This window comes from Mirounga leonina, unplaced genomic scaffold, assembly GCF_011800145.1.
Source record: "Mirounga leonina isolate KUSES-001 unplaced genomic scaffold, KU_Mleo_1.0 Mir_115, whole genome shotgun sequence".
Taxonomy (NCBI): domain Eukaryota; kingdom Metazoa; phylum Chordata; class Mammalia; order Carnivora; family Phocidae; genus Mirounga; species Mirounga leonina.
This window is the reverse complement of record NW_023270268.1, coordinates 61,848,032-62,106,269: the sequence shown is the minus strand read 5'-3', so window position 1 is coordinate 62,106,269 and position 258,238 is coordinate 61,848,032. Positions and strand designations below refer to the sequence as shown.

The window sequence follows — 258,238 nt, the reverse complement described above, 5'->3', positions numbered from 1 at the left end:
CTGAGCCACCCAGGTGCCCCTGGATTATAAACTTTTTTTAAAAAAAGATTTTATTTATTTGAGAGAGAGAATGAGACAGAGAGAGCATGAGAGGGGGGAGGATCAGAGGGAGAAGCCGACTCCCTGCTGAGCAGGGAGTCCGATGCGGGACTCGATTCCGGGACTCCAGGATCATGACCTGAGCCGAAGGCAGTCGCTTAACCAACTGAGCCACCCAGGCGCCCTCATTTAGCTCTTTGAACATAATTATGATAGCTGTTCTGAAGTCTTTGTCCGCTAAGTCCAACATCTGCATCCTCTCAAGGGCAGTTTCTGTGTGCATGGCCTGTTTGTATTTCTCACTATTTTTTTTGTTGCAAGCTGTACATTTCCACTGTAGCAACTCTGGAGACTGAGCCAGACTGGCTCCCAGGTTTGTTGTCACTGTTGTTCGCTTCTTTATTTGTTGAGTGACTTGGCCAGACTAGTTCAGGAAGTTTTTTTCCCCCACAGTGTGCAGGCTCTGATGTCTACCCAGTGCTTTGGCATGCGCGCTGACACCCTGACTCCTTCTCTCTCCCCTGGGGGATGACAGTGGTTTCAGTCAGGTTCTCTGACTCTTTTCCTTATCTCCCTATCCAGCTTTTGGCTGGTTTGCCTCTATTGATATTACTCCTAGCTGTTGGCCTCCACTAATTGGCAAATGATTGCCCCATGCTTCTCACAACGCCCTGGGCCATAAATGGCTCCACGGTCTGATCCAATGGTCAATTTTTATTTATAATTTTCACCAGTTATGGTTGTTTCACTGGGGAGAATATATGGGGAGATCCTCATGTTTCCATTCCAGAAGTGCTCTGACATTAGTTTTTAAAGTCAATGGGGTGCAATTAAAACAGATGTAAGGCACAAAGAGTTATGCATATAGAATGATCAGGTCACAGAAATTATGTTATTTTCAGTACCCAAAAAAAACCCCTGAAAAGTATTGAGCCATCTCTTTAGTTTAAAGAAAAGAGGATTCTGTAAAAGGGCTTAAAAGGAACCTGGCATCACATTAATCATATCTTTTGGAAAATTCCACTTCCTTTCTATAGATTGAGCTGCTCTAACAAAAATAATCAGAAGAGGTTGACCTTTATATTCATTCTTAATGAGCCTCACCAGTGTGTCTTGTAATCAGGATCAAATATGAAAACTTGTTTGCCATGTTCTTTATGTCATCTAATAAATCCTGCTATGGTATTTCTGATGCCTCTTCCTCAATTGAGAATCAAATGGTACAAAACGTAAAGTCAGTGGTAGACACTGTGACCAAGTCTCCCACAGCCCATTTAATTTCTGTTGGTGCTGATTAATGGTGCTTACTAATACCCTCAGCTTTGGATAAGCCTGCTGCCTTAACCTAGCATTCTTAAGTGGTTACACTGAGCATGGGATAATGTCATTAAAAGGAGAAGAAAAGTGTTTAAATTGCAAGTCCAGATCATTTGCGGGGGGCCGGGGGGGGGGGTACTTTCTGACCTGCAGAGATAAACATTGAGCACTGGGCTGAATTAACCTGGCTTTGGCTCACTGCATTAACTTTAATAGGAAAAATTAATTAATGCGCAAATCCACAGGCTTAAGAGATTTAAAGTATTTTGGCTAACATTTTCTTATTTTGTGATCACAAGAATACTTGTCCCAATGTGGAGCAAAAATAACCTATTTGGAAAATGGCGAATGAGATAATAAATAGTAGACATGGGTCCCGTGTGATGGTGTCTTAATAGCACATTTTTGTACTTAACCTTCAAGAGCAGAAGCCATGACCAAAACTCCTGATTGGAGTCCTGACAGCTGAGGTTAGTGAGAGAGTTTAGTTTTTGTGTTAATTAACCTTGCTGATTTAGAATGGAGAATACCCTCATGACTCCTTCCCCCTTCTTCTATGCCCTCACTGCCCCACTGACGTGGCCTACTTTATCTCCAAGTTAACTGGAGTACTCCTTCACTCCAGCCTCACAAACTTATTCCCATTATGTTCTCCAATCTCACTCCCACACTACAGATGACATACAGCAGTTTTAGCCTTAACTTATTTAAAATGTCCTCACTTCAGGGCCCCTGGCTGGCTCAGTCGGTAGAGCCACGTGACACTGATCTTGGGGTTGTGAGTTCAAGCCCCAGGTTGGGTATAGATATTACTTAAAAACAAAATCTTTTTTTTTTAAGATTTTATTTATTTATTTGACAGAGAGAGGGAGAAGCAGGCTCCTACTGAGCAGAGAGCCTGAGATGGGGCTCAATCCCAGGACCCTGGGATCATGACCTGAGCCGAAGGCAGACGCTTAACTGACTGAGCCACCCAGGCACCCCAAAAAACAAAATCTTTAAAAAATAAAATAAAATGTCTTCACTTTGAACTTAAAATAATTTTAAGATTCATGTCATATGTTCCCTGACAATCACAGGAAAGGAAGTTCATTTATTTATGCCAGGGACAACATATCCCTGTCTTTGTATCTATATAACCCTCCGCTTAGTCTGAAATGCCCTCCCAAACTCAGTCCCCACCAGGCCTGGCCGACTGCCACTCTCTTTCTCTATTTCTCATTTACAAACTCACCTCTGCTCCTTTATGCTGTTAGGTATCCATTCTCTTCATTTTTCCTCTTTGTACTCTTGCTCTGCATTCTGTTTTATATATCGAATAAAGCACATTTCTCACAGTATCATAGTTTACTTTCTTACTGGCATGTTTATAAGGCTGGAACTGTAACTGGTTCATCACTGTGTCCCCTGTACCTAGCCCATACCGGGTTCTCAATAATGTTTGTTGATACTGAACAATACCACTTTGCTTCATTTTTCTTACCTGTAAGACAAAGGTCAGACTTTATTTGACAAGGATGTCCCGAGGCTGGACTAATTATTTCTTAAAATATAAAGTAGCACTATGTTAATACAAAAACACATGAAAGAAGAGGTTTGTTTTAATGAGCCATGGAGAGCTTTAATGGAGAGCTCCATTAAGTGGAGTCAGTAATGCAAAAAATTTTAAAACGTTTACTTAATGAAAGTTGCTGAATACTCAAAGAGGTCTAAGAAATCTCAACATAATTAACTCCTATAAGGTTAATTGGTGTCAGGCAGTATTGTCTCCTTTTCAAGAAAGGTATAATCCAGGTAGAATGTCAGGACATACACTAATAAAGAGGGGAAAAAATGCAAAATAGCAAGCTACGTGCCAATAAGCGATAAAGAATCATTGCAACAGCTCATGAATACTACCTTGTCTTCTTTGGGAACCAGAAGAACCCACTTGTGTCTGGCTAGATTGAAAGGCACAAAGTTGACTAGTAAAACAACATGTTGAAGGAGCCTCCATCAACACACAGAAACTTTGTTTAGAAGTATCGTTGTCTAATGATGTTTGCATACCCAGGGTGCTGTCGCTAACAGCAATCAGCTATTAAATACAAGCTCCCCTCCAATTTGAAAAAGCAAACCTGTTCTTGAGGCTGGCACATTCGATTGAAAATGTAAACTTTATCTAATAAATTCTCACTGCTCCAGCTGCTCACTCACCCAGCACTGGCCTCTTCAGTGACCCAGTTCTTTCTCACAGCCTCTGCAGTCAACCCTTCTCCCCAGCAAGGTTGCCAACCCCTCTGCCCTGCCACGGACGACTCACTCATTTTCTCCACAGCCTCCACCCACTTCCTATTGGACTCATATTTCATATTGAATTTCTGCTGATCTTGAATTAAACCATATTCTATTTTGGGCCACAGAGAAATCAGAGGAGAAAGCAGTGTTCATAGTTTATAATGATTTCTGGCTGCTTAATCACACATGCAGTGTCAATGGGAACAGCACTCCAGAGATAAAGCTGCCTGTTAGTTCATCTGCACACTGGGCTTATCATCCTGCAACTTGAGCAGGAGATATTTCACTGAATCGGTATGGCTTCTTCTTCCAGATAATAACAAATTACACATCAGTCTATAATTAAATCAGCAAAGGGCTCCAGATACGGAGACTTTTACAGCGAAGCTACTATCTTCATTAGGTGCCTCGAGAGCAGGAATCTTACCTTGTAAATTCTTTTGGCATTTAGAAAATTCTAGGTATTCAACATATATTAAGTCATTTAATTTGATATTTAAATAATTTTACATTGGTTTATGTCCACTTAAATACTAAAATTTATCTTAGTGAAAGAGGAAGGAAGCTGGCAACACCAAACCAGCAGAGCGAGTCTTTATTTGCTGTTTGCCTTAAAGCTGTTAAAGCTGTGACCTGAAAAGTTAGTTCAACTTGCTGAGCAATCTATTTACTCAAGTCAAACACAGCTTGTAAGGAAGTGACTCTGATTTTACCTAAACTGGAACCTTTCAACTCGAATCATGGGTTGGTAGAGTTTACTATCTACAATTTACTTTATATCATCTAATTCAGTTGTCTGAAGCTTTATTTTTATTTTTTTTAATTCTATTTTCTTTTTTTATTTTTATTTTATTTTATTTTTTTTTTAAAGATTCTATTTATTTATTTGAGAAAGAGAGCATGAGAGGGAGGAGGGTCAGAGGGAGAAGCAGACTCCCTGCCGAGCAGGGAGCCCGATGCGGGACTCGATCCCGGGACTCCAGGATCATGACCTGAGCCGAAGGCAGTCGCTTAACCAACTGAGCCACCCAGGCGCCCCCTATTTTATTTTTTTTAAGATTTTTATTTCTTTGACAGAGAAAGCGCACACAAACAGGGGGAGCAGCCAGGGAGAGGGAGAAGCAGGCTCCCTGCTGAGCAAGGAGCCTGATGTGGGGCTCGATCCCAGGACGCTGGGATCATGACCTGAGCTGAAGGCAGACGCTTCACTGACTGGGCCACCCAGGCGTCCCTGAAACTTTAATATGCATACAAATTAAGTAGAGATTTTATTACAGTACAGATTCTGATTTAAAAGGTATAAAATGGGGCCCCTGGGTGACTCAGATGGTTGAACGTCTGCTTTCGGCTCAGGTCATGATCCCAGGGTCCTGGGATCGAGTCCCGCAGGGAGCCCGCTTCTCCCTCTGCCTCTGCCTCTCTATCTCTCTCTCTCCCTGTCTCTCATGAATAAATAAATAAAAATCTTTAAAAATAAATAAATAAAAGGTATAAAATGGGTCCCAGATTCTGCATTTCAAACCAGCTTTTGTGGGATAATTATGCTGCTGGTCCAGTGATGAGTTTGAGGAGCTAAAAGTCTGGGCTTCATTTTACAAATGAAGTCCAGAGAAGTGAAATGACAATGATTTTTATCATTGCCTCAAAGCTTTTCATTCATTAGCATAATTTTTACATATGAATTTGAAACAGGGAATGAGTGGTTTCTGGCAGATGAAGAAGAAAATTAACTTCCCAAAATTCTTAGTTTCGTTTTTGTTTTTTATTTGTTTGTATTCTATGATCTAACCACATATGAAAATGCTGTCTGGATTTGTTGTAATTAGAGAATCACTTTAACCCACACATAATTTGTTCTCATCACAATCAATTAATAGACTCACTGTATTCCCATAGATGCATGACAGTGTACTGAGTAGCGTCTCCTGACATACTCATTTCTTCTCGTTTAGCAACCTTTTATTTAGTCTTAATTTAAAATTTTAAATCAGGGGAACACCTGGGTGGTTTAGTCGAGCGTCTGTCTTTGGCTCAGGTCATGATCCTGGGGTCCTGGGATGGAGCCCTACATAGGTCTCCCTGCTCAGCGGGGAGTCTCCTTCACTCTCTGCACACACCCCCCCCATGCTCTCTCTCTCTCTCTCTCTCTCAAACAAACCAATAAAATCTTTAAAAAAAACTAAAATTTTAAATTGGGATGCCTGGCTGTTTCAGTCAGTAGAGGATGCAACCCTTGATCTCGGGGTTGTGAGTTTGAGTCCCACATTGGGTGTAGAGGTTACTTAAAAAAACAAAATCTTAAAAAAAATTTTAACTCAAACAGTTCCAAAGATTTTGGTTATGTCCTGCAAGGCACTATTCAATATGAGGCTAGATTATTCTATCTCGTTTCTCCATCTCATAACTAGAAAGCAAGCTTGAGATAAGACAAACAGGATGTCTTTCTGTACTTTCTAGCTCAGTAATTTAAAACTACCACTCAGAGTTCCCTTGAGAGTTAAATTTACTCAGTTCTTGGGGGAATTCTGCCAATCTTTTTTATCCTTTTAATAGAATTTTAAAACATTAATAGTAATATTAAAGAAATATTTAAATATATTTATGCACTAGTTATTGGGTCTCCAGTCTCTCCATTCCTCTAGGAAAGCAAGTGGAAGGGCACTAGAAAATTTCCAAATGAGTAAATGTGCTTTTCCCCTAGGGCCTTTCACCCTGAGCATCTGAGTAAGCTGCCTTATTATCTGTGGAAAAGGGAAAACAGAATGACACTTAGGCCAACTAGCTTCTTATTTTAAACAGGAATTATTTAAATACACAAATAATATCAAGAAACATGTACTGCATGTCCCCTAGATACAAGGCTCTATATTTCATACAAAAACATAAAATCCAATTTTTGCCCCTAAGGCTAGTTGGAGCAGTCTACTTAGGAGAGTCACACATAAACCTGTGATAAGTAACAATTCAAGATTACATAACAATCGAAAGCAATAGGGCAGTACAGAAGAAATTGCTAATCTTGTGGAAGAGCAAGTCTGATCCATAGAAATTCAGAGAAAGGAATAATTATGTGCAGTGAGGGTGGAGGAATTTTGTTTTCAATCTCTGATAGCAGTTATCTCAGAAGATAAGTGTGGTATAAAACAGAAGCAGTTGTCTTTCATCTGGAAGGGACTTTATCAAGGACTAACTGAAAAAATGCTTTATCAAGGACTCCCTGAAAAAATCCTTTGTTAACTTGTGAGAGAATGTAATTTCAAAGAGACCTGAGTCCCTTGGCAAATTTACATGAGATAGGCCACAAGTTGCTATGCAGCCTTTCAAGGTCTGCTTTTTCTTATTAGAAAATGAGGTCCATGATTTCCAAGACCAATTCCGGTCTAGAACTGTAGGATTCTGGGAACTCTTGGACCCTTTTGGGTTTGAAAAAACTCACTGGACTGTGAACTTTCTTTATGTATAAAATTTCCCCAGCACCCAGCAAAGTTTATGGCACTTGGTATTTGTTGGTCGATACTAGGAATCTCCAACCAGCTTTTCATTCATTGAACACGTTTGTTGACGGTTTACTATGTCATAGTCCCATGCTGGACACGGAGGTAGGAATACAAAAAAACTTGCCCCAAGTTCACAGTAGTAGATACATGTCAACATTTATTTAAAAACATGTGGTAAGGAGGATTCCTGGGTGGCTCAGTCAGTTAAACGTCTGCCTTCTGCTCAGGTCATGATCTTGGGATCCTGGGATTGAGGCCCACATCAGGCTCCCTGCTCAGTGGGGAGTCTGTTTCTCCCTCTCCCACTGTCCCTCCCCTCCCACTTGTGCTCTCTCTCTCTCTGTCTTTCAAATAAATAAAATCTTAAAAAAAAAAAAAAATTGTGGTAAGAGCCAAGCCATTTAAGTGGGGGAAATAATTGTAGTTGTTTTTAACAAATGATGCTGGAACAGTTGGATATCCATGTACAAAAAATGAAGTTGGACCCCTACCTAAACCATTTACAAAATTTAACTCAAAATGTATTAAAGATCTAAATGTAAGAGCTAAAATTATAAAACCCTTAGAAGAAAACATAGTAAATCTTTATGACCTAAGATTAGGCAATGGTTTCTTAGGTTGACACCAGAAACACAAATAACAAAAGAAAAAAAATAAATTGAACTTCATCAAAATTAAAAGCACGGATATTTCTTTCCTTTTTTTTTTTTTTTTTGAGAGAGAGAGAGGGCACGCAAGGGGTGGGGTTGGTGGGGGAGGGGCCGAGGGAGAGGAAGAGAGAGAATCTTAAGCAGGCTCCATGCCCAGCGCAGAGCCTGATGTGGGGCTTGATCTCACAACCCTGAGATCATGACCTGTGCCGAAATCAAGAGTCAGATGCTTAACTGACTAAGCCACCCAGGTGCCCCCTAAAATACTGGTATTTCAAAGGACACCATCAAGAAAGTGAAAAATCATCCCACAGAATGTGAGAATATATTTGCAAATCCTATATTTGGTAAGGTACTAGTATTCAGATATGTAAGTAACTCTTAGAACTAAACCACAAGAAGACACATAACTCAATTTCTTTGTGGGCAAAGAACTTGAATAAATATTTCCCTGAAGACAACATAGGATGGCCAATAAAAACATGAAAAAATCATTAGTCATTAGGGAAATGCAGCCCTAAATCACAATGAGATTCTACTTCACACTGTCTAGTTTGACTATAATCAAATGGTGGATAATAACAAGTGTTGGCAAAGATGAGCAGAAGTTGGAACGCTCACACATGGCTGGTGGGAATCTAAAGCGCTGCAGCTGCTTTAGAAACAGTTCCTTAAGATGTAAAACAGAGAGTATGACCCAGGTATTACACTCCTAGTTATATAACTGAGAATTAAAAACATATGTCTGCACAAAAACTAGTGAAGATAGGGCGCCTGGGTGGCTCAGTCAGTTGAGTATCTGCCTTCGGCTCAGGTCATGATCCCAGGGTCTTGGGATCAAGCCCCGCATCGGGCTCCCTGCTCCACGGGAAGCCTGCTTCTCTCTCTGCCAATCTCTCTCTCTCATGAATTAAAAAAAAAGAAGTGTGTGAAGGTAAAAAAATAAAGTGTTATTCATAATACTTAAAAAGTGAAATCAAACGAAATGTCTATTAATTGAAGAATGGATAAACAAAATTGATATATCCATAAAATGGAATCCTATTTATCTGTAAAACGGAATGAGGTACTGACAGATATTACAACGTGAGTGAACCTTGAAAACATTAAGCTAAGTAAAAGAAGCCAGACACAAAAGGCCACATACTGTATGATTCCATTTATTTTATTTTATTTTTTTAAAGATTTATTTATTTGAGAGAGAGAGAGGGAGCGTGTGAGTGGGGGGAGGGACAGAGGGAGAGAATCCTCAAGTAGACTCCACAATGAGCAGGGAGTCATGCGGGGCTTGATCCCAAGACCCTGAGATCATGACCTGAGCCAAAATCAAGAGTCAAGCACTTAACCAAATGAGCCACCCAGGCACCTCTGTAGGATTCCATTTATAGTAAAGGTCCAGAATAGGCAAACCCAAAGAAACAAAAAGATTAGTAACCACTAACCAGAGGTTGTGGAGAAGGTGTAATGAAGAACTATTGCTTAATGATCATGGAGTTTCTTTTAGAGTGATGAAAATGTTCTGAAATTAGATAGTGGTGATGGTTATACAACATTTTGAATATACACTGAGTTATACGCTTTCTTTTAATTATTTTATTTTTTTCAAGTAAACTCTACCCCCAATATGGGGCTCAAACTCATGACCCTGAGATCCAAGAGTCCCATGCTCTACAGACAGAGCCTGCCTGGGGCCCCGTGAGTTGTAACTTTAAGCAGATGGATTTTATATTATGTAAATTATATCTCAATTAAAAATATAAGTACTCATAGAGGAGCAGAAACAGGGTACTAGGCAGCTAACTATATCTGAGAGGCTGTGTAGGCCAAAAGAAGAAAACGTTGAGCAGAGTCTAAAGGATAATGCCGGAAGACAACAGTGGATGGAGAGAGTCAGCCATACTGAAAAGGCCAGAACATGGGTCTTGGAGTTGGACTTTGGCTCCAAAGCTAGTCCTGCCATATGCTGGCTGAGTGACCTTGAACGAGGTTATTTAATCCTGCTGAAATGAATATCCTCATCAGCAAAATGGAGGAACCTACTTCATGGGTTTGCTGTGCAAATTAGATAGGATACTGTATGCAGGGCACTCAGTCAGTGTTCAACAAGCATAGCCTTCTCTTTCTCCCCTCAACCTCTTATTGCTATTTTAGGTGGAATTAACGTTGAGGGCAAAGGCAGAGCAGGGAGAAGGCCTAGCTTGTGTCTGAACGGCAAGAAGTTTAATGAGTTTAAGTATAAAGGGAGTTGGAAGCAGGGAAAGGCGTTTTAGAGTCAGAAAATAGAGACTTTGTAAGCCGAAGGAGGAGCTTTGAACTTGGTCCTATGATTTAGTTCTAAATCTGCAGATGTTTTAGAGAAGAAGAATGTGAAGATGTTGGTTCTTTTTTTTTTTTTAAGATTTTATTTATTTATTCATGAGAGACAGAGAGAGAGAGGCAGAGGGAGAAGCAGGCTCCCAAGGAGCAGGGAGCCCGATGTGGGACTCGATCCCAGGACCCTGGGATCATGACCTGAGCCGAAGGCAGACGCTTAACCATCTGAGCCACCCAGGCGCCCAAGATGTTGGTTCTTTAGATGAGAGCAGAGAGAAGAGTGGCCCAGAGTAGACAAGAATGGTAGCTCTGGGACCTTAGGAGAGGATATAGGTTTTTAACTTCATTAAGTGTAAACCAAATGCCTGAATATTAGAGGCACTTGACGGGGCCTATTTGCTGATGAATTGTTAATAATTATTTGATGTCAGATTTTCTTTTTTAAAAAAAGATTTATTTCGGAGAGAGAGTGCAAGCGTGGGGGGTAGGGGGAGGCAGAGTTAGAGAGAGAGGGAAAACGGATTCCCCACTAAGCGCGGGTCTGATGATGCGGGCTCGATTTCCCCCGACGACGGGGAGATTAAGACCTGACCTGAAAACCAAGAGTCCAGCGGCTTAACGGACTGAGTCACCCAGCTGGCCCTTGATGACAGATTTTCTATATTTTAATTGCTTGTTTCAGTTAAGTATTTTGATGAAACCAAATCTTAGATGACTCCAGCAAAAAAGGTGTTTATGGTAGGAAGTTACAATCTCCAGCCTGAGCACTACATGGTAAACTTGAAAGACTTGGCTCTATTTTTGACTCAAGCCGGTTATGGAATTTGCTGTGAATTTATTTCCCTTTCAGAGAATAGATGATGACAACTTTAGCCTGACTGACTTCAAAATATTATGAAAATAAATAAACATTTCAAAGCTCTTTGAAGTTCATTGATGGAAAGTACCCTTCAAATCTGAAATTTCACTATATAAATAGACAGTGAATTATTCTTTTCCTGAATCAATTTTTAGTGTTTCCTCCTCTAATCTTGCCCTTGAACATTTCTACAATTACAACAACAACAAAAAAAACCTTCTGAAAGAGTCCCTGCATTATATTTTGGTAAGAGTAAATTCTAAACACATGTGCATAGTGCACTGCAGTTACTAAACACTTTTACAAATACAATCACATTTACATTAATTGATTTTTCGCAACAAGCTCATCTGGTAAAGATTACTGTTATCTGTGCTTTACTGTTGATGAGCTTGGTGTGCAGAGGTTAAATGAATTGCCTAAGAGCACACATCTAGAAATGAGCAGGACTATTGCTTAAGACTTAACCAGCTAGGCTCTGCCTAGCTTCCTGCATTGAACTAGACAAAGACTCTTACAGATGGACAGACAGACACACAAATATTTAATTTCCTACAAAATGTTCCATACCTCTTGTGAAGAATAGGCTGCTTCTGGGCTCTTAAATACTATATTGAGACAGAGGTAATTTATTTATAGATTAAATAGTATAGTTTAGGCTAAGAGAAATTTATCCGCTTTTAAATGTTTTAATTTATTTCCATAAAACTATTTCAAATAAATAACCCAAGCATTACTCAAAGTAATATGTCAATATTACACAAATTATTTGGATAAACTATATGTATTAAATCATCATAGCAGAAATTATTCTGAAATCAATGCATATCATACTATGCTTTGCATAAATATATAAGTGTATTTAAAATACCACATAGTAATCATGGTTTATAGTTAATCTGAAGACTTTGATCAGGGAATGAATTTCATAATACCTAAATTGGAAATGTATTAATCATGCGTTTTATTTTGTGTATCTTGGGAGGCTTTGCCATCTTGGTGGCCTTAGTGACAGAGGAGGTCTCCCAGGGCTAGCTAATTCCTAGAGATAGCAGATGACTCCCCTGTGACTGTGTCTTTCATATGCAAACCAACCCCCCCAAAGTCTATATCCCCAACCACCTCCTTTGGCTCACTCATATTCAAGCCCCTGTTTCCCCTGCTCTAAACTACTCCAGGGCCAGGCATTGGACAAGTAGAGATCGCCATTATAGACAAGAGCCTGCCAAAATTATTCCAACTATCCAAGCCCAAATTTGCTCAAACTTTCTTGTACTGCCTTGTCCATTCCTTCCTGCAGAAACCACAATACATGCTCTGGGCCTTGCTTTCTCTTTCACTCTTTCTGCCTCCTAGCTGGCTGGTACTTTCCCATGTGGCCTTGTATAGTGTGGCATGCCCCCTCCGTGTGGAAGCTGTAATAATAAACTCTTCTTTCAAAGGCAGTTGTCCCTGGGTCTGCCACCTTACCATACCTAATTAAAACAAATCTCAGGTACAAATCAAGACAACTATGGTATTGTTTCTTAACTAAGAGTAAATAAAGAACTGGGGAAAAAAAAAAAGAAGGCAATGCTCTATCCATCATGTATAGGAAATGAAAGATCAAATACACTTTTTTTGGTGCATTACTTATATGTTTATTTATTCTTCCAACATTTATTTATTTAGAGCTTACTATGTGCCTGGCACTGAATATCCAGTAAGGAATAAAACAAGTTTAGTCCCTGTCCTTGTGAGAGTCACAGTTTAGAGAGAAAAGATGGCCAAGGAAACAAGTGAACAGACACATGATTACAAACTGTGGTGTGTGCTCAAGAGACAGAGATATTGTGTAGTTATAGAGAATAATGGTGGGGAGAATTCTATTAATTCATCAGGAAAAATCTATCCAAATAAATAGCATTTATACAGGGAATTAAAGGGAAACCAGGAACTAGATTTGAAAAGTGTGGGAAGAATATTCTAGGGTTGTGTGGAAGGCCCTGAGGTAGGCCCAGTTTGGCATGTTTGAGGAACTGGGAAGAAACGAGGCGCACTGACATGGAAACATATTGTTATGTGAAAAAAGTTGCAGAGGGGTATGTATAGTCCAACACCATTTCTGATAAAACAGATATATATATACTTCCACGTGTGTCAGTGCATAGAAAATCAATAAGAATGTACAATAGGCTGTTAATAATGATTATTTGGGGGCATAGAAAGCATGGATTTATAGTGGACTTTTACTTTCTACTTCATATATATTTCTGCATTATTTAAATTTTTACACAATTTTGTATTCCAGATTCACTGAAGATAAATATTAAAATTAAATTTTGCATCCTTGGATGCTTCTGCCACATAACTTTTCCCCAACTTTTCCTCCCTGCTCACAAACTTTGCTTGTTCCCTATTATGTATTTTGTTCTGACTCCTGTTGGCATTTTATGTAATTATGAAAGCCTTATCTATCATAAATAGAACATTACAATTAAGATTTAATAGGAAGTGGCTCAGTCGGTGAAGCGTCTGCTTTTGGCTCAGGTCATGTTCCCAGGGTCCTGGGCTGGAAGCCCTGCATCGGGCTCCCTGCTCAGCAGGGAGTCTGCTTCTCCTTCTCCCTCTGCCTGCCGCTCCCTGTGTTTGTGCTCGCTCTCTCTCTGACAAATAAATAAATAAAATATTTTTAAAAATAAAATTAAAAAAGATTTAATGTGAAACCTATAGACACTGTAATACATTAGGAGCATGCAGGCAAAAATCTATTCTCAGATACCAACACTAAATATTTTAAATACAGCTATGCAAGTTAAAAAAATGTATAATGCTAACTAACTTTCAAAAGTAAGGACTGCCTCGCGTTGGTGGTATAGTGGTGAGCATAGCTGCCTTCCAAAAGTAAGGACTGCCTCATAATTTTTAAAAATGCATAACCTTTGGAAATAGGATAGGAAGATATTTTCCTTTACTTTAAAAATAATAATAGTATGTGACAAAATAACAAAAAATGTGAGCAATCATAACAGCTATGCTTAGTGAGCATTTATTTATCCTCTACCATTTGTATACATTATTTCATTTTTATTTAATTTTTCTTTTTTGAAAGATTTTATTTTCAAGTAGTCTCTACACCCAATGTGGGGCTGAACTCACAACCCTCAGATCAAGAGTTTCATGCTTCACTGACTGAGCCAGCCAGAAGCCGCCCCCATTTTTATTTAATTTCTACAATAACTTTGTGGCAAATATCCCCATTTTTCAGATCAGGAAACCCATAATTAGAGACGGTAAGTAATTTCATTCATTCGATGAATATTTATTGAGCACATAATGTTTTAAGAACTAGGAATGCAGTAGGGAACAAAACAATAAAACATGGAGCTTACAACCTTCAAGTTGATGGGTGTCATAAACAAACAAATATGTACACAACATAATGTCTGATGCATTCAAGTTTTATGAAGAAAAGTAGGATAAAGGAAAGAAAGTGATGGGAAGGCATTCCCAGCTGCAGAAATAGGAAGTGCAAAGGAGGAAAAGCAAAACAAGGAGGCCAGTGTAGCTGGAGCAGAAGAGCGAGAGAAGACTCTGGGCTCTTTTTTTTTCTTTCTCTCTTCCTTCCTTCCTTCCTTCCTTCCTTCCTTCCTTCCTTCCTTCCTTCCTTCCTTTCTTTCTTTCTACCTTTCAAGATTGATTTATTTATTTTAGAGAGAGAGAGAGAGAGTGCAGGGGAGAGGAAAAAAGAAAAGTCTTTTTTTTTTTTTTAAAGATTTTATTTATTTATTTGACAGAGAGAGCAAGAGAGCACAAGCTGGGGGAACAGTAGGAGGGTGAGGGAGAAGCAGGCTCCCCACCAAGCAGGGAGCCTGATGCAGGGCTCGATCCCAGGACCCTGGGATCATGACCTGAGCCGAAGGCAGACGCTTAACCATCTGAGCCACCCAGGTGCCCTGGAAGAGAGTCAGTCTTAAGCAGACTCCCTGCTGAGTATGGAGACTGACCCGGGGCTTGAGCTCAGGATCCAACTGCACCACCCAGGTGACCCTCTGGGCTCTTGTTCTAAATGTGATGGGAAGCCATTGGAGGAATTGAGCAGGACGGTGACATGATCCTCCTTACTGTGTGGAAAATAGACTGTAGAGGAACAAGACTAGAAGCTGGGTGACCTGTCAGGAGCCTATTGCAGCGGTCCAGGAAAGAGATGATGGTGGCTGGGCCTAGGCAGATAACAGTGGAGATGGTGAGAACCGTAGATTCGGTTTGTATCTTGATGATTTCATGCATGTTCATGGTGGTGTGGCCAGGGATGAGGTTATATGTTGAAGGTGGAGCTCACAGGATTGCAAGAGGTCACACAGCTCGTGAGCGGTGGAGCCATTATTCAAATCTAAGTCTGTCTGATTCCACAGCCATGCTTCGAACGACAATTCTAGGTACCACAATGCTGAATGACAAAAGCGTAAAGGCAGAATGGAAAGTACATGGTATCTTTAAGTGTTTATTGAGCACCTATATGCTTGAAGTAAGGCTTTGTGGCACAACACAAGAAAACTCTGGACTGGGAGGATGGGAGATCGTGGTTCAAAGTCTGCTTTTGCCTTGGATTCTTCACCAGCTTGTGTCACATGACATCTGATGTCCCTTCTAGCTTTAATGCTCTGTGTTGCCACTACTCAACACCTGGGGAGATACAGCTGACTGTGTATGGTGCTGCCCACAGGTATACAAGGGAAGATAACACAGATTAGCATATGATTTGCATACTGATTACTGCGAGAGCAGATGAGAGGCTGCAGGACTAGAGACTGTCTTTTCAGTTTCAACACTATTTGGCTTAGTTAAAGTGTTTGGTTTTAGGAGATTACTTTCAAAGAAAAGAGAAAGCAAGTCCGTACATTGTTGTCATTCTAATTTTCAGGATATACTAAAGTTTTATGCCTCATTCATCCAAATATTCAAACATTTATTCCCTCAACAGGCATTTAAAACCTATTGACTATTAGGCATACTCAATAACATTTATTGAGCAAATCTAGGTGAAGGGAGACCATGAGAAAAAGTTACAAAATAAACAAGGGGACTTTTTTAGACTTTACATTTGGCCTTTTAAGACTTCACAGCAATCTTTTTTCTTTTTTTTTAAGATTTTATTTATTTGGGGCGCCTGGATGGCTCAGTTGGTTAAGTGGCTGCCTTTGGCTCAGGTCATGATCCCAGGGTCCTGCGGTTTGAGCCCCACATCGGCCTCCTTGCTCAGTGGGGAGCCTGCTTCTCCCTCTCCCACGCTCCCTCCTTGTGCTTGCTCTCTACCTCTCAATCTCTGTGTGCCAAATAAATAAATAAAATATTTTTTAAAAAAGATTTTATTTATTTATTTGAGAGAGAGAGTACGAGTGGGGTGAGGGGCAGAAGGAGAAGCACACTCCCTACCGAGCAGGGAGCTTGACGTAGGGCTTGATCCTGGGACTCCGAGATCATGACCTGAGCTGAAGGCAGAGGCTTTACCAACTGAGCCACCCAGGCACCCAAGACTTTGCAACAATTTTATAAGGTGTTGCTGCCGCCTTCTTTTCTGTATTATAAAACTCAAACCTGAAACAGTTTAATCACTTGTCCAAGGTGGCTCATTTGGTAAGGTAGTGAACCCCGTCTCCAGATCTGGGTCTGCTGGATTTTTTGTCTCACCACATGGGATCCTATGAGAGTGATCACAGTCTAGTTGGGATATGGGACAGTGTGTGTGCTGTATTAACTACCCTGAAAGAGTCCAGCTCGGGGGAGGGGAGGTGTCAGTGGTCTAGAACAGAGGCCAGCAAACTCTCTCTGTAAAGGGCCACATAGTGAGCGGATCCTTATATTGTCTGTTGCAGCCACTCAGTCCTGCCCCTCGTAGCGAAGAAGCAGCCACAGACGACAAAACATGAATGGATGGGTATAGCTGTGCTCCAATAAGACTCTACTTAATGGAGAATGAAATCTAAATTTCACCTAGTTTTCACTTGTCACTAAATACCATCCTTCTTTTGATCCCCCCTGCCCCCCCCAATTAGAAATGGAAAAACAATTCTCCTCTTGAGAGCTGTACAAAACAAGGGGCAGGCTGGATTTGGCTCCTGGGCTTGAGCTGGTGAGTTTGGGCTGCTATAACAAATACCACAGCCTGGGTGGCTCAAACGACAAACAACCATTTCTCACAGTTCTAGAGGCGGTGAAGTCGAAGATCGAGATGCTGGCAGACTTGGGGTCTGGCAAGAGCCTTATTCCTGGTTTGCAGATGGCCATCTTATTGCTGTATCCTCACTTGGCAGTGAGAGAGATCATCTCCCTCTCCTGTCTCTTCTTACAGGGGCACTAATTCCATTTATGAAGGCTCCATCCTGATGACCTAATTACCTCCCTAAATACCATCACATTGGGGGATTAAGGCTTCAATATATGAAGTTTGTGGGGGGGCGGGGACGCGTTCACTCCATTGCAGTTTATGAGGGGAGCCCTGGCATCCTGAAGAGTTCTGTGCTCACTCTTCTCTGCGGGCCAGACCTTACAGTGGGAATTGCAGCCACTGACTTGGGAAACTAAATGCAGTAGGAGTAATTGGATCCTAAGGGGGCAGGGCCAAGTGGCAGCACTTAACTGCCAAAGGCTAAGTGGGCATGGTTACCATGATGGACAGCAGAGTCAAAGCAACAATCAGAATAGTCTGACTTGTGCAGACCTATGTCATTAGCTAGTTCATCATGGTGTTCCTAGAAGGGAAATAGGAAGCTTACTAAATTCTTACTTGAACTGGCAGTAGAAAAGTTCTTGGTTAAGTAAACAAAAGTTTAAGCTGTATCATAAGAAAAGAGTCATAGCCCCTTAATCAATTCTCAGACTCCAGCCAGTTTATAGGCCCCAGAAACCCCTAAATGAAGGGGAGGCCACATGCCTTAGAGGAAGGACGCTGGGGCACTTCCAAAAATTTATAGTTAATCTTTCTCTAGCCTTTACCAAAGGGACCTACAACCTTCCACTAGGGTAACTGTGCATTGGGGTAAAGGAAATAATCAGACCCTTTGGGGACTACTGGACAATGGCTTTGAACTAACATTGATTCCAAGAGACCCAAATGTCACTGAGGCCCATTAGCCAGAGGAGGGGCTTACAGAGGTCAGGTGATTGGTGGAATTTGGTCTCAGGGCTGTCTCACTGTGCGCCCAGTTGGTCTCCAACTCTATCCTATGGTTCTTTCTTCAGTTCTGGAATACATACTTGGAATAGATATATTGAGCAGCCAGCAGAATCCCCACATTGGTTCCCTGACCTGTGGAATGAGGGCTGTTATGGTGGAAAAGGGCAAGTGGTAGGCCCTGAAACTGCTTCTACCTAGAAAAATAGTAAGCCAAAAATCAATAGCCCTTTCCTGGAGGGATTGCAGAGATTACTGCTACCGCAGACCTATTCAACTCCCCTAGTTGGCCTGGGCAGAAGACAGAAGGAACCTGGAAAATGACAGTGAACTATCATGAGCTTAACCAGGTGGTGACTCCAGTTGCAGCTGTTGTACCAGATGTGGTTTCCTTGCTCGAGCAAATTAACACACACCCTGCTACCTGTTGCATAGCTATTGATCTGGCAAATGCTTTTCTTTCTTGATACCTGTTAGTAAAGACCACCAGAAGCAACTTACTTTCAGCTGGCAAAGCCATCGGTACACCTTCACTGTCCTACCTTGGGGGTATACCAACTCTCCAGCCCTATGCCATAATTTAGCTCCCAGAGATCTTGATCCCTTTTCCCTTCCACAAGGTATCACACTGGTTCATTACATCGATGATATTATGCTGATTGGACTTAGTAAGCAAGGAGTAGTAACTACTCTAGACTTGTTAGGAAGGCATTTGCATGTCACAGGGTGGGAAATAAATCCAAAAAGACTGTGGGGCTTCTACCTCAGTGACATTTCTAGGGGCCCAATGGTATGGGGCATGTCAAGATATCCCTTCTTAAGGGAAGGATGAATTGTTGCATCTGGCCTCCTACAAACAAAAACGAGGCACAATGCCTAGTGGGCCTCTTGGATTTTGGAGGCAACATACTCCTCATTTGGGTGTTTTACTCCAACCCATTTACTGAGTGACCTACAAAGCTGCTAGTTTTGTAGGGTTCCAGAACAAGAGAAGGCTCGGTGACAGGTCCAGGCTGCTGTGCAAGCTGCGTTGCCACTTAGGTCTTATGATCCAGCAGATCCAATGGTGCTTGAAGTGTATATTGCAGATGGGGATGCTGTTTGAGGTTTTTGATAGGCCCCTATAGGTGAATCACCGTGCAGACCCTTAGAAATTTGGGGACTCTAGTCTGTCAGAGGGTGTTACTCGGTGGCCCAGAAATCCAGGGAAGTCGTTGTCGTTTAATTTTTGCAGGCTCTCAAGTGCTTCCCCCCTGGCGGGTGGGAGTGCAGAGAGGAAAGCGCGAGATGAGCACCATGTTCGCAGACACACTGCTCATCGTTTTTATCTCCGTGTGCACGGCTCTTCTTGCTGAGGGTATAACCTGGGTCTTGGTTTACAGGACAGACAAGTACAAGAGACTGAAAGCGGAGGTGGAAAAACAGAGTAAAAAACTGGAAAAGAAGAAGGAAACAATAACAGAGTGAGCTGGTCAACAACAAAAAAAGAAAATAGAGAGGCTAGAAGAGGAACTGAAAAATAACAACAGAGACCTATCCATGGTCCGAATGAAATCCATGTTTGCAATTGGCTTTTGTTTTACTGCCCTAATGGGAATGTTCAATTCCATATTTGATGGTAGAGTGGTGGCAAAGCTCCCTTTCACCCCCTTTCCTATATCCAAGGACTGTCTCATCAAAACCTGCTAGGGGATGACACCACCGACTGTTCCTTCATTTTTCTGTATATTCTCTGTACCATGTCAATTCGACAGAACATCCAGAAGATTCTTGGTCTTGCCCCTTCACGAGCTGCCACCAAGCAGGCAGGTGGATTTCTTGGTCCTCCACCTCCTTCTGGGAAGTTCTCTTGAAATCAAGAAGAACCCTGTAATTCCTGTCATTCTTTTTAAACATTCAAATTAGACTGGCAACTATTTTGTAGCAAGAGCCAAAGACAGCCTTAGCACTTGGGCCACTTTCTAGTTCTGAGTTATTTGTAGACTTTTTGGATATGATTCAAATGAGAATGGCACCCAGCAAACATGATAGTACTTTCAGTCACAGATTAATTTTTAGAAAAATAAGTTTGTTGGTTAGATAAGTTCAGGCAATGTTTATGTAATGAGAAGCAAATAGCATCTTTCTTGTTTGGCTTACATGGATATTTTCTGTGGGCCAGACTCTCAAGTCTGTGCTGTGTGCCATGTACCATGGAAGTTGGCTCTCCATGAGCATTTAGAGATCTGGAAGAAAAATTTAGTTTGTGATATATATATATTTTTTAACGATTTTATTCATTTGACAAATAGAGACACAGCGAGAGAGGGAACACAAGCAGGGGGAGTGGGAGAGGGAGAAGCAGGCTTCCCACCGAGCAGGAAGCCCGATGCAGGGCTTGATCCCAGGACCCCGGGACCATGATATGAGCCGAAGGCAGACACCCAACAACTGAGCCACCCAGGCGCCCCTAGTTTGTGATATCTTAATTGGAACTATTTGTTGTACGTTGTTTCCAAGCCAAATATATGACCCAAGATCAATAAAGAGGCCAGAATTTTAGCTACAAAAAAAAAAAAAAAAAAAAAAAAAAAGAATTTTGGGGAAAAAAAGCCCTACCATCCTCTGCAGATAACTTCTTTTCTCTTCTTTTCTTTTTTAAAGATTTTATTTATTTATTTGACAGAGAGAAAGATAGAGCAGGAACATAAGCAGGAGGAGTGGGAGAGGGAGAAGCAGGCTTCCCACCGAGCAGGGAGCCCCACGTGGGGCTCGATCCCAGGACCCTGGGATCATGACCTGAGCTGAAGGCAGACGCTTAACGACTGAGCCACCCAGGTGCCCCAATAACTACTTTTCTTTTGAGAACCAGCTCTTGGCCTGCTCCTGGGCCTCAGTAGAGACTGAATGGGTCACCCAGTTACCATGAGACCTGAGCTATCATAAACTATTATCTGACTTTCTAAGCCATAAAGTTGGGGGCGCATAGAAGAATTCCATCATCAAATGGAAAGGGCCCAGCAGGCCGTGAAGGCACAAGTGGGTTACATGAAGAAGTAGCCCAAATGTCTATGGTCCCCATGTCTGATACACTGTGAGGATACAGCAAGGAGGGAGCTGTCTGCAAACTAGGAAGAGGGTTCTCGCTAGACACTGAATCTGCTGGCACCTTGGTCTTGGACTTCCCAGCCTCCAAAACTGTAAGAAATAACTGTTTGGTGTTTAAGCCACCCAATCGATGGTATTTGTTACAAGTGGCACCAACTGACTAAGGCAAAAATAGTGGTTTGCTAGTAGAGTCCAAACTGGCACTGTCCAGTAGAATTTTCTGTAATGATGAAAATGTTCTATATCTGCACTGCACAATATAGTTGTCACTATTGAGCACTTGATGTGTGACTCATGCAACTAAGGAACTAAAATTTTAATCTAGCCCTTTCTTCCACTCCTGTAGGCTTTACCATTTCTCTTAGGATTCATACAGTGTCTCAGTTAGTTGCCATGTGTCCATTTTCATTTTCTTCCAATCCATTCTTCACAAAGCTAGAGAGGTTTTTCTAAAATCAAATAGGATCCTAGCACTTCTCCAAGGTAATGGTTCCTGGAAACTTTAGAAAGAAGTTCAACGGGCTAGCACACCATATACATCCTTTCCTTAGGAAATCACAAAGAAGTAAAACACCTTCCTCTGTCTGATCAGGTAAGTGATGATAAATTTCTCAAGAGTAGTCCCTTATCATACTTTTTCAATTCTAACATATCTCACAGTGGCTTGCTGAATGCTGCTGTGAGAAAAAAAAAAACACAACAACTTGGCTTTGGAGATGGGAAGCTTAAATTAGAACCCTGCATCTGGTACATTCGAGCACAGACACCATGGGTACTTAATCACCTCACTATACTTCTGTGCTAAATGGGAAGGATGCTAATTACATCACAGGGTTGTTGCGAAGAGTAAATGAGTTTGTGAAAATCCTCTGCACTTAGTAAAACGCTGTAGAAATGGTTGATGTTATAATAACTATTGAGTTTGGAAATGTTCTAAAAAGCAATACTGGTCTGACTTTACCTAACATCCATCTGGAGTTTTAAAGCCGATCTTCACTGGGTGACAGTATAGACATAGGCCTTAGATGTTCAAGGAAAAGACGGATGAAAGGAACAATTTTGCCCCATTTATTCCAAACACTCCTTTGAATTATGCACTTTCCATCTTTAGGTTTAAGATTGTGCTTTCTTGGGGCCTCTGGGTGGCTCAGTTGGTTAAGCGTCTGCCTTTGGCTCAGGTCATGATCCCGGGGTCCTGGGATCGAGTCCCACATCAGGCCCCTCGCTCAGTGGGGAGCCTGCTTCTCCCCTGACTGCCATTCCCCCTGCTTGTGTGTGTGCACTCGCTCTCTCTGTGTCAAATAAATAAATAAAAATCTTTAAAAAAAAAAGACTGTGCTTTCTTCACTTTTGTTTCTCTAAGCAAAAATTTCAGCAATACCAATGGACAGTTGATTCTTGAGAGTCAAATGACAATGACATCATATGGGCAGGTCAGAAAAGAAAGAAAAAGTGGTAATATCTTATTTTTAAGTATCTACAGGGACTTTTCAAAGGGGACTTTCTCAGGGAGTTCTCCTAGGAGTAGTACGAAAGGCACTGCTCTCAGAGAGGAAAATAAGGTAAAGAAGCCACATTTTCAGGGGTGCCTGACTGGTTTAGTCGGTATAGTGTGCAACTCTTGATCTAGGGGTTGTGAGTTCGAGTCCCATGTTAGGTGTGGCGATTACTTAAAAAATAAAGTCTTTTAAAAAAATAAAACAAGGGGGGTGGTGCCTGGGTGGCTCAGATGGTTAAGCGTCTGCCTTCGGCTCGGGTCATGATCCTGGGGTTCTGGGATCGAGCCCCACATTGGGCTCCTAGCTTGGCGGGGAGTCTGCTTCTCCCTCTCCCTCTGCCCCTCCCCACTGCTGTGCTCTCTCTGTCTCTCTCTCTAATAAATAATTAAAACAAAAAACCCATGTTCCCAGAGTGGGGGAAAAGATGTAAACTGACAATTAAGTTTACATTGGAAGTATTCTTTTCCCTACCCTAGGGAGAGCTGAAACACAAGATTTCTAAGATTAAGTATACTTTTCATTAGACCACATTACACTTTATGGTGGATTTATATCAATACTTCCTTTCTCAGGTCTTGAAATTAGTGCAGTTCCACTATCTTAAGAAATACTAAAAGAAGACATTGCTTGTGATCAGTACACTTTTTTTTTTTCTGTTAAGGGTAGTAAAGATTGATTATTCTGTGAACTTAAGGTTGCCAAAGCACTTAATGGATCTGTTTCAGAACACTTACGTTGCACGGATATTTCTACAAACCTCTCTCCACTCTCCAGATTAAGACTTCCTGGAAGACAGGGACTTTTTATACTCATCTTTGTTTATCTCATTCTGCCTCAGAGTACTTGCCATATATACTGTACCGTAAAACATATTAGCAAACTGGTGGCCTTTCCTGCTCATTCTCTCTGGTATTCAAGTTTGCAATCCCTACCGAGTGCTCAGTAAATTCACGTCCTAGACACGAATGGTATTCATAGGGTAATCAGGGTGATTCCTTAACCTCGCCAGCGTCTGGAACACTATCTTTGAGCCTGAGAGAGGAACCGCTGGTTTGGACCCACAACTCCACTGAGCCCCAGGTAACAAGCCCTGCAGCCACCACAGCATTTCCTTTCCCACCGAAACTTCAAGCTTCCAATCTTGGTTGTATTTTCTTTTCATCTCACTCTCTGCAATTTACATAGGCTTTCGTATATTTGAGATGTCCTTTAAATTTGTAATTTAACAGTCTAAACAGAACTTTTTATATCTTGGTTACAGACCCCACCTCAAGAGTAAGACCTTAGGCAGGAGAGATCGAGGGGCTGGACGGGAGACACTGGCGTCTAAATTGGGGAAACCTGCTCACTTCGCAGACCGAGCAAGGCCTCACGTGGGAGGGGGGATTGGAAACCGAGGACGCCACGTGACCTCGGGGGCCCCAGGGCTGAGTCGACCCCGCCCCTCCGCTCGCTGCCGGGGGGCGCATGCGCAGCCCGTGTTAGTGATGGAGGAGAGAAGATGGCGGAAGCGGAGTGAGTGACTTGCTGGTGACTGATGTCGTAACCGGGGGGCGAGTGGGGCAGCGACATGTCCCCTAAGGGGAAAGCGCAAGGCTCTTTAGCGGGCAGTGCAGGGAAAGGGATACCCAAGAGCTTCCTTAGCGTTGAGGATCCCGCTTGGCCCAAATCGGGGGGCGGAGGCCAACTGTAAGGGTCTAGTTACCTCCAGGCGGGAGCGCCGCTTCCGCCGTCTGATCCCACATCGGCGGGGCTCTGCGTGCAGAGTCACCCCAGGGACCCCGATTGCTGCGGTCTTCGGGAGCTGAGCCCCGGTGGGTGCCGCAGGCGCTGTCATCCCTGCAAGTGGGCCCCGCGGGCAGCCTTGTCACGGATGCCCGCGCTGGGGGCCCGCGGAGACTGGGGAGGGTTGGGCGGGCACTGCCAGGCCTCCTTCGCGCTTCCCTCCTTCCCGCCCCGGCGTCACCCCGCTCCTCCTCGGTGGGAGAACCGGAGACGAGGCTGCTCACCGCCCTCCCCCGGGAGGCGTGGAGGTGTCCCAGCGCGGGCCTTGGAGTGGAGGGGGTGGGGGGGTCGTGTTCCTGCGGGTCTGGCCAGGAAGAAAACACCCCAGATAGAAGGACCTATTTCCCTTGGGTCTCTGGCTGCAGTGTCGATGCCTCCTTAGAGGGCCATATTCTTGTGTGGCGGTGTGTGATGGTATCCGTAGCTAGCTACTCAAACTTAAGTGTTTCCTGGGTAGGCCGCTTGTGTACCAGGACTGCCAGCTCTGTTTTGCAGACTGTACTACGCACAGACGGTGGAGTTAGCAAAATTGTTCTTTTGTGCTAAGTCTCCAAATGCAATACAATGGTTTGGCCAGTGCTACTCATTGATGTTTAGACTTGTGCCTAGAATTTGGATTATCTGTGACCATTTTTGGTTTGTTACTGAACAAATCTACCCAGGGGTTTGAGTTTGAGGACATGGTTGCATAGAATAGCACTCTAAAAGGACCAGAATTTAAACTGGCTTTTTGCATATCACAGCTACTGCTACGTGTTTCAGAAGTGTTAAGACGTTCAGTAATTTGGTAAAAAGTTTACCTTATCTACCACTAAATCTGAATGATGTTGAACAGTTACCATATGATGCTGTGATTTGATGATTGGAAGGCAGTTTGAAAAACTATAAAAAAAAAAAACCCCAGAGAAGCATAAAGATGTGTGAGTCATTTACTAATCAGAAAAGTGAAGTCACCTGTTTTCCTTTCACTTTTCCTTTTATTAAATTGAGTTTTTTTTTTACTTCCTTGAAGAGCATATAAGTACTATTTACATAAATGATGTAAAGAACAAAGAATATTTGTACGTAAAAGGACACCATATGGGAATGGCGTATGTATGCACAATTAGTGCCAAATTCCTTTGTCTTTTCATGAAGTAGGAAGTGTTCTTGTTACATTCTTGTCAATGATGCTGATATGATGTGTGTCAGATTTTGTTTCTCAGAAGAAAAGAGGGGTTAAGAAAGGCAGATAAAACTGGTGTATTCTCAAGTGTGCATTTCACCATTCTGGTGCATTTCTAACCCTACAAAAGCCATTGTAGTTCTTCTTTCTAACAGTACTGAGGCCTTCAGAATTGACTTAAAATACAATGTTGTTTGACTATATTCAAGTAGAGATTCAGTGTAAAGTGGAAGTTTATACCCAATAATGAAGTGAGTTTGCAATATTAGAGGGGAAGGAATCAGAAAGCCTGGTACAAAAATATACTTTATGAACTTTACTGTTCATACATGAGGAAAGTGACATAATTATGTTGTTTTCAGAATTTGGAGCAATTTTTTGTGAAAAGAGGTTTTTGTAAAGAAGTGTAAAGAAATTGTTATCAGCTGCTTCTCTGATTTCCCAGCGTAATCTGCTGATAAGTATAACCAGAGTTATTAGATGTAGTAAGGACAATGTTGTAGACTAGTTAGGGAAAAGCCAGTGTGAGTTAATAAAAAATTACTATTTTTACTTTTTTTTTTTTAATGTAAGTTCTGTGCCCAACGTTGGGCTTAAATTCAGGATGACCCTGAGATCAAGAGTCGGATGCCCTACCCACTGAGCCAGCCAGGTGCCCTTTAGAGCCCCACGTTGGATGTGGAGATTACTTAAAAAATAAAACCTTAAAAGAATTATTTTTTAAATTAACTTATTTAATAAGAGAACATATTTTTATTTTTTATTTTATTTTTTAAAGATTTTATTTATTTATTTGACAGAGAGAGACACAGCGAGAGAGGGAACACAAGCAAGGGGAGTGGGAGAGGGAGAAGCAGGCTTCCCGCCCAGTAGGGAGCCTGATGCGGGGCTTGATCCCAGGACCCTGAGATCATGACCTGAGCCGAAGGCAGATGCTTAACGACTGAGCCACCCAGGCACCCTGAGAACATATTTTTAAAGCAGAGTGCATATGGTAACCAGAAATAAGCCAATTAACAAGTCCTTAGGCATCCTATTTTAATGTGTAGATAAGAATTACTTTAATTTGTAATATGGGCAAAAGAATGTAAAGAAATATTTTAAAGTACTCTGATGCTGCTTAAGTATTTATTTTTTAGGTAGTTTAGTATTCTCTTATAAACCTGTTTTGGTTTCACTTATCTTTCAATAATGGAAAGATAGAGTTTAGGCCAGGATTTATTTAAGTTGCACATCCTGAATCAATTGAATGCAAATTTAGTGGAGATTAATTTTCAAATGTGCTACATATTTGTGAAGTACTTTTCCTTTCTAAGTGTTTATGGTGACTGTGTGTGATCCATGCCATTTTAGGAGGGTCTTCTTAAAAATTTAGATTGTTGCTGATTATTTCTTTGAAATAATTAAATATTCTTTAAAGCCCATGAAATAATGCTTTTGCCAATGCAAATCCTGTGTGTTATCTGACAGATTCAAGGACCACAATACAGCTATGGATAGTGAGCCAAACCCTGGCACATCTTCTGTGTCGACAACAACCAGCAGCACTACCACCACCACCATCACCACCTCCTCCTCTCGAATGCAGCAGCCACAGATCTCTGTCTACAGTGGCTCGGACCGCCATGCTGTGCAGGTATTTCAGTTAGAATGAGGGGTAGGCTGGGACTTAGCATGTCATTACTTTTCTCTGAAGCCGGATGAAGCTATTGTTTCACACCCTCAGATGAGTCACATGATATTCTCTAAATGAGTACAGTTAGGGTTGTTAATGTTTGAAATAATCAAAAAGTTATTTAATTATCATTCTATTGAGAGGGCTTATATTTGTCAGCATGTGGCTTATAAAATGATAGGTCAGGACAATTATAATTGGAAGGTCTTTAGGTGCTGCTGCAATGTGGAGACACTCAACCCACAGCCTTAATGTGCAGAATGGCTCTAGGTTTTTCTGGGTTCTTTTGTATTTGAACCCAAAATAGAGACTTAAGAAGATCTATTCAGGTCTGTAGATGTGTTAAGAGGTACATTTTAAGCTCAAGTGGCCTAAGAACCTAAGTAGGAGGATCCATTTAAAAGCTCCTAGGGGCAGAGGGGGAAGGAATATTTAACTAGGGGGGAGGAATATTTAACTAGGAAAAGTTTTAGGTCTTCACTTGGTTGAGAAAATTAATCTTTATAATAACGGAGGTTGAGACAATATGGTATTGCATAAAAAGGGCATGGGCATTGCAGTCTGATATGCTCTGTGTTCGAATTCCATTTTCTTAATCATTAGTAGCTATGTAGTGTTGGCTGAGGGGCGTGATCTCTGCACATCAGGAAACTATAAAATGAGGGTGAGACCACCTAGTTCCTTAGTTATGAGGATTTTTAAAAAATACTTTATTCATTTTATTTATTTATTTTAGGGAGAGAGCAAGTGCATGAGCTCAAGTGAGGGGAGGGGCAAAGGGGGAGGTAGAGAGAGAGAAAAATATCCCAAGTGGAACTCCCAGCTGCATGCGAACTGGTCGTGGGGGGCTTAATCTCACGACCCTGAGATCATGATCTGAGTCAAAACCAAGAATCAGAGCCTTAATTGACTGAGCCACCCAGGCGCCCCAGTTATGGGGATAAAAGGAAGCATTAGAACTGTGTGGAGCACAATATATATGCCCAGTCAATAATAATAGCTAATATTTATTGAACAGTTGGTATGTGCCAAGCATTTGATGAATGCTTTACGTGGATTATCTCTTTTAATCCTCACCAGACCTCTATGAAATAGATACTATTATTATCTCCATTTTACAAGTGGGAAAACCGGTGTTTTAAATGGGTTAAATAACTTTTCCTAAATTCATATAGCGAGTAGATTGTCTGGTTTTAGAGTTGTGCCTTTAATCACGCTGAGTTTTTATTTTTTTCATTATACCTGCTTACTCTCTCTATGATCTCCATAATTTCATTCTACTCTGAAAATAACTTATTGTTTGCAACATATTCCTCTCTCCACTCCATTGCTATTTAACTGCTCTGTTGTTTAGGATTCTGAAGTTACCATGGGGTGGAATCAGAATTGTTGGGAGACTGAGTCAGTTCAGCAAAAGTTCAAACTGGAATGAGGAATGTGTTTTTAATGTTCTTCAGCTTTCTTTGAGGAAAAGGACATAGGAAAGAGTATCTAGATCTTTGAGCATACAGATAATGTGGTATTTTAATGTGCCATTTTGATCTCTAGTTTTTACCTCAGCTGGATATGTTAATAAATGGAAGTGTGTAGATATACATGTATCTCACAAATAGCACTAACACTAGTTCTAATGAGGTCATATAAATGCTTCCCCTAAAATGTAATCAAATCAGTATTTATTGAATTACCTAAGGAGTTCTTTAATACCTTCCAGCATTCTTTTTCAGCCCTGTGAATTCTGTTTGCCCTCTTCATTTCTTTAGAGGAATAATAAAAGAACAGTGTGTTGTACCTTTAACTTGTATTTAAAGAGTCTCTCCCATGAGTGTATGGTTGAATGGTAATGAAAGACTATGCTGACAATAGAAGAAATAACTACACTCTGCCAAAAATGTGTCAAATAGATTATTCATTTCATTGAACTAAAATGTTTGATTTTAGTTTTGTTATGTAATTTAAAGAGCATATATAGATTTACCTGACCAAAAAGACATACTGTTCTAATTCTAAATCACTTAATGCTGGTCTATAGTCTTCTGCAACTAGGGGTCAAAAGCCTACATTGATTTTGTGACAAGAGTCTGTAGCAGGTTTAGTAATCTGTAGTTGGAGAGATGAGATATGAATACATGAAAGTAAACACAGGGAAATATGTTTTCTTGGAATTTGGAGGAAGAGATTCATTTCTTTGTGGTTCATGGTGTCCTGACTCAGACCTCAAGCTGTAGGATTATGGCTCTATTACTCTCTTAGCTCTGAAAACTGTGGGTTGGTGCTCAGATTAGGGTTCTGTGCTGTTTCATAGTCACTGTGGGCATGATATGACTTTGGGACATGGTTGCAGAGGACTGGTGTAGTCTGACTTACGGGTTTGGACAGATAAAGGATTTTTCTCTGTTTTTAGAATACTTGACTTTTTTACATTTATTTATGAAGTTTCAGGCTCAGATTTTATATTTCATTAACAAATATTGACAGTAATTTACACTTTTTCAGGAATTCTTTTTAGTTAGAATAGTTTTAGTCTATGTTGAAAGGAATCTGACACTTAAAAAACATCTAAAAAAGTCATTTAATAATTTAAAACATGAAACAGCGTTATAATTTTATGTGATTATTAATATAATACTACTCAGATGTTTTTCAGACGTTTAAAGAAAAGTACAAATGAGAAGGTAAAAATCACCTTGAATCTAGTTACCTGTTGGTAGTCTTTTAATGTTTTTCTGAATATTCTTTAAAATATTTTAATATAAAAATGGTATGTTATACACTATTTAGTAATCTGCTTTTTTCACCTAATGATATATTTGGGAATTTTTGTTCTTGTTGATAAATGTAGATACGTCTGTATTCCATACACAGTAACTCCTAGGTATGTGTGGCTCTTTATATTAAAATTTAGTAAAATTAAAAACTGATTTTCTTAGTTGCGTTAGCTACATTTGTAAGTACTCAGGAGACACATGTGGCTAGTGGCTGCTATATTGGGCAGCATTGATCTACATTACTATTTTTTTTTTTTTTTGAGAGAGAGAGAGAGTTGGGGAGGATGGGGGAGAGGGAGAGAGAATCTTAAGCAGGCTCAGTGCCCAGTGCAGAGCCAGACACAGGGCTCAATCTCATGAGCCTGAGATCATGCATGACCTGAGTTGAAATCAAGAGGCAGAATCACAGACCTGTACCCCTGAAACAAATAATACATTATCTGTTTAAAAAAAAAAAAGACCCTCAACTGACTGAGCCACCCAGGCACCTCTGTGTTACTATTTGTAACGACTGCAGGGTTATGTATACTCCTCTCTACACCCAAGCCCGGAATTCAACTAAGTTTTATCTAAAATAGTTATACCAATTTATATTCTTACTAACACTGTATGGGAGTATCTGTTTTCCCATTTAGTGGTAATACTCTTTGAAATCTTTACTCATCTGGGGCACCTGGGTGGCTCAGTCGTTAAGCGTCTGCCTTCGGCTCAGGTCATGATCCCAGAGTCCTGGGATTGAGCCCCGCATCGGGCTCCCTGCTCAGCGGGAAGCCTGCTTCTCCCTCTCCCACTCCCCCTGCTTGTGTTCCTGCTCTCTCTGTTTCTCTCTCTATCAAATAAATCAAATTTTTATTTTTATTTTTATTTTTATTTTTTTAAAGATTTTATTTATTTATTTGAGAGAGAGAGAATGAGAAAGAGAGCACATGAGAGGGGGGAGGGTCCGAGGGAGAAACAGACTCCCCGCCGAGCAGGGAGCCCGACGCGGGACTCGATCCCGGGACTCCAGGATCATGACCCGAGCCGAAGGCAGTCGCTCAACCAACTGAGCCACCCAGGCGCCCCATAAATCAAATTTAAAAAAAAAAAAATCTTCATTCATCTGAAAGTTGGAAAATAGTATCTTGTTTTAATTTGTAAATTTTGACTACTAATGAGATTGAAGATCTTTTCAAGTGCTTGTTTGGCTTTTTTTCTTTTCTGAATTGCCTCTTTGGGTGGTTTTAATTTGTGTAGAATAGTGAATCTCAGTGATATGTAACTAGGAGAGAACTGTGTTAATAAACTTGACATTGACTATTACAGTAGTGAAGTTTTCAACTGCCAGTTTTGTTATACTTTATTTTATGATTAAGATTAATGTTAAGATCATGGTTTGACCTTCGTGCAATTGGCTCGTCACAGGTGATCCAGCAGGCCTTGCATCGCCCCCCCAGCTCAGCTGCTCAGTACCTTCAGCAGATGTACGCGGCTCAGCAGCAGCACTTGATGCTACACACCGCAGCTCTTCAGCAGCAGCACTTAAGCAGCTCCCAGCTTCAGAGCCTTGCTGCTGTTCAGGTGAGACTGAAATAAATTAAGAATTTGTGAGACTAAAGTTGACATTATTTGCAGATAATTACTGAAAATAAATACATTGGGTATTATTTCACAATTCTCAAATGTGCTGTGATTATTTTTTCTTAAAGAAATTAAATTAATAGGTGGCCAAGTAGCAGTTAATTTAAAAAATATGGCTGTTTTATATGGTACTCTGTCACTAGCTTTTACGCCACTGCTTTTTATCGGCATTGCAGAAATACTATGCTAGTGTCACGAATTTGTGTATAAAATTCTAGGTACAACAGTGAATACTTTGGGTTACATGATTTGTATTTACATTTCAATGAAAAAAGGGTTTTTTTTAATGTAAGTAATTTACATTCATTAAAAAAATCAAACTGTATAAAATTGTTTATAAGAGGTAAAGTGGAGGTGTTCCTTTTCCAGACTCACTACTGTTTTTCATTCTTCAGTCATGGCCACTGTTTAATATGTATCAGTCCAGAAATTTTCTATCTAAAATATGTATCCATGCACCTTTCTAATGTCCACACATACTTTTCCTACTGATAACAGGATAATTTTGATTAAATGCTTTTTTAAAAAAAGATTTTCATTATTCTGTTTATTTAAATAAAACCATATGTGAGATTTAATCTTAAATCTTCTTATTAGAGAAGGATCTCAGTTGACTAAACCTGAAAAAGAGTTATTTCTGTTAGAAACACATCCCCAGCTGTTGCTGCTTTTTCGTAGTGTAATTTTAAATAACCTCATGTTCATGATACAAGTTAGGAAACTGAAACCAACTGGTACTCCGTGTAGCTCCAATTTCTTTTTCATAATGTTGGAATGGTGGTTCCACTTCAAAGAAGACAGAGAATTGATGAGTAAAACTGATGATGAGTGCAGCCATTAAAATAAGATTAGCCTTTGGATCCTCTGTTTTTATCATTCAGCTTTTTATTTTCTTCTTAATCTGTTTGGCCAAAGCTTAATCTATGGTGACTGTGAAATGGATTGGTTTATAATGTAGACATTTTGACTTTTATCGTGGTTTTGTGGTATCCTGGTACCAAAAGCTTTTAACTTCAGATTCTTATAGATCTATTATAAAGATCTTATTATTTTAGGCAAGTTTATCCAGTGGAAGACCATCTACATCCCCCACAGGAAGTGTCACACAACAGTCAAGTATGTCTCAGACATCTGTAAGTGCCCTAATTTTTTTCCTGGATTTAAAAATTTTAATTAAGTTTTCCAAAAGTAAACTGTTACTATTTACAAAGTTGCTATTGTGATTTGTTGATTGCTACTTAAGTAATAAGTGCCTAGAAATAGAAATGGTAAGTTTCAAGAATTCAGAACTAATGTTAAGCTTCTGAAAATCTGAGTCTTAAAAAAAACGTTTTCGTATTATTTCTTATACATGTTTTCCTACTGATTTTGTTCAGATCTGATGTGATTCAAAATGATTGCAGTTTTCAGTGTGTATTGAAAGCCTGAAATACACATTGCAAGGGGTATTAGGCCATGCATTTACTATGATATACTAAAGAATGTTAACCCTTGGTAGACGTCTAAATGTTTCTAGCTTTTTCTGGGCACCTCACATTTTAGAAATTATTACTTTTCAGCTTATGTACTTATCTTGACCAAATTTACAAGTATGCATCCACGATAATGTAATTTATTTTGAGAAAGGAGTAAATCTGATTTGACATATATACTGGGAAATTGTGCAAAGTTTTCCAGTTAAAAGAAATTTGCAGGCATGGTAATACTTGCTTAACTTTTTATTTTGATGTAATTTCAAATTGGAGGGCGAGAGAAAGGCAGGGGAGAGGCAGGGGAGAGGGAGACAGAGACTCTTAAGCAGACTCCACGCCCATTGCTGAGCCTGTTTTGGGGCTCGATCTCACAACCCTGAGATCATGACCTGAGCCGAAATCAAGAGTTGGACACTTAACTGAGCCATGACATTTTTTTTTATTTATTCATTTGAGACAGATAGAGAAAGAGCATGAGCAGGGGGATAAGGGCAGAGGGAGAGGGAGAAACAGACTCCCCTCTGAGCGGGGATCCCAATGTGGGGCTCTATCCCAGGACCCCAGGATCATGACCTAAGCCGAAGGCAGACGCTCAAACATCTGAGCCACCCAGGTGCCCCGAGCCATGACATTGTTAATTAAAAAATTCTGTTCTTTTTTAGCATGAAAGTATCCTGGAATATAAATAAAATTAGTTAAGAAATTATTTATGACTTGAAAATGTTAGACTGAAGAAAATGAAAAATTTAAGTAGTATAATCTAGCCCTAAGCATTAATACTATAATTATGGTTATTGATGTCATCTCTGTCTTTAATACGTTGGTAGTTAAGGCAAGCACTGATAAACATTTGTGGTCTGGTTAAAAAAATTATAGGGGTGCCTGGGTGGCTCAGTTGGTTAAGCGACTGCCTTCAGCTCAGGTCATGATCCTGGGGTCCTGGGATCAAGCCCCACATCGGGCTCCCTGCTCCTGGGGGAGCTTGCTTCTGCCTTTCCTTCTGCCTGCTGCTTCCCTTGCTTGTGCTCTCTCTCTCTCTCTCTCTCTCTCTGTCAAATAAATTAAAAAATCTTTAAAAAAAATTATAGACAATTTTTTTATTCTATGAAATACTGGAATAACAGAGTATGTATGTATAAAGAGAGGTGTTTTCGAATTTTTTCAAATTACTAAAAAGGTATCCTTTTAAACTATTTTTTTCTCATTATGATTTTATGTATTTGACTTTCACAGAAATTATAATTCCAGTGATTGTGTTTATTTTTTATGATGATGTTAGTGCTGCTTGTCATAAACCAGGCAGCCTTGTATGATAAAGTATGCCAGAACCTGTGACTGGTTCGTGGGGGAAAAGAAGTAAGCAGGGAAAACAGATGTCCAGGAAAAAAAAAAAGAAATGCATTGCTTCATTTTCTATCCCAGCTGAATAATAATAGCTCAAGTGAGTTGACTAGCTGTCCAAATTATGATACCAAGGTAGCTTAGTGGATATGCGTCAGTCTCCAAAAGAGGAGCAGAACATGGTAGCAGAAATCTCTAGGTAATGATACTAATGACCCATGTTAGGTGGCAGTCTAGTAGTTTTCAGAGTTTTGGTTATTTCGAGGTAGGGTTCCAGATTAACAGTGAAAGCCCATGGGGAAGGGTCCAGCCTCCAGTAGAAAAAGGACTAGAAGGTAGGTTGTCAAGTCATCAGCTAGATAGACTTGGGTTTAGAGTAGGAGTGGGATCCCAGTGGGGAAATGGAATATTATTAAACAGTCAGAAGTCCAATCATTATGACCTGGGGAAACTGGAGAAGGCTGTTGTTAATTGAATATATAGGTAAATAGTGGATGCCAGCATCCTCTTCTTTCCTCTCATTAAAACAGAAAGACTAATTCTAGACACTGATTAGTAGTGAGAGGGGTGGTTTCATGATTGTTTGGCTCTAAAACTAGTTGGGACTGTGTGTTTAGGTGATGTCTCTGTACTTTAACTGAACAGGACTTAGATTTAGTTCAATTTGATTTGTCAAAATGAAATCTAAACCAATTAAAGCATCAACAAAGTTAAAAAACACAAAATGGTTGAAAATATTTTTGTACCTTGTAGGTCAACCAGTTATATTTGTGAAATAACAAGGAATCTTTTATAGTGGTGAGATAAACAGTGAGAATTCACAAAAGACCTGCACTGGTAATTTTCAAAAGAAAGACTATTTCTGGGTTTTAAACATGTGAAAATGTATTTACCATATTAGTAATAAAGAAATGTATGTAAAAATAACAATGATATCTCTCAAATTAGAAAACAAGGAAAAACATTGACCCAATAACCATTTTTGGCAAGGATGTGAAAAAGTAGATACACTCATACGCTATCAGTGGGAATGTATTTGGTGCAACTTTTCTGGAGGATTATTTGACAACGTGTATGAAAATTTAAATTGTGCATTCACATTCACTTATCACTTATTTTTAGTGATGTCATTTACTAAAAATAGATAATTATGACATACTCATGTAAAAATGACATAATTATGCAAATATGTATGGTTTGTAATAGTGAAAAATTATAAGCAATATAAATAGGTGCCCATTAATTGAAGATTATAGTTAATTCATACAGAGGAATACTATAGCTAATAAAAATGCTCTATGTGTGTATACAGAGAGACTTAAATTTTCATTAGGTATTAAGTGAAAAAAGCAAAAATGTATAGTATGATCTCATTAAGTTATTTATTTAGGTTATTCTATATTTCAGTTCTAAAATTTCCATTTGGTTCTTATATCTTCTGTTTGCTGAGGGATTTTGCTTTTTCATTCAAGTGGGCTCATGTTGCTTGTTGAAAGCATTTTTATGATGACTGCTTTAAAATCTATCCAATTATCATATCTCTTTCATCTTGGTGTTGGCATCTACTTACTATCTTTTTTTTTTTTTTTAAAGATTTTATTTATTTATTTGACAGAGAGAGACACAGTGAGAGAGGGAACACAAGCAGGGGCAGAGGGAGAGGGAGAAACAGGCCCCCCCGCCAAGCAGGGAGCCCGATGCGGGGCTCCATCCCAGGACGCTGGGATCATGACCTGAGCCGAAGGCAGACGCTTAACCACTGAGCCACCCAGTCACCCCATTGATTGTCTTTTTTATTCAGCTTTGGTCTTTCTGGTTCTTGGTATAAGTGATTTCTGAAACCTCATCATTTTGAGTATTATATTATGAGACTATGGATCATATTTAAACTTTGTGTTTTGGCTGGCTTCTGAAAGGGAATGTGTGCCAACTCCTTAATAACTGTCTGAGGGTAGAAGTCCAGGTTATCCATTTGGTCTCCATTGACATCTGAGAGGGTGCTTCTCATAATTGTTGAGTGGGTGTGAGTTCTGGCTCCTCACTAGACCTCCATGGATGCGTCCCTGGCTGAACAGGGTGGGGGAGGGAATAAGAGTGCCATGTTATGGCTCCCCACTTGGTCTCCACTGATACACCTTAGGGGTGGGGTGGTTTGGTCGTGGTAGTCTACTCCTGCATGACTGGGACAAAAGTCCTGTCTCTCTTTTCACCTTCTCTGATGCTTATCCACTGGAGGGATTAGGGGAGTTGGGTATAGGTGGAAGTCTTTGCTGGTGTGGGTGGGGCCACAGTGTTTTCTGTGGTATTTGGCTGGAGTAGAGCAACTGTCTAAAAGTTCTCTATGTTGCTAGGAAGTCTCTTTCTTGTTCCTTTGGCTAGAAAGAGCAGGCTTCTTTTGGGGCTTTTGTTTGTTTGTTTGCACCCATTTGTGTTTCTGAGTTACAGACGTTTTCAGCTCTAAGTTTGGCTTATATAAGACAAAAGGAAAACCCAGGGAGCTCACAACCACATGGTTCTGTGTGTTCTGAGGTCCCTAGCCAGTCTGCTTTTCTCCATCTTTCGGGATCTTATGCTTATTATATATGTTACATCTAGGGTTTTTAGTTGTATTTAGAGGAAGGAATAGGGAAAAGTATGTCTGTTCCATCTTTCTGGAAACAGAATTCCTGTCACTTAACTTCATAAAAAATTATATATCTGCCTGATTATTCAAGAAGAAAATCTATAATACACAACAAATTGTTAATCAGTGATTATCTCTGAGGAAGCAAGTTGAAGAGCTTTATTTTGTTAATTTTAAGATTTTATTTGAGAGAGAGTGAGAGAGAGAGGGCGCGTGCGTGTGTAGGCGAGGGGTGGGGGGGTGGGCAGAGAGGGAGAAGCAGGCTCCCTGCTCAGCAGGGAGCCCAACTCGAGGCTCAATCCCAGGACACTGGGATCATGACCTGAGCCGAAGGCAGGCACTCAACTGACTGAGCCACCCAGGTGCCCCTATTTTGTTAATTTTTATATTGCCTAAATAAAACGTGAATATACTCTTGTTGTCTAAGGGAGAGACACTACAAATGTGTGGAGTAAAAGGGACATCCCTTTTCAGTAGTCCCTTTTGCCATGAAAAAGTTTTGTGTGAAACTTTCCTATTTTATTACTGTGTGTTTCTACACATAAATGTAAATAGATAGGCCTATGGTTAATTTTATTTTAATGTAGGTGATGTGCTGTCATTCTCTATATGCTTTTACATCATTGGGCATTTTCAGCTGGAAAGGATTATATAGCTGAAAATTGCAATCATAAGTCTCTAAATGACTCAAGGGCTGTTTGTATCTCATTCCCTTTCTTTTTCTTTGTTGTTTTTTGGTCCTGGAGTCTACATTAATCCCAGATGTTTTGAGTTTAATTCACTGTACTATTTAGTCAAAAAGGGAAAGACCTTGTTTGTGATAGCTTTCTATCACATATAGTTATGGTGCTAGACAAGATGAGCTTTTGAAGTCCAGTTAGTTTTATGATTTTTTTCATTCATACATTCAGTCATTCATACAACATACATTTATTGAGCATTTAATGTGTGCCAAAACCCTTTAGGTACTGGGAACACAGCAACACAACAAACTCTCTGTTCTTACGGAGCTAAGGATAGACAGATGGTAAACTGGTATATGTCAGATGGTAAGTGCTATAAAGAAGAATAAAGCAAGAAAAGGGAATGGGATGAGGGAATTTGCTGTTCTAACTAGGGTGGTCAGGGAAGGCATTGCTAATAAAGATGGTATTTGAAGGAGGGCCAGGGAGGCAAACATGCTGAAGGAACAGAAAGGAGGGTATTGTGGTTGGAGTAGAATGAGAGAGTGGGAGTATGGTTAGAGATGACAGAGAGGTAATTGTAATCCAATCATGAGGAGATTATAAAACTCTTTTACTCGAGTTGGGAAGCTGTTAGAAAGCTATTTCAGTAGGGAAGTCACATGATCTCAGGTTTTAACTTAGTGACAGTGTTAGGTTCTAGGGGGCAAAGATAGAAGCAGGGAGACCAGTTAAATGATTCTTGTAGTAATCCAAGAGAGATTGGTGGCTTGCACCATGATGGTGACAGTAGATGTGGTGAAAAGTTGTTGGCCAGATTCTAGATTTTTTTTTTAACAATATTTTATTATAGAAATTTATATGTTTTAAAAGTAGAGCTAATAGGGTATGCTGATGGATTGAATCAAAGATGTGAGGAAGGGTGACGAGTCAAGGATAACTAGTATTTTGGCCTGAACATCTGGAAGGACCTGACAAAGCAGGTGTTGGAGAAGAAAATCAGGAGTTCAGTTTTGGACATTCTTTGTGGTGGATGTTGAGTAAACATTGGATATATGAGTTTGGAGTTCATGTGGAGGTCTGGTGATTAGTGATGTCTTGTGCATCTCATTGAAAACTCAAGTCCTAAGAAAAATTACATGATTACTACCAATTCTGGGTTATCATGAAAGATTGGTAGAACGGAGGAGATAAGGGACATGGGTTCTAGTCCTCATTCTGTGACTGACTGGTAGCATGACTTAGGGCAAGTCATTTAGCCTCCTTAGTCATTTATACCCCAGTTTTCTTCTGTGTAAAATTCAGTTGTCTAATTACATGGTTTTTATTACTCTTTTCACCCAGATAACCCTGGGTCTAGATCAAGGAGAAGGTTCAATAGAGGGTGTTACACACTGAATTGCATCTCCGCAAAGTTCATGTGTTGAAGCCCTAACCCCCACATGACTGTATTAGAAATTTTGCTATTATAAGTAAACCTGCATTGGATATTCTGTTATATATTTTTGTATACATATATGTAGTTACTTGTTTTTAAAAAATTTCCTAAGAGTACACTTACTGGGTCAGTGAGGTGGTTTTTTAGATCAAGAACCTTAAAAATGTTTGCTTTTCTCTAAAAATGTCTCAATCAGATCCACATATCAAATGAATCCATTATAAGTTTTTTCTGAGAGAAGATTACTTGCTTATAACTAGTCATTCTCAGTGGTCTATTGCTAATGTCCTCATCCTCTTACCTATTTTAGGAGGTACTTTAATCAAGGATTTTTAAAAATGTAATTTTTTTTTTTTAAGATTTTATTTATTTATTCATGAGAGGCAGAGGGAGGAGCAGGCTGTCTGCTGAGCAGGGAGCCCAACGCAGGGCTCGATCCCAGAGCCCTGGGATCATGACCCGAGCCGAAGGCAGACGCTCAACCGACTGAGCCAGTCAGGCGCCCTGCTTTAGTGCATTCTTGTAAAATACTCCAATAATACAGGAAACGTGAAAAAGTGTTAAGTCCCCTTCAGCCTTCTTTCAGTCCTCTTCAGTCCTTCTGACTCCTCAGTTTGCTGGATATCCCTCCGTATCTTTACCTATGTGTTATGGACATATATAGCATAAAGAAATGTGTGTATATGTGTTAACACTTTTTTTTTATACGCTGGAAACACAGTATTCTGCATTTTGTTTTTTTTTTTTTTTTAAAGATTTTATTTATTTATTTGAGAGAGAGAGAATGAAAGACAGAGAGCATGAGAGGGAGGAGGGTCAGAGGGAGAAGCAGACTCCCTGCTGAGCAGGGAGCCCGATGCGGGACTCGATCCCGGGACTCCAGGATCATGACCTGAGCCGAAGGCAGTCGCTTAACCAACTGAGCCACCTAGGCACCCTGCATTTTGTTTTTTACACTCAACAGTTTTGAGATCTTTCTGTGTTAGCACACAAAGCTCAATCTCACTCAAGTTGTTGCATAGTGTTGCATGGTATGGATGCACTTTATTTTATGTAACCGTCCCTGTTGCTGAACACTTTATTTCCAGTATTTTAATTGTTTCAGCATTGCAACTTTTTTAAGATATTGAAATCTGAAAGCAAATGGGAAATTATGAGGCTTCTTGTTTTGCTGTTGTGTGTGTTTTTTTTTTAAGACTTTATTTGTCAGAAAGAGGGGGAGAGGGAGAGCACAGCAGGGGGAACGGCAGGCAGAGGGAGAAGCAGGCTCCCTGCTGAGCAAGGAGCTCGATGTGGGACTTGATCCCAGGACCCTGGGATCATGACCTGAGCTGAAGATAGACGCTTAACTAACTGAGCCACCCAGGCATTGCTGCTGTTATGTTTATAGCTTGTATTGCAAATAGTAGAAATAATGGTTTTCTATAATAAATAGGATTCACATTTTATTTCATATTATTAGTAAAGGAGTATAGTCTCTTAAAGGAAATCTTTCATGGGTAGATATTATTATTTGAAATTTTAATATAGCATTTTATACTTCTGGATGCTTGAATTACTCATATACAAATCCCCACTGAATAATGAGGCAAGAAAATGTATACACTGCTTTAAAGTGGTAAAAACAATGTACTAAAGTAAACATTAAAAAAAAAAAGGAAAATAGCATTTCCTCTCTGATTCTAAAGTTCATACCTACACAGAAAAGACAAAAAAGATAAAAGAAAACACACATTATCCCAAATTTTACCCCTAGTAGACATTATTCACCTTTACATTTTGGTGATTATTCTTCCAGAATGGTGTATGTATGCCTATATGTCTATATCAAATTTAATCATATACAGTTTTATGAGTGTGCATTATTGTGTGTATATACAATGCATTTGTTTTTCTCTCGACGTGTTTTTCATATGTGATATGTATTTTTACATGGACACATTTTTATGTGATTATATAAATGGGATTGTACTGTATATGTTATTCTGTAGTTTTTTTCATTCAGCAGTGGGTTATAAAGATATTTTCACGTCATTGAATAATAAAGGTATGCGTTATCCTTTTAATGTCTGTGTACTATGTTTCTATAGATATACCTGATTGATTTTGATCAGTCAAATGGCAGCAATGGTTCTCAAATGGGCTTTGGTTCTAGGGAGTACTCTGGGCCAGAAACCCTATGTAATCTCGTTTTGGAGGGACACCAAGATGTGGTTGTGAGTTAAATGGCTTTTCTTTGTAGATATGGTTTTCTCTGGTGACTCTTGGAATTAGTGCTTCCAACTGGGGAGAGAGCTTCCAGTAATAAGGGCTCAAGGAGTAAGTTCCTTTATGGAGTGGGGCTTCAGGTATGAAGTGACAGGATTGGCCAAGGGTTTAAAGTGCAAAGGAATTAGGAATGTTGGGATGGAGACAGAGAATATAATGCAAACAATTAAGGCCTCCGGTCCAGGTCAGCAGAACAAAGCAGAAAGTAGAGGAGAGATGTATCAGTTGTGGAAAGGAAGGGAAGTGTTTGTTTTTTTTTTTTTGTTAGGCCAGTTGTGGAGATGGACTTCTTGCAGAGATATAATTGCACTCATTCATGGGTTGGGCATTTGTGAGTAGACACTGCCTGAAATGTTACTTGCTATATGGAACTTAAAAATAAACATGAAATTGGTTTTTTGATCTCACAACTTAGACAAAATGGAATGCAGGTGGAAGTTACTATTTCGTTTTCTTACTTCCTTTTTTTCTTTTCTAAGAAAAAGAAAAGTGTTCTGTTCGTACTTTGTGTTCTGCTTCCTTAAAGAGCACTCTCAGGCATTTTAGCTACCAGCCAGTCATTTTTTAAAAACACTTTTATTGTGTTTCTGTTTAAAGACTGTGTGGTCTATCCTGACTAGAGTTCCTTCCTTCTTTCCCTCCCTTCCATCCTCTCTTCCTTCCACTGTCTGAAAAAAAGTGCCATGGCACTATTATTGCAGTGACCCAGATTTGCAAGCTATCAGGATGTAGGAAACCACTCTGAATGCCAAAATATATGAGCCAGAAAACCTGGGTCCAGTTTTATCCTGCTAAGTGATTTGATCTTTGTAGCAAGGCTTTATCCAAAGTGTCCATTTGTAGAGGTGTAGGAAAATAGTTTTGGGGGGGCTTACTAATAATTTGTTATGTAGCACATCAAAAATAGAATTGAATGAATATCACCACACTGTCTCTGCATTTTTACTCTGCTTTGTTAGGGACTATCCTAAATTGGGTTTTTTTCTCATACACACTCACACTCTTTATGGTGAGCTTATATATTACATTAAAACTATGAAGCATGCCTTAAAATAACGTGGCATTCATTAACTTAATAAACATATTGAATGAAAGTACTTTTGTAGATATTGGGTATATGAAGATGTAAATAGTTCATGATCCCTACCCTTACAGAAATTATTGTTTAGAAGGGTGAGATAGAAGTATATGAATAACAAGCAAAAAGGAAGGGAGATAGTTCTGTGGGATGTAGGGATGCCTGAAAAAGCTTATTAGAGCAGATGATTTTTGAGAGAGGGTGGTTCACTACGTAGGTACAGGTGGGGTGGGGCATGGGGCTAGGGGGATGCTCAGACCTGTCCAGAGCATTTTTACTCGGACCACAGAGACCTTGGACGTTATGATAATTGCAAATAGCTTCATATAACTAATGTGAAAGGTGTGTATGGAGGAGTGGGAGAAGATGATGCTAGAGCGCTAGTCAGGGGAGGTCGAATGTGATCCAGATTTTTAAATGGGTAATTAATTAAGTCAGGGAAAGATTATCTGGCAAGTAGAAGGAAACAAGATTTCAGGCAGGGAGGTCAGTTTGCAGCTGTTAAAGTAATCTAGCTGGAAGTGCCATAGGCCCAGACTCTCAAACTAAGTGATTAAAATGAAAACGAAGAAAATAAAGGTGTATGAACAGTAAGATGTGACTGATTTTGTATGTGTGGTAAAGGAGAAGGAAGGATCAAGATGACTTACAAAACAAAATCTGTTTTGTAGGATTTTAGGAGATGCCAGTGACTGATTATTCGAGGAGAAGCTGGTTTAAGAAGGAATAATAATGAGTTTGGTGTTTGAACATGTTGAATATGAGTTGCTAAGGGATATCCAGAAAGACATGTTCTGTAGGTATGTGGATCTGGAGCTCAGAATGAGTTTATAATTAAGGATTCAGAGTCATCAGGTTTGGTTTTTTGACCCTGGGAGTGTGGATGTGCTAATCTAGGAGTTCAAGAAGGAAAGTGTTGGGGGCGAACATTTTGGGGATGGGCCCGAAAGAAGAGCTGGTAAAAAAGATTGAGAGGGAATGGTCTGAAAAGGTCCATTGAATTTGTCGGATGGAAGGCGTTGGTGATTATTGCTAATGTGACTTTACTGGTGTGCTAGGAGTAAAAACCATATTGCAGAATAAGTCTGTGTATTGTATTCATTGCCTTTATGCACTGAATTATAGATTTAAGTACAATGTATTTTATTAAAATTAAAAATACTTATATAGATAAGTTTAGAGAATTAGTTAACCAACTCTTGTGTACCCCATACAGTTTTTTTCAGTTTTTAAAAAACTTCAATTTTTAAATAATTATAGACTCATAGGAAGTTAATGCAAAACCAGCACAGAGAGGTCCTCCAGTATTGCCTTCACTTAGCTTCCTCCAGGCACTTGTTCAGTTTAACAGATGTCTTACTTGTTCAGTTTAACAAATGTCCTGGATTGGTTTAAATGCTAATGTTTTGGATAGGTTATGAAATTGCAGGTAGGGTACATTTGGATTTTGTACCCCCCACATGGCGCAAGCCTGGCGTTTTGATTCTCATAGGAGGCTTTCTCCTTCCATTGTGGGCAAGGCAGATGGCAAGCTTCCTTGCTGGTTCTTAGGGCCAATGAGTGGAGCTTTTCCTTTTCCCTTCTCACATGTTGAGTACCCCTTTTAAAGATCTTGGCTCAAAATAGGGGTTTTTACCTCCAGCTCTTGCCTGAAATAGGCTCAAAATCAGGTCTTCTATCTCTAGACCAGTGTCCCCTGAGATTGCCTTGGTGGTTCTTGTCAGCTAGAGTTTCTTCCTTTCGGCAACCTGGGAATTTCCCTTTCCCCTCCCCTTTTAGGAGTTCAGTTGTGTTCTAGTATTTCATGTTGATTTGGCATTTCAGTGAGTGTATTTGGGCATGGATGTATTAGTCCTGTCTACCTTGTTGCTTGAATCAAAAGCCTAATAGACTATTTTATAAATTCTTATTTCTTAATTTTATTCTTTGTCCACAAAAGTACTTGAGGTCAGATTATATTACGCATTAAAATATTTATTTTTAAAATGGATAACACATAAAAATGAAAAAAAAAAAACCCTAAATAGAGAAATGAAACACAAACAAAAGAAAAAAAGGATAATATGCATGTGGTGTGAAATTGGAAAGATAAAGGGTATATTTATCTCCCTTTGCCCTCTTCCCTACCTGCCTCAGCTAGTTTGCCTTCACAGATAAGAACCATTTATGAGGTTCTCATGTATCCTAGAGATAGAGACTCTGAACTGGTTTTCTTTTTTCTAACAGCAGTTTTAACTTTAGAGTAGTGCTTATAATTTAATTTTGTAACCAGAATTCAGGATTTTTCCATCTGTTTGACAAGTAGCAATTGTATTTTCTTCTTTGAGAGCTTTTGAGAGAGAACGTTATTCTAATTATATGTTACATGTATGTTTATATATATGTGAATGGATTATCTGTGTTTTAATTTTTGTTCACTTGAGAAACCCCTCAAAATGTGACAGAATCTGACAAAATAGTATAAACTCTTGATTCAGATGTTTTAAGTTAGTATGTGGAATATTTAAATAGTGGAACATTAACCCTAATTTTTGGGAGGTAGTGGAAACGGTATTTTAAGATAGTGGAATCTTACTGAATGAAACACCTTGAGGATAGCCTTAAAAATTATCCTAATTCCTAATCAGTACATACTGTTGTTTGCATATTTGCAAATAATTGCCCAAAGAAGTGAGAGAGGCTCTGTCAAAGATGAAGCCCTCTCTTTTAGGTTCCTTACCATTGATAGCCTAACTGCAGCTTGGTGAAATTCACTGGCATGGAAGCAAGAAATGGAAGCCTATGACCTAATATGTTTTCTTCCTTAGATCAACCTCTCCACTTCTCCTACACCTGCACAGTTAATAAGCCGTTCCCAGGCTTCCAGTTCTACCAGCGGCAGTATTACCCAACAGACTATGTTACTAGGGAGTACCTCCCCTACCCTAACGGCAAGCCAAGCTCAAATGTATCTCCGAGCTCAAATGGTAAGATATGAGCTACCAAATTTTTTCAGTGTTTAAGGACTTGAGAGAGATCGAAATGTTTCTTGATTTGATGCAATAAGAGGCATTTTTAATATTTCAGAAATGTTTAACAAATTTTTTATATGTGTGTGCTTAGCTCTTATACATTTATATCATGAAAAATTTTACTTTTAATTGGTAGGCCTTCTTGGTGTATCAAATAGTAGCAACATTGGGAAGCTAACAGATTCTGTAACATGGAGTGACTATTTTTTGAATATCAAATTTTATGGATTTCAAACCTTTTTCACATCTTAACATCTCTGAAATTGAGATGCATTTATAATTGATAACATCTTACAGTTATAATTAATATTTGCAGTGAGATATATATATGTAAAATCATTGTATATCTTGGGCATCTTAAATTTGATGAAATAGTTAGCAATGTTAAAAAGTTAGTGGTTAACTATAAGTTAGAATTTATACTGTGGGATCTTCTTAAATCTGGATTGGAGTTCCTGGTAATTTACCAGTTGATTTTTAGCTTTGGTTATTCCCATCTCAAAATTATTAGTAAGGTATTTGTGTTCTTATGTTCACTTTGATCTTTTGTTAATACAGGAATGTTAATTTGGCTGGTCTATATTTGAGTACCTACTGATTTCCTAATTTACCTGTTGAGCTGCTTTAAGGAATTGGTTGGCATTTATTTGATGTTTTTACAGATAGCTAGACAAGAGCTTTGGTGTAGTATATATTTACTTGTATTCTTTTTTGTCCAATGTACTGAATATATATCTGGATCCCCAGTTCTCCACTAAAATTACAAAGAAAGTTTTCCATCATATTTCTGGCAGGAAACAGTGACATGACCCACCTTTTATTTATAGATTATTCAGTGGACATTACCATATTTTTGGTTTTTTTCCCTACAAGAGATCTTATGTAATTAATAATATGCTTTAAAATTAGGCTGAATCATTTGAAATGACCACTTTTGACCTCTATAAAACTTGCAGTTACATATGGTTCAAGCTAAATAGAACAAACATCTTTATTTTTAGTGCTTTCAGCTGTTTGTTCTGGCAGTTACCTTCTTGTGAAAGTTATACTTTGTTGTTTAATTCACTTAAATTTAGTATTATAAAGAACTGAAATTTAAAAGATCCTTTAGTCAGTAATTTTAATTTAAACAGGAATGGCTAGAGGAACTAAGGAACTCCTAATGCAGTTTTGAAATAGAGTATTTACACATTGTGTGAAACAACTGTCATAATTTACTAAATTGGATAATCTCTGAGTGGATTGTAGTGCCTTTTTAAACTAATGGCATTCTGTTTCAATATTGAAAAATAACATTTGAAGTAAATAAATCGAGTATGTCTTTTCTTCCTTATTTATTTTATGTGAAGCTTTTTTGCGGGCTGTTTTGTTGTTGCATTTTGACATGTTGTGGCATTTACATTTGGAATGAATATTTCTTTATGAATAGTTTTAAAATCAAGAGCAACCTAGGTTTGTACTATAGATCCCATGTAGCTGAGTGAAATAGTATAGTATGGGGCATAGTTATCTTTTGTGATAAAGAAGACTGAAAAGACTTGTGTTTCTTTTCAGGTTTCTCACTGAAATTTGTATACATGAGTGGTTGTGTATTAAAAATAACTTCCATTTTAGGAATCCTGCCATAGTAGTTTTTGAACTGGGAAAAGTTTGAGTATAATAATAGCTTATTTGGGGCAAAATTTGGTATGAGGATTTCATATTACCAAAATACATTTTCTTTTTTGAGCACTGATTTATTTTTCTACTCATCAGAATCGTGAGCTGTTTCAAAATGTTTATGCTTTTTTTTTTTTTTTGAGTTCTCTATTAGAAACTTTTCTTTGTCACGTAAAACCTTTTGCTTAGGAGATAATCCTAAACTGCATTGTCTTTCTGTCACAAATTTCAGTCTCTCTTGCCTGCTATACATTGTGTGTGGGACACGTTCTTTTGTCTTAGGGTATTTTTTTGGTTTTTCTGTCTGTACAGCTGATTTTCACACCCGCTACCACTGTGGCTGCTGTACAGTCTGACATTCCTGTTGTCTCGTCGTCATCGTCATCTTCCTGTCAGTCTGCAGCTACTCAGGTGAGCTTGTCTGCTTCGTAATGTGGTACTTGAGGTCTGGATCTTCAGGTTAAAGATAAACGTACATTATGTTCAAGTTACCGATGATTTTAGTGCTCTTTGTCCTACATATCGGATTGGAATTTAATGAAATACTATGAGAACTTCAAGAAAGTTTTTTGGTTATATAGAAATTATATTACCATTAAGCACAGATATTTAGGTTATTTGACATTAGTGAAAGTTAATGAGTTTTTGCTATCACATGGTATGTTTAGTTTTATTATAAAGCAGGCTTATTGTTCTTACTATGAGAGTTGTATTCTTTTGTGTAGATTCCTTTGCAAGCAAAGGAAGTCAAGATAGATTTTAAGTTTAAAAATGAATTGGGGAAATCTTTAACTTGAAAAATGGAATAGAGTATTATTTTGTTTGGTACTATGAAAGAAACAAACGTTAATTTTCTCCTCACACCATTCACAAAAATGAGCTAGAAGTAAAATACAGACTTAAAGGTAAAAGCCTAAACTATAAAACCTCTAGAGGAGAACATAAGGATTATCTTTACAACTCTAGGGTAGGCAAAGCTTTCTGACGAGATTGGGCACGTTCAGGGTGGTATGGCCCCTAGACTAGGCAAAGTTCTCTTAGGACACAAAAAGCACTAACCATAAAAGAAAATAACACATCAGAATTTATCAAAATTAAAATCTTCAAAAAACAGTTACAAAAGTGAAGAGGCAAGCCACAGACTGAGGGAAAATATTCATAATACATATATCTGACAAAAGACTTGCATCCAGAATATACAACATAATGCTTACAACTCAGTAAGATCATGAGCAATTCAGTTAAAAATGGGCCAAAGATTTAACATTTCACAAAGGAAGATATACAAAAGGCCAATAAGCTCAGGAAAACATGTTCAACCTCATTAACCCTTACAGAAATTAAAATCAAAGCCACAGTGAGTATCACTGCACGCTCACGAAAATGGCTGAAATGAAGGAGGCTTACGATACCACATGTTGGTGAGAACTTGGAGCGGCCATAATTTCATAATATTGCTGGTGAGAGTGTAAAATGGTGCAACAACTCTGGAAAAGAGTTTGTCAGTTCCTTGTAAAGTTAAACATCATATCTTCTTATAGTTGTTCACTCTGAGTGGTTTGGAAACATATATCCATATAAAGACGTGTAAAAACAAATATTCATAGGAGCTCTATTCAGAATAGCCCCAAACTGGAAACAACCAATGTCTTTTAACTGGTGAATGGATAAACAAATTTAAGAAATAAAAAAGGACACACTCCTGATGCATCTTAGAAACATTATAATAGCAAAAGAAGGCAGACACCAGAGAGTACCTACCCTGTGATTTTTTTTTTTTTTTTATAAAGATTTTATTTATTTGAGAGAGAAAACGAGAAAGCATGAGCAGGGCAGAGGGGCAGAGAGAGAGGGAGAAGCCGACTCCTGGCTGATCAGGGAGCCTGATGCGGGACTCGATCCAGGGACTCCAGGATCATGACCTGAACCGAAGGCAGATGCTTAACCAACTGAGCCACCCAGGTGCCCCTGATTTTTTTTTTTTTTTAAGATTTATTTATTTACTTGAGAGAGAGAGCGCACAAGTAGGAGGGGCAGAGAGAGAGTGAGAGAGAATCCCAAGCAGACTCCACGTTGAGCGTGGAGCCTGAGGCGGGGCTGTATCTTACAACCCTGAGATTACAACCTGAGCTGAAACCAAGAGTCGGGCACTCAACTGACTGTACCACCCACGTGCCACTCCTGTGATTCTTTTTATATGAAATTCCAGAACAGGCATAGCTAATTTATAGTGAAAAAAATTGGATTGGTGGTACCTGGGTCAGAAGGTGGGAGAGATTGGGGATGGGCATGGGTGAACTTTTATAGTGATGGAAATGTTCCATATTTTCATTAAGGTGGTGGTAACATGGTGTTTACATATATCAGAACTCATTGAACTGGTTCATTTTATTGTATGTAAGTTACACCTCAGTAAAGTTGATTAAAATGAATTAAGTTGAATAAGTTTTATTTTTTAAAATTAATTTTATTTTTTTTTAAGATTTTATTTTTTTTCAAGTAATCTCTATACCCAATGTGGGGCTCAGACTCAGAACCCTGAGATCAAGAGTTGCACGCTCTACTGACTGAGCCAGCCAGGCAACCTGAATAAATTTGAAATTAAAGCAAGTAGAAGGGGCGCCTGGGTGGTGCACTCAGTTGAGCATCTGACCCTTGATTTTGGCTCAGGTCATGATCTCAGTGTCATGGAATTGAGCCCCACTTCAGGCTCTGTGTTCAGTACGGAGTCTGCTTGAGATTCTCTCTCCCTCTCCCTCTGCTACTATCCCACACACACTCTCTCTCTCAAATAAATAAATCTTAAAAAAAAAAATCTTAAAAACCCAATTGAGTAGGATATTACTTTGATACTATTTTGGTATTTTTTCCATAGCTAATGTTTTAGACTACATATGGCAGACATAGGTATAACTTAGAGTCATCCTTGGCTTTTTATTTTTAATTTAATCTCGATTTTTTTTAAAAAGGTAAAAAATGAGAGAGTAGTAATATTCTTTGGTACTTTTCATAGAACCTCTTTACTATTTTATTGAATAATAAAGGCCAATTTTCATATATCAGCATATAAAGATGGTGATTAGTTAAACTCAGGTTTCTCTTAATGTGCTCTCTGGCCATCCACAATTCCTTAACTTTTTTGTACTTTAGTTTCCATATTTACAAAATAAGACCTTTCTTACCTTTAAGGTTCTTTGAGCTCTAAACCTTTATGATATCTCTTTGTGGAGTGATTTGTTAATGATCTTCCTGTTTTCTTTTGGTTTTATAAAACCTAATAAAGAGAGACCATTATCAACCTTCAGAACATGTTAAATTTTATTTTTTTTTTATTCTTGACTTTGTTCCAACTAAGATTTTAATTGATTTACAAGATGTATACAATAAGACAAGATAAAAGAAATTGAAAACATGCATAAAAAAAGTAGAAATAAAAATAGAAAAGTAGCATAGAGTTAGGAGTGAGGTTCCTTTTCAAATAACATGCATGAAGTCCTCCATGGATTTGATTTCAGCTTCCACTACTATTATTAGTTGTATGACTTTAGCCAAGTTATCAAACATTTTTATCATATATATATACATATAGTCATATATACTTGTAGGGTAAGTTGAAGAATGAATAATAGATGTATTTAGTGTCTGGAACATTATAGGTACTCAGTACTTTTTTTGCAAAGGGAGGGATTGAAAGACTTGGGTTGAAATTCTGACTTCAACTGCCAGCTTTGTCACTTGCCAGTTGATTGATTTTGGACAAGGTCATAGTGTAGCATACTGTTACAAGTTTGGGCTCTAGAGCCAGACTCTCCTGTTCAAGTACATGCTCTGCCACTTTTTCATTGTATGTCATTGACCTCTCCCCTCAGTTTCAACAACATAAAATAAATATTTATAAAATGCTTCATAGGGTCGTAGTGAGGATTAACTATGTTAATAATTGAAAAATAAGGGGCGCTTGGGTGGCAGTAAAGTTGATTAAAATGAATTAAGTTGAATAAGTTTTATTTTTTAAAATTAATTTTATTTTTTTTAAGATTTTATTTTTTATTTATATTTTTATATTTATTTATATTTTATTTATATTTATTTATTTATATTTAAAATATAAAATATTTTATATTTTAAGCATCTGACTGTTGGTTTCAGCTCAGGTGGTGATTGATCTCAGGGGTTGGGCTCCACGCTCAGCAGGGAGTCTGCTTGAGATTCTCTCTCTCAAATAAATGAATACATCTTTAAAAAATAATTGAAAAATAGAACAGTATCTGATACTTAGCACTCACTACGTGTTAGTTGTTATTATTATCTATGCTGAGCCTCAGTTTTTCTTTTTTTAAAGTAAGCTCTACACCCAGTGTGGGGCTTGAATGCATGACCCTGAGATCAAGAGTCAGCATGCTCTAGCGACTGAGCCAGCCAGGTGCCCTGAGCCTCAGTTTCTTTTTTCTTTTTTCTTTTTTTGGACATTTTAAAGCTTTTATTAAAACATAATATATATCCAGAACATATTTTAAGTGTTCAATAATCTGTACCAGAATACACTTATATCCCAAGCCACCCAGTCAAGAGCGAGAACCTTACTAGGACCCAGAGAAGCCTCCCTGATGGCCCATTTGATCCTGCCATTACTGCCCCTCAAGGATCACACTATCCTGACCTATGTTAGTTTTGCCTGTTTTTAAACTGCATTTAAATGAAATTATGTTGGATATAATTTCTTAAGCCTCAGTTTCTTCACTGTGAACTAGAATAGCTCAGAGCTGTGAAAAGGAGTAAATGAGACCATACTCAAAGTATTTAGCATAGTGCCTGGCACATATCACAAGCCACTAATCACTATTTTTGTTATATATTGTCTAAAGATAAGTCATGAATTCAGTTCTTAGCTTTCAAGTAGCTAATGGTGAAGAGAGAAAGACAGCCATTTAAATGATTCACAGTTTCCAAGGTAAAATAAACCAGTTGTTAGAAAAACAACTAACATGCTCTCTAGAGAGTGCTCTAGAGTCTGTCTTCTGGGTTCTCATGGAGAAAACATCTTAGCGGTCTTTAGCAGTACCTTTAGTGTGAGCATAGTCAAAGTAATTTTATAAAAGTGGCTCTTTGGGGTCCAGTTTGATGTGGTACAGGTATGTGGCTCTGTGATAATCTGACTACAAATTTTTTTCTTTGCTGTGCTTTTTGAAATGGCAGTGAATGAAGCTGGCAGTGGTAGAGGATGCTAATACTTTGCATATTCTAGTGGTAACTTTCCCCAAATTTGGGGCGGTTAGTTTTGAAAAAATTTGTGCTCCACTTTGTTAATTTTTAAACTTACATGAAATTTTTAAAACAATGAATTTGTAATTAAGAGATGCCAATTTTATTTTAATGCTCTTTTACATAAGTCAGTATTATAACAGTTAATTTTTCCTTAGTATTAAAATTCATTTGTAGCATACTGTCCAAAAATAAGAAATTTGGAATATCTTACCCTTATTTACTATTTTAAATGCTCCATTCCTTCTCCCCACCATGACCAAGAAAATAAAAATAAGCAAAAAATCTGACTTTCAGAAAGATACAGGACTAAAAGTAACAAATCTTACTTACCAAGGCTATCTGGGGAATGCTTTTAGCATTGAGAAGAAAATAGCCCTTTAGATTTAAAAACTAGAAACTCAGCTCTACTGGCAATATGACATTAAATCTTAGTTTCCTCATCTGCAAAGAAGGGATGCTACACAGTAATTTACACAGTATTTGTTAGAACCAAATTAGGTAATAGCTGTGAGAGTATTTGAGTAATCCACTATAAAAATGTAATGTGTGAAATTAGCAGAAATGTCATGTGCCACCAAAGTTAGAATGTTTCCATAATTTGATCATAGGAAAAGTTCAGATGAAATGAAACTTGGACATTAGAGAACTATTCTGTATCTAGAAGAGGGTGGGTTCTTCTCAAAAGGCAGGGTCTGTCAAGGACATCTGAATATGTGATCTTTCTATTAACAGCTAAATTAACTCTAATATACTTTAGGAGTATGGTTGACATGTTTTGAAATTTATTTTAAATATGTAAGTCAAGATGACCATAGCTATTATGGCCATATTCCAAAATTTATTCATACAAATAATGTATATAATATATATAATAAGCACACACATGCATTTTCTTTCAGAATTCCGGAGAACAAAATTAGAAGAAAAAATATATTATTCTATAGAAATGGACTGCTTCAGGTTTAGGGTTCATTGTGTGAAATCCTCATTTACTGTGAATATGCTTTTTATTTGAAAGAAGGTTTTCAGGTTTTTCAGATTATAAATTAGCCTTTGGATATCATTATGATTTGGTTCATTTTATAGATCATTTATGGCAGATGTTAAATTTTATGCTGTTTTTTCCTTGCTTTCTGAAAGATTGTAATGTGCCTCCACTAGAAATTTGTTGAGATTTTTTTGGTTGAATATGAACAGATTTTACTGTTTGCCTAAAAAGAACCATAAATAGAACTAAACACTTAGCAAAAAAAATTAATATATATTTTAAAATTAGAAATAGAATATCTCAGACTTGTGGAGTTTCTGTTATGTCTGTAGCACTCAACTGTGGGGAGTACAAAAATGAATGTCAGGGATGAGAGTCTGCCAGCAAGTGTCTCAGCATTTCACAGACACATTAGTAATTCTAAAATAAGCTAGACATTTGTCAGTGCTGTAGGCCAGTATGATCCAAATTCTGTGGGAAAGGCATTGTAGAGGGGAGGAGAAATTATTTCTTTTTTCTTTTTTTTTTTTTTTAAAGATTTTATTTATTTATTTATTTGAGAGAGAGAGGGAGAGAGGGAAACAGCATGAGAGGGGATAGGGTCAGAGGGAGAAGCAGGCTCCCCGCCGAGCTGGGAGCCCGATGTGGGACTCGATCCCAGGACTCCGGGATCATGACCTGAGCCGAAGGCAGTCGCTTAACCAACTGAGCCACCCAGGCGCCCGAGGAGAAATTATTTCTAACCAGGGACTTTGGAGAGGTTTCTCTGGGAGAGAGTGGGATTTTTACTGGGCCTTGAAGAAAGGATTGGGCTTCAGGAGACAGCTATAAGGAAAAATGGCATTTTAGGCAAGAGAAACTTGAGCAAGGGCTCTAAATGGAGGAAGTATAAGTTGTGTTTGGAGAAGGGTGAGCAGAACAGTTTGGCTAGAATGTGAATATTGTGGATTGAAGTAGTGGAAGATGGGGCTTGAGGTGGTTTGGGCCTTGACTGTGGAGGGCTTTGAGTGGCTAGCTGAGAAACCTGGATTTTAGCACATTTTATGTTTGTATTAAATTTCAGTAATACAACAATTATTAGTCCACCTACATTGCTATGAAATATTTGACAAAAATCCGAGAAGATGCTCCATATGGTCTCAGAAAATTCTTTCAGTAGCTTAGAATAGTCTGATCAAGCCTCAACTGATCTGAAGTGAAAATTTGTTTAGCACCTGCTGTTGGCTACCCACTGCATTTGGCACTTTGGAAGAGAAGGTTTAGCCTGTGAGTATCAGTTAATGATAACAGGTGTAGAGGCAGAACACACATGAAAACTGAAGAATGTTTATTAAGCAGCAGTATCTCATTTGCTTTGTCACTTTAGAATCTTTTGCTTCAGTTTCTTTCTCAGGGTTAGTGCTAGCATAAATGTATTTAATACATTCATTTCCAGATAGGTAAAAGGTCAGGCAGCTATTGGAGAGGCATTTTCTGCCTTGCCGTTTGGGAATGTTATAAACCTCAGGTGAAAGTCATTGGGATGATCTTGCCACCACCGGACTGGTGGTATGTTTAGAATAGCCCCAGGTGTAGACAGGAGCCATGACGTAAGCCATTTCAAGGCCATGCACAGTCTTTTCAGTTCATCAGATCTAGTTCTCAAAGCCAAGTGAGTATTCCATAACAACAGGATTTTAAAAAGGAGTTGATAGGAAATGCTTTTCATAATTATCATAATGGGTAGGTGATTTGATGAATGAGTTTTCTAATGTACAAGATGAGTATTCCCTTATAATCTCTGTAGAATGGGTAGCTTTTTTTTTTTTTGCAGTTCTCTTTCTGATCTTTATGAGGATGACAGTATTGTATATGCATACTCCTAACTGTATGTAGTAACTTCTCACAAGAGTATAAAGGACTAGCAACCTTCAATGTTTCACAGTCCTGGCCTGGAGAAGTCAGAGCAGAGTTGAAGGAATTGCTCCTTCCCTAATGCATCCTGGGCTCTTCTGCCTCTGAGGCTTTGCTCAGGTTTTCCTTTTTATCTGGAGTACCCTTTTCTCTCCTTCCCTTTGGCTGTCTCTGAGCTGGTAACTTCAAAATGCAGTATGTTGCAGAGTGATTTCCTCATATTCATAGTTCATTTAATATGTATATATACTGTTTTCATTTTGTTCTTAATGATTCCCTTAATGTCTTTTTAAAAAATTTTTACTTAATATGATTACTTAGAATAATAACTCCCCTTTCTTTTGGAATGAATCAGTCGTTTCAAGTGCTTGGAACTTGATGTGTAAAAAAACAATATAAATGTATTGTCATTGTTGTTATAATGGTAATGATTATCACATCTCAGTTAATACCATCTGTTTCATCCTTATTTTTTGTTGTGTGGTTCTTAGGTTCAGAATTTAACATTACGCAGCCAGAAGTTGGGTGTATTATCTAGCTCACAGAATGGTCCGCCAAAAAGCACTAGTCAAACTCAGTCATTGACAATTTGTCATAACAAAACAACAGTGACCAGTTCTAAAATCAGCCAACGAGATCCTTCTCCAGAAAGTAATAAGAAGGGAGAAAGTCCAAGTCTGGAATCACGAAGCACAGCTGTCACCCGGACATCAAGTATTCACCAGTTAATAGCACCAGGTGGGATAAACTTGTTGAAAATAGTTGCATTCACTTTATTAACAGGCAGAGCAAAACAGAAGATGTCTATTACTTGAACAAGAACAACACTTCTAAAAATTTTTTAATGTGAGTTTCATGAGTTAAAAAAAAATCAGTATTGTAGCTTGAAAAAAGAGAAATCAAAAGAGCCCAACAGCTAAAACAGATAATATAAATTTTTTTGGTTAATTGACATTTGATTAACATCTTCATTATGTGCTGGTCTTCCATTGTATTGGTAAAACCAATAGCTTTTATTTTTTATTTACTTAATTAAAAAAAAGTTTAACTCCTGTATAGTTAACGTACAGTGTTATATTAGTTTCAGGTGTACAGTATAGTGATTCAACACTTCTGTATATTACTCCCTGCTTATCAAGAAAAGTGTACTCTTAATCCCCATCACCTATTTCACCCGTTCCCCCCAATCCAATCCTCTCTGGTAACCATCTGCTTATTCTCTATAGTTGAGAGTCTGTTTTTTAGTTTGTCTCTATTTTTTTTTCTTTGTTCATTTGTTTGTTAAATTCCACACATGAGTGAAGTCGTATGGTATTTATCTTTCTCTGACTTATTTCACTTAGCATTATACTCTCTAGCTCTATCTATATTGTTGCAAATAGCAGGATTTCATTCTTTTGTATGGCTGAATAATATTTCAGTGTGTGTGTGTATCACATCTTCTTTATCCATTCATCTGTTGATGGACATGGCTGCTTCCATAATTTGGCTGTTGTAAATAATGCTGCAGTAAACAGTGATGGATATATCCTTTCAAATTAGTGTTTTCATATCCTTTGGGTAAATACCCAGTAGTGTGATTACTGGATTGTAGGATAGTTCTATTTTTAATTTTTTGAGGAATCTCTATACTGTTTACCTCAGTGGCTGCACCAGTTTGCATTCCCACCAACTGTGCCATAGGGTTCCTTTTTCTCCACATCCTCGTCAACACTTGTTTCTTGTAAAACCTTTTAGTTTAAAAAAAAAAAAAAGTTTGACTGTAGTTTATTTAATATGCTTTAGTGGAACAGAACTAAAAGCTCTTAAGAAAAACATGTATATTTTTGTTGTCATTAGTGAGTGGAGTTTACCACTTTCCAAAAATAAGGATTTTGTATAATTATTTTTCTTACCATGTTGCTTTTTTTCCATCTCTGATTTCATCTCTGAGAGAAAGATGTCAGGCAATCAGCTAAGTCATTTTCATTCACCTCCACCTTTGATTCCCACATGTGCTCCCTCTGCTATACACAAGATCCTCTGCTTCATGGTTTTCATGCTGAAAATGTTGGGGCCATCCAGAGTGAGTTTCCTTACCACCCATTCTGTTCATCTCACAGTTACTCAGTGTTGAGCTTTCTTTACTTCTAATAAGATAAGGAGTTACTCGTTTTCTACTTTAAAGTTTACACTGCTTGTGTCATTGATTGCATCTTTTTTTTTACCAGCTCCTAACCTTCTGTAGTTGTTACAGCATCTTTTGTCTCCCTCATGCTGGATCCTTTCCTTTGCTTCTCAAGCATACTTGGATCTCTTCTATTTGTAATATATCTGCCTACGTTTTTATTCCAGTCCAACTGCTGTTTATTGAAAGTATGTGTGTGTGTCATGCACTGGGCTAGACACCACATATGTTTCATTAAAAAAAAAATCCTCCCTTGATTCAACTTTATCAAGTAAGCACCTTCTTTCTGTCTTTTTATAACTCTGTATTGCTTTTTAAAGATTCATTTTATACTACTGAAGTCTGTTTTTTCTCCACCTAAACCTGTTTCTCTTGCATGTTTCCTCTGTGCTGATATTGCTTGCATTCTCTGTAGTACCCAATCTCATTGTCTTGGAATTGTTTGAGTCCCCTAGTTAGAAATCTCTCATCACTTTGAACTTGTATAGTGTTTTTATACTTTGTGGTTCTTTTTCTTTTGTAGTTATTTATATACTTAGTGATCTTAGCTTTTCTACTGTATAGTAAGTTCTTTGAGAGTAGGATAATAATAATGAACACTTATGTGTCAGGTACTTTACAGTTATTAACTCCTTTAATCCTTTTTCACTTTCACCTTTTCATCCTTTTATCTAGACAGCACTAAGTTGTGCCTTATATGTACTTATTTGCAACAGGAGGCCAGTAAATATTTGGTGGATTAATAGTTGATCTATGTTTCCATTTGAATTTTGGAAATCACAGCACAATTTCTTTCATTCAAACTCATTGGGTATCACTGCTTGAAGTTTTTAAATCTGAATCTTTAGATAAGTTCAGGCTTTGTTGTAATGTATAAATTAATAAATCCATTCATAGTGTAGTGTGATGTGAATTCTTTTTTGTAAACATCTGTGTGCCTAGGTCCTGCTCTCTGTATGGCTTCATAACAGGATTTTTGTACTGTACTGTCCAGAGTATTTTCAGCCTCAAACCAGCCTCTGGCCAGTTTTGATAGGAGTCATTGTGGAGCAGTAATGACCCACTGCACTTGACATGACTGCTTGGGACAATTTTTAGTGATTTTTATAGTTTTGATAGATTATAATGGAGGGTACGTTAATTTCCTTCCAAAGAGAATGCTACCTTCAGATAAAGCTAGGACGTCTTGTAGGGTTAGTTCAAGCAAGGAGATCTACTTTTAGATTTTCAGTTCTCCTGAACTCCCAGTACCTGGTTCTAAGTTGACAATTACTCTTCCCCTTTTCTTTCATTGATAGTGTGATAGGATCTCTATTGTTGCCTTCCTCTGATGGCCAATATTTTATGTAGGTATGGAGGAGACCAGTAAGCTAAAACTATCAGACTCTAAGGATGATTGCAATTCCAGATTTAGATCTCTTAAGTGTATTAACCAAACTCTGGTTTCCCATGTGGTGTTGATCAGAAATAAAACCAGATGAAATACCCTAAGCCACAAAAACCTTTGCAGTTAACCAAACTTATAAATTCACTCAAGCTTTACACTGCAGTTATTCAAAGCAGTTTGTATCTTCTGGCTAGGCAATAGCTGGATTTCTCTACTCTTAGTTTTTCTGCTCTTGTTGAGAGCAGAAAAAGCCTGAAGCTAAATTGTTTTTCTTCTTCTTCTTTCTTTCTTTTTTTTTTTTTTTTTTTTGAGATTCTTGGTAATTTATCCTGTTCTTTAGTTAGAAAAATGCCTATGTATATAGGTCGCTTTCAAATATGAAAAAATTTACTGGTGTTCTGTAGTAGAGACTAATAATTATTATAATGGATATGGTTATTGTTTCCTTAAATTTATTTCTAAGGTGCTAAAATCATTTGGTTTTCTTCATTTCTTCTTGAATGTGTAGCTCTCACTTGATAGTTAATCTATTTTTAATATATAAAATAAAGGTGAGTTTTAACCATATGACTGGAAATTATGAACTGTATCCGAGTTCAAGTTTTTATAGCAGTTTTTAGAGCTTTTATGACATTAGTTGGAAAAAAATATGTACCACTTTCTGTAGACATTAATATGTAGTGAAAAGCCTATGCTAGTCTCCTCAGGCTGCCATAAAGGATATCATAGATAGGTGGCTTAAACAGTAGAACATTATTTTCTCACAGTTCTGGAGGCTGAAAAACCCAAGATCAAGGTCTGGCAGTGTTTGGTTTTTGGTGGGAGCTCTTTTCGAGGCTTGCAGATGGCTGCCTTCTTCCTGTGTCCTCACATGGCCTTTTATCTGAGTACCAGGAGGGAGAGGATAGCGAGCTTTCTGATATGTCTTCTTGTAAGGGCCCCACCCTTCTGACCTCATTTCACCTTAATTACTTCCGTAGAGGCCCCATTACCATATAGTCACGTTAGGGTTAGGGTTTCAACATACACATTTTTGGGGACTCAAACATTCAGTCCATAATAGGAACCCAGACTCATCTAGTACTTTGGGTTCTTTTAGACCCAGGGCTGCCCCTCAAAAGCCAGGTGATTTCAGGCAATGCACTTAACTGCCCAGTTTCTTCTCCAGTGATATATTGGATTAATGTAGTACCCTGTCTACCTCATGGGGTTGTTGTAACTACTTAGTAAAATAATATGTTTAATAATTTATAATATATTTAATTGTAAGTAATTATATAAAGAGTTCTATATATGTGAGAGATGATACCAATCATTAATTCTCCAGATAAAGGCCATCCTGACAATAATAAAGGGTTTATTAAAATCAGAGAAATTAACAAACATGGTATCATTCTCCAGAGCACTAGGGCTTTTCTTATACAGAAGTATTGTTTCAGATATCCTCACAATTATTCTCTAATAGATGTGATTGTCAGTTGGGCTTAGGGACTAATATAAAATATGTAGACTCACTCTGATTTCTCATCAAAGAAAAATTTAATTTAGGTGAAAGTATTAATTGAATACTATTGAATTATCAGCTCTAGCATATAAAAAAAGATTGCTTACTAACTAGAGCTGAGAAAGAATTTTTATTGCCATAAATATGATATACATTATACATCAAGAATATGGTATTTTAATTATAACTTAAAAAACTGAATTAAAGTGGGCTTGAACAAATGAGAGAGAAATGTGAAAGCACCTTGAGCCCTTTGGAGGAAAGGCACTCTAGGATTCTAGGATTTTGTTGAATGCTCTATAATATAGAGAGAGTCTTTATCAACACATTTGCAAAGTGCTGGCATAAAATTTTCAGTCTGAGTTTGAAGTGCTAGTCTAGTTATGTGAAAATTACTTTGTTAGGTGAAATTTTAGACCTATCTCTTTTTTTTTTTTTAAAATACAATTTGTGGGTATTTTTTGAACCTTTTAAATGCCTGTCTTTTGAGATGTTAATCAGATGTTAATTTCCTTAAAGGATCTCCAAAATTTTAAATGATAACCAACCAAATGGAAGAATATTAAAAAAAAAAGTTGTTACAAGTTTTTATAAGGCCTTTGTCACAAATGTGGTTAACTGGTTAAGTATAAAAATAGATGCAAGATGTTATAGCCTTTATCTTAACGTTCTGAGATTAAGAAAAAAGTTTTGCCCTCTCTTTAGACCTATTTTAAATGCATATAGCCTTTGTAGGATATTAAGCAATCTTTTCAGTTTATCTTCTAGTGAAGCCCGTTTTCCATTTTTCATTAGGCAGGATTTCACCAGCATCTCCCTCTGTAAACGTACGCACTAGTATGCAGAAGAGGCATAATAATGGAACAACTATTTACTACTTGATTTTGCTAATTCTTATATATATTATCCCTATTGTGAGTGACTCTTCTGTGGAAAAAACGGATACTGTCATTTAAAGATTACTGTAGGGTTTTTTTGTTGTTTTTGTTGGCTTTTTTGGTGGGGGCAGGGGAAAAGTAAAATAGGATCCTTTATTTAGACAGCATGGACTTCTGATTGCCTCATTCTCTCTGCAAGCAAAACTAGCGCTCTCCTGCATTTGGAATGGCCCCTGAAATTTTATTTCTTAGTTACAGTGCTATAGAATTCACACATGTGTTTTGCTTAGCTGAATTAACTTGTTATACAAAACATTTTCTCTTCCTGGGTCGAGTAATACCAACTTTTCATCTTGGCTCAAATTTGGAAACATATTTGGGAAGCTTTATAAATAATTACATTGACTGTTAGTTGGAAGACTATTTAGACATAGATTAGAAAGTTTTGAGACCTTTATGAATTTTGATATTGCATTTTTATGATTTTGAAGTTATTTTTATAGATCTTGTATTTGTTCAGGGATACTCCTCTTCTCCCCAAAGAAGGAATTCAGATGGATAAACTTCGTTAAAAGTTAATGCAGATATTCTAATGACCTCTAAAATTTAATAAGAATAAATCATGTGTATATTTCAGATTTATGAATACATTGTTTTAGGCAGTTTTTTTTTTGGAGCTTATCACAGTACCGTTTATTTCATGAAATCTTTATAGTTTTCCATGGAAAGGTTGTTTGTCATTACATTTTCAAATCACTCTTGTTGGGAAGACTTGTAATAGATTTCTGGTGATTGTGACCTTCTGATGTGAAAACTTTTCCTCTTTTAGATTTATTTATAAATTTCTAGGATATTTTTGGAAAAAAATACTAATTGTCATTTTTTTCTCTCACAGCTTCATATCCTCCAATTCAGCCTCATCCTCTAATAAAACATCAGCAGATTCCTCTTCATTCTCCACCTCCCAAGGTTTCCCATCATCAGCTGATATTACAGCAGCAGCAACAGCAAATTCAGCCAATCACACTTCAAAATCCAACTCAAGACCCACCCCCATCCCAGCACTGTATGCCACTCCAGAACCATGGCCTTCCTCCAACTCCTAGTAATGCCCAGTCACAGCATTGCTCACCAATTCAGAGCCATCCCCCTCCTTTACCAGTGTCTCCTAGCCAGTCCCAGTCAGCACAGCAGTCTGTAGTGGTGTCTCCCCCACCGCCTCATTCACCAAGTCAGTCTCCTACTATAATTATCCATCCACAGGCACTTATTCAGCCACACCCTCTTGTGTCATCAGCTCTCCAGCCAGGGCCAAACCTGCAGCAATCCACTGCTAATCAGGTGCAGTCTACAGCACAGCTGAATCTTCCATCCCATCTTCCACTTCCAGCTTCCCCTGTTGTACACATTGGCCCAGTTCAGCAGTCCGCTTTGGTGTCCCCAGGTCAGCAGATTGTGTCTCCAACATCACACCAGCAGTATTCAACCCTGCAGTCCTCTCCAATCCCAATTGCAACCCCTCCGCAGATGTCGGCATCTCCTCCAGCTCAGATTCCACCACTGCCCTTGCAGTCTATGCAGTCTTTACAAGTGCAGCCTGAAATTCTATCCCAGGGCCAGGTTTTGGTGCAGAATGCTTTGGTGTCAGAAGAGGAGCTTCCAGCTGCAGAAGCTTTGGTCCAGTTGCCATTTCAGACTCTTCCTCCTCCACAGACTGTTGCGGTAAACCTACAAGTACAACCAGCAGCACCTGTTGATCCACCAGTGGTAAGCCCTTGGAAGCTCTTTGACTTTCTTACTGAACTGAGAGTAAATACTATTTTCTCCCACATTATGTTACATTGCTAGATCTAAATGCCTTTGAATTTAAAAAGCTTGCAATTTCCATCTGCCAGTGTCTGACAAACATGCTGTATGGGAAAAAAAAAATGCCATTTGTTGTAGTATGGTTGCATGCTTGATAATTTGTGATGGTTATTAAAGTCCCTCGTTAATTTTATTACTATTTAAACAAATCCATCTGCTATCTTTACAGAGTTGATTTTTTTTCCCCAAGGGAATGCATTTGAACCAGTGTCATCTGCACAAAGTTTTTTCTCTTAAGGTGATTATCCTTCATAGATCCCTTCTGTTGGCTTGTATGTTCTTAAACGTATGGTTTATCTACCTAACCTTTTTGGTTGTGTGCATTTTTAAGTCCTGGGCCTTTAGGGGCTTTAGTTTCATGGTGGAGGTATGCTTGTATGATGTAATTTTGGGGTAAAATTATATTTTGTAATCAAATTTTGTAAGAAAGACGTTTACTCTAGGAAATAATCCAACTTTGCAAAAAACATTAACTGTAACCCATCTTTTAGAATTATTAAACTTCTGATTTTTAAATTTATGTAGAGAAAATATACACTTTACATATTTCTTATTTAAAAAGCTAAAAAAACTGAGTGGATGAATTGAATACTGAAGATGAAAAAATCCATTGGGAGGAATAAAAGTTTTGAATAATTGAGATTGTGGTGAAATTTATCAGAATAAACCTCTAGCATTGGTACATGTTGCCTAGGAAAGAAAAGTAGCTTGAAGAATGTTTTTCTTTAAAACATTCTCTAAAAGACTTCTTAAATTTGTAAAATAATTTTCAATAAAAATTGAAATAACGTCTCTAAATGTTTAGGCAGAAGGATCAAATTAATAATTTATAACTGAGGAAAACAGTCTTCCCAAAGGAGGTTTCATATCAGATTTCACTGAAGAGATTTTATCACTTAAAAATTAATAACCATTAACTCAGGAGAGGAGTTTCAAAGTCTGTTCCTTAATGGTTTTCAGGATGCAAATTTATAGATTCTTTATTCTTGTCATCCTCATTGATGTTAATAGGCATAAAGAGATTGAGTTCCACTTCTAATTTACTTTTATAAAAAACAACTCGATAGAAACAACAATGGGCATCTAGAAATAAGTTTGTCAGTCAATTCTCATGTCTATTTTCTTTTAGATTTTTGAAGAATTTACAATGGATATTATAAAACACAGGCTTCAAAGTGTATAGTAATTTCAAAGAAATCAAATTTAAATTTATATTCTTTCTAGTTCAGTGAATTGGGTTTTAATAATTAGTAAAAAGTAAAATTTCTTTGTATGCCTTCTAATTTTCTAATTGTTTTTGTTAGGGGAAACTTTGGAGGAATATATTTGGGATAGAAATATCAACATAATAAGACATGAAAGCTAAAAAATTTAAGGTCTTGTTCTTGCTGTCCTCTCTTAAAATTTTTTTTTTTTAATTTATGTTATCTCATATTTTGAAGTTTTTGTTTTCCCCCATGAAAATAGTAACTTTTTCTGCTGTCACTGGTGTGGTCATACTTGCTATAGATGTTCCTATGTTGTTTTTCTTATCTTTTATCTTTCTTTGAGTACCATAGCCTTTTTATTAAGTTACTATGTTTTTCTTTTATTATCTTTGATCACATCTTACTTTTTTTATCAAATCATGTTTCTTCATGAATTACACATTTCTTCACAATTACCTGGTTCTTTCAAATATTTAAAGATAGTAATATCTATTTACTTCTTAAGAGATTTGAAGTTTAAAAGATTAACTATGAATTGTCAAAGTAAATGTAGATTTTTAAAAAATATATAAAAGATACATTTATAAAACTAAAATTTGTCATTGACATTGAGTATGATAAGATATGTGAGAGTAGATAATTTAGAATTAATGAATGTTCTACAGTTTGTTTAGGAAAGGGAGACAGATGGGACTAATGTATTTTATTGAGGTAAGTTTGGCAGTCATTGCTAGTTTTAGAATAGTTGTAGTTATGAACTAAACAAATTGCGTTGCACAGTCTCCTAATGATCTTGTGAGTAAAACCTCTATTTCTTTGCTTTATTCAGTATTTTAGTTGTTGCACTTAGATTTTTTTATGTTGATGGTACCAGATGTCTATGACAGATCTGTTTTTGCCTACTTCTTTTATTAACTTATTTTACCTTTACATAGCAGATTTGAAAGAAAGTTTGTGTAGTTAGGCTTACCTATAAAGAATGACAAGTATTTTATAATATTCTTTGATGGATTATTTCAGAATATGCTGTTTATGTTATGACTCTTCAAAACTCTTTCATTATTTTTTAAAAACCGGAGTTCTATGCATGATCAAACTTTGATTCCTTAAAAGGTACTGTAGTAGGTGTTTGAAAAACTGTGACAGCATTAATATTAAAGAGAGGATTTTGACATTTTAAGAAAAGATAATATCTAATAAAGGAATGTTACACAGATACAATTGAACTTGTTGGTAAAACCATACTTGTCTAATTACCTCTGAATCAACATCCCTACCACTGCCAAATTAAGGTAATCACCACAACAGCAGATGCTCCTCACTAGAAGATTGTTTTTTTTCTCCTTTAACCCCCAGGACATTTCTTTTGGATGACTTTCCCTGTAGTGGACATTATCGTCATTTAAAAAAAATTATGTGAACAGATACTAGCAGCTATCGTTGTACTGTAAGGATCCAGACATGAGGCAGGGAATCTCTTGGTGAAACAGATTTCCAGATGCAGGGTTGGGAGCAAATAACTTTTAAAAATGTAGTCTACTTAGTTGAATCAGATCATAGTTCTGGATATTATATTTGGTATAAAATCATCAGTAACTAGACGATTCTTAATTTTTTTTTTTTTTTTAGGATTTCTAAATTTTTAAAAAGACTTTTTTTTTTTAAAGATATTTTATTCTTAATGGAGGCTTGGAGAATTAGGTGTTTTTTTTTTTTAAACTCTGTCACTGTTGCTGGATTTATGCCTTTGTAGATGAAACTTGATAGTCCTTTTTGTAACACATGGTTTATGCTGATTTTAATAATCTTGACCATTTTTATATTTAACTTTATATACTTCAAATCATCAAACTTTTTCAGTAGTTTGATTAAAAATACATACAGTATTAGATATTACAAAGTTTTTTGTGAATGTTGAGAGATTTTTGTTTTCACGTTTATTAGAAATATTAATCAGTTTAGGTAAGTAATCTTAAAAACTCATGACTTTTGAAAATTTAAGTAATAAGCTTTCTATATAAAAGAAAGGAACTGCTTTCTGGCTTTGTTTTTAGTAAAATAATGATGACAAAATAGTCTAAAAGTGGCCTTTGAAAACAGCCTTAAGTTTAATGACAAATTAATAAGTTATTTTTAGTTACATAGTACCTTCTCAGATTGAGTCCATGTTTTCTTCTTACAGTATGCTCTTTAGCATTAGATAACAAGGTTGTTAAAAACTTAAAAACTTCAAAACAAAACAAAACAAAACAAAAAAAACTTAAAAACTTCAGAAGTATGGAGTAGTATTAAAGAACTAAAAATAATGTGTCAAATGGCTTAGGGAGGGGTGTGTGTGTGTGTATGTGTATTACTTCAAGGACATATATTTTCTGTTTACCTGGTACTAGCTTATAAAAATTCATTAGATTCTTGAGTAGATCAGAAGATTAAAGAATTAAAGATATAATTGCATACCTTTTTTGTATGTTTTCAGACATTACTTTTCATAATTTAATCTTCAGTTCACATAAATATAACAAAGAAGAGAGCCTGGGGTGTCATCCTTTAAGCAGTTCCTGATATATGTCATTTTGGAGATTTACTTAGTGTGCTTGTGAAAAATACTAGTATTTATTTTGATTTATGACAGTTGAAGTTAATAGAAACAATAGTAAATTCCCCAAATAATTACTTTGTATAAAATCAAAACTTTTTTTTTAATTCTCAAAATTAAAAATACGTTCTGACTTGACTTTCACCTTTTTGAAACTTTAGTAATTTGTAGCTTAGATACTGATCCACAACTTGCTTTTAGTGAAATATTGTCAAGCATTATGGAAAACCTCATTTGAGCTGTTTTAAAGTTTTCCTTTCAGCCTGTCAAATAATCATTTTGCCTTTTTAAAATTTAAAACACTTAGAATTTATTTTTTTTTCAGTTAAGTTAGGAACACCTTAGTAAATGTATTTTTAGAAACATTTTAAGGCAGTGTGGTTTGTCGTTGCAGGTTTATCAAGTAGAAGATGTGTGTGAAGAAGAAATGCGAGAAGAGTCAGATGAATGTGTCCGGATGGACAGAACCCCACCACCACCCACACTGTCTCCAGCAGCTATAACTGTGGGGAGAGAAGATTTGACTTCTGAACATCCTTTGTTAGGTAAGGAAATATCTAAATTTGGGGGAATTTTCTATTAGGTAAATGTTAGTAATAAAGTTTAGTAAAGTTAGTGAAGTTTAATAACTGGAGATGGTATTAAGCTATTATGTCATTGCAGCAAAATATAAGTAGAATTCAAGATTTTTTTAAATGAGGAACAATTAAAACAGTTGATGAGGAACCACTCAAGTAAAAAACATTCTTTAGCTTTCTAATTTTTAGTGGTTTGCACAGATATATTTTATATGCCCATTCAGATTCATCTGTCAAGCTATTTCTAAGCTTAAAAATTAGAATAAATCAGAGTTCTAGTGAAAGATTTCAGTTACGCTTTCCAGAAATCAAAGCATTCTGAGTCATATCTGACATTCCTCATAATTGCTTGTGATCTAGGCTGAGTATGTTTTTAAAAGTGTTCTTTCCCAGACAATTCTTAAATTAAACCTCACTAATTCTTATTAGAGACATGGATTAAAAAATCCTTGGCCTTAAGCATTTAAATTTTTATTCACTACTTTAGTGCTACTCATGAGATGAAGTAAATCTTTATGCTCCTCCTCACAATATTAAAGTGATTGTGAATCCTGGGTGTTTTACTAAAACATTAGTATGACCTAGAGCCCAGTGTCTAAGTCTTTTTTTTAAGGACCATGTAGATTTTTAGTTTTATTTATTTAATAAAAGCTTTTCTTTTTTTTCCCCTTTAAACGTGGGGCTCGAACTCATGACCCCGAGATCAAGAGCTGCATGCTCTACTGACTGTTAGATTTTTTAAAAATTTATGAATAATTTATTTAGATTGGGGTTGGCAGACTATAGCTCATCCTTTAAATCTTTCCTGCTGCCTGTTTTTGCATGGCCCACAAGCTGAGGATGGTTTTAAAATTTTTAAATTGTTGAAAAAAAAAATCAAAAGAAGAGTAATATTTCATGCCATGTGAAAATTATACCAAATTCAAATTTCATTGTCCATAAATAAAATTCTGTATAACACAGCTGCCTTTCTTTACTTGTTCAAATATTATCTTTACTTTTGTATTACTGTGACAAAGAAGAGCAGTTGCAGAGTCTGTATGGCTCTTTATAGAAAGCTTGCTGACCCTTGACCCAGATAATCCTAATCTTGATTCAGTCTTCCTTGTAAGTATTCAGTTTTCTTGAACTTCTCATGGCCCTGGTGATTATTTACAGTAAACAAGACCCGCTGTCACCTACATGGAAACCAATTGTAATAGGACACTGACTTTGCTACCAAAGCTACCCTTGCCCTTCCTCTCTTTTCAAGTGTGCCAGCACTCTAACCCTTCCCTTCTCTCTGATTTTGTCCCTTACTCTGATTATGAATCTCTGAAAAGCACAGAAGGGGGAAAATCAGTTTTCTTCCAATATTTTCTCCCTCTTGAGAAATAGAAAATGTTTAGTCAATAAAATGATATAAAATATTTAAGACAAGTTTAATAGTATTGCCTGTGTTTATTCATAATAATACCACAAAAGATAGATTTAGGAACATCTATCGTATTAAATCTTTGTAGTTTCTCTGAACTGAAATGTATTTAATGTTGCTGCAGATTTCCTGGAGTTTGATTTAAAGGCAGAAATAAAAGTTTAATTGGATACTAACCTTGCATTGTGACTGTGATTTAATTTACCTAAAAAGCATTACTAATGGTAACGCAAAGAAAATTTAAACACTTCTGAAATATTGGAACACAAGAACATCTTCACGTTTTTTTCCTCAAGGATGCAGGGCAAGATCCTATCAAGCAAATCCCTCTGGCTAAATTGTCTGAGTGCAATGGAGAGTTCTGAATCTTCCTCTAATCTACTTCATACTTATTACTGTGTGTATGAGGGGGAAAGCAAGCACAAGTTGATTTTTAGAATAACTCTTATCACATCATGAAATAAACTGACCTGCAAAAATACAGGGATTTGTTTCCATCCAGTATTCAGTTTTCCTAAATCTCTAAAAATTCTTTAAAAGTGAAAAGCATCCATAAAAAAGGTGGAAAAGCTCATAGATCTTGCTCAGAAAATGAGACTGAATAGGCAGAGAGTACCCTGTGGCAAAGTTCTGTCAGTTTTGTTTTCTCTCACAGTTATCTTAAATGTAGAGAGTGTAATAATTGTGTTTTTGTTCTACTGTAATACATCAGTGTTTCTCAGTTTTATTTTAACAGCTGATTATACACTGGCAAGTAATAGCTATTAGCTTCTTCAAAAAGTCACTAACAGCTCTAGTTTTAAAACACTTAGGATGTTAAAAGATGGGCACATACAATATAAAAATTAATTAGAACATATACCAAGCAGTATTTTCTTAACAAACCATATTATACTTAATGCAACTTTATATATATATATATATACACACACACACACACACATATATATACACACACACACATGTGTTTTAAAGCTTTTATTTATTTTAGAGAGAGAGCACGAGCCAGGCGGGGGGAGGGGCCAAGGGAAAGGGAATAATCTCAAGCAGACTGCCCTGAGCTGGGAGCCTGACATGGGGCTAGATCTCACAACCCTGAGATCATGATCTGAGCCAAAACCAAGAGTCAAATGCTAACCAATTGAGCCATCCAGGTGCCCCAAGGCAGCTTTATATTTCTTTTTCTTTTCTTTTTTTTTTTTTAAAGATTTTATTTATTTATTTGACAGAGAGCACAAACAGGGGAAGAAGCAGGCAGAGGGAGAGGGAGAAGCAGGCTCCCCGCTGAACAGAGAACCCGATGCGGGGTTCGATCCCAGGACCTGGGATCATGACCTGAGTCGAAGGCAGATGCTTAACCGACTGAGCCACCCAGGCGCCCTAGCTTTATATTTCTAAAGTAACAAAGTATCTATAAATCTGTAAGGGACATTAAAATTTTATTTTTCAGGGCGCCTGGGTGGCTCAGTTGGTTAAGCGACTACCTTCGGCTCAGGTCATGATCCTGGAGTCCCGGGATCGAGTCCCGCATCGGGCTCCCTGCTTGGCGGGGAGTCTGCTTCTCCCTCTGACCCTCCTCCCTCTCATGCTCTCTTGTCTCTCACTCTCTCTCTCTCTCTCAAATAAATAAATAAAAAATCTTTAAAAAAAAAATTTTATTTTTCAGTACCCCATAGATTTATATTTTCCTTCAAACAGGAAAAAAAACCTTTCAGTCCCACTTTAGAGTTTTACAATTTTTATCCCTTTTCTTCTAGGAGTAAGTGTGAAGATTTGGTATGTAGGATAGGATTTTCCTGGAGTTCCTCAGTTTGGTAATGCATGTGTACAATACTGTGTTCCCGAAATCAAACTAGCATTTTCTGTTGACTTGTTTAATTTTTAATAAGGGATTGTGTAATTTTAAACTGTTTTTCCAGTGCAGTTTATCTTGGTGGATTATTTGATGGAACTAGGTTAATAAATGCCTTTTAATAGTGCTGTGATAAGCTCTATTATATTAATCACAATTCCTGAGAGTGAATTGTTAGAGCTTTTCCATTTCTGAGATTATACAGATGATCAGTACACTATTTTCTTAGCTGAAATTTTTATTCTTTAGGGATTCCTATTCTTTATCCAGCTGGGCTGTCTTTTGAGCATCTTTGATAGTGGTGTTAACCCTTTTCTTACTAGTGGAGAGGAGTTCCTACAGTAATTAAGAGCCCTGTCTGAAGAATTGACTCCCTGGGTTAGTATCCCAGCTCCATTACTTTATTAGTTGTGTGCCCTTGGGCAAGTTACTTTATCTTTCTGTTTCCACACTATGAAATGGAGAACAACAGCAGTACCTACTCTTGGGCTAGTTTTGAGGGTTAAATGAGTTACAGCATGTGAGGCATTTACACAGTACCTGGCATGTAAGTGCTCAGTAAGTTGTAGTATTATCTTTACACATGTGCTCTTTTTTTGTTATTTTTCTTAGACATCTGTACTCACTGATATTTTTAGCTGCCAACCGGTTCCATCTTTCCACTTTAGTACAGTCAATACAGGTTTGGTGCAATCATATGGGTAGGTAAAGTCTATCATAGGCTGTGGGGTCTCTCTTCTTGTGGTCTTCAGAGTTTCAAGGGGAGGGATCACAGTGATCCAATCCAGTATTTTGCAGTTGCCTGGTACTAAAGTGTTCCCCCAAATTGACATACACAGTGTCACTGAAGAGTTGTTTAAAAAAAAAAAAATTGTGCATGGATTTGGATTAGCCTTACTATTTGAAATAAAGGTGATGCTGTGTAATCCTTTAAAAATCTCTACTTATTTGGATTTTATGATCCTTTTTTATTTAAGTATACTTTCAAAGTACTTTTTCCCCCATGCCATCTGGAATATATAAACAGGAACATAGGGAATTTAATATTTGTGTAGCTTGAAATTTTTTAAAAAAGTAACAGTTTTCATAATTCTTAAATTGACATTCTGAAACACTTTTCATATCTTATGGAATAGTTGTTTTTAACCAGGGTTGGAATGATCACTTTGAGCAAGTTATCCCCTTCTGTAAAGTGGGGATAATAGTAGCTTCCATCTTATAAGATTAAATGAGATTAAATATAAAGTTCTTAGAATGGTGTTTTAAAGCACCAGGTGTGGACGGTTATTGTTATTAATGTTTATTCTTGGTTTTCTTATTTGCCTGCACAGAATGCTAAAGATAAAAAAATGACTTTTTTTTCCAGAGCAAGTGGAATTACCTGCTGTGGCATCAGTCAGTGCTTCAGTAATTAAATCTCCATCAGATCCTTCACATGTTTCTGTTCCTCCACCTCCACTCTTACTTCCTGCTGCTACCACGAGGAGTAATAGTACATCCGTGCCCAGTAGCATTCCCAGTATAGAAAACAAACCTCCACAGGCTATTGTTAAACCACAGATCTTAACCCATGTTATTGAAGGCTTTGTGATTCAGGAGGGATTGGAGCCATTTCCTGTAAGTAGTAAGCAAATTTGTATTTTTAAAATTATTCATGTAGCATTATCTTTAATTGTAGTGTATTATTCTCTAATAAAATGCTTATAATTTTATTTCAAAAAAGTTGTTGATCCCTTATCTAGAATTTCTCTACATATTATTTATATATTTCCAAATATGTTTCTAGAATTTTTATGCTAGCTATATATAAACTAAGGAAAAAATTTCAGGCTATTAAGGATATCAATTTTATAATTTTTAGACAAAGATAATGGGAAGATTACTCCAGTGAAATAAATTTTTTCTTTTTAAAGATTTTATTTATTTATTTATTTGAGAGAGAGAGAGTGTGAGCAGGGGGTAGGAGCAGAGGGAGAAGTGGGCCCCCAGCTGAGCAGGGAGCCCGATGCGGGGCTTGTTCCCAGGGCCCTGGGATCATGACCTGAGCCCAGGGCAGACGCTTCACCGACTAAGCCATCCAGGTGCCCCTCTTATTTCTTTTTAAGGGGACTGAAATGACACCTAAAGTGCATTATTTTTTTTAAAACGGTGTTTCTTATATAACGTGATACTTTGTGAACTTGAGTGCCTAAGATAATAACTTCCCAACCTGATAATTCTGAAGTTATTCAGTTGATGGTTTATAATTAGCAAATAGATTTTCTCATCCTTACATCTCAGCCTTCAGTCAGATTTTTAAAATGCCTTAAAATCTTCACTTAACATTGGAGGTGCTATTTTTCTATCACTGAAAGTCTTATAAGTTGAGACTAGCAGTACTTAATTTCTATGCTAATATCTAGAGATGAACATTTTTCCTTAGAAAATAAAAGACAAGTGGCCGAAGTCAAAGCCAAAATCTAAGACAAGAAAACAAAAGAATTCATTTCAAGAGCCTTTGAATTATACCTGGTATTTTAGATTCCTGGGTGGGGAAAATCTTGCATTGTGATAGTGGATTGCCTCATCATTTGCCTTTGGCTTCAGTTAACTGTGTGTTTTAAATTTGGATCTCCTGGGGCGCCTTGGTGGCTCAGTCTTAAGCGTCTGCCTTCTGCTTGGGTCGGCTCGGGTTATGATCCCGGGGTCCTGGGATCGAGCCCTGCATCGGGCTCCCTGCTCTGCGGGAGGCCTGCTTCTCCCTCTCCCACTCCCCCTGCTTGTGTTCCTTCTCTTGCTGTGTCTTTCTCTGTCAAATAAATAAATAAAATCTTAAAAATAAATAAATAACTTTGGATCTCCTGTAAGAATTCTGATAGTGGAGCAATAGTCTCTTTTCCCTGCTCCTCAGGGTTTGGATCTTGGCTGTGCTGCATACTGTAACCTTCGTTAAGTCACCCAACCTTTTTGATCTTAATTTTTGCTCATCTGGCAGGTGGAGATGACACTTGGCTCTGAGGGTTGTGGTGGGAATTAAATGTGCAGTTCCTGGCACGTAGTACCCATCGTTGCTATTACTCAATCACTTGTGACAATTACAACTTTTTTTTTCTGATTATAAAATTAATAATGTATTATTTTAAATGGAAAATATGGGAAATGTACAGAGCAAATCATCCCCAGCAATACCACAATGTGTATTTTTTACATATATGTTTCATATGATCAAGATTATTATATATATAGTTCTGTTTCTGTCAGTATATTTAGAGCTTTCGTTTTCTCATATGATTAAATAGTACTCTGGAAACATTTTGAAAGGTTACATAGTACTCCACTTTATGGACAGCCATAATTTATGTAATCCTTGCATTATTGTTGGACATTTTAGGTTTCCATATTTAGTAATTTCTTTAGCACGAATTCCTTGAAGTACAGATATTGAATCACATTACATATGTATTCATAAGGCTCATGATATATATTGCCAAATTATTTTCTGGAAAGATTATTTATTTGCTTTATTTTTATTTTTAAAGATTTTATTTTTAAGTAATCTCTACACCCAGTGTGGGACTCAAACTCACAACCCCAATATCAAGAGTCACATGCTTTTCTGACTGAGCCAGCCAAGCACTTCTGGAAAGATTATTTAAATATATTCACACAACAGAAGTGTAAACTCTCAGCAGCACTGAGTATTACAGTTCTTCAGCAATACCTTTTGTAAATTTTACGTGAGGTATATTAAATATACTAACTGAAATGAACAAAATTTAAAAGTTCATGAGTGATTATTCTCTGAAGTTAAATGTAGAAATTTACAATAAGCTGACGTTCACCATCTGTGGCAGATATCGGAGACTTAACTGGCATTCTTAAAGGAGGTTCTGTTTCAGATTAGCTAAAGGTTCACTCGCAAATCAGTAAATATTTTTGGTCTGGATTGTTTTTGCTGAAAACATTTCTAAAATAAGTAGTATTTATGCCTTAACCAAGTATATTGAACATAAGCAAATATTTTGTTGTTGATTTTCATGTTAATGTTTGAGGATTTTTCCATTTGTTTTTGTGATTATAGTGGATTAGGTTGCCGAACTAGGAGTCAGGAGATCGAGTTCTAATCCTCATTCTGCTTTTGTAAAGAAATCACCTAAACACTTAGAACATTAGTTCACTTATCTTTAAAATACATACAATAGTGATCTATCTTGAGGAGACAACCCTACGAGTAAAAAGCTTTGTACATGAAAACTAAATCTTAAAAGTTGTTGCAGAAAAAAAATAAGGATACTGGCTAATCAAAATTTATTACTGATATTTATTATTTTTTTATTTTAAAAAGACTTATTTATTTCAACGAGGAAGAGAGCTTGAGCTAGCACAGGGGGTAGGGAGAAGGGGTCGAGGGAGAGGGAGAGAGAGTCATAGGCAGACTCTGTGCTGAGCGTGGAGCCCAATGCAGGGCTTGATCTGATCTCATGACCCTGAGATCACGACCTGAGCCAAAACCAAGAGTCAGGTGCCTAACTGACTGCGCCACCCAGGTGCCCCTATTACTGCTTTTTAAAGACATTTTTTAACTACTTGCCTAAACTAGGAAAAGGTTCCATTTGACAGAGACTTTGAAGCATCTGCACTGCTGATGACTTGAAATACAACTGTTGATGTCCAGATTGCCTAAAATTTTCTGAAGGAATAAAGCACTTAGTGAATCAGTTCAACTGATCAGTTGAACAAGTAAATTAGTACAGATATTATTCATTCCAAGAGGTTTTTTAACCAAGTTATTTCTGAAAAGCCTTTTAAAAGATTATTTTATTCTCTGTCTCCTTTGAAGGTGAGTCGTTCATCTTTGCTAATAGAACAGCCTGTGAAAAAAAGGCCTCTTTTGGATAATCAGGTGATAAATTCTGTATGTGTTCAGCCAGAGCTACAGAATAATACAAAGCATGCAGATAATTCATCTGACACAGAGATGGAAGACATGATTGCTGAAGGTATGTGGATTTTATTTAAGATACTGTTTAAATTAACTTTGACTTTTACCATTTGAAACAGGATATGGATTTTTATTCTACACATTTTCACACACTAGGAAGCTATTCACTTTTATTCTTATATAATGCATTATTTAACTGAGGTAAATGGAAAGCTAATCAGACCTTTAATGGCCAAATAATTCCAATAGAAAGATTGATGTTTAATTGCATAATGTCAATTTGACTTTTGAAGGAGTGTGGGAGGGAAAGTTCCACTATATATGAAAGTAATTTAGAATTTTAGCACCAAAGCAACCAGTTCTTTTTTTCCTAAGCAGACTTAACTAAGTGACTGTTTTACTGAGTTTGCTTAAAAATTTAAAGCTTCTGGGTTGTTTGGTGTTAGACTTTCCATATCCTGATGTTTGATGTCAGGTAGGTATTACAGTTGTATTAAGGATGTACTTGTCAATCAAGAAGTGATTAAATTTGTTCAAAGAGGAAAATATCACTAAATCTTCTTAATGTCAGAGATTCCTTTTTTATAGACTTAAGTCTAATAGTGAAATACTCCAGAAAAGTCAGTTGTACACAAAATGACTATAGGAAAACAAACACAAATAAATGCAGAAGTGATTTATTTTTTATTGATTCTGATCATGGCCCTGTAATTTTGTGTAGTCAGGGCTCTACAGTAGTGTTTTAGTTAACATCTGTGTCTAAATAATTATCCTTAATATCTTAGTATATTTTATCTAAAATTAATTAACTTTCACATGTTTATTGAGCATATACTATATGTGCCTGAACTTTGGTAAATTAAGCAAAACAGCATGCTGATAAACAAAATAGTCTTTGCCCATGGTTTTCCTGTTTGTTCAAAGGAAGGCATCTCTGTTTGTTAGTAAGTTATAAACTGTTGAAATCTATTCCTGGTTTACCTTTTATTTGAACAGCAAAGAGTATGACGTAGTATAAAATTGGGTTTTTGCTGCTAACTTATATTGAGATCAGTTTGATTTTTTTCACTTTAATGTTAACAATGAAAAATTTCAAACATACATAAATTAGAATTGTATAATGAATCTTCACTCACCCAGACTCAACATTGCCCAATATCAAACATCATTTTTGCCATACTAGCTTCATCTATCCCTTTTGTTTTCCTTCCTCCATTCCCCTGTCTCTCTTTCTCTTCTTTTCTTCCCTCCTCCTTTCTGTTTTTTAAAAAAATCATAGTCCTCATTTCATTTCACTGGTATATAGTTCATTGTGCATTTCTACAAAATATACATTTTCTTATGTAAGTATAATGCTATATCACACAAAACAATATTAATAGTAATTTCTTTGGGGTCATCTAGTACCTGGTTCATATTGAGATTTCCTCAGTTGTATTACAATTGTATAAATTGTTACAAATATCCTTTTATAGTTATTTTTCAAATCAGAATTGAGGCAGTGCCTACATTTTGCCTTTTGTTATGAACTTAATTTCATTTAATTCCTAAATACTTTTAGTTATGCTTACTATTTTATCTGAGAAAATGTTTCATTTGAGATGAGTAGTAAAGTTGAATATGCAGGGATTTTTCTTTCTTTCTTTTTCTTTTCTTTTCTTTTTTTTGGGGGGGGGTTGGGGCAGAGGGAGAGGGAGAGAGAGAATCTCAAGCAGGCTCCAGGCCCGGCGTGGGGCCTGATGCACGGCTCAATCTCACAATCCCAAGAGCATGACCTGAGCCAAAATCAAGAGTCAGATGTTTAACCGACTGAGCCACCCAGGTGCCCTGCAGGGATTTTTTTTCTTGCCTATAACTACAAGAAGTGTATAAATGAAAGTTCTAGGCTAAAAAGCACATATAATGTGCCCTATTGTGTGTACACATTGGAGAAAAATGGAAAACCACTTAGGAAGTTTCACAGCATATGTCATGATACTCATGGTTTATAATATAATAGACATACAGCATATGTTAGACTGTAGTAGAACCTGAGAGGAGCTTTTGATCTAGTAGGAACTAGTGAATTTAAGATAACTAAGGAGTAACATGTGGTAAGTTTTAAATGAATTGTACAGATGGTAAGAACTTGGGACTTTAAAACTGATTCTAAAACCAGTTGAGATAAACCACACTGTGGTTTTAAAACCACAATGAAGTATCACCTCACACCGGTCAGAATGGCTAGTAGCAAAAAGACAAGAAAGAGCAAGTGTTGGAGAGGATGTGGAGGAAAGGGAACTCTCATGCACAGTTGGTGGGAATGTAAATTGGTGCAGCCACTCTGGAGAATAGTGTGGTGGTTCCTCAGAAAACTAAAAAAAGATGTACCATATGATCCAGTAATTCCACTTCTGGGTATTTATCCAAAGAAAATGAAAACACTGATTTAAAAAGATACATATATATGTACTCCTATGTTTACTGCAGCATTATTTACAATAGCCAAGATATGGAAGCAACCTACGTGTCCATCATCAATAGATGAATGAATAAAGAAGATGTGGTGTGTGTGTGTGTGTGTGTGCGTGTACATATATATATATATACACACGCACACACACACACACAAAATGGAGTATTTCTCAGCCATAAAAAAGGATGAAATCTTGCCATCTATGACAACATGGATGGACCTAAAGGGTATTATGCTAAATGAGATAAGCCAGACTGAGAAAGACAAATACCCTATGATTTCACTCATATGTGGAATCTAAAAAATAAGATAAGCAAACAAATAACAGTAGAAAGAAACAGACTTATAAATACGGAGGACAAACTGGTGGTTGCCGAAGAAGAGAGGGTGGGAGGATAGGTGAAATTGGTGAAGGAGATTAAAAGGTACAAACTTCCAGTTATAAAATAAATTGTACAGGATAGGGAATATAGTGACTAATATTGTAATACACTTGTAGCAAGTATTTCATAATGAATATAACTGCTGAATGACTACATTGTGCACCTGAAACTAATTTAATATTACATGTCAATTATATTTCAATTTAAAAAAACCTGGTTGAGGGCGCCTGGGTGGCTCAGTCGGTTAAGCGGCTGCCTTCAGCTCAGGTCATGATCCTGGAGTCCCAGGATCGAGTCCCACATTGGGCTCCCTGCTCAGTGGGGAGTCTGCTTCTCCCTCTGACCCTCCCCTCTCTCATGCTCTCTGTCTCATTCTCTGTCTCAAATAAATAAATAAAATCTTTAAAAAAAAAAAAAAAAACCGGGGTGCCTGGGTGGCTCAGTCGTTAAGCGTCTGCCTTCGGCTCAGGTCATGATCCTAGGGTCCTGGGGTCGAGCCCCACATCGGGCTCCCTGCTCAGTGGGAAGCCTGCTTCTCCCTCTCCCACTCCCCCTGCTTGTGTTCCCTCTCTCGCTTTGTCTCTCTCTGTCAAATAAATAAATAGGATCTTTAAAAAAAAAAAAAAAAAAAAAAAACCTGGTTGATGGAATGTTCTGAATATGTCTGTTAAATCCATCTGATCCAGTGTGTCATTCAAAACCATTGTTTTCTTGTTGATTTTCTGTTTGGATGATCTGTCCATAGTGGAAGTGGGGTGTTAAAGTCCCTTACTATTATTTTATCACTGTCGTTTATATCCTTTATGTTTGTTATTAACTATTTTATGTATTTGGGTGCTCCATGTTGGGTGCATAAATAATTACAATTGTTATATTTTCTTGTTGAATTGTCCCCCTTATTATATAGTGTCTTTTGTCTCTTCTTTGTTTTAAAGTCTGTTTTGTCTGATTGCTGTCCCAGCTTTCTTTTGACATCCATTTGCATGATAAATGTTTCTCCATCCCCTCACTTTCAGTCTATAGGTGTCTTTCTGTCTGAAATGAGTCTGTTGTAGGCAGCATATAAATGGATCTTGTTTTTTTTATCCACTCTATCACACTATGTCTTTTGATTGCAGCGTTTAGTCCAGTTACATTCAAAGTAATTATTAATAGATAGTACTTATTGCCGTTTTGTTACTGTTTTATGGTTGTTTCTGTAGAACACTTGAAAAGAATGCAAACTGGTACAGCCACCATGGAAAACTGTATGGAGATTCCTCAAACAATTAAAAATAGGGGCACCTGGGTGGCTCAGATGGTTAAGCCTCTGCCTTTGGCTCAGGTCGTGATCCCAGGGTCCTGGGATCGAGTCCCACATCCGACTCCCTGCTCAGTGGAGAGCCTGCTTCTCCCTCTCCCTCTGTACCTCCCCCTGCTCATGCACTCTCTCTCCCTCTTATCTCTGTCTCAAATGAATAAGTAAAAAAAATCTTTAAAAAAAAATTAAAAATAGGGACGCCTGGGTGGCTCAGATGGTTAAGCGTCTGCCTTCGGCTCAGGTCATGATCCCAGGGTCCTGAGATCGAGTCCCACATCGGGCTCCCTGCTCCTTGGGAGCCTGCTTCTCTCTCTCTCTCTCTCTCTCTCTCTCCCTCTCTGTCTCTCATGAATGAATAAATAAAATCTTTAAAAAATAAAAAAAAAAATTAAAAATAGAACTACTTTATAATCCAGCACTATTAGGTATTTACCCTCCAAAAAACAACAACACTAATTCAGAGGGATACATGCACCCCTGTATTTATTGCATCATTATTTACAATAGCCAAACTGTGAAAGCAGCCCAAGTGTCCATCGATGGATGAATGGATAAAGAAGATGTGGTATATACATATAGTGGAATATTACTCAGCCATAAAAAAGAATGAAATCTTGCCATTACAACAACATGGATAGAGCTAGGGAATATAATGCTAAGTAAAATAAGTCAGAAAAAGAGAGATACCACATGATCTCATTCATGTGGAATTTAAGAAACAAATGAGCAAAGGAGAGAGACCAAGAAGCAGACTCTTAACTATAGAGAACAAACTGGCTACCAGAGGGGAGGTGGGTGAAGTAAGTGATGGGGATTAAAGAATATGCTTATCATGATGGAAAACAACAACAAACCTGGCTGAGATTATTGCCAGTTTGGTAAGTTTTCTGTAGAGATGGGATTTGACCTGGGTCTTGGATGATAAAACATAGATAACAAACAGGAAGAACCTTTCAGGTTGGAACCATGAATAAATGTACAAAGGATGTTCACATAACTTCAGGAGGGGACAGTGAGGAGTAGACTGTGGGCTTAGAGAAATAGTGAGAAGTAAGACTGACAGAATCAGATTCTAGAGTATTTTGGATATTTGACCCAAGTCGTCAGGAGTTATCTTGTTGTGAAGAGGATGGTTACTGAAGATTTTTAGGCAGATTACATGAAAAGAGTGTTTTTGGAAACTGCAGGTCATCTGTAGGATGAATCTGTAGGTTTGGTATGTAATTGATACTTGTAGTTATAGTGGGAAGAGGAAGGAAAGGATTTATGGAAGATAAGGCAAAGGGTAGTTTAACACATTAAGTTACCAGAGTAATGAAAAGGAAGATTTAAAGATGATTAATCTATGCATTGAGTAGTAAATAAGCAATAGAGATCTAATACATAGTATAATGAATATAGACAGCAGTATTGCTTAGAGACTAAAACTTAAGTATTCCAATCACTAAAAAGAAAGGGTAATTATGTAAAGTGATAGAGGGTGATGGAGGTGCTAAATATTGCTACAGCAACAATCATAATATATAAATGTATCAAATTAAAACATGTACACTTAAATGTGCACAGTGTTATAAGGTAAATATAGTCAAAAAAGATTAATCTGTTTCATAGTGGAGCTTTAGAATATGCCAAATTTTTAAATACTTCATAATTTAACTTCCCAAGGTAATTATATAAAGTGTTTCTATTACTGTGTACTTCAGTGTTTATGGGAAGTACTATAGAGTGAAATGGTGAAGTCATTTATTTACTGGCTTTAGCAGTATATACAGTTTAATTCAGTACTTAAAAACTTAGTGTAAGGATTATTCTCTTTTTAAAGGATAATTTCTGTTTCTATTTGGACTGGTTCTAGAACTAGAATCTCCAACCAGTAGACTGTGATTTACCAAAATATCTTCTGTCTTCCCTGGTAAATCATCATATTGATCATGATTTCTGTCTCATTGCCTCTCTGTTTTGCTTCTTATCATTAAGTGATCTCAAGTCTTCAGGAAAATTTAAAAGTAACTCCTCCTCACACACAAAAAATGGGGACATCTCTTAGTTAGAATATATGTTGGACCACTCCATTAGAAACCCAGAATAATATTTGATTAAATAAGGTGGAAGTTCAATTTTTGCCCAGAGGCAAGCGTTGGGCACCTAAGCTGCCAGTGTTGTGGTTTTCTCATCCCTAGAATGTTCCTTTCGTTTCCAAGATAGCTAATTTTCATTTTCACATTCTAATCAGTGAGATGGGGGAAAAGGGCACCACCTGGAATTTGCAGGTATTTCCGTTCACATGTCATGGATGGCCACACCTAGGGCAGAAACTGAGTTATTATTTTCAGAGCCCATATACCTTGCTGAAAATTAGGATTTTGTTACTGTGGGAGAAAAGTGAAGAATGGATGTTGGGGAGAATTACCAAGCTGTCTATGCCATAGACTTCCATCTTTATTAGCTAAAGGAACAGTTTTTGAACTCATTTGGCTCTGTAGTTTTTTATTCACAACTGTGAAAAAGTAGCCTTGGTAATACCAAATTTGTTAAAATTATGACAAACATGAGAACAGGGATTTTTGAATGTTAATGTTCCTCTCTTCATTATGAGAAATAAAACTGATGTTCATTTTTTGTTAGGTTGTCTGTCCTTAGACCATACCTGTTTGGATCTCCCCTCTCTCACCAGCAAAAACATGTCCTCCTTTGTAAGGGATTCTAAACTATTATCAAGTGTTCCATATTGCTACATTAGTGAATACAAGCTTTTTAAAGCTTTCAGTATAGTCTGGAAATGGAACAACTTGATGACTAGATTCTTTGGGGCCAGATTGGTGGCAAAGGTGGTAGTGAGAGGCTCTGTCACATGTCAGACCAGGTCACAAGCATGACAAAGTGAAAACAATACTGGAACTTATGACATCAGTTCCCAGGGATGTGTTGTTGAGCCACAGTTGTGTAAAAGCCATTTCTAGGTCATTGGAAGGAGCAATTTTAATTTTACTTGTTTTTAGACTCTTTCTCATTGCTACTCACCAAATGACTTGCTTATGAAGGTAGCCCTGAAAATTTTTTTACAGTGAACTCTTGCTAGTTCATGATTTGATCAGTCATGTTGATAATATTTGGCTGTCCCTTGAGACTGCAGATATTTCACAGTATGTTTTTTAGTAGTTCTTGCTGTCTTATCTTGATTTAGCACTTTGCCATTTGCTTCTTCAGTAACACTAGGATAATGTGACTGCCTAAATTTTCTGAGTGCATGTCATCCATGTTTACATTTCAGAGTCCCCTCTTTATCTTAATAAGCCTTTGGTTAAATGAGTAACATAGAAAAGCACACAGGGGACTCATAGCTAAAAGCTTTAGTTAGTAAAGTATGCTTTTTTACGTATTCTACATGACTTGGCATAGGAATTATCGTGATGCAAGAACATGGCAGAATATGATGGATTTAAGAATTTAACAGTTTGGGCGCCTGGGTGGCTCAGTTGGTTAAGCAACTGCCTTCGGCTCAGGTCATGATCCCGGAGTCCCTGGATCGAGTCCCACATCGGGCTCCCTGCTTGGCAGGGAGTCTGCTTCTCCCTCTGACCCTCCTCCCTCTCATGCTCTCTGTCTCTCATTCTCTCTGTCTCAAATAAATAAAATCTTTAAAAAAAAAAAAAAAAAGAATTTAACAGTTAAAAAGAATTTAGGGCACCTGGGTGGCTCAGTTGGTTAAACGTCTGCCTTCAGCTCGGGTCATGATTCCAGGGTCCTGGGATCAAGTCCTGCATCAGGCTCCCTGCTCTATGGGGAGTCTGCTTCTCCCTCTGTCTCTCTCTCTCTCGTGAATAAATAAAATCTTTAAAAAAAAAAAAAAGGAATTTAACCATTTTTATTTCTTAAGTACTTATTACAGGTCTTGGTACTCATAATTCTTATGTGGAAAATAGGAAACGGAACTGTCACTTTTTTATGCCTACTATCTACTGGGTACTCATGAAATTGCAGTTCTTTGGGAAAGGTATTATAAACCTAATTTTACAGATGAAGATACTGTGGGTCATGAAAATAAAATTTCTTGCTTATAGGTGATTGTTGCTGGATACTTGAGGATTTAGGTAGAAAGTTTCCTTGGGTCTAATAATATGGCTTGAAGAAAATTATGGCTATAGAGGTGGAGGGAAGGACATTCTAACTTAATAAAGAGAACACTCTGACAAAAAGGAGCAGAGTTTAGAAATTACAAAATTACTTGTGATTTTTAAGATTAAATTATTTTTGTTTTAATATGATATACCTCAAAGGGACTGCTTTACAAAGAGAGATGTATCTATATTTTCTATTGTACACGGCAGACCTTTGAAAATGTTCTCTTACATGCTCCTCTAAAATCAAGCATATCAAAAGTTTAGCTTCTTTTTGAAGTCATCCTCATTCTCTCCATTTACGTTGTGTTCTCTGCTATGTATCTTCGTAGCACCATGCACCAAAATTCATATCCTACGCAGTGCTTTTGAGAGTGTTCTTCCTGAAGGTTGTTACTTTGTCTTATTCATCTTCATTTCTTTTACACTGCTCAGTGAAGTTATTTGCCCATTTTAGGTATGTTGGATTCTTAGCAAAATGAACCTTTAAAAATGCATTGCTTATTTATACAGAGAAAACTCTATAAAATGTTTATGGAGGAGTAAGAAGGAATTGGTGGTTGCAGTTGTTTTTGGAGTATTTTCCCTGCCACAGTGGCTATGGATTGAAAAGTTAAAAGACCATTCCTTTAAGTTTCCTGGAGGGACTGAACTAGTTGTATCCAGCTGAAGTAGATGCTAAAAGAAAATCTGCCACAATTAAATTTTTGGAAGTTTTTTCCTTTGTTTCTTTTTTAGAGACATTAGAAGAAATGGACAGTGAATTGCTCAAGTGTGAATTCTGTGGGAAGATGGGATATGCTAATGAATTTCTTCGGTCAAAACGATTCTGCACTATGTCCTGTGCCAAAAGGTATTTCTATTCCCTTGACTTTCCTGAAGCAGAAACCAACAACCATTGTAAGAAACCCAAAAACTTGTAGAGGTTACTAGTAGCCAAAACTAGATACTATAATATACAGGAAGAATATCAAATAGGCATTTTCTGGAGCTACTTTGATATTTAGTTACTAAATTTTGCTCTGTGAGAGTTACATATTCATAACGTTTACAGTGAGTTTTACCACATATTCTGACATTGAAGTAGCAATCTCCTGGCAAGAATATGCTTAGGAGAATGTCTCCTGTGAATAAACCTACTAGTCCTTAAGGTATCAAAACAGTATTTGTTTTATCACCTTATTGTTTGATCAGTATGAAAATACCAGGATTTACTTTGTTTTGTTGTAACTTGTTTTCATTATATCCTGTTTATCCTAGGTTTTTAAGTGGGACAGCTGCAGCACAAGTTCCCCACATTGTTAAATCATCAAAGAGGAAAATAGGTCTTTTCTAAATCTATTATCAATAGTAATATTATAGGTAAACCATGTTCATAACTAAAGGAATGTTCAGTATCTTCATTGTTCTCATCACAGGTTTAGTATACATAAAAAACCCCACAAAACTCCTCTGATTCTGATAATAAATCCTAATATAGGTATTTACCACTAGAGGTGAAGTGTATGCACAGGTTATTTTGAAGTTTGTTCTCTGTTCCAAAAGGTGATATTCTCTCGAAGAATATAAGATCTTAATTGTTTGTATCTAGGGATTTTTCTTGCATGAATATATTATTTTGTATGGTGCCACTACAATATACTTAGTAAATCTTTTTTTTTTTAAGATTTTATTTATTAGAGAAAGAGAGAGTACACGAGAAGGAGTAGGGCCAGAGGAAGAAGCAGACTCCCCATTGAGCAGGGAGCCTGATGTGGGACTCGATCCTGGGACTCCAGGATGACCTGAGCTGAAGGCAGTTGCTCCAGGATGACCTGAGCCAGCCACCCAGGCGCCCTATACTCAGTAAATCTTAAGTTAAATAAATAATAGGAGTATTTTCCTCCAAAAATGGCTTCATTTGGTTTCTCAGTTGTTAGTCTTCTATTCACATATTATCTCGTGTTATTGATAGCCCTAACCAAATTATGTAACTCCTGTTTTAACTTGGGAGTTTTCCAGTTTGCATACACCACAAAAAAGATGAGTAGCTCTCTCATTCTAAGGATTAACAACTCTGAGGGAAAAGGATGGCCTTTCAGAATATTTTAAATGTCTTGACTATTAAATATTTCAGAATATTTAACACTACCATCTCTCCTCCCAGGGATGATTGCTGAGTTGTCAAGTTATTATACCTTTAGGTGAACCTCTTTCAGGGGGTGAGGGATCCTAATATAAGGGAAATGCAGATGAGAGAGCAAGGAGGAAAGGATAAGTTAGATGGGGGAAGAACTGCTATCTACATGTCTGCCTTGGAGATTTAAATATTTAGGGGCTAAATAGCAAATGTAAGGTTAGTCTCTCTGTTCTCTAGTCAGTGGGGAAGGAAGTTTTGTAGGTTGCTGTGAATGGAAATCAGAAACGTATAGAGGTGAGCGCACAGATCAGCATATTGAACACAGCAGGAGCTTGTTGAGTCGTTTAGAGTAAAATGAAGTGGCCATCTGGGCACTTTTTAAAATATCTATTTTTAGGGAAAAAAATAGCCTATTCATTTTCATAGTACTCCTTACTTCCATTTGCTGATATTTTCATAAAACAGATGAGGAAAATTTGTTTTGGTATCTGTATATTGGTCCTAGAATAGTTAATCAATAGCAAAGTTCATTGGGATTTATTCTTGTCTTTTTCCTGAGAAATCTTAGAGCAAAAGAGTTTTGAAAATAAGAAATTACAGTGGCAGCTTTATGTGTTTAAGAAAGGAACTATATGTATTTTTCTATGCCTTTAGCTTTTCAGAAATTTGTTTCTTAAATTACTTCTTTTCACTCTTCTTTCTAAGGAAGGGGTTGGCAAACTGTACCCAGGCCACGTCCTTCATGTAGCCTATTTGTGGATGATGCTTGAGCTAAGGATGGTTCTTGAATTTTTAGATGGTTAGAAAAAAAATGAAAAGAATATTTCATAACATATGAAAATTATGTGAAATTCAAATTTTGGTCTAAGTAAAATTTTATTGGAACATGGCCATGCTCATTCATTATTGTTTATGGCTGCTTTCATGTTACAGTTGCAGAGTTGAGTAGTTGTGACACAGACACTTGTATTGTCCACAAAGCTTAAAATATTTACTGTGTGGCCCTTTGTAGAAAAAGTCTGCCAGCCCTATTCTAGGCCTTGAAACCCAGTAAACAGCATAGGACTCTTTTAAACTGTCATCATGCCTTATACAGGTCTATATTAAAAAAATACTAGTCTATTTTGATAAAATGAAAATAATCTTTCAGCTAATTTTAAAGAACTACGTGTATTTGAATTTCCTCAATAGTGAGAACTATGAATTCCTTGTGTAACTCTGAAATCTCAACTTTACATTTTCACTCTTTGATTTCAGTAATATTTGAAAAATCTTTTACTAGCCATTTGAGATTTCCCCTTCTCTACTCCCTTAACTTCTTTATATTAATCTCTCTTTAGAAATGATTACTTGGGAAAACATCAGTGTGAACATCTACATAATTCATAACTTCGTTTTCTCCTGAACCTTGAATTATTTTGCAAAAAATCAGTTATCCTCTGTATTTTGCATGAAGTTTCCCACTATCATACTGTTATTAGGAGAAAATATCAGTACCTTGTTATAGGTGTCCAGTAATGTGTATCACTATATTGTGCAATATTATGAAATATACAGAGGCCATTTTTTGACTGTCAGCATAAGTAAATCCACTGAACACTATGGTTTACTTTCTGAGGTATTAACAGTCCTTAATGAAGTATTTGGCACTTACTGATTCACAAGTGCACTTTAAAGTCATAATTAAATACTAAATGGAGTGTTCCACATATCGCTTAATATTTTTTCTTACTTGAATTTCTTAGGTACAATGTTAGCTGTTCTAAAAAATTTGCACTTAGTCGTTGGAATCGTAAGCCTGATAATCAAAGTCTTGGGCATCGTGGCCGTCGTCCAAGTGGCCCTGATGGGGCAGCAAGAGAACATATCCTTAGGCAGGTCTGTAGAAACCTTGCTTCAATGTACTATACCCTTTTCCGAAATGCAAGGAAAGTGCAATGCTGTATTTTACTTGTACTACATTTTCCAGCTTCCAATTACTTATCCATCTGCAGAAGAAGACTTGGCTTCTCATGAAGATTCTGTTCCATCTGCTATGACAACACGCCTGCGCAGGCAGAGTGAGCGGGAAAGAGAACGTGAGCTTCGGGATGTGAGAATTAGGAAAATGCCTGAGAACAGTGACTTGCTACCAGTTGCACAAACAGAGCCATCTATCTGGACAGTTGATGATGTGTGGGCCTTCATCCACTCTTTGCCTGGTATGTAATTCACCACTTTGGCCTTACATTTTTCTCGTGCATTCACACACAGGAATGATATTAGATCCATCCACACCTATTGCACAAAAGGGCTAGAGAAGTACTATGTATATGTATTAATTAAATGGCATTTGCTATTGAAATGTGATCTGTTTCCTCTTGCTTATTCCCTCAGCACAACTGGGTATTTTCTCATACCCCCCAAGTCGATAAAAACTGACTAGTCCTGCTTCTGCTGTGACACCTCAGCCGGTGAAGATATTAAAGGTGCTCTCTTCTCTTCAGTCTGATTTCTCTCGAGAGGTCAGTAGAGAGATTGAGTCAGACACTTCTTCCCTTCTGCTCTTCTATTTTTCTATTCTATTTCCTCTTTATTTCCTAATTTAACCTTTTTAAAATAAAATAAGAGAGACTATATATATATAAATTTTTGCATTTTTGAAAGCTAATCAAGACCTTTTAGAGTATGATAACGTTTTGGTTTCTTTTTAAAAAATCAAGCTGGTTCTTTTAAAGGAAGCTGCATTCCTTGATTCTTTCCAATAAGTAGCCATCAAGAACACTTCTAAAATTTGATTTTTTAAGTAGACAACTAAAATTCAGTTATGATATTCCATTCCAATATTGAGGGTAACTTTCTTATTTATGTTTTCCTGCTCTCTCATTTTGGTACTCTTTCCATCAGCTTAATTCTTTATGTTCTTTATCTTTTTTCTTTAATGCAGCAATCTTTTATATCTACTTTCTCCAAGGGACTGGTTACTAAAGATAACTGCACCATTGCTCATGATGAGACCCACACTGATTATGTAAAGACTTTTTTTTCTAATCAAATCTTACTCATTTTAACCTTACGAATGTGGAAAACAAGGAGATTTTTTAAATGTTTGCTCCGTTTTGATTTTATTGTGAATCACATTATTTCTCTTGATACAAACTTTCCAGAAAAATATATCCCCTTTGAACTCGACAGACTTATTAAAATTAATCCAGCTATTTTTGCTGATTAATCTTTCTGTGAAGGTAACCACTACCTCAGAAGCAAACTTACAGTTAATGTGCTGAATGAAGAAAGTATATTCAGAACTATTACTGCTTTAAAAAAAAAAAAAACTGCCATTTTACCTTATATAAACAGAATTCTATGACATTTTATTATTTTTTCAGTAGCTTGTTTCAGAAATGCTAAATAAGTTTTTTGTTGTTTTTTTTTTTTAAACAAGATATGGTCACTTTTAAAGAAAGATTGCAGTTGTTTAAATAAAGAAAGGATACATTTTTCATTGAAGATTTTTTAAACACGCACCTAAGGAAACTTAGGTATGAGTTAAGTGCTAACCATATAGGTTTTGAATCTGCTTTAAAACTGGTATGTTAGAAGATTGTGAGTCTTCACTGGTTGTGGTTTTAATATTTGATGACATAAATTTTAGTTTTTAGACCAGTCTAGATATCTTGAGAATTAACACCGGACTCTCTACTGATTCCTTGGGGTTGGACTTTGATTCTGTCATCTTCAGAAGTAATCTTCATCTTCCACATGGGGCATGTAAGCTATTAGCCTGATTTCTCATTTGGGGAAACTATTTCCTTTCCTTTGGGGAGGAGCATTGGTTCATATCCTGAGGAAAGTAATTGGTCAAATAATTAACAAATAATAGGTATCCGATTCTTCTATCATTTCATATACTTTTGTTAGGGCTAATTTTCAAACTTTCCCCAATACCCATTTGCTGTGAGGTTATTCTTGGCTGCTATTTTAGAACAAAGGCTAAACTCCTTTGTCTCATTCTTGCTTCATTTCAGTTTAAAAAAAAAAAAGTGCTTATATTTGAGATGCTTGTCTTAGTTTATCAAGACAATTTTGTTGCCAGTTGTTTAGAGAACATTACTTATCATTAAAGGGAAACTGCTTTATAATTTAGAATTGTTTGGTGCTGTGTGAGAGTCTGCTTTCCTTTAACTGATTAAATGGGAGTCCTTCCGAACTGCTTTGACAGGCTAAATAACAGGCTTATTTGTGTGATCAGTTATATCTTCTTTCTCAGTATTTCTCTCTGAATAATCCCTGTGGCCTAAAGTAAATCTCATATCAGAAAATGCTTTTGTCTTCATTTCTCTATGCTCCTCTGGCCTTTGTAAACATCTTTTGAGCCTCTTTCAGGCTCATTCGGGACTGCATTGTTTTTCTTCCAGGTAATCTACTTCCAACCTTTTCTTATAGAATGAACAAGCTTATAACTTTTGTAATCTCTGTATTTTCTTTCTTTCCAGTTGAGATAGGCTTCCCTCTTTCATCAGGGCACCGATATTTACTCCTGGAGTTTTCTCTTTGTATAATGTCATCTTATAAACCATCCTGGTGGGACCATATTAGAGCTGTATGCTGTATATCCAATCTCAGAGCTGCTGCCACAGTGAAAAATTATTTTCTTCTGGGGTGCCTGGGTGGCTCAGTCAGTTGGGTGTCTGACTCTTGGTTTTGGCTCAAGTTATGATCTCAGGGTCTTGAGATTGGCGCCTGCTTAAGATTCTCTCACACACACTCTGTCCACGCCCCTCCCTCGTGTGCGCACTCTCTCTAAATTAAAAAATATCTATTTTCTTCTAATTTTTGTGCATTAAAAAGTTCTCTATGGGAATGATTCTTCTCTTCAATTAACTGTAGTATCTTAACTCGATCAGTGCAAAGGTCAGTTTATTCTGTATTTATTAATTTGTGAATCTGTAGATTTGGTTTCTCTGTAGGCATATAAAGTAGGAATTAGCCTAAAAACATATGACTATTGGTTTTCATAATACTACTATTGGGACTTGTTTATTATGTAATATTAAGTGGCAGGTGATGTATTTTCACCAGCCTTACTGAGATCATTTTTGTGCAGTGTTTTGTTTTGGGTTTAGCTGGAAAAGGGACTGGACTGAAAAGTTCAGTTGGGACTCGTCCAGTTGCAGAGGTCCATGCTCATCCTGATAGCTGCTTCTGGTGACATAAAGCCAGCAATGCTGACTGGGTGCTGCAGTTGGGATATATTTTGTACGAGTCCCTGGGGCACCAGTCATTTTACAGAAGTAGATTCTAATGTCAGAAACTCATTGAACTTTTAGCTCAGTATACCCTGAGCATCTAAACATTTTTTGAAAATTCATTTTTCTTTAGTGAGTTTCGGAAAAATATTTGCTTCTGCCTTTTTTTTTCTTTTTTAAAGTAATTTTATTTTTTCATTTCTATACTCATGTATAGTATAACTGCTCTTTGTTGTGGTTGGCTTATGGAAGTTGTGATCTAAAATTCTGAAGATAATGCATTCCTACACGATCATGGTGTTTCCCGAAACATTTTTTGTTCATTATTATTTTGCTAATACATTTAACTTACTACAAGAAGACATCTGAAGAGGGATCTCCCAGTACAGAGGAAAAACACGTGCTATGTATTTCTTCATGGAGAACTCCTTGTTTCTATTCCCAAATGTAGCTCTTACAGTCCTCATTACTTCTCATTGCTCCTGTTTTCTGAATCTAAATAAGTCCCGCCCTGTCTTTCTCTCTCTTCTTTTCTTTCCTGTGTTCTTGTAAGTAAGACTGAAGAGAGAAGAACATTAGTTCTTTCATAAAAAGAAGGATGAAGTCACAACTAGATGCAAGATTAGTCAGTTTTGTCTGCCCAGTTTTGAGAGCTACCTCTGGGAAAAGAAAGGGAGCTTTTCTATGGTGAGTAATCCCGTTTTAACTGTATAATTTCTTTCATATGGTAAATGGGCAAAACCATCACATTCTGCTTAGGGTACTTTTGAAATGTCAGTTTTTTAGTCTGAGAAATTAAAATAAAGAAATTGAAAAGCTGGCTGCCATATATGAAACAGGAAAGAAACAACAGAGAAGATGGGAAGAGAAATAACCAAGAGAAAAGATGCCCATACAGCTGAATACAGAAGAAAGTGTATTACTCTTACAAGTAGCTCTTCCGTAGAAGATCCTGTTTTTGTTTATTGTTTGTTTATTCACTCATCCAGTCCTTCACTTATACAGAAATGTATGTATTTAGCACCTAACAATGCTTTGTGCTTGGTACCGGGGTTATAGGGATGATATCATTATCTTATGTAAACAAGTGGATGACACATTTGCAGTAGAAAGGATAATCATTCCAGCAAAGTTGTGCTCTCCAGCGGTGTAATGTAACCATTTCCATTATTCGTTATCTTTGTGTTTTCTCTTAGAATGCTGATTTGAATAAAATAGACTTGAAGCTGTTAGTTTTTACTCTTAAATTCATTTTTATAATTTCACTGTCTCTTACAAGGAAGCTTCCACATTATTGCATTCTCTCCTTTCTTCGTACCTTCCCTCGTTGTTTCTTTACCCTTAGTGGGGAAGTTTATTGAGTAACATGGCTGTGCAAAATTTGGTAGATAATAAAAACGTTTGAGGTTCAAGTAGATGTTAGCATTGTTACCTGCTAAAGCGCCTGGTTTACACTGAGAGATAAAATATTTGGCAAGAGATTAGGGGGCAAGTTCATAATTTCAATGGGAATTTATGTTTTCTTATCAAAAGTAGAGACAAATCCAGTGATACTAAGATTTGAAGTTGAAATTACAAGTCAAGCAGTGTAATACATTTCAGCAGCATTGCAATAGATTGATACTACAATCTTGTTGGTTTGGTTCTTTCCTGAGTAAAAAATAAAAATGTTTTACATGTGCTTGGTAATTGAAGGTTGTAAATTAGAATAAGGTACAAATGATAATGAAAGTCGTACTCTGGTACTTGAGAAAATATTTCTAAATTGTTACTCAAATGACAGAACATTGTATTTTATTTCCCTACACCTGTATGTGAAGGGTATATTATACAAAGAAAAGTTCATGAGGTATAATAACTAGTTAATCCAAACTTGTTCTATGTGTGGCACGCTTTGAGGTAATACCATTGTCTTTTTGTCAAGGTATGTTATATCTGAACTGATGAATCTACATTTTTCCTGACTCTAATTATTTCTATAATAATATTTTTAGAACAAGAATTCCAAGTAAATTGCTTTACCTGATTTTGAATTAATTCTTATTTTCAGAATTCCAAGAAATATTCTCTTCTTCAGGAGTGAACCCAAGACTACCATAAATAAATTTCATTTGTTTCTCAGCCTGTATTTCAGATACTCAGATCCACTGAGAACATAACTGTGACTGTTAGACGTAACATCTAATTATTTTGTATTAATGCTAACTTCCGTCCTCTGCTCAAATTCCAGGCTGCCAAGATATCGCAGATGAGTTCAGAGCACAGGAGATTGATGGACAGGCCCTTCTTTTGCTAAAAGAAGACCATCTTATGAGTGCAATGAATATCAAATTAGGCCCAGCCCTGAAGATCTGTGCACGCATCAACTCTCTGAAGGAATCTTAACAGGATCATGAGGCTGTGAGAAAACAGCAGTTTTTACTTTTCTTAAACAGACTTGTAAGGTAAAGGCTCAAGTTGGCCTAGAATATTATCATATATTGTGGTGGATAGCCAAGCACATTGGGATCTCCACATCAAAAGGTGACATTTCTTCTACAGATATAATTCATCATACATTTTCATAAGTAGCCAACATTGGTAAAAATTAATTTTACAGGTTACATGCAACAACGAAAGACTTATATAGAGGGCCATGATATTTTTCAAAGAAACGTGTTATACTAGATAATTTTTTAAAGGTGATGTTTATCGTTAATATAAAGAATCCTTTTAAAAGTAATTTAATGATTTACATTTCTCCTCTTTTGATTCGGTTTTCTTATACATTTTTCTACCCTGTAAGTTTTCTATAGGTTGTCATGAGAGAGATAATTTAGGAGTAATTTAGGAATAGTTTAGGAGTCCAGTGACTGGCATTGTATGCCATGAGATAACAGTGTGCATTTAAAAAAATGTCTGTCAGACAATTGCTTTGTCTATAAAAAAAGGATTGCATTCTAGCATGAATAATACTGATCTGGAAGTCAGAAGAGTTGGTTTCTGTTCCAAACTTGACTAAGAATTTGGTGCGGCTGAGAAAGTTTTCCTCTTAGTTTTTGTACATTTAGATTAGTGGTTCTCAACAGAAGGTCAGTGTTGCTGCCCAGGGGACATTTGACAATGTCTAGAGACATTTTGGTTGTCATAGCTTGGAGGGGCTGGGTGGGGTTGTTATTGGCATCTAGACCATGGAGGACAGGGATGTTGCTAAATATCCCACAGTGCACAGGACGGTTCCAAAACAAAGATTTATCAAGTAGTGTCAAAGTTCGGAAACCCTAGTGTAGGAGGGATAAATGTTGCTCTTTTTTACCAAAAGGGATAATTTGAAAAGATGGAGCACAATAAGGAATACATGATACAGTGGATGTATTTCAGATAGTATTAATGTTCTGCTGAAGTATTTTTCCCAGTTTTATGCATCCTAGAGACCAGGGAAAAGTCCACTAAATTGACCTGTAAAATAAGGACTAGCATACAAATAATTTGACTCTCCGAAAGTACAGATTCCTATTAATTATCTTTCATATCTGCTTTTCTGCACTGATGAAGGCATAATGTGATTATACCTTATGAACCAGTGCATAGCCTTACAAGGAGTCCAAGCTTACCTGGCATGACAGTAGTTTGTAGTGGATATGTGGTTGGTCTTCGGATTTTTTTCCAACCTTGAACATGCTGGGTCTAGCTAGAATGCACATTCCTTTTTCTTGACTAAACCCTTGCATGCTTCCTACAAAGTACCCACCAATAATATCTCTTGGATTATCAGACCTAATTTTGTAAGTACATGTTTTAGGGAAAAAAATTTTAAAGTAAAATTTTTCACCAAATAGTGTCCTATCAGAATTATGACAATAAAACAAAATTGTTGTGGGAGCCGTGAGAGCCTGATAGTCCTGGACATAAAAAATTTATTTTAATTTTTTTTTTTTTATCTTTGCCACACGATGGAAATGTTTTAAAATAGAAGGAACATACGTAGATATTTGGCAGGAGTTCAGTAAGTGGGGAAGGAAGAGTCCATGGGTTTCAGTCATTGTCACTGCTCTTTTCAAAAAGATTGTGTTGAGCTAGTAGAGGACTAAAGATGTCATTAAAGACATCACAGATATTTATCTTTTGGCTTTGTGTACATTAGAGAATGTTGATTATTTTTATACAAAAATACAGCGGGTAATTTTTTTAATCTTTAGATGCCTCTTGTTTGAATGTATGCTTTGTGGGATTCTTTTGTGTAGTAATGTTTTAAAAGAAGATGTTTACTGACAGTTATGTGTAGGATTAGAATGTGTAATATAGTGTAAGGCTCATTTTCCAGACCTACAATAGCTTGTAGTCTATGTTACATATTTCTTTATATCACATTTTTAATTATTGGATTAAAGTTTCAAGGAAAGGTAGGTACTCTGTAGTCAATTTTCATTTGTTAGCAAGTTAATCATTATGACAGAGTTGTCATATGCTTGACTTTCCCCCCCTCATCTTGCAGTTCCAGAACACAAGTATAGGCTGAGCATTAGTAGGAGATGATCCACTGCAGGGGTAGGGAGGGTGTGGAGGGCACAAAGGAAAATCTCCTCTGGAATTAAAACGTTTTCGTAGATAATCCACAAGCAATTGATTATTTGGGGATAGACTCCCCTAGCAATAATGATTACCGCCCATAACTATATTATCTATAGCCTTTAAGGTATTAACTTTGAACTATGTACAGGTTCTCCTTTTATTTACTCCCTTTTCTAATATCAGTCATTATATACTAACTGAAAGCCCCCATGCCTAGCACTGTGTTAAATATTCAAGAAAGCTTATAAGAACGGCTGGGGGCGGGGGGGGGGTGTTTCCATTTGATGAGAGCACCTTATAATCTTAAATCTTGTAATAATCTCAAAAGTAGTCCAGATCTTCTCTTGTCCTCACTCAAAACATGCCTAGAAAATATACTTGGTTTTTCAAATGAGCTATTTTATTTAGAAATGGCTCATTTGCTCAACTGGTAGTTTTCCCTGTTGATGCATCTGTTTCTTTCTAGAGAATTAACCATCTTAAAATCAGAGCTTCAGTTATATATGATGGATATGGACGATAACACTGGGCATCCACCTCTCTCCTAGGTTCTGAGCACAGTTTTGGTATGATGTAGGTGGGGAGAGTGTTGTTTTTTCTTCATGCTAATAATTGTTTTAGGAGGAGAAAGAATGACAAAAAGGGGACATGGGAAGTTCTTTCTACTTTTGCTACCTGAGTTTGCATCTTCTGACTTCTTTAAACTGATGCACTCTTTTCCCATTGAGGGAAATAAAACCTACACGTTTCAGATTTTATTTGCTTTAAGCCATGTGTTCCTAAGAAAATAAACACACTCAGAGAGCTGGTTTGTAAACATTTTTACATGATATGGATTTTCATCAAGCCTTGTGTCTGACAAGCTATGCAGCTTTGATATAATCACTATTGTATAAGGCAGAGTGCTGTCCCCAAACCTGTCACTTTTTAATGGCATATAACTATTTCCAGGATGCTATGGCATCGCTAAACAGATGCTTTTCTTAGTATCAGCTTAAGGGCTGTCACATAGGAGTAGAGAATGTGGAATGGGGAGAAGACATACTAGCGAAGAAGCTTGAGAATGGGAGAGAGGCAGACAAGAGACCTGCCACTTTGCTTATCCCACTTCAACACTGAACAAATTTCTGCACTTTTGAAGAAGTTAATATTCATGTTTTAAATAGAGATGATTTTTTTAGGTAGCCCATTGTTTGTTTTTGTTTCCTAGTGTGTTTAAACACTTGCTTAGAACTGTATGAAGTATTGTTGTGCCCATACCTTTGACTAATTTTTGACCTAGCTAATCTTCATATATCAAGTGTGAAATTATAGTCAGACATTTATTCAAATACCGGTCTGATACTGAAACCTGTCACAGTGTCCCATATTAGAGACTGGTTCAGTTAAATGTTATAAAGTCCTGTTGTTTGCATTCGGAGGGTTCTGGTACCATCATGGCGTAAGTATGGTAGGAGGGCAATATATAGATTGCATACTCTTAGGTTGTGTTTACATATGTGTAAGCCGTTTTGGAAAGAATAAACTATTATAGATGGATGTGAATGATGCTGTCCTCACAGCCGTACTGAGTAGCTGAAATCCTGATTGGACACACTGTTAAAAAGTTGTAAAGACATTTTAAACTAGAACCTTGTGATTATATTTTGTGGTTTGAAGATCCTCACCCCTAATGACTGGCAGGAATGCATGCTGCCTGTGTGACAGCCTCAGAGGGCCTCCCCTACTGCTTCCCTCCCCTACTGCTTCGCTTCCCTCAAGCCTGTTCTAGCCCCGCGAGAACCATGGGAAAACTTCTTAGAGACCTTTGCCTGAAAATCCTTAGAGAGGATTTTGTAGTAGAGTTAATTTTAGGAAGGCAGTTGGGGCAGGACTTTCTAAGACCTAACAGTCACGTTTCAATGAAACGTTTGGGCAGTGGGAACTGGCCCATCGACGCAACAATGTTCAGTCTGTTTCCTGTGCACCATCTATGTAGCTGGGCCTCGAGGAAGGTTTTCCAGGGGGAAGGACAGGGAAGTGGAGGAAGAGACAAACAGGAGGAAAAGCATTCCAGACCCAAGGGGACAGTACAGTTAACGGAGTGAGGGTGTGTAGTATAGATATGACCTTCAGTAGTTCAGAATAATACAGTGTAATGGTTGGGTCCGTTACAGCAGTAAGATTCACCTGTAATCATACTCATTCTTTCACTCTGTATCAAATGATCCTGCCCTAGGAGGACTTCCTGCCCCTAAAAGGACTATTAATAAATAGTTCCAGTGATATATAAGTTAGTGATATTTTACTTCAAAAAGTGACAACCATTGTACTTGGAGAGTATCTGTCAAAAACTCAAAAGGTTAATTGTTATAATTGAGTTATTGGAATTATAGAGGACAGTATCCATTTTCAGATACCACAGTTGAATCAACCTTACAAGGCTGATTGTTACAAAGGCATTTTAAGATAGTATTTTATTTGTTAGGTTGTATCTAAGAATTGGATGACTAGAGAGCTATAGCTTTCTTGTTATTAGTATGGATTTCAACAGAAGCCTACCTCTCTTTCTTTGATGCACAGTAGTGTGGATCATGAAATGAACTGTTTAATTCACATTCATCAATATTGGTATTTTATGAGTCTATTTAAGAGCATTTGATTTAATCTTAAAGATTGTGATTCAATTTAGATAAGCACAAATACAGTATTAGAAAAATAAATATGCAATCTTACTAAAGTTTAATTTCAACCTATTATAAACTGTACATCTTAAAAAAATTCTTTGGGAAGATATTCCTTTTTTGTTAGTTCATAATATGTACCATTATATAGTTTCCTTCATAGCAGCAATACAAGCCATTTCTTCAATAATAATAAAAAAAGTTGAAAATTATATTATCTTCTTTGGAAAAAGTTTCCTAAATTTTTAAGAATTTAAAGTTTTACATATTATTTTTTAGAGCTTATTTAATCTATTTTAAAATAATACTATGACAAAGCTTTTTTTGAAAGTTGTAAAGCACTAATACAAATTAGCGTCATTTTCCAGAGCACCGTGTTTGGCTTTTTCTGAACTTTCACTTGAGCTCACAGACATTAAAAGGGAGCGGTCTCCCTCCTTTTCAGCTCTGAGGCCCAGCTTCTCTAATGAAAACCCCATTCTGCTCGAACTCATGAACACACACCTCTTCAGTGCCATGTTTATGGGTCCTTTTAGGAAAGGTTTTCCATGAATGTTTCATTTTTTTCTTTTTTTATAGCTTGTGAACATTTAATTTTATTTAAAGATGACAATTTTAATCTCAGATGTTGGAGAAGAGGGTACATTAGAGAAGTATTTGTTCCCACTGCTTTTGTGAAAAGTATAATTGTTCTCTGATATTGATGATGTCAGTATGAATCCATAGAAAGAAAACCTTTACAAGGGTTTTAAAATGTATTGCTGAAAAGAAGTCTAGTGATGAATTTTAAGTCAGAAAAAAGAACTTAATATAAATTTAACATACTGTTCTGCTAACATGGCATAGTTTTAAATATAAGCAGAAGTCAGTAATTCCTTTGAGACCACCTACTTCAACTGACTCCAGTCATCATCTTAAGAATTGATAGTAGCCATCAGTTATTGGCTGAAAAGTTATGCTCTAGGAACTATTATCAGTGTTAAACCCATGTTTTGTGGAGCTTTAATTAATGGAGGTGAAGAAGTTGGTGTTTATAGGATAGTGGTGGGGCTGGTAGTGAAATAAACGTGAATCTGTTCTAGAAAGAACTTTTTTTAGTCTTGCCTCAAGCAAACCAGAAGTGTCCATTGCTTAAAATCTTTATTTAGAATGTGTTGTTAAAGTCTTAATTCTTTTTGTTTTAGGTAGTACTAAATGGTCTACTTCAGTAGTAAATAAGAGATGAACATAGTCATTAAATGAAAGAAGATAAAATGCTGGTTGGGGGGCTGGGAGTTTTACTTGCAGTTGGTGACTTAGTGGCGTGTGACACCTTCAGCCCTTCCTTTGCTTTTAACCTGTTCCATCTTCTGAATACACAGTATGGAGCCTCTACTACTCAAAAGGCTGATTTTGGTTTAAATCATCTTTAAGGTACCTCCCAGCTCTAAAACTATGATTCTAGGCCACATAATGGGGTATTTTTAAAGTTGCTTCTACTTACTCTCTTCCCTTTGGAACAGTTCATTTCATACTAAGAGCTTTTGCTAAAAGATAAATGTTAAGCATCCATTTCCTGGGCCACCTGCAGTTTTTGTTCTCTTACGGATTAAAGTAGAGAAGGAAAATTGTACAGACAAGCAAATGAGGGCATTTTTGTAAATGCTTCCTACTAGTTAACCACTGAACATACAAATACATATGAACATTGTCATTCATGCATTTATCCATTCATTTTAGTAAACCATTTGAACACTTACTATGTGCAATGTGTGGTATACATGACTTAAGGAACTGGTAATAAGTACACAAAATCTTCCCAAACAATTCTGATTGTGGCTTTAAACAAACATGGACATTATTATTACTATTACTTACTGTACTGAATGTGAAGTTGGAACTGAGAGGGAAATTTTTATGTCCGGGGTAAATAAAAGTATTAAGCTAGATGACATCTAAGGGGTCGGAGTGAATCACAGCACAATATTCCTAAAACACATTTCACATACTAATCATAGTCAATCATATACCTGATTATCGGTTACAAAATCAAGGGTACCTGATAAGGATTTACATTTTCAGACTGTTGTGACAGCTCATATTTCTCAGAATTATTTTGACCCTTGAATCTATTCCAGAGGTGTTGCTATACAGGGTGTGTGACAGAACAATACAAAGAAAGAAGCTGGTGCTGATTTACTATACATTTGTTAACTACAAAAGCTTTACACCCAGTACTGACAGTGGAGTAACTTTCTAAAACTGTGAAAAGTCTCAAAGGAGATCGCTAAACAGGTTTGTTTTTTATTGTCTTTTGTTGATAAAGCAAGAAATTACACAAAATTTATTGTTATTACAAATACTTTTTAGAAAGCACACATGTATTACATAGTTAAAAGGGTTTCCTTTAAAATGCAGAACTGGTCAACATAAAACCATTCCATGCTTGAATTGACAGCTATTTGGAGAATAAATATTGAATGGCATTGATTAACTGGGTAATTTCCTTACCACTTGGGGGTTCTGTGAAATGTTCTAATTCTTGTTGTTCCAGCAATACAGATTAACATCATGCTAGCATTCTCCATAAAGATACAAAATGAAAATATCTTTTTTTCCTCACCCCCTCAAAATAAAAATACCTAATATTAAAGAAGATCTTTTATGCATCATCGTTGCAGCTTTTAAAGCAGGAAAATGTCCCAATACATGTTAGATTAGAATCTAAAACTGATTGAAAATAGAACACTGACACCCAAGTAACCAAATAGTCTGGGTTTAAAAGAATTTTCCATGGTCCTGGTTAAAATTTACTTTTAAAATGTTTTCATTCACCTAATTTTTCAAATATTTTATGGTGTTAAAATATCTATAGCATACTTTTTGTATATGTATTCTTGAATTTTAAAAAGCTAATGCAGTGTGCATAATTATAGATGTCTGATTGCCAGTACACTTAGATTCCCAATCACCTCATTCAGAAGCTTGGTCTTGTTTTTTTCCATAGGAAAAAAAAGTCAAAGTGAGTTCTAAAAACTATCCTCAGAGTGAGGAGTGAGCTGTGGTGAAGGCTGGAGTTGTAGACACAGTGTGTGGAGGGGTACTGACAGGAGAGGCAAGGGTGGGCGTTTCAAGCCTCTGTTAAATTACTGCTTTTTGTCTTCTTGCTTGTTAAAAAAAATGTTACTTTGTTGATTTAACAAAGGCAAATTGTTGTAATTTTTTTTTGATGCTTCAAGCACACATTAACTGATTTTTAAATTCCTTTTGGTTCCTCCCATTGTTCTAAAATAGGACTTTCATATTACTAAAACCTCAAAAGCTCATCTACCCAGGTTGAACAAAGCATCACCAAGGGGAAAGGAAACCTTTTTTACTTTTACAAAAAACAGATGTTAAGATTATATATAGATGTATTCTTTCCACTGGATATTGTATTAGAGTCCTCCTTACAGGAAATGAAATAGTTTTAGCACTCTTAGCATTAGCGTTCCTAGATTGGTGTCTATAGCTACAGTTTTAAAATGTATAACCTGAAAATGAAGTTAATTTTGCATTATAAGAGCACATCATGATCTATGTAAAAAGACTGTCCATTTGGTGTATTTTTTTAAAAGAGAAAGCACTTTCATATTAACAAGTAGCATGTGTATGAATTTTAGATTTTCATATTTGTTGTGTCTGTATTCAGTGAAGTAAAATTGAGCATTCAAATGTTTGTTGATGGCAACATTAACTGTTAAATTAAAGCACCTTATACTCTGCTGCTTAAACTTGCTTGTAATTGCACCTTTGTTACCTGCACATTTTCATATAGAATATTGTTGTTAACATTGCCTCATGTGGGTCTGGATGGAAGGTTAGTGGGCCTACAGGATCATTTATTTATATTGTTTATATTACAATAATATATTGTAGACCAGTTGTAAGTTCATTTCTTTACAAATAAAAGCCTCTTCCATTTGGCTGGTCGATTGAATAATTTTTTCTTTAAGCTTATGAGGGCTTTGAAATAGTTACAAATTTGCCTATTTATAATCTGCAGAGTGTAAATCTTTACTAAGTACAATATATTTTAAAGTATCTCAGTCCTAGGTAATGGCCAGTTAGTTAGAAAGTGGTACAGTCAGAGGGAAAGTAACCCAGAGAAGTAGAGGGGATGAAGTTTAGAAATGGTGACAGTTATAGACAGTATCTACGTAGTTGAACAAAGTGACTTCAGTTGATTTCTGCCATTGAGATGGCTTTACTCTGGCGAAGACCCTGCAGTGCACAGGGCAGTCTCCCACAACAAAGAATTATCCAACCCAAAATGTGAACAATGCTGAGGATAAGAAACCCTCCTTTACTTTTACAGTGTGATACATTGCCCATGTGATTATGATTTGACATGCAAGTATGTGACATATAAGTTATAAATGAAAATGAATCTGGTATGTCATGGAAAGAGACCTAGTCACTACTCCCCGGTTCTGTAAGGTGAGCAACTAAAACTTTTCTTCCAGGAATATCTGTATTAAGAACAGAGAGAGAGTTTTGAAAATTACCTAAATTTAAATTGAGCTAATTTTCCCTTTATGTTAAAGGAATATTTACACCAAATAATTTTAAGAAAATGATCTTGATTTTCTTGCTCTGAATTTAATAAAAATGTTTATTTACATTTGTATATCACTGGCAGAGAAGCTCAGATTTACATAACAGTTTGCATCCACTAGTTTTTTGGGTAACATGAAATCAGTATGGCCAAATATTAACTCGCTTCACTTCTGTGTTAAATTAATATTGGTAACACGCAGTATTCCTGAACAGGTATAAAAAATTTTCTTGGAATTATTTTGTTTTTAATACCATAGTCCCAAAAGACACATTCTGAAAAGGTATGAAAGTTGGGGCCGGGGAGGGGAGCCTCAGTTCAGTTCAGTTCAATCTTTGTATGTCCTTTCCCTTTGTAAAATTATGATTCCTACTGTAGTTGTCAGTTTTAGTTTTAACATGGCAACATTAACAAATTATTATTGATATAGGCTTTTCAATTTGCTCAAGATTATGAATTGTAAGTGGAATGAAGCAGCATTTCCAGTTGACGAATGGATCCACAGGTAATGCGATGTTTCTTAAATTAAGCTTGTGACAATTAAACCAATAAACTGTAGCAATGAGAAAACTATTGACGAAGTACAACCACGGGATGTTCATCTCAATAAATGCTGGAATCTGTACTTTAAGTAAAAGGATAATTACTTGAAGTAGTACAAATGGTAACCAGGTACCAAGAAAACAGATAATGAACTTGGGCAAGAGTGTTTTTTTAGAGCTCAGAGTATAACTACAATGGGATGAAAAGGGAAAATACAGGATAGTCTCATTCATATAGGAAGTCATCCTAACAGCCTGTACCAAGGCAGTAACTTCTGACCAAGAGGTTAGAAAAGCCATAAATAAAATCACCACCATGGAAAATGACAGCCAGTAACTCTGAATGCTAATGTAGAAAGGACACTGGTAAGAATAAACATTCTGTGCCTTCAGGCTTTGGTAGATAGCTGGATCTCCCAAAACGTAAGCAAGGACTGAAATCCAAATTAAAATTACTATAAAGAAATAAAATAATTTTTGACACTTAAATGCTAGCTTTGTGGTTTTGGAGAAATTCAGGTAATAATCTATATAAGCTATCAGGAAAACTGGATAATGCAGAAAACCATAAGTGAAAGAAATAATTTGAGTAAATAGGCAGATGTGGTATTTAGTAAACCTAATGCCTAAAAGTACAAAATCCCTGAAATAGGATATAATGGAAATGTTTACTAAAAGTAAAAGATCGATGAACGCTAGTGAAATGCAGAAATATTCCATAAAATTTTGATAGGTGATTTTTCTTCTCATTCCTAATGTGAGGATATTCAGTAATATTTTCCCAAGTATAATCAAGAATAGCAGACAGTTACCATCTAGAGGCTGATTTGCTTGATGTAACTGGTACTGAAAAGAGCAGTTCTCTGAAGAAAGAGCAGTCATGGTTTTAGCTGAATTGCAGAAGGTCTGCCGAAGTACATAGGATAAAACACTGCTTCACTTTCGCTTCCATCCCTGTAAGGAAGAACGAAAAGAAAACCTCATGGTATGTCTAATTTAAAGCTTTATTCTCAGGTGCCTGGGTGGCTCAGTCGGTTAAAGGTCTGCCTTCGGCTCAGGTATGATCTCAGGGTCCTGGGATCGAGCCCCGCATCGGGCTCTCTGCTCAGCGGGGAGCCTGCTTCTCCCTCTTCCCCTCCCCTTGCTTGGGCCCCCCCCCATGTCAAATAAGTAAAATCTTTAAAAAAACAAAACAAAACTTTATTCTCAAAGAACTAATTTAATCCACTCATTTCCCAAATAATTACAGTTGATTTTTGAACAAGGAAGGGGTGCTGATCCCCTGTACAGTCAAAAATCGGTATGTAACTTTTGACTCCCCCAGAACTTCACTACTAATAGCCTACTCTTGACCAGAAGCCTTACTGGTAAGTCAGTTAACACATATTTTGTATATGTGTTACATTACTGTATTCTTACAGTAAAGTAAGCTAGAGAAAAGAAAATATTAGGAAAACCATAAGGAAAATACATATATAGCACTGTCCCATATTGGAAAAATCTGCATATAAGTGGACCTTTGCACTTCAAACCGGTGTTGTTCAAGGGTCCACTATAAATATATAAATAGGAATTTGTATTTCTCGTAATACAGAATATGATCAGAAAGAATGTGTATACTTTGGTCATTTTTTGAGACCCAGATGGTCCAGAACTCTCAGATCTATAAGCAAAATTTTACATATAAGCTACTACAACTTCTGTAAAAGTACAGGTTTTAATAAGTTGTAGAGATAGAAAAGTACTTTTATCTACCAGAACCAAAACACAGGATTAAAATAGCAGCCTGAGAGGAATAACAGTAACAATCACTGATGGCTGTTAACCCAGTTTTACTCTGACTCCAGACCATGAACATTATTATCCACCCAGCTTTCTTTTTGTCAGTGAAATGTAGGATAGCGGGCGCCTGGGTGGCTCAGTTGGTTAAGCGACTACCTTTGGCTCAGGTCATGATCCTAGAGTCCCTGGATCGAGTCCCGCGTCGGGCTCCCTGCTCGGCAGGGAGTCTGCTTCATCCTCTGACCCTATCCCCTCTCATGTGTTCTCTCTCTCTCATTCTCTCTCTCTCAAATAAAGAAATAAAATCTTAAAAAAAAAAAAAAAAAAAGAAATGTAGGATAGCGTTTCGCCGCAGGATCATCATTCTGAAACTCGAAGATAAAAAGCAGATGGTAAAGCTGAAAATACTGGGGACATAGGTAAAGGAAAGAAAATCAGATATGGCACCTGGACAGATGACGGAATCCGAGGAAGGAACAGGGGTTGAGTATCGATACCAGAGAACATTAAGAACTGCTAGGGAAAGGCCAAGGAACAGGAGTTGAGGCTTGAGGGCATTTGGAGGCAGGAAAAAAAAGATGAAAAAGGTCAAAGGGGAAGAAATCAGAAAAAGGATGGAAGGAAGGTGCCTGACTGGCTCAGTTGGTAGAGCTTGCGACTCTGATTTCAGGGTAGTGAGTCTGGGTCCCACATTGGAGGTAGAGATTACTTAAAAAAATAATAATAATAAAAACAAAGGATGGAAGGAAGTTCAAGAAAAATTTATCATTAAAAAAAAAAATCACAGGGTTGACCAAAAGTTGTTTCTGTAAGGCTGTTCCACCAGTGTTCATAAATAATGAAATAGTAACAAACCCACTCACAAATGTCAACAATTGGAGATGGGTTAAAAATGATACATGGTACATCCTTATGATATACTGTTAGGCAGCTATTAAAACTGCTTCTCCAGATAGGAGGAAGACTTAGTTTTCACTCTTCCTCTTTTGTACTTGTTAAATGTTAAGCCTAGTGAATTTGTTACATGTTAAAAAATATAAATTTCTACAGTATGTTAAGTGAATTGCAGGTTACAAAATTATGCAGCAACATCTAATTATTAAGACATTATGCATGTACAGAAAAAGACTAAAAGGGTACTCATCGAGTTATAGGTTTCTCTGAATTTCTCAAACTTAAAGGTAAAAAGTAAGGGAATATCAAGTCTGAAAAGTAAAAAAACCTGTATTTGCCTAAAACCAGATAAATGATGATTAATTTCAAGGGAGTAGTTGAGGATATTGTCTGAGGGTAAAGAAAAAAGATCAGGGTGAGGAAAGGCTATCTGTTCTCTTTACAGACTGAACCCTATCTTGACAGTCTTTCCATCCTTGTTGAGAAGAGAGTTCAACTGATTTCTTGAGCTTCCATGTTCATCTTTTCATTGTCCAACTTTATCAAGAATCCTGCTGAGTGAGGTTAGCCAGACTTTGTCATTCTCAGGATCTGACCTCTTTCAATATCTGATTGGGTTCCTTATCCCACACCATCTTCCAGTGATGACCTATCACCCTGTCCTGCCTTTAGCAAGAATCCCTTATTATCCCTGATGTTTCCTCAGTCATATTCCACCCACTAACCTCCACCTTGCTCCTTGGCTATAAATTCCTACTATTCCTTGTTGTATTCAGAGTTGAGCCCAATCTTTCTACCCAACTGCAAAATCCCATTGTAGTGGTCCCTACACCTAGCACAAAGGTCCTGGATAAAAGTCTGCCTTACTGTTCTTTAACAAGGGTCATGAATGATTTTTTCTTTAACACACTGTCATGGCTATAAATCTACCATTTCATAAGCTGACTTACTAAGGTACACAAATTATATACACATACACACGTGTATATAAAAAAGTAACTATAAAGACAGTTATAAAAAATCAGTTAATACCTATTTTCATAACTATAAAAGAACCAATGAAACAAGTTCTTTTATATGCTCAATTTTTTTCCAAATTATATATATACTTTAACTTGACCCTTTACCAAAAAGCTCCATTCAGATTTGATGTACAAAGGCATAGACTCATGGCTACCACCTTGACAAATGCCACTGGCTTTATAAGTGGTGGTGTTTGGATAAGGAAGCCCAGATGGGATGAAAAATATATGACGTCCTCCTTGTGCCAAGAAAAAAAAACAGGCTGTTTTAAATAGTCAACGTTGTTTAGAAGGGGTGTGAAGAAGGTAAATAGAGGAGGTTCGTATTTATAAAGACCCATCTAAAAAAAATACAGGATAAAAGAAACAGAATTATCTGTATAAAATAATTTTATCCTTATAACTCTCATCTGAAATTAAATAAAGCTAAGGAATCCATGTTTAAGTGGTCAGCATCCAAGGGATATTTCCGGAGTGTCCATTTCCTCACTGGCTCTGAGAGAGGGGCCAACTGGAAGGACAGAAAAGCAGGCTAGTTGGAAGAAGAAAGTAACTGAGGAGAAGGATGATCAGCGATAACCACCCAAGGCACCAGCCATGAACCTCGTTAGAAGAGGAGTGGAAGAATAAAGACAAGTTTGCAATGGAATGTGTAAGAGAATCAGAAAGCTGTAAGAAACGAGAGATGAGGGGGAAAAGGCCCTGGGAGGATACGCAACTCGAGGCAATAAAAAGCAATCAAAAGGAAGGATATCGGAACACGAGGTTCTAGTCGTTTTACACTGGTTCCTGAATATCGTGATCCTGGAAACCAGTCAAAACTTTCTCATGATACCAATTTTATGCCACACTTCCCCATAAACTCCTGAAAGTATTCAAAATTCCAGTATTTTGTTCTTTAAACAATCTCCCAAGACAAAAAAAATCCTTTGATAGGCTACCTGTACTGAATTTTCCCTTGAAGAATGTTCACCATAACTGCAGGAATCCAGAGATTTTTAGAAGATACAGCTCTTTTCCCAAATGATTTTTTAAACTATGAATCAACTCCTATGTTTCACATACAATGTGAATAGTTAATGTGGAAGTCCTTTTAAGGCATCTTTGGGCTTGCTCTGCGATCTGGCCAGTTTAGAAGAATTAGCAGGAAACAAACCATGATTTCTGGATCAGTCTCTGGGTTCTTATTTAAAGCCCAGGGGCGCCTGGGTGGTTCAGTCGGTTAAGCGTCTAACTCTTGATTTCCGCTCAGGGCATGATCTCAGGTTTCTGGGATCCAGCGAGCCCTGTGGCCCCTGTTGGGCTCCAAGCTCCACTCTGCTTGTCCCTCTCTCTCTGTCCCTCCCCCTGCTTGAGCTCTCTCAAATAAACAACAAAAAACCCCAATTAATTCTTAACACAACGACACTTAACATACTTACTTTGCTTTCTCCAGTAGGTCTTTCTTGGCTGATAATCTCAGTTTTACTGCCTTCAGTAATCTCACTTTTGGTACCTGGCATTCCAAAATGCCATGCAACTAAGCTCTGTGTGAAAGATAGCAAACATAAATAACCATCATTAATAGCAGTCGTAGTGGGACTTCAGTGTATCTAACTGGCTCCAACTCTCTGCTTAGAAAAACTAACTTTCTGTGGGATTAGAGCCAGTAATTAACTGCTTATATTCTTTTTTTCCAGGGAAAGGAAGACAGGGGATACATTTAGGTTGAAGCCCCCAAAGACCCTGAGATACGGGTACATATCACATGGCATCTATTTAAAGAAGTCTTGCTTGCCTTGCAGTTTTTGCCCTTAGCCGTCAGAGTCTAAACCAGTAGTTCTCAAACTATTTGGTTTCAGGACCTTTTGACACTTGTTGCACGTAACATAAGTAACATTTTAATGAAAAATTATATTTTCCCAAAAGGAAAAATTTAGTGAGCAGAGTGGCATTTTTTCCCATGTCACAAACTGCTTTGGTGTTCAGCTCAATAGCAGGCAGCTGAATTTCTCATCTGTAATCAGTTGTAATATCACACATCATGTAGCTTTTGCAAAGTCATGTGTTACATGATGAGAGTTTGAGAATAAAAATACATAATATTATAATCAAAGAGTTGTGTTATGCAGTCTCAGAGAAGTCTGACAGAACCATTTGCATCAAACAGCAGTATATAAAGAGGAGCAGGGTTAACATTCTGGTCTACTCTTGTACAGAAAATGGAATTAGCACTGTAGCTAGATTTGCTGATGCCAATGAATGGAGAAAACCTATAGTAGAAATACCATACTGAGCCTTGTTCAGGGGTTTACATACCGTTTACCTAATAACCCTTACAACAATCACAAAAAGGTAGATATTCTTCCCCATGAGGAAGCAGATGCAGGGGTAAATAAGCCCATTTCCTGAGGGTGGATGACTGATAAATGTGGGAGCTGAAATTCAAGCTCAGGTCTGAATTCAAAGCTCATATTCTTCAGTAAGTTACATTATGGCTCAACTCACAACTGGAAATGTAGAAAGGGATCAACTTAAGTATGTAAAAAGTTCTGAAAAGGTATCATCCAAATAAAAGTGACTGTGATTACTGATACCCAAAGGACCATAACTAATCTATGTGGATAATGTAATTTTATTCCTTCAAAAGGTAACTGTAAAGAAACTTTCAAAATATGGTCCTTGCTTGATGATAGGTCAAAGTTCAGTTAAAAAATAAAATGTCATTCAACTCTGACAATTTTTTTTTTACTGTGTTCTCTTTCCCAGCTTTATTGAGGTATAATTGACAAATAAAATTGTAAGACATTTAAAGCATATGCCATGATGATTTGGTGTACATATACACTGAAAGGATCCCCCTGTCAAATTAAGTAATCAGTTGTGATACTTATCTCACATATTTTTGCTCGTTGTTGAGTGCATTTAAGTTCTTCTCTCTTAAGCAAATTTCAGTTATCCAATACAGTATTATCAGTTACAGTCACTACGTTAAACATTAGATCCTCAGACCTCATTCATCTTATACTCAAAAGTTTGTACCCTTTGGGGCACCTGGGTGGCTCAGTCGTTAAGCATCTGCCTTCGGTTCAGGTCATGATCCCAGGGTCCTGGGATCGAGCCCCGCATCGGGCTCCCTGCTCAGGGAGCCTGCTTCTCCCTCTCCCACTCCCCCTGCTTGTATTCCCTCTCTCGCTGTCTCTCTCTGTCAAATAAATAAAAAATCTTAAAAAAAAAAAAAAAAAAAGTTTGTACCCTTTTACCAGACTCTCCCTGTTTCCCCTACCCCCCAGCCCCTGGTAACTACTTTTCCACTCTTGGTGTCTGAGTGGAACTTTCTGTTTGTTTTAGATTCCCCATATAAATGACATCATCTGACAGCTTTTAAAGAAATATGTTTTCATTCATTTACATAGTATAATGAAATTCAATATAGAAAGTTAAGAAAATACAGGAAACAAGTTTTTATTTAACTTGTTTTTAAAAATAGGTAATATAATTTACATGGTATATAAGTCAAGTTATAGAAGTGTATGCTGTGAAAATTATTCATCCTGCCCACTCTTTCAACACTCCTTACTCCCAACTCCTATCCAGTCCAGTTCCCTCCCTAGATAAAACTATGGTTACCAGTTACTTGTCTATCTTTCAGAGATACTCTAAAGCAAGGTTTTAAAAAGAAACTTGAAATTTCCCTGTTGCTAAGGAAGCTAGCAAAGGATTCTTGATTTGCCCCTCCCCAAGTCTCATTTGTATACTGATAACATCACATAAGAGCTGCAAAGGTAGAACACAACAAAATATGAATCAATGATTCGTCAGATCACAGGAGTAATTCCCACCAACCCCAAACATAAGGCTGGCCATGAGGAAGGGCAGCGAGGCCAGGCAGGATGACAGGAAGTAGGGATTATCTCAGGGTAAGATGACAGGTGATCTGTTTTTCCTGGAGTATAGAATTACAGTGCTCACTCCTACCTACTTCTCTGCTTCTGGGACCATAGGGAGATTTCAGTTCCCTGACACTTAAAATTAGGTGGGCCCATGATGTGGCTATTTCTAGCCAAAGGGTTATGAGGCCAAAGCATTTAATTGCAGAGGACAGCCCCTTCAGTGTTCTCTTCTCCTGCCACAGGGAATAAAGAGGCCATGTGTTCCAGATGGTACAGCTTGAAATGGTGGGGCCTCTTTCAACCTGGGTCCTTGAGTGACTGTGTGGAAGAAAGCCCCTGATGATGCACAGTGGATGTATGGTATATGCAAGAAATTAAAGTCTGTCATATTAAGCTGCAAAGATTTTGTGATTATTTCCTATGGCCTATCTGAACACATTTCCATAGAATTTGAAATTTTTCAACAGCATGTATTATTTATCAGAATTTTTAAAAGCTATAGAAGAAAACAACTTTGAAAAGCAACAGTGCAAATGTCAGAAAATTGGTAAAATAAAAACTCAGTTTTAATTCCCAATACATTAACTGCCTTTGCATTGTTTTGTTCTGATTTTCTTTATATTTGTCTATATTGGGAAAGAAGGTCTCAATTCAATGACCTACTAAGTTTCTACCTTAAATAAAGGGTGAATTAAACCCAAAGTAAGCTAAAGGAAGGCACTAAGAGCAGAAAACAATGAAGTTTATAAAACAAACAGAACAACCAGTGAACCAAAAGCTGGTTCCTTGGAAAAACAACAACAACGAACTGATAAAACTTCAGCCAAACTAAGAAGAACCTAACAAAATTAGGAAAGAGAGGACCTCACTACAGATCCTACAAACATTAAAAGGATAATAAGGGACTGTTATGAATAATTTTAATGAGACTACTGTCACAGGACATAAATTTCTGGAAGGACACTACCAAATCTCATTCAAAAAGATCCCTAACAATCTCTATTAAACCGATATTGCACTTAAAAACCTTCCCACAAAGAAAACCTAGGCTCAATGTAGATGAATTCTACTAACATTTAAGGAAGAAATACCAAACTTGAAAGAAAACAGAAGATAGAAATACCTCCTAACTTCTTTTACCAGACCGGAATCACCCTGATACCAAAAGCAAAAACATTTCAAGAAAACTAAATTATAAATCAACATCCCTCAAGAACAGAGTCAAAAACCCTTAACAAAATATTATCAAATTAAACCCATTGATACATATATAAAGAATATACCCTAATACATCACAGCCAATGCAAGCTTGGTTTAACATTAGAAAATCAATGTAACGTAATTCACTATGTTAACAGAATAAAGGAGAAAAACTGTATGATCACCTGAATTGACACAGAAAAAGCACTTAACAAAATCCAACATGATTAAAACTTCCACAAACAAAAAATAAGAGGGAACTTGGCAACCAGATAAAAAGCAGCTGTGATAAACCTAAAACCTACATCTAACGTCATGCTTAGTGATGAAAGAATGGCCATTTACCCCCCTAAGATCCACCCTTCACTCAACATTTTTTTTAGAACCCCTATCCAGTGCAGTAATGCCTTAAGAGGAAATAAAAGCCATGAAGACTGGAAAGAAAGAAGTAAAACTGTAATCATGGATCACGTACTTAGAAAATCTAAATCTATAATAAAGCTACTAAAAGTAACAAGTAAATTTAGCAAGGTTGCAGGTTTTTTAAAAATCGTATTTCTAGACACGTGATAAACAACTGAAAAATGAAATAACATTTTAGTGGTAGCATTAAAAATATGAAACATTTAGGGATAAATTTGACAAAGCACATGCAAGACAGTATTCTGAAAATTTTAAACAATACGGAAAGAAACTGAAGATCTAGACCAATGAAGATATATACACCATGGGTTGGAAGACTCAGTGTATTTTTTGGTTGTTGAAACTGGCAGGCTGATTCTACAATTTATATAAAAATGTAAAGGACTGAGCAGAGCCAAAATAATTTTTAAGAACAACAAAGTTGGAGGACTTATACTACCCGATTTTAAGACTTGTTATAAAGGCACAGAAAGAGGGAAGAGGGGATGGTATCAGCATTAAGGATAGTCCTATAAATCAGTGAAACAGAAGAGGATCCAGAAATAGACATACACATTTATGGTCACTTGATTTTCAAAAGCAAGGTAATTCAATGGGGCAAAGGACAGCCTCTTCTAAAAATGACGCTGTAAAGTGGATATTCATATGGGAAAAATTACATCACATCATACACAAAAATAAACTCAGAATGGATAAGACTTTTTAAATGTGTGTGTGGGGAGGGAGATGGGTGAAGTAGGTGATGGGGATTAAGGAGTGTACTTGTGAGGAGCAGTGGCTGTTGTATGGAAGTGCTGAAATCACTATATTGTACACCTGAAACTATTATTATAGATACCGTATGTTAACTAGCTGGAATTTAAATAAAAACTTAAAAAGACTTAAAAATTTTTAAAACTTAAAAATGCCAATGTGAAATGGAAATTTCTGGAAGAAAAAAGCAAATCGTTGTGATCCTGGGTGGGTGTATCTGATTCCTCGGCCTGCCATAACAAATTAACCACCGGGTGGCTCAAAACAACAGGAATGTGTTCTCACAGTTCTAGAAGCCAGAAGACTGAAGTGTCAGCCACGTCACACTCCCTTTAAAGGCCCCGAGAATGCTCCTCATCTCTTCCAGCTTCTGATGGCCGCTGGCGATCCGTGGCCAATCTCTGCTTCTGTCTTTACATGGCCTTCTCCGGTGTGTCCGCTCTTTGTAAGAACACTACTGCATTTAGGTCTACCTTAATCCTATATGACCTCACCTTAATTACATCTGCAAAAACCTAGTTCCAAATAAGGCTGCATTCCAGGTGGACATGAATTTTGGGGGGATCCTAGGCAATCCACTAAAGTAGGCATAGCTTTTCTTAGGAAATCCATGTGCATATACACAAATTGAAAAACTGGGCTTGTTAAAAAAGAAATACTTCTCTTTAAAAGCATAGTTAAGAAACAGAAAAGGAAAGCTACAGACTGGGAGAAAATACAATAAAGATGTGACCAGTGACTTGAATCCAGAATGTAAAAGGATTCTTACACATGTAAAAGGACTCTTACAACTCAGTAAGACAATTAGCCCATTAGCAAAATGGGCAAAAGGTTCGAACAGACACACAGAGCAGACACAAATGCAAATGAAAACCACAATGAGATGCACACCCACGAGAACAGTAACATTTAGAAGAACTGACAGTACATGTGCGGCAAGGAAGTAGAAGGACCAGACCTCTCAAACACTGCTCACTTTGGAGCCTTCTGACAATGTTAAACATTCAATTACCATTTCATCCAGCTATTTACCCAAGAGAAATGAAAACAGATGTCCACAAAATGTGTACACAAATGTGCATAGCAGCTTTATTCACCATGGGTCCAAACTGGAAATGTTTCGTATGTCCATCAACAGGAGGATGAATGAACAGATTGTAGTGTACCCATATAATGTACTTCTCAGCAAGAAAAAGGAATGAATAAAAAGGATATATGCTACACAGGGATAAATCTCAGAAATGTGCTGAATGAAAAGAACCTGATACAAGAGTACAGACAGCAAGATTCCATGGAATTCCAGAAGAACAAAACAAATCCATGCTCCAGACAGACCATCAGTGGAAATCTGGGGCTAGGCTGGGGCAAGGGGGCACCAGGGAGCTTTCCGTAGAGATGCAAATGTTCTATACATTTTTCAAAATTCAAACTGTACCCTGAAAATGAGTGTTTTTATTTCTTAAGAATGTTCATCTCACAGTATTGGATATACAAGTGGAAGCCCAGAATTAATTTAAATATCCAACAATAAGGGGCACCTGGGTGGCTCAGTCGTTAAGCGTCTGCCTTCGGCTCAGGTCATGATCCCGGGGTCCTGGGATCGAGCCCTGCATCGGGCTCCCTGCTTGGCAGGAAGCCTGCTTCTCCCTCTCCCACTCCCCCTGCTTGTGTTCCCTCTCTCGCTGTGTCTCTCTCTATCAAATAAATAAAATCTTTAAAAGTAAATAAATAAATATCCAACAATAAGAAATTGTCTATATAAATTATGATACAACTTCCAATGAAAGATGGCATTTTGAATAAATGCAATTACCTCTACTTGCTCTCATAATGCCACGAAACCAACAGTAAATTGAATTTGTACCTGATTCTAAAACGAACAAGCAAACCTAATTTGTTACATGTGAGGACACTAGAGAACCAAGTCACTATGTTTTTAAACTGGTAAAAAGAGGAAACAATCAAGCATTTTTTTCTGCCCTTTTTTTTTTAAACTAACTGTACCACTAGGTGACAGAATAGTGAGGGGGTGTTTACTTTTATAGAAGCTCTCTAAGTGAATAAGGAATAATAAAATTTGAAAATCACCATTCTGTAAATCCTGATGTATTAATGGAGGCAGCCAATAATCATCAGTAGCTACTAACATCCAAAGGGAGAGATGGAAGGATGTACCACCATCTCTATGAAGTAGACTTGCCGAAAACAGAACCTGACCAAGCCTGCAGATTCAACTACTTACTTAGAAAAAACAGAGGACAAAAGAACATGTCACATAGCCCCAGGAAATGCAGTAAGCAAAATCCAGCTGGAGGTCAACTCTCCAGGACAAACAACTTGTATGTTCAGTAAACTGCATCAATAACAAAAGATGAGACTTCAGATACATCAACTAAGTGCAACGTGTAGAACTTATCTGAATTCAACGAAACAATTACATTTATGGGGCGCCTGGGTGGCTCAGTTGGTTGAGTGTCTGCCTTCGGCTCAGGTCATGATCCCAGAGTCCTGGGATCGAGTCCCGCATCCGGCTCTCTGCTCAGCAGGGAGTCTGCTTCTCCCTCTCCCTGCTGCTCCCCTTGCTTGTGCACACTGTCTCGCTCTAATAAATAAATAAAATCTTAAAAAAAAATTACATTTATAAGAAACTGGAAATTAGAACACTGCCTAGAAATTTGAGGTATTAATGAGTTATTAATTTTTGGCATTATAATGGTATTTTGTGATGGCTGAACTGTGGTCCCCAAAATTCGTATGTTGAAGCTCTAATCTCCAGTACCTCAGAATGTGACTGTATATGATTATGAGGCCTTTAAAGAGATAATTAAAATGAAATGAGGCCACCTGGCAGTGGGGGGAACCTTATCCAATCTGATTGGTATCCTTATAAGGAGAGATTTGGACACACACAAGAGACACCTGGGCTGTGTGCACATATAGGAAAGACCACGCAAGGACATGCCAAGAAGGTGGCTACTGTTAGCCAAGGAGTGCAGCCCTAAACAACTTCTATGGTAATTCAAAAAATGTAAAAATACATACTGAAATATTTACAGATGAGATATGTTCTCTAGAATTTGCTTCAAAATAATACAGTACATAATATGTGTTTGGCCAGGGTGGGGGTTGATGGGAGTATAGATGGGGCAGGACTGACCACAAGTTAATGGTTATTCTATTTATTTGTATGTATGTCTGAAATTTTTCATAAATTTTTTTTTTAATGTTTTATTTATTTATTCATGAGAGTCAGAGAGAGAGAGAGGCAGAGGGAGAAGCAGGCTCCCCACCCAGCAGGGAGCCCGATGTGGGACTCGATCCCAGGACCCCGGGATCATGACCTGAGCCGAAGGCAGACGCTTAACCATCTGAGCCACCCAGGCGCCCCATAAATTTTTTAAAAGCAAAAACTTTCGGGGCACCTGGGTGGCTTAGTCGGTTGGGTATCTGCCTTCGGCTCAGGTCATGATCCCAGGGTCCTGGGATCGAGCCCCGCATCGGACTCCCTAGTCCGCGGGGAGCCTGCTTCTCCCTCTCCCACTCCCCCTGCTTGTGTACCCTCTCTCACTGTCTCTCTCTCTCTGTCAAATAAATAAATAAAATCTTAAAAAAAAAAAAAAAAAAAGCAAAAACTTCCAACGACAAAAGAATTTATAGCAGACACCAGGCAAAAAAAAAAAAAAAGTCCAGAGGCTGGAAAATGAATGGATGAATGGTAAATGACTTAGCATCCTGCTACATAAAGTGTGGTCTGAGGAGCAGAAGCATAGCATCACCTAGGAGCTGTTTTAAGTACAAAATCTCAGGCTCCAACTTGGACCTACTGAATCAATCTGCATTTTTATTTATTTTTTTAAGATTTTATTTATTCATTTCAGAGAAGAGAGCACAAGCAGGGGGAGAGGGAGAAGCAGACTCCCCGGTGAGCTGGGAGCCCAACATGGGGCTCGATCCCAGGACCCTGGGATCATGACCTGAGCCGAAGGCAGATGCTTAACCAACTGAGCCACCCAGGTGTCCCTCAATCTGCATTTTTAATAAAATCCTCAAATGAACCCCATATACTGCTAACAGACCGAAGAAGCTAGCAGGGGAACAGGCACAGTGGCAACCTAATTTCTACCTCAGGGCCCTCAAAAGGCTCAGGAATTGCTGGCTCAGGTAACTTTGGAAAGGGATGCAAAGGTGGGGCTAAAAACAGGACTGTTGCAAATGAAAAACAGATCCCAGATCCCTTCCCTGACTCAATACAACAGCTGACTGCCTCTTCATGGAGTAAGAATGGAGGTTTTCTCCTCTGGCAAGAGTAAAACAGATGGTCTCTGGACTCTGGAAAGAGTTCAGAATGGAGGGATACCATGCTGGAAAAAGAGGGAGACCAAGGAAAAATACACATATTAAAAGTTGAGACCTCTCCAGCCTGCTTTTCCCCACTTGGATTTTTGAATACCATTAATCACAAAAATATCTAATGATACTGACCTTGAGTCTTCCTTAAGGAAATATCCTAGACAATGCCCTATTGATCAATATGATTACATATCCAAAGATCATCAGACATTCAAAGAAAATCTCCACTATGAAAAGTCAAACCCACAAGGAGAAAAAGACAACTTGGAGGAAAGAGACACAATCAACATTAGAAGAAAACTTTATTTAGAAACTCCTTGTTTTCAGGTAGGAAACACTACATCCATGAAACGAGAGGCTATTTAAAATGACAACAGAGGGCGCCTGGGTGGCTCAGTTGGTTAAGCGACTGCCTTCGGCTCAGGTCATGATCCTGGAGTCCCTGGATCGAGTCCCGCATCGGGCTCCCTGCTCAGCAAGGAACCTGCTTCTCCCTCTGACCCTCCCCCCTCTCATGTGCTCTCTCTCTCTCATTCTCTCTGTCTCAAATAAATAAATAAAAAAAAATCTTTAAAATGACAACAGAAAACAAGAAAGTACTCTTGGAAAATAAAAATATGATCATTCAAAGAAATGAGAGCTGGGTGGGTAACTTGAAAACAGGTAAATTAAGGGAAAGAATAATTTACCCTCCCCCATATGAGATATACCACTGGACAACCAAGTGGCAGATGAGGGGAAGTAGCTCTTTAAAGAGTGTTCCGACTTAAAAATGAAAAATAAATTGTAGACTTAGAATTCCAATCATTTTGCAACCAGCTCTTCTTCCCCAACCTCCCACCCATGAATTAACAGGTATAAACCTTAAGCAACTATTGCTACCCATCATCACAGCAGGAGAAAAACCAGACATTCAGTGTCTCCTACAGACTGACCTGGAGTCTGATAAAAATCTCCAGCTCAGCTGCCAATTTGGAAGAAATACAGAGGATACAAATTGGAAGTAATCCAAATTTCTATCAACAACTGAATGGATGAACAGTAGTGTATCCACACAATGGAATATTACTCAGCAATAAAAAAGGAAGAAAGTACCCAAACTTGCAACAGGGATGAATCTCAAAATAATGATGCTGAATGAGAGGCCAGGCCAAAAGAAAAAAAAAAAATGTGCACTGCATGATTCCATTTATGTAAAATCTTAGAAAATACAAACATACCTATAATAAGGAAAGCAGATCCTCAGTTGCAAAGGAGATAGGGAGAGGCAAAAGGGAGAAATTACAAAGGGGCACAAGGAACTTTTGGGGGGTGATAGGTGTATTTATTATCCTGATGCTGGCGATCTTTTCGTGGGTGCAGACATATGGCAGAAGGTCTCAAACTGTACACAATAAGTATGTGCTGTTTACTGTATGTTAGTTATACTTGAATAAAGCTGTTTTTAAAAAAGGAAAGAAATGCAGAGAACAGAGGGACCTACTAGGTGGTACCATGAGCATGTAATCAGCAAAAGTCACACTGTGGAAAACTCTAAAGGTCAAATGGTTCAGTTCTTCAATAGAAGAACAGGGGAAAGGGGAATGGAGAAGTAATCTATAGAGCAAAAAAGAGACTTAAGACATCTCCGGGGCACCTGGGTAGCTCGGTCAGTTGAGTGTCCGACTCTTAATCTCAGTTCAGGTCTTGATCTCAGGGTTGTGAGTTCGAGCCCCACGTTGGGGCTCCACACCCAGTGTGGAGCCTATTAAAAAAAAAAGACATCTCAAATAATTTTTTTTAAAAGAGTAAGACTGAAGTCTCCAGGGATACACATTTGGGTGATTAGACCATCTTTTAGAAATACAAGGAAGTGACTGCTCTGTGAGCCGTGTTACTCTGGGGGAAAGGAGCTGGGAATGGGAGAGGCCCCACAGAAGGGCTGTATGGGGCCGAGGCCTAGGTCTTTATCTGAGTGGTAGTCACAAGGGTGTTCACCTTATAATCCATTAAGCTATACATTTGTGTGTACAGCACACCATCTAAATTAGAGCAGGGCATATGGCTACGGGAGAAATTTCTAGAAGATGGACATTCCAAATATCTTTGAGTGTACTTGAAGAGATTTACAGAATAGGAAGAATTTATGGTTGAATTAGTGACAAATATAAAGAAATAAAGAAAAAAGACCAAAGGAAAACAAAAATGTTCAGGAAAGGAAATGCAACTGTAATATACATACAACATTGGTTAGCTGTGGATGGTTTTTGCAGAGTCCTACTAATGTTAACACTGGACACTGCTCTAAACATGATTAGAACATGGTGATGTTGACAGCACGGGGCCTGGGAAATGTGCATGGGTAAAATGACGGTGGTAGTGGGGCTTCCCAGCAAGACAGAAGAGGCCTGGATAATCACCTTCCCTTTAGGAAGTAAACAGCTAATGCTTAAAGTGAGAAATGCTGAATGTATAATAAGCACATTACCAGAGGTATGAAGGTAAATACCATCGGCAAAAGGAACTGAAGTTGCCCGTGAGGAGCAGAGGAGCAGGCAGAGAAAGGACTCTTTTTTTTTTTTTTTTTTTTTTTAAAGTCCTGGAATAAGCCTGTGACCCAACCAGGTAATCCTTTTGAACAATGTACCTTTGTTACTTGGGTAAAAATTAAAGTTGTATTTGAAAATGACAATAAGGAAATTTTACTTTAAAACAAAAGTCTGTATTTCACCTATTTTTAGGGTATGCTGTTCTCCACCATTTTTTCTCTTTTAAGCCAGGATGCTGATGGCCTCTTACAGTCACTGTCCTCAGCATGAAACATTTTTCACAGAAACACTAGATTATGCAACCCATTGTCAGTTTGTCTCGTAACTGCTCCTGTGAAGCTAGATCATTTGACTGAGGTGTGTGTCATACTTCTCTACCGTAGGGGTACTTTCTCCCTTTTGTAATCAGTAAGTGATCTCCAGACTGTGCTGTTCCGCAACAAAGTTTCACCTCATGGTTTATCATCCATTCTCATCCTTGCCTGAATCAATTACCATATTGGGAAAACAGTAATTTTTCTAATTCTAGGATTCATTCTGCTTTCATGAACTAGTTTTTCTTTTTTCCGGAAATACATATTCAATTTGTTTTTATTCAGTGTGTCATAATCCAGCACCATCAGTATTCCTTTGAATGCCTAATTTTTTCCCAAATTCCTCCTGTCAAGAGTTCCTTCAAGCTAGCCCCTGTGTCCTCTTGACGGGTCTCTGAAGTGCCTGTTTGCTTTCTGGCATCTTGAGCTTCTGCTGACCCAGAGTCATTTTTTTTCAAAGAATCCTAGTTCCTTTTATTGAAAAAATGGTACTGAAAAAGCAACATCTGAGCTCCAGGTACGCACATTACACTAGGGTGTGTCACTGTGTCTAGGCCCTTTCGGTAGGTGGGGCTAGAAATTTTTTTTAAATCAAGACTTCATACTGATAACCTCCAATTCAAAGCAAACATCACAAGAGTCTTCCTTTCACTTTACCTCATTCCGTATTTTTATCTCCCTTCTCCCATAATGAGAACCTGGTTCCCAATTACATTAGCATGTCGATTTATTTGTTCTGACTATAATACGTACTAAAGAGTTTCGGACTTACTACACTCACACCACTGCCTATAACTAACCAGGAAATAAAGAGCAACATTTCTTTCCCACTCTTCTTGTCCCCACTATGGTGTCCAGTCAGAGCACTGTGATAAAAGTTACCCAACTAGCTTTTTGTTTTACTTTGTGTTTATGTAATCAATTTGTTTTTATTAGTTGCTCTTTGTATATTCAATTAGAGGATTTGCTTTGTTTTCATTTTATTTTTTTATGTAATTGAATATGTAAGATATTTACATGGTTTAAATTCAAAACTATATATAAAAGAATACTAAGGAAAGTCCCATTTCCATTCCTTATCCCCCTCCCAACCATATCCACCACCCACTTACCATTTGTTTCAGGCTTATAGTTCCTAAGCATCTTCTGCAAAAATGATTTGTGGAGGTGTTTCCTCTGGAAGAATTACTAGAAGTGAAACTGCTAGGTCAGAGGGTAAATGCTTATGAGCTTTTGTTAGGTATCACCAAATTCTCTTCCATAGTGACGGCTGACTTCCTTTTTCTTACCACAATAACTGGTCATCATTTGTTACCATACCACATTGTTACAATATTATTAAATATATTCCCTAGGCTGTACTCCTCTTTTTTTTCTTTTTCTTTTTTAAAAAAGACTTTATTTGACAGAGACACAGCAAGAGGGAATACAAGCAGGGGGAGTGGGAGAGGGAGATGCTGTACTTTTCATTTCCATGATGGACTGACTTTATAACTAGAAGTTTGTCCTCTGAATTTGCTTTCCCAATTTTGCCCATCGCACCACCCATCTCCCATCTGGCAACAGCCAGTTTGTTCTCTGTATTTAAGAGTTTGCTTTCTGGTTTCATAGTTGGGTTCTTTAGATTACTCATGTAAGTGAAATCATGTGGTATTTTTCTTTGTCTGACTTATTTCATTTAGCATAATACCCTCTATCTCCATCCATGTTGTCACAAATGGCAAGATTTCATTCTTTTCTTAAATTTTTTTTAAAGATTTTTTTACCGTCGAGCTATATTCTATTGTGTATGTATACATGTACCTTCCTTTTTTTTCTTTTTTAAGATTTTATTTATTTATTCATGAGAGAGAGAGGCAGAGACAGAGGGAGAAGCAGGCTCCCCAAGGAGCAAGGAGTCCGATGTGGAACTCGATCCCAGGACCCTGGGATCATGACCTGAGCTGAAGGCAGGCGCTTAACCATCTGAGCCACCCAGGCGCCCCCCATGTACCTTCCTTATCCATTCATCTATCTACGGACACTTGGGTTGCTTTCATATCTTGGTTACTGTAAATAATGCTACAATAAACATAGGGGTGCATGTATCTTTTTGAATTAGCGTTTTCATTTTCTTTGGGTATACACCCAGTAGTAGAAGTACCGGATCATATGGTATTTCTATTTTTAGTTTTTTGAGAAACCTCCATACTATCTCCCACTGGCTGCACCAGTGTGCATTTCTACCAACAGTGCACCATGGTTCGTTTTTCTCCATATCCTCACCAACAGTTGTTTCCTATGGTTTTGATTTTAGCCATCCTGACTAGTGTGAGCTGAGATCTCATTTGGTTTTGATTTGCATTTCCCTGATGATGAGTGATGTTGAGCATCTTTTCATGTTTCCTTTGGCCATCTGGGTGTCTCCTCTGAAAGATGTCTGGGGGCGCCTAGGTGGCTCAGTCGGTTAAGCATCTGCCTTTGGCTCAGGTCATGATCCTAGAGTCCTGGGATCGAGACCCATGTCAGGCTCCCTGCTCCACCCAGAGTCTGCTTGTCCCTCTCCCTCTGCTGCTTCCCCTGCTTGTGCTCTCTGTCAAATAAATAAATTAAATTAAAGAAAGAAAGATGTCTGTCCAGGTCCTCTGACCATGTTTTAATCGGTTTGTTTTTGTTTTTGTTGGTGTTGAGTTATAAAAATTCTTTATATATTTTAGATATAAACCCCTTATCTAATATATCATTTGCAAATATTTTTCCCATTCAGTAGGATGCCTGTTTGTTTTGTTTTGCTGTGTAAAAGCCTTTATTTTGATGTAGTCTCAATAGTTTATTTTTGTTTTTGTTTCCCTTGCCTGAAGAGACATATCTAGAAAAATGTTGCTAAGGGCAATGTCCAAGAGATTACTGTCTATTTTTCTTTTAGGAGTTTAATGGTTTCACGTCTCACATTTAGGTCTCTAATCCATTTTAAATGTATTTTTGTGTATGGTGTTAGAAAGTGGTCTAGTTTCATTCTTTTGCATGTAGCTGTCCAGCCTTCCAAACACCATTTATTGAAGACTGTCTTTTCCCATTGTATATTCTTGCCCCCTTTGTCATAGATTGACTATTTTACCTGTTCCATTGATCTTTGTGTTTATTTCTGTGTCAGTACTATACTGTTTTGAGTACTATAGCTTTGTAGTGTATCTTAAAATCTGGAATTGTGATATCTCCAGCTTTATTCTTCTTTCTCAAGATTGGCTATTAGGGGTCTTTTGTGGTTCCATACAAATTTTAGGATCATTTGTTCTAATTCTGTGAAAGATGCTACTCGTATTTTGATAGAAATTGCATGCACTGAATCTGTAGCTTGCTTTGGGTGGTATAATTCTTCCATTCCACAAGCATGGAATATCTTTCCATTTGTGTCATCTTCAATTTCTTTCATCAGTGTTTTATAGTTTTCAGAGTACAGGTCTTTCATATCCTTGGTTAAATTTACTCCTAGGTATTTTATCCTTTTTTGTGCAATTGCAAATGGGATTGTTTTCTTAATTTCTTTCTGCTGCTTCACTTTTAGTGTACAGAAATATAAAACATTTCTGTATATTAATTTTGTATCCTTCAGCCTTACTGAATTCATTTATTCTAATAGTTTTTTGGAGGAGTCTTTAGGGTTTTCTATATATAGTACCATGTCATCTGCAAATAGTGACAGTTTTACTTCTTCCTTACCAATTTGGATGCCTTTTTATTTCTTTTTCTTGTCTTATTGCTGTGGCTAGGACTTCCAGTACTACGTTAAATAAAAGCGGTAAGAGTAGACATCCTTGTCTTACTCCTGATCTTATAGGAAAAGCTCTCAGTTTTTCACCATTGAGTATGATGTTACAGCTGTGGGTTTCTCATAGATGGCCTTTATTATGTTGAGATATGTTCCCTCTCAACCTACTTTATTGAGGGTTTTTATCCTTCCTCTTGTTAATATGATGTATTACACTGATTGAGTTGCAAATATTGAACCACCCTCACATCCCTGGAATAAATCCCATTTGATTGTGGTGAATGATCCTTTTTTATGTATTATAATTAGCTTTGCTAATATTTCGTTGAGAATTTTTACATATATGTTTATCAGGAATATTGGCCTATACTTCTGTTTCATTTGTAGTGTGTCTACTTTTGGTATCGGGCTAATGCTGGACTCATAAAATGAATTTGGAAGTTTTTCTTCCTCTTTTATTTTTTGGAATAGTTGGAGAAGAATGGGTATTATCTCTTCTTTAAGTGTTTGGTGGAATCCCCCTGTGAAGCCATCTAATTCTGGACTTTTGTTTTTTGATAACTGATTCAGTTCATTACTAGTAATCCATCTGTTCAAATTTTCTATTCTTCCTGATTCAATTTTGGAAGTGTATCTTTCCAGGAATTTATCCATTTCTTCTAGGTTGTCCAATTTGTTGGCATATAATTTTGTATGGTCTTCTCTTATAACCCTTTGCATTTCTGTGGCGTTGGTTTTATTTCTCCTTCTTCATTTCTCATTTTATTTATTTAAGTCCTCCCTTTTTTTCTTGGTGAGTCTGGTTAAAAGTTTATCAATTTTATCTTTTCAAAGAACCACCTCTTGATTTCATTGATCTTTTCCGTTGTTTCTTTAGTCTCTATTTCATTGTTTTCCACTCTAATCTTTGTTATTTCTTTCCTTCTACTAACTTTGGGTGTTGCTTGTTCTTTCTCTAGGTCCTTGAGGTATAATACAAGGTATAATCCTTGTAGTTAGATTGTTTGAGATTTTTCTTGTTTCTTAAGATAGGCCTGTATTACTCTAAACTTCCCTCTTAGAACTGCTTGTGTTGTGTCCTAAAGATTTTAGATTCGGGGCGCCTGAATGGCTCAGTCGGTTAAGCATATGTCTTCGGCTCAGGTCATGATCTCAGGGTCCTGGGATCGAGCCCCACATCAGGCTCTCAGCTCAGTGGGGAGTCTGCTTCTCCTTCTCCCTCTGCCCCTCCCCCTGTTCATTCTCTCTCTCTCAAATAAAATCTTTTTTAAAAAAGATTTTAGTCCCACATCGGGCTCCTTGCTCGGCGGGGAGCCTGCTTCTCCCTCTGCCACTCCCTGCCACTCTGCCTGCTTGTGATTCCTCTCTCTCTCTGTGTCAGATAATAAATAAAATCTTTAAAAAAAAAAAAAAAAGATTTTAGATCATTGTTTTCATTTTCATCTCCATGTATTTTTTATTTCTCCTTTGATTTCTTTGTTGACCCATTGGTTGTTAAGCATCATGTTTTAGCCTTTATGTGTTTGTGTTTTTTTGTAGATTTTTGTGATTTCTAGTTTCATATCATTGTGGTCAGAAAAGATGCTTGAAATGATTTTGATCTTAAATTTACTGAGACTTGTTTTGTGACCTAACATGTAATCTATGCTGGAGAATGTTCCATGTGCACTTGAGAAGAATGTGTATTCTGTTTTTTGACAGAATGTTCTTTATAGATCTGTTAAGTCCACCTGGTCTATATGTGCCATTCAAAGCCATTGTTTCCTTGTTGATTTTCTGTCTGAATGATCTATTCATTGATGTAAATGGGGTTTTAAAGTCCCCTCTATTATTTTATTACTCTCAATTTCTCCCTTTATATCTGTTAATATTTGCTTTATGTATTTAGGTGCTCCTATGTTGGGTGCATAGATATTTACAATCGTTATATTCTCCCGATGGATTGATACCTTTATCATTATTTAATGCCCTTGTCTCTTGCTACAGTCTTTGTTTTAAAGTCTGTATTCTCTGATATAAGTTGCTACCTCAGTTTTTTTGGTTTTGTTTTGCTTCCATGCAGAATGTCTTTTTCCATCTCTTCACTTTCAGTCTGGTGTGGGTTTCCGTAGTGTAGTGGTTATCACGTTCGCCTCACACTTTCAGTCTGTGTGTGTATTTACGTCTGAAGTGAGTCTCTTGTGGGCAACATATAGATGGACTTTTTTTTTTTAATCCATTCAGTTACCTTATGTCTTTTGATGGGAGCATTTAGTGTATTTAAAGTAATTGTTGATAGGTACATACTTACTGCCATCTTGTTCAGCTTTCTTTTTTTTTAAGATTTTATTTATTTGAGAGAGTGAGCAAGAGAAAGGGAGCCCAAGAGGTGGGGCAAGGGGAGGCAGAGGGAGAAGCAGACTCCCTGCTCAGCAGGGAGCCCGATGCAGGGCTTGATCCCAAGACCCTGGGATCATGACCTGAGCCAAAGGCAGATGCTTAACTGAATGAGCCATGCAGGCACCCACTGTTCACTGTTTTCTGGTTGTTTTTGTAGTTTTCTTCTCTGTTCCCTTCTTCTCTTGCTTTCCTCTCTGTGGTTTGATGGCTTTCTTTAGTGTTATGTTTGGATTCCTTTCGAAACTTTGTGTATTTATTTTAGGTTTTTAATTTGTGGTTACCACTGGCTTCATATATAACATTCTATGTGTATAGCAGTCTATATTAAATTAATGGTCACTTAACTTTGAACACATTCTAAAAGCACTAAACTTCTACCCTCTCCACATTTTATGTATGTCATATTTTACATCTTTTTATTTTGTATATCCCTTGACTTATTTTTTTTAGATACAGTGGATTTTACTACTGTTGTGTTTTAATCTCCCCTGACTTTATTAGTGGTAAATCTGCTACCTTTACTATATGTTGGTTTTTACCTGTGAAATTTTTTCCTTTCATAATTTCCTTTTACTTATGGCCCTTTCTTCCTACTTAAAGGATTCTGTTTAACATTTCTTGTAAGCCTGGTTTACTGGTGATGAACTCCTTTAACTTTTGTTTGTCTGGGAAACTCTCTCTCTCCAATTCTGAATGACAGTCTTGGTGGAGAGTATTCTTGCTTGTAGTTTCTTCCTTTCAGCACTTTGAGTATATCATCCACTCCCTTCTAGCCCAGAGAGTTTCTGCTGAAAACTGAGCTGGCAGTCTTATAGGGTTTCCCTATATATAACTATTTTCTCTTCTGTTTTTAAGATGATCTTTATCATTAATTTTTGCCATTTTTATTATTATGTGTTTTGGTGTGGCCCTTCCTGGGTTCATCTTATTAGGGGATTTCTATGCTTCTTGAACCTAGATGTCTTTTTCCTTCCCCAGATTAGAGATTTTCAGCTAATATTTCTTCAATTTTGTTTTTTGGTCCCTTTTTTCTCTTCTCTTTCCGGAATCCCTATAATGTGTATGTTATTATGCATGATGATGTCACAGAGTTCCCTTAACCTATTCTCGTATTTTATTTTCCTCTTTTCTTCTGGCTGTTCAACTTGGTTGTTTTCCATTACCCTTCTTCCAGATTGCTGATCTATTCTTCTATACCCTCTAATCTGCTGTTGATTCCTTCTAGAGTATTCTTCATTTCAGTTATTGTATTCTTCAGCTCTTGACTGTTTTTTTATATTTTCTGTATCTTTGTTGAAGTTCTGAGTTCATTCATCCATTCTTTTCCCAAGTCCAGTGAGTATCTTTATGGCCATTACTTTGAACTCTGTACCAGGCATGTTGCTTATCTTCATTTCATTTAGCTCTTTTTCTGTGATTTTTCATTTGTTCGTTCATTTGGGACATAGTTCTCTGTTTCTTCATTTTGTCTCTCTGTATTTGTTTATATGTATTAGGAAGATCAGCTGTCTCCTATCTTGAAAGTAGTGGCCTTGTGTAGAAAAGGTCCTGAGGTTCCCTATGGCATAATCCCCAGTGGTCAACCATACCAATTCTCCAGGGGTATCCTCTATGTGGGTTCCATCAAACCTCCCATACTGGTTGTGCCACAACTGCTGTGGGCATGCTGGTGGATGGGCTGGCCTTTAGCCCAGCTGGCCGCAATGACCTACTTCACCTAAGCAGAGTTTACTGCCCATGCTGTTTAGAGGCCCAGCTGCAGCTGTGGTGGGCTCACTGGTGGGTGGGGCTGGCACACAGCCCAAGTATCTGCAATTAACCTCTGCCATAGCTGTAGGCACACTGAAGGGCAGAGCTTGCTCCCCAAGCACCTACCTAAGAGGCTTGGCTGCAGAAACTAAGGATATGCAAGAGTGTGGGATTATTTTCTCTGCCTCCCTAGGGCACGAATCACTTTGGAGTGGTGCCTGCAGAGGCAGGAGGGCTGCGTGGGGTGGGTCTTCAGGGGAACTCTGGACCAGAGCACACAGTGCTAGGTAGATGGAGAGTGTTAGAATTGGCTCCTGCAAGTGTCTGGCTATCTAGGCTAAGGCAGGGCAAGAAAAATGGCACCCACCAGCACTTTTGTTCCAGGAGAAATCTCCTGCAGATTCCTGTCCCTGCAGCACATGTTGTAAGATTCGTCAATAAATCTCCTTCAGGTATACCCCAGGTGCCTTTCAAACTGCAGCTTCTGTGCTGTGTCTCTGGGCAAGTTATTTATTTATTTTTTAAAAGATTTTATTTATTTATTTGTCAGAGAGAGAGAGAGTGTGCACAAGCAGGAGGAGCGGCAGGCAGAGGGAAAAGCAAACTCTTTGCTGAGCAGGGACCCTGATGTGGGGCTCAATCCCAGGATCCTGGGATCATGACCTGAGCCAAAGGCAGAACACTTAACTGAGCCACCCAGGCACCCCTCTGGGCAAGTTACTTAGTGTGCTGGCTCGATAAGGGCAAGGACCTGGTTTCCTGTCACCCACTGGCTCTCCCAGAGTTAAGCCTAGGCTGATTTTCAAAGCCAGATGTTAAAGGGTCTTGTTTTCCCAGGGCAGGTCCCCAGGCCCAGGGTGCCCAGTGTAGGGTCTAATGGTCTCACTCTTCTATGCTTGTGATGTCCCTCCTGTTTGTAGTGAGTCACAGCAGGGAGTTTGGTTCCAGACTGCGTTTCTACCCATCCAGCCCGTTCCGATGTGGCCTTCTCTCTGCAACTAGCAGATTTGTTCTGCCAGTCTTCAGGTTTTCAGAGTTAGTTGCACAGATGTAATGGTTGCTTCAGTGTGTCTGTGGGACAGAGTGAACTCAGGATCCTCCTACTTTGCCATCTTTCCCCTCATTCTTAAATGATGGTTTAACTAATATTGAACTCTAAGTTGAAATATTAGTCTCTTGTGCTCTAAATTCTATTGTTGATGAGAAATCTGCTGTCAGTTTAGCTGTTGTTTCTTAGAGGTATGGCAGAAACTGTTAGCAGCTCTCAAAATTTATGTCCCCTTCTTTTTTTGAAGCCCAGAGCTGACCTGTATTTCCCAGGTAGGGAAACTCCTTTGCAGTTAGGTATGGACACATAACTGATTTCTAGCCAAAGGGATGTAAGCAGATGTGACATTACCCACTTCTGGGCTGAGCTCATCCCCCCTTCCTGTGGGCAACGAGAACAACTCTAAAGAACACATGGTGAAGGTGGCAGAGCTACCATCAGCTGGGGCCCTGAGTATGCAGAGCCCCCCAGTAACCTGACATACCCACCCAGGACTGTGACATGAAAGAAAGAAGCTTGTACTAAATTTGAGCCATTACATTTCTGGTCTATTTGTACAGCACTTTATCCCATTCTACTTAATACAATATACGTCTATCTAATTGGTTCTTCTTCATATCTTTCCCCTCTTGCTACATATATCCCACTTCTATTACAAAATTTTTATTCACTGTATGCCTTCAGTATATCTTCTGCCTGCTATCAGCCTCATATAAATATTCCGAACCAGAGCACTGATTTATGAAATGTGGTATTCCACATACACTTGTATTACGGTTATTGATGGCTCAACTACCTTGTGTTTCACCATGGCGCAGGGGCTTTTTCTGCCAAGGACAGGCACAAAGCCAATCATTTAGCAATCTGAACTTACTTTATAAAATTAACTAGCCTTCATTTGACTTTGTCCAATTTATAAGTACACAATTTATCTAGGTTATTTGGACTGGCATACAAATACATATACGCAGTACATCACTAGCCATGGATTAAAACTGATTAAATAAAACTGGGTCCCAGCCTTACCTCTGAAAGGTTAACTGATAAAAGCTATCCATACCAGCACAACATCCTTTATAATGTCTCTGTATGACCTTCCCACCATCTAATAGTGGTATCATCTGAGCTAAACTATGTTTCCCTGGGTTGTTGATGATTACATTTCTCATAATTAAATCAACAGCATGAGAAAATCAAGATATATGTGCCCTGCTTCCTCCAGATCTTTCCAATGGTTCTTGAGAAAATTAGGTTATACTGATGCGATTCAGTTTTCCATACAGCTACCATTAATTTTTACCCAACGCTCTATGTTTGCTTAAATATAGTAAATTAATATCCTGGTGATATATATTTTAACATATCCCTCCCTCACAATGTGACTGTGACTTCTTACTTACTTAAAATTCCACACATATATTCACCTCTCCATCATTTTGGTGGAAACAGATAATTAATATAAGTACAATGCTCAGAATTAGGGAAAAGGAGTTCTATACCTTGTATTAGTTGTTCACTTTTGCTACCAAATTTTAAGATACCAATAAATAGGAATATACCTAAAGAAATTAACAAATATGGTAAAGCTATTCATAACAGCAACAGTTAAAGAATATTATTATTAAATTCTTATTAAAGAATAAGAATGGGGGTTGTTCGAAAGAAGGATTTATTTGTTTGGGAGCTAGTGTTTGCACCGCCACCAGAAATGTCCAAATATAGATGGGATGGCTGCTTAGCAAACACGCTCACATTTTGTTGTCAAAACACATCTGAACTAGAGACTGCTTCTTAGTTCTTAGTGATTATCATCAACTTTAGTCTTGCTCTTAAGCAAAGGAAGAGTGACCATACAATGACCTAGGAAGTACCAATCAGAAATATATGCTCAGTAGTTGCTGAGACTTTGCTCAGAAGTCCCAAGCTACTGAACACAGTTCCTGAGATGACTTAAGAGCCAAAGAGATGATGACACTGCTCAAGTTCAGTTATTTATGGCTTCCAAAACCATGGCTCTGTTTGTCATTGCTAAGAAAGTGAACCAAGCCAGTCACCTGAGGAGAGCCTTTTCTCAACATCACACAATCTGGGGTAGCCTCGCCAGTCAACCACAAGGGCATTGAAGTCCTGCACCAGCTTACTCTACTACCATAAAAACTTGCCTCCTTTGTTTCCCTTCCCTCAGGGTTCAGAAAAGATGAAATACACATCTCCTCGGACTGATTTTTTTTTTTCTTTAAAAGCATACACTAATGGTGAATGTTTCAGAGATTAAGACAAGTTTTTGGGGGCAGGCAGATCCCGTAAGTCAAATAATTCTACCTAAATATATATGGTACTTTTCAGTTTATATTTTACGGAGATTGTGTGATTCAAAGTGTCTAAATCATGCTCCTAAACCTATATTCCATGAATGATACCAAGATGTTCAACTATTAAAATTGAGTAGCAGTTTCTTTCCTTCCCTAATAATTTTTCCTTAATTTGAGGAGAAAGTCCCTATGAAAAAGAGACATATTCATATTAACAGAATAAAGGAAAACAAATCATATGATAATCTTGAGAGATGCAGAAAAGGCTTTTTTTTTTTTTTTAAAGATTTTATTTATTTATTCATGAGAGAGAGAGAGAGGCAGAGCGAGAAGCAGGCTCCCAAGGAGCAGAGAGCCCGATGCGGGACTCGATCCCAGGACCCTGGGATCATGACCTGAGCCGAAGGCAGACGCTTAACCATCTGAGCCACCCAGGCGCCCAGCAGAAAAGGCTTCTGACAAAAATCAACACCCATTCATAATATAAAACCTCTTAGCGAAGTAAGAATTGTGGGAAATTTCCTCAACTTGAGAAAGGACATCTATCATCATACTTAACTGTGAAAGACTGACCACTTTCCCTTTAAAACTGGGAACAAGGCAAGGATATCTGCTCTGATCACTTCTATCCAACATTTTAGGATGTCCTAGCCAGTTCAGTAAGGCAAGGGGCGGGGGGAAGAGCAGAGACTAGAAAGGGTAAGTAAAACTATTTGTACGTGATGCGTATATACAGTTGACCCTAAATCTAAGGGTTTAAACTGTGCAGGCCCATTTACATGTGGATTTTTTTCTTTCTTTTTTTAATTAACATATAACGTATTATTTGTTTCAGGAGTACAGGTCTATGATTCATCATCTTACACAATTTTAGCGCTCACCATAGCACATACCCTCCCCAATGTCCATCACTGAGCCCCCACATCCTCCCCTCCTCCATCCAGCAACCCTCAGTTTGTTTCCTGAGATTAAGAGTCTCTTATGGTTTGTCTCCCTCTCTGGTTTCATCTTGTTTCATTTTCCCCTCCCTTCCCCTATGATCCTCTGCCTTGTTTCTCAAATTTACATGTGGATTTTTTTCAATAAACGTATGGGAAAATTTTTTGGAGATCTGTGACAATTTGAAAAAACCCAAACACAAACTGTGTAACCTAGAAATATCGAAAAAATTAAGAAAAAGGTATGCCATGAATGCATAAAATATATGCAGATATACTAGTCTGTTTTATCATTTACTACCATAGAATATACACAAATTTATTATAAAAAGTTAAACTTAATCAAAACTTACATACACACTTACAGGCCATAAATGGCATCATTTGCATTCAAGAGAAATGTAAACAAGCATGAAGATGCAGTGTGAAATCAGAACGACATAAAATTAACTGTAGTATATACTGTACTACTGTAATAATCTCACAGCCACCTCCTATTTGGAGTAGGCTCAAGTGTTGTTGAGCATTCACTTAAAACGCCATGTGATACTAACCTAATCATCTCCACATGAGCAGCTTGCCTCTCCAGTAAAAGGCATATCATAGTAAAAAATGATTTCTCACAGGTATTTTTTATCATGTTTACTGCAATCCACAAACCCTGAACAACACGAGAGAACCCATATGAACCCCAGAACCCCATCAGTTCAACACCAAGGCATTAAAGGGGCCCACCTGCCTCCAAACACAATGTCTCTAATTCAGCCTCTAGAGCAGGGGATCATAGGGACCATTACGGCTCACTGTATACGGTACTCTGTGGAAAGGAATGTCAGTGCTGTGGAAGAGAACTCCAATGGGAGAGAACAGCACGGAAGTCTGGAAGGATTACACCATTGAAAGTGCCATCAAACCTGAAACAAATTCCTGCTGGAGAAAACTGTGTCCAGATGTTGTGCATGACTTCACAGGATTCACAACAGAGCCAATGAAAAGAAATGAAAGAAACTGTGGATACAGAGGGAAAAAAAAAAAAGGTGGGGGTAAAGGGTTTCGAGATATGAATTTTGAAGAAATTCAAGAGCTAATAGACACCACACCAGAGGAATTAACAGAAAATGACTTGAGTGTTTCCAAACCTGTGCCGAGACGAGGAGGAAAAAGATGTATACAGAGCAAGCAGTCCCAGCAAACAAACTGTACCCACCAAGCTGCAGATTAGACAGTCCGGCAGACAAGGAGGGTTCTGCTTATTCCAGACTGCTATTTACTTTTATGCTATGGACTCTTCTATAATACTAGCACTGAGGCTAAAGCCAATGGTGGAAGGAGGATCGGTACCTTACACAAACATTTTTAGAGAAGTGACAAAGCAAAAAATATCAGACAGAAATTCCAATGTATTTCCATAAAGTTACCCCACGCATGCCTGACTCCCCTTCCACCTCCTCTACCTCTGCCGTCCCCTCAGCCTACTCGACATGATGGCGACAAGGATGAAGACCTTTACGTGGTCCACTTCCACTTAATGAGCAGTAAAGAATCATCACACTGTACAGTTAATAAGTCTATCTGGTGTGTGTGTGTGTGTGAGCATCTTCGTGTGAAAATCTAATAACTGTATGGCAAGAACTGCAGGACACATTTTTATGTCCTCATCAACAGCATCACCTAAGTATTCACCATATAAAACATCACGCACAAGCTTGTATGCAAGTGGATAGCCTCTCCTGCACAGGCATAAGCTGACTGATATTTAATGTAAAATTAATAATGTGTTGTTTTTCATATTGTTTTATAACTTTGTTTTCAAAGAATAACACTACCATACAGTATGACCCTCTCTCTCCTACTTGGAGAAACTGTTATCAGCCTATCACCACAGGTTAAGCTGCTTAAAAAAATGTAACGTTTCCAACACTGCATTTCAAATATGACAGTAATACTGTATGCCAGAAAAATTTTAAAGACTATTTATTTATCTGAGAGAGAGAGAGAGCATGAGGTGAGGGGGATGGAGCAGGTTAGGAGGGAGAGGGAGGGGGCAAGAATCTCAGGCAGACTTCGTGCTGAGTGCAGAGCCAGACCCAAGGCTTGATCTCATGACCCTGAGCCAAAACCAAGAGTTGGACCCTTAATTGACTGAGCTACCCAAGCTCCCCTGCCATAAAATATTCTAATGATTTATTCATTAGCATATAGGCTAAGCTACCAAAAACAATCATATTGTTGCTTGTTAATCATTATACCTGTAAATAAACACGAATTTCTTTTTCACATTGTCTTTTGTTTTTGATGTCTAGTGTTAGCAGTATATATAACAGCTATAGTGTTTTTACCATATAAAACAATACTGATGTAGGTACTGACGGACAAATGATTCATCTTGTAAGCGAACATCAACTTATGGTATCAACAGAGTACTGTAAATGTATTTTCTCTCATGATTTTCTTAACATTTCTTTTCTGTAGCTTACTTTATTGTAAAAATACAGTATATAATACATATACAAAATATGTGTTAATCAACTGTTTATATTATTGGTTAGGCTTCTGGTCAATAGTAGGCTACTAGTAGTTAAGTTTTAGGGATTCAAAAGCTATATGTGGATTTTCGACTGTGGGGAGAGGTCAGCACTTCTAACCCCTGCACTGTTCAAGGGTCGACTGTATAGAGAAAATGCTAAGGCAACAACTTACTGCAATTAATAAATTAATTTTATTAAGGTTGCAGATCAATTTAAAAAATTATATATATACACGTGTGCATATATATAAACAAAAACTTAAGATGTAAAAATACTATTTTTACAATAGATTCAAAAACATCAAATATGTAGAAACAAAACTTTTAAACTATGTACAAAACATCAATGCTAAAAACTATAAAATACTGCTGAGAGAAACTGAAGACCTAAATAAATGACAAAATATACCATGTCCATGGATAAAAAGATTAAGATAGCAGTGCTCCCCATACTGACGGATTCAATATAGTCCCGATCAAAATCCAACTATGCTCTCTTTATAGAAAAATCAACCAAACTGATTCTAAAATGTATAAGGAAATACAAAGGACTGGAATAGTCAAAAATTTTGAAAAAGAACAAAGCTGGAAGGTTTAGAATACCTGATTTCCAGACCTTTTAACTGCAGAAGCAAAGACAAGTGTGGTATTGACTTAAGGAGAACAGATGAGAGGGCTCCAAAGGCCCATTTGATTTACAGGAAAATACCAATGCAATTCAATGGAAAGTCTTTTCAACAAATGGTGTTGGACCAACTGGATAAATGTGTGGGGGGAAAAAAAAGGCACCTCAATCCCACCTCTTACCACACACACAAGTATTAATTCAGGATGGATCACAAGTTTAAACATAAAAGCTAAGATTAAACCCTCTAGAAGGAAAACAAAGGAGGATATCCTTGCAATCTTGGGGTAGGAAAGAATTCTTAAGCAAAATACAAAAGCACCAACCATAAAAGAAAAAACTAGATAAAGAGGACTCAATAAAATTTAAATCTTCTGCTCATAAGAAAATGAAAAGGCAAGAAACACGCTGGAAAAAATAATTCACAATATGTATATCTAACAAAGGACTTGTGCCCAGACTACCAGGTTACATATATATATGTATATATACATATATATAGCCTACAAATCAAGAATAAAAAGACACTCAAAACAAAAATGGGCAAACTACTTGAAAAGACACCTCAAAAGGAAAATGTACAAATGATCAATAGCAAGTGAAAAGGTGCTCAACATCATTAGTCATCAGGAAAAAGCTAATTGGAATCACAATGACATACAATTTCACATCCATCAGAATGGCCAAAATTAAAATGACCAATACCACGTACTAGAAAAGAAGTGGGAGTGTAAAATGGTATAATCCCTTGGAAAACAGTTTGGCACTTAAACATACACCTATCCTATGATTCAGTACTTCCACTCTCAAGTATTTATTCAGGAGAAACCAAAATATATGTCCACCAAAAAACTGGTGTGACAACACCGTGTGCTCGTGAGGATGTGAAGCAACAGGAACTCTCACTGCTAGTAGGAATGCAAAATGGTACAGCTACTCTGGAAGACAGTTTGGCAGTGTTGTTTTTTTTTTTTTTTTAACAAAACTAAACATATTTTTTTAAAAGACTGTTTTTAAGTAATCTTTACACCACTATGGGGCTCAAACTCACAACCTGGAGATCAAGAGTCACATGCTCCACCAACTGAGCCAGCCAGGTGCCCCTAAATGTATTCTTACCATACAACTGTCCTCCTTGGTATTTACCCAGAGGGGTTGAAAACTTACGTCCACACAAAAGACTGCTCACTAGTGTTTACAACAGCTTTACTTATAATTGCCAAAATTTGGAAGAAACCAAGATGTCCTTGGATAAACTGTTATTATTCAGTGGTTTAAAAAGAAAAATGCTATCAAGCCACGAAAAGACATAGAGGAAACTTAAATGCATATTACTAAGTGAAAGAAGACAATTTTTTTTTTTTTTAAAGATTTTATTTATTTATTTATTTGAGACAGAGAGCATGAGAGGGAGGAGGGTCAGAGGGAGAAGCAGACTCCCTGCCGAGCAGGGAGCCCGATGCGGGACTCGATCCCGGGACTCCAGGATCATGACCTGAGCCGAAGGCAGTCGCTTAACCAACTGAGCCACCCAGGCGCCCGAAAGAAGACAATTTAAAAAGGCTACACACTATATGATTCCAAGTGAATGACATTCTGGAAAAGGCAAAATTAGGGAGACAGTAAAAAGATCAGTGGTCACCAGGAGAAGGAGGGGAGGGAGGGAAGAACAGATTTTTAGTATGATACTATAATTGTGAATTGTGTATGTCTTTCTGGATTTGTCCAAACCCATAGAATATACACCACCAAGAGTGAATTGCAGTGCAAACTGTGGATTTGAGGTAACTGAATGTATCAATGTAGGTTCAACAACTGCAACAAACATACCACTCCGATATAACAAGGGAGGCAGTGTATGTGTGGCGGTAGGGCGTAGATAGGGAATCTCTTTGGGAAATTGTACCTTCTGCTCAAGTTTGCTGTGAATCTAAAATTGCTCTAAAAGATAAAGTCTACTGGGGGCCTGGGTGTCTCAGTTGTTAGATGTCTGCCTTTGGCTCATGTCATAATCCCAGGGTCCTGGGATGGAGCCCCACGTCAGGCTCCTTGCTCAGCGGGAAGCCTGCTTCTCCCTCTCCCACTCTCCCTGCTTGTGTTCCCTCTCTCGCTGTGTCTCTGTCATATAAATAAATAAAATCTTTAAAAAAATAAATAAATAAAGTATATTAAGAAAAAAGGCTTGTAGGTTAGGAAATATCTCTTAAATATGGAATTAAAAACACAAACCATAAAAGAAAAAAAACAGGTAACTTAGACTTCATCAAAATTTAAAACTTTTTCTATAAAAGGCACCATTAAGAAAATAAAAAGCTAAGTCACAGACTCAGAGAAAATATTTGCAAATCATATATCTGATAAAAAACTTTTTAGAGGAAATTTTAAAAACATGAATATTTTTATTAAACATTTTAAAGAATATTTTTAAAATTTTGAAACTAAGGTAACAATGAGAACCCAATTTTAAAAATGAGAAGATTTAACTAAACATTTAGCCAAAGAAGATATATGAATGACTAACGAGCACATGGAAAGGTGCTCAACATCATTAGTCATTAGGGAAATGTAAATTAAAACTGCAATGAGATATCACTACACATCCACTCGAACAGCTATAATCAAAACAACAATATTGAGTGTTGGCAAGAATGTAGGGAAATCAAAACCCTCATATACTGTTGGTGAGACTCTAACATTGTACAGTCACTTCTGGGAAAAGTGTGGCAGCTTCTTAAAAGGTTAAATATAAACTTACCATGTGATCCAGTAATCACACTCCTAAGAATCTACCCAACAAACATAAAAACATAGGTCCACATAAACACCCATACATGATTTATAATGGCCAAAAACTGGAAACAATTAAAATGTCCATCAACAGGTAAATGGATAAACAAAATATGGTACACATCCATAAAATTAAATACTATTCAACAATACAAAAGGACAAGCTACTGATATATGTGGCAACATGGATGAACCTCAAAACTATTACACTAAGTGGAAGAAACCAGACACAAAAAACTGCATATTCTAGGATTCCATTTATAGGAAATATCCAGAAAAGGCAAAAGACAGAAAGTAGATTAATGGTGTCTTGGCTGTAAGGTGGCATGAGCCAACTTTGGGGTGATAGAAATGTTCTGAAATTAGAATGTGGTGATGGGTGTAAAAGTCTATAAAAATAAAAGAACTGTACCCTTATGATGGATGGATTTTAGGGCATGTAAATTATACAATAAAACTTTTTTTTTTTAAACTTGTACAAGAATGTTTATAACAGCTTTATTCAACATAATAGCCCCAACCCAAATGATCTTCCAAGGAGAACAGATAAATTGTGGCATAATAAAAAATGGAGTATTATTTATTAATAAAAACCAAATTACTGAAATACACAACATGCATGAATCTCCAAAACATGTTGACAAAAAGAAGCCAGTTTTGTTCTGGCTTCATTTCATTTATATGAATTTCAAGAACAGGCAAAGCTCACTTATGTTGCTAGAAATCAGGGCAGCTTTTACCTCCGGGGTAGGGAGACTGACTGCAAAGGGGCATGAGAGAAATTTCTGGAGCATGAAAATGTTCTATCTTTTTTTTAAAAGATTTATTTATTTATTTGAGAGAAAGAGAGTGAGAGTGAGTGGGGGGAGGAGTAGAGGGAGAGAGAGGGAATCCTAAAGCAGACTCCCCTCTGAGCACAGAGCCCCTACGTGGGGCTTGATCCTAGGACCCTGAGATCATGACCTGAGCTGAAGTCAAGAGTTGGATGTTTAACCGAATGAGCCACCCAGGCGCCCCCAAAATGTTCTGTACCTTGACAGAGATGTTGTTTATCTGGGTGCATACACTGATCAGAACACAACACTTGGGGCGCCTGGGTGGCTCAGCTGGTTAAGCGACTGCCTTCGGCTCAGGTCATGATCCCAGAATCCTGGGATCGAGTCCCACATCGGGCTCCCGGCTCGGCGGGGAGCCTGCTTCTCCCTCTGGCCCTCTCCCCTCTCATGCTGTTTCTCTCTCTCTCTCTCAAATAAATAAATAAAATCTTTAAAAAAAACCCCACACACAACACTTAAGAGCTGTGCATTTTATTGTATGCACCTCAATGAATTTTTAAATGATTAAAAATGCCCTCCAAAACTCCACCAAAACCTTACTACTAGACAAACTCTATCACGTTTATTTCCTGAAGGTAGGATAAGTGTCTATTTGGAAACCATAACATGTCAAATAGTTAATAAAAATGAGTGGCTAGTGATTTAATACTCTTTTTCAAATGTTTTAATTATATCATATGATACATATATATTTAACTTATGTGTGTTATGGAACAGAATCAAACTCATTTATTCTTTGCATATTCATTCACTCATTTACTCCAAAAATATTTATGGAGGGCTAAAAATATTTTCCAGGCATCCAACTTCAAACTGCAACTCAATCATAAACACAATATTGATAGTTCACTTTTTCTTCATGTCAGAATCAGAGTATACCTTTCAGAACGATGTTTGGTTACCGTGAGTTTCCTGGTCTGGTAATGGAAAGAAAAAGGGTCAGACAACCTAACAGTCTCAGACTTCTGAAGCAAAACCACATTTGGTGCCAATCAAGTCCAGCAGATTCAGGACTAGCAAATGAGGTAGGCATTTTGGGCTTCCACTAACCACAGGTCCACACACCCACCCACACTCACACCCACATACCTGCTCTCCTCTGCCCTGAAGCTGCTGCCTGGACAGTGGCATCTCTAACAGCTCATGACTCAGGCTAGGAGGAAAGGAACGCTGCCACCACAGGAAGCCTCCACCCTTCCGCCCCCAAGCCCCCTCAGAGGCACAGCTTAGAGTCTGCGCTAAGCCAGGCCTGGAGATGCGATGATGAATGAGTCTGTCTACAGCCCACACTGGCCAGTGCCCAGGAGGGTAGTGTCAGGGTACTTCCTACACTCCTCGTACTTTCTCAAGACCGTTTACAACGTTTATGGCTTTTGATCCAGTATCTCCACTCCAGGAATTTATCGTAAGGAAATAATCAAGAGTTGAAGGAATGAGCAGCTCACTTTGGCATACTCGTAATTGCCTACAGAACACTCTCACGCCCCCGAAGAATCAAAACAACTTAACTGCCTGACAACAGGGAAGTAGTCAAATGAATCATAATGGTCACACTACCTGCAGCCATGAAAGACAAGCTTTGCAGGAAAGTGTACTGGAAAATGCTGACAATATAATGTTAAATGACAGAAGCAAGCTACAAGCTGTATATATCAGGGCTTCTCACAGGGGGCAGAGTGGAACTCCCCCTGCTTCCCAGAGATTCTGCTGATCCCGGAATCAGTGTTACTGAGGGGAGTGAGCTCTTGTCCTCAGACCATCTTACAGTAGGGGCGGATGGGAGACTGAAAACCAGTGGTACAGAGAGGACTATCCCAATACTGGATGAATAGGAAAAATGTATGTGTATAGACAGATCAGGGGTAATCAATGCCAGGCTCCCTGTGATTGGTAAGATCGTGGTCTTGGAAACCAGTACTTCTTAAACCTGTGCGGGTCTTTTTAAAAAATGGATTCTGGGGGCGCCTGGGTGGCTCAGTCATTAAGCGTCTGCCTTCGGCTCAGGTCATGATCCCAGGGTCCTGGGATCGAGCCCCGCATCGGGCTCCCTGCTCCGCAGGAAGCCTGCTTCTCCCTCTCCCACTGCTTGTGTTCCCTCTCTGTGTCTCTCTCTGTCAAATAAATAAATAAAATCTTTAAAAAAAAGAAAGAAAGAAAAAAAGGTAAAAACACGGTCTTTACTCACAACACTTCTAGCACCAAATGTGAGGTTTTCCACACCAAGCAGTTCTGACACTGCCCAGAGTTAGCGCAGACCCCCCAGGGTGGGGGTTCAGCCCCCCCAAGAAGGCTGCTTCCCATTCCAGATGCCAGCCACAAGTCCAGGTTGTCACTTACACTTCTACCAAGCTAAAAATCGGGGGTTTCCACAATGCCCCCCTCAGGTTTAACAATTTAACAGGTCACAGAACTCAGGGCAACACTTTACTATTACTGGTTTATTATAAAGGCTACAATTCAGGAAAAGCCAAATGAAGAGATGCACAGGGCAAAGTACGAAGAGAGGGCGCAGAGCTTCTACACCTGCTCTGGGCACATCACCCTCCTAGCACCTTGATGTGCTCACCAACCTGAAGCTCTCCAAATCCCACTACCTAGGCATGACTGATTAAATAATTGGCCATTAGTGATTAAGTCAATCTCCAGCCCCTTGGCGGGGGAGTAGAGGCTGAAAGCTCCACCCCTCTAATCACAGGGTTGGCTCCTCCGGCAACCAGCCCCCATTTGGTCAGAATGATCTCATTAGCACAAACTCCCTTATAATGGAAAGGAGCTTATTCTGAATAACAAAAGATACTCCTCTCACCAGGAGCTCTGTACCAGAACTGGGGATGAGGACCAAGTGTATTTATTTCTTATTATATCACAGAATCAAAGGTTTATGTATATGCAACTTAGAATGATTCACAATATCAAAAAATAAGCACCCACCTAGTTCTCTAATAGTAAGGGAATGGCTCAAAAAAGGTTGAAATAGCATGTTGTTATTACGCACCGTATTTGTAATGACATGAAAAAATGCAGTGGTAAATTTTAATCACAGTATGAGAACTTTGTTAAAATGCTAACATAAAATGAAGTAAATGTTTATAACATGTTAAAATCATTATTTTTTTAAAAAAGCAAAACACAACAAAACTGGCAAGAAATATGCCAAAATGTTCACGTCTTTGCGTCCTTGAACAGTGGGGGTAATAGAGGATTTTTTTTTTCCTTTCACCTTTCCAAAATAAAATAAAATGGAAAGGAAGAAGCCTGTGCGTGATGAAGATAAAGGGATGCAAGGGTACCCATGGAAAGTGGAGGAGGCGGTGGAGAGAAGCCCATCCAAGGGCCGGTGACAGAGAGCAGGCTTGGGGGCTTATTAGCTGGGGGGTGGGGTGCGAGTGTGAGGCTGTAAGAGAACTCACTGGAACACCTGGCTGGGGGTGGAGGGAGAAAAATGGGAGAAGGAGGACAACTGGTTTAGTGCAGGTAGGCTGGACTGCTGAAGCTACAAGTTTGGATATGGGCGAGGAGGAGGAAGGGGTCCAGCAACCCACTCCCTTCCTCCCTGACCCCCAGCTGGTGCTTCCACAAATAGGTCTGGGCAGAAGCTGTCAACAGGGGAGCCCACAGCCTCAGATGGTTGGAGGGGGCTGCCTGTGCCTCCGCTCAGCCTCCCTGGACACAGTGGGTGCTTTCTGCTTCCTAGGAACACCCCAACTATCAATCTCTCCCTCTCCCTCCCCAGGATGTCAGGGCTCCTCAGAATTCCTTAAGGGGGTAAGGAATATACACTCACCTTGACCTCCTCTAATGAAGCCCAGTGCTATGTTCCCACTTCTGGGCTCATTTCTGGCCTGAGTCTCACTTTGCTTTGGCACCTCTCCTGGTAGGCAACGAAAGGCAATAGAAACAAATACAAATAAATCTGCACCACTGGTTGATGATCAAATTAGCTCCTCTGAAAACTACAAAGTGCCATGTAAGTGTTAGTTAATAGCATCTTCCTTACTTCTCCGAGTTAAAGGGTAAACCTGCCAGTGTACCCGCTCTATGATTTCACTTCTAAACAGGGGGCAAGCTGGACACAGGGCTTCATTGTACCTGTGTCAGGATTTCACAAAATTTTTGTAAACCTCTCCCAACACTCCTATGAGACCCACTTATCCCCAGCTGACGGAGAGGCACTGGTCGCACAGTGGCACCACAAGCCACCAGAGAAGGTGGCAGAGGTGGGGCTGGGACTCCTGCGTCCATCCCTCTATTCCGCGCTGACGTCAGCCTGTTCTTCCACCACAGGATGGAGTCTGCACCCACATGGAATGCCAGGAGATTCCACTGCTCTCCAGAGTCAGTGCAGATTTTAACTCCCCCAACAACAGAGCCAAAGCTCAGGGTTCACTGTCATGGGCTCAGGCCTCGCTCTCTTTGTCAATTCCAAAGCTGCTGCCGCATCAAACACCCTGTTAGCATTTGTCATGGATAACATTTCCCTAAGGCTATGAGGCTGCTCAGATGGGCAGCCCTTGGCTCACTCTGAAAACAGAGGGGTCAGAACTGGGAACCATCTCTCCCCTGTAGCCTGCCTTCTAAAGCCATGGGGGAAAATGCTGCAAATAAAGGCAAAAGTGAAGGAGGCAGGGCTCTACCAACAACAATAATAGCTAAACCCCAGTGAATCCTTATTCCGTAAGGCTTGATGTGCCATGGAATCCACACAGCTCTACAAGATGGGGATTATTATTACATCCGTTTTGCACAGGAGAAAACTGAGGCTCAGAGTGGTTAAAAAAAAAAAAATTGGTCAAGGACACACAGCTAGGTAGAAAAACCAGAAATAAATCCAGAGATCTGGCTACAGTCCACACCCAGGATCCCTCCACCTCACCTCTGTTAGGTCTGGCCAATAACCAATCAGCCGCTTTCCCTTGCCATCTGTCTGTTTGACCAGGGACTCAGTAATCTCCTATCTGAGGGAGCACGCACCCACAAACCTGAATCTGAGTTCTGAAAGGATCCAATCAACTGGCTAGTCTAGCATTTCCCAAACACCTCAGTCTCTAAACTTGTGTCTCTCAACTAAACAAGGCATTCTACTTACAGCCCTCACTTGTTCTTTTCTATCACCTTACTGTATGTATATGCCTACAGACAGTTCTAGTGACAGACCCCAAAACATCACCTGACATTTCCTCAAAACCACTCCACGAGGTTCCATTTGTGGTATTTTCTCTTCCTTTTTGACCCTCCCCCCCACACCCGATCTGTGAACACTCAAGACTGCAGGGGAAGGAAACAAAGATCAAAACAGAAGCTTCAACTGTAATAAAACTCCAGATATAGACAGAGGTGAGAACATCTGTTCCATGACCCTTAACTGAAAGTGTCAAGATGAGGAAATTGGGCCATCCTTCAACTTGTATCACAGAAATCTCTCAACGGCTGGGCTGTGGGCATCCAGTTCCTCATTCCTGCAGAGCCCTTGGATGGGGCTGTGTGTAAGCAAGCAGCGTGTAGCAGACCTGTCCCAGGCTGGAGATGGGTGGGCAGGAACGGAGGGTGGGGAGTACCCTTGCAAGTCCTCAGAACCCTCAGAGCAGCTCCAGAGAGCCAACACCCAAGCTCCAGGATCCAGGTGGATCCCAGTGGATCCCTATCCCCACGGGACACCCTGGGGAATCCCAAGGTGCACAAGACCCATACTCCCACTCACAAAGAGTTAGTGGTTTGGGTATTGGGGGCATTCCTTTTCTCCACTGTGGCTTGCCCACAATGCAGCACTCCATCTATGTTGTAGAGCAGGGGCAGGAACTAAAGTTGTGTGTGATAAGCCCAAGCAGGCAGGGTGCAGGGAAATGACGTACCTTGTACCTCTGACATGCAAACACTGCAGAGAAAACAAGACTCTTCATTCCCTCAAGTGAATATGCACTTTCCCATTTTTCTTGGGACAAGAGCCTCTCGACCTATTTTTTTTTTTTTTAAAGATTTTATTTATTTATTAGAGAGCGAGCGAGCACACAAGCAGGGGGAGCAGCAGAGGGAGAGGGAGAAGCAGACTTCCCGCTGAGCAGGGAGCCTGATGTGGGACTTGATCCCAGCTGGGATCGTGACCTGAGCCAAAGGCAGCGCTTAACTGACTGAGCCACCCAGGCGCCCCTCGACCTATTTTTGTTATCCCCTTTTGGACAGAGGCATCCACAAAAAGACTGCTCACTGTGGGAGAAACAGCATTGCCGATGTGTGGAGCCCTGCCTCGAGATGGCAGACGCTTCAGGGAGTAGCGGAGACCAGGGGAACCCGGGGCACTACTCTGCGCCAGGGAGGAGGCTGCTCCGTACTGCCTTTGGGAATCCCTGGGCACAGAATACTTCAATCTCCCAATCTGCACCACTGGTTCAATTTTAACTCTGCTGGCCTGATAAAACATCCAAGGCAGCTGAGAGTGGTCAATAAAAGACGGCTTGCCTAGGCTAACCAACTCGGGTGTGGAGCTCAGCTGTCTGCAAAAGGCAGTATTCTTAATCTCAGGAAACAAACTGAGGGCTGCTGGAGTGGTGGGGGTGGGAGGGATGGGGTGGCTGGGTGACAGACAGTGGGGGAGGGTATGTGCTATGGTGAGCACTGTGAAGTAAGACTGTTGAATCACAGACCCGTGCCTCTGAAACAAATAATACATTATATGTTAAAAAAAAAAAAAAGAAGATAGCAGGAAGGGAAAAATGAAGGGCGGGAAATCGGATGGGGAGGTGAACCATGAGAAACTATGGACTCTGAGAAACAAACTGAGGGTTCTAGAGGGGAGAGGGGTGGGAGGATGGGTTAGCCTGGTGATGGGTATTAAAGAGGGCACGTATTGAATGGAGCACTGGGTGTTACACGCAAACAATGAATCATGGAACACTACATCAAAAACTAATGATGTAATGTATGGTGACTAACATAACATAATAAAATAAAAAAGGCAGTGTGGACAGCACAGAGGCTGGAGAATCATGTAAACACTACAATTCAACAGATCTGAGTTTGAATCCTGGCTCTACTCTTACTAGATGCAAGGCCTCAAGTGAACTATTAACCAACCCCTCTTAGCTACAATTCCATGTGCAAAATGGCTGATGAGACCAACTCTGAGAGATTTGTGAGACTTAAAAAACGTGTGTGTGTGTGTGTGTGTGTGTGAAGACTACCATGAACCCTTCATAAATGCCAAATTTCTTTCCCCCATATCTCTAAAGAATTGACTTGGCTGAGTCTTAGCTTCTTTAGATTTCATTGTCCTCATCTGTTAGAAACTAGAATCATGCTCCAGCACCGCTGTTCTAACCCCACAGGATGGCATGAAGTGGTGCAGATGAAAGCAGGGTGCTTACAAACTAGAGAAGTATGATTGACCTGATTGCCAACAGCTTTTCCTCTCATTTCAAGGCCAACAAAGCACTAATTTGCTTCCCTAATGTGTTTCTACCCTTCCATAACGTGATGCGGGCAGAAGATGGAATCACAGTTGTAGTCATTCCTTAAAACTGCTATTAGCAATCAACTCCTCAGGGCTGAATCCCCCCACCCTCACACAGAGGCCAGGAAACATTAGGTCAGTGACCGGTCACTTAAGGGCCCAGCAAGTTTGTTTTCTCTCTCCACGTTCTTGTTTCAGAGAACTGAGGTAGAAAATAAAGTCACTTAACCAGCTGCATCTTTCTTTTACCCACACAAAGAAAACTGAGCCACAGGCCAAACGGCTACACTTAAGTATCATCAAAAATTCACTATGACATTTTCCAACTGTAAGGGATTTTTGTCAGTTCTCATTTTCCCACACCCTGTGACAAAACTGGGACATGCTTTGGCATTTCCTCCACGGACTGACTTACGGCATCTTTACAACTTCTTTCCACTAGTGGAACCACACCAGCAAGGGCTAGGTTGATCTAGCACTTCAACTTTCAACGATCACAGTATCATTTACTTAGTTTTTCTCTTAAAAGCAAAGAGGCATTATAGTCAGTTCCACCGAAGCTACTAAGAAATGCAGGTTTATTTTTTAGGAGTATGCCTCTCCCCAACCCAAATTTTAACAGCCCCCTCACGCAATCGCCACATTCCCAAATTACTAATCAAGCATGACAGAATGAGTAGGAATTGTATGATAAATCTAGAGAAAAAAAATGAGCAAGTTGGATGACTATATAGATATTACTGCCCACGTCCCTCTCCTTCAAAGCAGGTTCTTGGAAAGCAAAAAGAACAGGGCAGAATGTTTTAGGAGTCAATTCTTTGCTAAATATTTACACATCATGATGCCTGAGGCAAACAAGGTGAAAAGGACAATACAAACAGATAAGATCTCTTTCAGGCAGTAAGTACATCTCCACTGACCCTGTGATTTGTTTTTATAATGTACACTTTTTATTGATGTATAGCATGCTTCCACAAGTATACACACATCTTAAGTGGGTAAGTCGTGTGTTTACTACTCTGAGCTCTGTTTTTTTGATGAGCATAACTTGGAAAGTATTTGGGCAGTTCAGAAAAATTGCTAACACATTTTACACAACCTGTCTGTTGGCACACAATTCAATCTCCAGCTTGCTAATACTCTTTGTATAAAAAAAGCTGACCCAGCATCCACCTGCATCAACTTGATCCCCTCAGCTCGGTCACACTCAGCAACACCCGATGCCTTCAGAGCAAAAAAACCCAAAGATAATAATAAAGCAGCTCCGCGGGAGGGAGAAAAAGACGACTTTTTAATGAGTCTGGAGAGGCAGGCTTTACACCCGATTTACAAAGAGTGAGGGTCTGCAGAACGAAGGTCTGGAATCTAGAAACACCAGCAGTGCCTTCCAAACCTACCTTCTGCAAAAATAAAGTTCCATTGGTGGTGATGGTGGTGGTGTTACTTTTAAAGGAAAATGCCAAACATACCAAAGTAGAGACAATAATAAGGAATTCCATACTCCACCCTTCATCCCGTTAGCGACAACTCACAGCCAATCTCCTCTGGAGCTCCCCCCCCTCACTTTTCCACTAGCAGCGCTCCCCCAAACTAAATTATTTCGAAGCAAATCCTCCACCTGTATTTCAACTTCAGTATGTATTTCTAAAAGATAAAGCTTAAAAAAAAAAAACCATAATCATAATGCCATCACCAAAAATAACAAAGCCAATCTTAATACTATGAACTAGCCAGTAAAAATTCCTTTATCAGCTCAATTTTTTATGAACTTTTTTCCTTCAGGATCCAACCAACATTCGCACATTGCATTGCGTGTCAGATCTCTTCAACAGTGTTTAAACTGCAGGTTCTCCTTCCCAGTGATTCTCAGAGCGGCCAGGCTGATCTCTACTGGCAATTCCCAATAATTCAATACCGCGGATGCCACAAGAAGATTCCAGTCTGAGAGGCTTGTCAAGAAAATCAGATACGTATATTAAGCAGTCGTTTCTATAATTAAGTTAAAAAAAAAAATCTTTAAAGTAGAAGCGAAACGATTTGACCCGAGCGCTTATTAGCAATTCTCAGAGCCCAACGCTCAATCACGTGTCCTTCGCAATTCTGATCCGTGTGGGTTTATTTCTGGGGTTTGAGCACACCCCCGCCTTACCCGAGTCATTTGCACAAGGTGGGGCGAAGCGAGCGCGTTCCCTCCCTGCTGGACCCTCCTCCGCCAGCTGGGTCCTTGCGGTCGCCTCTGGAATTCCGGGGGTGGGCCCTGCCGCCAAGTCCCTGGGCTCACCTGCTCAGGTGAGAAAAGGCAGCTTCAGCTAACGAGTTCCGGAGGGCAGTCCCAGGTTATCGAGGGAGAATTCTGAGCCAGCCAGGGCAGAGGAGCCAGCCAGGACGCCACGGTCTCCGCGAACACACGGCCCCGCAAAAACCGTGAGGCTTAATCCCAGCGCCGGGCGCGCGGGGGCTCAGTCCCCAACGCCGAAAGGCGAGGAGAGGGAACGCAGAGTCCGCCCCAACGAACACACGTGCGTCTGTGTACGTGACTGATTACAGCCACCCCTGGGTGCCAGAAGAATAAAAATTACATACATCATTTCGAAAACAGCACCTATTTTATCATGTTTAAAAGCCATCTCCACTGGAGAGACAGGGTGCGAGCATCTGGCCAACCCAGGCCACCGGCTTTCAAGCCCGGGCCCCCGGACCCCAAACCCACGACAGACAGCCGGCGCGGAGACTACGCGATAACCCCCAAGCCCAAGCGGTGAGGCTCCGGCGTCTGCAGCTTTCCGCCAAGGGCCCCCGCCGCACTCCGCGATCTCTTAAGTGGTGGAGAAACGCCAGCCTCTGAATCCCTGAAAGAGAAATTCGTCTCCCTCCTCGACGCGCCCAGCGCCCGCCGGAGAAGCCGCGAGCGGCGCGGGTGGAACGACCACCCGAAGCCCGGGGCGGGCAAGCAGCGGCGGACCGCCGGCCCTCGCACTCACCCGACGCGTCGAGGGTCCCGGCTCGCGCTCCGAGTCCCCGGCGCGGGACGCCAGACCAGACACCTGCTGCGCCGGGCCCCAGGTGACCGCCGGGAGCGGGCGGGAGCCCCGCGCGCCCGCCCGGCTCCGCCCCGAGCGTTAGCAGGAGGAGGGCGGGGGCAGCGAGCGCGGCCCCTGAGAGTGCGGTGGGACCCCGCCGCCGCTAGGCCCGTTCCGACCAGGAAGTGCGGGCGTCCGAGCCGGGCAGCCTGTGAGCGCGCACGCCCCGTCGCGACCCCGGTGGGAGGCTGGCCGCAGGGACGCCGCCTGCTGGCGGGGGGGCGAAAGGCGATGGAGGATGGGGAGAGCCGGAGCCTCCCGCGGCTCAGTGAGACCCCCTTCCACGTACCAGGCCTGGAGGCCCTAGCCCCAACCCAGGGAGCTCCTATATCTGCAGGGTGGGCAGGGGACCATTGGCAGTTGTCTCCAGATGAAGGTACACACAGGGTGACAGAGCTTGAAACATGCATGCCACCAAGCAACTGCCTGTAGTGCGCTATGAATTCACCTTTTTATATAAAAATCTGCAAATAGCACATTTGCAAATAGCACAATTGTATTGCATTGTCTTATTTTTCGTCAACAACGGTGCTAAAATGTTGTATTTATTCAGTAAGTATTTGTTGAATACCTACAATTTGCCAGTCGTTTAAACATTTAAAATGTGGCACAATTTCCTCCTCCTTTTTATGCAGAGCCCTGAACGAGGGGAGTTGGCCTGAGCCTCTCTTAACCTCTCAGAGAGCCTGGCCTGGCTTTACAAGGAATCTAGTAAACGCCCGCCAGAGGGTGCAGTAAGAACCGAGCGGTGGTAGAAGTAAGTGCGCGCTGCCAAGGGAACCGAGGACCTCCCCAGAGAAGAGTCCCTGAAGGGGAGAGGTGAGCTGTCATGAAGGACTACAGGATTCACCGGCATGTGAAGCGTTCCAGCCGGGATTCCACCGTGAGCAAAGCCAGAAGCAGAAAGCTAGGCAGGGCGTGCATATTCTGGTAAGAGGAATGGTATGTGAGTCAGTATAGCTGAGAAGGAGAGGATGTCAGCTGAGTTAGAGCCGGGGCCGTGGGGGGCCAGATGATGCTCCTATAAAAAATAACAGCTGCCATTTATGGAGTGTATATTAAAACAGGAGCTGGACATGCATCACTTGAAACTAAGCTCACACCCGCCCTACAAGGTAGGGTTATTACTCCCCCAAGAACGAAATGAAGACTTACTAGTGACAGAGTTGGGAAGAGGGGACTCCGAGGGGCTAGCCTCACTCTTACTGACACTTTCCAGGCCAATCCAGCAGGCTGAATTTGTCTTCAGGTGCTCCCAGCATCCCCAGATATCCCCGGAGTGCCTTCTGCTTTCCCTCCATTCCCAAAGCCTGTGTCAGCAACTGCCCTCAGGCTCCGCCTGTCTGGAAAAGATTCCAGAGCTGGTGGCTGTGCGCATCAGACGCCTTCCCAAGGAGAAACCCTGTCTCAGGGGCCTGTGGAGGGACTGAGGCAGAGCCCTTGGTTGTTCCCCAATGTCTCTTCTCTCCTTCCACGATAACAGAACTGAAGCTGGATCCTAGGACCACTTAGAACAAAGACTACATTTCCTTGCCTTTCTTGCAACAAAATTCAACAGTGGTGCCCAGAGCCCCTAGAATGCCCCTGATCCTGTAGCACTTCTGAGGTAACTATTCCTCCCCCAACATCTTTGATCTGCCAAATATTCTTCATGGGGCAGACATTGGCTCACTGCCTTCCTGATCTCCATTTCCCCTTTCTAGGAGAACCCAGATTTTGTTAGGAAAGGCAATAGGTGGAGTGGGGGCGGGGCGGGGGGCGGGAATGCTCATCTCCCCAGAGATCTTTGCGGGACAGTCAAGATGACTTGATTCTGGCCACTGAGATGTAGGAGGAAGTTGCCTAGCACATCCTGAGATTGTACTTTCCTAATACAGTTGCCACCGCATTTCTCCTTCTGTTTCCTTCCTGCTGTGAGGTGCTTGTAAAGTTGGAGGAGGAGCAGCTGTTTTAAGACACAGGGCAACACACCAGGGGCTGTGTCACAAGCAATTGAATACAATCCTAATGGATACGCTATTCTTTCCCAAGAACAAGCCTCAAAAATCAATCCTGATTAATACCCTCCCTGTTACAGAGTAGTAATAGCAGAAAGAGGATGGGTTTTGGCATGAGATAATCCAAGTATGAGTTTCAGCACTTCCTTTTTTTTTCTTTTTTAGCTAACGACTTTGGACAAATTTGTGAAATTAGATTATGTATTGTAAAGTCAGAAGTTGTCATAAAAAACACAAGGCACAGTGCCTGGCATACAGTTAGTGATTAATAAATGATCACTGAGATATTGAGATAATTCTTATCTAATGGTTTTTAGCCTCCACTAGATGGATACCTGGCCTTATGTGGATTCAGAATCACATATCCACTTTCCAGTTTCATCCCTTAGACAAATCTTTTTGCCTATTCAGATCTTAGATGCTTTGTAACAGCAAAGCCAATCTTTAAGTAAAAACCATCACTTGTCTAGTATCTTGTTTCCTCAATTTCTAGACTATATCTGCTGTACCAAAAATTGTTTTTAAAAAAAGAATAGAGAGGCGCATGGCTGGCTCAGTCCATAGAGCCTGCCACTTTTGATCTCCCGGTTATGAGTTTGAGCCCCATGTTGAGCCTACAGTTTACTTAAAAAATAAATAAATAAATAATAAAAAAATAATAGAAGTATGTGCTTTGTAGTGACTAGTCATGAATTACAGTACCCTAGTTTGACAAATGCAGATGCATATTTGTTTGACTCTTTTTAAAATAAGAAACTCTAATTTCAATGCTTCTAGGTTTGCATTTTTAATTACCAAACAAAATGATTTCATGGTCCAAAAACATGCTTTTGTTGAAACTGCATCATATTCCTCTTTACTGAAATTGAATAGCATTAAAAATGAGTATTATTCGGGGCGCCTGGGTGGCTCAGTCGTTAAGCCTTTGGCTCAGGTCATGATCCCAGGGTCCTGGGCTCTCTGTTCCACAGGAAGCCTGCTTCTCCCTCTCCCACTCCCCCTGCTTGTGTTCTCTCTCTCGCTGTGTCTCTCTCTGTCAAATAAATAAATAAAATCTTTAAAAAAATGAGTATTATTCGCTTAGATTTTTAATTAAAAAATATACATGCTTTCAACTACTGCAGGTTTTTTAAATTTAAATTTTAGGTAGTTAACATGCAGTGCAATATTGTTTTCTAGAGTAGAATTCAGTGATTCATCACTTACATACAACACCCAGTGCTCATCATAAAAAGTGCCCTCTTTATTTTTTATTTTTTACTTTTATTTTCATTTTTTGGGGAGAGGGGCAGAGGGAGAGGGAGAGAGAGAATCTTAAGCAGGCTCCATGCCCAACACAGAGCCCGATTCAGGGCTCAATCTCACAATCCTGAGATCATGACCTGAGCCGAAGGAAATCAAGAATCGGATGCTTAACTGACTGAGCCACCCAGGCACCCCTATAATTTTTAAGTTAAAAAAATTACCATAATTTAACCTGGTTAATTATTTAACCTGCCTTCTGTTGCTAAACATTTAGGTTATTTTTAGTTTTTCACAATTACAAACAACATTGCCTTGAACATCTTTGTCCCTACACTTTGGCCCATTCCTGTAAGCTGACCACATCTCCCCACTCCACTGCTACCTTCCCATCCTGCCAACTCCAAGCCACTATCCATTTGTTGATTGGATTATTTGAATAGCCTCCTGAATGGCTCCCTGTCCTGCCCTCTTTCAATCCAGCAGCTGGAATAGTCATGTTAAAATGTCAGGTCATATATTATCCCTCTCTGCTCAAAACTTCCCAGTGGCTTCCTTCTCAAATTCAGAGAGAAACCAAAATCCCTACAATGGCCTATAAAGCTATACTGTCTGCCCCCAAAGCCATTACCTCTCTGAACCATATCCCACTCTGCTCCAGCCACACTAGCTTCCTAGTGGCCTATTTTTTTTATGTGCCATGTATGCTTCTGCCTCAGGGCTTTGCACTTGCCATCTCCTCTTTTCGTAACTCTTCTCTTCCAAATACCATAAGACTTAATCTTTTACCTCTTTCAAGTCTTTACTCACGTGAACATCTTCCCTGGTCACAAATTACTAAGTGCCTAACACCTCCTGGTTCCCCTTCCTGCATTCTCCTTTCCCTTTAGCACTTTTCACCTTCTAACATATTGTATCTTTGAAGTGTTACCTTCTTTACTATCTGTTTTCTCTCTACCATTCCACCTCAGGATGTGAGTTCCAAGAGAGTAAGGATTTTTCTTTCTTTTTTTTTTTTTTGAGAGTAGGGATTTGTTTGTTTATTGCAGTATCTCCAGGGCCTAGTAGTTTTTAGTATAGACTTGTTGAGTGATGAAAGTGTGTTTAAATATGTAAGAGAAGTTCCTAGAATAGAAGTACAATTTCTGGGTCACGGGGATTTATGTTTAAAATTTTCATCAACACTTCCAAATTGCCCTTTCAAAAGGTTGGAACAACATTCCTACCAACTGAGCACTGTTTTCCCCTCACACTTACCACTTTGACCACACACCTGTGTTTCTTAAATGTTATTTGAAGGGCTTATCAGACAGAGTGTCAATGACAAACAACAGAATCCACTCTAGCTAATTTAAGCAGAAAAATAAATTTTTTTAAAGGGAAGCTCACAGAATCTCTGGACAGATCAGAGGGCCAAATGCACCTCTGGAGACAGGAATAATGCCAAATTGTACCTTGGTGACTGCGCCCATGAACACCCCACTGCTGGTGCCTCTGAGATGCCCAGCTTGCCCTCCTGGACCACCTGATTGATTGTTTACATTGATGATGTCAACCCTGCAACTCATTGTAATAATTCTTGTAATAATTCTTGCTATTGATTACCTTAGTTTGATATTTAAAGGATTCACTGCTCACCAACGATCCATTAAGGAGGCAGTGTCTTTCCCATTCTTAAATTCTTTATCTTAGACTGCCTTTTGATTTTCTCAATTTTGCAAGTAACTTTTCCGAGAAGGGTTGATGGGTGCCATATTTTGAGTCACCTCTCCTTATATCTATCATCTCAACTCATTGTCTTTCCTTTACCTCAGGCTTCTCTATTTTCTCAAGCCCATCTTCCAAGTCACTGATTCTTTTTTTCAGACATATCTATACTTCTTACCGTTTCTGTTGTGGTTTTTATTTCCAAAATGCTTTCAATGTTACATTTCATTTCTTTCCTGGTTGATGCCATTTTACTTCATCTTACTCTCTGATCTCTTATATCTCTTCCTGAAGCTCTTGAATCATCGGTTCTTTTTAAATTCTTTGGGAGAATTATTTTTCTTAAATATCCTTCCATATGTGTCTCTTTCTTTTAGTTGTGCCAATATGACCTAAGTTGCACTTGCTGTGTCCAACTTACCTCCAGATGTGAACAGTTATATCTGGGTCTGCCTGTTGTTCAAAAACAATTTGGAGTGGGTCAGTGGAGTGAGCCGGCATAGTGGGCAACTTCAAAGTGAAAATGCAGCCTCAGAATGCTCTTGCCAAGTTATCTGTATTGTCCTTGTTCTGGGTGGGAGGAGGTTGCCCAAGTGGGAGAGAGTTGTAATGATTCCTGGATGATAGCTGGTGATTGGGGGTTTAACCGTGCTTCATGGGCTCTGGTCAGCACCTGCCACGCCAGCTTTGGTTTCCTCTCCCTTCTCATCTCCAAGCAATTTAATTAGATTAGATTTCAGAGAAAATAAAAATGATTCAGGAATTCAGTTTTATCATCAGCTCCACTTTCTTCTGGGTCTGTCCACAATTCTGTTGCTGTTGGGTTTGTTTTGTTTTTGCTTTTAATGGTTAACATTCATGGAGAAGTAAACATGGGCCAGGCATAGTTCTAAGTGTTTTACAGATATTCCCTGATTGAATCCTTCCAACCACCCTCATTTTTACGATCCCCGTGTTACAGATGAGGAACCAGAGGCACCAAGAGATGAAAGAACTTGCTCAAGCCACATGATGTACAGAACAGAACAGGGTTTGAGTAACCAGGGCCACTGCACTTTGCCATCCTTGTAAATGAAGAACCTCTCAGGAACCACTAACCTGTTTCTACACTTGCCCTAACCTTGCTCAAGATCCAAAGAGCCACATTTCTTCATTGCCCGGGTTTTGGAGGTTGTAGTTATTTTGTTGTTTTTAGATGGACTTGTGTAAGTTTTTTTTTTTAAAAGATTTTATTTATTTATTTGAGAGAGAGAGAGCACACAAGCAGGGGGAGTACCAGGCAGAGGGAGAGGGAGAAGCAGACTCCTTGCAGAGCAGGGAGCCCAATGCAGGACTCGATCCCAGGACCCTGGGATCATGACCTGAGCTGGAGGCAGACACTTAACCAACTGAGCCACCCAGGCACCCCTAAGTTTTTTATTGTTGCGTTTTCTCTTGTTCATCTCAGTAGATTTCCTGGAGAAGCCTAGCATATACATAATATACTTCAACTTTTACCAGAAATCTTCAGTAGCATTATTTTCAAGTAAATTGCCAAGTAGCCATTGCCTCCGCTGCCCTGGGATCTCTTGGGTTACTCTGTCCAATATGGTAGTCACTAGTACATATGGCTGTTAAGCCCTTAAAATATCAGTGGTTCAAACTGATATATGCTGTAACTTCAAAACACACACTGCATAAAGGAAAGAATGTAAAATATTTTCATAATAATTTTATATATTGGTACCATATTGGAATGATAATATTTTATATATATTGGGTTAAATGAAATAGAGAATTAAAAATTAATTTCACAGGTTTCTTCTCCTTACCCTTTACAATGTGGCTACTAGAATATGTAAAATTGTACCTGTGGCTCACATTATATTTTGATCAGATAGTGCTGCTCTAGGGGTCCCTTTTGTGAAGCAATGGTTTAGGCAAGACAGGAGGCAATATGGATCTACAAACAGATGGCTTAATTACATTGGTGGTGAACATGCCGGAGAAGAAGAACAAGAGGCAGAGGTGGTATGTTCAAGACACTTGACAGGTAGATGCACCATATTCCCTTGTCCACAATCAAAACTTTGCCCCATGGTGCCTTCTTTTTTTTTTTTTTTTTTTTTAAAGATTTTATTTTATTTATTTGAGAGAGAGAGAATGAGAGAGAGCACATGAGACGGAGGAGGGTCAGAGGGAGAAGCAGGCTCCCTGCTGAGCAGGGAGCCCGATGAGGGACTCGATCCAGGGACTCCAGGATCATGACCTGAGCCGAAGGCAGTCGCTTAACCGACTGAGCCACCCAGGCGCCCCCCCATGGTGCCTTCTTGTCTGCTTGTGCAAACACTGCCAATAATCGACGCCAGTCCTCCCATCTTTTCTGTGCTGTTCCAAACCATACAACTTACTCCTCTTTCTTGTCCCTGTTTCCCCAAGTATCTTGCTGCCCGAGTCATGTTTATTTATTCGATTGATTCCCTACATTCTATATTTTACCAACAGAACATAGCATTCAAAATATCCCCAAACGTGTTTGCTTCAACACAAAACAAGAGGGGTAGAAAGTCGATGACAATATAAATGAAACAGATTGGTTATGAGTTGGTCATGGTTAGAGCAGGGTGATGGGTACAAGGGGGTTTATTATATTATTTGGACTACTTTTGTATATGATGGAAAATTTCCTTAATAAAAAATTAAAAACAAATTCCCAAATATGCATAATTAATAGAAAATCGTTTTTCATGGTTCAGAGTGCACACGTGTAATTTACCCTAACAATTTCACCCTTTTAAAATACAATCAATTTCCTTTGGGTCAGAACCCATCTGTAGGAAATAAGCAGACAAGATCCACTGCACAATGAAGGAACAAGCGGAGCTTTCAATTTGGCCGAGAAGACAGGCTAGGTTCACAGCAGGTAGTGTCTTTACAACTTGCGAGTTTCTAGTTCGTATTTCTTTATAGGAAAGATTTGGTACAGAGTCCAAATTCATGGTTAAAGCCTTGGGCCCACAGGACCCTGACCTTATCAGTAACAGGTTTTTCAACAGCTGCTGTTTTCCTATGAAAGTGTACACATAGCTCAGAAACCAGGACACCAAGTAGGAAGCACTGATGAATTGGAAAGTGTCCTTTTTTATTTTTTCTTGCAGCAGTACTCAAAGATTACTTGTTAGCCCCAGCAAAGAGTGTCAGGGCCTGCCATCTGGAGTTGGATTCCCAGGTTTCAAATCCTGGGTGACTTAGAGTTATCTAAGCTTTTAATGTCTTTGTAGTTTAAAAAAAAATCGGCAAAATGGGAATAAAGCATATCTCAAAGGGTGTTATAAGGATTAAATGACAGCATGTGTGAAATATGCTTTTTTATCATACCTGGACCAAATGAAGGACCCAGTAAACGTCAGCTATTATTTTTATAGCAATTTATGTTTATTCTTAGTTGTTTGACACTTTACAGATTCTCTGGCTAATTAAATATTCTGATTCATATATATAAAACATGAGAAATTACCAATTTTCAAACAATTAGACTGTCTTTTCTACTAGACTCAGCTCTTTGAGGGTAGGATCCGTGTATTATTCAGCTTTGAATCCTTAGTGTTTAGCATAATACAGCTCATAATATTTTTTTAAAAGTCATTGAATATAACATGTAACGTAACATTGAACAGAATAAAACACACTGAAAATTAAAAGCCTAAGCATTGCTCTTGCAGTTATAAAAGGTTTAGGACATTGATCTCTAAGCAATTTATAACATGAAATGCATTGGCTTTTGTGTTTACCTTTCTCGGGCACCTTATTCAACAAATACTTATTAAGTGCTTCTTATAACGAAGGTATTGAATTGCATGCTGGGTCCCTCATCAGGGACTAGGACGGACACAGTTCTTATGCCCATGGAGTTGACTTCTAACAGGGGAGACGACTTTGCATGACTACTTACACAATTATGTATGTATAACTGGAGGAGAAGCACAGGGTGCAGACATGGGGTGCTGAGCCCCAGGGTTGGGGCCTCTCAGAAGTGATGTGCAGGGTGACAGCAGAAGCAGTAGCAGCTGATGCCGAGCAACAAGGGCAAGAGAAGGGAAAGGAAGGGCTTTCTGGGCACTTGAAAATAGCCCAACGTGAAGGCCTCCAGACCACAAGGAGACAACCGAAAATGCTGGAGGAACTGAGAGAGGGCTAGTGTGGCTGGATCTGGGAAGGGGGGGATAGCAAATTGTGATCTGTAGTTGGAGAAGTTGACAGGGATCAGATCGTGAAGAAATTCGAATTTTATTCTGAATGTGTGAAAAGATCCCTCCAAAAAGCTATGACTTCTGGACTTGTTTTAAATAATCCTAGGACACTGAACCAAGTGGGTGGAGTATATATGAAACAAAATTGGCCATTCATTGATCATTGTTGAAGCTGCATGCTGGGTACATGATACTCTTTATTTTTGTGAATATTTAAATTCTTCCACAATTAAAAAAAATATTTCTCCAGCTACAATGAACAGAAAGGATTGTAGAGGGGTCAGAACAGATGTGAGGGGAACTGACTTTGCTGCAGACCAGGTGAAAGAGAAGATAAGATCTTGAACTGAGGTGATAGTGGTAGGATTTGAGGGAAGTGGAAGGTTCTAGGGGTAATTGGGAACTTGCATAGATAGAACTTGGTGATTGATTATATCTGAGGAAGAGGAAGAGGGAGACATCACCAGTGGGTCCTTGTTGTCTGGCTTGAACAATCAGGTGGAGAAACTCTCATGAGGTTGAGTGACCTGCAAAGGGGGGATTCTGGGATAGTCCAACTACTTCCTCCCACTAACTCTATCTACCACCTCCAGGTTTAATGTAATTCAGCAAACATTTGTTGCATTCTTACCATGGGCTAGGTACTCTATTGGGAGATATAGAGTGGGCTAAAGAGAAATGCAGTAGGGTACCATTAACTGTCTGTGATGGAGAGGGATTTTATGTACATTTACCCAAAATTCTCACAGCTTCCCTGTAAGTGGATATTAGAAGGCCCTTTTATAGATGAGGAAATTGAGGTTCAGAAAGGTTATGCAACTTGACCAAAGTCACACAGCAGGTGCTGAAATGGAAGTCAAGTCAACTTCTTTGGCTCTAAAGTCTGTGGTCTTTTCACTACATAGTATTGTCTCACAGGAGTGCTGAAAAGGCAGGTGAAGATGTTCCAAAGAAAATTCTATCCATTTCTCAAGTTGTTTTTCTCAGCTTTGTACTGAGGCTAAAAACCACAGTTTCATGACCCAAAGGGTTTCTAATGCTAATATGCTGCCTGGAAATTAATGCATAAACATTCTGAGACAGGTTAAGCCAGTTCATCACTTTCATCATAAAGAGCCACAGTCATCCCTTAATCAAGTTAAGCTGTCTTTTCCCAAATGATATCTTTAGCTCTTTGAATCAAATTACTGGAATGATGTTCTAGAGTTTTATTGTTTCTTCTCTGGAGGACAGGACCATTATTTTTTCAAGATGAGATCAGTCAAGATATCCAGCACTTTCTCTTCTCTGCTGTGACTCCAGTGACCCATAGAAAATGACTGTTTTGTCAAATATCTGTATGCTTGCATTTATTCTTTTAATCTAGGCAATTATTTTTTTTACAGATTTTATTTATTTGAGAGAGAGGGAACACAAGCAGGGGGAGCGGGAGAGGAAGAAGTAGACTCCTTGCTGACAGGGAGCCCAATGCAGGACTCGATCCTGGGACCCTGGAATCATGACCTGAGCCAAAGGCAGACGCTTAACCGACTGAGCCACCCAGGCACCCCAAGGCAATTACTTAGGGAGTAAAATATATCCAAATGTTAAGTTCCTTTCAGTGACATAAAGTGAAATATGAGGCCTTTTTTTGCCTTAACTTTTTTTTATTATGGACGATTTTAAACATGCAAAAAATAGGATAGTATAATGAACCCCCCATGTTCCCACCCCCCAACTTCAGCAATTCTTAGCTCAGGCTTGTTTCATCTCTACCTACCCACTTCTGCCCACGTTTTGTTCAGAAGGGAATCCCAGACTTTGTATCATTTCATCCGTAAATATTTCAGTATGTATTTCTGAGAGATAAGGACTCTTTCGGAGTTGAATATTTTGTTAAGCATTTCCTGAGACTGGTTTGTGGGGACATTTGCCAAGGGCTCGCATGCTTCCCAGAAAATGGGCCCTGGCAGTACCCTCACCTTACCTTCCGGTCCAGCCAACCAGGTGCCGGGCATCACATTCCTGTAAAGAGAGGGAAATGCCTCATGAAACAGAGTCTGTCAGTGACAGTTGATAGAACCAGAGAGTGGAAGGCTCCAGGGGCAGAGCCGTGCCTGCCGGAGCTCGGTGGAAGGGTGGCTAGGACGAGACAACAGCATGTCAGGAGAGTGATGACAGGGGCAGCCTCTATGGCAGAAGGGTTTTGACAGAATAGCAAGGAAGGGATGGATACAGAGCACAGGTGGTCCCTGAGCATGGGTGAGGGAGGCAGGGAGCATGCTAGGGTCACAAAAGGACCATTGTGGCCACTGGGGAGCATTTATGAGCTACCTAGGGACTCCTTGAACAAGAAGGCGGGATTTGGGCGTTGGGCTCCAGGTAATTTTGGTGGTTGAGTCTGCAGCAGACCATTTTGTTCCTCCCTATCTGCACTGTTAGGATTTTAGCCCTAGAACGAGGAAGAGGGTAAGGGGTTTTCAAAAGCCAAACATGAAGCCTTTTGTAGTGGGGCTAAATTGTCATGTCAGAAGTCCAGTGTGGCTCTAAGCCTTTGGTTACTGAGCTGGTTGGTGTAGTTTTGAGAGCTAGGGTTTTTTTTTTTTTTTTTTTTTATCAGAGGCCTGTCTGTGATCTCCCATCCCTTGTGGGGAGAAGGTGACTTCAAAACACCAAATCCTTCAACATGGGGCATGTCATAGGCCAGCTTGTTTTCCACCTGAAAATCACCTTAAAGGTGATGGTGTGTTTTTTCCCTAAAAGATGGGAAAGTTACTATTTCAGACCAAGAGACCAGCTCTTTGAATCACCTGGCTCTGCAAAGCAGCAATAAGAAGTGTGGCTTTCGGCAGCACGATTTCAATCCCAGCCACCTCTTGGATGTTTGCATTTGCTGGCAGCAGCCCTGGAGGAATCATCTCTGACTTGCAAGAAACCGGCTTACTTGAGATCTGAGCTGCTCTCCAAAACAGTACGAAGGGGGCTAAAGCAGGCCAACTAAGTTAGGAACCCTGCAGCTAGGAGGCTCTTCGAGCATTCATCCTGTCCTTTTGGAGAAGTCTCAGAGCTGATGTTCTCAGGCCTCCACCTGAGTTGAGCAGCATGCCCCGTGGGTCATCAGTCATTTCTTCATTAATCAGGCACTTGCTATGTGCTCAGTACTGTGCTAGATGCTTTGGAGTAGATGAATAATGCAGAAGCATTGGCATAGGAGTTGAGAGACCGGGTTCTTTCCCTCTGCCTCCCTCTCACCCCCCATTAGCGAGCCGCAGGACCTTTGCAAAGCCATTTAACCAAATGTTAAATGCCTGTGCAATTGTTTCCTCTCCGTACCTTTAAAATCTCCTCTCGTCTAAAATCGAGATTCTAAGGAATAGAAAAATCATAACTAGATATTTTAATTGGATATCTACTAAATGCAAGATACAGTGAAAATATTAAGATTTCCTCAATTCTTTTGTTAAAACATTAGGGAATATTGTTTTTGAGGTTATGACATAAAAGGAACTTCCAGATTATGTGACTTGATTAACAAAATGTTCTACCCAGAAGAGACTTGACATAGGAGTTAGATGCTGTTTCATTCTAGGACCCCTGCTATGGTGAAGGTTAGGCCTGCAGGTCTCCATAGCCATCCTGCCCATGTCTTGGAAGTTGTATCTCATGGATGATTCCGTCTTAGATCTCTGATTCATTTTTAAAAGGCAACAGCCAACTCAAATTGAGTTAAGCAAGAAGGTGAAATACTTTGGCACATGACATGGAAATGTCAAGGGATTGGCAGGGTTTGGCATAGTTTGATCCAGGAGTTCAATGATGTCCTGGTTCTTGGCTTCTTTCCATTTCTCTTGTCTGTTTGTCTCCGTGTTGGCTTCATTCTCAGGCTCCATATGGTGGCAAGATGAATGCCAGGAGCTCCAGGCCACCTGCCTATCTGGACTGATAGCTGCCACACAGGTCCTGGAATTCACTCTGATTAGACTAAGTTGGGAATGACTTAAAATAAGGAGTGACATTTGAGCTGGAACTTAAAGTGTCAGAACTTGTGAATTGTTGGTGGGATGGAGAAAATAGCCCAGGCAAAGGCAGAAAGATCTATGAGAGCTTGGTGTGTTTAGGGAAATCTGAAACTCCAGTTCATCAGAAGCATGTGTGGTGGTCACTGGGGGAAGTGAACAGTGGTGTGCCCAATTTTTTATCTGAGTTTTAGACAGCCTCTTTACTTGATCTTCATAGTTCTGGCAAAAACCTTCCCTTCTAATCTACCCACCTCATTTAAATTCTTTTTATAAGTTGAAAATGTCACCAAATAAACTACAAAAGCTTGATTGACAAAGACTCCCACCCCCAGAGTTACCAAGTTATATTAAGTTCTGAAGAAAAGTAGCCAATGAGTTCATATTTCCAGACCAAACCCTTGGTTCTTTCAGAAAGGATAAGTGTCACTGGAAGTTTTGACCCTGTTGGAAGAAGGTGATCATAGGCTCTTGGAGTGATGTTTGCCTTTAAACCTGGCAAGGGCCTGATTGTTTGTCTTGACTTTGGGTCTCCTGGAAGCAGGCCCTGAGACAAGGATTTGAGTGCACCTAGTTTATTGGGCAGTGATAGCAAACATCAACTGGGGAGTAGGAAAGTAAAACAAAGAAGGTGTTAGGGGTTGAACTGTTTTCCCCCAAAACTTATTTTGAATTCCTAACTCCCAGTACCTCAAAATGTGACCTTATTTGGGAATAGGATATTACACATATGATTAGTTAAGTTAGGATGAGGTCATCTGAAGTGGGATGGGCCTTAATCCAACATGATTGATGTTTTTTTAAAAGGGGAAATTTGAGGGGCACCTGGGTGGCTCAGTCATTAAGCGTCTGCCTTCAGCTCAGGTCATGATCCCAGGGTCCTGGGATCGCGTCCCGCATCGGGCTCCCTGCTCAGCGGGAAGCCTGCTTCTCCCTCTCCCGCTCCCCCTGCTTGTGTTCCCTCTCTGTCAAATAAATAAATAAAATCTTTAAAAAAAATAAAATAAAATAAAAGGGAAAATTTGAACACAAACACATACAGAGGTAGAAAACACACGAACATCAAGGCAGATCAGAGTGACACTTCTGTAAGCCAGGGAACAGCAAAGATTGCAAGCAAACCATCAGAAGCTAGCTTACAAGAATGGAACAGATTTTTTTCTCTGTTTGGATGAAACCAAGATGGACAGCACCTCGATCTGGACTTCCAGCCTCCAGAACTGTGAGACAATACATTTCTGTTGTCAAAGCCCGAGTCTCTACAACTTTGTTCTGGCAGTCCCAGCAAACTCATACAGAAGAGAAGGTGCCGATAAAAGATTTGCTATCAAGCAAGTTACCAACGTGCCTCAAATGCACCACTCTGCAGACCAGGGGGAATGCGCATCTCAAAACTGTCCTGCCAGACTCAGCAATAAAAAGGCAACTCAGTCTAAAAATGGGCGAGAATAGATATTTATCCAAAGAATATATGTAAATGGCCAAAAACTACAAGAAAAGATGTTTAACATCCATCTTAGTCTGTTTGAGCTGCTAAAACAGAATACCATAGACTGGGCAGCTTAAGCAGCAAACATTTATTTCTCACAGTTCTAGAGGCTGGAAGTCCAAGATCAGGGTGTCAGCATGGCCAGGTTCTTGGAGAAGGCCCTCTTCCCGGCTTGCAGATGTCTGTCTTCTCATTGTATCCTCATACAGAGGACTAGCTCTCTTCCTCTTCTAACGACGAAACTAATGAGGCTCCACACTCATGGCCTAATTACCTCCCAACATCCTGACCTTCAAACACCATCCTATTAGGGCTTTGACATATGAATTTTAGGGAACATAAACATTCGGTCTATAGCAATATCATAAATAATTAGGGAATAATGGCTAATAATAAAAAAATGGACAATAACAGGGGTTGATGAAGATATAGAGAAGTAAGAACGCTCATTCCTTGCTGGTGAGATTGTGGTGCAGCCACTTTGGAAAATAGTTTTCCAGTTCCTCAAACACTTAAACATAGAGTTAGCATATAACCCAGCAATTCCACTCCGAGGTATATACCCAAGAGAATGGAAAATACATGTCCACACAAAAACTTGTACATGAATGTTCATAGCAGCCAAATGAAACAGAAACAATGCAAATGCCCATCAGTTGATGAACGCATATACAAAATGTGGTCTATCCATAAAATGGAATATTATTCAGTAAAGAAAAGAATGGAGTACTGATACATGCTACAACATGAATGGATCACACATGTTAAGTGAAAGAAGCCAATCATGAAAGGCCACATATTACATGATTCCATTTATTTGAAATTTCTAGAAAGACAAATCCATGGAGACAGAAGGTCCATTAGTGATTGTTAGGGGCTAGAGGGAGGGTGGAATGGGGAGTGGCTACTAATGGGTATAGGGTTTCTTTTTGGTGTGATGAAAATGTTCTGGAATCCCAGGTTCCTGGGATCCAGCCCCGCATTGGGCCCCCTGCTCAGCAGGGAATCTGCTTCTCCCTCCCCCTTTCTCAAATAAATAATCTTTATAAAGTGTGAGTTTTATGGCATGTGAATTTTTTCTCAATGAAAAGAGAGAGAGAGAGGATCTTTAACAAAACTATCCTGCAGGATGAGGGAACTGGAATAGTTATCTACGAGTCCCCAACAGTTGGTTGAAAGCTGCTCCTGAGATGTATTAATTCTCTGGAACCTGTGACCAGATTTATACGTGGAGTCCAGGACTCAGAGAGAGCCTTTGCAAATGTTGGGACTTGGAAGTTAGGGATAGATATTTTCACGAACTCTCCATTTCAGAAGGGTGGAAAATTCCCCACGGCCTCCTGGGCAAATGCTACTTGCCTTCTGGGGTTATGTGGTATTGACTTCTTACTGCTCTGGGCTCATACAAGTCAGAGTAGTCCCTCAACTGGGAAGATGAAGCATCACATAGGGAGGGTTTTCCATGAAGTGCTTGGGGCTTGATTTGTTTTGAGATCACCCACAGTCACTTTAGCCGCAAACAACAGAAATCAACCCTGTAGTAAAACCGTTGGACCGTGACAAGTGCAAGGGAGGAGGGGGCTGAGGGAAAATGAACTGAGAGGCAGAGTCCGTGTGGCTCTGAGATTCATGGGAAAAGCTGGAGCTCAAACAGCGGGCTGTAGCGGGAGAAGGCACCCTGGGGCGGGGCCCGCGCTCTCCTGTTTCCCAGGCCAACATCTTCAGCGGTTCGAGCTAGAAATGCATAACATCTCACATCGTGATGTCTAGGGGGAGGCCGGACTGGGGGGATTTTGAGTCCGGGGTTACCTGAATCCAAAGTCCCACACTCTAGCCTTCTGCAAGCGTGCAGTTTCTTTAAAGGAAAATGGATGCGGGATGGTGGAAAGGTAACTGTGAATGTCGATTCCGCCAGGGACGAGGACAGTGTCCCTATGTGCCGATGCAATTTATTTATTTATTTACTTACTTTTTTTTTTTTTTAAGTTTTTGTTTTGTTTTGTTTTTGTTTTTAAGCAGGCTCCATGCCCAACAGGGGGCTTGAACTCAGAACCCTGAGATCAAGAGTCACATGTTCTACCGCCTGAGCCAGCCTGGCGCCCCCGATGCAATTTAAATGATAGTATTATTAAATGCAGCCGCAATCGGCAATCATATCTGTGTCTCAAACAACTCATTGCTGAAGTTGCCGGGCAATTATATTTGCCAGGCATAAGGGGTCCACAGTGAGCAGGTAAGTGATTTACACCCCGGAGACAATCTCAAAGCTTTTGCCCTTCCTTTATTTTGTGCAAACCTCCAGCTTGGGTTTTCTGGGTCTTATGCTGGCTGCCTCGTTTCTAAAGCCTTTCCTTCATCCCTTTTCTCACCACACGGCTCCTTGTGTCACCAAACCCTCATTTTCATCATCTTCGTCAAGGGCCTTTACATGCTAAACTGCTCTGGACAGCACCCTCACATTTTTTTTTTTTTTGGTCTCAGAATTCCTTAACTAATCTTAAAAATGATTGAGGATGCTAGAAAAGCTTCTGCTTCTGTGGATCACTCACTGCATTGAACATTTGAAAAGCAGGAAGTAAAAAAAATAATTAATTTTAAGACAACAATGAAAGAGATTACAGGTTAACCTGAATCACATAAATATGTTTTCCAAAATATATCCGTACTATTTTTAACAAATCTCTTCAATGTCTAGCTTCATAGAAGAAAATTAGAATTTCTTTTCTGCCTGTGTATTTTTGCTCTGCCATATCACACTGGAAAACTCCACTGTACACTTCGAGAAAATGGGCACGGAAGGGCAGGAACATATTAGCATTATTAGGAAAATAATTAGAACCTGCAGACCTCCTGGAGGGGGACAACCAGCAGTCCCCAGACCAGATGTTGAGAACTGCTGCCATTTTTGGTGTTCTTCATTCTTTGTGTGGATCTATGCTTCCATCTGGCACCATTTTCCTTTTACATTTCTTGCAACGTGGGTCTGTTGGTAATGAATTCTTTCAGCTTGTGTACGTTTGAAAAAAGTATTTTCTTTGGCTCTTGGAAGATATTTTCACTGGGGTGATAGGTTTCTCTGTCAACAGTATTTTATTTCAGTATTTTAATGGTGTTGCTCCACTATCTTTTCACTTAAACTATTTCTTTTTTTAATTGGGATATAATTACAATTAACATATAACATTGAAACAGTTTGGGGTGGATAGCATAATGATTCAATATTTGTATGGAATTGCGAAAGAATCACCACAATAAATCTCGTTAACATCCATCACCACACATAGTAACATTTTTTTCCTTGTGATCTACTCGCTTAGCAACTTTCAAATATACAATAGAATATTACTAAGTATAGTCATCATACTGTACATTACATCTCTACAACTATGTTTGATAGCTGGAAGTTTGTACCTTTTGACCACCTTCATCCATTTCAACCACACTCCACCGTCTGCCTCTGGCAATGACTAAATCTATTCTCTGCGTCTGAGTTCAGGTTCTTATTTTATTTTTTTTAGATCCCACATGTGAGCTCATACAGTATTTGTCTTTCTCTGTCTGACTTATTTCATTTAGCATAACGTCCTCAAAGTTCGTCCATGTTGTTGCAAATGGCAGGTGTTCTTTTTTTTTTTTTAAAGATTTTATTTATTTATTTGAGAGAGAGAATGAGATAGAGAGAGAGAGCATGAGAGGGGGGAGGGTCAGAGGAAGAAGCAGACTCCCCACTGAGCAGGGAGCCCGATGTGGGACTTGATCCTGGGACTGCAGGATCATGACCTGAGCTGAAGGCAGTCGCCCAACCAACTGAGCCACCCAGGCGCCCCATCTTTTTTATGGCTGAATAATATTCCATTGTATTTATATATACCATGTCTTCTTTATCCATTCATCCATTGATGGGCACTTAGATTGCTTCCATGTCTTGGCTATTGTAAATAATGCTGCAAGGGAAGTGGGGGTGCAGATGTCTTTTTCAAGTGAGTATGTTCACTTCCTTCAGATAAATACTCAGAAGTGGAATTGTTGGATCATATGGTAGTTGTATTTTTAATTTTTTGAGGAAACTTCATACTGTTTTCCATAGTTGTAGTACCAATTTATATTCCCAACAGTGCACAAGGGTTCACTTTTCTCCACATCCTCGCCAACAGTTGTTATTTCTTATCTTTTTGACTTTCTGACAGGTGTGAAGTGATATCTTATTGCAGTTTTGATTTGCATTTACCTGATGATAGGTGATGTGGAGCACCTTTTCATGTACCTCTTGTTTTGTTTTTTTCAGGCTTTTATTTAAATTCTAGTTAGTTAACGTACAGTGCTTCATATAACTTTTAGCCATCCATTTGTCTCCTTTGGAAAAATGCCTATTCAGATCCTCTGCCCATTCTTTTAATCAGATTGATTTTTTTTGTTATTGAGTTGTATGAGATTTTTACATATTTTAGATATTAACCCTTTATCAGATATATAATTTGCAAATATTTTCTCCCATCCAGGAAGTTGCCTTTTCATATCATCGATGATTTCCCTTGCTGTGCAGAAGCTTTGTCGTTTGCCGCAGTCCCACTTAGTTGTTTTCGCTTTTGTTGCCTTCACTTGCATTGCTTCTGATAAGAAATCTACTGTCATCTCTATTTTTGTTTCTCTGTATGCAATGTGTTTTTTCTACTCCTGTGTTTAAGATTTTCTCCTTATCCCTGGTTTTGAGCACTTTGATTATGCTATACCTTGGTGTAGGTTTTTTGGGTTTTTTTCTACTTCTCACGTTTCTTGTGCTTGGGGTTTGTTGGGACTTTTTGATCTGTAGGTTTAAAGTTTTCATCAAACTTGGAAAACTTTGGTCGTTAATTCTTCCTATGTTCTTTCAGTTGCCCTCTCTCATATTTCAGGGATTCCAATTATACACATATTTGACTACTTAAAGTTGTTCCACAGCTCACTAATGCACAGTTCATTTTTTATAACTTATTTTAAAATAATTATAGTCTTACAGGAAGTTGCAAAAGCATACATAGAGTCCCTTGTACTCTTCCCCCAGTTTCTCCCAAAGGTATAACTGTAGTGCAATATCAAAGCAAGGAAAATAACATTGGTATAAGTCTGTTAATTAGGCTACAGATCTTATTTGGTTTTCACCATTTTTAACATACATTTGTGTTTGTGTGTATGGTTCTTTTTTTTTTTTAAAGGTTTTATTTATTTATTTGACAGAAAGAGAGAGAGTGAGAGCACAAGCAGGCAGAGCAGCAGGCAGAGGGAGAGGGAGAAGAAGGCCACCCACTGAGCAGGGAGCCCAATGCAGGGCTTAATCCCAGGACCCTAGGATCAGGACCTGAGCTGAAGGCAGACGCCTAACCACTGAGCACTCAGGTGCCCCTGTGTGTATAGTTCCATGCAATTTTATCTTACACATAGATTCATGTAACTACCACCACAATCAAGATATAAGACCGTTTTATCACCACAAAAGAACTCCCCTGTGCTACCCTTCTATATGCAACCAGTATCCCTGTCTCCTGGTAACCATTAGTCCATTCTCCATTTCTGTAGTTTTGCATTGTGAGAATATTATATAAAGGGAATCATAAAGTATTAACATTTTTAAATTTATGAGTATAACTATCTGAACCTGAAATTTTCTTTATGGGAAAGTTCTTAAATACAAATTTAGTTTTTAAAAAGGGATATAAGAATATTCAGGTTATTTATTTCCTTTTTTTTTTTTTTAAGATTTTGTTTATTCATTTAACAGAGAGAGAGACACAGCAAGAGAGGGAACACAAGCAGGGGAGTAGGAGAGGGAGAAGCAGGCCTCCCTGCAGAGCAGGGAGCCCAATGCGGGGCTCGATCCCAGGACCCTGGGATCATGACCTTTGCTGAAGGCAGATGCCTAACAACGACTGAGCCACCCAGGCACCCCTATTTATTTCCTTCTGAATGGGCTTTGATTGTTTGTATTTTTCAGGGCATTTTATTTCACCTAATTTATCAAATTTATTGTCATAAAATGGTTCACAATATTCTCTTACTATCTCTTTAATGTCCATAGGCGTCTGGTATTTGTCGTTTGTTTCTTGATTTCTTTTTTTCTTGCATTTCACTAGAAGTGTACCCACTTTAAATACTTTTAAATAACTTGTTTGGTTTCATTGATTTTACTATACTGTTTTCATTGATATCCCTTTTTTCTTTATGGTTTCCTTCTACTTGCTTTGGGCTTAATTTTTTTTTCTAGTTTTTTAAGGTAGAGTCTTAGATCATTGATTTGAAACCTTTCTTTTTCTTTGTCTTTTTTTTTTATGGATCAGTTATTTAATTAGGTTCTTTGCAAGAAATTTAGAACATCAATTTGTAAGAATAAACTCCATTTGTGAGAGAAAACACAGAGTGGAGGTAGCCCTGAAGCTGAGGAATGGCTTTGATTTTTGGCATAATTTGCAAGTCCACAGCTTTCTGATCAACCTTGCACTGCTCTGTAATTTCATATTTCTCTTTCTTTGTGTGGAAGATCTCACCCTCCTGGTGTCTGGGGTTATGTGGGTGGTTCTTCTTAAAGTAAGCATCAGTGAGATGTTTTGGGATTTTCACACTGCTGATATCAATATTGGTGGAGGTGGCAATGATAAATTTCTGGTGGGTTCTATGCAGAGGAACTTGATTGAGGACCAGAGGTCCGGTCACAGGGAGCAAGCCACTGCTCAGTTGCTTTAGGAAAACCACCCTCTTTCCTCTGTGGTGCCCAGTGAAGATGATCAAAATGGTCCCGGGAGTGATGCTACCTCACAGTTTTCTCACATGCGGACTGAAGGGTTTTTTGCCATGGCTCAACAGCATTTGAGGCACGTCTTCAGTAAGATAATACCTAGGCATTTTGCAAAGTTTAACCACTTGGGTACCACCATTCTCATTACCACCAACTGGTTTTGTAACAGTAGCAAGAACCTTTTCCTTCTTTTTCTTTTCAACCCTGGATTTAGCTGCTTAATACATCCTCTCATATGTACATGGCCTTTCTGGAATACACAGCCGATTGGGAATAGCTGTCAATTCCTCTGACTAGGACAGGGTTTCGGCTGCAATGGGGCTTCCCCTTCCTTGACGTTTTATCCTTGAGGTTATACTTCTTAACCTTGACTAGTATCAGCAGTCTTGGCTTCAGATTTCTTCTCCTTAGTATCTGGCTTCTCAGCTTTTTCACCTACCGTCTTGCAAAATGGGAAAGAGCAAAACTTTCTCTTTTTTCTAATATAAACATTTAGTGCTATAAATTTCTCTCTAAGTACTGTTTTAGCTATATGCCCCAAATTCTGATATGTTTTATCTGTATTTTCATTTAGTTTGATATATATATATATTTCAAGGCATGGAGCCTAAAGCAGGGCTTGAACCCATGACCTTGAGATCAAGACCCAAGTCAAGATTAAGAGTTGGATGCTTAACCAACTGAGCCACCCAGGCACCCCCAAAATATTTTCTTTCTTTTTTTTTTTTCCCAAAATATTTTCTAATCATTCATTTGACCTCCTTGTAGACCCATGGGTTATTTAGAAGCATGTTGTTTAACTTCCAAACATATGGGGATTTACCAGCTACCTTCCATTTTAGATTTCTATTTTAATTCTGTTGTAGACAGAAAATTTAGTATGATTTCAATTCATTTAAAAAAGGTTTATAGCTAGAATATGATTTATCCTGGTGAATGTTCTATGTGCACTTGGATAGTATTCTGCTGATTGGACAGAGTGTTCTATAGATGGAAATTAGATCACATAGGCTAATAGTGTAATTCTCTTCTACATCTTTTCTGATTTTTCTACTTATCCTGAAACAGTAGTGCTGAAGTCTTTATATCTGTAGGACAGTATTTCTCCTATCAAGTCTAACAGTTTTTGCTTCATGTATTTTGAAGTTGTATTCTTAGGTGCATCCATATTTTTTTTTTAAGATTTATTTATTTTGAGAGAGAGAGAGAGTGCTCTTGTGAGAGCAGGGGGAGGGGCAGAGGGAGAGGGAAAGAGACAGATTCCCCACTGAGCATGGAGCCCTGAGCAGGCTCCATCTCATGACCCTGAGATTATGACCCGAGCCAAAAACAAGAGTGGGATGCTTAACTGACTGAGCCACCCACGTGCCTCCAGAGCAATTCTTAATAGGGATTGAGCTACAATGGTTAGCAAGTTCTCAGGAAATTATTATTCTAGCCAGGAATCCACCGTCGGTGGATAATGGCAGCTATGCTTATCCAAAGTTACACTGGGAGATGAGGAAATGAAGTTGCACTTGGAGTCCCAGTCTGAGGAAAACCTCACACTCATCTGTGTCGTCCTCTCTCCCCTCTAGGATGTGATTATTTGTCAGGGTGGAGAAAATGTATGCTGCTACACAGATCTCATGATGTTGAAAAGTCCAACACAGAAGACTACATATGGTGATTCCATTTACATGAAGTTAAAAAGGCAAAATTAATCCATGGTGTCAAAAGTGAGTACTGTGGGGAGAGGAGGAGTCAGGTGCTTGGGAGATGCATGGGGAGCTTCTAGATGCTGGTGTTCTACTTCTTGGTCTGACTGATGTCACAAGGGTAGGTTCCCTTTGTGATGATTCACTGAGCCATGCACTTATGATATGAACATTTTTCTCTAGGTATGATACACTTTACTTTAAAAGTTTGTTTTAAAATATTTGTTGTGCATGTATACATTTCTAAATTAATTATCCAATTGAACTGTTCTAGCAGCAGAACATTGAAAAGCAACAGGAAATTGGTCACACACATTTTTTTAAGCTTTTATTTATTTATTTGAGAGAGAAAGAGAGAACAAGCAGGCAGAGGGGGAGAGGGAGATACAGACTCCTCACTGAGCAGGGAGCCCTATGCGGTGCTCAGTCCCTGGACCCTGGGATCATGACCCCGAGCCGAAGGCAGACGCTTAACCGACTAAGCCATACAGACGCCTCTGTCACACACAACATTAAGGCAAACCGCCTTCTCTAAATGCACAGTTCTTGGCTGCCTTCATGTGCCGGGGGATCTTATGTTGCTCCAGCAGTGATTAAGTTTTAGAGCACAAATGTATTTGGAAAAAAATTCCCATAATTGCATATCCTATTAAGAAAAAAAAAAAAAAAAAAGCACCCAACAGGAAGGAAATGGAATTGTTCTCAGCAGCCTAGAACAATGTCTTGGGTTGCTTCCTCTTTGTAACGTGGTGGGTGGGAGTAGGGTAAACAAAATGAGCATCCTGGTGGATTTTATTTTAGGCAAGTTTAACTTGAGCTATGATAAGTGCAAGAAACTTCAGAGAGAAATGGAATGCTTAGTTGATATTGTCCTAGATGTTATGGCTTGGTGCTGGAAGCCTCTATCACAGAGGCCCAAAGAGTTATCCTTTTGTCCCTTTCCTTTCTACTCCAACAGTTAGTGATTATTTTTCACTTGGATTTGTAAACTCCTAGAGGGCAATATTCTCAGTTTTGGAAAGCATCTGTTGATGGCAAAAAAGAAACAGAGAGGGACACCTGGGTGGCTCAGTCGTTAAGCGTCTGCCTTCGGCTCAGGTCATGGTCCCAGGGACCTGGGATGGAGCCCCACATTGGGCTCCCTGCTCTGCGGGAAGCCTGCTTCTCCCTCTCCCACTCCCCCTGCTTGTGTTCCCTCTCTCACTGTGTCTCTCTCTGTCAAATAAATAAGTAAAATCTTAAAAAAAAAAAAAAAAGAAACAGGGAATGAGTGATGGCAGCTGTAAAATCCTCGCTGGCTGGACAAACACGATCTCATTGGTCTTTTCTTTGCCTCCCCAATCTCGCCTTCTGGTTCTCTCTCTCCAAGTCCCACAATCATCAGTGTTTTGTCTCTAGGGCACATAGGGTTTGGCTTTGTAGTTGCCCTATCCCCCTCCAGACTGGAAACTTTCCAGGGCCAGAGACCATAGCTCTTTGAATAGAAATTTATCTCCTGCACCTTCTCTGTTCTTGCATGGTGGAGGCTCTTTCCTCGCTCCTTCCCCAGACTCTGAGCTGCCTGGGGGCAGAGGCTGCAGGTCCCTTATGTTGTATTTCCATTGGTACCTAGCAGGGGTTCAGGAAGTGTTGGCTGGCTGAATGAAGAAAAGAAGGGTTGGTTGGGGCGCCTGGGTGGCTCAGTTATTAAGCATCTGCCTTTGGCTCAGGTCATAATCCCAGGGTCCTGGGATGGAGCCCCGCGTTGGGCTCCCTGCTCAACGGGAAGCCTGCTTCTCCCTCTCCCACTCCCCCTGCTTGTGTTCCCTCTCTCGCTGTGTCTCTCTGTCAAATAAATAAATAAAATCTTAAAAAAAAAAGGGGGATGGTGGATCAGGTCACTGTTAAAACTCATATGCATCTTTCTAAACCCTTATGTGTGTGACATGTGTCTGCATGTTCACTGAAGAAGGAAAAGGTATTAAGCAAATGAGATCATACCATATGTACCTTGCACTTCAAATATGCAAAAATCAATAATCTGGAAAAAAGAACATGTGCGAAACCAAAGGTTTAGTATTTTTCCAGAAGAACAAATCACTGATCAGCTTATGATTTTGAATCATATTCCTGTTCATCAACTTAAAACTTCAAAATGCAAACTTATGTTAACCTTAGACTAGGTGAATGCCAAATGCATACCACAGACAAGGATTTCCACATTGCAATATGTTCGATGATCAATGTAAAAGGGGATCAGAAGAAGATTTCATCATTAACTTTCCCATATCTTCAAGTATACGCCCTCACCTCTTACAATTATGAGACTTTATACTGGAAATAAGAAGTAAAATCACTATCAAGCAAATTAGTCTAAAACTGAGGGAAAGCAGCGTGTACATAGAAACTGGTCTACAAACTTCTGTGAACATGCAGACACATGCCACACACATAAGGGCTTAGAAAGATGCATATGAGTTTTAACAGTGATTGTCCCTGGAGGGTAGGTTTGGGAGTTTTCTGTTTCCTTATTTTTGCTCTTGAGTATTTTCTGAGTTTTCTGTAATAAGAAAAAATCTCAAGTTATTTTGAAACAAGAGGGGGGTTGTGGTTAGTACATGCAAATCTGAGGATTCTTAGAAATATTCAGAGACGGTGATGGTCACTTCAATAGCCACATCATTCTCCTTCCCTCTAGACGTGCCCATTTCTAGTGGTCAGTGTTGTCCATGATGCAAATTTGATGGTGTTGCTTCCCTGCTTTGAGTCACTCCCCTCCAAAGGGATGTCAGTGTCACTGTTCATATTTACTGTCCTATGTAAGTCGGTCACCTTTCAGTTCCAAGTGACAGAAACCTCACTCAAAGTAGCTTAAGCAAAAATGAGGAATTTGTTTATTCATGTAACTGAAGAGTCCAAGGTTGGCTTTAGGCAGGGCTAGATTTAGGAGTTTAAAGATGGTATTAATACCTATCATTCCTAGTCCTGTTTTTTCTCATGTTAGTTTTATTTCTAGACAGGCTCTGTCCATGTGGAAGCAACATAGCCATTGGCAACCCAAGGTCCTTCAAACTCAGATCCTGAGGAAGGGAGAGGCCTGGGCTGGGTCATGTGCTCCTCCTTGGCCAGTCACTCTAGAATGGAATGAGGCATACAACAGAGGAGAATGGGTATTTCCGAAAGGAAAGGATTCTAGGCAAACCATGACCTCTTCCCTCTCCAGACTCATCTCTCTCTCTCTCTTTTGGTCCTGCCAGGACCTTTACTGGATGGTTCCTTCCAGAGTGGGAGAACACGTGCCCACGTGGCTGTGGTCAGCAGGGCAGCGGGAGGTTCCAGCACAGTCACTTCTCCAGGCGTGCAGACTCGAGCAGCTTCTCCATCAGGTCGGTGTGGGCCAGCCCCCTCGGTGTACGGGCCTGCAGCAACCCCAGGTAGGCCTCCCACTCGTCGGCGATCTTGCTACGGTGAAGCAGCACATAGGGATGGTCATGGCGGCAGCACGGCAGCAGGCAGGTTCCCTGGGCTGTCCGACCATCAGTCACACTCCACGATTCTCCAGACTCATCTCTTTCCCAGCTGCACCTGAACTGTTTTCAGTTCCAGGAACATGGCAAACTCACTTCACTGTCTTTTATTTTGTGCATCTCATTGCATTGGCCGCAAATAGCCTTCCTCTATTCTTTACCTACTGCCAACTCATCCTTCAAGCTCTTCCTAATCCTCCCTGTCTGGGCTGGGTATACATTTATGTGATCCCACAAGCACGTCCTTGATACTCTTGACATCACACTACACTCTGTGGCAAGTACTTGTTTCCATAAGCACTTGTCCCTCACTGAACTAGCTCGAGTTCAGTGATTGTATAATGAATGGCCCATGAATGTTTATTGCATGATTGGAAGATAACCTCAGTATGAATAAGATCGTGCCCTGCTTCCCTCATTTATAAAGTTCCTAAAAAATAATCTTGAATTTTGAATATTTTACTTTTTTTAAAGTAATCTCTATACCCAATGTGGGGGTCAAACCCACAAGTCCAAGATCAAGAGTCATACACTCTACCGACTGAGCCAGACAGGAACCCCAAGGTATAATCTTTTTTTTTTTTTTTAAGATTTTATTTATTTATTTGAGACAGAGAGAATGAGAGACAGAGAGCATGAGAGGGAGGAGGGTCAGAGGAAGAAGCAGACTCCCTGCCGAGCAGGGAGCCCGATGCGGGACTCGATCCAGGGACTCCAGGATCATGACCTGAGCTGAAGGCAGTCGCTTAACCAACTGAGCCACCCAGGCGCTCGGTATAATCTATTTTAAATAAAACCTCACACATGTAATTTGCTACATATGTGTTAATGAAGTAGACATGAGATGTGAATATTAAATACCAAATTATGCTGTATTAAGTATCATTGGCCATTGAATATAATGTTATTGTCCTATTTGAAATATTGCCACCAATATCTGGTTAGCTAGGTCAGGGAATCTTAACCCGGAGTCCAGACCTCCAAGAGATTTAAGGGTAGAATTCAGAGGATATGTGCACTTGCATGGGAACAAGAATTATTTTTTCTAAACTGTAAGTGGAATTTAGTATTTTTTTTGCGCATAAATACAACAATGCAGAGCTGTATCAGGCAGTGACTGTGACTCTGTCAATAACAGAAAGCAGGTATTTTCATATCTCATTAGTTGTTGCAGAGATCTCAATATAGTGTTTATGCTACTTCAAGGTCAGAGCGGTTATTAAACCTCTTGCTAGATGTGTTATTAAATGAACACATTTATTATTGTATCACACATTTATATATTTTGATAACTTACACTTCAATATAATTGGTTTTCTTTGTAATCCCATGCATTTCATTTTCTGCACTTAAAAATATTATTCTGAAAAAGGGTCCATGGTACAAAAAAGTTGAACGGATCTTGGCATTCGCTTAACATGAAATGAGACCAACGTGTGGTGATCTGACTCCAGAGAAACTTTGCCCTCTTGCCCTCTGTACTGCCAGGCTAAGAATAGAGATTACAGGTCTTTTGCACAATCCTAAAACTATAGATCTAAGAAAAGATGTTCTTTCTCAGATTGAAAATCTGTTTGGATGGAAAAGCCGTGTGACTTACTGCGTTTCAAAGGGTCCCCAGGGTAGGCTGGAAGAGTGGAGTAAATGCATTTAGATCTACTCATAAACTCACAACTAAATGCTGCAGACATTGGCTTAAGAGTTTGTCCAAGAAAAATTCATTTGTTTGTGTAGTATCTGCATAGATATCTACAGAATAGGATATGGGTTACCAAAACTGTTAGGACATACTCTGTAAAGTTATGAGATCCTTTCTGATAATTGGTGACAAGGACCTGTCAGAGATAAACTCATTGGAGTATTTGTTCTCTAGGAATTCCTCCTTGGTTTCTTGGTCTTGGTTCCAAGAGGAAGCAGATGGTCCTTAAATTAAGATACTCTGAGGAGATACTGTACAAAGGCATTGGTGCAGGGAGCCGTAACAGGAAGCACACTAGCTTTAGCAACCCCAGGTTAGTGGCAGCAGAGCTGACATTACCCCTTGGCCAGAAGGGAAAAGCACAGGGAACGGCAAATCAGAGGAAATTAGTGAAGGTAAGTTTGGAAGTGATGACAGAGCCAAAAGGATCGATACCCTGACCATCTGTCTCTCTCTGACCAGGACACTCCTTGACCAAACCCACTTAGAAGCCAGGAGGCAAAGGAGCTCACTGCTGTGGTCCATTCATCAGCTTCATGGGAAAGAGGGTGGAGAAAAGATGGAGGGGGAGAGATACCCAGCACATTTGACCAGTCCCTACCAGAAGACATAACACACTATTCGATGGGCCAAGAGGGCAGAACTGTAATTTTCAAATTCGTGGCTGTGCCTAATAAAATTCTGGCACACAGTAAGTGCTCAGTATTACTGAATGATTAAACTGAGAGCTGAAATGCTGCTGAAACTGAGTAAAAGCAAACAGGTGGGAACTAAGTATTCAGTTTTAGACAGTGGGCATTTAAAATATTATGGAGGGGAGATCATCTGGGTGGCTCACTTGTTAGGCTTCCAACTCTTGATTTCGGCTCAGGTCATGTCAGGACCATGAGATCAAGCCTCATGTTGGGCTCCATGCTCAGGGGAAGTCCTCTTGAGATTCTCTCCTTCTGTCTCTGCCCCGCCCACCCCCTTTGCATGCTCTAAAATAAATAAATCTTAAAAAAAAAAAGTCATGGAGGGGCACCTGGCTGGCTCAGTCAGGGGAGTGTGTGACTCCTGATCTTGGGGTTGTGGGTTTGAACCCCATGTTGGGTGGAGAGATTACTTAAAAATAAAACCTTTTAAAAAATTTAAATAAATGTTATGGAAATACAGGATTCAGCAACACATTCTGTAGATCAGGCAGATAGATAACATAGCTTTGTAATATAATTAAGTACAATTGAGCCTCATTATTCATGGATTCGGTGTTTGGATGTTTGCCTACTCTTTAAACTTTCCTGGTGTTTTCATGGTCACCTGTGGAGTGAAAATTTTGACTTGCTCAATGCATATATTCCCACTTGAGGTTGAACAAAGTACTTCAGCTCTCATATTATAAATGAGTATCCTTTGCTCTAGTTAGTGCCACGTTTTTTGCATTTTTGTCCTTTCTTTGGTGATTTCCCTATTCAAAATGGCCCTCAGATGTAGCACTGAAGGGTGTCTAATGTTCGTAATAGGTATACAAGAAGGCTGTGACGTCCCTCATGGAGAAAATAATATGCGTTAGATGAGCTTTAGTCAAGCGTGAAGTTACAGGGCTGCTGACCCTAAGTTCAGTGTTAGTAAATCAACAAAACACAGACACCTGAAACAAGCTTATGTATTGATTAGTTGATAAAAATGTGACCAGAGGCTTGCAGAACAATAGCCCTGTATTTCCCCTAGGAGCAATGGTTCAGCATTAATTCTGTGTTAGTGGTGACTATAAAATCTAACTGCCACGAAGAACAATAATCAACTGTACTTGCTATCTTCCAGTTCCTAATAAAGATTCAAAAAAGAAAATTCAATTTACAAAAGATGGTTTTTCTATGTCAGCAACTAACTGGTACTTATAATGCAAAACCAAAGGGGCGGAGAAACATTAAAACCCATCACCACTGCATAATTTTGATGTGTTACATTAAAATTTATTAGTTTCTGAATAGTATTTGACTAAATCCAAATTATTTCAATTCAAGTTGTCTAGGCCATATAGTTGGAAAATTAAAGTTAGTGGGAGGGAAAAGTGAAAACAATCTAATACATTGACTTTAAGAACAATTACATATGCTTTATTCTTATTACCTGGACTCAGCTGGTTAATTCAATCCTTAGTTAGGCCAATTTATATCTACTCCACAATAAATCCTACATTAACCAAAAGCTTCATGCTTCTACTTACAGTAGCATAGCAAACTTGAAGTTCCTTAAAAAAAAAAAAAAAAATCACCATTTCATTGACTAATGTAAACAGCTCCTCCATGCTCTGGCCTAAGAATATTTAATGTTAGCCAACAAAGACAACCAGCTATTCTTCTGAGGTGTCAGGATAGTGGCAGCCTTTTGATTTTTATAGTTGTTTAAAGTATACAACCTTGTATAGTAGAAGACACTGAGCTGAAATTTCTAACTCACTTTCTAACCATAGTAAGACTGATATTTTTCCCCAGGGACCACCAAATATATATAAAAATTTGTACTAAATTCTGTAAGAATCCACAAACATCAATGAGAAGCTGACTTTCTTGCCATGCTCCAGACGTCTTTAAGACTAGACATACTACATATATTATAAGAGCTTTAGGATAAATATTGAGTGCCTGGGTATTATCATAGTAGTAAAAGTTAAGTCATTTTTTTATTTTTGAAAAAACAATTTTGGTACCATTACCATACCCCCAAATAGGTATTAGTGCTACTGGTGATTAAGAAGCTCAGAAGCTATAATTACGCATACTCTTACTGTGGAAGTAAGCAGTAGAGCTCTGAAAATGTGAGGGGGAAAACACCCAGGCACTTAAATCAACGAACATTTGCTAGGAGGAAACTTTTAAAATGACTGTTTGCAGCCTTGACAGAGTTGCATTAACATCAAATAGCCATATTTCTGTCCACTTACAAGGAATACTATAAAGAAGCAGTCAAACCATGTTTCATAAAAGGTGTCGGTATACAGAAAATGTCTTTTTTCACAATTAGAAAAATTTAACATCTTTAGTCAAACACTAGATGGGAAACAGCCTAAAGAAAAAAAAGACCTACCCATAACACCTATTTCAACTACAAAGCAAAATGCTCTGTGACTGAAGGAAAATAATTTAATATTCATTATCATTTTATAAGAGTAGAAGTCCAAGGAATGATATTATGCTCATAGGTAAACACAAGATTTTTCCAAAAGATTTGTAACTAAGGTATGCAAGACATAAAATCAAACTGCAAAACTAGTTCAAAGCAATTAGAGTCCAATGGTTCTCTTACGTTTTCTTTTATGTTCTTTATTTTAAATTGATATTTTAGAACAGTAAATTATCTTTCATAGCAGTGCCTCCTGGTCTGATAATATTGTACCTCCTTTCTGAACGTAGAGATTTAAGATAAATCAAAATGAACATTAAGGCATACAAACAGCTACTTTAAGTCTGCTCTTATTTAATAAGGATCTTTTTAACTCATATTCAAATACATGGAATGTTGGCACAAAACTGAAGCTGCTGTAGAAAGATCACAGATGTTCTGTGGGTTATTGAAACTTCCATTTCTCTAAAAACATACCCTTACATGGTCTTAATTTTACAAATTTAAGTGTTGAGAAAATGTCTAAATAATAAGTAACAATTAAAATAAAATGTTTATTTGTAAATTATGTACAGAATACATTTTACTTTACGACAAGGAAATGGGAAGAAGAGCCATCGCCTTCCAACCAATGCTGTTTTGCTTTCTCTGTTGGAGATGACTATCTTTCTCTGAGTCAGATGTACAAATCAGTTTGGATTTCCTAAGTTGGAAAAGGAGAATTTGTAGCTAAACTAAAAGTGTTGCTGTATTACTAGTTTGCTTGTTTCCACAAAATGCTTTTGAACCCTGCTAACTCAGAATCTTAGAAATTTCCTGGTATACTTTTATACTCAACCAAAGCTTAACCATCAAGAACAAGGAGTTTAAGCATTTCATTTTAAAGAAACTGTGAAATGGCTATATAACTATGCATAATCTGAAATGTTGGTGTTTCTTTTTTATCCATTTTAGTTATTTTGATTAATCTAATAGTAAAAAGCCATACAACTATCAAAAATGCCATTAATCTAAATATCATTGTGGAAAATGCATCTTTGATAACTATCAAAACGAATAAGACCTACTTATTGTAAAATTATCAAATAGATACAACTTATAAATGGCTTCAGACTGTACCAATAATAATATTCTATGAAATGAAGGACTGAATATAATTGTTTGGATGTCAAATACATTTCAGCAAATGGATTTAAAGAATGCTACAAATGTGTACATTAGGATGATCAGCCAACATAGAAAATCCAACCTCTTGCACTTTTAGTCCCAAATTAGTCAGGTTATGATTTTTCATGTGAAGATTTAGTTGTTTCTCCATCATTGTCTTCTTCCTCCTCTTCACAATCCCCATCTGTTTGCTGTTCCAGTTCCTCTTTTGTGATCATTTCAAAATCATTCCCATTTCCACTACTGTGTTGGGATCGGTCATCTTCCCTCCTGTCACTGTCTGTGTCTGAATGCCGTTCTCCACCTGAGCCTTCTGTTCCATGATTCCCTGGTCCTACTTTACCCTCCTCATCTTCCTTTTTCTCACTGTCTGACTTTTCCTCACTGTCGGACTTCTGTTGCTTTTTGGTTTCAGATTTCTCATCTTTCTTGAAGTCTGCTTTTGGTCCTTTATATTCATGTGTGTACAGAGGCCTGAAGGAGTCGATGAAGCCCACGTCAGCAGTCAGGTTTGGCAAGAACCAAAAGTGGTGCCTTCCTCCAGTTATGAGCCAAATGATGAGAAACAGAATGCAACGAGCTGTAGGAAAAAAATGTCTCTAACTGAATAATTCAAGCATTGACTCAGATAACGGGGAATATTTAACAAAAAACTGAAAAAATATTCATAAAGTTTATTATTTGCACATTACATGTAACTTGAATATAAACAATTAAATCCTGGCTAGTTTATGGCAGCAACCACAGTATCCTTGGTGCAGAGCATTCTGCTCTGATCCTGAGGGCACACTTTGCTATGTCGTAGATCAATAAGCATAGCCTCAGTTGGACGTTTAAGTATGCATGAGACCACAGTATAAGAAAAAGGAAATAAATGTAGTCAGGGATGAAGGATATTTTAAGAAGCCCTTAAAAGGGAAAAAACAAGGCTGCATCATGACTTTCCTGGACTCTAGGCACTTTTGCCTTTGTGAGGCAATTCCTCCATAAAAAAATATTAAAAATTATACTCTTTATGACCATATTGGTATAAATACAAATATGCATAGGTTCATTACTATATACATGTGTACATATTACTACTTCTGATTTTAAAAGAAATGAAAATACATTTCTACAGGGCCCTAAATATGTCACGGATCCAAGGCATGTGCCTACTCTGCCTGAACGGTAAGTCTTCTAAGTAAAATTACATACTTCTGAACATACCTTTCCTGGCTACAATTTTGTTAACTAGTTATCTAATTTCTGCTTATTTAGGGGCCATTCCTCTCCTAATATTAGGAAATAATAAAACGGTAGGGCTTGAGGTTACTCTCAAAACTCAAACTCGAAACTGTGGTTAGATAATGGAAGAATTTGAGAATTTTAAAGTTTATAGTAATGAGTTTTCACAAACACAAGCCTCAGTATTTCATATAGTTTTCTCTTAATTTACCAGTTGTACAGAGCTGTGTGATTTTTCCTGTTTTTTTTTTTGTTTGTTTTTTTTAAGGTCATAATAATTATGTGAATGTTATGGACAAACAATTATGACAGATTTTGGTTTGTTTTGCTTTTCATTTTCTTTACAATTATATCACCATTTTCATGTCAGGTCTGAAAAAAGCTCAGCTATCTGTGCCTCCTCCATTAGTCTGCTTGGGATAACTAAAAGGAAATGGTTATAACTGCCTTGACTTTTATGAAGTAGTAATTACTATTTTCACAAAGAACATAAATATTCTAAAAGTCTGTACACATTATATCTTTTGAGGTACAAAGAGAAAAGGCAAATGTTTGAAATTATGATTTAAGAATAAATTCCACTGATAAAAAGAAATAATGAATGTTTTTTAAGGAGGCCACATATTTTTTTCTCCAAATAAAATTATGATACTATGATACTCCAAATAAAATTATGATACCATGATAGACGTTGTAAGGTTATAAGACAGATGGTCCATAATTGGAAATCTTGACTCAAGTCCATAATTGGAAATCTTGACTCAAATCCAAAAAAAAAAAAAATACAGAAATGGCACAAACTTAAATTCTCCACATATATAAACTGCGCACAGCAAAATTCCAACAGGTTTTATGTGGCATTAGATTACCAGGGGCAAACATGGAACAATCATGGGAAAACCACTGTGTATTTACTGCCATACTGCTCTTACACTAAAAAGGACACATTTAGAAAACTGTCAAAGGCCTTATACATATTCAAAGGTGCACCAAATATAATTTTGACCAATAAATAGTATTTCACAGGATAATATAAAATATCCAGTTTATAAGTGGGCTACAGATGAAAACTATTTGAAAGTATATTTGGACATGTATTGCATGGAGCACTGGGTATTATACACAAACAATGAATCATGGAACACTACATCAAAAACTAATGATGTAATGTATGGTGACTAACATAACATAATAAAATAAAATTTTAAAACAAGAAAGCATATTTGGAATTGCATTTTCTAACATAAACAAAATGTTGGGTTTGTTTATAGTTTAATTTACAAGATTATTAATCCACAATGCATTTTTAAATTCATAGTATATTTAAAATGAAAAATGATAAAAAACACTACTAAAAAATGGTATTTTTAAAGAGCAAAATGATATAATAACTATAACTTATTGTGAATACTAGTTTAAATAAAAGATAAGTAATTCTATTCAGTAGAGTTAAATCTTCACTGAAGTTTTTCAAAGAGCTTCTAAATTTTCAGGGATTTGAGAACCTGAAGATAACCAATTTGATTCTATCTAATGTCAGATCAAAGTTTATAGCTTCTCATTCTTGATGCAGGTAGTATACTACCACTAGTTAGCTGCTTCACAATCTTAAATATAATTTCTTGGCCTACAAATGTGCTGTGTTATATGCAGAAGCATCAGGGGATTTCCTCAAGGTGACTAAGTTAGAGGAGGGAAAATATGAAAGGTGGGTGAAGAAAGCTTCACAGAGTCAGAGACCAGAGAGAGAAAAGGGAGGCCCATAAACATGATAAATTGAATGAAAATACTACATGAGCCACTGGGTCCAGGGATGGTGGCACTAACTCAGACACCCTGATGTCCAGGGTGAATGGACATGCAGAGGAAAACTGCTTAGGAATAGATGAGTAATGCTTTATAATATAGGATACTATGTATCACAGAACCTCAGAATAACATGTGCTCAGCTCGGATAATCAAAGTATGTCCTCTAACAACAGACATTAGGTCAATACTGTGATGTTGTTTTTTCTTTCTGTACAGGAAGTACTCTCTCACATCTTGGTGGAAAGTGGATTTGTCATTTGGGGAAAACAATCAGAACTTAGTACCATATGCCAATATAAACTCTACAGGGACCAAAGAATTATATATAGAAGTTTAAAAATCAATATACAACTTTAGATAAGCTGAGAAAAATTCCCATTTCTTTCTCAAAGTAAAAGTTAAATCAGACCTGCTCACCCGATATGGGAAAACCTTCAAAGACTAGGATTTTAAGTAAAATAATATTTGTTGGTTTTTTTCACAGTTTAAGTAACATACTCATTGTAAAAAATACAGACAAGTATAAAGAACAACCTTAAAAGTATTCACAACTATCACCACTATTTATATTTAGGTGTATTTCCTTCTAGTCAAACCCTCCCTGGCATTGAGTATTTCCATTTAAAACAAAAACAAAAACAAAAAAACTTCCTAATTAAACAGGCAAAAAACTACTTCATTATCTTAATTTTATTGTTTGATTACTGGTGATGAGAATTTTTCATGTATTTATTAATCATTTGTTTTTTAATTTCCTCATTTGAAGTGAGTTATTTTTATATTGGTTTGTTTTTAGCTATAAAGACCCTATTCATCCAGAAGTGTAAAAAAACATTACTTATGTTTTGTTTGATTTTTAAAAACCATTTTAAAACCCCTTAATGCATCTAGAATTTATTTTGGTATACGGGTGCAAAATTTTTCCCCAAATGGCAAATCAATTGTTTAGAATCATTTATTGAAAACACACATAGAACTTAAACATTTAATACAAGTTTCATTTGTCTTAAGTCAATATATAAAAATGCTTTACCTAAAGTATTGCGCCTCATAAATGATCAACCCCTGTAAAAATATTAAAGTCTTTGTGGTGGCTAAACTTTTAAAACAGATCTACATGCAGATTAAGAGACATTAAATACTTTTTCTTCACAATAGACCAAATTGAATTAGGTACATATTCTATTTCAAACTTGAGTCAGTTTTGGGATATGACCCAAAAAGTAGGTCCATATACTTCATTTGTCTACATTAGCTTTGCTATTAAACTTTACTTGAAGCTCCAGACTGCAGTCCCAACTGCTTGGTATCTACCTTACTAAGGTCAAATTTACTGATAACAATACTTACCAACAGCAAGAAGAAGAATGCTGGCTACAAAACAGCCTGCACCCACACTGAGGTAATAAACACCTACTCTCATTTCTGCTGGCCAAAGAGGGAAGAGGGTGGCTGCTATCACTGCAATCACTAGAACGAGAAATGACAAAGTTACACAGATAACTCTGAGATTAAAATTTTAAATGGCGTGGTTGCAATAACAGAGTATTTTCCTAGGGGGTAGAACTGAAATGCAAACATACTGAAACATAAAAAATTGCCATTTTTATAGGTAAAAAATGGTAAATTACTAGCCATTTCACATAGTTCAACTTAACATTTTCACTATTGATTTTAGGTTAGGATTTTTTCTAGTACAAATTACATATGATTAGAAAAAAGTGCCTAAAAATGTGAAATTGTTAGCTCCTTAAATGATCGACTGCTACTGTTTTCAAGCAATGTCTGTATTATTTTTCGAATATATCTGCCTACTGAATAGGGCAGCTTAAAGAAACAATCACCAAACAACACTAACTAAAAAATGATTCCGAAGATCCCTCCCTCAGGGCGGGGTGAGTCTGAGGTGCAGCTTTGACATTTACAGACTGAAAAGCTCAGCAGGTGATTCTGATAGTTTTTTGGTAGTTAGGGAAACTGGATACAAACATCTCCAGTTTTTTTCCAAGTACCATGGGACCACATGGAATAATCAGAAGAAATCGGAAGTCTGGTTTTAGGTCTTGAGAGCAACAGAGACCAGGATTCAAATTCTAGTTCTATCATTTTTAAGCTAAGTAACCCTGGGCAAGTTATTTAACCCCTTCAAGGCTAAGTTACTTTATATTTAATATGTGCCTCTTCCTCTTTTTTAAAGGTTGTCGTGAGGATGAAATGAAACAATGCATGTAAAATATTCAGCGAAGTGACTAGTACATAGTAAGTGATCAACAGTTATTAGCAATTCGGGTAGTATTTAATGGAATTATTTTGAATGGGATCCTATGCTATCATATTGATCATGCTTATTATTTGACCATTTTTTTCTACTTGTTAAATACCCTCCTTCCCAGGCTCCCACCTTGAACTTATAGGAATAACACACACCCATGGTAAGAAAAACAATCCAAAGGTATAAAGTGAAGTCTTCATCCAATTATTGGTCTACCCCCAGAGATTACTACTATTATGTTTCTAATTTATACAACCAGAGACTGCCTATGTATAATTAAAACTAGCTACATGGGATATTTTTTCTACAAAAATGAGCTTATATTCTTCTTACATTTATAATTTTTTTTTCATTTAATCTATTTTAGATATTTTTCCATCAGTATATCCTACCTAATTCTTAAAAGCTGCATGGTATTCTAGTGTGCAGTTGTGCTATAATTTATTTCACCATTCTCCTATGCAGGAACTTGAATTGTTTCCAGTTTTATTCTATTACAGACAACAGTGCAACAAATACCAAAGTACTGTACATCTGTGCAACTGTGATTAGGGTAGTATACATAGGATATTCATAGGATAAATTTCTTGAAGTATAATTGTTAGGTCAAAAGGTATAGACATTTAAAATTTAAAAGATAATTGCTAATTACCCTATATAGTCTGAGGGACTTGGATTAGAATAATTAGAATATGTGTCAGTGAGGGGCGCCTGGGTGGCTCAGTTGGTTAGGCGGCTGCCTTTGGCTCGGGTCATGATCCCAGGGTCCTGGAGCTGCATGGAGCCCTGCACAGAGCCCCGCATGGGGGACCTGGGGAGTCTGTTTCTTGCTCTCCCTCTACCCACCCCCCTACCCTGGTCAAGTGTATGAGCTCTCTCTCAAATAAATACAATCTTAAAAAAAAAAAAAAAGAATAATGTGTCAATGAACATTTTTGAATAGATACTTTGTATAACTGTATTAAGAACAGTCATGGGATAAATTCCCAGAAGCAGCACAGCTGCTTAGTGTCTGTGCATTTAAAATCTGAAAGACATCAGCAAAATGTTCTCCATAAAAACTAAAACAATGGACATACAATCAACTGTTGGAGAGCGTTGGTTTTTTAAGTGTTGGACCTTCACTAAGACTCAGTGCTATCAAACTTTGTAATCCTCTTAATCATGGTTGCTTTAATGTATATTTATTATGTGTGATCACGTTTTGTTCATGATTATTGATCACTGTATTTTTTACATTGTTGTTAATCTCTTAATTTTTGCTTTCATGTCTTGTAACTATTTTCCTCAGTTTATCATTTATCTTCTGACTTTATTTAAAGTACACCTCTTTTAAAATAACTATTTTATGTTGAATATTTTTCTTTATGGCTTTTGTATTTTTATTTTCCTTTCTAAATTTTAGAGATTGTACTTACCAAGAATTAATCCCATGACAAACGTTTTAAAGTGAACTGGGTCATAGATCCACACAAATACCTACAAAAATCAAGAAACCTCAGTGCTTAAGGTTACATTAGAAAGTTAAGCTTAATTCTGTATCTTCTACTACAGTTGCTTTCAACTTCTTAACATATAAGAACTACTTCCTAAGGTAAACAAATTTCTAAGACCCTTCCTTCAGTAGTAGGGTTTCTTTAGGTATTCATTTAGTTAGAAAATTATTTTCAAAATTATAACTTCTGTAATACACTTAAGTAAATTTCCACATACTTACATGAACTTAACAATTTGTTCATGTGTGCCAACCATTACTTATTCTCAACCCAAAGACTAGCAACTGTACAACTTTTTGTCCCTAATGTAATGGTACAGTTGTATAAGTAGAAGCAGTCTGGGCTAAGAGCACAGTTAAGATAGATCCAGCCAGGCCCTATTACAGATCCAGCAGCAATCAACTCTACCTTGTTGACTCCCATCAATGAAATGCAAAGAATCATTAATGAAGTTCATGCTTACTGAACATAAAGATTCTATGACTATCTGCCATAATTACACTGCCTACTCCCTTGGGGAGGGTCTATAACCTGTAAGTTGGGAACCACTGCTTTAAAGCTTGATTTACTTTTACACGAGAGAAGTTTACTTCATTTAGAACAATCAGAACTCTGCTCAATCCCCATCTAAAACTCCTAGTTTTATCTTAGTTTCTATAAATATCAGTACTCTTCCATTTCCTGATTTTATTTTGACCAGAGTTCTTTGTTATTGTCTTTTTGACTTGGTTCTACTTCTAACACAAGGGATTCCACTCCTCTTTTTTAACTGCACATTTCCCCTGGAAATCAGATCCACAGACCTCACTTCTGCCAGTTAGCATTCTAAAAACCAAGATTTTAAAGACATTTCCCAGCTTTAAAAGTTTGAAAGCATGTTGCTTTCTACAGAATAAAATATAGTCTTTTCAAGAATTCAAGCACCCCTGCTTTTGCTCAGGCTGCTTCCTTCACCTAATAGATCTGTAACTTCTTCCCAGTGTACCTGGTAATCTGCCAGTCGTCCTTCAAAGCTCAGCTCAAGTGTTCAAGGTCTCCAGACTCTCCTTATCCTGTCTTGATTAAACTTAATATTCTTAATTGATGTTCTCAAATCGTAACACTCACCACACTGTGATACAGTAATGTGTAAAAGCTTGTATCTTTGCTAGAGTATAAAGCACTTCCAAGAAAAGAATTTATCTTATTTATCATGCTATTCCGAGCACCTATAAAAATGTCTTTGCGTACAGCTCATGCTTGATGTTTAAATGAAGGTATTTGACCTTTCACATTAGGGAAGACCTGTGGTCTTCTATTACAGTGGTTCTTAACCAGGGGTTCACATCAGAATCACCCTGGAACATATTATACAACACACACACACACACACACACACACCCCCTTAGATTCTGAACTATAGATTCTCATGCAAGTATGTCTGGAATGAGCCAAGAGCACGTATTTTCTGAAAAGCCTTCCCAGAATTTCAAACTCATAGCTCTAGGAACCACTACTTTATATATACTACTTTTATATTAAGTATAACAGAAAAAATAGGTCTTGAAATCCACAAGAACTCAATGGCCAGTATATAACTCATGTTTTTGTATTGGTTAAATGACTAAGCAATCTTCATGGAAGGCTACCATCACACAAATCTCCCATTACAAAAGAAATAAAAACAATTTCCTTGAGTAAAGCATCAAGTAATGCTGAAAATTTTAGGCCCCTAGTGTGTCTGATTATAAGAGGCACAAAACTGTAGGTGTTCTCCATTAACCCTTCTACCCATTTTTCTTTGATTGTAAAGGAAATACTGCATTTTAGCTGGGCAAATGACCACCAGTATAAAAAGCACATTTCTAAGACTTTACTGCAGGTAGGCCATGACCATGTGACTAAGTTTTGGCCACTGGAATCCACACAGAAATGCAACTGCTAGCTTCCTGGAAGGTGTCCTTAAAGAGGAGGCATGTCCCTCATTCTCCTTTCCTCCTTTGGATGCAGCTATGAGGCTGGCAGTCATTTTGGACCATAAGGTAACCTTTACTAATTGCCTCAAATAGCTCCACCATAGAGCTGCCAGATCTGTACTATTTACCTTCAGACTTCACTGATTAGAGAGAAACAAGCATCTACTTTAAGTCACTGTTATTTCAGATTTCCTATCACTTATAGACAGCTAAACCTAATTCTGACTAATTTTCTTATACATTTTTTGTAATTCTAAATTCAGAGAAATTACTGATTTTTTTTTTTAAAGAGTAGTAGCTACATGGTTAGATTTACCAAAAGTACTTCTTTTCTTAGTAAAGTTACCAAAGATAATTCTAAAAACTCCTATGGAAAACTGGATTTCTATTTATAAGCTAGATACTCTCACCTCATTTCCATCCAGAAAAACTTGATCATCATGTGGCTCAAGTTTGAATTTTTTCTTAGTTTCCTTCTTTTTGGGAGTTCCTGGAGTTTCCTCCTATTAAAACACAAGTTAGACAGAAGAAAAAAACACTTACAAAAAGCAAAAAACAGTAAGACATTCACAAAGTCAAAAAAAGTTTCACTTTTGAGACACAGAGATAAAAATTCTCAACCATGGTATTTATAAGAACCCTAATATAGTTATCTTTTAAGTGCTTGTTGCACAGCATTTCAAAAGTGCTCATATGCCAGTGATCATAGGCACATAATAATTTATTTTTACTTAAATGTAGCTGAAATCACCTTTTTGGGTTCTTCCTTTTCGCCATCTTTTTTTTTTTCTTTTTCTTTTTTCGTCTTTTCATCCTTTAGATTTTCTTTCCTGCTCTTTTTATCTTCTTCTTTTCCACTTTCGGCCTTTCCTTTCTCTTTTTCTTTTTTTATGTCTTTATCATACTTCATTTTCATTACTTTTAGTGCCCGGTGAAAAAACTGCTTCTTTAAAAGCCTATGGAAAAAATGGTATGACATTCTGTTCCTTACCAACTATACAGATACAGACTGAAAAGAAAAAAACACCAAACCCAAATAAAATGAGCAAAGACTACATTGGTAACTCACAAAAGAAATTACAACTAGTAAATCAATGGAAAAATAGTCAACTCCACCTCTAAAAAAAAAAACCCCATACTGCCAATGTGATTATATAAAATTTTTGTCAATCTAATTTTCATCATTTTTCAACTATATAATTTAGATATAACAGATTATAGGCTTGGAATTATCCTTATGAAACTTTTCTCTGAATTCATAAGAGTAAATCAAGATTCTGTTTTATTTAATGTTAAGTCTCAAATTCAAGAGCAGACATAAGAAAGGGGAAATTCAACAGTTTAAGAAATGTTAGCAGATTAAAAATGTGCCCATGATTTGACTGATCTAAATCATGTCTTCAGCTGTCTTTCTTGATGTTCCCTCACTTCCTTCAAGTCTTCCCTCAAATGTTACCTTCTCAACTAGTCCTATCCTGTTTAAAATTACAAACCCACCCCAGCCCTCCCTCTTGTTTCCTCTTATCCTATCCATAGCATTTATCTTCTAACTTAACATACAATTTATGTCTGTCTGCCCCCTTCACTAGACTATAAACTACTTAGGAGATCTTTGCTTTATTCATTATCTGATAAACTTAGAAGACCCAAAATTAAGTCAATCTAGGTGGTAGTTCCTTTCTAACCTCATAATCCTACTCAAGAAACTGGGTTGCCCTTACCTTTGTTACCTAAAAGCCATCCTTTCAAATCTTATGTTCCAATTTCAGAGTTCTTGGTTTGTTCCTTCATTCCTTCCTTGATAATGTACAACTACCAAAACACAACCTATAAGCTAGGTCTTATTGCCACTATTTGTGCCTGTTGACTACCCACCTTTCTACCTCCACTAATACCTGCTCCAACACATCATACCACTTGTTAAGTTTATGCTTCCTTCCAGCCCAGTGACCACTTATTTCTGGTCATTATGCTGTGCCCTCTGAGGCATCTGTGTTTTCAACTGCCTGGTTGGGCTTTATTCTGCTACCCAATTAGGTCCACCCCATGAACATCTCTACAAAACTAACTTTTAGGTCTTCTCATTTGGACTTCTACTTGTTCAAAAGATCTGTATAGCATAAAATTGTGCAACTGTCTGAAATGTCCCCAAAACTCTACCATTAATGCCTATTACCCAGGTGCAACTGACCCTTGAACAACACGTTTGAACCACGCACATCTATTTACATGTGGTTTGTTTTTTTGATAGATACAGTATGCACTGTAAATGCATTTCTCTTTCCCATGATTTCCTTTTTTTTTTTTTTTTTTAAAGATTTAATTTATTTGAGAGAGACAAAGCAAGAGAAGGAACACAAGCAGGGGGAGTGGGAGAGGAAGAAGCAGGCTTCCCACTGAGCAGGGAGCCTGATGTGGGACTCGATCTCAGGACCCCAGGATCATGACCTGAGCCAAAGGCAGATGCTTCAGCGACTGAGCCACCCAGGTGCCCCCCATGTTTTCCTTAATAACATTTTCTTTTCTCTAGCTTACTTTATTGTAAGAATACAGCATATAAGACATGTAACATACAAAATATGTGTTAGTCAACTGTTTGTGTTATCAGTAAGGCTTCCGGTCAACAGTAGGCTATTAGTAGTTAAGTTGTGGAAGAGTTGAAAATATGGATTTTTGACTGTGTGGGGGTTGACATGTTCAAGGGTCAACTGCAGACTATTAACCAGTCAAACTGGTGTTGAAAAGTTCACATTCAGGTACATGAGTTCAAATACCATGTCTACCACTTAACTAACTGTGTGGGTTTGGGTAAATTACTTAATTTTAGTAAAATTTCTAAAATGGGGTATCTACCTCGCAGGGGTTTCTAGGACTAAATGAGAAGCACACAGATTGTTTATAGCATGGTGCCTGGAATATATGTACTCAAAATTAGCATTATTATTGCTATAGCAAAATCTTAATTTTGTTTAATAGTTATGGAATACACACACACACAAACACACACACACTTTGGTTTCATATTATTACATTACAGCATCAATCTATTCAGTAATAAGTAAAATTATTGACTTATTCCTTGGTAGGTCTTTAGAGAATGCCTAATTCAACTCACTCTATGGCTGGAAAAGTGAGATGATATTTACTATTATAATAAAATCAGTGTCTCCACTTATTTAACACATCATATAGTACAAATCACTCAACAAAGCTCTCTTACATTTTCACAGAACTACTTCCTTCTCCCAGTGTGTTCTGTCCCCTTTGCCAGGATTGACTGTCTTTTCTCCCATTGTTTCCCAAGTAATCACCTATTTATGTTTCAAAATTTGAATAAATATTTTCCCTGTGAAGCCATTCTTGAAGTTTTCTCATCCCTGTCCTCCTTACAGAACGCAATGCACTGTAATTAGTCATAACTCTTCTCTAATAGGCTAGAATATGTACTTTGGGGATGGGGACCAAGTCACAGTCATCTCTGTATTCTTGGGGCTTGGAATACAATAGATATTTGATAAATTTAAATGGATTGTTAAAAGCATCTTGTACAAAATTATTAAATTGCTTTTATTTTTTCTCACCTCGTACTTTTTTTTTTCAGGTTTTATAAACATTTATTGAAGTCAGACATGTGTTTAAGACTTTCACCTATATGGCAATGGTGAGGTTTTATTAAGTGGTATATGAATGAGAGTGAGAAGGACATTACTGGACTAGTGGGTTGGAGATGCAAAGTCACATGGAGTTAGAATGGTGCTAGATCAAAGGTTCATACTCAAATTAGGCCATTAAGAGGCACAGAGCATATTAGAAAAGGCTGCTTTGTACCATCCTACACTTTCCTGTTTTCTTTTTTCTTCAGACTCCCTCAAGTCCACTTATCAGTTTTATAAAATGAGACTAGACAAATGTCCCTTCCTGGGTTTGTTTGTAGTCAGGCTGGAACCCATGAGGGCTGGCCATGCTTGTTATCAGAAGTGGCTCTGAAGAACTTAGGTGGTTATGCTTCTCTATTTTAGTGCAGAAAGGACACAAACAACCTGACATGAATGGGAATAACATATACAATGAAAAGTGAGTGTATCTCTAGGTCTTTAGGGCTTTTCATAGAACACGGTATGAAGGTTCCTAAAATGACAAGAGATGTGGGTTAATACTGGCTGCTCTGTCTGGGTTCACAGATTTAATATTCAAATAGTATTCACAGACGAATCCTTCATCTTAGTTTTTGTTTCATTAAATGCATCCTCATTTTGTTGGAGGAGATAGTATACCACAGTGGTTAAGAGCATGGACTATGGAGTTTGAGTGCTGGATTTAGAATTCTGGCTCTACCACTTACTAGCTGTGTGACCTTGGGTAAATTACCTAACTTCTCTGTTTTTGCATGTATAGCATCTCTTAATTTTCACACCATATATACAAAATAAATCTACTTTGAGGCAGGCAGGGAAATTTGCACTTTGGAGTTCTACATAAATGGCTGTAGAGAAAAATGCCAGCTATACCACTGTTAGCTCATTCCTGCCCCACCAGTGAAACTTCCATTGTTTTTGAAAGGTCCAATAGTGACTTTAGTTTTTGGCAATTAAGAATTTTAAGAAATATTTGATAATTCTTTAACTTCACAGTTTTAAAACCAGGTTGTGAAACAGTGGTTTTTAAATGGGTCTCATCTGACTGATACTTTAAATGCCATTAAACAATACATTAGTAAATACTTTGTGTATCTCACTACCAAGGCTATAAAATAATTTGAAATGTTAAATTCCTACTGATTATAAACTTCAGTTTTGATGTTTCCCAAAGTACCAATTATGAAAAACATGGACCTGTTACTGAACTATCGATACTTCACCACGGAATCAAGAAAAGGCAGATGTTGTAGTTGCCTTGATTTTACCAGGAAAACATGAGCAATCACTGAACAAAATAAGGAAGGGTACCTGACTAATAACCCCGTGTAGGCACAAAAATAACCAACCAACCAACCGAGGGATAATAGGTCTATTAAGAATTCCTGCCAAAGTTCTGGAAAAGACTCCTTAGCCATTTGCCCTAGAAAAGAATTTTTTGGTTACTTTTGGCACTGGTATATGATTTTTATTGCTGATCTTTCAGTTCAGTCAGCCTGGCAAATGTACAAACATAAGAGAACACAAATTAAAATTATGAAAATATCATATCTAACACCAAATAAATGCCATTTCCAGAGGTATTGAAAAAATCCAGGTTGCATGTAAAAGTTCTATTTGAGCTATGCTGTAATATCACTAGATTTAATAATAAAAATGGGTAAGGAGCTTCTGGACTATGGCGAGTATTTTGATATTACTATTTATGTTATCTGTCACTAAGAAATAAACACTACCTGTTGCAGTAGTCAACCACAGACTCCCTCGTTGTAAATAAAGCTTCCTCTCCTTTCTTGGCCTTTGCCCACTTTGAATCCAAAAGACAATCCACTGCTTTTGAAGCTGAAGAAGAAATTTGTCATTTTAAATTTAGTATACATGGGAATTTATGTCTGTCTAAATAATAATTTATAAGACAAATATCAACATTCTGGCATCAGAAAATAAAACCAAATCCAGAGGAAAATGAGTTGGACATGATCACGATAAATAAACAGTTCCTTAAAACCTCAATTTATGGGCGCCTGGGTGGCTCAGTTGGTTGGGCGACTGCCTTCGGCTCAGGTCATGATCCTGGAGTCCCTGGATTGAGTCCCGCACGGGCTCCCTGCTTGGCAGGGAGTCTGCTTCTCCCTCTGACCCTCCCGACCCTCCCCCTCTCATGTGCTCTCTCTCTCAAATAAATAAATAAAATCTTTAAAAAAAAAAACAAAAAACCTCAATTTATGAAACATAGCAATAAGGGTCTTTTTAAAGTAATGCTGGGAAATAACTGACATTCAAAAATATTAAGTAAAATGTTATGGGAAAATGTTCTAAACAAAAACATTTAAAATAAATATAAGTATCACTCTTAATCAAATAATCACAATTAAATGTAGGCTAAACAAACCAAAAAACTTCCTCTCCCATGGTAATGGAAATTCTGTTATCAAGCTTTACTGTTACCCACTGAGAAATAAGCTCTGTGAAAAATCTACTGCTACCACCAGAAGAAGCTAAATATATTAGATCGGAAGAGGATGGCATTTATTTTTATTTTTAATGAACATCAAAATCATTAATCGTAACACTAAAGAAAGGGAAGATAACAAAATTTCTTCTTTGTAATGGCAATTCAATTTTAATCAATGAGACAGGCAAACTCAACCATTTAGTGGTTAGTGGTTGAGTTATAGGGCTATACTGTAGATGACATTAGCTTATAGTAATGTTCTTTGGATGATGTGAAGAACCAAAGCTCCCACATTAGTTCCAAAAGACTTGTTTCACACTGAATTCTACTCCAGAGGTTTTTTTTTTTTTATTTTTTTATTTTTTTAAAGATTTTATTTATTTATTTGACAGAGAGAGAGATCGCTAGAGCAGGAACACAAGCAGGGGGAGTGGGAGAGGGAGAGGCAGGCTTCCCGCTGAGCAGGGAGCCCGATGCGGGACTCGATCCCAGGACCCCAGGACCACGACCCGAGCCGAAGGCAGACGCCCAACGACTGAGCCACCCAGGCGCCCCTACTCCAGAGTTTTAAAGAAAGATTATTTTCAAGTACATATACTATCTGAACAAAAGGTAGTATTAATACTGAAAATAAATCTTATTTTTAAAATTTGCAACAAATGGTATTACAAAGCACTTTCTTTTACCTTTTTTTTTTTAAGAGGGAGAGAGCAGGGGAGGGTCAGAGGGAGAGGGACAGAATCTTAAGCAGGCTCCATGCCCAGTGAGGAGCCTATGCAGGGCTTGATCTCACAACCCTGAGATCATGAACTGAGTTCCATCAGGAGTTGGACAGTTAATTGACTGAGCCACCCAGGTGCCCCTTTTATCTTTTGCTATTGACATTTCCAATCATAAAAGGAAAGAACAGAATAATCAATTGTCATATGCCCATCACCCAGCTTCATCAAGCATACTTGGAAAGCACTTTTAAAACATCTACAAAACTGAAATTTAATTATCTTCATAAAATATGTACACTAGTATCATTTTACTGATATAATCCTACCAATAAAATAATCAACTCGGTGCCCCATCATATTGGTGGACTTTGTTGGACAGTTGAATCGAAGATACTTGGCTACAGCCTTCTCTTCTTTAGATGGTTCACCAACTTCCTGCAAAATAAGAATATTTAATATAATCATTTACTTCACAAATTCACGCACTGAATTTACAGATGTGTTTGGCAAATCTTTTAAAGTGAAGTATAAGCCTTTCTTTCAAGCTTTCTATGGAGCAGACCTTGTAATGTATACAAAAGACAGAATAGAGATTTTTAAAATTACATGTGTTTTAAAATACATGTTGATAGGGTCAAAACCTGCCTCTTTGCCTCAGCTACAAGGCGTTTATTTATTTTGAGTTGTTTTTCCAGTATGGTAACTACTTTGTACTAGTTCACCTTCACTCTTGCCTGATCTCTTTATAAGCCACAAAGCAATAATTTAAAAGATTAAGAAGTTGCCAATAGTGAGTGCCCAAATGTCAAAAGTAAGTAGAAACAGGTGCCATAAATAAATATTAAGTAATAGTCAAAGCTATGAACCCTGAACAATGGACAAAAGACTGTAGGAGGAATTCTCAGATTAACCAAAGAGAGCTGTCTCAGTGTGGGAGCCATAAGACTATTTGAGACTCTTTTCTCACCTTGTCTTTCTTCTTTTCTTCCCTAGTAGGGGTGAGGCAAAAATAAAAATGCAATAAACAGATAAATTATAATCTAATTTAACTCATTAATGGAAGTACACAAAGAGTTTGGAAAGGCTGCTTTAATCCTTCCCTGTTTGCTTTCTTCCATTCCTTTCTCCAAATTTTCTATTATTTTCTTCATTGTTTATCATTTCCTATCTTCTTTTTATTTCCTTACATTCTGAACTACTCCTTTAAGTTGACAATTCCTCCTGTGTACTTATTCTCACCACCCAAATACTGAAGAAAATGAAGGCAGTCTACATTTGTATACATCTTCAACTTGTATAAGTTGTCTTATTGCTATAAGCTACTGTAACAAAAGTACTGTCTTTAATTTCATGTTTAAGAATGATACATACTCAAGCACTACTTCCAGCAATGTATTATCTAAATGTGAATGATTTCAGGAAGGTCTGTTTCTTAACTAAACGAAGTGCCAAATATTAGTAAAGAATTATCTGCCAAGAATCTAGGATGCTGAAAACAATTAATGCTACTAAAGACAGTTATGTTTTAGACAAGACATTCTAATAACACAAAATAGAAAAAAATGATCTACTCAAATCATCTGTCTTTACGTCAGTTTTCCTACAAATTTTAGATAAGTCTGAATTCAGTTATGTTTGATGAAAATGAGGAAACAAAAAACCAAGCTTCCAGCTTCAATTTTATCCTGAAAAGGAATAATTTGTTGAAGTGAAAGCCTGTGCTTTGGTTGTTAAATCACCTGGTAGCTACTTCTCCTATTTCTTCCTCTGCATTTTCCAACTCCTCTACTTCCAATTGCCCAATTAATAGTGCATGATTCTTATACTCTGCTAGTAACCCATTTCGGGGTTATATGTGGCAATAAAAATTAAAAGCTCAAACCATTCAATCCAAATGAAGACTACAGTAAAAACCAAATATCTGTGTGAATAAAAAGCCTTTAGTTTTATATAAAAAATATGTATCACAGAAAAATAAAATCTTAAAAATTTACAAATGCAAAATTAACACTATTAACAAAATTAATTAACAAAATGTTACACTCCAAGTTCACTAACAGCTACAAGGTTCATAATGATTTGGAGCTTAGCCACAAAATATACTTTCTGACAAACTAAAGGGTGAAAAGTCTGTATTTCAATTTTTGAAATCACACTAAAGTATATTGATATGTATTAATATCATGTTAAATGGTAGTATTTAATTGTGCTTGTATAATACAATGCATTTCTAGGAGGCTCATCTATTAGTAAATAATATCCCATATATTCATGGTACAGCCAAAAAAGTAATACTATAAATAGTTGAAAATAATGTGATACTATAAATTAGCTTATGGAAACAATTCTATTTTATAATCACACCCACATATGCTCAATTTTTTTCTCATTTGATAGATCTGTTGTCAAGTTTTATGTAATTAATAAGTTGTTACTGGGATATGCTTGATTGAAAATGACCACGTGACATAAGTCTAAATAAACATAAATTGTTCAAATACATACTTACTGTGTGTATACCTTAGAATACCTCTGGGTGTTTCAGTTAATACCAAAATTTGTAAGGTGTGATAACTATATTACAACTATCCAAAATAGCAATTGCTATTTTCCAGAAACATATATTTTACAAGCACATCAACTTTATATGTGACAAGTTTATACTCATACTAGCACTCAAACTATTTACTAAAGAGAGGTATAAATGTACTAATCTAATGATTTTTTGACAGAGGCATCACATGTAAAATCTGATATAAGGATACATAAGAAATGCAAAAGTTCATTCTATTATTATACAGTAAATGCAAAAGTTCATTCTATTATTATACAGTAGGGAATCTGATTCTACATGAATCCACAACACTTTTAAACCTCATTTTAACAATTAACTTCAAGTTCACCAAAGTCTTCAAACAACCTCAAGACAGACTCAAGTAATCTATTTTTATTCCTTTCCCCTCCTTGGTAAAGGTACTACTAAATAACAATGAACAGAAGAGACCCAGAAAACATGGACTTAGATAATCTTTCCCAAGTAGACACAGTTACTTATACATTGATACTTTTTTAAAGTATCAAACTTCCTTTGAAAATGACAAGAAAAGTAATGAAGTCTATCAAGATATTGGTATAACAGAACTGATAACCTTCCTTGATCCTTAATAAGTTTCTATTTTCTTTTGTGAATTATGAAATGTTCATTATATCACATATAAGTTATACATATTGTAGAATGCCTTTAGGTGAAAAGTATAGAATTTGTGCCATCTGCTGGGGCTCTGAAGACAGAAAGAAGGATTGCTATAAAAGACTACCAAGAGGGGCGCCTGGGTGGCTTAGTCGGTTAAGTGTCTGCCTTCGGCTCAGGTCATGATCCCAGGGTCCTGGGATCAAGCCCCGCATCCGGCTCCTTGCACAGCGGGAAGCCTGCTTCTCCCTCTCCCACTCCCCCTGCTTGTGTTCCCTCTCTCGCTGTGTCTCTCTCTGTCAAAGAAATAAATAAAATCTTAAAAAAAAAAAAAAAGACTACCAAGAGAACATGACCGTGGGAAGCTGGTTAGGTAGAAGATCTTGCCATGGAGTCTTCACTCTCACTGCTCCCCTGCTGCAGCCTAAAGAGTATAAAACAGTCTTATCCTCTTCCTGTTTATACATTAGACTATAGTACTTCCCTTCTTTGTTCCCTTTTGATGTGAACAAATCTTCAGAATATTTTCATAACTTTTCTAGAAACCTTCTAACAAGAAGTGAAGGCCTTTGGGAATAGCATCAACCACTAATAAAGAGAAGCCAGCTCATCAACCCTCAAATGAAAAGAACTTCATAGCTCAATCAGTGAGCTCAAATGTCTTAGAAAGAGAAAGCAAAGAAAGAGCCAATAGGTTTTGAGGCTGGACTGCCATCTTTGCACCCAAATACCAAAATGCTGGCTGTCACAACTCACAATCCAAAATCATATAAGTTGAAAGTTTGGTTAGAACATTCTTTTTAAGTTCCTTAACAAGTACTATTTTTACTGTAGATCAAGATGCAAATACAATAATGAAATAGGGGTGTTACCATTTTTAACTATATATTATTTTAGCCAGTACCTATGATAACCTTTTTGGGAAAAAATATTAAAGAGTCAATAAGCCAGTCTTCAATCTTACAGAATTTTTTAAATTGCTATATTCAATAGAAATAAGCTTGGTTGCTTTGTCGAGTGAAGGAAGCAAAAAAGAAAAAGATTAGTTCACAAATCATAAATTTGTATCTTCATACAAGCAGTATAAAATATTTGTGAAATGCAAATAGATTAACAGTAAAATCTGAAAGTTGGAGGGGACCTTAGATAAATCATTTGCTTAAAGTCACACAGCATATTACTAATAAAGCTTTTCAAGAGTCTCTGTATCTTGACTATGACAGTGCCCTTCTGTAAATACCCCACTGTTTCACTCCTATTGCAAGCCCTTCATTAAGCCCCTGGGGGAGTTTTCAGACTTAGGACTGGCTTCTTGGGTTCCTTCTATTTTCTTCAGAAGGTCTGAGAGAGTCAGATTGTATGGTCACAAACTTTCTCTTTCCTTCCCTTTTCTGAAATTAAGCATCAAGGCCCAGGATATGTCAGGGTTTTACTGCCAGGCAGACAGATGGGTGCAATAAAATTAACTGAGATGAAGATTATAAAAGTTCTAAGAATTAGTAAGCCATTTAAATGTCCCAAAACTCAACTGAATACACGTAAGCAGAATACTAAATGGGATGTTTCTCTCTTTAGCAGGGACAAGTTATGTTAAAACTTTATGTTATATAATTTAATATAAAAATTTTAGGATTAAAGCATTTCGGAACAATTTATTTTTATTTTATCACTGGGGAGGTGGAAAGAACACTCAATTGGGAATTAGAAGACTTGGTCTAAGTCTGGTTTTACTACCTTGACGAGTGACCCTGGATCAAATCACATAACCTCACTGAACCTTAGTTTATCTATAAAATGATGGTGACATATTAGATCAATAAGTTTTATACCTGGCAAACTTTTAGATGTTGGTCCTAAAAACAGCTTAAAGGACCATGAGGTATGGGATGATGGTAGTGGGGTACTGAGGTGACAGGGCTTTGGGCCAATCATTCTGCATTTGTGCAAAAGGATTCCAAACAAATTCTATTATCTGAAAATCCTTCTCAACTCTAAAATTTCATGATACCAGCATTCCAAACCAGTAAGCACTTTGTTAGCCAACAAGCACATACTGTATATTCTTAAAAACTTACATAATTCATTTCTTAAATCTTAAAATTATTTATTATTTTCAAATGGTCCATTAATTTGATTGACATCATTCTCATTCTCATTTTGAGAATCTCAATCATTAAAATTTCCTATTATAACGTTAATAAACATGTAGCACACTTCCAGTTTTCAGTGATCAGTAAAGTGAATCCAAGAAGAAAATGTGACAAAATAGTCCCCTTCCTTCCAACTTTGATGGGATATCAGAATCTGAAATTATGTAACACTAGAAAAAGCAAATAAATTAGCTACTTTTCCAAACCCTGAAATTGTATCAATCATTTCTCCCAATGTACAAATTACAATTCAAGGTCACTTGAACCTATTAAACATAAAAATCTTTTCTAAACATGAAACATCAAGTAACAAACAACAGGAAATTCAGTTGATATTACAGACTTTTTTGCCCAAAGTCTTACAATAGAATCTCTTCTGTAACTTAAACTCTGAACTTTGTCATTACATTTGATCTTTTTGTCTAAAGCGATGCCAATATTATAGTTTCTGATTTGGGACGGGGTGGGTGGAGAGAAACCCAAGGATGTTATATTTTACATTTTTATTAATTTGTTAAACACTGCATAGTAGTACTCCAAATAGCACTCCCAAGATCTCCACAACATTCTAGCGCAGCTATGTATAAACTTCCAGGATGGAAAAAAACAAATGTTATATATTTTCATTTAGCAATATGTCAAGCTGATTTTTAACAATAAGATCCTCACGTATTTATCTGATCCTCAAATAAACAATATTAGGTAAATAGCTATACTTTATGGAACTCACAACCTAATGGTTTATTTACTGGATAGCTGTTAATCGTTCTTCAGCGTAAAACAGTGGTTAACAAAAACCAAAACAAACTATCCTAAATCCTTCCTCCTTTTGGAGAAGGGAAAGGAAGGAGTTATATGCCAAACACTCTTTTACTAACTTCTACAACCTTTAATAACAAATCACTGACTCACCTATTTTTCACAATAACTCTACAACCCTTTTTTGAGGTACATATCCTTTTTGAATATTTGTAAATTGAAGTAACTTGCCCAAAGTTACACAACTAATAATTAGTCAAACTAGGGTACAAACAGGCAGTCTGGCCCAAGTCTCCCTGCCACTACCACACAGCTTCTTCATCTACCTTACTGTTTAATATAAGATCAAAACCCCGAAAAAAGAGCAGCTATTCAAAAGTAAGGATCACCTTTACAATAATGTTAAACGAAAGTTGAAATATACAAATAATGTCTATTAAAGGGTATAACATGTACTATATGCATAAATTTAAGTAATTACAAATCTAACCAACAACTTCAATACAAATTCTAATGAAAGTATTATATATCCACACCCAACCAATAATCCTAAATTCTGAAACTAGGAATAGTATAATTAGAAACTTCTTCCATAATAACCTTAAACCCTGGTTTGATGACCTGTTGGAACTTGGGGGAATTTGTCCCTTTTGATTGTCTTCTGTACTTTGTTGGGAACTACATTCTTACTTCTGCTCAATTCCAAAATTCCAAATTTACTGATCACTGGCATCTTTTTTTCGTAGTACTTCATAGTTTTCCGGAGAATTTTAACGTGCATGGCTCAAATCACCTGTATAGGCCAATTAAGTGACAAAGTTGTTTTTTTTTTTTAATGGAGGAATAAAACCCTAAACAGAAAAAGTCATTCTAAGCAATGAAATACTAAGAAACAGAAAGTAAGTGTAACAATTTGTGATTAGTATATTAACAAATTACAACATTTTATCAATTTATGATGACATATGAAGGTTTCTAGGCAGATAAAATAAGACAACTGACTAATAAAAACATCCTGAGTCTAAGATGTTCCTCTATTTAATCCTCTTGGCAAAAAGCTAGAACAACAGGGGGAAAACTGCAGGGAAGAAATGCACAGGTAACATATATGTGGAACAAGGGACGGATGTTCTGTAGGTTATGAGGCTAACACACTAGCAGGTGAAAGGTTTCTGCATGACCAGGTCGCTGCAGTACCAATGAGGTTGTGTTTATTTACACTGTATCGCCTGAAAGAGCCGGAAAGCTTCGATTGGGCTATTAAGTTAGTACCATTGAAGAGAAAGGAGGGAATACGCAACTGAACATCTGGATAGGCAGACCGTCGGCCGGGCCCCCGGGGCAGCTGACCGAACCCGGATTACTCCCTCTCCTACGTTCCTCCTATTTATTTGCGCACAAAGAACCGGCTGCTTTAGGTCAACCAGTCCTCCATCTCCTTCTACCCTAATTACCGTGGCCTTAATTTCGGGATAACTAAGGCGAGAGAATGAGGCAGAAAAGGGAGGGGAGGAGCCCGGGGAGGTCGGTGTCTGAGCTCGGGAGGAGGCCGACCTCTCGGCGCAGGCCTGGGCCGGAACAGTCACAGCAACCCTACGCTGGCAGCCGCGCCTCGGCGGCCGATTCCAAGGGGCGCCTTTTGCTTTCCGCCGCTGCCCCACCACGTCCGCCTCGCTCTCCTCCGTCGCCAACACCGCCCCCCCCCCAGGCCCCTCACAACGACGCAGCCCGCACCCGGAGACCTCGCAGCGGAACCCCAGCTCGTGTCGCCCTCGGTTTCGCTCGCCCTTCCAGGGGCTTCCCTCGCTTCTTCTACTGCCGAGCGCTCTGAAGTCCCCTACCCCAGGGCTCGCCCTTACTACCTGGATCCGCTTCTTGTGTCGCCTGCGTTCCGCCATGTTGGCCGCTCCGCCCGGTTCCCTCTGACGTGGAGCGAGGAGGGGGGCGGTGGAAACCTCGCGAGAGCGCGCGTGGGCCCGTTATGTAATCTGGCGGCGGGCGCCCGCCGCCGACCCCCCGGGGCGGGGGAAGGCCGGCGAGAGGCTGGGCGCGCCGGGCGGGCCTGGTTGGCTTCTTCTTTCTCCTCTTCACTCCTTTTGTTGCAGGAACTGGAAACCTCTGGGACCAAGAAGGGAATTGAGAAGTGGTTCAGAGAACAGGCGGGCTGGAGAGTCCTTGGTTCTCAGACCCGACTGGGCCTCTGAATCACCTGGGAAGTTGCTCAGATACAGATTCCCGGGCCCCACCCCTCCCAGGGTCGGTACGTTTGGGGTGGGACCTTTCACGGAGAGATTTACTAAGGTCTGCGAATTCCGGCCGTCTCTGGCAATTCCTATCTTTTCAACGAGTTCTGACGCACCAACGAGACTTGGTCCATATGTAAATTCTTTTAAACCCATTTAAGAGATGGGAAAACAACTGAGGGGCACAGCTATGAACTGATTTACCTAAGTCTCCACAGGTGGTAGACCGGCGGAGCCGAGCCCTAAACCAATTTTCTTTTTTCCGTACAAAGTACGGGGTAGTAGGGCTCATCTTAAAGTTTGGATTCTCCATTGCATTTTCTACCTTGTTTCTCGAAACTCACCTTTAGAATCCGAGAGTCAGAATTTAGGGAAGTACAAGCAACTAGTAAGATAAGTGGGAGAAAGAGTCTAAGAAGTTGGGAGGCAGGCTACTTAGTCTGGTGAATTACTCTTACTACTCCAACTATTATTATTTTAGAGATTCTCAGTCATGCTTACAGCTTAATTTCGAAATATATTGCACGAATGTTTATTTCTGCCTTCTGGATATTTCCCCTGAATGTCCAATTAAAAGACCATTTCCCCAACAAAACCTGCCCCTTTGGCTGTATTTTAAATCTCTGATAACTTTGTCATTGTTCACTCAGTTACTCCTATTAGAAACCTTGGAAGTATCCCAAACATGCTTTGCTAATCGGTTACCAATCCAGTTGATTCTACAACTGAGATGTTTGGAATTCTTTCCTTCCTCATCATTCCTACTGCCATTTCTTTGTCAGGTCTTTATCATTACTTACCTGGACTATTGTTGCAAGAGCCTCCTGATCATTTGCCCCAACTCTGCCCTCTCTGCTACATCCCAAGTGTCTTCCACTCCACCATCCCATGGCTCTCCAGTTGTGTACAGCATTCATGATAGCTAATGTTCACACATACAAGCCAAATTTCAAATTTCTTCTATTTAATATGTATATAAAAACAGCTCAAACACTCTTCCCAGCACTCCATTTATATATTTGATGGCGGTAGCAGGGAATTTCTCCTGGCCACTTCTTGCTCTGCTTTCCCTTTGAATTTACAATCTCACTCCTGTCATTTGACTGTTCTTTCTTTCCCAAAGGAGGAGCATTGCCTCTTCTCCTGTGTTTCGCCAAAGCAAAACTTTCCTTTGCCCCTGCGCTCTGTCACTTCTTCTCCCTAGGGCTCCCTCTGAAAATTAGATTTCTCTTGCTTCATAGAATAGAGAGATTGAGGTCTTCACTCTTTACTGGATTCCTTCGGGCATATAGATTAAAAGACTCATTACCTTGCTCTACTAAACAAAGGGTTCTCCACTTTGGATCCCGTCTCTGGAGGACTGATGAATAGGTGGGGGTTGAAAAATTCAGTTTCTTGGGTTCTACCATCCCAGTAATTGGAAGGGAATAGTATATAGAAGTATTCCCATTGATAAGACTTAAGTAAACTGGAAACTGGTACATTCAGATTTTTGTTTTAAATAACACTTTCTCTGGGTCCATTTTTTATGTTAAACATGTATGTGTGACTAAATCAAAAAGAAAGAAATTATAGGGAAGTATAGCAAATAAATGGACAGGACTTTCTGGGGCATGGTTTTTATTTATTTACTTATTTATTTAATATTTTTTCTTATTTATTTGACAGAGAGAAAGAGGGAGAGAGAGCGAGCACAAGCAGGGGGAGAGGCAGGCAGAAGGAGAAGCAGGCTCCCCGCTGAGCAGAGAATCTGATGCAGGGTTCGAACCCAGGACCCTGGGATCATGACCTGAGCCGAAGGCAGACGCTTAACTGACTGAGCCACCAGGTGCCCCTGGGGCATGGTTTTTATAAGAGCATTTAAAAATATGTAGTTAATAATGTCAATGACTTAAAGCTGTTATTACAAAGAAAAATAAATTTAATATAAATATATTTAATATATTTAAAGGGCTGGTAAGCCCCATTTTATTTGAAAATTGATTTAATATTTGTTTTTTTAAAGATTTTATTTATTTATCTCAGTGAGTGAGAGAGAGAACAGAAGTGGGGGAACAGCAGAGGGAAAGGGAGAAGCAGACTCCCCACTGAGCAGGGAGCCCGATGCGGGGACTCAATCCCAGGACCCCAGGATCATGACCGCAGCTGAAGGCAGACGCTTAACCAACTGAGCCATCCAGGCGCCCCTGATTTAATATTTTAAAATAAATTGATTCTTTAGACTTCTAGCATAAATAAAAAATGGCATAAATAAGACATTGAGCCTGTATCATTGAAAAACAAGCACAGATATTTTGTTTTGAAAAAGTGCTATATATTAACATGCTAATATTTTAAAATATATATATATACTATGTGTGCAAGGGAAATTCACTGCAGCAGCATTGCTTAGAATAGTAGAAATGGAAAGTAGAAATGGAAAAAGTGTTCTTAATGTTAAATGAAAAATAAAAATGTTTCGGAACAAAAAATGTATATTTTTATGTTTAATATTTAAAAATCACTTTGTCGGGGCACCTGGGTGGCTCAGTTGGTTAAGGGTCTGACTCTGGGTTTCAGCTCCATTCATGATCTCAGGGTCATGAGATTGAGCCCCGCATTGGGCTACACCCTCAGCACAGAGTCGGCTTGTCCCTTTCCCTCCCACTCTGCTCCCCCCAATACCCATGCTCTCTTTCTCAAATAAATACATAAAAATCTTAAAAAATATATAAAAAACATAAATAAAAATCACTTTGTCTTTTTTTTTAAAGATTTTATTTATTTATTTGGCAGAGACACAGCAAGAGAGGGAACACAAGCAGGGGGAGTGGGAGAGGGAGAAGCAGGCTTCCCGCTGAGCAGGGAGCCCGATGTGGGGCTCGATCCCAGGACCCTGGGATCATGACCTGAGCCGAAGGCAGATGCTTAACGTCTGAGCCACCCAGGTGCTCTTCACTGTCTTTTTAACTGAAATGGTAATTATTTTGTCATTTCAAACACAAATGTTAGCAGTACCAATCTCATTCAGATACCAGATACTCACGATTTCCTTTACCCTATTAGTCCGGGTTCAGTGCACAAAAGAGAAACTAATCTAGGTATTTTAATAAGAAAGGAACTCAATTAGGGGAATTAGATGTTTCCAACATCCTTGAAAGACTGGAGGAGCAGGTTCAAGTCTGAGGCTGCCTGAATGACTGCCAGAACTGTGCAGCATAGACCAGTTAGGGAAATCTACCCTTGGGGAGTCAGGAATCCAGAATTAGCAACACTGAGCTCAAGAACCTACCAGGATAACTGTGACCCAGCTGTCAGAAAGCCAGGATCAGAAGCTATTGCCAGCACGGCTACAACAGCCTCTTAACTCCCACACTCAAGACTGGACACTAGAAAAACCCTGTGTCTCCATGACCTTACTTTGCCAGCAGAGTAAAGGCCAGTGTACCAGGAAGATGGCCTCCTCATTACTTTTGTCCTGATCTCCTGCCAGTGCATTGAATTAGAACCAGAATTCTAATTGTAAGGGAGTCGGGAAATGAACACTTTAGCTTTCCTCTTATACTGTGTGCTAGTTGACCACATGCAACCATTATCTTCTTCAGAATCACCTAGTTCATGTCTTCCTTTCCTCCTTCATCTTTGATACGGTGAGACTGTTGCGGGGTCGTGGAGTGCAAGGGCCAGGAAAGAAATCTCGAGACGTTTTAGGGTATAACTTAGTAAATTTACTGAAGCAGCACAGAGACAGGACCCATGGGCAGAAAGGGCTGCACTTCTGCTGTATGAAGCTGATGGTTACATGCTTAGTGCTCAAGGGGGAGGGAATGTGTAGGAGTATTAGATCATAAATATCTTCTTTGAATTTCTATTCATAAAACTACTTTTGCAAGATTTCTCTGGTGCTTATCATTCAGTTTGATTTTGACCATCAGTGAGATATACAGGCAGTCATGAGACGCTTTAAGAATGTAGCAACCAAAAAAAAAAAAAAAAAAAAAGAATGTAGCAACCACTGTGTATTTGATCCTTATCAAAACTATGCAGGCTATAGGTCAGCCTTCTGGGTGAAAGGTAAACATTTTTCTGCTCCTATCCCTCATCAAGACTACATTTCTCCTCCTACTCCCCCATCCTGCCTGTGCACTTTCACACTCACATGTTTCCCATTTTTTCCCCCTTCCCACTTACCATATCCTTCAAGAATCAGTTAACACGTCACCTCCACAGTGAAACCTTCCCTGAATTAATCCTTCAGCAGACTTAATTGTGTCTTTCTCTGGCTCTTATAACATTTTGTGTACTCATTGCTATAGTATATAAATTTACATTATTTGTTGTTTTTCTTTCTACCAGACTGTGAAACACTCAGACTGTTCTCAATGTCTAATCCAGTGCCTGGTTCAGAGTGAATAGATGTCAATGGAGTAGATGACAAATGATGAGAATGACAGGTCCTTATTCTCTGGAGCTTTAGTAAATGAGAGGAATATTCTTATAAGGCAGACAAAATTATGTTGGGAAGTCTTCATTATATCTCAAGGCTTCTACTATCTCTATAGTCCTCTTGAAATTTAAAAGGAAATCAATTTAATAAGAAGCTCCCCTAGATTAGGTTGAGGAGGCACTTTTCCATAAAAGAAGAGAGAATCTATCTATCAGTCATTTTTCCCGGTTTCCTGTGAGTGTAGTCTTATCTGAGAAAAGAGACATGTGAGGATCTACCCTTTCAACCTACCTCCAACCTAGCAATCTGAGAGGAAATACAGGGTTTGACAAAGCTAAATGCCTCAGATTAAAGCCTTTTGGACACGGAAAGGCAGCTAAACCTCAGAGGTTATTAGTATACCTAGAACTTGTTTTTTGTGCAAACCCAACATCTATGAGGATTGGAAGAGAGGAGAGGATTGGCAATAAAGAACAGAGGTCCAACTGGCACAAAATTCATGGAATGGAAGTGAGGAGGGCCAAGAAAACCAGGGCTCCTAGACCAGGAGAGCCTGGACATTGGGATAAAAATCCTAACCTTTTCCTTTCTTATGTTGGCCTCAGATAATTTTCTGACAGCTCTTGTGCTTGAGTACTAGTTCAATAATGCTGATTTCTCTGAAATAAAAAGAACAGGCCAGTAAATCTTATAGATTGGATATTTTAACTTTTATTTTTTTTGTTTTTTAAAGATTTTATTTATTTATTTGACAGAGAGCACACAAGCAGGGGGAGCAGAGGGAGAGGGAGAAGCAGGCTCCTTGCTGAGCAGGGAGCCCAATGCGGGGCTCGATCCCAGAACCCTGGGATCATGACCTGAGCCAAAGGCAGACGTTTAACAACTGAGCCACCCAGGTGCCCTGGATATTTTAAGTTTTAGGTAGTTATCTAAATAACTTGGTGGAGGCTGTGGTAATTATGGGTCTAACCCCAAATTAAAGCTACAAGCTATTCAATTATTTTTCCTTGTATATTTATGTAGGCAACTGTTACTATGTGACATGTAAGATATTTTGCTTCCCATGGCTCCAATTATTGTTATCTTTTTTCTACAGGTTGCCCCTAAGTTATGCAGCCTCTCCCTTGCCCCCCAAAAGAACTCATTGCATTTGAAGTGATATATTTCAAGGTACACAGCAAAAAAAGTACTAGGTTCCTTTCCTAAGCTATACGTTGTAAGGAAAGGGATATGGGGAGGGGTCTTCATTTTTTAATCTGCCAGTTGGGAAAATGTCCTCTTCTATCCACCTTCCACCCAGGAATTGCTGATCTGTAGGTCAGTGTATTTAGAATTCTACTGTCATAATAAAACAATTCCCACCTGAGGTCTATTCATATTGTTGGACAGACCTGAATTACCTAAGAAATTTCACATACAACTGCTATTCTGATATTCAAGTTTTGGTAATAAAATAAATGCTAAAAGCTTAGAGTATGCTTAAGAAATGCCTGAATAACTCCACACCTGACTAATCAAAGGAGACTTGTCTTAAATTCAAGAGTGAAGTTATTTCTTTTAATTAACATGTATATTTTTATTTTGTCCAAAAACCAATATTGTAATAAGTGAATTTTGCTCCACCATGGTGTTTAAAATTTATTTAAAATTTTTTTCAACAATCCATTTTGAAATACTTTCAGACGTATGAAAAAGTTGCAAAAAAAAAATAATATGAAGAATTACCATATACTCGTCATCCAGCTTACAAATGTCAAAATTTTATGTAACCACAGTACCATTTTCAAAGCAGGAAATTAATTTGACAGAATACTACCTAGGAATCTACAGACCTTATTCACATTTTGTCATGTCCTACTAATGTATCTTTTTTCTGCTCAGGATCCAATCCAAGATCGTGCACTTCATTTAGCTTTCATGGTTCATTAGTCTTTAATCTTAAGAAAAATAAAATCCTCAGTTTTTCTTTGTCTTTCATGACTTTGACTCTTTGAAGAGGACTGGCCAGTTAGAATGTTGCTCAATTTGGGTTTTTCTGATATTTCCTCATGATTACGTTCAGGTTATACATTTTGAGCAAGAATGTCACAGAAATGACACTGCCTCTCAGTGCATCCTATCAGGAAGAACGGAGTCGATGTGTCCTATCACTGGTGATGCTAATTTTGATCACTTAGTTAAGGTGTCATCTACCAGCTGCCATTCCACCACTGGAAAGTTACTGTCTTCCCTTTGAAATTTATAAGCATCTAGTGAGGTGATACTTTGTTGTTGTTGTTTTATTATCCATTTGCCAGAGAGAGAAAGAGAGAAAGAGAGAAAGAGAGTGTATGAGCACAAGCAGGGGGAGCGGCAGGCAGAGGGAGAAGCAGGCTCCCCTCTGAGCAAGGAGTCAGATGCGGGACTCTATCCCAGGACCCTGGGATCATGACCTGAGCTGAAGGCAGATGCTTAACCGACTGAGCCACCAGGTGTCCTGAAGGAGGTGATACTTTGAAACTACATAAATATTTTGCTTTTCATCATACTTTTGCCCACTTATTTTAGGGTCCATTAATTATCTCTACCTGAAATAATTATTACTATTATGTTTGCCAAACAGTGATTTTCTATTTCCCTCATTCCCTCTACATTTATTAATTGGGATACTACTGTAGGGAATAGTTTATTTATTTATTTAGTTAGTCAGTGATCAGTTTGGCTTGAGTCTCTGAGACCATCACTTAGGAATGGTCTGTGAATGAGACAACACAGTACTATGTTCTCTATTCCACCCCATAACAACTACTTCTTTTGTGCTATTTGTGCAGTTGTGTTGTGGGGGGAGGGTCTGGAAAAGAGCTCATGTGTTTTTGTGGGGAGGACCTAGAGAACATCTCTCATTATGAATCTGTTTGCATCCACTCATCTACATCGAAGCCAGACATCTTTGCAAGAAAAAGACTTTGAACTCTGTGAAAGCGTGTACAACATGTGTGATGAACTGGCAGGGTCCTTCCAGGAGCCAGAATTTTAGAAGGAATAATGTGCAGCATGAGAGCAATGGGAGCACCTTACAAGAGAAGAAGGAGCCTGGTCAGGGAAGTCAGACCCAGTAACAAAGCTTCAGAGGGGCTGGGGATTTTAGATCATTGTTGTAGAACTTACCTCAACATGGACCTCTGGCAGTAGGTATGACCCTTGGCAAAAGATGTTTAATGTATTCATTAAAGTAACTGTGAAACTAAGTGCACAAACACTTTGGATCCACGCAACCTTACCGTGGGGCCCAGTGCTGCTGCTCCTGAGTGTCACCCAGAGGGAATATTCTCCTTCTCACTTTGTGAGATCGACATTTGGACCTCTCCCGTCAAGGACAACTTTTCGATTCCAACTCCACCAGACCAGCGACCCGACTCTAGCTCAGTAACACTAGAGGTAGCTCTAGGCATTGTTGAGTTTCTGCTTCACCAGGATCCAGGGGGCAGCCTTGGGTGCAGGGGCAGTTTCAGTTCTGGGTGTCACTTCTACGGAACCATTAGCCCCCGAGGTTGCAATCCTAGTCGAACTCACCAGAATGGCAATAAATGGGCATTACTGACACATGGACACATGGAAGATCCCCGAGGATTCTAGCAAATTTCCAGAAAAAAGGACACTTAAAAATTGGGCCTCTTACAGAGAGTTGAGCAAGTGGGAGTGGGTATAATTGAGATTCAGATATTAATATCAATTGGGCTTCATTTGTACCTGTGGTCTTAAGATAATAAGGCATCAGGATCTAGGGTTAGAACAATAATCTGCCCTAGTTTGCTTGGTCTTCAGAGCACACATATTAGCTATTTCCAACCCATGAAACAAGCAGATCTTCATGAAACATTATCCTCCTGTTGCAAATGAGTAATAGTAATTGTGTCATCCTTATTCAGATCATTTTCTTCTATATGACTTTAATTGTGCTAATCCAACATCTTGATGATGAACTTTAAAAAATGTATAAAGTAACCCAGAGGCAATTATGGCTACTATGCAGCTGAGTGCTCACCTACCAGAAAAATCTAACATGGGATAAGGCATGTACAGTCATGACTGAAAACCTTTATCTTTCAGCAGCTTGGAAAAGTCCAGAGACAAAGTAGAGAATCTGAGGAACGAGTTCCAAAAGAACATGAGATTTGCCATTTTGTGAGCAGGCTGGGTGTCTTCTCTTGCTTTTCTAGATCTCCATTCCACCCTTCTCCATTACTTTGTGATCAGGAGGCTAATCAGTGGTCTCCCTCCCATTCAGGCTTCTGGGCCCATTCAGAAGAGTGCTGGCAGGAGATTGGAGGGAGGGTAGAGAGGGTCAGGTTGCTTAGTCTGCCAGTTCTCTTCCCTGCTGGGAGGCAGTGGTCTGACTGTGTCCTTGGCTGAAGATCACAGCTCTTGCTAGGTGGCCCTCTCCATTCAAATCTCTCAGTTGGGGTTCTGGAAACAGTTCCTTCCCCTTGGCCCTTCAGGCTTAGGCATAAGGTAGGCTCCAGTTGCTACTAGACTGAGGACACAGACAGAGAGCTCTCTAGGAAGAAGAGTATCAAGAGGGAGGCAACAATGGATGCCGTTGGGTGGGCTGGCTTGATGAAGGAATACTGGGGTATTTCTCCTCCTCTTAAAGAGGTAGAATGAACAGGTTCCTCCAGTAGACATTTTTGATACTTCCTATACGGCAAGTGTTACCAATGAAAACTATACTGATATTTTTCACCTATCACACTAGCAAAGATCAGAAGTTTTAATAAAACAGTTGGCAAGAGTGTGGGGCAATAGGCACTTACCCATTGCTGGCAACAGTGCAATATTCTGTTACATTAAAAAAAAAAAAAAAGCCAAGTGCAGTATTTTAATGCTTTCATAAAAAGGGGATAAAAAATATATGTACGGGCGCCTGGGTGGCTCAGTTGGTTAAGCAACTGCCTTCGGCTCAGGTCATGATCCCAGGGTCCTGGGATCGAGTCCCACATCGGGCTCCCAGCTCAGTGGGGAGCCTGCTTCTCCCTCTGACCCTCTCCTCTCTCATGCTGTTTCTCTCTCGCTTGCTCTCTAATAAATAAATAAATAAAATCTTAAAAAAAATATATGTACATTTTTGCTTGTTATGGGAGGGTGATTAATAGCTGGAAGACAGGACTGGAGCAGAGGTTTTTTACTGTATACCTTCTTGAGCCATGTGACCCTATGCACTAATTTTTTTTTAACCATAAAATTCAAACTCTGAAATACTTAATTCAAAATCAAGGTTTTGTTTTAAAACTTAGGATAAAGAGGGGTGCCTGGGTGGCTCAGTTGGTTAAGCATCCAACTCTTGATTTTGGCTCAGGTCATGATCTCAGGGTTGTGAGATCAAGCCCTGCATTGGGATCTGCGCTGGGAATGGAGCCTGCTTGAGATTCTCCCTCTCCCTCTGCCCCTGCCCCTGTTTGTGCATTCTCTCTCTCTCAAATGAATGAATGAATGAATGAATGAATGAATGAATGAATGAATAAATAAATAAATAAATATTTAAGATAAAGAATAACAATAAAATGCAAGAATTCTTGTGAAGATTCAAACACTTTCCATGAATATGAAAATTTTTTATTTAAATATAGTTTGTTTCAATTATCCTGTTTGGGGATGGTATGTCAGTTAGGGTGCTCTATGATGCAACTGCTGTACCTCTCTGTTCCCAAATACTTCCTAAATGCTGGCTCCTCTTGCTGAATTTGGATAACGGAGAGACTGAGGAAGGCCAGGAGCACTGCAGTAAATGATTTTAACCAAGGACAGCAAAACATACACCAGGTTTCATTTTTTGAAATTAAAAGACTTTCACTGTACACACAGTATTTCTAATAATACTATAATGTCAAAGTTCAAGAACAAGATAACATAAAGTATGCTTAAACCTTTCCTGTTGTTTCAAGAACTTTGTTTTTCCCTGCATACAATGTAGAGTTGCCCTCATTAAACTTAAATGCTTCTGTGAGATTTAACACAGCTGACCTCTCAAAAAAAAAAAAAAATCGTTTCCACTTTCTAAGCTAAAGAAAGATTTTAAAAATGTTTTGTCTCTCATTTATCTCTTCCTTGGGTAACCAATGAGTGCGTCCCTGTTGTTCCAAGCTGTTCCAATGACAGCAGTTTGGCCCTTATTTAGCATAGACAGGTATAACAAGTAATGTGACTGTGAGAATTAGTGCAAAGCGCTTGATGTCCAAGAGGTGGCAGATGGGGTAAGATAGGGCCACGTGGATACAGGAACAATGCCCTCCCTGTTCATGCTCTCATTCAGCCAGGGCTTCCCAGAAGCTGCAGCTTTGGGAGAGACTCCAGAGCACTGAGGACACTTCAGCCTGGGGCTTGAGAACACTAGCGCACGGCCCACCTGGCTCTTTGAAGAACTCACACAGCATATCTTAGTCAATTCTTAAAACTGAAAATAACTTTTTTCCTTATTCCAAAAGTAATGCATGTTCGGTATGCAGAATGCAGAAATTTAAAATTAACCCCTGCCCTCAAACAGGGGGTGGGAGGGAGTAGCCCTTAATTACCCCCCATTCCCCGGCACCCAACGCGCGCCCCCCCCCTTTCTTGGTTAACATTTTGGTGTATATTCAAAGTCTGCTCACTCCTCTCCCAGTCTCTCTAGGATCTTATTTTAAATATTCTTTTGAGTTTCTTTACACATTATTAATTTTATTCATCTTTCATTTCTCGCAGACCCTAACACAATCCTCCCTGAGTAGGTATTCAGTGAAAGGATAAATAAGTGAATGTCCAAACCTGCTTCTTTTTTTTCCCCATATACTACTGGAATTAATATAGCAACTGCTGCACCACATCTGTTCCCACGTGCCTGCCAGAGGAAAACCAGGGACTGGCATTTATCTGAAACCACCAAGAAACCACAGTATTTACTAACTCCCTCAGAAAATCCCTCCTTAGAAGGAGTACTTCACAGGGTGCCTGAGTGGCTCAGTTGGTTAAGCGGCTGCCTTCGGCTCAGGTCATGATCCCAGGCTCCTGGGATCGAGCCCCACATGGAGCTCCCTGCTCTGTAGGAAGCCTGATTCTCCCTCTCCCATTCCCCCTGCTTATGTTCCTTCTCTGGCTGTGTCTCTCTGTCAAATAAATAAATAAAATCTTTAAAAAAAAAAAAGAGTACTTCACAAGTGGAGAAGTCCTTAATTTGGAGCTAGAAGATCTGACTTTGAATTCCAACTGGGTCATGGTATTTCTCGTTTTACTTCTTTTAAACCTCCACCTTCTAGTCTGTGAAATGAAGACATTGGCCTATAGGGTCCCTAGCAGTTAATATCCTATGATCTATCAACCATCTACTTGCGTTTCTATGCAAACATACACACATGTATGTGTATAAATATGTTTTATTTTTTAGTGAAGAAAGGGGCCAGAAACTAACCTTTGAGGTACTGGTATGACAGATTCTGGTTTTGTTTACTTATTTTCTAAAAACTGAAAATCTTTTTTAAAAAATATTTTATTTATTTATTTGAGAGAGAAAGAGTGAGTGAGAGAGAAGGAACAGGAGGAGGGGGAGGGGCAGAGGGAGAGGCAGACTCCCTGCTGTGCAGGGAGCCCAAAGTGGGGGCTCTGTCCCAGAGGAACTCCAGGATCATGACCTGAGCCAAAGGCAGACCCTTAACCAACTGAGCCACCCAGGCACCCCTAAAAACTGAAAATCTTATAGGAAATAGGCCTATAAACACTTTCCATGGCTGGGGCGGCTGGAAGGCTCAGTTGGTAGAGCATGCAACTCTTGATCTTGGGGTAGTGAGTTCAAGTCCCACGTTGGGGGTAGAGTTTACTCAAAACAAAACAAAATAAAACAAAACCAAAAAACCCACTTTCCATGGCTAAGTTGGGAAAACTGAAAGCATGAAAACTAACAAAGAAAAACAGAACAATAAAAACATCTATGTGTGTGGCTTTTACTAAATTTTAGTTCAATTCTCAGATGAATGTTATAACTTTGTCTGAGGCTCCCTCTCATGTTTCATGGCTTTACACTCTGTTGTGTCATTTCCGAAATATCTGCCTCCCCCCACCCCATTCCCAAGGTTACAAGCAGAGAACAGCTCTTCACCAATCTGTGAGTGATGAGCTCTGTTTGGCAAAGGAACTTAACAACTGAAGCAAAGAAATCCTGACATCAAAACAGGTTGAGACAGGAAAATGATTAGTAACACAAGTGTCTGGGTGAAGAGAGTAGGAACCATCACTCTATTCTTTCTGGCCCATCAAGCTTGGAGTCATTTTTAAACCCCACACTCGTTCCCGGAGAGCATTTAAGAAATGAGATGTTTCCAACATGATCTGGGCTATGCTGGGGTCTCCTTCATGTCCGTGCCTCTTCACCTGCCTAAGTGGAGAGTAGGTGAAGTGTGGGGGAGAGGGGAGATTGGGGAGAACCATGCTGGGAAAACCCTGCTCCTGAAAGTTTGTCTACTCAAGTGCACCAAGGCTTTGGAACTCACGACCTCCAGTGTCTGCTTTTTCCAAATGACCAATCAGAACAGATTTGTCCATTCCCAATCTGACTGGAATGCACCCAATTCTTACTCATTTCCTTTAGCTTGGGACATTTTGCCCCTCTGCTCATAGCACTGAGTGCCAGGCCTAGTCTGAAGTGTTGTCTTTGATTCCTGAGGTCTAGGCCAGGTCTTGCTGATCCAGTTATCACTAATGTGGCCACCAAATGGGATGTGGGCTTAACACCTGGGCCCTTCTGTTCCTGCGGTGGTGGGGGGCCAGTGCTGCTTCCAGTGGGCCTAGGAAAGCAGTCCTCTGTCTTCAGCTACACCTACAGCTGTTCCTCCTCCTCCTACTTCTTTTGTTTTCTAATTCGAAATTTTAAAAAATATTTAATTAATTTATTTATTTAGAGAGAGAGGGCATGCATGCAGGGGAAGAGGGGACAGAGGGAGGAGGAGAGAGAGAATCTCAAGCAGACTCCCTGCTGAGCATGGACCCAATGCAGGGCTTGATCTCATGACCCCAAGATCATGACCAGAACCAAAATCAAGAGTTGGACGCTTAACTGACTGAGCCACCCAGGCACCCCTTTTATCCTAAAATTTAAAACAAAGCCTTGATTTTGAATTAAATATTTCAGAGATAATAATCATAAGAAGTAACCCAATCAGACCACTCATTTTGGAAAATTCTCCATAAGGAAAACTATGCTTAGAATCTGTTCTGTGGATGCCATTTGCCCAAAGTGCTGGTCAGTGTAGACAAAGGCTGGTGAATAATGATTTTTTATGCCTCTGGCATGGGAACAGTTATCAGGCCAGAAATAAGGAATTTTTTTCATATGCTCCCAGCCTTTTATGGATTTGTCCTTGGGGTGGCTAATGTTTATCTTAGGTACGACCTATACAATCAGATGTTGGCTGATTCATTCTGATTCTTGTGCTGTGAATCCTTATTTGCTTGTTCACTTAAATGAGTGGTTTTAATGGCAAACCATTGATGTTAATATAAAGTACTAAGAATCAACAGATTTAGGAAAAGCAGTGTTAAAAGGTTCTAAGCCTGTTAGATGACCATAGTGATTCCAATCTCATGAGACTGTGAACCAACCACCTGTTCATCTAATTTATATAAAAAAAAACGAACAAAACCCCAAAACCTAACATGGAGAAAATTGCTTTCTGATGTTTGAATAAAGTTATTTCTATTTATTCAGTGTCTGGGGACCTAAATGTGTATCTGAAAAGAAGATGTTGCCTTTTTTCAAAAGAAATCTGCAATTGGAGTCTTAAAAATATCAGCGGAACTGTTTTCAACTATAATTTATCAAATGTACCAATGCTTTTTGTAAACACTGGTAATTTCTGTCATGTAGGTGAAAAAACACTGCAGCAGGGTTCTGTTATCAAGGCAAAGCTCAGCGCTGTATTTGGCATAACTCCAGCAAATATTGTGCTTTCTTCATAGAACTGGTTGGATTAGTCATACAACGTCAAAAAACAGGTTGACAGTTAAGCATACTATCTGCCTGGCCCATATAGAGAGCGCTGAAATTTCAGGTTTCCACAGAACACTTTGCAGTGTTCAGAGAACAGTTGAATGGCATTGCTAGTTTGATTCAAGGCAGTTGGCAGCACAGCCTACCTTAGGGAAGAAACAGGCTTCTGATGTACAACATGCACAGAAACTTTGCCTTATAGATTCTGCACAATGTGTCCAGTTAAATTCATCAAATAGCTCTACAACAGTATGGAATAAAGACTTAGAAATGCTTAAAACAGCATTTGAGGACCCAGATAAGGAGAGAGAAGCAGCAGAATGGATTGCAGACACAGAAGGAAGGCTGTTTCAGTTCCACATGATAAATATAGCTCATAGATTCTGCATCCCTGTGTGTGTGTGTGTGTGTGTGTGAAGAGGCCTGTTTCCTAGAGGAAAGAGGAGATTCTGATCCTGTCTCCCTGGAGTTATTTCCTCAAGACATCGGGACAGTGAGTGGGAGACTACTTGAGGTGACCACTATAGGAAGATGGAACAATTTAGAAGAAATGTTAACAGGAAATGCTCAGGATTGAGGTAGCCTGAATTTAGAATGGGTGGGCTGGTGGCCTAAGGAATTTAGAGTCAAGAGTCAGAACAAAGGATGCTGTCTGTCAGGCTGGTCCCTAGGATAGGGAGGGACATCCCTCCACAGAGTGAAATGGGTGAGACTTCTGAGAACTGAGATTCTCACAGTCAGCAAAACTCTTTGGGGTGAGTTTGCTTATATGGGAAAGGCAGAGCCAAAACTCAGAGCCCTTGAATTCAGCTGTGGAATGATTTCAGTAGGAAGAAGTGCTGGGAAAAGGGGAGGGGCCATGAGCCAAAGATGGATGTGCATCTGCCAGGCACTATCCCAGTGGCATTCATCTTCCCTGGCCATGTGACTACAAAGATTGAATCCAAATTAGTGGGTTCCCCAAACTCAGTGCTTGTCAACTGTGAAGCAAGACACTGCATGTGCAGGCCTCCTCTAGACCCATCTTTGTTACTCCTGTGGCACTTGAGAGCAAGGGAAACCAACACAAATATGCTAAGGTTTGGGTTGCTTGTTGTGTCATGTGTAATAAATACTCTGACTCAAGAGTCTTGAGTATTCTGCCAGCCTCCATAAAATACTAAGTGGGTAATTTATTAGGTTGTAGTTAAAGTAAAATCAAACACCAGATCCAACATATATCATTTTAGCCATACATATTTCAGTATACATTTCTAAAAGATGAGAACTCTTTAAAAAAGAGATAAGTTCTAGAGATCTGCTATATAACATTATGTCCATTGTTAACAATATTATATTGTGCACTTCAAATTTTGTTAAAATGAACAATTTTACTTTCAATGTTCTTACCACAATGAAAAAAACCTTCCTAATATTATTATCACATCTAAAAAAAGGTAATCATTCTTTAATAGTACCGGATATCTCCGATTTTATTCAAATTTCCCCAATTGTTTAATTTTTTTTTTCAGTGCATTCAATAGGCATCCAAATAATTGTATTGGGTGATTTGAATCTTAAATTTTTTGTGGATATATATAACAAAATTTACAATTTAAACCATTTTTTAGAAGATTTTATTTATTTATTTGACAGAGAGAGACACAGCAAGAGAGGGAACACAAGCAGGGGAGTGGGAGAGGGAGAAGCAGGCCTCCCACGGAGCAGGGAGCCAGATGCAGGGCTCAATGCCAGGAGCCTGGGATCATGACCTGAGCCGAAGGCAGATGCTTAAAGACTGAGCCACCCAGGCACCCCCAATTTAAACCGTTCTTAAGTGTACAATTAAGTGACATTAATTACATTCATAATGTTGTGTAACCATCATCACTACCTGTTTCCAAAATGTTTACACCTGGGTGATTTGAATCTTTACCATCTTTGAATCTATTGATTTTCCTTTTTCCTCTCTCTGTTTTTCTTTTCTTTTTTTTTTTAAAGATTTTATTTATTTATATGACAGAGAGAGCAAGAGAGCACAAGCTAGGGGAACAGTAGGAGGGTGAGGGATAAGCAGGCTCCCCGCCAAGCAGGGAGCCCGATGCGGGGCTCGATCCCAGGACCCTGGGATCATGACCTGAGCCGAAGGCAGACGCTTAACCATCTGAGCCACCCAGTCGCCCCTCTCTCTCCGTTTTTCTTTGCAATTTGTCTGTGGAAGAAAATCAGGTCATTTCTACTACACAGTTACTAAATAGTTTCTACTGTGCAGTTTCCCACAGCTTGGATTTTGCTATTTTCCTAACTGTTTCATGGACTTCCATAAGGAGGCATGTAATGTCTGGTTGTTTCTTTTTTTGTGATGTTAGCAGCCATTCATGATCATCATCTAGATCCTCTATTTTTCAGGGGTGCAAAATGATGATATTCAAATTCTATTTTTGCTTTTTAATAGCTGTAATACTTTGGTAGGGGAAACAGTTGCAAAGTATTCCATTGTATGGGTGTTTATTCAATCTGTCTAAACAGAATATTTCATAAGTCAAAGATCTTATTTAGCAAACACAGTTTCACTGTGACTGGTTTTCAAACATAGGAGATGTCTTTTGGTTGCTGTCCTTTGTTATATTTCCAAAAAGGGTACAGAGTATGCTCAAGACTAAAGGAGTATTTGCAGAAAAGTTAAACACTATTTCTATATGATAACCTGAGTGAAATTTTCATCCCCCAATATAATTTCTGTGTCTAAAGTGGATCTGTTGTTAAAAAGTACCCTGGAGGGGAGCCTGGGTGGCTCAGTCATTAAGCTCTGCCTTCGGCTCAGGTCATGATCCCAGGGTCCTGGGATGGAGTCCCACATCGGCTCCCTGCTCCGTGGGAAACCAGCTTCTCCCTCTCTCACTCCCCCTGCTTGTGTTCCCTCTCTCGCCCTGTTTCTCTCTGTCAAATAAATAAATAAATAAATCTTAAAAAAAAAAAAAAGTACCCTGGAGTTAAACATCTGGAAAGAAAGTAACCTGAGTATGGACAAGCAACTCCGGCCTTCTTTTCTTCCACAGAAGAGTGCAAGGAGCTGGGGACCACCTCCCTCACCTGTGTCCTCTGCTTCTTTTTTTATGCAGGGATCTAAGATTAAGCACAGTGCTTTTTTTGGCGATAGTACATGCCAGGAAGGCATATCAGAACACTTTCTCTAGAACAACATTGAGACACATCTGTTCAAGTGAATCAGTTACCAACTCAGCTGACTCATTTAGCGGGGATAAAAAATTCAAAACCATCATATGGATTGAACCACGTGATCCCTTTGCCACTAAAAATATTAATTAAGCTTTCCTTTTTATCCCCAACCATAACATCTGTTAACTCACATTTGGTATCCTGCGAAACTTCTGTACACTGAGAATCGTAGCAGTTGAAAGGTCATATGACAAAACTTCTTAAAACTTTGAAACTTGGAGGAATTATTTCTCTTTTTCTCTTTCTCTCTCTCCTCAGTCTCTCTGTCTCTCTCTCTCTCCATAGAGGGTAAACTAGCAAGTCACAAGCATATTTCAGAGTATAGTATAATTTTTGTTGGCAAAAAACACTGCTGTCTTCAGATTAAAAGTGAAAGAAAGCAAAGCTGAGTTATGTTAGCATGGCTTGTAGGAAAATAACTTCAAAAGCCCACTTTCCAAATCAGAAAGTGAATGTGGGTACCATGCTATACATGTTTATCAATGCAATTTATTTGTTTGTTTTAGCGACCTATTGCTGTGAAATAAATTCCTCCCAAAGGTAGTGGCTGAAAACAAAACATTTATTATTTTGCAGTTTCCGTGGGTCAGGAATCCAGGAGCAGCTTAGCTGGGGCCTCTGGTTCAGGGCCTCCATCAAGCTGTGGGCAGGAGCTGTGTGCATCGCCATTTCAAGGCTTGACTGGGGAGGAACCACCTGCAAGTTCCCTAGTGTGGCTGTCGACAGGACTCAGAAGATTCATTTCCATGTTCAATCACTCAGGAGGCCTCTCCACAGGGCTGCATGGAGACATAGAAGCCGGCTTCTTCAAGAGCCGGGATTCCAAAGAGAGAGAGAAAGAGCACCCCAGACAGAACCACAGATGTGACATCCATCATGTTTTTCATGCTGTGTTCATCAGAAGAGTCAGTCAGTCCAGCCTGCGTCAGAGGGGAGGGCATTACACAAGGGCAGGAGTGCCCGGAAGCAGGGATCGTTGGGGGCTATCTTAGAGGCTGCCTGCTACAGTTTCTTTATTTTGAATGTAAATTTTAAAAATAGAAAATGCATTCTCACCTTTAGACATTTAGAATGTACAGTCAGTTCCCCTCGCATCCCTGTTACTGGGCCCCTCCTTGAGCAAACTCCTAGCAGTTTCTTGTGTATCTTTTCAGGGGCTTTCTGTCAAATGGGAAGTTGAAAGGCACTCCGCAGGGACAAGCAGAAAGCCACTTTCATCTTCTTGCCTCCCACCTGCCAACTCAAACCTGCCTTGCAGAGATAACTCTACCCCACCCCTCCGGTGACATCTGAGGTGGGCACTATGACTTTTCATCTCCCTCTCAGATAACCAGGAGTTATTTTTAGTCATAACATAGTTCCATGCTAGAAAGAAAATGTTGAATAACAGTCACTCTGAACTTAAGGATCCAAGCTTCTGCTCTTCCCTAGCTTGGTCCTTCTTCAGCCCGGAAGCCTGAAATGAGAAAAAGTGGAGGTCTTGTGGTGAGCTTCTCTTCTCTTTTTTGCACTTCACCACTTTTTCTTCTACCTCCTTTTAACTCCTCGGGGTTGCCTTTGTCTCTTTCTGGGTTCGGGGATGGGAAATGAGTGAAGAGAGATAAGGAGCTCTTTTTTCAGTATGGGTTCTTTTGGCTTCTTCAGAGATTTCTACATGGAAACATCAACGAGCTTTTTTTTTTTTTTAGTATTTGCAAATTCTCTCCATCATTTAGCATTTGCTTCCAAGTATACACCTCCAGCCACTTTGCTCTGAGGTCACTTTAGGAAACCTTTCAGGCAAGGCCTATATGAGCTCCAGGAGGGCTGGCTTCTCTCCCTTCCAGCCTCCATCTCATCCTGGGGAAACCTTGACACACCTTTCAGAATGTCCTAGACTCTTTGGAAAACTGATTAAGACCGTTCTTGCTCCTTGAGGGTTTTAATTTCTCACGCTATCTCGTTCGATTCCTTTAGGAATTGTTATATCCTGGGAACAAGGAATGTCCAATGTATTATCACCCCAGGAATTAAAATTCAAAAGAGGGGATGTATCTGCTGGTTGATCAAGTGCTTGTTTTGTTTGGGTAGGAAGTGAAAGACTTTTCTTGTACAACATACTTTCCACATGCTGAGATACCTTTGAAGACAAAATGGTGAGAGTAGTTAAGGCTAGAGATTCTTTCAATAATCCAGCATACTCTGCTTAGCCACAGAGGGTAGGAAGGTTGAGGTAATTTCAAGCACGGGCCATCTATATAGTTGTGAGGGACACCGATCTAGGATGTGGTGGGCTTTTTCTTTCTCTCAGAAGCATACAGTGTTTATTACTATAACACTAGATATCGAGGTGGTAGTAATTTTCAAATTCCCATGCCCGGGTCTGCTGCGGTTCATCTGTGTACACCATTATTTCATTATTTCATTCTGAGTTCAGTCCACCTCACCCTTTTCTAACAGTCCCATAAGAGATCCCACAGACACACCTCTCCATCTTTACCAATGGCCAACTGGTAACTTCTCCAAGCCCAGGCTGCAATTCTTTAGGCAACTTCAGCACACAGCTGGCTTTAAGTTGGTTTAGTGTTGAGACATAAACACTGCCGCTTTGGGCCTCCGTGTCCCAGTATTAGTCACTGGGCTCCTACACTTATGTGACCCTCACGGGGACCCAGGAGATTTCTATGTTGTTCACATTATCAGAACTCAAACCCAGCTCCCTCCATTCTAATAATATTTGGGTTCTCAAATTCCAGTAACTTTTCCCTCTCCTTTTATCCAGGTCCAGGTCCACCTTCTAAGTTTCTGGTCTTCTGAGTGGGTTTCCTTCTTCTTAGCAGGGCTCACTGTAATGGAATTTTGCCCCTGCTTCCCATTTTGGAGATTGAGACTTTATTATCTTATCCACTGATGAACTCATGGCCACTCACCTCCTGGGTCTCCCAGATGTTACCCAGAACCTTCCAATTCTGCTGCTTCAATCGGACCCCTCAAAGTTCTCAATCCCAAGGACTGTACAACTGTTCCCTTTGGTGGAATGTGTGACATCGGTCAGACCTTCCCCCACACCTTCTGTGGGATCCCTGTGCTGTTGTGCAGGCAGACGGAGCCCGGACATTAGAACTCAGCGGGGCTCCATGGAGGCACTTAGACACATCAGGCAGGAGCCCAAGGAATGACTATAGCCCTCAGAAAATGATTTGGTTGTTAATACTAATGGCAAGTGAGAAGAAGATTAAGAAGGACTTGGAGAATGTAACATTGTATGCCAACTATACTCAAAGGAAAAAAAAAAAAAGAATGACTTAGAGTTGCCACATTGTAAGGACCAAAAAAAAAAAAAAAAAAAAAAAAAAAGAAAAAAATTAAAACCAAAAAAAAGAAAAAAAAAAAAAAAAAAAAAAAAAAAAGCCAAAGTGATAAATTAAAGCCAAAAAAAATCGTATTTGAGAAAAAACCATGCAGTGTCATTATAAAGTATGCCAAGAGATACACTATCCTCATTAAAGAAAAATAAATTATTTAAAAGTGAATACCAGAGTGCCTGGGTAGCTTAGTCCATTAAGCACCTGACTTCAGCTCAGGTCATGATCCAGAGGTCCTGGGATCAACCTGCGTTGGGCTCCTTGCTCAGCAGGGAGTCTGCTTGTCCCTCTCTCTCTCCCTCTGCCTCCACCCCTGCTCCTGCACTCTCTGGCTCTCTCTCAAATAAATAAATAAAATCTTTTAAAAAAAGTGAATACTATATTGTACCAATGTTAATTTCTTAGTTTTGACAAATGTGCTGTATTATGTAAGATGTTAACATTAAGAAAAGCTGGGTGAACTCTCTGTACTACCTTTGCAACTTTTCTGTATCTATATTATTCCAAAATAAGAAGCTGAAAAAAAGAATACCAATAGAAACATGAAAGTATTTACATAAAATAAAGAACTTCTTTACCCTAAAATTTTTAGGCAGATAAAAATGGTTTTTGAAGAATATTTTGAAATCTCATTGTTCTTTGCATAAACATGCATTGTAGAAAGGTGCAGTCCTGTATAAATTCTGGAAAGAATTAGTTAATGTTTCTTGGTTTCACTTTTAGGAAACTCACTCTTTCAATAAATAATTTTTTACCTATTACGGTCTTGCATATTCTAAGGATACATCAGTCAAACAGATATATCAGTCAAACAGATAAAGATCTATGCTCTCATGGAGCCTACATTCTAGTGGGGTAGGGGGAAATCAACAATAAACATGAATATAATAAATGAGTTATATTGTATGATTGATAGGTGCTATGGGGGGACAAAGAAGAGCAGAAAAGGGATAGCAGTAGTATGCATGGGGGCTGGGCTGTGTACACTTTTATTTATTTTATTTATTTATTTTTTGAAAGACTTTATTTATTTGAGAAAGAGCGAAAGTGATCACAGAGGGAGAGAGATCACAGAGGCAGAGGGAGAAGCAGACTCGCCGCTGAGCAGAGAGCCCAATGTGGGGCTCGATCCCAGGACCTTGAGATCATGACCTGAGCCAAAGGCAGACACTTAACTGACTGAGCCACCCAGGTGCCCCGTGTGTACACTTTTAAACAGGGTGATCAGAGCAAGCTCCATTAAGCAGATAGAGGGGAGCAAGATGAAGGAGATGAGGGAACAAAGCATGAAGATATTAGGGGAAGAGCATCCCAGGCAGAGGGAATGGCCCTATGGTGGAACATGCCTGCATGTTCAAGCAGCATCCAGAGGCAAGTGGTCAAAAACAGTAACTGTGGGGGGAGGGAAGGACGTTAACGATAGTGGTAGGTGGAGAGGAGCACAAATAATATAGGCCTTCGGCTTTTCCTTTGAGGAAATGGGGAGCTATGGCAGACTTTTGAGGAGAAGGGTGACACGATCTGTCTTATGTATTAGAAGGATCATCCTTAACTGTTTTGTGAGTAGGTGCTGGGCGGGCAAGGGCAGAGCAGAGAGAACAGTTAGAAGGCTAAAGTAGTAATCCAATGAGAGACAATGGTGCTTTAGTCCCAAATGAAGCAGTGGAGATGGCAAGAAGAGGTGAACTAGAGTTGGCTTGTTCCAGTCTCAAGAGCCAGTTGAGAAACTTCTTGGAAGTTTGCAAGCCAGGTGTTAAGCATGGCATTATTAAAAATTAAATTATATAAACTTACAATTAAATACATTATATTGAAAACTCAAGTAATAAATACTCAAAAACTCATCACTTCTTAATTGTTTTACTGAATTATTTTATATTATTTATTATTATTGTTATTTAGAGAGAATGTGCACGCGTGAGCACACATGAGTGGGGGAGGGGCAGAGGGAGAGAGAGAATCTTAAGCAGGCTCCAGGCCCAGTGCAGAGTCCAACGTAAGGTTTGATCTCATGACCCTGAGATCATGACCTGAGCCAAAGTCAAGAGTCAGACCCTTAACTGACTGAGCCACCCAGATACCCCATATTGTTATTTATTATTAACTTTGCTCCTGAGGTCTTTATGTCTATCCGTAGAGTGAAAATACTCTCAAATGGGGTACTGCTGTGCATCTCTTCCCAATTCTGTATTCAGTGACATTATGTTAGGAGTTTGTCAGTCATACTGGGGGTATTTACACTGCAGAAATTAAACGCTACAAATCAGGATTCATTTTGTTGTTAAAGAGAACTAGTTGTTAAGTATTTACCAGCACACCATTGCTTTGTGCCTTCCCAACTATAGCTAGGAATGTGTACCACTACACCATCCAAAGTGTTCAGGTTCCCTCACTCCTATCATTTCCCCACCCACAGAGGGGCAATGCTTCATAAAGAGGTGAAACAGGTATTGTGCCTATTATAACAGGAGAAAAATAACATATTTCTCTTAAGCCTCATACCACTGATGCATAGTTACGAGAACTCACCATACCTGTGATTGAATCTTTAGTGCCGGCCCTAGCTTTAATCCCAGAGTGCTTCGAAGATGCTCCTCTGTGAGTAACAGCAAGGTTTCCCCATCAATTGCATGGTCTTTAAATACCTTATTAAACACAAAAGATGTTAACTTTGTCTATATGTCTTTTAAAAAAAAATCTTGTTTTATATATAGGTATTTTAGTTTTGGAGGAAACATTAAGACTGCTGGAGGATGACACAAAATGTTATAAAATTTCTCATTTTCAGTTGTTCTCTCTTTCATGCTCCAGTAGCAAGTTGTCTGTGCTCTTTAATTACTCTTAGAGTACATTGTAATTCTGTTTATGGGACTCAGTTCCAACCTGGAATAGTTACTATTTGAGGGCAGACCCATGTCTTATATACCAACGGCCCTATAATGCTGTGGCTGACACATAGTAGATATTTCAGTAGGTGTTGCTGGACAAATCAATGAATGCACTAATAGACTGAGTAAAGGGTTGTGGATAAAAACCATGGCAAACAAGTTTCACCTCTCACATGGACAGGTGCAGCCTCTATCCACTGCCTTGGACAAACAGCAAGGGGAGGAGAGGTAATGCAGGTGAGAACTGTCATTCTAGGCCTTTCCAGGGGCCCTCCCTGTTCTGACTGTGGAGTAGATACCACCAGGCCTTCCTTTCTTCCAGAAACTAGGAAGGCTGCTGGTGGACAAACATTCCAGGCGGATAAAGAGATGAATCAAAGATCTGGGCAGACTGATAGTACTGTAATTTCATGATCTCCAGCTTCAACCTGCCCGGCAATCCTTTATTTGCTGATGAGCTCTCTTTTTTCTATTTTCAAGCTTCCTTCACACACTTCAAACTTAAAACCTTACAGAATCTTTCCTCATTTTCAGCAGACCATATAACTTAATTGAGAGGGAAGGAAGGAAGGAAGGAAGGAAGGAAGGAAGGAAGGAAGGAAGGAAGGAAGAAAGGAAGAAAGGAAAAGAAACCAGTAGATAAGAACTTCCTTGGGGCGCCTGGGTGGCTCAGTTGGTTAAGCATCTGCCTCGGCTCAGGTCATGATCCCGGGGTCCTGGGACTCCCTGCTCATTGGGGAGCCTGCTTCTCTCTCGGCCCCTCCCTGCTGCTCTGCTCTCTCTTGCTTTCTCTCTCTCAAATAAATAAATAAAATCTTTAAAAAAACAAAAACAAAAAAACTTCCTCTAATTCTGCCCAGCAACCTAACCACAGATGTTTTCTCCTTTGTGCTGATGTGGTTGAAGAGGGTTCTGCATGTGTGAAGACAGTCTCTTCACGTATGCTGTGGGTCCCTGCCCCTCCCACCTCAGGCTTCCCTCAGCGGATAATCCCCTCTCTCAGAGTCAGTCTCCCCTCTTTGGCTGGCTCCTTCCCAACGGCATTTACGCAAGTCTCCATCCTTGAGCAAACAAACAATAATAAAGCACTTACACAAATGCTACCTCACTCTAACTCTTGATCCTGCTCCATATTTCTCATCCCCTTCACAGCCCAATTTCTCAAGAGTTTGGATCCTCCCTGCCTCAATGTTCTTCTTTCCCAGTCATTTCTCCCTCTCAGGGAGTCTGACTTCCACCCTCACTAGTCCGTTAACCCTGCTTGCTTCTGGGTCCCTCATGTCTCTGCTGTTACCAAATGCATGGATATTCCTTGTGCTCCTGGCTGCATTTGACATTGTTGACTACTTTTTCATGAAGAAATGCGCTTCCCTTGCCTTTGTGAGGCATCCCCCTCCGGGTATTCTGTGCCTTTCCTTCCCAGTCACTTCTGAGGCTACTGTTTCTTTATCTGAGTCCTTATGTGTTTGGGCATCTGAGGCTTCTACTTCAGGTCCTCTTCGGTTTTCCTGATTTACCTCAGTCTTTGGCTTCTGTGAATGTCTCTCTATGCCGAAGGCTCCCTAATGTATGTATATCTTAAACTTAGAAGCTGAATCATGCTAATTCTGCCTTTTAGATGGTCTTTTTTTCCCCAAGATTTTATTTATTTATTTGAGAGAGAGAGAGAGCGAGCGAGCACACTAGTGGGGTGGGGTGGGGTGGGGGCAGAGGGTGAGAAACAAGCCGACTCCCCGCGGCCCGATCCCAGGACACGGCGATCAGATCATGACCTGAGCCAAGGGCAGATGCTTCACAGACTGAGCGACCCAGGCGCCCTAGATAATGCTCTTATCTACCCGCCCCTCTGCTGCTACCCTGGATCTAGTGCTTCCCCACTAGTCTTGCCACCTTGAACCTATTTTCATAAAAAGCAACCTAAGTGACCATTCTGAAATATAAAGCTAAGCATGCCACTCATGCTTAAAACCTCAGTTGCCTTCAGAATAAAGTCACAATCCCTCACGGGGTCTCCACGGCTCTCTGCGACCTAGCCCCTTCCCCTAGTCCAGCCTCCTGATTGCCATTCTCACCTGTGCCACTCTTGGTTCTGGCCCCCTCAGTGCCACCAGGAACTACTCTGGAAATCCCACCTGTGCTAAATTCTTTCTGGTTCCTGGCCTTCTCCTGGAAATTCCTCCCTTGCCTCTCTTCCACCTCACCGCCCCCCTCCACTGGTAAGCTCAGTCAGACGCCTCTCCATTCAGGGAAGGGATACATTTTCGAACAAAGGCAGGTTGGCAGCCAGGGCCTGATCCTCAGCCCTGGTGGAGGAACCTGGCCCCGAGGCAAAGTTGCAGAACCTTCCAGTGTCACTCAGTTGTCCCTCCCACCTCATTCTCAAGATAGCAGTGGAGGCCAAGAGCACCATATAAACATACATATAATTTTCGTGATTTCAGTTATTTTTAGAGAAAGAATATTTTATCTCGTGAGTCACTTAGGACAAACAAGAATCACTGAACACTACACCAAAAACTAATGATGTACTATACAGTGGCTAACTGAACATCAAAATAATAATAATAATAATAATAATAATAATAAAGAATAAACAAGATGTGTTGCAGGGTCTCCTGGACGTCCTTGAACAAGTGAGCTAGCAGCCTTCTCTCTACATCTGTTTAAAAGAATTCATTTGCACAGGGGCTTTGGGCTTTAGTTCTGGTTCTTTTTTCTGGATTTCTTTTTATACCTACAGGGGGCAGGTGGTGGGAGGCTGCTGAGTAGCAACCACCTAGAGATGAGAAAGAGGAGGACAGGGTGGGGGGAGAGGGGGAGGACAGCGAGTGTAACGCTGGGGTAGTCCCAGGCTGCGACATACTAGACAGGGGTTTTCATGACTCCTGTGCCTGAGCTGTGCTGCTCTGAAGCTTGTTACAGTCTGTTGCGTCCAGGGAGATTCTCTCCGTCTCTGCACACCGTACTGTCCCCAAGCGCAGCAGGGTCGTGCCCAGCAGGGCAGCGGCCTTCTTGTGGCTGATTTCACAGCAGTCCCAGGGAGGGAATAGACTGATGAGGAAGCAAGAGCAGAACTTGATCCTAACCACATTTGAGAAACACCTAGAAATAATTGTACCCCTTCTTGGGGTGGGGAAAGGAGCACTGACATCCTGTTGGTGAGAGATAATGAGTCAGCCAAGTTTGTGGGGTATTCATGTTTATGTGACTTCTATGTACTTGCAAGAGGACGTTGAGGATGATAAAGTATGAAATGCACACGTGGCATCAATCATTACAGGAGTGGTTATGATAAAGAGTACTTCTATGCCTGTGGATCACTGGATGATTAAGAATGATAAGGGTTCAAATAGATTCAGTCTGCCAGAAGCCAGCAATCACATGCTCCTTACACACAGGGTTGCTTATTTCTGGCTGTTATCAAAATTTGGTAACTTCACTGTACTGGTGGTTGATGAAGCACCTGATAAGTGGAATAGACAAATTTAAAAATGATTGCCCCATGGTGAATGACTAATAAGAAAACAATAATATTATACTTGCTGAATAGGAGAGAACAGGACAGGAATTTTTATCAAGTATGCAAAAAAACCAAAGTAGGTGACCTGAAGAATACACCTTGTCTCGTAAGTAACCTGAGGTTCCATTCTCTTGAGGATCCTCTGATAGAATGATGAAATTAATGTTAATCAAGTATTTATAAGGTGCCAGGCCCTCGTTATGGCTTACAACAATCCTTTGAGAATATATTATACAATTTATCCCCATCTTATAGATGAAAAACTGTGCACCAAGAAGACAGGCAACTTGTCCCAGGTCACATGTCCAGAAAACACAAAAGCCAGGATTTGAACTTGTACTTTCTGGTTTCATAAGCATATTCTTTTTTTAAATTTTATTTTATTATGTTATGTTAATCACCATACATTACATCATTAGTTTTTGAGGTAGTGTTCCATGATTCATTGTTTGCGTATAACACCCAGTGCTTCATTCAATACGTGTCCTCTTTAATACCCATCACCAGGCTAACCCATCCCCCCACCCCCCTCCCCTCTAGAACCCTCAGTTTGTTTCTCAGAGTCCATAGTCTCTCATGGTTCGTCTCCCCCTCCAGTTTCCCCCTCTTAATTTTTCCCTTCCTACTATCTTTTTTTTTTTTAACATATAATGTATTATTTGTTTCAGAGGTACAGGTCTGTGATTCAACAGTCTTACACAATTCACAGCGCTCACCATAGCACATACCCTCCCCAATGTCTATCATCCAGCCACTGCATCCCTCCCACCCCCCACCACTCCAGCACCCCTCAGTTTGTTTCCTGAGATTAAGAATTCCTCATATCAGTGAGATCATATAACACATGTCTTTCTCTGATTGACTTATTTCGCTTAGCATAATACCCTCTAGTTCCATCTACGTCATTGCAAATGACAAGATTTCAGGTTTTTTGATGGCTGTGTAATATTCCATTGTATATATATACCACATCTTCCTTATCCATTCATCTGTTGATGGACATCTTGGCTCTTTTCATAATTTGGCTATTGTGGACATTGCTGCTAACACTGGGGTGCACGTACCCCTTGGGATCACTACATTTGTATCTTTGGGGTAAATACCCAGTAGTGCAATTTCATAAGCCATATTCTTAATGACTACTCTATCTAACTTTTCCATAAGTCCCATAAACAGAAAAAAAAAAAAGAAAATGTAGAAGAATTAACAGCATTACACTGAAGTAAAAAATGATCATAAAACTAAGATATGAAAAAAGTTATTTCTGGGGTGCCTGGGTGGCTCAGTTGGTTAAGCGACTGCCTTCGGCTCAGGTCATGATCCTGGAGTCCCGGGATCGAGTCCCGCATCGGGCTCCTTGCTCAGCAGGGAGTCTGCTTCTCCCTCTGCCCCTCCCCCCTCTCATGTGCTCTCTCTCATTCTCTCTCTCTGAAATAAATAAATAAAATCTTAAAAAAAAAAAAAGAAAGAAAAAGTTATTTCTAACATCAGTTAATTATGTTAAATTATAAGGTCCTTTCCTTGCTTTCTTTTCCTTTAATATATAAACCAACGATAATGACACCAGATTTACTAGGCAAATTGTTACTTAAAACTGTGTTATTAAATCACTTGCGGGGTCCCTGGGTGGCTCAGTCGGTTAAGCAGCTGCCTTTGGCTCAGGTCGTGATCTCAGGGTCCTGAGATAGAGCAGCTCAGCAGGGAGTCTGTCTCTCCCTCTCCCCCTGCTGCTCCCGCCAGCTCACGTACTTTCTCTCTCTCTCTCTCAAATAAATAAATAAAATCTTTAAAAAATAAATCACTTGAAAAAAATAAACTTTATGTATGAAAATATAGCACTGACATAAACTTTAAAAATTGACCAACCCATTTTCCCGAATGAATGAAACTACTCTTCTTTCCAACTGTGCTGACAGTTCATTATAACTCAAAAAACAGTATTTTATCTACCAGATTGAATTATCTCTGTGTATGCACTTTTGTAAATTGCCCCAGCATTAATATAGAATTTTTAAATAGTTATTTTCTTATTTTTCAGATCTATTATCTTGTTATCCTGTTTAGAACGAAGAAGATATTTCTATTACCTATTATGAGTAGCCTAAAACTTCTGGTATGTTTGTTATATGGAAGAGTAGGGAATGTAGTAGAAATTTCTCACTGTTTTTGGATGTTTGGGCGCTGAATCTCCTAGTTTTGGGTGAATTCCTACCTCCCAAGAGTCTCGATAGAACAGAAACTAAAGCCAGACAGGCATGGCTCTCCCAGCCTCCCTGCAGATGGGGTGTGGAGATGGGACCCAAGCTCCACCAATCCCAGACTCCTGTCCCAGGTCAGCCAATGACACATGAAGGGGTAGATTATTAGGAATCCTCTCTGAGAGAAAAATGCAAGTTTGACAGAACTCATTAGGAAGGAAATAGATTTCAAAGTGTCTTATTTTCATGAAAATATTTCAATGTTAAGTCACCTGGGCATAGTCTGAACAACCTGGAAGGCCACTAATGAAGTTGTGCACGTCGTCCACAGTCCATTTCTGAATATCTTCATCCAAGGACATGTTTTCCCCAATTGTAGCCAGTGGGTGTGCTCCTTTAAAAGTGGAAAGGAAATTATTTGGTGGTATAAAATTTCCAAGGAAAAGGGGGAAGCTGACAGCACAGTTTTATGTACAGTTACCTTAATTTCCTCATATTCTATTACCACAGAGGGTCTCTTTAGGTCCCTATAGATCTATGTGTAAACTCCTTAAAAGATACTGAGAGACATTTTCTTAAAAGTTGAGTAATCTCGGGGCGCCTGGGTGGCTCAGTTGGTTAAGCGACTGCCTTCGGCTCAGGTCATGATCCTGGAGTCCCGGGATCGAGTCCCGCATTGGGCTCCCTGCTCAGCAGGGAGTCTGCTTCTCCCTCTGACCCTCACCCATCTCATGCTGTCTCTCTCTCATTCTCTCTCTCAAATAAATAAATAAAATCTTAAAAAAAAAAAAAGTTGAGTGATTTCCTTTCTTTTCTTCCCCTAAATGATCTTTAATGACAGCATTATTGTAAATAAAGAAGTTGCCAACTGCTCTGTTTCTCTGTGATTCCAAGAGACATGCCCTGTGGATTTCATCCTCCAGATGAACGCTATCGTGTTCTATGATGTTATGTGATTTATCATGCTCTCTAAGTGATGTGAGAATTTAGCTACATATTCATCAAAAATGGCAAATTAAGACTTTGTAAGGGAAGCAGTTGTTTCAGTGACTACAGCCCCCTCCCCACCAAATCCCTGTTTTAAAATATTTTTATCTAAAGAAGTTCTAGAAAACTATTCAATGTGTGTTTGGGGTAGGTAGTGTGCTAATGCTTTTAGGTAAGAAGGTATCACCACAGTAATGGTCACTGAAAGTTAATGTTTCTGTTTAATTATCTATAGTTTTCTACACTTAAATACAGGGGAGATAGAATTCATACTTTTAGGCAAGAAGCCCCTCTATATTGTGTTGAAGAAATTAAGAGCTAATTAAATTAAAAATTTAATTTAAAATTCTGGCAGATTTCCCCATCCTTCCTCATCCTTGCCTAGCTTTTGCTGAAAATTCTCTCTATAGCAACATATGAATAGAGATGAATGTCACTAATATGGCTTTATTGGGACTAACATAAAAAAGTGACTTCAAAAAGTTCTAAATAGGACTAAGAAAAGGAAGAATAAAAGGAAACATGATGGGTATAGTGCATTATGGAATAACGTAAGGACTTGGTGACCTGTGGCTCATTAGGATCTGCCATTGGCCCCTGACACCCACCTGGCAGAGCTCGTCGAGGAATTGGAGGACAAACACCATTCTTTTCCCCACAGGCTGCAAAGCCCTGCTCTGAAGGCTTCTCTTTCACACCATCCCAGGAGGCCTTTGCTTCTAGAGGAGCACCATGAGCTCCCCAAGGTTTTCTGTGGGTGGGGTTGAGCTCCCCACAGGTGTTGGCAAGAGCTGTAGTTGGCTTTTCATTGGTTTCACTTGACTTCTGATTGTTGAGAGCTTCAGTCTCTGGTTCCTTTACATATTCATCCTCTTCATAGGGAATCACATGAGTCTGGCCTAAGAGGTTTTCTTCTACTTGACTTTTGGAGCTCTCAGTATCACTGTCTAGAACTTTCTGATTCCCTGTACCTCTCCTGAGACGGCGACATTTCTGACCCCAACTCTCTAGAAAATGTGGACCAGTCGCCACTAGCGTGGGGTTTCCCTGAAGATTTCTCAGGGTGCTTCTGTGAAAATGCAGGTCACCAGCAGGGAGCATGCTCCTGCCGTGGTAAGTGGCTGGACCAGGTGGGATACTGGAGCCATAGAGGAATGGTATCCCTAGGCCTGCTAGTCCCTTGGGATTCACTTTCTCTATTCTCCTTTGTTGGTAAATGGCATGCATTTCCATTTCCATCCTAAAAACAGAACAATATGTTTTATACACCCCAAGAAAACCATTAGAAATATAATCTTAATGGACCTCTGCCTTCCCTGAGATGGAACCTCTGCTTTTCCTGAGTCTTCACACTGCTTATCTGAAGTGTGTTGGGTGGAAACACGAGTTCCCCCCAAAATTCACTGGGAAGGAGAGTTTGGAATAAAGATCTGAGGGTGAAAGATTTGGCTGAATCTCTCGACAGAAGTGCAAGGTCAGTTTTTAAAGCATTACCTCTAGCAGGTCTGGCAAATTTAGCAGGAATGGGGATAACATGGCAGAGGGTAGTTTCTTGCCAGAGATGAATCTTCAAAGAAAATAAAGTTCTGGGAAGAGGTTTTTAAACCCTGCAGTATAATCTTAGTAGGACTCAAGGAAGGTGGGAAGCCAACACATGTCTCAACCGTGACAAATCGGTGCAACTGGCAGGGTTTGTGCTGGAGGACTTGGTGGGGGTTTTGCTTACTTTGCTTATGGATTATCACCTGACTCATTAGGGTTCAGTGATGAGAAAACTGAGGATAATGCCTTCTTGCCCCCCAGGGCCATGCCTTATAATTATTGCTGTCTTTTCTTTCTAGTTGCTATAGCTGAAGGCCACTGTTGGGGCCACTGACATGGGGCTGTCTGGGCTCTGCTCGCAGAGTCTCAGGTGGGGTTGGCGAGCGTGGCTCCTATATTTGGGCAGAATTGAAGTCATTTAAAACAGAAGGGCTGATATGAATTTCAGAGGTATCACAACTAGGCATTTTAATTGTGAGACATTGTTAAACTGTTACGATCTGCAGGCTTAGCTTCACTATGTAATTTCTAATCTTGCTTTTATCTTTAACCAACCTGAATATATGTTTGTATATATTTCTTTTTGTAATATTCCTGAAATACTTTTTGTATGTAATCAGATATCTATCAAATATATGTAATATAATATGTATATGTATATAATATGTATATAATTTGTATATATATACACAAATACTATATACAAATATAACGAATGAATGTATGTATATAAAAAGTATCTCTATCTCTATCATCTATCTGTCTTTCTATCTTTCTGTCTATCTTTTTATCTATCTATCTGTCTAAAACAAATGAATAAACGAACAAGTGAGTGAATAGAAAATAAATACAACAACACTGTTATGTTACCTGGCGGTATGCTGCCTTTGAATCATTTCATTCCTTCTGGCCATTGCCTTTATGGATTCAGGTGGTAAAATGCCCCAACCTTAAAAAAGAAAATCATCATCTCACCCCACAAACAAATTAACAATTTCCATTTAAAAATAATACAAAAAAATATAATGATTTAAAACAGCATCTATAAAAACCCACCAGTAGAGCACAATGTTGGAAACAGTATCAGATAATTGCTGTTCAGCATCTTAGGGTCACTTTGGTGATGGAATGATAAATACTAGATAATTTTATTTTTCTTTAAGTATGGGTCTCATGATTGGTGACATTTTCCTGCCATACTTCGAAAGGAAAAAAAGATGAAATAAGTTATGGATCTCTTCATTTCTAGCTTTTGATGTAAAAATGGGTAACTTTTTTTTTTCTTTTTTGCTATAAGAGAAATTAGTTGACCTTTAAAAAAAAAAGGAACTAAGTGCTTCTTATGCACCAAAATCCCTGGAAATAAATGCAATGATTTAATGGGTAAAATATAAAGTTCTCTATGTGGATTTTTGGCATATCTGAGGAAGATACTTTTTCCAAAATGTTTTCAATGATGTTGGGTAGAAATTACATTCTTTGTGTCAGTCTTCTAAAATTTCTTGAAATAACAGCAGCATCATAGATTTCAAGGCTCTATTCTTGCCTGGTAACTTTATGCTCTATTGACTTTCTTCTTTCTCTGTACTCCTAATGCACTTAGAGTCTATACTGATGCTTTTCAAACCATCCATGGCAAAGGACCATTTTTTTCTTTTAAAATTTCCAACCATCATGGACCAATACTTTTTAAAAATACAACATAATGAACTTTTATAAAATTGAAATGAAAACAAGGACAAATACAAGGTAAAAAAATATTAGATCAACAGAGAATTACCCTGTCAAATTGCTGCAAAATTTCTCTATTTATGTATTTATTTGCACAACGTCTTCACAGACCAGCACAGGTCTACGGAACACACTTTAACATAACAGACACACAAATTGTACTTCTTATATGTAGTTTTGTTTACTGATAGTTTTACACGTGAAAATCTGTTCTCCCTAACAAGGGGGATATCATGGGAGCTAGAACTGTTTCTTGTACATGCTTTGTACTAAGCTAGAGAGCTCATTTAACTCCCATTAATAACCTATCTTGAAATAAATCATACTATATGTTTTTAAAGGAGATTTTTTGTCATTTGTAAAATTCAGAGATTAGATGAGGTGACCTCTAAAAAAAAATCCTCCTAACTCTAAAGCTCTATATTTTTATAATTCAGTGACTTCAAAATATTCTTCTTTAGAGAGCCGGTATGCATGACACTTTCAACCCAGGAGGTATTGCCAAAGGATGCAGAGAAAGTTCTCATGAGAAGTCCAGTACAGAGGGCACAGTTCTAATTACCTGGATTTTAGGACGCTCTGAAATTTGGAATCATCAAACCTATTCCAAGTTTCTTTCTCTTTCCCAAATAGATGACATCAAATGTAGTGCTAGTCCAGCTGTAATAATCCACTCTCTACTTAACATCCAATTTTTGAAAGATATTTCTGTCTTAGCTTCTATTTTGCTAACTTACTTAGTAGCTCAGTTTCTGTAAGACTGAGGCCCTACTTTCCCCTTGCTTACTCTCCTACACATCAGCCTTGAGGCAGGAGACCTGACCTATGTCCCTGAGATAGGTGGTCAACTTGCTCACGTACATCCAAATGTTGGCAGGTTCTGGATTTTTTATCACTAAAACGGGCTCTCTGAGTCAGCAATGAAACTATTTCACTGGTCTATTTATGTGTTGCCTGTAACCATGGGCTGTAGATTTACTGGGTTCTTGCTGCCAGATGGGGCTTTTATCTGGGATCAGCTGTTGGAACAGTCTTTTTGGTCCTTGGATCACTCCAGTGGGTGTGTCTAGTTTCATATCTGGCTCTGGCTTGTCCACCCAATCCCAGTGGATCCATGCACAACATGCTCAAATCCAGGCAGTCTGGTATCTTCAATGGCCCTAGCACCAATCATATTTCTTCTTGTGTCAAACTTTTCACTCACATAGTTCTTATCTATTGAGAGTTGTTGGAATTGGAGAGCAGGGACAAACAGAAACTCAGCAATATAGTTTTGGGGAGATAAGATACATCAGTTTGATCTTCAATATTGTGAGGAAATTCTCACTTCCTAATCTCTCTCAAGCCCCCATCCAGTCATGTTTTCAGATACCACTCTACTGACTGCTCTTATCAAGATCACCAGTGAGCTCCACTTAGCTAAATCTAATCATGTATTCTTTGTTTTCATCTACTTGGCACACTTGACACAGATGCTTTCTCTCTCTCCTTACAACTTCTTCCCTTGCCTTCAAGGCCATCAGGCTCTCCTGGGTTTCCTCTCACTGGTTTCTTTTCTTTTCTTTTTTTTTTTTTAAAGATTTTATTTATTTATTTGAGAGAGAGAGTGAGTGAGAGAGAGAAAGAGCACAAGAGGGGGGAGCAGGAGAGGGAGAAGCAGACTCCCCGCTGAGCAGGGAGCCCAATGCGGGACTCGATCCAGGGACTCCAGGATCATGACCTGAGCCGAAGGCAGTCGCCCAACCAACTGAGCCACCCAGGCGCCCTCCTCTCACTGGTTTCTCCTCCTGTTCTCCTCCTGTTTCTTCCCTTCTTATCTTTTGGATCTTGTTGGTATGTCCTAAGGATCATCCTTTTAACCTCTATCTACCCTCGTTCTATGGGCAATCTCATCTAGTCTCATCTATGCTGATGACTTCCAAAATTATATCTCCAGTTTGTCTCCAGAAGTCCTCTCTGGGATTTAGCTGCCTTCCTGACATCTCCCATTAACAGACTGTTAGGCATCTCAAATGTAATAGAAGCAAAAATGTGCCTGCGACATCTCTCCACCCCAAGAACTCTGTTCCTCTCACACTCTTCCTCAACAGTGACAGCAACTCTACCTAAACCAAGACCAAAATTTTTGCTGTCCTCCTTAACACCTCTCTCTCAGACAGCTCATATCTAAACTGTGAGAAAACCTGTTATTTCTGCCTTCAAAATAATTACAGAATCCAACCACGTGTTACTACTGAACTGTCACCACCCAGGGCCAACCCATCATAATCTTTTGGCTATTCTAATAGCCCATTAACTCCCATCAGTTTATTCTCAGAACTTTGATCCTATCAAGTTTGTCCCAGACACAGCAGCCAGAGTGATCCTGGTAAAATGTAAGTCGGAAAATGTGGCTCCTTTGCTTCAACTCTTCAAAAGCTTCGCCTCTTAGAATAAAAGGTGAACCCCCACCATGACCTGTCAGACCATATCTCATCTCCTCATGACCTCATTAGTTCCTCACGTGTAAGATAAGACAGATAGTAATAGTGCAACTTATCATGTTATTCCCCAGTAAACTGATGGTTGGAGGAGTTAAGCAACTTACACTCAGTCACACAGTGGTGGAACCATGATTTAAATCTAAGTCACAAGGGCAGAACCTACAGGCATAACTGCCACACAGTTCTGCTGCCAAAACTTAGCAGTAAATTTGATGGCATGATGGCAAGCTTAAGGCAGCCATCCAGGTCACAGTGGCTCCACAGATCAAAGCCATCTTTTGCTCATACCTGAGTAGACACGATTGGACAGCATGTTCGGCATATTTGCATTTGGTAGAACAGAAGATCCAAATTGTGAAGGAACGCAAAACTGTCTCGGGTCAGTAGGAGCTACAGTGGAAGGCAATAAATCTCTAGGGGAAAAAAGATATAAAGTAGATAAAATGAGGATGGAATAGTACAAACTTCCCATTGCATAGGCACTGAGATTTTTTAATTGCCAGATAGGATTCTATCATCTCTTCCCAAAATGAAGTGCAAAAATCCTGCCGTCTCTATTGGTTTAAGTAGAAATGTGGTAAGAAAGATCTACTTTGGTAGAGCTATGTGTTGAGTGAATATATCAAGGAAGGATTGACCCAGCTGACAACACAACAGATAAAGCAAGAAAAGAAAATTTTAGGGATGTCTAGAAAAAAGATCTAATCAAATTAATACTGCTCTCTGATTTCCCATGACCAACATACTGTTCTGACCACAACATTCTTTTCTCATGTAGTGGACCTACTTTGGCTTGGTTTTTGCCATCTGGGATCAGTGTTTGACTCCCTGGGTGACAGTTTATTTATTTTGCCATGCTCAAGAAGTCCAAAGTTGTTGTTCACTGCTCCATGAACAACAATAAATAATGGATATAACTTTCTTCTCAGAATGTCAAAATACTCTAAAGAAGGGAAAATAAGAAACTGCCAGAGTGTACATCTTAAGCATTGATAATGCCACTTTTATTGAAAAGAGAGAATCGTTCTATCACAGGAAATCCAGGGTACTTAATTGTTGTGGAGTGAGTTGCGTTTCCCCCAAATTCATGCATTATGGTCTGAACCCCCAATGTGATTATATTTGGAGATAGGGCCTCTTAGGGGGGACTTATGATTAAATGTGGCCATAAGAGTGGGGCCCTGATCCAATAGGACTGGTTCCTTATGAGAGGAAGAGGTACAGGAGTGCATACACAGAGGAAAAGGCCAGGGGAAGGCACAGCAAGAAGGCGGCTGTCTGCAAGGCAAGGAAAGAGGCCTCACCACAAATCAACCCTACCGACACCATGATCCAGGGCTTTTCGGCCTCCAGAAGTATGGGAAGTCAAATTCTGTTGTTGAAGCCATGCAGTCTGTGGTATTCTGTTAGGGCAGCCCTCACAGACTACATCAATGTTCATATACACATGATGCCTGTCACAGGGCAAGTGCTCGTTAGCTATGTGTTGAATGAATATATCAAGCAGGCCTCAAATGGGAAGTGACAGCATGTGTGTTGGAGGTGTGGTCCCCTGAGCATCTTGACACGAATCAGTGCACCACAGTTCATGGAAGTAACATTAGACAAGAAAACAACACTGGAGTTACCATCATTTGAAAAGTTAATGATCATCCATTTTCTCCTTGGACCAGATTAGTATACTGGAAAGAAATACCTATCCGCTGTTGGAGGTTCAAATGGTGAAGGAACCAGTGGCGTTCTCTGCTGCACTGATGCTGTCAATAAAGGGTTCATGGCCATCATGGGATTTATCATCAATATCTCTCGCCACTGATGGAATTCTAGAAGGAATCAGGTAGATGTGTTAACAAGTAACTCTATGTTTTGTGAACTATTTGAACTTTTCTTGAACACCTTCTGTATTTTCCCAACATTTGGGGACACTGCTATAATAAGCTTTCAGTTACACAAAAACCCCTCCATTTCAAGCACCCAGATACAACTGTAGAACTTAGTGATTTATCCATTGGTCCTTGGAACTTGTTGATGAGCCCACAGGAAATATCATATCACATGACAAGTGATAATAAAATTAAACCAGCCTTGCAAGATTCCAGAAATACCAACCTCCTTTCTTACAACTTATTTTGATTTTTAAAAAGATTTATTCATTTTAGAGAGGGGAGGGGCAGGGCGCCTGGGTGGCTCAGTTGGTTAAGTGACTGCCTTCGGCTCAGGTCATGATCCTGGAGTCCCGGGATCGAGTCCCGCATCGGGCTCCCTGCTTGGCAGGGAGTCTGCTTCTCCCTCTGACCCTCCTCCCTCTCATGCTCTCTGTCTCTCATTCTCTCTCTCTCAAAAAAAAAAAAAAAAAGTTAGAGAGGGGAGGGGCAGAGGGAGAGAGAGAGGAACTCAAGCAGACTCCATGCTGAGCATGGAGCCTGACTCAGGGCTCCATCTCACGACCCTGAGATCAGACCTGAGCAGAAGCCAAGAGCTGGCTGCTTAACCAACTGAGCCACCCAGGTGCCCCCCTTATTTTGATTTTTATATTTCCAGAGGTACAAATGCATATATTCTCCCACATGTTCAATCTTCAGAAAAATATTCCTATTTAATTGGTAAGATTAAAACAGAAAAGAAGGGGAAAATCTTTTTAATGGCTAAAAATGTATCTAGTTAGAGTGGATACAGAATAAGACTGTGTTTAATTAGAACAAGTGAGCAAGTTATATCCAAATGTACATAAACACAAGGATTCATAACTTTATCTGCAGAACCAGTGATCAGAGAAAGGGACCATTGTTAAAAGGATAACATTTTGCTTTACATCTTCCTGTTAATTATTAATGTCCTTTGAATAATTTTAAATATTAAAAAAGTACTAGTCAAGCAGGTCATTTTAGCTTCTCCTTCATCCTCAATTGTCACTTAAAAAAATTTCAAGATACCTACAACTATATTTTATTTTTTAATTTTTTCAAATTTTAATTTTTTTTAAAGATGTTATTTATTTATTCATTTATTTGAGAGAGAGAGCATGAGCAGGGGGAGTGGTAGAGGGAGAGGGAGAAGCAGACTTCCCGCTGAGCGGGGAGCCTGACGGGAGCTCAATCCCAGGACCCTGAGATCACCACCTGAGCAAGTCAGATGCTTAACCAACTGAGCCACCCAGGCGCCCTTATTTTATACTTTTTAAGATTTTACTTATTTATTTCAGAGAGAGAGAGAGTGCGAGCTGGGGGAGGGGCAGAGGGAGAGAATCTCAAGGAAAGTCTGCACTGAGCTCGGAGCCAGACCTGGGACTCCAGGTGCTGGGCTGATCTCATGACTCTGAAATCATAATTTGAGCAGAAACAGAGTCAGGCATTCAACCGATTGAGCCACCCAGGCCCCCCACACAACTACGTTTTTAAAAAAGGAAATTAGGAAGAATATGCTCTGCTTTTCAAAGTAGTGATCTTTCTTTTTTCCTTTCTCATATGTATATTTGACTGAACTGTTAAACAGTTAATATGTTCATATGGTTCAAAAACCAAAACTACAATGGTATTTAAATAAACAATCACTCCTTTAGCTTCTTTTCTAGACCGAAACCTACTGATCAAGTCCACAGTTCACCTGACATTGGCTTTTGCCATTCATATACTTAAAAAACTTCTTTATGTTGATTTATTTTCACTGTATTTCTGTGAGATCAGTACAGTTTCCCCTCTGGTAGTGGCCTCAGAGAGTCTAGTGACCAGTCAGGATCAGGATAAAAATAGCTGCCACGTGCCTGCCAGCCATGGTGAGAATGCCAGCAAAGTACACAGGTGGGCTCTATGTCAGACATGGGCTTGCAATTCTGGCAAGGACACTGTTTGTGCCTTGAAATCTCAGGTCCCCCATGTGAGATCAGGTGCACAGCCACCTTCTTCCCCTTAGTTCATTGTACAACAGAACAATGTGGGACACAACTTGGTGTTCCTGAACTTTATTGGTGTCAAAAATTGTCTCTGGCAGAAGTTTGAATTTACCCATGAGTGAGATAGAATCTTTAAAATGAGAAAATATAGTGTTTATCTCGCACTTTATGTGATGCTGGAGACAAATCAGGAGGAAAGAGAGGAAGAGAGGGAGATGTACAGAATCCCTCCAGAGCAAGAAATGCCTAGATGCTGACCACTCCTCTTCCTCACACATGTCACCTAAAGGAAATGCCATGGAGATTAGTCACCAAAAGCAGATGAGACTATCTTATTTTGGCATCCCCATGAGCAGGCCTCAAGACAAGGGCTTGAGTGCAGGTACTGATCCCAAGAAGCCCACGTGAAGGAGTGGGAAAGTGGAATCAGGAAGGGGAAAGCCAGTAAAGGGCGAGTTAATGTGTGGGTTACTACTGTGGGCAACTGGGGCTCAGCCCTGCTGGGGACCTTCTAAGAAACCTCATGGAACACACCTCAGAATTGTCCCAATGAAAGACTAAGAGTTGGGTAAATAGCCATTTGGGTTATGCCTGAGCTAGATGCAATGAACCCCTGGGGTGCAGAGGGAAGCCTTCAGATTGACAAGCTGAGAGGTGCAGGTGCTTGAGATGGGAAAGGCCCCCCATAGTTGTAGGTGAACTCGGAAGGGGGCCCAAGGGATACGGAATAGGGCAGCAACAGTGTCTAGTGCTGTCGAGGCGATGTGGTTACCTTCTAATGTCATTCCATTAGATAACTGGCACAAATGCCTTTCTTCTGGAGTACCAGGCTCACCAGGCATAGGCATATTTCTACAAGGTTCTGTAGGGTCCATTGTCTGCAACAACACAGCAGGATTTTTTTTCACTGTTAGTCACACGTTTATTGAAGTAAGCAGTGAACTCAAGGCTATCAGGTTAATGGAGATGAAGAAATGAGGCATCAGAGACAAGTCTCATCTAATTTAAATCTAATTTAATGCCCTCCTTGGTAACATAACTGTTCTGGATTCTATGGTTCTTAGCTTTCTTTCTTTTTGCAATGCCAACCAAGGAGATTGAATGTGATCTATAAAATTTTGTTACACATCTGATCGAGTGGTTTATTATTTTTTAATCAATCCTCCAAGTTCTTACCTAAAATGTAAGCTATTTGCAATGTCTAGAGAAGTATCCCCATGCCATGGAGGTCCCCAGGAAGGAGGAGTCACTGACATCTGCCACACCCAAATGTTCTCTGCTCCATTTGGAGCTAGTTTCTTTTCATCCTCACACAGGTGAGCAAGTGCTTTTTTACTTACCACCATCATATTTCTTGGGGCCCAAATTTTCTTTTATAAATATCACTGTCTGATGTTATAAACTGAATTTTTATGCCCCCCCTTCCTATGTTGAAACCTAATCTCCAATATGATGGTATTAAGAGGTGACTCTTTAGGGGGTGATTAGATCATGAGGGTAGACCCCTTATGAATAGGATTAGTGCCTTAGAAAAGAGACACCAGAGAGCTCCCTAGCCCCTTTTGCCATGTGAGGGTATAGCAAGAGAGTGGGCATTAGTGAACCAAGAGGTGGGTTGTCACTGGACGCTGAACCTGCTGGTGTCTTCACCTTGGATTCCCCTGCATCCAGAATTGTAAGAAATAAATTTCTGCATTTAAAAGCCACCCAGACTATGGTATTGGTATTCTGTTATAGCAGCCTGAATGGACCAAGTTATCTTTTTGAGGCTATGTTGTTGTATTTTGAATGTCCCAAATTTTATATATTATATATATATTATATACAGGTATTTTATTTTATAAATATATTTATTATATATTATATATATTTTTATGTATATACATTTTATATATAGTTTTTGATAGACTTTATTTTTAGAGCAGTTTTAGGTTCACAGCAAAATTGAATAGACAGAACAGGGAGTTCCCATTTGTCTCCCCCTGCCCCACATGCATAGCCTTCCTCACTAGGAACAGCCTACACCAGAGTGGTACATCTGGGAAAGTGGTATCATCAGCGAACCCACACTGACACATCACTATCTCCCAAAGTGCACAGTATACCTTACTTAGTGCTCACTCTTAGTGTTGTACATTCTATGGGTTTTGACAAATGTAAAATGACATACATCTGCCATTATTGTGTCATACAGAATAGTTTCACTGTCTTAAATCAAATTATATTTCAAAGTCAGGAGACTTCCAAGGAAATATTTGGGGGTTGACCAGATCTTTCCCTTCATCAGCAAGGTACATGTTTGAGCTCCAAATCTAGGTTTCTACAAATTTACCATTTGGGGAGTCATGGGATCAACCCATAAGTCTTTCTTTTTTTTTTCCAAGATGACATTTTAAAAACCCATAGGTCTTTAGATGTCACTTTTCACATTTTCAGGGTATCCTCTTCTATTTTAGAAACATCTAGACGACTTGTGAGCCAAGGTCACTTTGGCACGGCCGATGAAATGCTCTTGAGAGCACATGCAGATGGGGATATGCACTCTGAATGCAGTGTGTCTGGTAATCCCAAGTGCGCGAGGGCACCGATGCTTAGGTTTGCATTCAGGAAGGATTTCTCTGACCCAGAGCTCTAATCCGGGATGCCCAGCACTTTAGGAGGATGAGGACTCCTTAATCTCTGTCTTCAGACTCTTACCCTTAACAAACCCCTCCAGGCAGCACACAGACGATTTAGCCAGTGCTAATTCTGTCTCAACTGATTAGGGCAGTAGTAGTAAGACATGAACTTCATGAACTAAAGCTCTTGCCAAATCAGCAGATATTTACAAATGCTTGCCTTGTGCCTAGTAGCCAGGTGCCAATTTGATTCTATTTCCGTCTCTCATTGGCTACACTGTGACCATTTATTAAACTCGGTGCAATTTGAGTTTGGCCAAGCCCGAATTTGAGCAATTACCTATTGAATATTTGTTGCATGTAAGAATGCTTGAATTCTGGGATTTTATTCATTGAAATAAATGAATGTTTAAATAACTTCTGTATTTGATAAGTTTTTACATTTACGAAGGGTGGATTAGTAGAATTAAATGTTTCTACAATTCCGAAAAAAATAAATTCTTAAAACTAGCGGGAGATATTTACAGAGTTCTTTTGTTTAAGGTGTAAAACAATCCTTAGTAGCTTCACACATTCACTATTCTAGTTGTCCTATATTAATGTGGGTTCTGAAAAGCATTTTAATACTAAAGCATAATTCACACTTATTTTTAAGTATATTTTCAGGGTTTTTTTTTTTTTAAAGATTTTATTTATTTATTTGAGAGAGAAAGAGAATGAGAAAGAGAGAGAGAGCACATGAGAGTGGGAAGGGTCAGAGGGAGAAGCAGACTCCCTGCTGAGCAGGGAGCCTGATGCGGGACTCCATCCCGGGACTCCAGGATCACGATCCAAGCCAAAGGCAGTTGCCCAACCAACTGAGCCACCCAGGCGCCCTATTTTCAGTTTTTAAAAATAATAAATGATCCTATTTTTAAAAAATAGGAAGGCCAAGGAGCTATCCAAAAGTATTTCATTATCAGTACCCATATCAGAAAAATTCACTGTGAGAAGAGCAGTCATGCTAATTTCTCACAGTTACAGTTAGAAGTGTGAACAGTCTATTTTCATATCCAATAAGAAAAAAGTTTTAAAAAATAATTACATAAAATCTTGTGTAAAATGTAAATAATTGTACTGATATTCAAAGTACATTTGTTAATTGAAATAAACCTTAATGTAAGACTCAATGAATAAATTGGCATAAAATATTTGACTGTTTCTAATTGTAGATACACGTAATTTCCTGAGATTACAAGGGTCTAAAATTATTCAAGCCCTTATTTCAAGTGAAAGAAATACTTATATTTAAAGTATCTTTACCCCAAATGTGCATCATGGCCATTTATAACAGGACAAATGACATTGCTCCTTAAAATCTGAGTGGCTGATGTCACCTTAGGCCCCATCCCACCTCTTCCGCAAGGTCTCTGCCCTTGCCTGAGGATTTCATCCTCGTGGGCGCTCTGGCTCTGAGTCCGTGCTCTTGTGGGATTCCCAGTCTACCCCATGGCCCACCTCCTATAGCTCTTCCTTCCTCACGGCTCTACGCTGACTCCGAATGCCATCCATTTCCCTCAATATCCACATAAAACCACCCACACAAGCCAACATGTGTATAGTCAACTTACCTAGATGTTGGCCAATTGGAGGTTGGGGGGAGCAGAGAGCGTTGTGTCAAAAACAGTTTAAAACTGGACATTAAATTTCTCCACCATAAAACATTCTTTTGAGGACTTTTGACATTTCAGGCCCAGGCTTCTCATTCTTTTTCTTGGCCTTCTCTCAGCCAGTCCCCCAACAATGCCAAAATTCCTCCTGTTTTGTTTTGCAGAGGACCTCTACACCTTCCTCCTGATTCTGCTCTGAGCCTCTCCTGGATGCCTTTGATTCTGGGTCTCTGCATATTCCCTCCCCTCCCCATCCTTGCCAAGGATAGCGAAGAGACTTAGAGACTTCTTTTCTACTGGTTTGAATTATGCCACGAACGTCCCACTTTAGAAGGCGGCTAGATGTAATTTTTGTTTTAAATAACAAGTCTTGCTCTGTTATACCAGCACCATATAAATGAAATGAGCTCTCCCTGCAGTGGTAAGCAGTACTGCCAACAAAGGCAGTTAATACCGAGGCACTGGGCAGCGGCCCTAAAATATATCTCACTTTTACAAAAGGCGCTACAGATTTAGCACTTGGCTAAACGCACCGCATCACAACACATACCCTGGAAAGTGTCCCATGAAGACTGATGATGTGTGTGCTTCCCTCACCTCTCCTTTCTTTTCACTCTGGAAGCTCATTGTCATTTCAGCCCTGCATGCCTCCTTGAAATGTAAAGTGCTAGGCACGTTTGCAAGTGTCTAATGAAAAAGACTAAACCTCTGTCATCGTTAAATAAATGGAAATGATGTAATAGCTTTACTACTTCGATATAATTTATGTGTCACTATAGGTTGAATAAATCATGTTCATTTTCTCCAAGAGATTGTGAGGCAAAACGCATTATATATAAATTTGTATGAGAACCAAAGTGAAATCTAGCAGCACCCTTATAACCGAACTGAATTTTAGATATTTTAGGTAGATTGTTGTAAAGAATGAGTGAAGAAATATTAACATAGTGTTTTTCATGATTATCATTGATTGTTCCTCAATTTTTTTTTCTACAGGTTTCTACTCTGACATTTCGTAGTCCATACATCATGACAATTTTTGGAATATAGTTATCTGCAGTAATGAAAGGCCATTAAAATAATAATGCATTGTAAATGTATGGCAGCAACACAAAGAAGCAGGTACTTAATCGATTTGAAGATGAGAAAACACTTAATAAATTTACATACAACTTTGAGCTGACTTTATTTTAAATAAACTTCCTTTTACTTTTACTTAAAAAAAAAAAACCTCAGGCATGATAGTATTTATTTATTTGGCATGAGCAGTATATCATTAGTAACTCTTCAGTAAGTTCAGCCAAATAAGAATTTATTAGCTAACATATTATTAGCAATAAAGGAGCCAACAAAATTTATAGATAAACCAAAGCATTTCTTTATAAAAATTTATTTTTCTGAAGTCTAATTTGTTTTGTTTTTATAATGTACCCAGTGATTTTGGCAGGAATGCTGTGATGGTATTTATACAAGATTATTTCCTTACTTCTCCGCCGGGCATTGGATGAGCATATATTTGCATTCTTTTTAAGATAAAAGTGTCCCTTTATTTTATATGTGCATTTTACTAAAAGCAACTAGCCTGAGTTTGGACTAATTAAAGTGTAGCTGTATATACTTACATCCTCTGTGAAGTCTTCCTGGTTTTGACATTGCTCATGCAAGAAGCATCCAAAGACTTCCCTTGCAGAAGCGATTCTGGCTGCAGATTTAAAAGCACATCTGACAACTGTTCCAGAAACTGTCTTAATTAATTCACCTTGCCTTAAATACGAACTCAACTAAGTTGATTAGTCCTATTTCATGACAGAAACGTTGCCCTCCGATATCCTCTAAAGATAGGGGAAAAGACGCTAAGCCCCAGGAAACTGCACTGAAGTGTACATAAACCTGTCTCAGAGTTTAGTCTTTAGTTTAATCCTTCCTTAGCCTCTAAGATGCTTTGTGGGCATTCACTTAATGCCCCTCTTCAATTTGACGCAGAAGGAAAATACTAGGAGAATAAGTAATAAGTTTTCTTTGATGGCAATATGACCTATTTCATATTTCCAACAGGTTTTGAGTGGGAAAATTCCTTCACAAGTAAGGAAAAAAAACCAAGTTATTTTTCACAGAGCTGCAAAATTAAACAGAAGAGGCAATCTATTTAAGGAAGAAGCTTCTAGGAAGTACAACTGTACTTTCTGATAGACAAGAAGAAAGCCCTTCACAGTCTGTGTGAGAGCTGCGATCTATATAAAAGAGAAAATATGGAATTTTGAAAATGTGATCTGTTTTATTTACTAGTGAAACATTTGTAGCTTTGAAAAAGAACATTAATAATTTTTATTCCTAATAATTTGCTAGTGGAAAGTACAAAATAAGAATCCAAGACAAAAATTAGAATTATGTTACAAGTAGTGCTTTAGGTTTCCTGTTTGAAGATAACTTGCTTCTTTGTTGACACACATTTTTTTCTTTTTTCTTTTTTTTTAAAGATTTTATTTATTTATTTGAGAGAGAGAGAGAGAGCATATGAGGGGGGGAGGGTCAGAGGGAGAAGCAGACTCCCTGCCGAGCAGGGAGCCCGATGCGGGACTCAATCCCGGGACTCCAGGATCATGACCTGAGCCGAAGGCATTCGCCCAACCAACTGAGCCACCCAGGCGCCCAACACACATTTTTTTCTTTAAGATTTTCTTTATTTATTTGAGAGAGAGAGAGCACACACAAGTGGGGGGAGGAACAGAGGGCGACTGACAATCAGACTCCCCACTGAGCAGGGAGATGGACTCAGGGCTCAATCCCAGGACCCCGAGATCATGGCCTGAGCCGAAGTCAGACGTTTCACCGACTGAGGCAGCCAGGCGCCCCAGTTGACACACATTTTTATCATTGGCTATTGAGGTCACTAAAAAAAATACTGTATGGGATGCACTGATTTCACTCTGGGGTTCTTTCTCCTGAAACGGCAGTCAACAGCAGGGATTTACATGATTAACAGACCCTGTCACGTCTCAGGCCCGCCATTTGTGAGCTTGATGACCTGCCTAAGTCATTGAACTTCTCTGAGTCTCAGTTTCCTCATCTCAGCAGAGTCTCATAGAGTTTCTCTGAGACATGAAGGCAACAATGTAGACAAAGTATTTGGTAGTTCCCACTAGGTGCTAATTATTATGTTAGATAATGACATTATAATGGAGTCCTCTGTTGAAAAGCCCTGGGAGAAATTTTTCTCAGCCTACAGTGCTAGGAATAATTGGGCTTTTCCCTGAGAAATCCAGCCAAAACAAAATCTCAAGGATCATGTATCTAGTGCATGTCTTTCTTTACATTGGCTACTAGGAAGCTCAGAGCCAAATTTGTGGGGCCTGCCTTTAGGCATGCATTTTAAAATTAGAAAATATCCATGACTTTATCTTATTTTTCCTAATGTGGTTTTCCTTTTGCCTTGATTTCTTTACTCAACTGTCTCTCTCTTTGTATCATATGTGTATATTAAAATCTCTGCTAATAAATAATAAATGCACATAGATTTTCATTTGAGGCCTGATAGGCCTCAAATTAGAAGAGCCTGTGTCTGCAAGGCTTGTCAATACCCTGCTAAACAAGAACTTACAAATGCACTGCTTTCGTACAAGCAACATCCTAAAGGGGAATTCAGTTCCTGGCCAGCCCATAAACACCCATCTAACAGTGTAACAGCAGTCCCCATTCCAAGATAGAGCTACCATATATAGTCCTGTTCTCTGGAAATGTGATCAGAGTCCCGGTCGGGTTCATGAATGACACGGCTTCTCCTGGCCCGGCCCTGGATGCCTGTCTCTGCCCCACGAGCAGCTGTTACTCCTTTCACTCTTCAACACCAGCTCCTGCTATATGAAGGAAGGAAGGAAGGTGAGGAACTCTGACAGGTGGAATGGGGGGATGAGGAGAAACAGTGGCTTCCGGAGAGTCTGGGGACTCCAACTGGAAGTGGGAGAGAAGAGGCAGAAGCTTCTGGTATCCAGTCAGCACACATGGGTCTGATTGTGCCAATTGTTAAAAAAAGACTAAAATCTCCTGCTCTGGTTAGAAAAGAGTGAGTGCCCCGAGCCCCCAAGTATTCCTCCATCCTGTTGTTCCAGGATTTCCCCCCAGACACCCCCACCCCACGGTACAGCATCTAAAGAGAAGGCTCCTAACAGGCAGAGGGCTGTAGGTCGCTGCTCCAGCACCCTGGCCAAAATCCAGTCAGACTGGTCTGTACTGGAGGTGACTGCCTCTGAACGAGAGAGAGAGAGAGAGAGAGAGAGAGAGAGAAAGGTCACAGTGCTGAGAAGGAGTACAAGTGAGAGAAGGAGAGCAATGGCTACAAAAGAGGGAGAAAGGGAGGACTGGCGGGACCCTGGCGATTTGGGGAGAAGCTAGAAGAAGCTCCACAGGCAGAGAGGAACGGGCGAGGATGAGACCAGCCATGGGCGTGCACATTATTTGTTAGGCAGTCAGGAGTGTTGGAAGTTTGCACCCTACACTCAGTATGAAGAAAAGCCTCTTTATTTTCTTGCAGTTGGTCTAGTCTCCTTCAAAAGTCCTATTCTCCAGGTAAGAGGTGATAAACTACGTTTAGTCCAATCTGGTAAATTCAAACGTACCCAACAATGCAAAGAGACCATGTCTCTTGGGTAATTCAGTTTCTTCCGAGATTAAATTGTCTCCTTTGGATCTTTTCTCCATCTCCCTTTCTTCCTTAAGATGCTGCATGAGTTGGGCATGGGCAACATACAGTGTCCTCGTGGGGGAAGGGGTGAGTTGAGGGACCATATCCTGCCCTCTGGCTCTCGGGTGCTGCTTCAGGCTGGAGGCTCTGCTGGCTTCCCATGGGGACATCATGGCCTGGTCTGCTCGCCAAGAGGCCCTACCTGCTGACTCAGCGTCTGACACAGCAAAGCCTCTGAGGTTTGGCTGTTCATCCTCCGGCTGAGATGGTCCTCCCTGCAGCTCCTAACCACAGAGTCATCTTTGCTCTGAGACTGGGGACCCACTCTAGCAAGCTTCCCAGACAGAGCCTCTTCTACTTTCATATCATCTGAGGGGATGCAGGCACTTCTAGATCCCTCCTTCCACACCACTCAGGGTCACTCAGGAAAGCTAACTCAGGTCCCTGGTATCAAAGCATAGACCACCTTCTTCCTTACTTGCTGGGACTTCCCTGATGTGCACCTATGAGCAGGGACCGCAGTCCTCACTCTTGATATGCTCACCAAAGGGGATGATCTGGAATTGGGCTATCCATCCTCTCTCTACAAACTCTAGTTTTAAGGACAAATGTCTCAATTAAGCAGATGAAAAAAGGAAGTTGGGGACTCAAAACCAGCGCCCTCCCACCCTGACCCCCACCCCATGCATGATGCAAGTTCTCCGCCCCCCCGTGGCCCTAAGCCTCATGGCTCTGCCTCTGGGCCATCTTGCTGCCTTTATATTATCACATCTTTGTATTTTCTCCATCTATTTTTTAAAAAAATAAAGTTAGCTTTCAAACTTGGTTTATTACTAAAGTTCTTACTGACTTACCATCAGTGACTTCTCTAAATGTGGAAAGGATACACTGAAATATAAAGATGGCCTTAGAACTATTTTGTATCATTTGTTTTGATACTGAGACACTTCTGATCCACCATGCACTTGAAATTATTTTCTCCTGTAGGGTTGAGAGCTCTTTTCCTGGAAGATAAGCATGTAAGTAGAGAGATGGAATGTAATAGTATTTGTTCTAAAGACATGTTTTCTATGTAAACAAAAGACTTCCAAAGAAAGAATAGGAAATATTCCTTCTTCCTCTGTATTTCCCTTTCCTTGCCCAGAATGTAGATGGTGATTATTTCACGATCTAAGGAAATTGTGAAAAATGGAGATCTCTAGCTTAATGAGATTTTGATTCATTTATTAAAAATATGGTAGCATTAAATAATTTCTTCTGAAATTGTTATATGCTAATTTTTAATGCTTCACAATTTAATTGCTTAACAGAAGACTATTTGGTATAAGCCTTGTATGAATGAAAGTATTTGCTTATGTAAATAACTGAGCTGGAAATAGCAAATGTACTTTACATCAATTTGCATATATTCAAGGCTACGAAATATGGTACTGTTACAATGGCAATTCCATTGAATCAGTGAACTCTGATTTATTTCTTACTCATGCGTATTTTACAAGTGGACAACAATTTGGAAATGGTAAGACAAGAAAGATAATGAACAGAGGTTTTCATTTCTCTAGATGCTAGTTTTACTTGCCGTTTTCCTTCATGTTATCAATTTTTAAAAGCTCACTTTCCTTAATATCCCCATTCAAAAATAATTACTAAGATTTAGAAAGCCATGAACCCTGAAAATAAAAATAATATTTAAAAATTATTTTCTGCATAGCAATGTGCTTTTAAAACATCACTTGATCTTAAATAACACTTTTTTTTTTTTTTAATGGGGGGCTGAGGGAAAGGAAGAGAGAGAGAATCATCTTAACAACTCTTCTAGGAAATTTGGATCTAGACTACTTGGCCTTGTCACAAAACTTCTGGGATTGAACACATTTTTGTTATGTGGGTATTAGTTATAATGGAATTTGATTCCAAAAAATTATTAGCATTTCTTTAAATAATAAAACTCTTCCCCACAAAGGATGATCATGGAAAATGGGAACTACAGTTGCCGTGTTCTTGAAGCTCTATAAAATAAATATTGAGCTCTTTTGCTGAGTGTTATTATGATTCACGAGTAACATATTTTTACTGCCATTAGAACACTTGCAAAATTAAGCTAGAATTACCTCAGTTGACTGCTATTAGCCAAAGCACCAGCATTCGGTGCCAAGAATAAATCCTTGTAATGAGAGACTTCAACAGTTGTACAAAACAGGCTTTTTAAGATTGGTTTCTGGA

At 38.9% G+C, this 258,238-nt stretch overlaps 4 protein-coding genes and 2 pseudogenes across 13 annotated transcripts; 2 read left to right on the top strand and 4 right to left on the bottom strand.

The window, feature by feature from the left end:
- Positions 1–19,277: 19,277 nt before the first annotated feature.
- Positions 19,278–19,970, top strand: LOC118006189 (annotated as a pseudogene).
- Positions 19,971–24,135: 4,165 nt separating this feature from the next.
- On the top strand, positions 24,136–98,267 carry PHC3 (polyhomeotic homolog 3). 6 transcript variants are annotated; one of them, XR_004677978.1, is made up of 16 exons: positions 24,136–24,206; positions 27,112–27,277; positions 31,489–31,644; positions 32,760–32,837; positions 45,415–45,573; positions 47,590–47,688; positions 55,915–56,161; positions 62,255–63,126; positions 63,416–63,463; positions 67,424–67,574; positions 72,240–72,490; positions 75,693–75,852; positions 84,789–84,903; positions 87,915–88,047; positions 88,164–88,370; positions 93,628–93,794. XR_004677978.1 is itself a non-coding variant. In XM_034998725.1 (16 exons), exons 1-16 carry the CDS (start codon positions 24,193–24,195, stop codon positions 93,780–93,782), a joined length of 3,036 nt encoding a protein of 1,011 aa, XP_034854616.1. In that variant the 5' UTR covers positions 24,136–24,192; the 3' UTR covers positions 93,783–98,267. The 6 variants fall into 6 exon arrangements, 5 of the variants coding, with proteins under 5 accessions (XP_034854616.1, XP_034854621.1, XP_034854631.1 ...); XM_034998725.1 differs by having other exon boundaries at positions 88,139–88,370; positions 93,628–98,267; XM_034998730.1 differs by lacking the exon at positions 93,628–93,794 and adding an exon at positions 88,546–89,535 and having other exon boundaries at positions 88,139–88,370.
- Positions 98,268–102,096: 3,829 nt separating this feature from the next.
- GPR160 (G protein-coupled receptor 160) lies at positions 102,097–162,051 on the bottom strand. Of its 5 annotated transcripts, XM_034998755.1 has the most exons (4): positions 150,242–150,481; positions 149,410–149,541; positions 108,849–108,953; positions 102,097–104,683 (listed from the first exon to the last, which is right to left on the bottom strand). In XM_034998755.1, exon 4 carries the CDS (start codon positions 104,609–104,611, stop codon positions 103,595–103,597), a length of 1,017 nt encoding a protein of 338 aa, XP_034854646.1. In that variant the 5' UTR covers positions 104,612–104,683; positions 108,849–108,953; positions 149,410–149,541; positions 150,242–150,481; the 3' UTR covers positions 102,097–103,594. The 5 variants fall into 5 exon arrangements, with proteins under 5 accessions (XP_034854646.1, XP_034854671.1, XP_034854666.1 ...); XM_034998780.1 differs by lacking the exons at positions 149,410–149,541; positions 150,242–150,481 and adding an exon at positions 161,482–162,051; XM_034998775.1 differs by lacking the exon at positions 149,410–149,541.
- Positions 162,052–171,338: 9,287 nt separating this feature from the next.
- Positions 171,339–172,210, bottom strand: LOC118000258 (annotated as a pseudogene).
- An 8,390-nt stretch (positions 172,211–180,600) lies between these two features.
- On the bottom strand, positions 180,601–206,570 carry SEC62 (SEC62 homolog, preprotein translocation factor). The gene is made up of 8 exons (XM_034998724.1): positions 206,472–206,570; positions 198,837–198,945; positions 197,070–197,175; positions 192,450–192,654; positions 192,109–192,201; positions 189,666–189,726; positions 187,326–187,445; positions 180,601–183,519 (listed from the first exon to the last, which is right to left on the bottom strand). Exons 1-8 carry the CDS (start codon positions 206,505–206,507, stop codon positions 183,053–183,055), a joined length of 1,197 nt encoding a protein of 398 aa, XP_034854615.1. The 5' UTR covers positions 206,508–206,570; the 3' UTR covers positions 180,601–183,052.
- A 19,839-nt stretch (positions 206,571–226,409) lies between these two features.
- Positions 226,410–244,963, bottom strand: SAMD7 (sterile alpha motif domain containing 7). Its single transcript, XM_034989850.1, has 7 exons — positions 244,878–244,963; positions 243,470–243,594; positions 239,838–239,916; positions 238,034–238,665; positions 236,711–236,832; positions 230,367–230,477; positions 226,410–226,607 (listed from the first exon to the last, which is right to left on the bottom strand). The coding sequence occupies exons 1-7, from the start codon at positions 244,961–244,963 to the stop codon at positions 226,410–226,412; spliced, it is 1,353 nt and encodes a 450-aa protein (XP_034845741.1).
- Positions 244,964–258,238: the final 13,275 nt, after the last annotated feature.

Bases quoted from the DNA above. Each gene is read 5' to 3' on its own strand.
- PHC3 (XM_034998725.1), top strand. The intron at 45,574-47,589 runs GTAAGATATGAG...CTGTCTGTACAG, and splicing joins TGTATCTCCGAGCTCAAATG to CTGATTTTCACACCCGCTAC. The intron at 72,491-75,692 runs GTAAGTAGTAAG...TCTCCTTTGAAG, and splicing joins AGGGATTGGAGCCATTTCCT to GTGAGTCGTTCATCTTTGCT.
- GPR160 (XM_034998780.1), bottom strand. From the start codon at position 104,611: ATGACTGCTCTTTCTTCAGAGAACTGCTCTTTTCAGTACCAGTTACAT.
- SAMD7 (XM_034989850.1), bottom strand. From the start codon at position 244,963: ATGGCCATGAACCCTTTATTGACAGCATCAGTGCAGCAGAGAACGCCA. The intron at 239,917-243,469 runs GTATGAGCAAAA...TTCTTTTTTAAG, and splicing joins GTCCAATCGTGTCTACTCAG to GTTGGGGCATTTTACCACCT. The intron at 230,478-236,710 runs GTGACTTAACAT...GTGTTTAATAAG, and splicing joins GTTGTTCAGACTATGCCCAG to GTATTTAAAGACCATGCAAT.
- SEC62 (XM_034998724.1), bottom strand. From the start codon at position 206,507: ATGGCGGAACGCAGGCGACACAAGAAGCGGATCCAG. The intron at 192,202-192,449 runs GTGATTTCAGCT...GTGTTTTAATAG, and splicing joins AAAAGGAAGAACCCAAAAAG to GAGGAAACTCCAGGAACTCC. The intron at 183,520-187,325 runs GTAAGTATTGTT...TTTTTCCTACAG, and splicing joins CATTCTTCTTCTTGCTGTTG to CTCGTTGCATTCTGTTTCTC.